The sequence below is a fragment of the Zootoca vivipara genome, chromosome 8, assembly GCF_965207765.1.
Source record: "Zootoca vivipara chromosome 8, rZooViv2.hap1.1, whole genome shotgun sequence".
Lineage (NCBI taxonomy): Eukaryota > Metazoa > Chordata > Lepidosauria > Squamata > Lacertidae > Zootoca > Zootoca vivipara.
The window spans coordinates 3,291,765-3,507,008 of NC_142591.1; the positions used below are offsets into that span (position 1 = coordinate 3,291,765).

General features: G+C 43.6%; 5 protein-coding genes across 28 annotated transcripts; 3 read left to right on the plus strand and 2 right to left on the minus strand.

The window, feature by feature from the left end:
• Positions 1-5,864: 5,864 nt before the first annotated feature.
• On the plus strand, positions 5,865-45,170 carry FAM193A (family with sequence similarity 193 member A). 18 transcript variants are annotated; one of them, XM_035103345.3, is made up of 16 exons: positions 5,865-6,314; positions 11,147-11,291; positions 15,096-15,170; positions 19,093-19,205; positions 19,763-20,011; positions 21,359-21,509; positions 21,666-21,842; positions 23,788-24,042; positions 29,800-29,992; positions 31,668-31,928; positions 34,279-34,540; positions 37,181-37,367; positions 38,237-38,467; positions 39,088-39,877; positions 40,925-41,006; positions 44,404-45,170. In XM_035103345.3, exons 2-16 carry the CDS (start codon positions 11,226-11,228, stop codon positions 44,495-44,497), a joined length of 3,186 nt encoding a protein of 1,061 aa, XP_034959236.3. In that variant the 5' UTR covers positions 5,865-6,314; positions 11,147-11,225; the 3' UTR covers positions 44,498-45,170. The 18 variants fall into 18 exon arrangements, with proteins under 18 accessions (XP_034959236.3, XP_088532085.1, XP_088532094.1 ...); XM_088675959.1 differs by having other exon boundaries at positions 23,791-24,042; XM_088675961.1 differs by having other exon boundaries at positions 5,884-6,314; positions 11,152-11,291; positions 23,791-24,042.
• Positions 45,171-47,801: 2,631 nt separating this feature from the next.
• On the minus strand, positions 47,802-71,587 carry ECSCR (endothelial cell surface expressed chemotaxis and apoptosis regulator). Of its 5 annotated transcripts, none has more exons than XM_088675973.1 (9): positions 71,491-71,573; positions 59,374-59,541; positions 57,916-57,963; positions 55,372-55,497; positions 53,015-53,113; positions 51,621-51,657; positions 49,542-49,624; positions 48,994-49,085; positions 48,229-48,461 (listed from the first exon to the last, which is right to left on the minus strand). In XM_088675973.1, exons 2-9 carry the CDS (start codon positions 59,429-59,431, stop codon positions 48,417-48,419), a joined length of 588 nt encoding a protein of 195 aa, XP_088532099.1. In that variant the 5' UTR covers positions 59,432-59,541; positions 71,491-71,573; the 3' UTR covers positions 48,229-48,416. The 5 variants fall into 5 exon arrangements, with proteins under 5 accessions (XP_088532101.1, XP_034959234.1, XP_088532099.1 ...); XM_088675974.1 differs by lacking the exon at positions 71,491-71,573 and adding an exon at positions 70,398-70,598 and having other exon boundaries at positions 55,372-55,407; XM_088675972.1 differs by lacking the exon at positions 71,491-71,573 and adding an exon at positions 70,398-70,598.
• SMIM33 (small integral membrane protein 33) lies at positions 67,876-68,262 on the plus strand. Its single transcript, XM_035103571.3, has one exon. It carries the CDS (start codon positions 67,876-67,878, stop codon positions 68,260-68,262), a length of 387 nt encoding a protein of 128 aa, XP_034959462.3.
• A 263-nt stretch (positions 71,588-71,850) lies between the features above and the next one.
• STING1 (stimulator of interferon response cGAMP interactor 1) lies at positions 71,851-85,208 on the minus strand. Its single transcript, XM_035103543.3, has 7 exons — positions 85,062-85,208; positions 83,493-83,742; positions 80,514-80,697; positions 79,785-79,893; positions 77,679-77,917; positions 76,338-76,524; positions 71,851-73,164 (listed from the first exon to the last, which is right to left on the minus strand). The coding sequence occupies exons 2-7, from the start codon at positions 83,735-83,737 to the stop codon at positions 72,977-72,979; spliced, it is 1,152 nt and encodes a 383-aa protein (XP_034959434.3). The 5' UTR covers positions 83,738-83,742; positions 85,062-85,208; the 3' UTR covers positions 71,851-72,976.
• A 13,199-nt stretch (positions 85,209-98,407) lies between these two features.
• On the plus strand, positions 98,408-124,209 carry UBE2D2 (ubiquitin conjugating enzyme E2 D2). Of its 3 annotated transcripts, none has more exons than XM_035103474.3 (7): positions 98,408-98,456; positions 115,182-115,245; positions 116,735-116,766; positions 116,847-116,924; positions 117,014-117,119; positions 121,921-122,014; positions 123,352-124,209. In XM_035103474.3, the coding sequence occupies exons 1-7, from the start codon at positions 98,433-98,435 to the stop codon at positions 123,395-123,397; spliced, it is 444 nt and encodes a 147-aa protein (XP_034959365.1). In that variant the 5' UTR covers positions 98,408-98,432; the 3' UTR covers positions 123,398-124,209. The 3 variants fall into 3 exon arrangements, with proteins under 3 accessions (XP_034959365.1, XP_088532103.1, XP_088532102.1); XM_088675977.1 differs by having other exon boundaries at positions 121,963-122,014; XM_088675976.1 differs by lacking the exon at positions 98,408-98,456 and adding an exon at positions 103,932-104,072 and having other exon boundaries at positions 121,963-122,014.
• The last annotated feature ends 91,035 nt before the right edge of the window (positions 124,210-215,244 follow it).

The window sequence follows — 215,244 nt, forward strand, 5'->3', positions numbered from 1 at the left end:
AAGGACAGATGCGGGTCGGAAGCTCCAAAATTTGCACTAAATTCAGCTCTGCCGGGAAATGACAGAGACCACAAGATGCTGTCAGGAAAAACAAACTGATCCTTTTATTACAGAAAGAAAGAACTACAGCTGTACAAAGAATGTAGGAAGGAACCCCGGGAAATGGTGAACCTCCCTCTTATCCCCTCCTGTCCCCATGTGAAAATCCCTTTACTGGGAGGGAGGGGAAGGACAAGGAGAATGGGTGGTGATGGGATTAACTAGGTGCAGAGACGACTATTTCTTCATATGGTGATGTGTCAATCGCTCTCCTCCCTGATGGGTTTCCCTTTGTTTGATCAGTCTAAATGGGAGTTGGGGTGGGGCCGTTCCTGGCGATTGCCGAGGGGTTGGGGTCCATCCGGCAGGTGTTTCCCCCCAGGTCAGGCAAGGATGATCCCTGGGATTATGTAAAAGGTGACACTTCTGGAGGTTTGAATAAACTGTCCCAGTTAATCCATCTTTGTCCTTGTGTGTCTTTTGAATCAGGATGGCGATGGGACAAGGTTCAGGTGGGAAGGGGTGCTACACGGTTCATGCAGCATTTCCTTTTACAGGAGACATATATAATACAGAGAATTCTATGCAAAAGGTAGTAGTCCTGATATATAAAGGTTCTGAGACATAAAACAGCAATTCTAATACAGAGAGAATCTAGCATAATTTAAGGCAAAAGGTTCTGTAGTGATAATCTAAAGGAGTCTGGGGCGGAGGGGAAGGTGGAGAAGGGAAATGTGTGAGCTTATGCTAATGTTGAGATGTGTGCATATGCAGATCCTTAAGCGTTCCTTTAGGCAGGGTCCTGTCCTAGCGGGAGAGGTGAGGAGACGGGGGGGGGGGGGGAGATGGCATTGGAACAGGATTCTGGGTAGTTGCAGCTGTCAAATTCTGTCACCCCTCTCTGTTCATTAAAAATGGTGTCCTACTTTCCCCCCCATATAATTTTTTATAACAGAAGCATTCCATAGTGTAGGGGCAACAGCAGAAAATGCCTATTTTGGAGTCACCATCCTATGTTATTATGTAGGGTGTGCTGCCACAAGTGGAATTTTTCCTGATTAGCTAACTGATCTTCCAAGTTTGTATAGGGGCAGGTGATATTTCAGGAAAAGTGGTTCTGAGTTGTTCAAGGCTATATATATGTTAAGGGAGGCATCCCCAAACTGCGGCCCTCCAGATTTTTGGCCTACAACTCCCATGATCCCTAGCTAACAGGACCAGTGGTGAGGGATGATGGGAATTGTAGTCCAAAACATCTGGAGGGCCGAAGTTTGGGGATGCCTGTGTTAAGATCTTGAGCATGGCCTGGCAGCTTACTGGTAGCCAGCACAGTTCCCTCAGCACAGGTGTAATATATGTGCAACTCAACAACCTGTCCACAGCATTCTACAACTTTGTCACAGATAGCTTTGTTCTGTCCCCCCCCCCAAACATAAAACCTGCCCGCCCTAAAATAAATCATGGCCATCTGGGCGTAGCCAGAATTTATTTGTAGGGAGCAGGCTTTATGCTGTGGGGGGGCAGAAAAAAGTTATCTATGATGCTATTGGTCAGTTAAGTATTTTTATTTATTTACTTGATTTGGGGGAGCAGGAGCACCCCCGGCCCCATCTGCCATCAAATCATTTGCCATTTTGTGGATGACTCCCATTGAGGAGTTGAGTATCCTATACTTGGCAACTAAATTTGCATGTTAGGTGTGAATTTTAGGTCAGGATATGCCTGAATGCCTTGCAGGAGAGAAGGCTGGAATAGGGCTTGTACCAGAGTCATCAAGGTTCATAATGGTGGTTCTCATATTAGTATTATGTCAACCTTTTTATTAACACCTATAACAGAGAAAGAAAATGCATGAACGAGGTTCCCTGGCAAACCTCATGGTTAGCTAACAGAAGTAGAATCTTGATCCTGTGTTTTGGGTCTGTCAGGGTGGGGTTCATCTTTGAAGGACTATTTTTACATTTGTTGACTGACTTTTCCCTGGACTTGAAACGCTCTGCTTGCTTATTCTTTCCCGCACATTGCAGTAGACGTTCTGCATCAACCACTACGCTAGTAGTGTACAGTGGTGCCTCGCTTAATGAATGCCCTGCTTAACGAAATTTCCGCTTAAATTTCCGCTTAACGAAAGGATTTTTCGAGCGGAGGTTGCCTCGCTAGATGAATTCGTTTTATGAAAAATTCGTCTAGCGAATCGCGATTTCCAAAAGGAATGCATTGAAATTCAATTAATGCGTTCCTATGGGCAAAAAAAAAATCAAACAAAATTCAATGCATTCCTATGGGATTCGCTAGACGAATTTTTCATTATAAGAAAAGACCCGTGGAACGAATTAAATTCGTCTAGCGAGGCACCACTGTTTTGCTAGTAGGGCAATATTTTCCAACTCTGGTGAGCTGTGTTCCACGTGGTGAGCTGTTCTTTTCTATTCTGTGTTCCATATTTTGGTAACTAAGAAATTGCCCATGTATTTGCTTGTTGTTGTTTAGTCGTTTAGTCGTGTCCGACTCTTCATGACCCCATGGACCAGAGCACGCCAAGCACTCCTGTCTTGCACTGCCTCCCGCAGTTCCGTCAGACTCATGTTGGTAGCTTTGAGAACACTGTCCAACCATCTCTTCCTCTGTCGTCCCCTTCTCCTTGTGCCCTCCATCTGTCCCAACATCAGGGTCTTTTCCAGGGAGTCTTCTCTTCTCATGAGGTGGCCAAAGTATTGGAGCCTCAGCTTCACGATCTGTCCTTCCAGTGAGCACTCAGGGCTGACTTCCTTCAGAATGGATAGGTTTGATCTTCTTGCAGTCCATGGGACTCTCAAAAGTCTCCTCCAGCACCATAATTCAAAAGCATCAATTATTCGGCGATCAGCCTTTTTTATGGTCCAGCTCTCACTTCGATACATCACTACTGGGAAAACCATAGCTTTAACTATACGGACCTTTGTTGGCAAGGTAATGTCTCTGCTTTTTAAGATGCTGTCTAGGTTTGTCATTGCTTTTCTCCCAAGAAGCAGGCATCTTCTAATTTCGTGACTGCTGTCACCATCTGCAGTGATCATGGAACCCAAGAAAGTAAAATCTCTCACTGCCTCCATTTCTTCCCTTTGTATTTGCCAGGAGGTGATGGGACCAGTAGCCATGATCTTAGTTTTTTTATGTTGAGCTTCAGACCATATTTTGTGCTCTCCTCTTTCACCCTCATTAAAAGGTTCTTTAATTCCTCCTCACTTTCTGCATATCTGTTGATATTTCTTCCGGCAATCTTAATTTGCTTATTTCCCCCCTATTTTCTTTTTGTGTCTTCCCACCTTCCAATTGTAAGCCTACAGACAGGTACTGTACTTTTTTTTTTACTGATCTTCATTGCCACTTGGGCAGCCTTTTTTGACTAAAAAGTTAGATATTTAAATAAATAAAATTGCATGATTACTAGCTAACCAGCACTATATAAAAAGTGTTATGGAATAATTTTGAACTTTTTATGATTTATTTTCTACAACACCTCACCCTCAGTGGGTAATACAGCAATAAATGCTTATGTGGTTTTTTTGGGAGGGGGGGATGAGATTTCTGGGGAAAGTTTGGCTACTGTCCCATCTGTTGCATGGGAGCCGACAGGCAGCACGCTTGGCTAACAGCTGAGAGAAAGCAGGCACGCAGTGAGCTTCTTTATCAGTTCATTTATTTAGTATCAATGCAGAGTACTCCCTCAAAGCTGAGCTGTTGCCCAGAATGGCCGCTCCTTCTCCCAGCAGCCCACTTCCTACATATCAGATCCCTCCGAGTCACAGTGGCTGCCAAGGGACTCCTTGCACTGTTTGGTTTTCAGCTCTGTGCCATGGATAAAACGCTGGTTCTGCTAGCTAGCTCCTGTTATAAGAATTTTAAGGTCTTATATATAAAAAGTAAATGTTCATAAATGTACCAAGCAAGCATATACATAAATGTATAGACCACATGTCTGAGACCCACAGAAAAAGTCCTGAAACCATTTGTCTCCTCCAGATGACCTCAAATATTTCTCTGCAAGGTGGAAGGAAATGGGGAGCCTCCCCATTGTCTCTTTGCTCACAAATCCTGTCTCAAGGGCACATTTAAGATATGAATAGGGTGAGTCTGTGACCTGTGACCTGGATTCAGGGATTGAGTAGTTATCATAACAAAAGAGTGGCCAGGATGCCCAGGTAATCCAATCAGGTAACCTGGCAGACAGGATAAAAACAATGCACTCAGATTTCTGTTGTTATCCAAGCCTTCTCTGACCTGACCCACGTATGATGTATGGAGGGGTAGTCTTGAGCTCCAGGGTAGGCAGTTCAAAAGTCTATATAAGGGCTTGCACACCTTTGTCCTGGGTCCCTCCTGCCTCCTTATTCAACAACTTTATCAATGACTTGGATGATGGACTTGAGGGCATCCTGAGCAAGTTTGCAGACGACACCAAATTGGGAGGGGTGGCTAATAGCCCAGAGGACAGGATCACACTTCAAAATGACCTTAACAGATTAGAGAACTGGGCCAAAACAAACAAGATGAATTTTAACAAGGAGAAATGTAAGGTACCCCTGACAGGTCCAGTTGCAGATGACTCGGGTTGCGGTGCTCATCTCACTCTATAGGCCGAGGGAGCCAGCGTTTGTCCACAGACAGCTTCCAGGTCATGTGGCCAGCATGACTAAGCCACTTCTGGTGAACCAGAGCAGCGCACAGAAACACCGTTTACCTTCCTACCGGAGAGGTACCTATTTATCTACTTGCACTTGACATGCTTTCGAACTGCTAGGTGGGCAGGAGCTGGGACCGAACAACGGGAGCTTGCCCCGTCATGGGAATTCGAACCGCCAACCTTCCAATGGGCAAGCCCTACGCTCTGTGGTTTAGACCACAGCACCACCCGCGTCCCTGGAAAGATTTTTATTATTATTATTCTGTTGCAACAGTTAATAAAGACCAGTCTTTTAGCCACTTTGCTTTTGTTTACCCTGTCTGGTCTCTGTTCATTTCCTGACCGGTTTGAGTCTTAAAAGGTACGCTCTCTCCGAAGGTCCAGTCTTCCTTAAGAAGCTGAACCCCTTGAAGGGACCCCTCAGTATTCTTGTTTCACTCCTGCTCCCCTTCATCCATTATTTTGCATTTTTTTTTCCTTTTGCTTCTGGGGTGTGTTCTGTCTCCCACCACCATGAACCTAGGTCCATGCTATCTTGATCTGCCTCCTCCTCTCTGGAAGCATCTTGGTGTGCCCCCTCGCCTCCTCACCTGACCAGTCCCTGACAGCTGCTTATGCATTTCAAGCATTTTTAAATTAAGGTTTTCCATATTTGCATGGAGCTGCGCTCCACCCCCCAATTTGGGCTCTTTTAGACCTGGCGGACATTTTGTGCTCACTGAAGCCATCGTATAACTGGCGCCCACAGACTCTCAGGATCCCAAAAGTGCCCACAGGCCCCAAACACGTTGGCGGCCACTGTCTGAACGCACTCTTTTGGAGACCAGGCTCGGAAGTCTGTTGTGATCTTGAAAGAATTAATATTCAGAGCAACTTGAGCAGAACGAAACGTACTTTTGCAAAACCTGGAGGAAGTTTTCTCCGCTTTCCTGCCCACTTTTCGTTTCCTTGGCCTATGTTAACTCGCGCTCAAAATTCACCCAAACCCATTAAACCGTGTGCCCTTGCTGCTTGGTGTCGAGTCATGTTGCCCAATGTCTTTGGTTCTAGGAGAGTCATTATTAAAAGTCCATAAAAGAGATTTGCCGGGGAGCGGCGGTAAATAGTAGTAATCATCACACCTAAAAGTCTCTAGGTGACCGTTAAGAGCAGTTATTACTTTATGTCACAAATAGCCAACTGGAGGAGGGTTGGTTCCTGCAGCCCGAAGCGGCCGGCGAAGCCCCTCTCAGGGCTCTCTGCCCCGCGGCGCTGCCCAAGCCCGCTTCCTCGAGAGCCGCGCGGCGGGTTTCGGTTTGGGCCGGTTTTGAATGACGGGAGCGCAGGGACGGTGCGGGTGTCGGAAGCAGCCAGCCTCGGCCAGTACTGCAGCCCGGCAGCCCGCACGTGAAAACGAACGGTTCCCCGTGTCTTCGTTTGGTTAGCAGCGGAGAAATCCTCCCAGGGGCGGCAACGCGGCCGGAGAGCCCCCGGAGGAAGAGGAGGAGGAGGAGGGCAGCAGCAGCCTCAAGCGGAGCCGGCAGGAATTGCGCCGCCCTCTCCGCCTCCGTCGCAGTCCCTTGCCTCGCTTTCTGGCCTAGTCGCGCGCGGCCGCTGGAAGGCAACCCCTGAGGTGAGCTTGGAGGGGCGTCGGGTGGGAGGCTCCTGCTGCTCGTCGTGGGCGCGGCGCCCGCTTTAAGGCGCGGCCTGCACCATCTTCTTTGTGTCAGCCTCCGTTTCCCCCTCTCACAGCTTGGAGGAGCTGAGGCGCCTTGCGAAGGGCCTGGCGTAGCTTCCTCCCTCCCTCCTCTTCCTCCCCCCCAATAGGCCGCCCTTGACTTTGGGCCTCTGAGGCCTTGCCTTTGTCTCCTGCCGGGGTTGAGGGGCAGCGGCGGGAAGGGCGCCGTCGCCTTGTACTCGGCGCGACCGAGCGCGCCCACCTCCCCGGCGGCCGCCTTCTCCGTGCGGGAGAGCGGCCTTCGGAGCCCCCTTTCCGCGGTCTCCCGAGGGCCGCCCTCCTTAAACCCCGCTGACCGCTGCTTGGGGTTTTTGCGCAGAAAGGGGCGCGAAGGAGGCCGCGGCGCTGGCGGGGTCTTCGGACTGGGCTTGGTCACTTGGCTGCCCCTGAAGAGGGTCGCTTGCTTCCCGAGGCTGTGCCGCCACCGCTGCGTTTATTTGAAAGGGCCTCTTGGTTCGCCCGGCATCAGCACCGCTAAAAACCAGGTAAAAACTTCCTCGAAACCCAGAGGAAGAGACCCTTGGCTCCTTTTTGCCAGCGTAGTTCGGGCACAAAACAAGTCTTGAGGTTCGGGAAACCATTTGATCCAAAGACTCGCTTTGTGGTAAAATCTTCAAGCTGGTCGAGGCACCGGCTCCTCTAAAATAAGGTTTTGAGCCCCAGCTCAATAAAATAGGGAAGTATGTAAAGCCCGTACTTAGAAAAGAACGCGGTAGCTGCCTATTTTTCCGTTGCTGAAATTATTTCTAATCTTTCATTCTTGGTGGGCAGGTACTTTTCCCCTTACGTTATCAGAAACTGTTACTTAGATAAATTAAACTTAAATGCTTACATATGGAAAGTAGGAAAAGAAAGTAATTATGTTCTGAAAAGACCATATCTGTGCAGGCCTGGTTTTTATTTTTATTTTTATTTTTGGTGGATGAGGAACGCCTGCCTGTCATTCAGAGCAGAAACTCCCAAAGGGTTGTGATATAAAGGCTTCTGTGAATCTCCCCCAAGAGGTGCTGCCTGGTATATATATCCCTGCATGGCTTGCTTCCTGCTATTTTTGCCTCCTTTCAGTCACTTTCCTCTGTGGACAAGTAATTTTTTCTGCATCTATATACACTGAATGCAATTCAGTCAGTCTTGAAATGGACACAGCAAAATTGCATGCTTATAATATTATACCTATACTTATCTGCATGAGAACTGGGTTATCTGCATTTTTCAGGTTTTTTTTTCTTCTGCTAATCAGATGATGGTCAGATTAGTGATTTCTAGAAACAAGGGGAAAGCAGCTCTTGGAGCAGAGAATTCATAGCTAAGGGGAAACCTTTTTACATATTAGAGTGAAACATGTTTCCAATTTTAATTCAGATAACTGCTTCAGCTGTCAAAAGTTTAAAATATTGACCTTGCATTTTGGCAGGTTTCTCGCTTTATGCTAGAGAGGGGTGAGAATGCAGTTTGCAGTGTGTGGCTAAACTGCTGACAATTTGGAAGTGCTATCAGCAGGTAGAAGTGAAATTGCTGTTGGCTGGCAAGCACAGAGATACTTCATGAGAGACAGTACGTTGGGCTTCCTAAGTTTCCCAGGTCTCTTTTCCTATACGCATATAGAAAAAGTGTTACTTCGAATGCTATATGCATGTGCATTGAAGAGTAACTTTCTTCTGTTAATATTATTAATAAATTGGAAATCAAAGTGTGGGATACTTATATCACCACTCAAGGCTTTAACATTATGGAATAGACTAGCATAGCAATGAGGGGCAGTGATAGAAACAGTGGTTTGGAGCATGAAATGCTTTGTTGTTTCCAGAACTGTTTCCAGATCTATTAAGTTTTCTTCTATCTAAGGACATCTAGGATGCTGACTACAGATGTACAGTATTCAACAAATAGCAGTATCTTTACATCTGCCATACCCTGGCAACAGTTCACATGAATGTTTACAGTGAAGTGTCATGATTGTGTATGTCTTCCTTCGCACTTTGATGCTGTACATCCTTGAGTTCCCCTAGCATTCTTGCAATGGCAATTGAATGGCAATTCAACATCTAAGGATTGATGGGTCTTCAACCAGTCTGACCACTTCTCTGCAGAATGGCTGAGAATGTTTGCTTTCCCTTTTGTATTGTGAATTTTCCAGCATTAGATGCCAGTGAAACATCTGAATGCTTTTTTAAATAGGTTTTTATTAAATATTTTCTTTGGTTACAAAATTACATACATCATCTCACCTTCAGATCATAATGTACTTTCTACAGATTTGTCATATTTGTCATATTAGTGAGACTTTAATGTTGTATGCAGTACAGTGGTACCTCGGGTTAAGAACTTAATTCGTTCTGGAGGTCCGTTCTTAACCTGAAACTGTTCTTAACCTGAGACACCACTTTAGCTAATGGGGGCTCCTGCTGCCGCCGTGCCGCCGGAGCAAAATTGCTGTTCTCATCCTGAAGCAAAGTTCTTAACCTGAGGTACTATTTCTGGGTTAGTAGAATCTGTAACCTGAAGCGTTTGTAACCTGAGGTACCACTGTATAAGGTTGGGGGGGAAGAGGGAGTAGTAAACTTTCATTCTTTATACATAGTGTATATGTGAGGTTTCTGTGTCAGCTTTGAGTGGGTAGGTTCTCTTTATTCATTTATTGGTTTTCATTGACATTGAGAGAGGTTGGGGGGCCCAGGGCATGGTTAGTTGCCTTCAGTTGGCTGCAGTGAGTTTTGTTTGCATGTATGGGGGGAGGGGAAGAGGAATTGTTGGGTAAAGTTAGCCATATTGATTTGTATGCTGTTGGTGGGTTCTTCTTGTTGCCTTGTTGGGCTGTGTGTGTGTACCATATTTTTCCGTCTATAAGACACCCCCATATATAAGAAAGGTAACAAATGGCTCCTGTAAGCTAGGTAACAAATGGCTCCTTAAACCAATGTTACAGTTGCCAAAATGGAATGTCTAGTTGCCATTTTGGGGTAAGATGGCTCTAAAGCCTTGATTTTCAAATGGACTGATTGTGATTGATTATCAGTTAAACATCTTGAGCTACATTAAGAACTTTGAGAACTTAAAGAAGAAAAGTTACTTTATCCAGGGACAGTCTATATATATTTTCTTGATGGTGACATAGACCATTCATAGCATAAGAGTATTCTTCACAACTGTGAGCAGGGTGGGGTAAGTAAAGACAAACTACAACAATTAACTATAATGTTCACTGTTCCTGCTCAGGCTGCACAGAAAAAGCATTTTGGTTCCTGAAATTCATTCTGATTGCAGATAAAATATATCTGATAGAATTCTACAGGATGTGATATTTGTGTGTGAAAACAGTCAAGATCCAGTGATTCCCCAGATGATGGAGATGTCAGATGCCGTCCTGGTACCCAGGCATCTTCACTTAGTTGCAAGTGGCCAATACTCAGATGCAAAATGCACCTGGCTAATTTTAAATACAGTCGTACTGTACCTTGGTTTTTGAACAGCTTAGTTCTTCAATGTTTTGGCTCCTAAACACCACAAACCCGGAAGTGACTGTTCCGGTTTGCAAACTATTTTTGGAAGGCAAACGTCCAATGCGGCTTCTGATTGAGTGCAAGAAATTCCTGTCACCAATTCAGAAACCGTGCCTTGGTTTTTGAAACCAACTCTCTTGTTCTGAAGCAGTGCAAATAATTTCTTTCTGTGAGCAGTCATGATACCTGCATCATTTTGCGTTCTATAAAGATGATGGTGGTGATGATGATGGTGGTGATAATGATAATAATGATAATAATAATAATAGTAATGATAATAATAATTAATAATATTTATACCCCACCCTTCTGGCTGGGTTTTCCCAGCCAGATTTCTGCTCTCTTAAATGCGGCAGCCACACAACCACTATTTTGCGTTATGCCATGTCCCCACCATAGCTGCCATTTTGTGTTATGCCAAATACCTCAGAGCCATCATATTTTGACAGGCACCCATAGTACTTTCTCAAAATTCCAAATATGCCCACTGGTCCAAAAGGGTTGGCAACCCCTGCTGTGGCCACTTGTATTTCCTTTCTTTAACATCAAGACAATGTCTGATATGACAAATTATATGAATATTGCCCAAAGGGCGCAAAATAAAGGTAGAATTGATGTCAAGAATACATTAAGTTTTGGTTCTGATGGTAAAGGCAGTGCAAAAATACCCTTGAAGCAATATATAATACTTCTGATCTAGGTCATTTAATAGCTCTATCAGCATCCTAGCTTGTAAAGCAATGCAATATAGCAAAGATGAAATAGGGAAGACAAAACAACTTCTTAGTCTAGTTCAAATCCATTAGTTAATTTCATTGGACCTCTAGAGTAATGTTTGAAAAATAACATAAAATTTGAATTAATTATATGTTTGTTATTATTTGTTTAAACCATTTACATATTAATGTATGCCAGGACAGGATACATCATTAGATCTCAAAAGTGAGACTTGCAAAGTTTCCCCATCTTTTTATGATCCATTTCTTGGATTTGGCTAAATTATCCTTTAATAATTACTCAAGATATTTAATCTTTCCATGAGAAAAATGCCAATTCTGAGAAAGGTTTGGACCAATAAACAAGATTTATTTGGATTTGTTGGTATAATAAGTTTCTGGATTTCTGGAATATAGTAAAAATGCTAGTTGATAGAACAAAATGCTTTAATATATTTTAGTTAAGGCTGTTTACATAAGACTATACACTTACTGTTATCTTAATTGTTAGGCTAGGAGTAACACATGATTCCTGTAGCGAAGATACATATAGTAACTTGCTTCAACAGTATCACCAGTTGGAACAGGAGATGGGTCAAGTTGCTGAAACATGGCTTGAATATCAGAAAAGAATAGATGATTATGTTGATGACCAGGTAAGCAAATAATATACATATATATATAAATATACTGTAATCTTAATCAGAAAGTTCAGGTGTTAAAACAAACTGCATACAGGTATATGTAAAGAGATGCAGATAATTGTTAACATTGTGTATAGGTGTACTATATTAATATGTTTGTGTATGTGCACAAATCATTTTATATTAGTCATTTGCCTTAAATATATTTGGTTTTGAAGAAGATGGCAGGCAGCAAGGAAAGCCAGCAACCGTCTTCCAAAAAACCGGAGGAATTGAGGATGCAAGTTATCACTTTGTGGCTTGGGGTTGAAACTTTTCTGCTATCAACTGTTCTCATGAAGCGTTAAGTGAAAAATGTGTTTGTTGGACGGGGGTATTTGTACATGTAGTTGGTTGCTGGGTAGCCATGCAGGTATACGTTTGCTCCCAGATTAACAGGACTTGCTACATGTCAAAAAACTGCACCTTAAAATTGTCATAGTGGCAGCACCCTTACTCTCTGTGTTGCCTGCCATGGTTGCTGCATGGTTGCAGCATCTTGTAGAACTGTGATGTGTAATACACCCCACCCCCGGCCGCCTTTTTACATGTACTGTATATGGAAAGTTTGTTTGTGTTACCATGAAGCATTTTCTATGAACAAGTTGATATTGAGAGTTTTACAGATATATGACTCTTAAGATTGTGTTTTAAAGGGTGTGTGTGTGTAATTTTGTTTTGTTTTGCTTTGCTTTGCTTTGCTTTGTTTTTATTAACCGTCATATTCTTTTATGGAAAAGCCACTGAGGAAGCCCTGTTTAGGCCAGTGCATATTGAGCATTAATAAAAAATGCATTGCTTTTCAACATCTTTGAAACTGTTTCCCCTACACGTTTTTTTCTGTTGGATTCTTTGCTTATCACATGTGCTGTAATAGGAAATGATCTGAGATGGATTAAAGCATTTTTGTTTTTAATTTGTACACTTATTTTTACCAAATTAATTTAAGTTTTAAATACTGTGTTTTAATAATCGGTACATGATACCTGTATTGAGTCTTCAGTATTGTGTGATAAATAGAACTTTTAAATAAAATACTTTTGAAATTCCAGAAACACTGAATTACTCATGAATTTTTGAATCTGAGAAAGAAGTGTTACAGGTGTGTAAATAAAATAAATGCCTGAACTTCACAGTTGACTCAGGTCTCATTTGCAAGAAGAACAAGTTGCAAGATGTTGAGTTAAGTTTAATATACTAGTGGAGTATATTACACCAAAACCAATAAAGAAGAGAGAGCTAGTATAGTTAGAATGTTAGATTAAGATGCAAGAGACACAACTTCAAAATCCATGTAACTTCTATTCGGTTAGGCTAAAATCAGCAGCAATATGGAACATTCTCTGAGATACTGTAGTTTAGAATTTTTTCCAAAGAGTTCTTAAAATCTTCTAGTAAGATTTGTTTGAGCTAAGAGCATTTGGGCTAAGCTACTCATGATGGGTTGGATCTGCCTCAGGCATTTGACTTAGATTCAGACCCATTTTTAACATCCTTCAATATCTTCTAGCTTCACAGTATCAACAGCAATTCATTTATATTGTGTTATAATTCAGAAACACAGGTTTTTAAATACTTCATTAAAATGTTTAAAGCATGCATCTTTCATAGTTTCCTCAAACAGAATATCTTTTATGTATGCATACTGTAAATACCTCAAATTATAGTACCTAGCAATTTGACATTAATATAAAGTTACTATCTTTTAGTGAATAAGTTCAGATAGTTTCAGGGAAGCTTAAAAAGACTAATAACAAATGTTTTTATGTGGATTTAAGCTATTTTGAAGGATACGGAGCTCTGCAAAACATTTCTGGTCTAAAGCTTTATCACCTGTATAAGGTGATGATAAGAATATAGAGTCAGGCCATTGGTCTATTTATCCTTTTACTGCCTCAATACCAGCGGTGGGTAGTCGCTAGCCTGCAGGCCTCTTTATTATCACGATTATTATTATTATTCTTTATTTAGCAGATTTATATCTCCCTTTCCAGTCAGAGTCCTCAAAGTGGAACAGTGTTTATAAAGCACAACAGATACACCAAGAATCATATGTTCATAAAACAACAACAATCAGTCCTACTGAAGCAGAAGCTGGTATCAGGTGTTCCTTCCTATAGGACAGATAGTGTCCATTGGCCTGGGGTTGTTGAAAGGAGGGAGTACTCTGACCGGAGCAGGCCCTGACATTGTCTTTGACCACCATGCCTCCCTGTCTTCTTCCCTCCCACTGGGCAGGTGGTTCTTGTGAGGGGTCGGGGTGGGGGGGCGAATTCAGCCCATCAAGCCTCCCCATGAAGTTGTTTTGCCCAAGTCATGCCTGCCTGTGTTTTGCCCAAGTCATGCCTATGAAGTTGGGTAGAGAACAGGTAAAGCAGCAGCTGTAAAAAGCACAGGATCTAAAAGGAAGAATCAGGAATACATGGCTCTGACTTTTCCTTTATACTTGTGATTTGAATTTTGTGCTTTTCGAATTAGGTGCCTTATTTTCTCTCCCTTTTCAGAGTTATAACTTCAGTTTGCAGCTTCAGATGAAGAATTAGGAGTGATGCACTCCTGGTACATCTTTTTAGCCACAGATTTAAGTTACAGTCACCAGACTTTATGCAGTTGGGTCATTGCCAAGTGGGTGGCCACCTGTCAAAGTGGCCCATGTAGGGTTGGCCACTTGTGCTCTACACTGACTGGCACAAGAGTCTGGAGATGCTGTGTATTGAATCTAGGATCTTAAGGTTTAATTTATATCTTGCTAACAGGATATCTATTCCAGACAGCTTACAAAACCACAGATTTTAAAATGTCATACAATCAGCATTTATATATCTGTTATTGTTCAGATGTGGACTAAGAAGTGGAGGGTTTTTGACATTCCCTTTGCTTAAAAACATGTGTCAGAATGATCTCCGCTTTCCCCAATCCCAACATTCCCCAATGTGATAGATTGGCAGTTTCCTTGAGTACTCCTTTCATTCTGCTGGTGAATTTCCTCAGAATATTCAAGCCCAAGCCTGAAAAGAGAGGGGGTTTTAATGGATGGGGTGATTGAGGGATGGGGTAGTTATCTTCTGCTGACGTCCCTTCAGCCAAGGAACACATGCTTCTTGGTAGTGGTGCCTGTCCTGTGGAATGCCCTCCCATCAGATGTCAAGGAAATAAGACAGCTGAAGGTAGCCCTGTTTAGGGAGGTTTTTAATATTCAGTGCTGTATTGTTTTTAACACTTGATTGGGAGCCGCCCAGAGTGGCTGGGAAAACTCAGCCAGATGGGTGGGGTATAAATAATAAATAATATATATACATAATATATAATAATATATAAATATAATGTAAATAATAATAATAAATATATTAATAACAGTATATTAACAATTATATTATATATAATATAATATATAATTATATTATTATTATTATTATTATTATTGCTGATGGTTCTGTGGCTCAGGGTTGAGCAAGCACGAAGCAATAATTTAGTAGGGGGGTGTATGTTGGATTTGTTAGGATGTGTACCATGCTGTGCTACTTCTGAGCCCTATCCATCCGCTTTGATCTTATAAAACACATTGTTTATATTTTATTATAAGTGTTCGCTAGCCATGTAATTGTTTTATATAGGATATTTGTAGCCAGCATCTACGTACCATACTTTAGTTGAGACAAATCTTATGACTTTAAGCTGCTATATTATTCAATAATTGGGATACAATTGTATCTTCTGAAATGGTGAAGTAGAAATCAAGCAGTGTTAATCAGTGAACTTAGCTTAATTTTGTTCCAGGTGACAGTGAGAACAAAAGAACACTTTCTGAAAGAAGACTGGGAAGTTTTTAAGCAGAGGCATTTGATAGAACAGGTAAAACTATATACTTCCATCTAACACAGCTCAATTCAATGCATGCTTACTCAGAAGTAAATTTCACTGTGTTTGGTGAATCTTCCTTCTAGTAAAATGTGAATAGGATTGCTGCCGTAATTGTATATAAAGAATTGGAAGAGCCTTTCTGTGTTTTTCAGCAATATTAATTTTTCTTCAAGTCTGCATATTGTGTGTGTACTCTGCAAACAGCCACCACTGAAAGTGTACTTAGAACATAACTGTCCTCCTTAATTCGTTTTCCATTATTTTAAATAAACTGAAAATGCACAGATTCCCATTAACCTATTGTTACCCTATAATGAATTAAATAGCACAATACTAAGTTTCTTCCATTGTTTGAGGTTCTGTAACTTTGGTTAAGATTTTTGTAACTGCTTACGTGTTTCTACTCAAATATCTGCAAATACATTACAGTATTCAGCAGATAGGGCTGGCAAGCCATTGGAGCATGAAGACTTACTTTTCTTAAGATTCAGAATTGTCTCAATTTCCAGTACAGTAACAGATTCACTTAAATGAGTTGTATCTGGCTTGTAACTTGGCAACAGAGAGCACTCGGGTGGGTCCTCCCGATAAGCAAAATTCCTAATGATACTCCTCATATTTCTATTGAATCTGAATCCATAATTACTAGCCTCAAGTTAAATTTTTGCTTAGGATACTGAAGTAATTAGTTTAAAGATAATATTTTGGCAAGCATTTTTTTCTTAACAAACAAAAATGAGAAATGCACATTGTAGTCCAGTAAGTCTTTTTCCCCCATTTGCTGCTGTGGTCCTTTGTGATCATCCTCTTGTAAAGCTTTTTGTTTTTCCTCTTGTATTTTCCATCTTATTTCTTCCATAACTGAATCTGTTTCAGTCTCCTCATAGATTGCAGTTCTCAGCATACATTTCCAGAAATAGGCTCCATTTGAGCAGAGTAAGACTTGCTTCTGAGTAGACTTGCATAGGATTGGGCATTCATCACCTATGGAGACACATACTTAATAACCTCTCAGAACGGCTTCCTACCACCCCAGACTATAAACTAGTCTACAATCTGTATCTCTTACTCACTAACCACCCCAACTGTCATTTGTGTGTCAAAGCACCATCATATTTTGGACCTCCTTGGGGCCAGATAGTGCCATTCTGTATTCAGTCCCTTAACCACATAAGAAAGGAGTGATTGATTGAAGTTATTGTTTTGTAGTGCTTTCAGAAGTGATCTGGTCTGTGATAAGCGGCATCTGAAATATTGAACTGTAATCCTTACTCTTTAATGTTAGATCTTTTGTATTGATCCAAAACCTCAGTAGGTGGTGAAATAGTTATGGGAGTAGCACATCAATTTATTAAGATGTTATACTGTATTTTTCACAAAACATGGAGAGAAAGTTGCAGATCTCCAAAAAGATGAAGAAAAAACATTCCATCTTCACAAAACCACAGGAATCACTTGTCACAAAACTTTCTAAGTGCCTTAACCGTATGGACTTGTCACATTTGTTCATCAAATTAACAATAGGGCACAAAGCAACTGATAAGGGAGTTGGTGAATCTGAGCGCACAGGCCTTTCCCCCTTTTTTTCTCTCTCAAGTAAAGGATTTTCCCAATTAGATTTCCAGGCATTTTCTGTTAAAAATCTTTTTATTTGTCTTCTCATATCCTAAAGCAAATGGAAACATCACTTACAAGCAAGTTTTCTTAAAGCTAACGGCATCTACTGCTCAGCAATTTTCTTTAGCATTCAGGGAGAGAACCCTGGTTGTAATCCTAGCGTCCTTTCCAGAATTGATAATAATGTGGTGTTTTTTGTTTTTATTGTCACAAAAGGAATTGCATGCTCTTTGTGCAATCAGACATTTGTCCTCATGTTCTTTGATGCTCTTTGATGAGGTTGGAAGCTCTCTTTTGTAAAACAACAAACAACAACAACAACAACACACCCTAATAAAACCAAGCTGGTGAAACAGGTACAAAAGTAGGCACGTTCTGATATAATGAGCCCACCATTCTGTTGTTGAAATGAAGTTAGTAAATGCTGTAATCTTAGCCTGCTTACAGCAAGAACATAGACTTCTAGTCATAACAACAGGGCTCAGCTAAACTACTTAACTTCCATGATCTTCAGATTGTAAAGGAACACATGTGGAATTCAGTTTTGATTCCTGAATGAAATTCCTGCTTTTTCAGAAAGTTGCTGTGAAATTGCACCAACTAGCTTGCATAGTTATGAAGGACAGAAAGTCTCAATGGACAGTAGTAGGTCAAAGCCTCTTTTTTGCTTCTTTTTTGCTAGAAGTGATTCTGAACTCTCAGATTTTAAGCATCTATCATTATCTTAATCTAGTCCTATAATTGGTTGTTGTTTTTACCAGACCCTCATTTATATCTTTTTATGCTTTTTTTTCATTTTCAATAACAATATTCTAATTAATGACAAATCAAATCAATCCAAATTATGATAATAACAATACCAATTATATATTCCAATTATCCTTCCATAGCGCAGCAGAGGCAAGGGGAAGCCGCACACTTTTTTTTTTTGTATGGTGTATATGCAAGCATGTAATCTCTCTCACGGTCCTGGTTTATCCCGTCCGAAGTCTCTGCGCTCCAAGTCCCAATGGCTGTCCGTGGGGCACATGCACAGTAGCACAATCCCACGGACACACGGAATGGACACAGAGACAGTTGCATATTATTAAATAGGATGGATCAGATTTAGTTTGGTGCAGTTCTTTAAGCTCAAGGGAACATAATGAGTTTTGTGGCTGAGAGGGTATTTTGAACCTTGGTCTCCCAAACTAGTTTATTGTTTTTCTTTGAAATAAATATTCAAAAACATTTAACCTACCATTTAACCTATTTTTGAAATTTACCAGTAGCTGCTGCATTTCTCACCATGAGTCAATAAGTTTTCCCAGTTTTTTGTGGTAAAATTAGGTGCCTCGGCTTATATTCGGGTCTGCTTATACTTGAGTATATGTGGTATATCTCCTCCATCATTAGTATCCCTTTTGATGTAGCTATTCATGGATTAGAGGATTAAGAAAAAGTATGGATGATGGTCTCCTAAAAATATTTTTGTCATGAGTTAACTTCGGAGAAACAATTCTCTTTTCCTCCTGCCTTCCCTGACCCAATAAGAAACAAAACAAAACAAAAAAACTAACATACTTAGACTGACACATACAGCCTAATCCTGTATTTACTTAGGAGAAATTCTGTTGTGTCTACTGACTCTTAGGTAAACGTGCCTAGGACCTCAACTACATTTGCTTGGAAATTAGCTGCTTTGATCTCAGACTTACCGTAGTTCCAAGTAAAGTGTCAGTCTCTTTCTCAGTAAGAGATCAGCAGCTGCACCTTCTTTTAAATACAAAGAAGGGCTTGCCTAACAAATTCAAACGTTTCCGTTTCAGGACACGCCAAATGTAAATAATGTAGTACAAGTAATCAAGTGGACAATTTTCGAGTCACAATTGACTACAAAATGCAGCTGCAATATAGCCTTATGAAATGTGTAACATGCCAAATTGAATGTATTATTCAGTTATGCATTGGTACTGAATCCTTACTGAGTGCTGAACTAAACATGTGTAATGGATTAAAATATTTTTAAAGCAGGCTCATGTTTCACCTAACTGCAGACATGAGTCTTGATTAGTCCTTCTTACCGGAGGACAATTTCTGCAGTACTCTCCCCAGGTGACCAGGAGAGTAGTCATTTGAAGCCTCAGAAAGAGGCATTGGTAGAGTTACTTGTTGCAGTGTTTATATTATCAGATTGTGCTTTATCAGGTTATTAATTTCATTTCAAATTTATGGTTTTAAAATGATTTTTTGTCAACAGCAATTAAAAAGGTACTGAAAATAGTTCACAGTTTTTATATTTCCTTGCTCATTCTAGTTAAATGGCAGTAAAGCAATATCTGGAGAAAATAACTTCACAGACACAATGAGACATCTGTTGTCATCAAGACTGAGTATTTCTGACTGTCCTAATTGCAATTTCAGGCACAGGTAAGTAGATAATATTTAATATCTATAGTAGTAAAATATCATTTCATAATAAAATCTTAACTGAGAGCTTTCCAAACTGTGTGTCACAACATGTTAGTGTGTTGGCTGCAGTGTGTAGGTGTGTTGTGTGAATGCTCCCCACACTCCTTTCTGGTGCTGTAAAGGGGTTAGTTTAACCTCTGGTTTGCTAGTAAATCTGAATTACTGTGTTGCAAAATGATGCATGTCTGAAAAGTGTGCCACCAACATGAAAAGTTTGGAAAGCTCTGTCTTAACCCTTTGGACAGTAGAGGATAATAAATGTCATAAAACACAGTTGCCACAATTTAGTGTGCATATAAGCTGCATTCTGCTTGTGCTGTCAATGTGTGGATGTGCAGTTGGATACACACTGTGATGATGATAATCCCGGCACTATTGATCTCGTTGGATGGTTTGTTGGATGAAAATGTGAATGCATTTTCATGTAGGGCCCCCGGTGGTTTTATGTTTGAATATTTAATGCAATTGAACAAAATATTGGTGTTGATAATACTATATTTTGAATTCATGAACAGATGTACTTGTGATGACTGCAGCCTTTCGCATATTCTGATGTGTGGAATCATGGATTCACCAGCTACAGACGATGTCCATAGTAACCAGCTTCCCCTTCAAATTGATTCTGCTCCCGATTATCTCTCTCAAATGCACTTACGAAGTACATCATCAGGAAGCTCAGGGTCTAGTTCTAGTTCTCCTTTTACTGACCAGCAGATAGACAGACAAAGACTCATCCTTGCAGATAATAGCTCTGGATCATCTTTGTAAGTGTGGCCTTGTTGTTCTTTTGATTATAGTAAATGTGAAATTTTGAGAACAGAATCTAACTAGTGAAAAGAATTTCTTTGTGTGCAGTAGATTTTCTGGGTCCTTACTGCTTTTCCAGTGGCAGTTCCATGTGCTGATGTTGAAGAGGGTGAGCAGCACTTGGCACAGGGCATAGAAATGCAAGTTAGAAGACAAAGAAGTTGAAACTCTGGTGTAAATATAGAAACACTTACACATACACTTAAGGCTCTTGTGGACCCCAACTTTAGAAATACTGTATATTTTTAAATTTGTCATGATCAGCCTGTTCCCAAAGACTCTGGGACTATCCTGGAATCATGAAATTTGAAATATATGGTATACTTCTGGCATGATTAAGCGATGGGCAGAATAGCGGATTTATTCCTGAGCTACTTTAGTTTTTTGGGAGCTGAAACATACTGATCTTTAGGCAAAGTGTGGAGAAGCCCCATTCATTATTAACGTACAAGAGCAAGCTTTCAGACACTGGACTACCAAGGTGATAGTGACAAGGGGCTTGAGCATACCTTTTCCATTCACTTGTGATGCAAGTCCTCTGCCGTAGCATAGAAATCTGCTTCACAAGCACTCGAGTACAATGGGGAGTAACAATGATGATATCAGAATTAACCCTTTTCCCACAGCAAAGCTACCCATTATGCTTGTAGTATGTATCATGTCTTCGATTCAATACTGTTAGGGCTAAAATGCAGTTTGGCACCTTTTTAAAATGAAAAAAATCTAGAAATGCCTCACATGTCTATATTTGGATATGCACCCAGAGCTTTTATTTCTGTTACATATTCCAGTGAAATGGTATTAAAATAACAAACACCCAACCCCTATTTCTAGAAGAAAATTATAAATTCAAAACCAGTGTAAATTGCATTTTACTTTCCTTTCAGGAAAGAGGGACGCAGGTGGCGCTGTGGTCTAATCCACAGAGCCTAGGGCTTGCCGATCAGAAGGTCGGTGGTTCTAATCCCTGTATTGGGGTGAGCTTCTGCCCACCTAACAGTTCAAAAGCACAACAAAGTGCAAGTAGATAAATAGGAACCGCTCCAGCAGGAAGGTAAACGGTGTTTCCGTGCGCTGCTCTGGTTCACCAGAAGTGGCTTAGTCATGCTGGCCACATGACCGGAAGCTGTCTGCGGACAAACACCGGCTCCCTCGGCCTATAGAGCGAGATGAGCGCTGCAACCCCAGAGTCGTCCACGACTGGACCTAACGGTCAGGGGTACCTTTACCTTTACCTTCCTTTCAAAGTTCCCTATTGCTTGACCTACTTAGCATGTACCAAAAAAACCCACTTTTCTTCACAGTAATACTGAAAATGAAGATATTTCAGCAGTATCAGAAAAACCTGATATTTATTGTATTAATCACTACGATAATGCTGAGGCTGTCAGAAACATGAATGGGATCCACAGACTGTTAACTGATGGAGTCAAAAACATGGCATTAAAGGCTGAGGTACTGTAACTTTGAAATACATTTCATACACCTATTATTTACATTTCTATACCACTGTTCATCTTGTGGGGTCCCAGGGTGGTGGACACATATAGTAGAATCATAAAGCAATTCACATGTAATTTAAAATCATATTAAACCTGAACTATTTATCAGTCTCCCCACCAGAGCAGTAGTAGCAGTTCATCAGTAGCAGATGCTGAAGAAGCAGATGAAGAGAATGGTGATAATTTACCAAGGGCTCAAGAAGGGGATTTAATGCTTGGAACTAATGTGCGAAGGAAGGATGAAGTGAAAACGGACAGTTCTTTGTCATCATACTCTATTCAGCAGGTAAACGTATTTAGTTCTTAAGAGTAGTGTATATGAACCCTGAAACAATGTTCTTCTGGATTTGTTTTTAGTTAGCCAGTGATAAATTGTTAAAAGAGAGAGAGAGAAATCACAGCAGTACTAATAAATAATATCACATTACAAAATAGTGAAATGCTGCACATAGCTGTATATTTATAATTCAATTTGATATTTTCACCCAAAGTTAGCAGTCACTTGTTTTCTGGCTCCTCCACCCCTGTCCCCACTCCAGAGCACTCTTTCAGTGTTTTAAATCATTGTGGTAGTCGGGTTTCCACAGCTGACTGTCAATATCAACACCTGTGTTCCCCCAGTTCCTCCTTTGAACTGCCCTAATGTAACTGCAGAAGGATTTCTTTTCATATATTATAGCAGACCAATCTCTGGTTTTGATGTAATGATAATCCATGCACCCTTAATATTTGCCTTTCTATTTCTTATACCCTCTTGAAGTTTTTGTACAATCATTATCCATGTGGTGTTAGAGTTATAATAGGGTTGTGCTGATATGATTGTATCACACCAGTACTATTTCATCTGGACTGGCTGTCATTCTGTTTCTTGGCCTTTTTAAAGTGTTGTATTAACATTTAAAACCTAAAAGAGCTTACAACCCTGTTACTTGGAAGGTTCACTTCCTCCTGTATATACTTCTTTAGACCCTAAGATCTTCTTCAGAGGACCTTCTTGTTGGTTGAGAAATAAATATTAGGAAAAATAAAGAGAGAATTCCTGGATGCCTAGAACCAGGTTTGGCAAGAGAACCACAGCAGAGCATTAAAAACACAAAATGTGTGGCAATGTAAAGTTTGGAAATTTAGGCTGTTAGACCATTAAAACATCCCCATCTAAGTTGCATCCAAAATTCCCCACTTCCCTTAGCATAGAAAGAGATTGCACGTTTAGTAAGTTTAAAATGCTTTACTTACAAACTTTTCAAAGATCAGATTCATGTGCTTTTTCATACAGCACTTAGAAAAGACAGATAATAAAACTCAGGTTCCAAAGTGGTAAATGTTTCTAAATTATTTGTATAGAAACACATAAGATAGCTTGCTCAAGCCATGTGATCTTGGCTTGGAGCAACTAGTCCAGACCTCCTTTCTGGTAGGGTTCACATGGTGGAATGTAAGAAAGTGGGAGAAAAAAGAGCTTGACAACCCTTCTTCCCAAGGTAAGCAGGAGTGACCTCACTAAGCCTGGCAGGACAGCTTACTCTTTTGGTCTTAAGCTCTTCATGCATTAATTAGACTTAAGCATGTTGGTTATATGAGACTGATTATCCCACACTTTTGGGGGGATCCCCACCCAGTAAGGGGAGGCAACTAGACAGAAGTTTAGAAGTAAAGGTCGTCTAGTTGCACCAACATCCTCTACTCCCCCCACCTGATGTTATTGATATCTAGAAGAATTAATGCTGTAAAGCTCAAGAATGGAATTTCAAGCCTATGCTATTTAATACTAGTCTGAGGTTTCAATTCTAAATTAATGGGAGTGCCATTGAACTCAATGGGAGAGACTTCGGGGTAAGCATTGATTGGACCATAGCATTAATGTAATTTTCAGGAAAGGATGTGGACTGCCAGGGTCTGGAAGTAAGATGTATTTCAAGTGCTAGAAGGTACAAGCAGGGCTTTTTTTTCTAGAGAAAGTGGTGACTGAAAGGTTCGGTGAGTTCTGGCTAGGGAAAAAAACCTGGGTACAAGTCAACTGGGTACAACTGGACACACAGTTTTTAACAGAAACAATTAAGGTGGTTTTAAGCTTGTTATTGTTGAGCTTATTGTATTTTTTATACTTGAGAGGTGTCATTATTGTCATTTTCTAAAACAGTAGATTGCATCAAAGAAAATTGTTTCCAAAAAATAAAGGAAATCTAATTTTGCTGTGTAGTTTACATTGTGTACCCTCCTTTCATTTATAGCAGATGGATCAAGAACCAGCTTGTTGTGAGTGCCATGTCTGTAAACAGGAAATCTCAGGCCCCTCTTCTTCAGACACTGAAGTGAAATGTCTTCCTGGTGGGCATCAATTTAGGATGCCAGAAAAACCTGCCCATCCTGCTCTTCATCTTTATCCTCATATCCATGGACAAATGCCACTTCATACTATTCCTCACTTACCTCCTCCACTAATCCATCCTTCTTTATACACTGCTTCCCCCTTTGCACAAAATAAGGTAAGTCTGTCAAAGTGGCAATCTTCAGGGTTCCAGTTAAAAATAATTCTCCAATTCATAGGTTTTTAACCTTTACTGAGTCCACAGCTCCATTGACCAACTGCATTCTTTCTGTGGCACCCCTGTGGGGCTCAGGAGCCCAGTTATGTGATCACTTGTGTACCTGAAGAGCTGGCAGCCTCTCATCTTTTTTCAAACACCCTCCCTTGTGGAGTATTCCTTCAGCCTCCTCTCCTCTCCCCCTGGGCAGCCACTGCTGCTGCCTCTGGTCTCTGAGCCACCGCCATCCCCCAGAGAGTGGTGCCTCCTCACACTGCCCCACAGGAGCCTGGGGAAAAGATGCCCCCAGCCTTAGTAGCCCCACGGAGACTGGCCAAAGTTGAACGTGAGGACAGCACCTTACCATGGGAGGCGACAGTGGGCACTGCTGGGCCTGCATAGCGAAAAGTTTTGCCTTCAACGCCAGGCATTCAGCTCCCAGACAGGCCCTGCACACAGCAAGCACAAGAAAGGACAGTGCCTGCCTGCCTGCTTGCTTACTCAAAGGCTGCCTCAGCTCTTGGTAACCATCACCCCCTGGCCAGCCCCAGAGACACGTTTTTCCAGGGAAGTTGTAGCCAACAAAGAGCTCTGCAAGACGTAGGCCAATGTGGCCTGCCGCATCCCTGACCATCATTCAAGGTACCCTCAGGTGCCATGACACACTGGGTGAAAACCACCGTGCTAAGTCATTGAACTGGTATTATCAAATGCCACTACCAATGAAACAGTAGCCATTAGATGATAAATTGTCAATTTTACAAAAATCAGGTACTTCCCAGAGACACATTAAACTATGAAATGAATTACTAAAACATTAAGAAATTACATAAAACTTTAGTTTTATATTAAGGTTACCTTTACTATTTAAGAGTGCTACAATGATCTTTTCCTTACAAAATATTCTTTTAAAAATGCATTCACGCCTGCATATACAATACACACATATAGCTGGCTGAAAATCACATAGAAAGATGGGGAAAGTAGGTGATCCTTCTGTCTGTAAGAACATTGTGATCCTGGGGATATCCCATCATTGATCATTCCTTGCTCTCTCTAGCTCAGGTGCATGTGTGTGTCACTAACATTTTCATGCCACGTTTCACATTTGTGAAAGCACCGTGGATATCAGTCACAAAATAGCTGCCATATCTAAAAGAGCAGAAAAAGAGACATTGCCACAAAAAAGCATGGGTGTGCCCCCATTTTTTAAAAAGGCACCTACAGCAGCCATTACTATTATTTGCCATAGAAATAAGAGCTTTCTATATCTCCTCTGTTCGGAAGGGAAGGGAATTCCCTTTTGCATTAGCATTAGCATTCCGTTAAGTGTGGGTATGTTCAATGTAGAATCATAGAACCATAAAATTGGAAGAGACCACAAGGGCCATCCAGTCCAACCCCCTGCCAAGCAGGAAACACCATCAAAGCATTCCTGACAGATGGCTGTCAAGCCTCCGCTTAAAGACCTCCAAAGAAGGAGACTCCACCACACTCCTTGGCAGCAAATTCCACTGTCTAACAGCTCTTACTGTCAGGAAGTTCTTCCTAATGTTTAGGTGGAATCTTCTTTCTTGTAGCTTGAATCCATTGCTCCGTGTCCGCTTCTCTGGAGCAGCAGAAAACAACCTTTCACCCTCTTCTATATGACATCCTTTTATATATTTGAACATGGCTATCATATCACCCCTTAACCTTCTCTTCTCCAGGCTAAACATACCCAGCTCCCTAAGCCATTCCTCATAAGGCATTGTTTTGAGGCCTTTGACCATTTTGGTTGCCCTCCTCTGGACACGTTCCAGCTTGTCAGTATCCTTCTTGAACTGTTGTGCCCAGAACTGGACACAGTATTCCAGGTGAGGTCTGACCAGAGTGGAATACAGTGGTACTGTTACTTCCCTTGATCTAGATCAGGCATCCCCAAACTTCGGCCCTCCAGATGTTTTGGACTACAATTTCCATCTTCCCCGACCACTGGTCCTGTTAGCTAGGGATCATGGGAGTTGTAGGCCAAAACATCTGGAGGGCCACAGTTTGGGGATGCCTGATCTAGATGCTATAATTCTATTGATGCAGCCCAGAATTGCATTGGCTTTTTTAGTTGCTGGATCACACTGTTGACTCATGTCAAGTTTGTGGTCTACCAGGACTCCTAGATACTTTTCACATTTACTGTTCTCAAGCCAGGTGTCACCCATCCTGTATTTGTGCCTTTCATTTTTATTTTATTTTATTGCCCAAGTGTAGTAATTTACATTTCTCCCTGTTAAAATTCATCTTGTCTGCTTTGACCCAGTTGTCTAATTTGTTAAGGTCATTTTGAAGTGTGATCCTGTCCTCTGGGGTATTAGCTACCCTTCCCAATTTGGTGTCATCTGCAAACTTGCTCAGGATGCCCTCAAGCCCATCATCCATGTCATTGATAAAGATGTTGAATAAGATTGGGCCCAAGACAGAACTCTGTGGCACCCCACTAGTCACTTCTCTCCAGGATGAAGAGGAGCCATTGATGAGCACCCTTTGGGTTTGGTCAGTCAGCCAGTTACAAATCCACTGAATGGTAGCATTGTCTAGCCCACATTTTACCAGCTTCTTTACAAGAATATCATGGGGCACCTTGTCAAAGGCCTTGCTGAAATAAAGATAGGCTATACCCAGCATTCGATTCATCTACCAGGCTTGTAATTCTGTCAGAAAATGAGATCAGATTAGTCTGACATGACCTATTTTTCAGAATCCCATGCTGACTTTTAGTGATCACAGTGTTCCTTTCTCGGTACTCACAGACCGTTTGCTTAATGATCTGCTCTAAAATCTTTTCTGGTATTGTTGTCAGGCTGACTGGGCGATAATTGTTTGGGTCCTCTCTTTCCCCCTTTTTGAAAATAGGGACAACATTTGCCCTCCAGTCTGCCGGGACTTCGCCTGTTCTCCAGGAATTTTCAAAGCTTACTGCCAGTGGTTCTGAAATCACCTCTGCCAGTTCTTTTAATGCTCTTGGATGTAGTTCACCTGGCCCTGGAGACTTGAATACATCTAAACTAGCCAAGTATTCTTGCACTACCTCCTTACTTGTTCTGGGCTGTGTTTCTCCTGCTGAATCATCTGCTCCATATTCTTCAGGTCGGGCATTGTTTTCTTTTTTGGAGAAGACTGAGGCAAAGAAGGTATTGAGGAGTTCTGCCCTTTCTCCGTCCCCTGTTCGCATTTCACCATCTTCTCCTCTAAGTGACCCCACTTTCCTTGTTCTTCCTTTTGCTACGGACATACCCATAAAAGCCCTTTTTGTTGCTTTTAAGCTCTCTAGCAAGCCTGAGTTCATTGTGTGCTTTAGCTTTTCTGACTTTGTCTCTACACGTGCTGGCTATTTGTTTGAATTCCTCTCTGGTGGTTTACCCCTTTTTCCATTTTTTGTACATATCCCTTTTAAATCTTAACTCAGTTAAAAGTTCTTTAGATAGCCACCCTGGCTTCTTTAGGCACCTTCCATGTTTCCGTCTCATTGGTATTGCCTGAAGTTGTGCTTTTAATATCTCCCTTTTAAAAAAAACTCCCAACCATCATGAACTCCCTTCCCTTTTAGCATTTCTGTCCATGGGATTTCACCCAGCGTTTCCCCAAACTCCGGCCCTCCAGATGTTTTGGACTACAATTCCCATCTTCCCTGACCACTGGTCCTATTAGCTAGGGATCATGGAGTTGTACGCCAAAACATCTGGAGGGCCGCAGTTTGGGGATGCCTGGTCTAGAATTTGAGTCTTAGTATGCTTGGTTGCTCCTTTCCGCTGTATAATAAACCCCAGAAGAGCATGGTCACTCGCACCTAATGATCCTGCCACTTCTACCCCACTAACCAGGTCATCACTATTGGTTAGGATCAGATCTAAAATGGCTTGTTGCTTCTCCCACTTTCTGGACAATGAAATTGCCTGCAAGGCCAGTGAGCAATCTGTTTGACCTTATGCTCTTGGCTGAGTTTGACATCCAACAAATATCAGGATAGTTGAAATCCCCCATTACTACTATCTCACTTCCTTTTGACTGCTTGGTCATCTGTTCCAGGAAGGCTTCATCTGTGTCCTCAGTTTGGCTTGGGGATCTATAGTAAACTCCCACAATGAGATCACTGTTATTTTTCTCTCCCTTAATTTTGACCCAGATACTTTCAATATGGCTTTGAAGTTTTAAATCCTAGATCTCTTCACAGGTATACACATCCCTGACGTATAACGCCACTCCTCCTTTTCTGTTTGGTCCATTTCTCTGAAATAGATTGTATCCCTCTATTACTACATTCCAATCATGAGACTCATCCCACCAGGTTTCAGTGATGCCTATTATGTCATATTTAGTTTGCTGTACCAAGAGCTCAAGTTCATCTTGTTTATTTCCCATGCTCTGTGCATTAGTATACAGTCATTGAAGACCATTTATCATTCCGCCATGTCTCTGATTTAAGGATTTTTTCCTCCCACCACTAAGTGTGTGCTGTTTGCTCCATTTGGTCCTTGACATTTGGATGATCATCTTCAGCACTTGGTAGACTCCTACCTTCAGGACCACTGTCTCCCTCCCCCACATAAGTCAGTTTAAAGCCCTCATGATGAGGTTTTTGAGTTTCATGGCAAAAACATTCCTCCCAACCCTTGTGAGGTGCAGCCCATCACTTGCCAGAATTCCATCTTCAAGAAACTGCAGACCATGATCTAAGAATCCAAACCGTTCCTGCTAGCACCATTTGCGAAGCCAGTTGTTCACTTCCCCTATTTTTCCCTCTCTCCCTGGGCCACGTCGTTCAACTGTATGTATGAGAGGCCAAGCCAGTGCAAAGAGGAAGTGAGTAAGAGGAGCAAACAGCCTCTCATGCATTGTGGATTTTTAAGGGCTGGAACTTCTGTGGGCACCATAAGAGGTACACTGGGCACACTGGGTCCTGCAGGCACCACATTGACCACTGTGCTAGCCTATTTGAATGGAACAGACAGTCTTTTCCAATGGTAATTGGTGCCATCATTACATGTTCCCCAGGAATTTGCTTAGCTGGTTTTCTTAGCTTGGTCTTTTTTGCAGCTGGTAGGACTCCAGCTCTGCAGTCCTGCTGTTAAATTCCTCCATTATCAACCACAGGTGCTAATTTAAATGCCTGGGGCCACCAAACAGAAAGTTATACATGACAGCTGAAGCTCTTGTTCAACATCTCGGAGTACATTCCAACATTGTAGAATCAGTTCAGCACATCCATCACTTTATCTGTATTTGATGAAAAGAAGATACAGAGCTGGGCCTCATCAGTTCCACCTCACTCAGTGTTTTCCTTCGATCTATAGCTACAGGTGGGCTGCAGCTATGGCCCTGTGCTCTACTGCCTATATAGTGACTGCATTGAAATGTCACAGCAAATCATGGTAATGAGGAAGACCTTAGGCTATGAAACAAGAAACTGAAAGCAAGCAAGCAAGCAAGCAAGCAAGCAAGCAAGGAAATGCTTTCAAACACCTTGTTGTCATGCTAGAGGGAAGGCACATGAGCCCAAGGACTGCATAGGCTCATTCTGGTCATTATAAACCATGGCTTACCATGATGTCTGAAAGCAGCTGTTGTATAATGGTATTTTCAGAACAACATGACTCAGTGCATCATTTCCCCTTGTATGTGCCTAATAATTTTGGAGTGGATGTAAACAAGCAGAAGACTAATTAGAAAGTACTCTTGTTGTAGGCCCAGGTTCAGAATAATGGAAACAATCACCAAGCACTCAGTACACCATTCCAAGATAATATCTACCCAAATGGTTTTGGAAGTACCTGTACTACAGACTGGAAGAGTTCTAAATTTTTAAACATCTGGGAATCGGAAGTCATGAATGAGAAAAACTGGAATGCCTCCACCTCTTTACAAGAGGAACTTCCTGGTGAGAGCATAATTCTGCTTTACTCTGAAAAGTAGCAGTTTTATTCTGGATGTTCTAGTAAGGCCCTTGACTGAATTAGATTTACTGCCTGATTCTAATTGGGACAATAGGAGGGAAAGAAGGATCAAATCATGCCCACTTGTTGGGCATGATTGCTGACATGTGGGTCCTTGTTGACCCAGAAGTAATGTGGGGCAGGACAGGGTGCACTCCACTACCGCTTGCAGGGGCCGGAAACAGAACCCCCATGTGAAATTGTTGCTGCCTGTACAGTGGTGCCTCGCTAGATGAATTTAATTCGTTCCACGGGTCTTTTCCTATAATGAAAAATTCGTCTAGCGAATCCCATAGGAATGCATTGAAATTTTTTTGCCCATAGGAATGCATTAATTGAATTTCAATGCATTCCTATGGGAAACCGCGATTCGCTAGACGAATTTTTCATAAAACGAATTTGTCTAGCGAGGCAACCTCCGCTAGAAAAAACCTTTCGTTAAGCGGAAATTTTGTTAAGCAGGGCATTCGTTAAGCGAGGCACCACTGTATAGTAAAACTAGTAGACCTGCAACATGTTGTATTGTAGCTACTGTTTTCCACCCCTCTTCTGTTCCCCGTTCCCCAGTCAGCCAGCATTCTATGGCCACTGAGCATGCTCAGTTCTCATTTGGCTGCTGGGGTTTCTTTGTCCTAAATCTTTTTGTTGTTTTGCACACGTTAAAGTTTCCCTAAGCCTGTTGATTCCTCTCTTTTGTGCGTGGGTTCTGCTGTTTTAATTGCATAAGCAACAGTACTTCTAGCCTGAACTTCTTTGTTTTTTTGAGGTGGGGAAGAACTCAGGCTCCACATCAAAATGCAGTATATTCCTAATGTGTTTGGTTTACCTGCACTTCTGGCTGAAGGTGTTGAAGAAAACAAACCAGCATCAAAGACATTGGTTCTGGCTATAGTTTGCTTCTTACCTCATGTACATTTAAAAAAAAGTTTTTTAACATATAAATATGTTGCAACATGGTTCTTTAATAAGAATAGCACAGCCCTCCAATAAATGCTCTGCTATCATATTTTAAAATGTTTTAGTGCTTTATAGATTGTATTTTAATGGTTTATAGTATAATGCATTTTATTTCTGCCTTGGGATGGTTTACACGGTGCTTGTAAATACCAAAAGAGGTTTTGGATAGTGGTTCTGTGTTAAAATTATTAACCTGAAATTGCTTTTGGGATTACAAGGAATTATTACATTACTTAAGGTTTTAAACGGAGTAATACCAATTCTAAACATATTTCTGATTCTATATATCTATGTTACAGCTACAGGTAGGTAGCCGTGTTGGTCTGACGTAGTCGAAACAAAATAAAAAAATTCCTTCCAGCAGCACCTTAGAGACCAACTAAGTTTGTCATTGGTATGAGCTTTCGTGTGCATGCACACTTCTTCAGATACACTGAAACAGAATAGTGAGAGGGTGGAGAGGGGTATGTTACAGCTGATAGCATAAGAAGTCTTTAGCTTTCATTCATTCCAGACATATTCTGTGAACCGCCCTGAGACCTCTGGGTATAGGGCGGTATATAAATTTGTGTGTGTGTGTGTGTATACCCATCTAGGTGACATTAATGCAGTGTTAATAATGCTAAACAGCTGAACTAGTTTGTCTCTTTCTTCAATTTAAAGGAAGTGCTGCTGCAGCAGCATCTCTTTCAGAACTGATATCTAATGTACTTCCTAGAAATGAAGGAATAACTGAGAGCAAAAAAAGGGAAAATATTTTAAAGAAAAAATGTCTGTATCATTGTCAAGATGCGTCTTTTATGGACACTAAAAAAGTAGTGATGGCAACATCTTCAGCAACCTCTTCTGTTTCATGCACTGCTACCACAGTACAGTCAAGCAACAACCAGTTTAAAGTTTCATCTAAAAGATCGTCATCACTAGGTAAATATTAAATACACTTGTTATCCTGCTTATTAGCCAACAGAGTTCCCAAAGCAGCTTACATAAACATTTAAAGTCAGTTAAAAGTCATAGAATCATAGAGTTGGAAGGGACCCCACCGGTCATCTAGTCCAGACCCCTGCAATGCAGGAATCTCAGCTAAAGCATCCAAGACAGATGGCCACCCAATCTCTGCTTTAAAACCTCCAAGGAAAGACAATCCACCACCTCCCAAGGGAGACAATTCCCATGAGCATCTACTTGGCCACTGTGAGAAGAAAATGCTGGACTTTGGGCCTTAGAACTGATCCAACTGGTTCATATTTTCTAACGTTTAAATATCACACAAGAACTAGCAGAGGAAAAAAGGAAGAGGGCAAACATAGGTAACAAGAAACGTAGAATTGATAGCCAAAGGGAAAAAATGGACAAGAGCAAACCAAAATAAAAGCAGAGCTAAAACAAAAGATAAACAATTTCAGTTGAACCCAAAAGTTGTTGGAAAGATCTGGTGCTTGACTTTACATCTAGATCTGACTTCAGGGTATGCTAAAGGTTGGCCCCACAACTGAAAAGTCCCTGTTTCTAGTTAATGTCTGCCAATATGAGTCGTCTTTTACAACAACAAATGGCAACATAAGACCCAATCACATATGAAAACAATACTTGTACTGTGCTCTCAAATATCAGTGCATGTAATAGTTAATAACCAAACATACAGATAAACTTTTACAATGTTCTAAACAGAGTACTAGTGAAAGTGCTTTTTGCCTACACCCAGGGTTGTTTTTTTTAATGTTTCATGTGTAATTAACTTCTGGTCTGGCGTGCTCTGGTCCATGGGGTCACGAAGAGTCGGACACGACTAAACGACTAAACAACAACAACTTCTGGTTATTTGGTATATTTTCTGTTGGAATTCCATATTAAGTTGATGATAAGGGAAATGCCTCCTGCTACAACTCCATAACAAACTTTCTACAAAACACATTACTACTTGCATACTATTACACCAACTTATAGTCTTAGCTTTTTATAAATAAAAAAGGAGTGCCAAACAAATATGTAATATGACAAGGCCATCTACATGGCTCGCCAGCTTATCTTTCATTAGCCCAAAGACTCGACAGATACCACTTCAGGCTATGCTTGCATTCATATCATCTGCAACAATCACATCCTTAAAATAATAATCACTTTTAAGGTATAGCCTGTGACTAAAAACAGCTGCTATAAAAGTGCCAGCAGATCAAAATTTTCATTCAGCTCATTAGGGGTTACAGTTTGTAAAGGAAAAATCCAATAGGCTTCTTGCTAGCAGAGTAAAATGTGGGGACTTTGCACTTTTTAAGTAGAAATAATTTGTTCAGTCACTAGAAACCTTGCATTTTCAGGAAAATTATTTTCCAGAGAATGTGTTAGAAGAGCCTCAATAGTTTAGTTCTGATCTTTGTTCTCTAACCTGTAATCTGAGGATTTCCTTGTCCATCCTATGTTTACAAAAGAGGAATGACACTAAATTGCATAAATCACATTGACATGCAGTAAAATCTCTCAATGTAAAACTTTACCATCATTAGGATTTGTAAATTGTTGAAATGTGGGAGATGGAGACAGAAAGAATTTTCTCTGGCGTTCACTCATAAAGTTAGGCATACAGGTTGTATCATAAGTCACAGTATTTGATAGACAGCCTGTCAGATAATTCTGCTTACATGTTCCATTACCATGTGAAATTAAGTATGCCTGAGACCAAACTTCCCATCTTTCTTCCCAAGTTCCTTTCTACGTACTGTATATTTCTTATACAGGTTCCTGTTTGTTCCCAAACTCAGAATAAACTAACCCTTTCAGCATACTCTATAGCAGGTATCCCCAAACTGTGGCCCTCCAGATGTTTTGGCCTACAACTCCCATGATCCCTAGCTAACAGGACCAGTGGTCAGGGATGATGGGAATTGTAGTCCAAAACATCTGGAGGGCCAGAGTTTGAGGATGCCTGCTCCATAGCCTTTCCCTCTGCTTCTCTACTCTCAGCTGTATGTCAATCTCCTGTCCCTGTCCAAATGACTCTGCCCCTTGCTGCAATGTATGTCTTATAAGATAGCTTTGTAATGTCACCCCCCCCCTTTCTCTTTCAAACTGGGAATACTGTATAGAATTGTGCCCAGAACACTCACAAGTGAAGTTCATTTCAGTTATCTCTGTGCTGAGAGATACCATACAACAAGCATGCAAACAAGCAAAAACTAGATTATAAATTCTATTCAAATTTCAGAAATGACTGCCAGTGAAATGAAGACATTATTAACGTTGAGAATATGAGGTAACTTTTCTTTCTTGTATTTAGGTGATGTATTCCACAATATCAGTTCAGAGGATCCCAGATGTTCTGCATTAGCTGCATCTCAAAATCCCACAAATTTTGTGCCACTTCCTTTCCTTTCTCCAGCTTCTACTCCCCATCTGCCAAATGCTAATGCTTCATCTTTCTCCAGAGCTACCACAACTGCACCCAGCTTTGTGGATTCCCATTCAGGTCTTTATCCCATGACAGTTCCACCTCTTTCAACCACAGAGAGCTTAATTAGTGCTCCATCAAGTGTTTGCAGGTGAGATTTTGTTTGTCTTTACATTTTTATTTAAAAATAGAAATTTAAAAACTGCAACATGGCTATAAGATGTGATTAATATATGGCTGCCAAGACCATATAACACCGGTCCTGAAAGACCTATATTGGCTCCCAGTACGTTTCCAAGCACAATTCAAAGTGTTGGTGCTGACATTTAAAGCCCCAAATGGTCTCGGCCCAGCTGAAGGAGCGTCTTCACCCCCAGCGTTCTGCCCGGACACTGAGGTCTTCCTCCGGGGGCCTTCTGGCGGTTCCCTCACTGCGAGAAGTGAGGTTACAGGGAACCAGGCAGGGGCCTTCTCGGTAGTGGCGCCCGCCCTGTGGATGTCAAGGAAATAAACAACAATCATACTTTTAGAAGACATCTGAAAGCAGCCCTGTTTAGGGAGGATTTTAATGTTTGATGTTTTATTGTGTTTTTAATTATGTTGGGGGCCACGCAGAGTGGCTGAGAAAACCTAGCCAGATGGGTGGTGTATAAATAATAAATTATTGTTACTGTTATTATTCTTGCCTTTAGAATTTATTTATTTATTTGCTTGTTAATTCATTGGTGTTTTTTTTAAAAAAATAGCTTTTTATTAGTTTTTCAATATTATCCCAATAATTAGCCACATTATAACAATACCAATTCATATCCACTTAATACAGTTATTAATACAAATTATTCAAATTCCAAATTATACATTTTAATTAAAGTGCCCCCCCACGTGCTAGGTTTGATGGCTTCCTGATTTTTTTTATGCGTTCCAAAATCTCACTAATTTCAGTTACATTCCAGTTATAATGATAACCCCCTATAAAACAGCTGCAATCTTAATGATTTCTATTTATGTTGTTTCATTAAATAATTTATAAAACTTCAAGTAAGGAACTTGTAGGTGTTGTCATTGTTCTTTCCTGCATGTGGCAATCAATTTGTCCAGTCCCTGTTTCTTTTTGCCCATATATGATGCTGTGTCTTTCTTTCCTCTAACTGTTGCTGTTACCCATCATGATTTGGGTGGAGCTGTTGTCCCATTGTTTTCCAAAAGCCTCTGCATTGCTATTCGTTGTTTTGCACAGAGAACACTCACAGCAGCTTCCTAGACCCTCTGTCCCAGTAAATAAACTGTTCTCACCTTTTTTTCTCAGCCTGGGAAGAGTGGTATATGATTCCTTACAGCTGAGAATTTATAGCTAATTCAAGATACATTAAATCCAAGTCCTCTCAGTCTTTTTTCCACTTTCCTTTGTAGCTAGTAGAGGGTGGGTGGGGTTGCTTTATATTTCCGACATAGTCTGTTTGAAGTAGTCTTCCTTTTGTTTCAGTTTCCATTTTTGTTGTTAAATTCCATTTTAATAATCCACTTTCTTCCAACCTCACTTGTACATTTATATTTTTTACTTGCATTCCAAAGAGGGTTGCCAAATCATAAGTGTGTGTGTGTGTGTGTGTGTGTGTGTGTGTGTGTGTGTGTGTATTAAATAAGCCAACCATGGGCTCCCCTCCTTCCACCATCTCTGGCACCGAATGAATGAAATATTAGCTGTTCAGTTCATACCTTTAATCCATGCACCTGGGTTGTCCTACAGTTTGTAAACTCATCTCTTTTAGCACACGCCTGTACTTTAATCTCCAATTAAAATTCAATTAGCAGGCTAACATCTGCTTCCAGGAATGGAGTCAGGGGGTTTCGGTGTTGCAGAAAACTTGCAGCTGGGGTTCTTCCTTGGATGTTATGACGTCGACGCCGCAGCTGTGCTTCCAGGGCCTTGGAGGTCACATTGGAGGCCTTGTGAGATCTGACACAACCTCCGGTTTATACCAGAAGTCATATTCAGAAACCTGCAGGGCCTTAGATGTTGCTTCCAAGACCTCGCGGCGCCTCTCGTCCAACATGACTTCCAGTTTCTTTTTTTTAATTATTATTTTTATTTATAATTTTCATTATTACTTTTCCAAAATCACATTCACATTCAAATATACATTTCCACTGTTAATATCTTTCTTTCAATAAAAACATTCAGTGACTTCTCTTCTTCCCCTTCCCTGGTTCCTTTTATTTTCCCACCATTCCTGCATATTCTTATATATCCATTTAGTTCACTTCCTCCCCTTATTCTTCCTTTAGTATATATTATACTGTTGAATTTAGTTTAATCCTGCTAGCGTTTTCACTTGTTTACAGTTATTTTCCAAATGCTCCACACACAAAAATCAGCTACTCTTCGTATGCTAGATCTTATTGCTCTTTTATTTTACTTGTTAGACCTGCTAACTCTGCATATTCTATCATTTTTAATTGCCAATTCTCCTTATCAGGGACTTTATTATTCACTTCCAAAGCTTCGCGGGGCAGGGTCTTGGACGTCACCTCAGAGGTCGCTACAGGCGTCCAATGCGACTTCTGGTAGAAACCGGAAGTTGTATCGGAGCCGCGCGGTGGGGGTGCTCAGTACCCACAAAAAATTGTGGGTGCCCTAGCACCCAGAGCCCCCTAGAGTTGGCACAGTGTATAGAATAGGACCCACTTCATGATATGCATGGAGTGTTATACTTGGTTGATTGTTTTCCTGTTGCTTTCTAGAGTGATTTAAGAAACTGGGTTAAAATGTCAGTTTTCTGCTTTAATGTAGTGATCCTGACTGTGAAGGCCATCATTGTGAGAACAGCCGTGTATATAACCATCAACAGTATGATGGTGAGGAGAGCCAAGATGAAGATAGCTGCTCAGAGCATAGCTCTAGTACCTCAACATCCACAAACCAAAAAGAAGGAAAATACTGCGACTGTTGCTACTGTGAATTCTTTGGTCATGGAGGAGTAAGTAATCCACCACAGATTTTATTTTTAGGTGCTGCCACTTGCATTTCACTCTACTGTTGTTTTGGCTTTGCAAAACATGCTGAATTAACTGCTGTTGCCAGACTTAATTAACTACCATATTTTTCCGTGTATAAGACGACCCCAATTTTTTGAGCCCAAAATTCAGAAATAAATAATTGCAAAATAAGACGACGCCCAATTTTAAATTTTGGGGGGAAATATAGTCTTATACATGGAAAAATATAGTAATTCCCACTTCATGTTAGGCATTGTGGAGTGTCAACAGCAGAGGGAGAGACTCGCTGCTTCTGAACAGAAGATTCGAGGCTAAATTCCTGGTTTCTCCAGAGAGGACTACCGTGTTTGCCCTATTTTAAGATATAGTCATAAAATAAGCCGTAGCAGGATTTTTAAGGATTTGTGAAATATAAGACATATCTCCACGTTGTGTGGAGCGAGACCGCCGAGCGCCCCAGCCAGCCAGTGGGACCCAGCACGCCGGCAGGAGGAGGAGGCGGCCTGCCGGGTTGGCACCCAGCAGCGCCTCACGGAGCCAGTCTGCAGAGTCTGCGCCCAGCAGCGCCGCAGTGGAATGAGGAAGCGGTGCTCTGTGCGGTGCTGCTGGGCACCGACCCTTCAGGCCGCTTCCTCGATCCAGTACTCCGCGCAGCAGTCAAGCCATGATGGGCCATCCTCAAGGGCCTGGAAGGAGTTGTGCAGCTCTGCCCATGTTGCCTCTTAAGCCTGATTATTTGTGTTTTGCAAAGTTCTCCTATATGGACATCTTTTTAACTACCTTTGTTTTTGAATGCTAAAATTCAAGTGATTTTTCAGTATTTACTATGAGTTTATAAATTTTCTGTTAGCCACCAGCAGCACCAACTAGTAGGAATTATGCTGAAATGAGAGAAAAACTTCGCTTACGTTTAACAAAGAAGAAAGAGGGACAACCCAGGCAACCAGAGCTGATACAAGAGAGGGAAAGTGTTGTTGACCATCGAAAAGTAGAGGACTTGCTGCAGTTTATAAACAGCCCTGAGACTAAGCCAGTTAGCAGCTCACGCACAGCCAAAAGAGCAAGGCATAAGCAAAAAAAGGTAAGCCTAGACTTGTATTTAAGGTAGCCATTTATTGAAAGGCATGAAAATGAGCTACTCAGGACATTTCAGTGGTGGTGATATTATTTTTTAAATGTTTCACAAAATTATTTTCAGAGATGACTTTTGGGTCTTAAGTTTTTAACTTGTTGCGTTGTTACTTTTTGTTTTTATTAGTAGATTGTTTAAGTTGTTGTTGTTGAGAGCCACTTTGGACTCTTTGGAGAGCAAACTGCGTTCAAATGCTTTAATATCTAAGTAGACTAATTGAAACTAATGAGCATAAGTAAGTTAGGTCCATTAATATCAGTGGTTCTACTCTCACTAAAATTTAGTTGAATCCCAGCCAGTGCGTGCTATATGAGCTATATCAAAACTACAGTATATTTCTGTATCTTCAGGAAGAATTAAATACAGCACTACACTAAGCAGATTTCCTGATGGAAAATGTTTGCTGCTTTGAGGGCTTTCCCACCCAACCTGAGACAATTGGGGGAGGGGGAGAAGGTCCCCTTGCAATAGTTGAAGTCCTTGCATGGGCTTCTACTGGTATGATCAGAATCCAGCCCTACATCAACTTACGTTGCCATTTTAAGAAAGGTAAACTGTTGTCTTCCCAGTTAAAAGAAAAGGCCCACATTGAAACTAAAGCTAGAGAAAAGGAATATCATCAGCTACTAGAACAGCAACAGCAAGAAGATAGAGGGGCACAACAACTGCAAGAGTTACAAGACATTAAGAAAAAGAAGAAAGAGAGGACCAGCACAAACTGCAAACAAGTGCAGGTGCATACTCAGAATTGCCAAGTAATGATGAAGCCTTCCCCTGACATCTCAGAAAACATTCAGAATGAATTCCTTGATGAAATAGAAACGTCATCTGAATTACTTTCTAAACATGCAGATCATGTTGAACAGGGGCAAGTTTATGAAAAGTGCTTTGACCCATCAAATCCGATAAATGGTAGAAACTCAAAATTGCTTTTCAATACGGAGATGACTGTGAAATCACATGAACCCCTTTCTTTGCTTCTTAACATAATGCATCATCACACAGAAGATAACAACAAAGAGCAGATAACACAAATAAATGATCTGTTTTCTCAACGATTGAAAAAGTCTTCCAAAGCAACTGATATGCAGACTCCACCTAAAATAAAAAACAAAATAAATTCTAAAATTAAAGTGACAGAACTTCAGTCACTTGTTGTCTCCAAAAAAGAGGAGAAAAAAGTAAGCACAAATAAATCAAAGCAAATTAATTCTGTGACAAAGCCACCTTTTGTGAGAGGCTCCTTTTTTCAAAATGAACAGCTGCATAATAAGCTTCTACTACAAGAGTCTCCACAGCCAAAAGGCAAGAGCAAGAAAAATAAGAAAAAGAAAAGTGACAAAGGGAACTCCTCAATTGGTAAGCCTCTATTTAATTAGCTAGTTGTGTATTTTAAATAGTTTAATGCTTCCAAAACATCTCTGGTCACATTGAGGACATTTCTCAACTAAGCACAGTCACCTTCTGTGCTTAGTTGAGAAGTGTTGTAGCTCAGAGGTAGAGCACATGATTTGCATGGGAAAGATCCCTGGTTCAACCCCTGTCATCTCCAGGTGGGGCCTAGAAAAGCCTCTCTCACACTGCAGGTCAGTGCAGACAATACTAAGCTAGATGGACCTGATGGTCTGACTCATTTTAAGGCATATGTGTCTAACAGTCTTTTTTTTATATCTTGTGCAACACACAAGTACACCCCCAGTGCATAGGCGCCAACTTTTAAAAAACAACAACATAATCTGGCTTCCCTCTCTTTCATTCATACTCCATTCAGCAACTAAGCTTGAAAAAAGCACATGAGAATTTCTTTCCCTAGCCCTGAATGCTAGCCCTCCATTTTCATGGAGATTGCAGCTGGGGCAAGGGAAAGCTAATTTCTCTCTCCAGGTGCGAACATCATGCAGATTCCTACTCACCCCATTCTTGAAAACAGCCTTCCATTGACATAAATAGCAAGCTGTTTTCAAGCCTATTTGTCACCTGGGGGTGGGGTGGTTTTTGGTGGGAGAATTGTAGCACATGAGGAAAGAGGAGCCAGCTTTCCCCTCCTGTGCCGCAGTTGCGCTTGAACATAGTTTCCCATTGGCACTAACAGAAGATTCCTGCTATGGCGGAGGGCAGGTAGTGGTGAAGGGAATGCCTGGCAAAATGGGAATACCCCACGCACCACAGTTACCTCTGCCTTGGGGTGCCTCTCGCTGGCCCCATTTCAGTGGTTACTGGTCACGTTACAGAAGTCCCCAACTTAAACTTAAGAATGTGCCTAAGTTCTAAAGACCAAAGTTCTTAAATATCCTAAACCAGATTAAAAGGCTTAATTACTTCAGGTTGCATGTTTCCATTTGTTTCATTGGGAAAAGAGGCAATTGGAAATACTATAATCTTGCTTTTAAAATTTGGTTTTTGCAGATGATGTGTTTTTGCCCAAAGATGTTGACCTAGACAGTGTGGAAATGGATGAAACTGAGCGGGAAGTTGAACATTTTAAAAGGTAAGTAAGCGCCATATGTCTGACTTGTTGCTATTATGGCCCAAATAAAAACTCCCATCCGGTTTTAGGCATAGCCAAATAGCACCTAGGGTTGCATTCTGTTGAGGTATGGTTGTGCCCAGGCAACTCTCTCTACTGGTGGAACAGTGTATTCAAGGCATTGATACTGAGATCAACTAAGAAGTGAGCTAGACAGGCAACAAATGCAAGTGGTAGATTGAGCTTCCAGGGTCACAAGTTGTGTTTACTTGCCTTAAAAAAGGACAAGTATCCTTACAACAGAAGGTAGGTTAAGAACTTCAGCTAGATCTCTGGGCAGTTTGAAGTAGATCAGCTAAGCTTTGTGATTCTCAAATGTCTAAAATGGCAGCAACTAAGAAGCTCCCTTCACCTCGCAAAAGAAAAAAAAAAGAGGTTTTCTGGGAAATACAGTGGTATCTCTGGTTAAGAATTTAATTCATTCCAGAGGTCCATTCTTAACCAGAAACTGTTCTTAACCTGAGGTACCACTTTAGCTAATGAGGCCTCCCGCTACCGCCATGCAATTTCTGTTCTCATCCTGAAGCAAAGTTCTTAACCTGAGGTACTACTGTAATGCCTTGGTGGGTGGGAACAGGAGTGGATTTTCCCCCATAAAATAACTTGTGGCCTTTATTGTGGCACTGATAACAAATTTCTGGGCAGAACTTGCAGGCAGTAGTCTCCATGTTGATTCTTAGCAGCTCAGGCAAGTGAACACATACTGTTTTGTACCAGTTGGTGACTCTTGGGGTTTTAGTACAGTGGTACCTTGGTTCTCAAACTTAATCCGTTCCGGAAGTCTGTTCCAAAACCAAAACGTTCCAAAACCAAAGCGTTTTATTTTTGAAATTTACCAGTGGCTGCTGCATTTCCCACCCTTGGCTTATACTCGAGTCAATAAGTTTTCCCAGTTTTTTGAGGTAAAATTAGGTGCCTTGGCTTATATTTGGATCAGCTTATACTCGAGTATATACGGTAATTTTGATTGGGAGGGCTCAGATGAGTGGTGCAAGGGCAAACGCAGGAAGAAAAAAGGCTTAATTACTATGTGGGGGACTGAAATTTGCTGCACAACAGTGAAAACGGAAGCTCAGGAGCACGTTCGGCTTCCGGGGCAAAGTTCGAAAACCTACTTCCGGGTTTGCAGCATTTGGGTTCAGAGTTGTTCGGGAACTAAGCTGTTCGCAAACCGAGGTACCACTGTATTTAAAACACAGTAGATCCTGCAAGCCTGAGAACTGCCCGCCCATGTCTTATAGTTTCAACTGAGGCGTTCTAATAATAACTCTTAGGAAGGCTCAACGTTTTTCTTTGCCCAAACTTGCAAGATGCTCTAAGACTATTTCATATTTTTGCAACAGGGGAAACACTAGCCTCCTCCTTTCAGAGGTTGTAGATCAGTGGGTGAATGTGCTGTACAAAACACCATTTTGATAATATCCACCCAGAGACAGCAGGGGGCAGGATCCTAGCATTGTAGGGGGTTGGACTAGATGACCCCTGGGTGCCTTTCAACTCTGCAGTTCTATGATTCCATGTCATACTCCATCCATCAGTGTAGCCATTCCTCTTATTCATGCATCCATGAGGCCCATCTCTCTCCACCATCCAGCCCCCACCACCTCTCAGCCACCCACATATGGGTATATGAATACATGCATGCATTTACTCTCTTATCTATCAACACACCCTTCTAATATATAGACACTTGCTTCCCATACAAAAACAGACATCCCACTCATTAAATGCTTGACCAGTAAAGAGTTTGAAGTCAATTTTATTATTCATTTATTTTATTTATGAATCACTTTCCATGAAACATCCTGGATCAATTTAACAATAAAAACATATATAGAAATAAACTTGAAGGCCAAAATAGATACAGACTGACATCAAAATCCCCACTTTAAAAAAAGAAGAAGCACAGTGTCTCTTTTTTAACATCTGAGATGCCACAAGCTGTTATAGTCTCAGACCTTATTTAAATTATTTTATTCTACTAATTCGCTTAGAATTAGGCTAAAAATATTCTTCAGCATACTGAAAGTTTTCCCTTCTGACTTTCCACAGATTAAGACTTCTCATTATAATATATATCCACCATTGCTGAGTGATTTCTTTTTATTTTCATCTGTTACATTGTTAGTAGCGTTCAGTAGCATTTTTATTTTAAAAAGTGTGTCAGTATCTCTCAGGATTCTTCCCAGATGAAACTGTGCACAAGTTTCCAGTGTAGCAGCCTTCTTTTCTGAGCAGCTAGAAGGACTCATAAAACTGTTCACCTTCTTACTTTCTGTGAAAGGCTTATGGGTTCACTCCATTTAGGACCTGTGAATGCTTTGCTTTTTAACTACAAAGCACACTTTATTCACAAGTAGCCCATAACTTCAGTGCTCTGCACTGTTATACAACACCTCTGTAGAAACAGAGAATGGACAAACTAAAACTCACAAAGCAGAAACTTACCCTAATAACTACTTAGATATTATAGCAAAGGAGAGAGAGAGTGGCCGCATATGCCCACTGTTCAGTCTTTCCATTTCCGTAATATTAAATCTTTGGCTGAAGCAAAAAACACATATGTTTATCCCACATGTGTTAACTATGCACCTTCTTGATATATGTTTTTTTCGCAACACATTTATGAGGTAGGTATACTGAAAGCATGATTTGTCCAAGCAGGAAGCAGAGTAGGGATTTTGAGGTTGTACCCAAATAGTACTGCATCTAAAAGAACATTGCAAGCTTAATCATTGGGACTGAGGCATTGGACTCTGCTCCATATATAAAAATGCAGGCATAGTTTCACCAGTGTTTAGGTTCCAAAGACTTTAAAATGAGCACTGGGCATCAGGCAATGTTAGCAGGGTTACTGAAGTCAGCAGTAGAACTGAGATCAAATTCCAATATGGGGGGTCATCATTTTCACATTAGTGCCACCCTTGGGGCCTCTTAGCCCAGGTTCATAGCCTATAGATCTGTCAGCAACACGTTTTTAATAGGAACTGTTATTTGAAATGAGCAAGAGCTGAGGGACCAGAAGCATTGGTTTTGCTTACTGACTTGCCACATTCGCTCATTGCAAAATGCAGACAAAGGTATATTTAAACCCTTTACTTGATACTGTTTTCTTTATTTTTAAAAATACATTAGTTATCATGTCAAATCATTCAGCCTTCTTCCACCCTAGGGTGGGTGTGAATGCACTCTCTTTTTAGCTGAAGTTAAGCAACTGTGCTCAAGTATTAACAAGGTACATTTTAAATAGCTAGTAATTAGAAATCTAATAATTATCAAAGGAAATTGTAATGTAGACATGATGATATATACTTCCTTGGTGTGTATTAGATTTCCTTTATACATATTTCCTTTACAGATTCTGCTTGGATTCTGCGAGACAGACAAGGCAAAGACTTTCCATCAATTGGTCCAACTTTAGCTTGAAGAAAGCTACCTTTGCTGTCCACTAAAGGACACGACATGGATATGAATGTTGTGGGATCTAATTACTAACTGCACTCCCTGTGCTGAGAACTGCTGTGGCCTTGAGACAAATACCTTCATTAGCAGTGCTGTGTGGATCTTCACTGATCATCTAGCCTTTCCCCTGAGTATGCTAGAAGGCTGCAGAATTGCTGCTTTCTAACGTCATATGTTAGTTTCTGTGATTGAAGTCTGTGAATGAGACTTATCTGACTATAGTCTGCAGTTGCTGGAATTGGAACAACAGCATGTTTCCAGTCTCTGGAGATACTTTGGCTTTTCCCATTTTGCTATGACTTGTCCTTCAAACAGAGCAATGAATCCAACTAGTTTTGCTCTTTCCTTATAGACTTCTTTAAAGAAATTGTCATAGAGAAACTTCCTCTTTGGGGACAAGCATTTATTTTCGTTTTTCACAATCTACTGTTGAGAATGTACAAGTTAAGCAATTTGTGTTTTGATTCCCAATTTGTAGCCAGCTTGTGTAAAAATACTTGCAAGAGGAAGTTTAGCAAATGAGTACTTGCATATCAAATCAGTAAAACTGTATAACTGTATTAATGCTGAAGCCTATTGGCTGATTTTTTAACATATTGTTAAATAATATTAAGATCATGCCTTTCTTGTTGAAAGATGGAATACATTAGTAATCACAAAAGACACATGCTCTGTTTTGTGTTTCATTGCTGCAGTGGTAGATGGAGATGGGAAGTTGGTGTATTATAGATGAGATAGGGTTCATGTAGTTTTTGTTTTTATGTGTTTGGACAGCTACCCTGATGAAAACATTATGCAAAAATCACTAACAAATAACAGCTGTGAAAAATGTTAGCTGTTATGATTAGGTTGTTAGGTTGCAACTGCAACAGAGGCAGCAATTCAGAAGGAAATAATGTAATTGGTATAATACCTGAATTAATTTATAATCCTAGAAACAGTGTGAACCCATCTCATACCTGCTATAGTGGTCTAATCTCTGTGTGCTGGTTGAGCACAGCACTCTGCTGGTGGAGCAATATATTTACACATCTAATATAAGCCTTCTAGCACAGTAGAGGAAAGGAAGCTAGACAGGATGTTATGCTCACTCAGAGGTTTAGAATCATAGTTGGAAGAGACCACAAGGGCCATCCAGTCCAACCCCCTGCCAAGCAGGAAACACCATCAAAGCATTCTTGACAGATGGCTGTCAAGCCTCTGCTTAAAGACCTCCAAAGAAGGAGACTCCACCACACTCCTTGGCAGCAAATTCCACTGTCGAACAGCTCTTACAACCTTTCACCCTCCTCTACATGACATCTATATATATAAAAATGTAGGCATTGTGCACGCGGATGAAACAGACTTTCTCCGTAACTGCTGAACCATAATGTAACAAATTTGGCCACAACGTTCCATGCCCATCAAGGAGGGATCTGGCATAATTCCCCCCCCCAAAAAAAACCCCACACCTTTCACACCTAAAATAATGATTAAACACACAAAAAAGTGGCACCCAAATTAGACGTCACCACCAGAAGCTCTGAAGAGTCTAGCAGCTGCGCTGTTAGATGACATCACAAAATTCCACAGGAACCAACTGAAAATAGTCCTTTTGCAGCAACAAGGCCCAGCTTTTTCAATAGGCTGCAGCATTGCCAAGCAGGGAAAAACAAACAGAATAGGGCTTTTCACAATGGGGGGGGGGTGGTCACAGGGATGAGGCACAACAAAGGGAGGGGGGAACACATAGCCATGGGGGGCAGGGAGGACCCTGAGTTAGCCAAAGCAGTGGGGGGTGGGTTGGGACAGGGGAAAATGAGTAGGCCGACCGCCAAAATGGCCATTCCACCTCCAAAGCCCAAGCCCAAAGCCTCACCTGGAGGCTGCATTAATAAACGCCTGGCAGCATTAGGCAGTTGTTCATTTCCGCTACATGCACTTGGGGGCATGGGCGAGGGGTTTTTGCTTTTTAATTTAGTGGGCATTGTGTCACATGCGAGGCTACGGCAGCCATTTTAAGTAAGGGCAGTCATGCCCCTTTTAACCTAGGTTTTATACTAGGACTGATTGCCAGCCTCTGCGTCTTTAAAAAAAGCAACAACCATGCATTTTCTCTCCTCAGTTTAAGTCCTCAAACCAACACCACATCCTACATTCAAAACACCTACTCCAAAATTAGAAAATCCAAATAACCAAAACAAACAAACCACAAAACACACAATACTCACCAAAATAAATGACAACCCCAAAAATGAAATTAAACAATAGTAGCTTCTGCTTCTCATGTTCTTATTTCATATATATATATATATATATATATATATATGTTCACAATGTGTGCACAGTAGCCAATGTATGGAGATACAGGGGGGAGGGGACAACAGTCCCCGGGGACAACAGAGGGCTCAGACAAAAGTGCATGCTGGGAAATAGAACCCAAAAGCTGACAGTTCCTTCTCCAAGGGTGGGGGCCAAGGTATGGAGAAACAGGTGGGAGGGGCCAACACTCCCTGGAGACAACAGAGGGCTCAGGCGGGGGAGGAAGGGGCTCGATAGCTCATTGGTCGGGACAGAGTGGGGCCAGTCACAGGGATGAACCAGGGGGTGGGGGGAGGAGGGGGCAGGATAAGTCATGTGTCCGGACAGAGTCGGGGGAATCGCAGGAAAGAACCACAGCAACGCGTGGCCGGGCCAGCTAGTCCTTTTATATACAGTATTCGAACATGGCTATCATATCACCCCTTAACCTTCTCTTCTCCAGGCTAAACATACCCAGCTCCCTAAGCCGTTCCTCATAAGGCATCATTTCCAGGCCTTTGACCATTTTGCTTGCCCTCCTCTGGACACGTTCCAGCTTGTCAGTATCCTTCTTGAACTGTGGTGCCCAGAACTGGACACAGTATTCCAGGTGAGGTCTGACCAGAGCAGAATACAGTGGTACTATTACTTCCCTTGATCTAGATGCTATACTCATATTGATGCAGCCCAGAATTGCATTGGCTTTTTTAGCTGCTGCATCACACTGTTGACTTGGTCCTAACCACAACTATGGTGTAATGTTACCTTTGGAAAGAAAGTTAATGAAGATCCCCCTCCCTCCAAACCCTTCTCCAGCTGCATGTGAAGACAGGATTCTTTGCAACTGTTAGAAATGCATGACCAGGAGTATAAAAAACCTAGCCAGGGAACTTTGCTCTCAGACATTAAGGCATCACTTTGGCATCAATTCAAGAATACTCAGGAGGGGACTTTGATGATGGAGAGCTCTGCATAAAAAGGCAACTCAACAGCCAAGATAAACACAAATAATAGAGGGCAGATAGGCGATATTTATCTTTTCAGATTCCCCTTTCAGATACTCTGCCCAGGATTTCAAACACAAGCATCTGCCAGGAACTTCAAGCTCACTTCTGCAGCTGGGGATGCAAGGGCAAGGCTTCGAGCACAGGTAAGCAAATGAGAAGTTGCTTGTACATTAAAATGTGGCTGTCTGCACCTGACTTCCTTCTCCTGAGAAATAAATTTTGTGTGCTCCATTGAAATTAAAATATGCCAAATTAACAACTACCACAGTGAAATGAACTTAGAGTAAGGTAGCAGTGACTGGTCAATTTTTTTCATCAATATGAGTACTTTTCTAAGAAAAAATAGAGGTTTCTTGGCCAGTTGAAAACCATAGCTGAGAAGGACCATACCTCAATAGTACAGTGCATGTTTTGCATTTAGGAGACGACAGTTCCAGGTAAAATATCCAGTATTTGCATTTAAAGGATCAGATACGTTGGAAAGTTACCTTAATTTGAAGAGTATACAATATTAGGTTAGATTAATCATTGGTCTGATTTACAAAGCGGCTTCATGCGTTTATATCCCAAACAGAATACAGCATTCCCCCACATAGATTAAAAATAAAGTCACACATTTTTAAAATGTTTCTTCAATTTTCATGTGTAATACATTTTGCAGCACCTGGAAAAATCAACACGGCAAAATTAGAAGGCCTTAGAGCTCTAGGTACAGAATGTAAAATAAACCTTACTCTTTGGGTTCTGTGCCTAAATCAGTATTTAAACAAAGTAACCCCCCAAAACACACACACACACACACACACACACACACACACACACACACACACAACTTTATCTAAAGTACAATCCTTCTGCTGTCTGTATGGGACAATTGTCTATAGGGAATCATGTATAGTCCACAGCAATATCTTCTTGAATCTGAACTCATAGGGAGTTAAGTCTTTTGCATAATGTCTTTTACATTGTAAATCTCTATAAAGGTTTAATGTGTACAATGCTTAGTAAATTCTAGATACTATACAAATGATAAGTAGCTTGCTAGAATTAAACATAAGCTACAAGGTTCAAGGCACGCACTTGTGTGGCCATATGAGCAGAAGTCTTAGGACAGGTTTAATAGGAAACTAATGCCCTGCTTCCTGCCAACCTAGCAGTTCGAAAGCACGTCAAAGTGCAAATAGATAAATAGGTACCACAGAGCTTAGGGCTTGCTGATCAGGAGGTTGGTGGTTCGAATCCCCGTGACGGGGTGAGCTCCTGTTGCTCGGTCCCAGCTCTTGCCAACCTAGCAGTTCGAAAGCATGTAAAAGTGCAAGTAGATAAATAGGTACCACTCCGGTGGGAAGGTAAACAGCGTTTCCGTGTGCTGCTCTGGTTCGCCAGAAGCGGCTTTGTCATGCTGGCCACATGACCTGGAAGCTGTACGCCGGCTCCCTCAGCCAATAACGCGAGATGAGCGCCGCAACTTCAGAGTCGGTCACGACTGGACCTAATGGTCAGGGGTCCCTTTACCTTTACCTAATGCCTTGCTATAATTCTTTAAAGTCAGCTATCATAATAAAGCATAATCCCCAAAATAATCTAAAAGAGTCACAGCAAATAATTGTGTTTTATCCCTGGGGAATAGTCACTTACAATACTTTTTTGCTTTCATGAATAGTGGGGTTCTAATTAGTTGCTCCTACTAAGACTTGCTTATCAACTAGAAAACCTTTGGGTTTCCCCAACCCTTATACCTTACCTTGGCTGTTGCTTATGTTTAAGTCTTTCATGGAGACCAGCATGACATTTTTCTTGCCAACTGCAGCTTCAGCATCAGAGCAGCTGCCAAAAAATAGAGGATGCATCAAGTCTTTATCTGGAGACCTCATGAGAAAATGTGTTTTTCCTTTGTGACTAACACTGAAGGGCTAGCCATCTCAGTGGATTAGGAAGCCCTTATGTGTAGCTTGTTCTTTACTGTCATTCTGCCAATGCTATGAACAAAAGCCACAGCATGTTTTGCTCAGTAAATGTTCTAAATCCTTCTATCCATTTATGGAGTTTCAACTTAAGAAGCTTGATCCAAATCTGAAATCTATTGCTTTGGATTTAGAAATATTTTAATGTAGTGGGACATATTGTAATGTTTATGCAGGATGTGCTTTTATTGGTGTTAGTATCATTTCTTACTATCTCTCTTTTACTTAACCAAGCAGCCAGGCAGACTCTCATATGTTGTGTGTGATGTTTCTCTGCTGCTAGGAAGGTAGGCGGGAGTAGATCATCAAACTTTGATTGTACAAGTCCCTTCTTCCTCAATCCCCACACTCGCTTAATAGGAAATGTGATTTTACAGTACAGTCGTACCTCAGAAGTCGAACGGAATCCATTTGGAAGTCCATTCGACTTCCAAAATGTTCAGAAACCAAAGCACGTCTCCTTCAGCCAATCGGAAGTCGTGTCGGACCTTCGGTTTCCAAAGAACATGAGCAAACCAGAACACTCACTTCCAGGTTTGTGGCGTTCGGGAGCCAAAACGTTAGACTTGCAAAGCATTCGACTTCCGAAGTACAACTGTGCTACCATATAATTAAATGAGGAAGAACTTCCTGACGGTAAGAGCTGTTCGGCAGTGGAATTTGCTACCAAGGAGTGTGGTGGAGTCTCCTTCTTTGGAGGTCTTTAAGCGGAGGCTTGACAGCCATCTGTCAGGAATGCTTTGATGGTGTTTCCTGCTTGGCAGGTGGGTTGGACTGGATGGCCCTTGTGGTCTCTTCCAATTTTATGATTCTATGATTCTACATTGAACATACCCACACTTAACGGAATGCTAATGCAAAAGGGAATTCCCTTCCCTTCCGAACAGAGGAGAGATAGAAAGCTCTTATTTCTATGGCAAATAACAGTCATGGCTGCTGTAGGTGCCTTTTAAAAAAATGGGGGCTTGACAGGCATATGTCAAGAATGCTTTGATGGTGTTTCCTGCTTGGCAGGGGGTTGGACTGGATGGCCCTTGTGGTCTCTTCCAACTCTATGATTCTATGATTCTATAAATACATTGCTCCATTACTTTAGTGTCATAATAATCAACATCTGAGGGCAATAAGGAGCAACGAAGCAGGCATTTTCTCTGTCTTCAAAGCATGTGACTATAAAGTCATCTCTAAATGAAATTATAGTGGCTATTTGAGAAGCATTGCCATGTTGGGGGGATGTCCTGGGCAACTACACTAGTTACCATCACCCCAGACCAGAGCACTTTATCCCTCCATATCCTATGAATGCACCTAAACATTTGGCTCAGCCATAAACTCCATACGGTCGTCCTAGGCAAGCTGCTGTGGTTACATCAAAGTTGTTTGATCACAAAGGAGTGATACCTTCATACCCTTACGACAGTGTTGTAATTATTGCTGATACTATGCTTTGAAAATCACTGCATAAATAATAAGGCTCCAGTCCTAAACACCTTCACTAAAGAACCTAGTGACACTTGTGTAAATGTGTGATGATAGGGTTGTTTAATCTGATGTGTAACATTACTCTTGCTACAGGTAGGTAGCCGTGTTGGTAACCTTAGAGACCAACTAAGTTTGTCATTGGTATGAGCTTTCGTGTGCATAGCAATGACAAATTGTAGCTGTGCTACTTTTGACCATGTCCCTTTTCATGCATTAAAACCCAAAGCTGTATTACAGCTAACATAAAGGTTTTGACCAACCTGATTTAGTCAACAAGGATCACAGCCAGTCTGAAAGTTAGTAGCTGAGAAACAAATGTAGCTGCAGCTTGACAGCAGCCAGTAAGAAGAAAAAACTCTGTAACATATTTTTTTTACCTGTAAGATACCATTGGATGTTGATGTTTTTGTTTATCTACAAAGAGAAAAATCCATTAATAATACACACTAAAATATGTGTACAAATAATATACCGCCTTTAATTTATTCCTCATTTATGATTAGAATAAAAGCATATCTTGGAAGAGGCAGAAACAATGTCCAGAAGACCCAGCTATATGTGGTGTTAACATGCTTATTTTTGCAATTAACATGCATGTTTTTTTAAAAAAAATGGAAATAGCAGTCGTTGGTGTGTGCATCAATGATAAGCATAGCTGCCAAGTTTTCGCTTTTCTCGTGAGGAAGCCAATTCAGCATAAGGGAAAATCCCTGTATAAAAGGGATAACTTGGCAGCTATGATGATAAGGATCACAGTGGGCAGGAAAGGAGGGATATTTAAGCTTTTCCTTCCCTGCAGCAGTCATGATGAAAACCGCTCCTCCAAAGCTGCTATTTGCTCCTGTTGGTGCTAGCCGGAATTGTAAAGTTCCAGAGGACAAGGATAAGTTAAAAATATTAAGTAAAAAATGTAAGACAGCTGGAATAATGGATGAGAAGGAATTATATCAGTAAAACAAGTAGGTGGTCAAGCTGAAAGAGGAGCATATAGATTAGAAGTGAGTAGAAGTTGAGCTGGGTTTAAAACTGGAAATATGAAGACAGAAGAATACGAAGAAAGTGGATAGGTACAATTTCATTAAGAAAAATTGTTCAAGCATTTGGGTTATGGGAAAGAGATTAATACTGAGAGCACATTAAAAAACAAATATGCTTAGTGAGGGAGGACATAATAAGGTAGGACCAAGCCTGAACTTGAAGCTTTTAGACTGTTGGGCCAGGGCCTGGGTGACTCGGGTTCAAATTCCCATTCAGCCATGAAGCTCATTGGACTAGTCACAATCTCTCAGCCTAACCTACCCTCAAAGGATTGTTGTGAGGAACAATGTAAGTCAACTTGAGCTCCTTGGCAGAAAGGTGGGACATAAATAAAGTAAGCTGAAGGAAATTGAGTGAAGGCAGTGAATAAAGAAGAGTGTTCAAGTGGCATCATCAAGAACCTGAGAAGTGAATTAAGGTTAAAAGTGAAGAAAGGGAGGGGGAAACCCAGGAAGCTTGAGACTATAAATTACAACCGGCCTGCAAAGTGGAAAGTGGGGAAATACGGAATTATCTTGAGCAAAATGTTTGCAAGAAGAAGGGTGGTAAACTGGACAATAAGTATTTTACCCAAGAAAGAACGCAGAACAAGAGCTAAGCAGAGAAATGTGGATAGTGAACCAAGTGCATGGCAGACAATGGCAAGGGTCAGACATTAAGTGGATAAATGGAGACTCAGATACAATATAACCACTTCAGGGCTATTAAAACAATGACGCAGACTGTTTAATACCTTCCACATTTTTGCAGTGACGACACCTGAATCTTAGGCTGACCACACAGACCAGGATAAGTACAATCACCACCAGAATGGCAATGAAGCTGATAACACCTGAATAACGAGGAAAACAAGACCCATAATGGCAGCCATTGGTAGTTTTCCATTCAACATCTGTTAGAATCAGTGACAACAAAGAGGGTTGACAATGGTGCCAATCCTTACTTCAAACCCAAACTTGCCAAAGTAGTTAAAAATGGGCGGGAGCACAATCAAGGGCAGCCAACAAGAGCATCCCAATACAACAATTGGTGTGATTGTCTAGCTAGCGTCTAGGAGGGTATAAATTTCTGTAAATCCAGGTGGGAGCAGAGACAAGGGCAACAAGCCATAATGTTTCAAAGATGTAGAGTGCATATTTTTAAATTTACTGTATCTGAACATCAAATGGAGGTATTGAATAACCAATTCTCTTAAGCCTAATAACAAATGCCCCAGAAGAAATTTCACTGGCAGCCCTGTAACAGCTGGAATGTACCAGTGCACTGCGGTGACAAATTCTTTAGTACAGTGGTACCTCGGTTTACAAACACACATCGGTTCCGGAAGTCCGTACTTAACCTGAAGCGAACTTTCCCATTGAATGTAATGGAAAGTGGATTAATCCGTTCCAGACAGGTCCGCGGAGTACTTAAACTGAAAATACTTAAACCGAGTTATGACTGTACTGCAAATTGCCAGCATTGTGGCGAAAGGCTGGTGCATGTTCTTTCAGGGAGAGCTATTGATACTGGACAGCACAGCAGCTTTGTGCAAAGTGGTGACATGGCAAAGATTTGGGTGGCCTTGTGTGTTCACGAGTGATTGCTCTGCTAGCCCTGTCCACCAATGTCCATGCATTCAATGTGACATTTATAAAGGACAGCCTATTCACACGTGCTCTCTGCAATCTGGAAACCCAATACTTTCCTAGCTGAGTGGGCAGCCTGCATATGCACATTTGTTTGCAAATAGGCTCCCTCGAAAATGTGCACATCAGGGATGCGGCCAGCAGGGTCTCTCTCCACATCAGGCTCTCTCTCCATGTTTTAAGTGTATATGTGGAATGGAATAACTGAAAAGACTTGATGTACCTTTGAGACAGGGCACCCAGAGAATAGTTTGTGGGGCACCTAATGCAGTGATGGCCAAACTCGGCCCCCCAGCTGTTTTTGGACTACAACTCCCATCATCCCTAGCTAACAGGACCAATGGTCAGGGATGATGGGAATTGTAGTCCCAAAACAGCTGGAGGGCCAAGTTTGGTCATCACTGACCTAATGTATAATGTCTGCAGCTAAGCAGATCTCAGTCTGGCCATTACTTCATTACAACCACCCCTCACCCACACTGCTTTTGAGGTCCTTTCAGAATGGGTCGAACAAAAAAGTGACAGTCAACCATTTGTGCTCAACTCCTCTATTTGTGTCCTGCCCTTCCTCCAGATAATTTATAATTTTATTCTAGGCATGCATATGCTCTTTACTCCCAGGTAAGTGTTCACAGGAGCTCATACGTTCTTGGGGCACTTTGCAGGAAGTTAAATTAGGCAATACATGCACTCTAAGTACATTTGAGAATGAATTTGACAAAATTAAAATTAACAAATACTATGCAAAACAGTGCTAAGCAAAACATGTTGTCTCCTTGCAAAAGGGAGCATTCTCCTCGGTGCCCCCTAAATCTGTTCAGGGGGTTCCCCCATCCCTCTGGATGGATTGCGTCCTTTATTGGCTCCCAGGCTGTGTGCGCACCAGGCAGAACCAGGGGCTGGGTGCAGAGGGTGAACAAAACCTGCCGCTCCACCGCCACGCAGGTGTGGGGACGCACTGCGCTGCTTGCCCATCCGTGCGGGGAGAGGCCTTGGTGAGGGGGCCGGGGGCACAGCAGCAAGACTGGGCTCCAGGACCCAGAGACCTCTGGCAGCAAGCAGGGCGGGAATCCCTGTGGGGGGGTGCCTGACTCGCACCTCCTGAAAACCATGTGCCCTGAGCTATGGACCGCCCCCCGGGGCCCTCCCCACACTACACCCCTGCCTCTGGAGACATTTTTGGGACAGTGCAGGGCATATGTGAGGCAAGAAGGATGTCCCGTTGTGCTATTGCAATTTTTTACTTGAACGCTGCTTCATGAATCCTGACTTTTTGCTAAGCTCTACATACAAACTACTACTGATAAGGTGTTATTTGGGGCAACAGTGTGAAGGTATAATCAGAATTCTGATTTCCATAAGATTTAAATATTTTTAAAATACTTGGAAAAATATTTAAAGCTGGCACACTTTAAGCACATCTGACTTATTACTTTCTGTCCATCATAATGGCTTTACTCACCAGACGCTGCCACTGTTAGTGCTGCTGATTTTTCTTCTGTAGGGGAAGGGATAGTGAGAAAATCTGTATTTACATACAGGAGACCTTTCGTGGGAGAGGTGGTCCCGTTATATATACCTGTGGAAACTAAGAAATAGGAAGGTATAGAGACAATAGGAACATATAGGGGATTCAAATGAAGAGGATTGGGGTAAGACTCTGCTACCTTTGTTACTGATTTTTTTTCCTGACTCAAAACAGCATTGCATTCCCAAGTTGTTGTTTTTTTCCAAATAAAAAGATTAGACAATGATACATTTCTTGAAAAATTATAGATTAACTCCATTTTTGATTGGATAGCAGGTTTTGTGATTTATACTGTAATGGCCATTGGCTATAAACAATGAAATGGGATGAATGGACTCCGGTGCTGCAGGGAGGACTCAGCTGGCCTCAGCACAGCATGGCTTCTCCTTGCCAGCTTCCTTGCTGTCCAGCATCAGCATCCTTTGCCTCAGCTGCCAAACAAGTATGGCTACCCCTAGTAGAATCATAGAATCGTAGAGCTGGAAGAGACCACAAGGGCCATCCAGTCCAACCCCCTCCCGAGCAGGAAACACCATCAAAGCATTCCTGACATATGCCTTTCAAGCCTCTGCTTAGTATATGGAGGATAAAGGAGACCCAAGGCACAGCCAGTGTGCTCACGCCAACTTCTTTCCTGTCTTGGTTCAGCATGTGTTCTGCAGAAATATGCACAATAAAATATCCAAAAACCAGTCAGGGTTAGAAAAAAAACACCTGCTCTCTTCTCCGAGAAAGGAAATGGCAATGCAGAACAAGAACAAGACGAGGCATAAAATCCTCTGACCATCAAAAATACCTTTTTGGCCACTATGAATTTAGCTGTAGGGAACAAAGGGACTACTGTACATCTGACCTAGCAAAAACAGGGTTTACATTCCCTTTCTCACCTAAATCAAGCAACAATCACATTTATTACTGCAGGATGCTGAGAGCTGGTTGTTCATAATGCATAATAATATTTGAAGTAGTTGAAATGAGAAGTGATGGTCTGGCATTTTCCTACCAAAGGATCTGCCCACTGTAAGTAAGACTGAGTTAGAGATGAAGAGCCATCATGGATATTTTGCCCTTGCCCTCCATCAGGGTCCCCTCATCGCTTTACTCATGGGAAAAGGTAATGCCTTTTAATAGCAGGGTAATCATGGAGTTTTGAGCATAAAAAAAAATGCTCAAAACTCCATGATTACCATGAATTTTGAGGTTACCTCAAGGTTATGCTCAAAATTCTACAAGGCAGGCTTAGGCAGTATGTGGACCGAGAACTCCCAGAAGTGCAAGCTGGATTTCGAAAGGGCAGAAGAACCAGAGACCAAATAGCAAACATGCGCTGGATTATGGAGAAAGCTAGAGAGTTCCAGAAAAACGTCTACTTCTGCTTCATTGACTATGCAAAAGCCTTTGACTGTGTCGACCACAGCAAACTATGGCAAGTTCTTAAAGAAATGGGAGTGCCTGATCACCTCATCTGTCTCCTGAGAAATCTCTATGTGGGACAAGAAGCTACAGTTAGAACTGGATATGGAACAACTGATTGGTTCAAAATTGGGAAAGGAGTACGACAAGGTTGTAGATTGTCTCCCTGCTTATTTAACTTATATGCAGAATTCATCATGCGAAAGGCTGGACTAGATGAATCCCAAGCCGGAATTAAGATTGCCGGAAGAAATATCAACAACCTCAGATATGCAGATGACACAACCTTGATGGCAGAAAGCGAGGAGGAATTAAAGAACCTTTTAATGAGGGTGAAAGAGGAGAGCGCAAAATATGGTCTGAAGCTCAACATCAAAAAAACCAAGATCATGGCCACCGGTCCCATCACCTCCTGGCAAATAGAAGGGGAAGAAATGGAGGCAGTGAGAGATTTTACTTTCTTGGGCTCCTTGATCACTGCAGATGGTGACAGCAGTCACGAAATTAAAAGACCCCTGCTTCTTGGGAGAAAAGCAATGACAAACCTAGACAGCATCTTAAAAAGCAGAGACATCACCTTGCCGACAAAGGTCCGTATAGTTAAAGCTATGGTTTTCCCAGTAGTGATGTATGGAAGTGAGAGCTGGACCATAAAGAAGGCTGATTGCCGAAGAATTGATGCTTTTGAATTATGGTGCTGGAGGAGACTCTTGAGAGTCCCATGGACTGCTAGAAGATCAAACCTATCCATTCTGAAGGAAATCAGCCCTGAGTGCTCACTGGAAGGACAGATCCTGAAGCTGAGGCTCCAATACTTTGGCCACCTCATGAGAAGAGAAGAATCCTTGGAAAAGACCCTGATGTTGGGAAAGATTGAGGGCACTAGGAGAAGGGGACGACAGAGGACAAGATGGTTGGACAGTGTTCTCGAAGCTACGAACATGAGTTTGACCAAACTGCGGGAGGCAGTGGAAGACAGGAGTGCCTGGCGTGCTATGGTCCATGGGGTCACGAAGAGTCGGACACGACTAAACGACTAAACAACAACAATCATGGAGTGTCTACCTGCTGAGGATGGCTGGATGAAGCTCCCATTTTTCTTGGGCACAGACTCTGCAGGCAAATCAAAAAATAGGAAAGCAGTTAGTGGGGACATTTTGGTTTCCCTACATTGTCTGACATCCAAAACAAAGACTATACAGTACGGCCAATTTAACCTCCAAGTGACCCTTCGTTGCTAATGCCTATCCCCACCCCCACCCCCACGTTAGCTAACTATGTTAAATATCTGGATTCAGTTCAGTAAAATCTACCCTTATGTCTTGCTCCTCAACAGAAAGCTCAACATCTCAATTCACATGTACTGATCTCCTTCAAGTCTACATATGTACTGACATTAGATGGCCAAAAGAGTCCCTCAAAGTTCCCTCTATACTAATCAGAGCATGTTAATAATAATCCAGGGTTAGGGATTAGATTCTGGTCCCTGCAGCACCCACGGGGGCCACAAGTGGAAGTATTTCTGCAGGGCTTCTCCTGATGGGTCTCATTTGTTGAATCCTGCCCATTGCATCTGCTCTCTGACAGTGGACAGTGTACAGTGTAGGCAGGATTCACCAACCAGCCCCGTCAGCAGAAGCCCTCCACAAGGACTTTCTGCGTATGCAATGAGGCTTTTCCCTGCCTCCTCTCCTCTGTGCCCTGCGCTCAAACTGGCTCTGGGGGCTTGGGAGAACCCCCAGAACAGCGCATGTGGGCGAGAGAGTAGGGATCTTTCTCTCTGGCAAACCACACTCCTTGCATAGCTGGAACAATTGGAAGAGAATGACATGGAATTCCCTCTGTATTTTAGGCATTAGCACATCCTCACTTTATCCATCAATGTATCCTGCGTACACTCAGTATAATCTAACCAAAAAAAAGATGAAGAATTGTGTTGTTTTCCACATCATATATTCATTCAGCTTTTGTTTTAATTAGCAGTTCCATCAAATTTTCTTCATCAAATAATTAAACAGGCAACATTGTCCTTTTGGTGAAACAGCCACACCTTTGTTACAGAAATTGTGTATTAAAGGTCCTGGTCAATCTGTAATCCTTAAACACTGAAATATATATATTGTACAACAGGAATGCAGTTTTTTAGAGCCAGATTTGTTAAAAGATCTGCACCTCTTTCAGCCAAAGGAACTAGATTTGCATGAATACTTTGCTCCTTGATGAACTGATAAATCTGTGTTATATTGAATTAGAATATAGATTCATCTTACTCAGCATTGTGTACGCTGACGGAAAGCACCTCCCCCGAGTTTTAGGCAGAGAGAAATCTTTTGCAGCCCTGCAGTCTGAGATTTTAACTGTAGATGCCAAGGACTGAAATTCATCCATTCAAAACACAAACTCACCATTACCCTCCATTTGTACAGGATTAAGGTGGAAATCATAAACACGACAACTTGGGAGTAAGCCCCCTTGGAAATTTCCCCTCAGACCTGCATAGAATTGGGCAATAAAGTTTCTTACCTTGAAGAAGAACAGAGTCCCATAACCAAAAAAACATCAAAAAATGTAAAGTTATCATTATGTCTTCCACATGTCACTCCTCAGAAACCTGCAGCTCTGTCCATTCTGCAGTCGGGGAGAACAAAAAACAACCAGGAGAGAAGTTTGTGCTGATTGTCCAAGAGCTTCCTGTTAAAGAATAGAAGGAAGCAGACTGAATCAACAAGGGGACTGACGCTGTGGAATACTTCGCTTCCCCATTATAGTTCCAAAGGAAATGAAACAGAATTTACCGGCAACAAAAGAAATTTCAGTATTGTTGTTGTGCGGAGTCTATGAGAAATTTGTGGGGAATGAAAATGAATGAAAATAAGTACTGTACACAGAAATATTTAACCTTACTGCTGGTCTCTGTTTTGAAAGAAGGACGACAGTGGTACCTCGGGTTACAAACGCTTCAGGTTACAAACTCCGCCAGCCCAGAAATAGTACCTCAGGTTAAGAACTTTGCTTCAGGATGAGAACAGAAATTGTGCTCCGGCGGCACAATTTTACCATTAGCTAAAGTGGTACTTCAGGTTAGGAAGAGTTTCGGACCTCCGGAACGAACAGGTCTTAACCAGAGGATCCACTCTGTGTGCAGAGTTTAGCAGTCTGGTGCTTTTGAAATACAATCATTCCGTTCAAAGTGTTTGCTGTCTCTCCCTGTCCAGTCCTCAAAACTCTCCATTTGAGGCAAATGAACCAGGAACCCCATAATTTGGAATCTCCTCCAAACCTGTGCCAAAGTTTTGCAGTTCTTACACAGCAAAACCCCTGCATTTTGCAGCACCCCGCCAGTGGAGCAATTACTATATTCAAACGAGGGGTCATAGGCTAGCTACGGTATTATTCTAGAGCCCAACATGGTGTGACTCAGGATGGAGAGATAAGACCTTTGAGAAACTTCAAGGTTCAGTTCCACCCCAAGTCACAATGGGAGACCACATCAGCTGGGAAGGGAAAGAAACAACACCATTTATGGTTGGAAGGAATCTCCAGGGGAATAGCAGGATAGAACAAAGATAGTAGTTTGAGTTCCTCACTTAAAGGTATAGAACAACAGGAATGGAAATCATTAATTATGCAGCCATTAAGGGATTATTATAACAGAAATGTAACTGAAATTAATAAGATTATGGAATGCAGCGATATAAGATCAAAAATGCGTCCAATCCACCATGCGGGGAGCCACTTTAATTAAAATGTATTAATCGGAAGTTGATTGGTATTTGAATAATTGTATTAATTGGGAATTAATTGATAGTGTTATAATTTGGCTATTATTGGGAGAATATTGAAAAGCTAATAACTTTTTTTTAAAAAAACAAAACCCACACATTGCGTGATTCACTCTAAACCAGTGCCAAAATGTGGCAACAGTTTTGCAGCAAATTTGGAGTTGTAAGAATATGCTCCTATTGAATGATAGCTAAGGCTTGGTGATGCTTTGTCAAATTGTCTGAGAGATAAATAGCTTAATGGCATCCATTCAGGAGTTAAGTCAAATTTTAAAGGCAGCAATACTGAAATATTGTAATCTTTACAGAGGTAAGTATTGAGGTGGGAGAGCTGAAAATAATGCCAACATATTTCACATCTGGTAACCAATGCACCACTTTGGTTTCAGTACATGGGTAGATGAATTTAAGAAGCCCAGGATACAAATTTTAACAGCTCTCTAGCAGCTATGGTGGCTCATTCACCAGTATTTAGCATTAACTCTGGAAGTGTACACTCTATTCTCGCCAAACTAAGCCTCCTAAAGCAAAATGTACATCAGGATTAACACCTCCCCCCCAACCCTCCCCCATAGAATCATAGAATTTAAGACTTGGAAGGCATACCCAAAGGTCATCCAGTCCACCCCACCGCAAATGTGACCATAAAACTTTCATCCCCTGATTTCAATCTAACAGCATCAAACATGAAAGAAAAGAAAATGCTCACAGTGTACTTCATGTTTCAGAGAGAGAAACACCCCTCCCACTGTATATAGGTCACATGATTCACACTGTCACTCAAGACAAAATATATAGATGAATTGTCTCATCTGGGTCTGAGTGTTATATATAATCAAGTGCAAGAAATATAAGCCACAGTAACAAATGTACTGTGTAAACAATACATGGAAAATTGTACTCTAGGCGGCTTCCAGTATATCTATATATATATATATAAATGTAAACTGGTGATGTGTGTTTGTCTCCAATGTTCAATGAAACCGCTTGACCGATTGCGTTCAAATTTGGACACAAAGTCAAATGTGACTTACAAGAGCAAGCCATCTGTCATGTTTGCGTAGACAGATGTCACACCTGGGCCAGGTAAAACCCCCAAAACCACGTGTTCCAGAACTCACAAATCACACGAAAGTGCATGCTGGGCACAGGAGAGGTTGCAAAATAGCGCCCTCTAGCAACGGCTACACTGGTACTGCACCTAGGAAAACTTCCCTCTCCACAGCATCTTGGCTCGGCTTTCCAGACTGGGCCGAATGGAGGTGGGGGCTCTCCTGGGTGGGGAATGGGGGGAGGAGGGGGCAGGTTGGCCATGGGTTGGGACAGAGTGGGGCCAATCACAGGGATGAGCTGGGGTGAGGGGAGGAGGGGATACTGAAGTTGAGGGGAGTCTGAAGGGGGACTCTGAGGCTCCATTTAACCGACTGAGCCACAGCAATGTGTGGCAGGGCCAGCTTGAACAGTATAAAAACATAATAAAACATCAAACGTTAAAAACTTCCTGGCCAGGGCTGCACCAACACTTTGAATTGTGCTCAGAAACGTACTGTGAGCCAATGTAGATGCTTTAGGACTGGTGTTCTGTGGTCCTGATGGCTGCTCTCAGTCACCAGTCTAGCTGCCGCATTCTGGATTTAGTTGTAGTTTCAGAGTCACCTTCAAAGGTAGCCTCACATAGGGTGCATTGCAAAAGTCCAAGCAGGAGATAACCAGGGCATGTACCACTCTGGCGAGACAGTGCGCAGGGAGTGAGGATCTCAGCCGGTGTACGAGATGGAGTTTGTAGACTGTTCCCCTCCCATTCATTCATCTTGTGCAATTCCTCCTTTCCGGGTGGATGTCGTTGCTGTGTGTAACTTTCTAATAAACTATGACTGCAGTTTAGTAAAGACTGTTTTAGCGGCGTTGCTTCCTCATTGCCGAAGTCCAGGGTTTCCCCGGAGACATTACATGCCCTGGACACAGAATTAAGCTGTGCTTCCTTGGACAGCTGTAAATCCAAAATGTCTCCCAAGCTGTGCACCTGTTCCTTCAGGACCAGGGAGTCCCCAACACCTGCCTGGGGATGAAGGGGACTCCAAAGGTCATCTAGTGCACTCCACTGCAAATATCACCATAAAACATTCATCCCCATGCTTTTTAATATTATTTATTTATTTATTTTTTATTATTATTATTATGGAATAGGACGTACCTATTTTCATTTGGAGTAAATAGAAGGCTTGGAGGGTATGCAAGTCCAGTGGGCATTACTGCATGAAGGAATTATTTTTAGCTTCTTGATCTTCAGAAAAACAGCAGCTGTTCAAAGTGCTTGTTGCCAGCTAATTTGGCAGTGGCGTGACTTTAGTATCAGCTCCACTGCATTGCATTTGCTGGCAAAATCTACAAAACCAGTGCAGGGCGCTTGCCTGGAGGGCACTGGGAGAAGGACGCGACAGCTCCCAGCCCCACTCCCGAAAGCAGCACAGGCCTCGCCAGGGCACCAGTGGGCAGGGGTTCCTCCCGTGGGGCACCATCCACCCCCCGCACAGCCCTGTCCCCCGGGTGCGTCCAAACACAGGACTGGGGAGCAACAGAGCATGATTGAATTTACAGATGGTAAACTCACAGATGGAAGCTTAATCTTTAGGTTTCTGGATTAAGGTTTTACTCTGATTGAAGGACAAATTCCCAGTCACCGCCAATCACAACTGCAGCCAAATCTCTTCATCGTTAAGCCCGCTAGCCCAAAAGAAGCAGATATTCTTTCAGCTTCGGCTTTCTCATGTGTATAAAAATATTCATTATATTTATCAACCCTCAGTCTCGCTGTCAATCTCCTTGGAAGCCAAGCTGAAGGTAAGGAATGAGGCAGGGGTGTAGCATGGAAGGGGGCTAAAACGATGACTGGATAATCATAAAATCATAGAATTTTAGGGTAGGAAGGGATCTTTTGTTCAACATGGGGTTCAAACCCCCAACCCTGAAATTAAGACTCTCAGGCTCTACTGTGCTACCCCAGGTTCATTTACAAGCTACGTCCTTAGGATATTTACATTCCAGAATAAAATTCTGGTTATTTTAGATTTAAATTAAAGCTGATTTCAACCTTCACATCTTCTGTATAGAAATGTAATTGGGGTATGATTTGAGACATACATAAAATTACATGTATGTTCCCTTTTAAAAGCAGGAGAGTGTGAAGAATTCTGGACTGCAATATAGTCGCCATATTTGCTGTCAGTTAGACCTTCCCTATATATTTCAGGAAAGCCGGAACCACAGAAGGTTGATTGGCGTGAGCATGGTCTAGGAAACGGAAGGAATTTACAATACAGACTTTATACTATTTGCTCCATTTACAAACACGTAAGCAGAATGACTGGAGGCAAACAGGCACTCCTCTAAGCAAATATAACCACTGCGTGTCAGATTCTGAGAGAAGAACATTTACAGTAGCTCCAAAGTGACATCCCAGTTTAGCTAACTGCTGTCCAGCTCAACTCTCAACACACTCTTTCTCATCTGTTGCTGATAGCGTTCCTGTCTTGCTGGGGATTGAGAGAACTCCTTCCCAGGTTCCCTATTCCTCTCTCTGCCTGGCTATCAGTCTCTTATCCTCTCTGCTGTCACGAGGAAGGAGCAGGTTTGTCCTGACCGTCACCTTTACACCTGCACTGAGGATGGGCCAGTTGCACCAGGCTGAATTGGCACTTCTACAAGACTCCCAGGTAAAGGGCATCCCCTTTCAATTCTGGTGAGTATGGGGCTTGATGGACCATGCTGTGATGTGATTGAGGACCAGATGTCCAGCAGGCACTCTGCCGCTTCCCATCACACAGAAGGATCTCTGTTGATCTCCCATATGGGCCATGATGTAGAGATCAGCCTATGCTGTTGTTAACAACATGCTGCACCAACAGAAGTTGCAGTTATTCCCTTGTTTAACAGAACCTTTCTCGCCTGAATGAAACCAGCCCTGCCCACTTGCTGACGGAGCCATTCTCTTTTACATATTTGGATGAGCAGATGTTCTTGGGTCTGTTCCTTTAATGTGGATTTCGTCTCTCACGTTGCACTCTTACTGAATTCCAGATTAACTAGGAGAGAATGTCTTATATTGCAGAATCAGACTATTAATAGATTGCCTTGGCTTTCTACTCCTGCAGTCCATTTTCTATGGATTCAGTGAATGTGCACTGATAAAATGATGCACAAACCAGTTTTGATTTGATGGTGCATATTGCTGCACATACGCAATGTGCGTACAGTATTGCTTGCAGTAGCTTATCAGTATGTATACATGTGCAGGTGAAATGCTACCAAAAAAAAGACAAAGAGCCTTCATGCAATCATAGGTAAAACATGTGGTTTGTTTGCACATTAATGTGGATGTGCACATAAGTAACAGGATGGGAGATGTGGATGAACGTATTCATACCTGAGGCAAACAGCATAAGTGCTGTCTTTGTATAAATTTGGAAATAAGAAACAGAACAATGGAGGATTCCTAATGCATTGGTTCCACTTTGGAAATATGACCAGATTATTCAGAACTGGAAAATCGGGGGGTGGGGTGGGTGGGTGGAGGGAAACAGATGAGGGAGGGGACAAATTTTGGAAGTGTCTCTGTTGATTTTCTTTGTCAAACTGGTGGTTGTATTTCATGAAGGGCTAGTTACTTAATGAAGATACCAACCATAAGAATGGGAGCTTTGCAGGGCCTGTGATTTGCATGGAAAAAGAAAGGGCTATATGTCAGGGACAGAGCTGGTTATTTGGAACCTGAGATCAAGGGAGAATTTCATAAGGGGAGGATTTTGTAAGCATTCTACTATAGATATGTTAAAACACTGAAAAATCAAATAAAGGAGACTACAGAATGGATGGATAAATTTTACAGAAGGGAGACTCACTTTTATAGAAGTTTTCAATGGAAGGTCTTGGAGCCAAACCTCTCTCTTTGATGACTACATTCACCCCCTACCTCCACTTGCCAAGACAAAAAGGGGTGAAGGGAATAGTTGCTGTGATAAGAGGACTTGCTTGTGGTCAATTTGGGGGCTTGATCTTGTTGCTCTGGACTGTCATCCCATCCTTGGTGCCTGTATATTAAACTACTTTCTTGCCTTGGGCTTTATTATTGCTGCTATGGTGATGATGTTTGCTGGAGCAATATGGCTGTCAAGAATTGATCTCCTTTTGTAAAGAAGTCATGGTTAAGGGTTTTCTTGGGTCTGTAGCCCAAATGTAACTTAGAAGCTCACATACTGTTAGTCACAATGTCCCCTGAATTATACAATTCTTGTTTCCATCAGTTACGAAGACTTTGATTAAGGCAGAGTTTAACAAGATGTCAATCATAACAGCCAGTTGAAAAAGTAAAGAAGCTCAATCTGATACTGAAATATATTTACATCTACAGTGGTACCTCGGTTTAAGTACACAATTGGTTCCGGAAGTCTGTACTTAACCTGAAGCGAACTTTCCCATTGAAAGTAATAGAAAGTGGATTAATTCATTCCAGATGGGTCCGCTGAGTACTTAAACTGAAAGTACTCAAACCGAAGCGTACTTAAACCAAGGTATGACTATACATGCAGCCGCTGGGAGAGATCATCAGAGGGTTTGGGCTGGGTGTTCATCAGTATGCAGATGATACCCAGCTCTACCTCCCTTTCTAATCAGAACCAGTGAAGGCGGTGAAGGTCCTGTGTCTGGAGGCGGTTGGAGGTTGGATGGTGGCTAACAGATTGAGGTTGAATCTTGACAAGACAGAAGTACTGTTTGTGGTGGGCAGGTGTGGAGGACTCCCTGGTCCTGAATGGGGTAACGGTACCCCTGAAGGACCAGGTGTGCAGCCTGGGAGTCATTTTGGACTCACAGCTGTCCATGGAGGCACAGGTCAGTTCTGTATCCAGGGCAGGTGTCTACTGTACCAGCTCCATCTGGTATGCAGGCTGAGACCCTACCTGCCTGCAGATTGTCTCACCAGAGTGGTGCATGCTCTAGTTATCTCCCGCTTGGACTACTGCAATGCGCTCTACGTGGGGCTACCTTTGAAGGTGACCCGGAAACTACAATTAATCCAGAATGCGGCAGCTAGAGTGATGACTGGGACCGGCCCCCGAGACCACATAACACCGGTCTTGAAAGATCTACATTGGCTCCCAGTACGTTTCCGAGCACAGTTCAAAGTGTTGGTGCTGACCTTTAAAGCCCTAAACAGCCTCGGTCCAGTATACCTAAAGGAGCGTCTCCACCCCCATCGTTCTGCCCGGACACTGAGGTCCAGCTCCGAGGGCCTTCTGGCGGTTCCCTCGTTGCGAGAAGCCAAGTTGCAGGGAACCAGGCAGAGGGCCTTCTCAGTGGTGGCGCCTGCCCTGTGGAACGCCTTCCCATCAGATGTCAAAAAGGAAAACAGCTACCAGATTTTTAGAAGACATCTGAAGGCAGCCCTGTTTAGGGAGGCTTTTAATGTTTAAGAAATCAGTGTATTTTAATGTTTCTGTTGGAAGCCGCCCAGAGTGGCTGGGGAAACCCAGCCAGATGGGCGGGGTATAAATAATAAATTATTATTATTATTATTATTATTATTATTATTATTATTATTATTATATGTTGGTGCTGACCTTTAAAGCCCTAAACAGCCTCGGCCCAGTATACCTGAAGAAGCATCTCCAGCCCCATCATTCTGCCCAGACACTGAGTGGTCCAGCGCCAAGGGCCTCCTAGCAGTTCCCTTGTTGCGAGAAGCCAAGTTGCAGGGAACTAGGCAGAGGGCCTTCTCGGTGGTGGTGCCCACCCTGTGGAACCCCCTCCCACCAGATGTCAAAGAGAAAAACAACTACCAGACTTTTAGAAGACATTTGAAGGCAGCCCTGTTTAGGGAAGCTTTTAATGTTTAAGAGATTATTATATTTTAATATGGGGAAAGCCAGCCAGATGGGCAGGGTATTAATAATAATAATAATAATAATAATAATAATAATAATAATAATAAACTCTTTCTGATGCAGCCTTTACCAACCGGCTGGGCTGGCTGGAGTTACAGTCCAAAACATCTGGAGGGTGTCAAGCTGCCAAAGGCTGTTCTGAGGCACGAGCAGCTGAATGTTTTATCAAAACATGACAGGGAACAAGGCAGCGCAACATGCAATTTGTCTGTCAGATACAGTTAACTGAAGCAACCTGCTATAATGCATTTTAAGACTGTTTTTCTTTATCCCAGGTGAACACACTTCCTTTCTAATGCTCAGCAATGAATTTTTCCGTTGCAAACAATCATCAGAGGCAACACGATGGCCAGGATTTTGTTGACTTCGCCCAGGGATCTGTCATAACCAGAAAAGGAGATGGCCTTACCATGATCTCCATCATTGTTGCTGTTTTTGTCCTCTTGGCCATTATAATCATCGTGACTGTACATTATGGTCCAAAACTACGTACTATCCAGGTCACTCTGTACCATGAGCCCATGCCACACAACATGGATAATGGAGTCCAGTTAAAAAACTGGAAGAAACTTGGTTCCCACAGAAGAACCAGCGTGCAATCTGCTCCGACATTGGAGGACAGCAATGCTTCTGGTCTGAACCCTCAGTGTGCAAGTGGAGAGCCAAATGTTATAGAGATTACTTACTTGTGAAAAGGCCTCTGGTGTTTCCTGGCAGCCCCCAGGGAGTTTCATCTGACATGGCAAAGCCCTGGTTGGGTTCTGGTGTACAGAGATAGGCACTTGGCATGTTCCCTCCTGGCCTACTGGTTTAAGCCCAATTGGCTCCCTTCTTTATTGGGGAATTTAGGTGATAACATGAGGGACAACAGCCAAGGTGCAGAAAAGCTCAGGGTGAGCCATAGGGCCTCTCTGTGGCAGTGATAGCAATGAAGAAAAATTACTTATCTGCTATCATTGTGTCCATGCAGTGTCATCCAGTGACTAGAGTGTGGGAAGCGCGAATAAAGACACAGCGGGAGACAGAATGTGGATCGGAAGGTCGCCCAGAATGAAAGCAGGCACCCCCTTTTATTGTAAAGTTTCAGAACTGTCAATGATTAACTAGAGGTGCATCCTTCATCCAATGACAAGTGGTCAACTCCAAAAGAGGTGGTGTCCTTGCATAGGTCACATCCTGCCAACACCCCAAAACTCCTCCATAGAGGAAGTGCCTGGTCCTCACATACTCCTCAGACCTCTCCCTGTCACATGCCTACTCCTTAAACATCCCCCTCCTTTCAATCTTGTGATCCTTGGGGTTTTCCCCCAACTCCACCATTTTCCCATTGTCTTCCTCCTAACCTGGATCTGACCCTTCAGGCTTGGACCAGCCTCCCCTGCTCCAACCGGTTCCATCAGGATCCTCCCAACTCTGGCCAGCCGAGTAGTGACCTGCTGCCCTCTAACGTCCCCCTGACCCAACTAGTGGATGCGTGTTTGTGCATACTGACGTACAGGAAGGTTTGCCAGCACTGTACTTTGTGTTTGATAGCTGAGGGTTTTGACAGCTAGCTTTCTATCTGATGCAGTTTGCCGACATCAATCTAAAATCACTGCTACACTAGAGACCTTTTCCATTTGCATCCCCAAAATGGATTTCCAGAGCTATAACTCGTTTGGGAAACATTTCACAGATAATACCACTCAGACCCCTACTAAGTTGGATGACAACATTATGGGCAGTACAGATGAGAGTATGCTGGGAAAAGTCCCTGTATATTCCATTTTTGCCCGTTATGTTTAATAACATCGACATGATTCAGAATGATTAGCTGAATTCATTATACTTGAATCTGGACGATACTGTACTACCTTGACCTTTGAGAGATCTATTAATTAGGCTTAGGCATTCTTATGTTGATACCTAACTCTCCATGGGAGGTGGCACTCAACCTGTTCCCCTCTGTATGTCACCTGCATCCCTCCCTAAGCCACTTTTAGCCATGTTTTGATACAATTCAAGTCAGCAGTGGGTAACCTCCAGCATGTGCACCTAATTAGGCCTCCAAGGTCTCCCCATCTGGCCTGTAAGCATAGCTGCCAAGTTTTCCCTTTTCTCGCGAGGAAGCCTATTCAGCATAAGGGAAAATCCCTTTAAAAAAGGGATAACTTGGCAGCTATGCCTGTAAGGTAGATTTTTTTGGGGGGGGGGAATGCTTACCTGTGCATCACCTGACATCATATGATAGCAGGTGTTGGAGTGGTGAAGCCATAGCACCAGACTCCAGTGCACTCCACGTTTGCCCCCATCCTTCCTTTCCAGCCATTGCTTACTTTGGTACATTTTTCTGTTGCCTGAATGCTGACAAAGAGGAGTACCAAATTTTAAAAGTGCCAAATTCAAGCTAGAACAGACAAATCAGGATCACACTTAGGGTGCGCTCTTGATTCTTCCTTTGCAGCTGAAATTTGAATTCAAGTTGTGGCTGCAAAGGAAGAAAGACTCAGGAGTGTACTTCCACACCTGCAGTCCAAGCAATAGTATCTCAATGCATTATATACCAGGTTGAGGAAAGAAGAGACAGATCAAAATAAGGATCTTGGAGAGATGCCTGAGGTGATGTGAGTTGACAACTGCATGCAGACTTTCTTTTGTACAGCCGACAGGGTCAAAATGAAAATACATGTTCATGTAAAACATGGCTTGTTTCCATTTGTAATACCTGTTGCTGTAGTTTTGAGTCCCATATATCTATCTGCAATCGACACATGATTTTCACACCCAGTAAACTGATTGTCCTCTTGGTGATTGTTTTCGTAGAAATAGATATAGTGTATTGACTTACTATGTCCGTAGTATTTCTTTGATGGTGGTGGTTTTTCTTCTGGTGGCAGACATAACCACAAGACCGGTGTAAAACGCTCAAACAAAGGTTTTGTTACAGCTATACAAAAACAACAAACGCGAACCATGTGGGTGTTCTCTCTCTGCAGGCAAAATTCAAACTGCGACTTCTTTTCTTTTAAACACATCACCAGCTGTGTCTAATCAGCCTAGAAAACCACACCCAGAATTCACAGAAAAGGTTCTTAAAGTTACAATCCTCTTTTCTGTTTCTTTGCAGAATGACTCCTAACATTCTTGCCAGAGGTACCTGGAGACATTCTTTTCACTAGTTTCCAACCAAAAACAGCCTTGCAGTTATTGGTAAATTATTCACAAATATATAGTCTATTTCTTAAGCAGTGAGAAAAGCATTGAGAAAGGGGAGGAGGTGGGGAAAGAGACTTCCCCTGGTTTACACTTTATTTCATAGAATCATAGAGTTGGAAGAGACCACAAGGGCCATCCAGTCCAACCCCCTGCCAAGCAGGAAACACCATCCCCTTCCCACCCACCCCCTTTCCCCTTTTATGTACAGATGTTTTCTCACTAGCCACGTTACCTCTGGAATTGTCATCCTTTCTTCACTCACTTGCCATGCAGCATAGAGAAATATTGCTGTCAAATTGCCAGTTTCTATGTTGTCCTGTGTTTTCCAGACTGGATTTGTGGTACAATTTTGCAAGTTCACTGTCTGCAGTGGCTTTTAACATACAATTCTCTGAAGCATCTCAAAGTACACCCCTGCTTTCGTTCAGGGTGTTTTCAACCCAAGGCTTACATTATCTTCTTGTAGGAATGGATTTAGACACTAAGAGAGGATATATAGTTTAGTTTTTATCCTTCCTTGCTCATGTTAGTGAGATCAGCAGGGCACCATCCTTTGCAGCTTAACTTGGAAGCGAAGACAAGGTGGGTTTAACCTTCTAGAAACAATAATCCAGGGTGCTTTAAGGCAGACTGGATTTTTCTTGGTATTACTCCATTTCTCCCTCTTAAAAACCACAATCACACAGACATTGTTTTGTGAAGAAATAAAAGTAGTATTTACTTACATAATCTAGTCTTTGAAGCAGCAGTTACAGCAGCAAAATGAAGGCAGGTTTAGAACTACTAAGTAAGTTACAAAAGTACAAAACACAAGTTTCAAAAATGGTGTCTGGGCTACCCAGACAGGAAGGAAGTATGTAGTATTACAGCTTCCTGCCAATGCAGACAAAGGAAGTGACCTCACAGAATTTTCTCTAGCAAATTTTACAAGAAAGCTCTAAACGTGTCAAGTGGGGGAACAAAAACAGGAAGAGAAACTGACATTGGGGCAATCTGAGAAAATATTCAAGGGGTAATTAAGAGGCTATTCATCACTCATTCCTCAACTGGAAATAGCAGGAAGCCAGGGTAGGCTTTTATTTGTCGTCCCCCCCCCCCAGCTACTAGCTTCTGATTAGCTAGCAAACAGAGAGGAGAGAGGGAACTGTTCTAATGGATACTACCAACAGAAGAAGAGAGCGTTCCCTTCTCTTCTCTATGCTGGTAGTGTTCAGCTAGAAAGGCTCTCACTGTGTTCTACCAGTAGAGAGAAGAGAAGACAGCATTGATCACTGGTACTTTCACAAAGAGCATGGTCCACGTAGAGGCAAAGCCACACAGACTCTCATCCTCTGGATTACTATTTTGGCAACCTTAATGATTCAAAACAAAAATTGGTTGCTAGGAGAGAAACAAACTCTTTGGTTAAACAAACAAACAAACAAAAGCTGAGTATACTTGAAGGAGCGTCTCCACCCCCATCGTTCTGCCCGGACACTGAGGTCCAGCGCCGAGGGCCTTCTGGCGGTTCCCTCGCTACGAGAAGCCAAGTTACAGGGAACCAGGCAGAGGGCCTTCTCGGTAGTGGCACCCACCCTGTGGAATGCCCTCCCACAAGAGGTCAAAGAGAACAACAATTACCAGAACTTTAGAAGGCATCTTAAGGCAGCCCTGTTTAGGGAAGCTTTTAATGTTTGATGGATTTCTGTATTTTAATGTTTTGTTGGAACCCGGCCAGATGGGCGATAAATAATAATAATAATAATAATAATAATAATAATAATAATAATAATAATATCATCTTTTTAGCGCTTTTAGGTATGAAGTCCTCACAGATTTCATGGTATCTTAGAAAAATAGGCCATGATCTTAAGTCAGGGGGAAAGCTGTTTTCTTCTCTCATCACCTTTGTCCATAATGTTTGGAACAACTTTGAAGAAACAGAAGAAGAGGCAGAAGAGAGAAAGGCATCAAAGGAAGCCACAGATTCATTTGAAAGAAAAATCCATAAATGTTTGTCTTATTCCAACACATCTCCATGCCCACAAAGTCTCAGAGGTGGCCCTGCCTCAATTTTTACCAACATCTTCATGCTCTCTAGAAGGGTTTTTAGGTCTTGTTGGGGTCAGTCTGCATGTGTTAAAATTTGGTACTATTAGGTTTCATCTGGAAGCAATCCTGATGATTTCTACAAGAAAGGACATGGAGCTATGAGATGAGGGCCAATATATTTCAGTAGCCATAACTATGCAAAGACATGGGATGATCAGAGCCACTAATCAGGAGCTGAATCCCATTTGATTCAGCATTCTGTGTGCTGCCTTCATGCTTTTCATCCATGGTATACTCCTCTTGGAGCTCCTGCTCCATGTGTCTTAGGATAGTCTTGGACAGAAAGTGCTTGTCATTTTCTTCTGAATCTGGAAAAACAAAACCAGCTGTGACTGCACTGGACTTTTCATAGGAGAATGTGAAGCCCTGCAGCTAACTGCTAGAAGAGCGCTCTCAGTTGCATCAAGACAGTGTTATCTTTTCAAGTCTATCTATCACTACCCTGATTTGATTTGATTTTGCCTCAGAAACTTTAGGTAGCGTATGTGGTAAAGATCTATATATCAACACCACCATCCTGGTGGAGCTGCAGCCCTTGAATTGCCAACCTCACCAACAATCATTCCCAGAAGCTGCCTAGATCTCTAAGGTGGATCTATAGCATGATGATGAAGATCTCACAATATGCTTGCAGGAAGCCTGAGTATAGAACTCGCATGTCAGAAAAGCCTCATTCACTCTGCAGCAGGTGGTCTCAAAATTTTGTCACAGCAAGCAATCCCTAAACTAAAAACACAATGATGTTGACTTCCGTCTATGTGTTTCAAGGGCAATCTTTTCCACTCATTTACAAAGTTAAAAACCAAAATGCTTTAATCGTACATTATATTCATGCTAATTTTTTTTTACTGCCACTGCCTCAATGGAGGATATCCAGCAAGGGGTCTTCCTTTCTAGAAGGATTTTCTGTCTTACCCAAACACTGTACAGTGGTACCTCGGTTTATGAACACAATTGGTTCCGGAAGTCTGTTCATAAACTGAAGCGTTCATAAACTGAAGCGAACTTTCCCATTGAAAGTAATGGAAAGTGGATTAATCCGTTCCAGACGGTCCGCGGAGTAACCGTTCATAAACTGAAGCGAACTTTCCCATTGAAAGTAATGGAAAGTGGATTAATCTGTTCCAGACGGTCCGCGGAGTACTTAAACTGAAGCGTTCATAAACTGAAGCAAACTTTCCCATTGAAAGTAATGGAAAGTGAATTAATCCGTTCCAGATGGGTCCGCAGCGTTCGTAAACCGAAAGTTCGTAAACCAAGGTGTTCATAAACCGAGGTTCCACTGTATAGGTAATAACCTATATCTTATCACATGGTTGAGAAATCCCTTGTGCACTTTTGTTTTGTCATAATATAGGTATGTCTGCCATCCTTCCACTTAGTTTTCGTTGGAAATCACTCGCAGATTCTCCCCATGCAGCTTTGTGCCACTTCAGATTACCTTTCCTTTCTTATCAAATTCTTTTCTTTAATTGTCAAGTCTTTTTCTCAGGTTTCTCTAGTCCCCCCCCCTCCAGTCTCGATCTGTTTCCAGGGGTGCTGCCGCTACTCGAGTCATGACCCGACTTTCTGTCTCTGGGCCCCTTGTGCTCTGTCTCTACCCTCTCCACACCCTTTCCAAAATCTTTGGCTCTGTCAGGGGTTTGGTAGGGAGACCGATCAGCCCTTGGGGGGGGGGCTTTTAGAGGCTCCAGTTTATCTCCAGAGCTTTTGGGGAGATGTGGAGGCCACACTTTACTCCCCTCTCCCTCTGCAGTAGCCCGATCTCACTCAGAGCAAGCGCAATGAGCTGGGATCACTTTGTGTGGTCGGCCGGAAGCCTGAGTTTTTCATATACAGTATGTTATCTCATTTAAAAAAGTTGCCTTGTTCTTATCAAGGGAAATTCCAAAGGCAAAAATGAAATATGCCAGAATATAAAAAGGTAAAGGGACCCCTGACCATTAGGTCCAGTCGTGACCAACTCTGGAATTGCGGCGCTCATCTCGCATTATTGGCCGAGGGAGCCGGCGTACAGCTTCCAGGTCATGTGGCCAGCATGACAAAGCCGATTCTGGCAAACCAGAGCAGCACACGGAAATGCTGTTTACCTTTCCGCTGTAGCGGTTCCTATTTATCTACTTGCATTTTTGACGTGCTTTCGAACTGCTAGGTTAGCAGGAGCTGGGACCGAGCAACGGGAGCTCAGTCGCAGGGATTCGAACCGCCAACCTTCTGATCAGCAAGCCCTAGGCTCAGTGGTTTAACCCACCTGGGTCCCATGCCAGAATATACAGCTGAATATTTTTAAAAAACCTTTCATCAAATACAGTAGATACAGTCAAGGGGGGGGGAGGTAAAGGTAAAAGACCCCTGGGCGGTTAAGTCCAGTCAAAGGTGACGATGGGGTTGTGGCACTCATCTCGCTTTTGAGGCCAAGGGAGCCGGCGTTTGTCCACAGACAGCTTTCCGGGCCATGTGGCCAGCATGACTAAACCACTTCTGGCACAACGGAACACCGTGACAGAAGCCAGAGCGCATGGAAACACCGTTTACCTCCCTGCTATAGCAGTACCTATGTATCTACTTGGACTTTTTGGTGTGCTTTCGAACTGCTAGGTTGGTAGGAGCTGGGACAGAGCAATGGGAGCTCACCCTGTTGCGGGAATTCGAACTGCCAACCTTCCAACCAGCAAGCCCATGAGGCTCAGTGGTTTAGACCACAATGCCACCCGCTCCCTAGATTCATGGAAAGCAGTAGCATTGAGTAGTGATTTCAGCACTGTTTATGACTCATTAACTGCTCAAAGCGAATGTACATTTATTTGCAAAAAGTATTCATGTATCTCAGTAAAGCACAAGCTTGTATGAAAATGTATCTATGTGGCACACAAAATCTTAATTTAAAACCAAAACCACATAACAAATGCCACTCCAATACCAAAGGTAAAAACTATACATTCTCTTTTCAGAAAGTGGGCTTTCTCACTCAATAATCAAATGTTTGATTACAAAAATGTTCTGCAGAATTCAGCTGAGAAAACAAAGGTGAATCCGTTCTGAGTGCAAGCCACCCCCGCATATCTTCCTTATTAGGTGAGGCAAGATAGAGGGAACTCAACTGACTACAGGTACCCAGGACAAAGATCCTTATGACCAAACATTAATTAGATTAAGATGCTTTCCAATGTGCTAGATCTTTATGTGCATTTGTATTCCTATAGCCTTGCTGCTGCACATTAAGATCTCTGGATCTAGGCAGAAATCCAGCCTGAGATGAGAAGAGAATAATAAATCTATGACTTTCTAAAACCACAGACAGAAAACAGAAGAACAGAGAGGAAGCTCTTTCTGAGTTCCCAAAGCACACTGACAGGTCTTTTCTGCTGTAGAAAGAAAGGCTCTACCTGCCGCAGGATCCCTTCATAGAACAAAGTTTGTAGCCTCCTCCTTGCCCCCACCACTCCAAAACAAATAGCCAGACTGTCATCCCATTTCTTACCATCATATACAATGAGCCGGCAGCAGTCAGAACAATATTTAGATCTCTGTAAGATTTCTTCCAGTGCTCTGCAGAAAAGCTTGACTTGTTCCAAACGGTCTTGACGGCTGAAGGCAGCACTTTCATCTTGGGACATGGCAAAGAGGGACCGCAGAGGGGTGGCATACTCCAGAACACAAAAATGTTCCTAGAGGAATGGGGAGAAATACAATCCCAGTGTTATCAGGGTGGCATTTAGACTATTGCTTGAGGAATGGCTGGTTGCTTTCACATCAGCACTAACATTTTCAGAAGTCGAAACAAAAAATAAATAAAAAAATCCTTCCAGTAGCACCTTAGAGACCAACTAAGTTTGTCATAGGTATGAGCTTTTGTGTGCATGCACACTTCTTCATCTGAGCCGATGACAAACTTAGTTGGTCTCTAAGGTGCTACTGGAAGGAATTTTTCTTGTTTTTTGTTTTGACTACGTCAGACCAACACGGCTACCTACCTGTAACAATTTTCAGAAGTGTTACTTCATAATCTGTAAAAGGTAAAGGGGCCCCTGACCATCAGGTCCAGTCGTGCCCGACTCTGGGGTTGCGGCGCTCATCTCGCTCTATAGGCCGAGGGAGCCGGCATTTGTCCGCAGACAGCTTCCGGGTCATGTGGCCAGCATGACAAAGCTGCTTCTGGCGAACCAGAGCAGCGCACAGAAACGCCGTTTACCTTCCCGCCGGAGCGGTCCCTATTTATCTACTTGCACTTTGATGTGCTTTCGAACTGCTAGGTGGGCAGGAGCTGGGAACGAGCAATGGGAGCTCACCCCGTTGCAGGGATTCGAACCGCCGACCTTCTGATCAGCAAGCCCTAGGCTCTGTGGTTTAACCCACAGCGCCACCTGGGTCCCTAATCTGTACCAGAACCTAAAAACCTGCATAGGAGGTGAAGATGCCCTAGTCAACCTTCCCTGGAAGATAACTATAGGGAGTGTGATCATGTCAATTCCCCTAGACTTCTCTGTAGTTTTTGATACTAGCAACTATGCTTTGCTTCTGAACTGATTAGTGGGCTTGAGAGTGAAGATTCTGTTTGGGGAATCCTACTCCTATCTGACTTGATGTCTCCAGAAGGTGGTGCTGGAGGTCGACAGTGTTGTCTGGAGAGAATTATTCTGAGGGGTTCCTGAAAAGTTTCATCTTGTCTCCCATGATATTTATAATCTGCATATAACTAATGGCAGAAGTTGTTGAGTTTCAGGCAAACTTCCTTTTTAAAATATGATGTCTGGAACTGAGAAATTGTAATAAATTCAACAGCTGTTGTCACTCTAAGACATTTTTTATTACAGAAGCATACCTCTTTGTTTTCACCCAATATCCCATAGACACTATTTTTGTAGCTTCTTTTTTTAATGCCAGCAATATCCACGTTCATTTCTGGGAGATTCTTTATGAAATGAATATGACTGTCAACCTTCTGCAGGTCATCGCACACATCACAGCTCAGGGGAATCAAGATGTGCAATTTCCAAGTCTTCTTGTAATTCAGCAAATGGGTATTGCTTTGGTTGAACTCTCTAATCCGATCTTTGAGGCCTTCAAAACAAAACCGCATTAAGGAAAGACAGTTGGGGTGGAGACAGTAACATTACATTAGTTCTTTAAGAAGCTCATCACTTTCTCTATAGCCAGGGATGGGAATCTGCAGAGCACCTGTACATATGGAATGGAATTCTGTACTGTTTGTCACATTCTCCCACTTATGGCTACAAACCCCAAAATGGGAGAATCTGACAAATGGTACAGAATTCCTACACTGATGTAAATGGGAAAACACAAATACTGTATGCAGAAGTTCCTTGCACGAGTTCTATCTGCCTAAGCATATGCAGTGGTACCTCAGGTTACAGACACTTCAGGTTACAGACTCCGCTAACCCAGAAATAGTACCTCGGGTTAAGAACTTTGCTTCAGGATGAGAACAGAAATTGTGCTCCGGCGGCACAGCGGAAGCAGGAGGCCCCATTAGCTAAAGTGGTGCTTCAGGTTAAGAACAGTTTCAGGTTAAGAACGGACCTCCAGAATGAATTAAGTTCTTAACCAGAGGTACAACTATACTCGTGACAAGTGGTTTTTTTCCTTTTAAAAAAAAATGTTTACGGGTACTCTGATTTCCCTACTCATATTGAAATACTGCCCCTCAATGTGACCTAACTTAGATTCACAAAATGTTTAGGGGTATGTGTACCCCCAGAAAAAAAGCACTGCTCAAGACACTGCAGTCTACAGAAAACAGGCATTTTCTGCTGTTGCCTCTGTGCTGTGGAGCCCCCTACCCTCTGCCCTATGCGAAACAACCACCACCAGTTGTTTGTCTTGGGAAAGCTTCCCTTCACCCATAAGATTGCACCATGTTTTATGTGTTTGGAGTCCTCTGAATTTCTGTTTATAAATAAATAAATAAATAAATAAATAAATAAATAAATAAATCATGTGTATTGCACTGATTACAGTGGCGCTGTGGGTTAAACCACAGAGTCTAGAGCTTGCCGATCAGAAGGGTCGGCGGTTTGAATCCCCACAACGGGGTGAGCTCCCGTTGCTCGGTCCCAGCTCCTGCCAACCTAGCAGTTCAAAAGCATGTCAAAGTGCAAGTAGATAAATAGGTACCGCTCCGGTGGGAAGGTAAACGGCATTTCCATGCGCTGCTCTGGTTCGCCAGAAGTGGCTTTATCATGCTAGTCACATGACCTGGAAGCTGTACGCCGGCTCCCTTGGCCAATAACGTGAGATGAGCGCCGCAACCCCAGAGTCGGTCACGACTGGACCTGATGGTCAGGGGTCCCTTTACCTTTACCTTAACCCTGATTATCTGCAAAAGGCTTCAGTGCCAATGGCATGAAGCTTCTGCGCTCCGTATGACTACATGCCCTTTCTTCCGAAACATATATCACTTTCCCAAAAGACAATGATGCACACCATTTACCCATATCTGTCCTCATATTCCATTCTTCTTTGTGTACAAGAGGGGAGCCCCAGCTGATGAAGTAATTTGATCCCAGTGACAAAGCACCACAGTAACTGCTGAGTGGATTTTATTCTACTGAACCTTTTTGGCATTTTTTCTATTTTTATTGCTCTTCCATCGGATCAGAACAGGACATTGTATGGAGATTTGGAAATATAATGACTGCTACCTTAGACTTAAATAATATGCACAATAAAACTCTGAAAGACAAGACGGAGTGGAGCGTCTTTACTCAAGAGTAGCCGCAAACACCTCTGACAGTAACTAACTGCTTCTGTGGTGGGAATCCACCACAATACCAAAATAAAAAATTCATGCTATAACTTACTAGTGTATACATGTTGAATCTGAATTTCTTTGGTACAGAATTCTGGATATTATAATTCATTTTATATCCCTGGCTAATGGATAAGACCACTCACAATGGATACTTACCAGGCAAAATGAGTTTTAAATACCCAACGTAATATGACCAGGCAAGTCCTTGTGCTACATTGCAGTTGTTTCTTTCATACATTTCAGAAACCTCGGCAGCTGATGGATGCTGCAGATGGAAAGGAAAAAGCTGTGATCATATGTTACCATGTGCAAAGCACAGCTCTCATCCCACCTCAATTAACTTTGTTATAAAGCTCAGGGGAAAGCAGAACCTAGATCTGGGACAGCAACTTACTGCACAAGAATCATACAAATACATGTTAAAAAGCCACTTCCCAACACTCTGCCACTCTAGTCACATGAGTATTCAGTTGTAGAATGGACTCATATTTAGATGGACCACCTTTAAGGTTCGGAGGGCCTTGCAAAGATTGATAGGTTAAACAGGCACCCCCAAACTTCGGCCCTCCAGATGTTTTGGACTTCAATTCCCACCGTCCCTTACCACTGGTCCTGTTAGTTAGGGATCATGGGAGTTGTAGGCCAAAATATCTGGAGGGCCGCAGTTTGGGGATGCCTGGGTTAAGACTTGCACCTAGGACAGGGCCCACATATTATAGGGTTCCTGAAAAGTGTAACTTGATTCATTTACAGTATTTAGATACATTTAATACAGCTCTTCCACAAAGCTCAAAGCAATTTACATGAAACAGCAAGGAATCAACTATTAAATTGCTATTGGTGGCAAATGAATTAAAAGATTGCTTAATGACCCATGATTGCTACCTGGAGGTCAAAGACAAAGTTTAAAAGTTGGCAGAAGCACACAATGATCAGGTTCCGACACACTGGAAGGCCAGTTTCTTTGAGGAGATGCAGGTAGGCTACTCCACACAGCAGGAGAAATAGGAAAGAGCGTTTGCGTAGCTCTAGGCAAGCATTTAGGGCCCTTAAGTAGCTCCCATGATACCTACAGGAAAGAAATGGATGAGATGATATAATGTGACAGAACAACACAAAGTACCCTCCTCTCTGAGACCACTGTGTTTTGCGGGGATGAGCCAAACATCCTATTACAACCTCCTTTGACCCCAAGTATCTCAGTATTCTGTGTGCTTACTCTCCACACATCTGAAAAGGTCTACAAATCCTTGCAAACAGCAGGCAGGCATGTTGTCACTGGTGAGTGTCACTGACACTCTAGTGTCAGAGTGTGGGGAACCTAATGTCATGGACCAGAAAACCAGTGCTCATCCATGGAGATGTAGACCTAGAGGGCAGCACTGAAGTGAAAAAAATGTGGCTTCAGGGGTGAAAGCGATGATCTGTCAGAGCTGCGCTTGAGTGATGAAAATGGTCTCTTCCTTGGAACTCTGTTCCAACCCAGTTTTATCACTCCAGGTATTGGTGCATATATAGAAGAGAGCGAGAGAGAGAGCAGAATTATTGGATGCCAAGTTTGGGATAAGTATTATCTGGTGAGAGAACCCCAGCAGAGATTTAAAGTCACAAAAGATGCAAAAAGTAAAGTGTGGAAATATAGGCTATTAGACTTTTTAAAATATGTGCCCTTCCAAGTGAGTTCCAAAATGTCCCCTTTAAAGTTCCTTAAAAAGTTTCCCTCTTTCCTCAGCATAGGAAAAGACCACACATTTGGTAAGTTAAAAAAATGGCTTACTTACAAACTCTTCAAAGGCCAGGTTCATGGGCTTCAAAGAAAACTTGGCTTAGTTGCAAAGTGGTGAAAGTCGGGGGGGGGGGGGAGGTTTCAAATGGAAAATGGGGGGGACGTCGTTCCAGCACCTTTTAAAATTAATTATTTTTCCCCTTCTGCTTACCCAGTAAAGGAAGTCCCCTGACTGATTGATCCACCGAATCACCATTGGAGTCCCTTTCCTGTGGTTCTGTGAAGGAAATCCCACCCACTCTTCCTTCCTGCCCAGTGCTCCTTTTGCCCGAGATTGAAATGGCTGCCTGGTGCCTGAGTGAACTGCTGCAGCTGGCATCGCTGCACGGGTCAGCTGCCTGGCACTGTGGGTGCAGCAGGGGAAATGTCTCCTCGCTGCCTTCCAACACTTCCTCTCTGCCCTGTGCCTGCCCTGCCCGATTTACTCTTGCAAGGCTTCCTCCTCTCCTGCATCTGCTGCAGTTGGACAGAGCCAGAGCGAGGGAGGGAGGGATGGAGCAGCCGTAGCAAGCAGCTCAGGCACCTGGGGAAGGCATGGGGCAGGGTGCACTGCTGGAACTGTCCCTCCCAGCACCCTCCACCTGGAGGGCTGCTGAGCAGGACGCACTGTGCTTGGCTGGCTCAGCGCTGTTCACAAAAGCAGCGCAGGGGTCAGGGCCTGAACCGCCATGTTCCTGCAGGGCACCTTGCAGTTGGCGGCTGAGAAGGCGGCGGCGGGCAGATGTCAGCCCCATGCTGCCTTCTCAGGTGCCCGAGCCACCGCATCACTCCCAGGAGAGATCCGAGGCTTGGGTGTGCTGCCGGTGGGGTAGTTGCATCCCTTCCAGCCACCCTCTGGCAGCTGGAGGCTGAGAAATGCAGCTGCCCAGTGCGCTGGGAGTTGAGCCCTGGGCCATGCTGGTTTGGGGCTGAGCTTCTCATGTAGACTGGGAGGTGAACAATAGGCTTAGTAACCTATATCCTCCCAAGTTATGGGAAGTGGACATAGCTAAGCCTGGCAAGAAAGCTTACTCTATGGCTGTTATGTACTGAGCTGAATCATAGAACAATAGGATCCAGAATCAGCAGTCTGATTGGTCCGCAGGAGCCACCCAATCCAACTCCAGGTGGAAGTGAATCTGCAACCTGATTGGCCTGCAGGAGCAGCCAATCAGGCCACTGGCAGAAATGAATCCGCAACCTGATTGGCCTGTAGGAGCAGCCAATCAGGCTGCTGGCAGAAGTCAATCCACAAACTGATTGGCCCACAGGTGTAGCCCTGAAGTAGCCAATCACACAAACCCCATTGTGTAAATAATGTATATAAGCAGATGGTTTTGGGAAAAGGGCATTCTTCTCTTCTTCTCCTTGATGACTACGAGCTGAATAAAGAGCATGAAATTCACTCTCGACTCCGAGTATATTTCAATGGCCTTAACCCCTTCATTAAGCATGTTGGTTATATGAGGCTGGTAATCCCACACCTTAGTCTGCTAGGTATCCAAGTTCTCCTGGGTCTGATGTGGTTCAAACTACCAGAGAGAAAATATTTTAGAAGGATTCACCTTAGGAGTACCATCAGTGCAATGAGAACTTCCACTTGCACAACTGGGCTCTCCCCTCCTCCCCTGGGCCGCCTGGTGCCTCTAAAATCAGGTGGACCCCCAAACAAGCACACAAGGGGAGGGGAGGAGGAATCTGGTAAGCTGCAACGCTTGTGCTGAAGAGATTTTCACTACAGCGTGGCGCTGAATTCCATCCAGAGCTTTTAGCACTAAACTTCCCGGACATTAACATGGGGAGCGAGGCCAAATTCAGCATCCTAAAACTAATAACAATATATATCTCACTACCCATCCTCTTTTTATATTCAGCTTCCCCCTGCCTTTCTTCCTTCTCAGATCTTTGCTGCTACCAAGCAAGGACCAAGCCTCGTTGGGTGAGTGTTCACCTCAAGGCTTATCATCCCTCCATTTCTCTTTTCTGGTCCTACTACTGCCAATCAGCTGGCTTTTGGTGTGCTTGAACGACCACTGTCATCACCGCGCCATCCTGCAAACATCCATCAGTATGTCCCATTATTTCAGCAGCTTTATCACCTGGATGTCACATGACGCAGCTCTTCTGCGAAGTTGCAGGCCCCCTGACACAGTGCTCCAACCTGCAGGGCTGTGAAATGGATGACAATGTGATGGAAGACAAGGTCTAGGCTTTGCTCCGTGAGGCACAGGAAACATACACACAGGGCAAGGAAGAGGTAGCTCACATGCCGAGCTCGATTTCCCCGAGGTCTGGGGATAAGAGAGGGAGATATGTTGCTAGGTTGTTCCTCCTTATAAGGCATCACACCTGCAACACATACAAAAGCACAAATTAGCCGCCTTATCAAGTGGGTGCTCAGCAGACAGCTCCCATCTCTAGCTCCTCAAAGTGAGATAACCAAGTAAATGTAAATCCTCAGGCAATAGCTTAGAGCAGAGGTTCTCAACCAGTGTGCCAGGGCACCCTGTGGTCCTTGAATGATGGTCAGGGGTGCCATAGGCAACACTGGCCTTGTCCCTCTTTCCTTCCCTCCCTTCTCTGGTGCCCTCTCACTTCTCCTCCTCCCAAAGACTTGCACGACAGTTTGTTGCAGCAGCTGCCCTGGCTTAAAGCTCAGCAGCTGAATGGTGCCTCCGGGGCTGGCCAGGGGTTGCTTCCCAGGCCCTGTGGGGCAGTGTGAGGAGGCACCTCTCTTTGGGACTCTGAGGTTGCGGTGCTCATCTCGCGTTATTGGCCGAGGGAACCGGCGTACAGCTTCCAGGTCATGTGGCCAGCATGACAAAGCCGCTTCTGGTGAACCAGAGCAGCGCACGGAAACACCGTTTACCTTCCCGCTGTAGCGGTACCTATTTATCTACTTGCACTTCGAGGTGCTTTCGAACTGCTAGGTTGGCAGGAGCAGGGACCGAACAACGGGAGCTCACCCCGTCGCGGGGATTCGAACCGCCGACCTTATGATCGGCAAGCCCTAGGCTCAGTGGTTTAACCCACAGCGGCACCCGCGTCCCTAAGCATCTGGATAGGCTGGTCTAAACAGGAATGTTTTTAGCATAATAATAATAATAATAATAATAATAATAATAATAATAATAATAATAATGGCTTGCCTCCTTCACTGCTATTTCATTCACACAACAGACTTTCACTTTCACTTTCACACTGGAACCTTCCTCTCCTCCGCAGCCCCAACCTCAAAATCTGCTCTAGGTGGTTGGGGGACCCTCCAGAGCAGGTTTTGGGAACACAGATGATGAGGAAAAGAAGCGGAAGTCTTGCAGCACAAGCAGAAATCCTGCAGCATCTAGTACAACTGAATAATATTGGTGGCATTGGCCTTTCTCCAAACCCAGCCACTCCTAAATCGATCCCCTCACAAATAACTCGTCCAGATTGCCATTTCAGCAGCAAGTTAACCGGCAGCCTCCCTGCAAGCAGATCTCCTTGAAAGGCTGGGCTCCATCAGCCCATGCTTCTAGACTGGAACCCTTCCAAACAACCAGATGCCTGGAAGCAGGAGAAATGTTCAGCTCATTTTGCAGCCCAGAACCAACACTGGCAAATAATCAGTAGCCATTCTACCCTGCCCAGAAGAGGTGGATGGGGGAACTCCATTCAGCAACACTCACCTGTCTGTTGAAGCAGTGTTGCGAGGAAGGTCTCGCTTCCTGATGTTTTCAGCCTGCTTCTGTTCTGTGGCTGTGGGTGGTTCCTGGGCAGCGGTTTTTTTTTATTACAAAATTGCAGCTTAGGCAATTTGAAGCAGAAAAGATCTCTGATTCGTCAGCTGAGAAACGTACGAATCAGTAAGACACAAAAATGAGGAAGGGTGGTGGTTTTTTTTGTAATGAATAATTTGTAACTGAAAAGGATGGTTTCGACAATAATGAAAGTAAAACTAGGAAACGGAACCTGTCCAATTCCAGCGCCTCATCATAAGAACTCCATAAATCAAGAGGATTAGCTAACTCCGTTGTGCTCCCTCACCACTCTTTAAAAAGACTACAGTGGTACCTCGAGTTAAGAACTTAATTCATTCTGGAGGTCTGTTCTTAACCTGAAACTGTTCTTAACCTGAGGTACCACTTTAGCTAATAGGGCCTCCCGCTCCTGCTGCACGATTTCTGTTCTCATCCTGAAGCAAAGTTCTTAACCCAAGGGACTATTTTTGCGTTAGCGGAGTCTGTAACCTGAAGCGTCTGTAACACGAAGTACCACTGTAGATGCACTAGCTAGGGAACAAAGATTTCCCCATAGGGAGCTGTACAACACAGCAAGGCCTGTTCAATACACCCTACACCAGGGGACAGCAACCTTTTTCAGCTGTGGGCCGGTCCACTGTCCCTCAGAACATGTGGTGGGCCGAACTATATATTTTTTGGGGGGGGGATATGACCAAATTCCTATGCCCCACAAATAACCTAGAGGTGCATTTTAAATAAAAGCACACATTCTGCTCTTATAAAAACACCAGGCAGGCCCCACAAATAACCCAGAGATGCATTTTAAATAAAAGGACACATTCTACTCATGCAAAAACACGCTGATTCCCGGACCATCTGCGGGCCTTAGTTTGTACCCCTGCCCTACACTGTGCTTGCTTGCTTATTTATTTAATTTTTCAATATAACCATTCAAATCAGTTTTCCACTTTTACATTAATCAAACATTTACTCTGAATTTATCTTAGTGCTGCTAGCGTTTTCAGCTGTATGTTGTTGTTTAGTCGTTTAGTTGTGTCCGACTCTTCGTGACCCCATGGACCAGAGCACACCAGGCACTCCTGTCTTGCACTGCTTCCCGCAGTTTGGTCAAACTCATGTTCATAGCTTCGAGAACACTGTCCAACCATCTCGTCCTCTGTCGTCCCCTTCTCCTAGTGCCCTCAATCTTTCCCAACATCTGGATCTTTTCCAAGGATTCTTCTCTTCTCATGAGGTGGCCAAAGTATTGGAGCCTCAGCTTCACGATCTGTCCTTCCAGGGAGCACTCAGGGCTGATTTCCTTCAGAATGGATAGGTTTGATCTTCTTGCAGTCCATGGGACTCTCAAGAGTCTCCTCCAGCACCATAATTCAAAACCATCAATTCTTTGGCGATCAGCCTTCTTCATGGTCCAGCTCTCACTTCCATACATCACTACTGGGAAAACCATAGCTTTAACTATACGGACCTTTGTAGGCAAGGTGATGTCTCTGCTTTTTAAGATGCTGTCTAGGTTTGTCATTGCTTTTCTCCCAAGAAGCAGGCGTCTTTTAATTTCGTGACTGCTGTCACGATCTGCAGTGATCAAGGAGCCCAAGAAAGTAAAATCTCTCACTGCCTCCATTTCTTCCCCTTCTATTTGCCAGGAGGTGATGGGACCAGTGGCCATGATCTTGGTTTTTTTTGATGTTGAGCTTCAGACCATAAGAAATGTTTTCTACTCTTCTTTAAATATATGTTCTTCTTGCTCCCATATTCTATGTATTAAACCCGCAAGTTCTGCATATTCTGTTAACTTAAGTTGTCAATCCTCTTTTGCTGGGAGGATTGCATACTGTATTTATGTATGCAACAACTGCGGCCCGTGTTTTGTTAGCCCCAAAATGGAAACAGAGCAAGATCCCAACACCCTGTGCTCTTTTAGACCTGCAGGAGTGTGGGGAAGCGCAGCTGGAGCCCAACCACCTGGAAGGCCAGTCTGCCATCTTGGAGTGCCTAGAATTGTAAAGCAAGGTTCCCTTGGGAAAATACTTTGTTGTCAATGGAGTCATAAGTTACATTCTACTGTACCATGAGTTCTCCAGTATACGTAGTGCAGAAACCAACCACTATTGGCTATTGAGCAGCAAAGTCAGTCCTCCGGGAATATGCAGGTAACCTTGGAAGGGACAGCACATGGAAGAATCCTGACCAAGCCTATGAAGACTTGGATGATGGGCTTGAGGGCACCCCGAGTAAGTTTGCAAATGACACCAAATTGGGAGGGGTGTCTAATACCCCAGAGGACAGGATCACACTTCAAAATGACCTTAACAGATTAGACAACTGGGCCAAAGCAAACAAGATGAATTTTAACAGGGAGAAATGTAAAGTACTACACTTGGGCAACAAAAATGAAAGGCACAAATACAGGATGGGTGACACCTGGCTCGAGAGCAGTACATGTGAAAAGGATCTAGGAGTCTTGGTAGACCACAAACTTGACATGAGTCAACAGTGTGATGCAGCAGCTAAAAAAGCCAATGCAATTCTGGGCTGCATCAATAGGAGTATAGCATCTAGATCAAGGGAAGTAATAGTACCACTGTATTCTGCTCTGGTCAGACCTCACCTGGAATACTGTGTCCAGTTCTGGGCACCGCAGTTCAAGAAGGATACTGACAAGCTGGAACGTGTCCAGAAGAGGGCAACCAAAATGGTCAAAGGCCTGGAAACGATGCCTTATGAGGAACGGCTTAGGGAGCTGAGTATGTTTAGCCTGGAGAAGAGAAGGTTAAGGGGTGATATGATAGCCATGTTCAAATATATAAAAGGATGTCATATAGAGGAGGGAGAAAGGTTGTTTTCTGCTGCTCCAGAGAAGCGGACACGGAACAATGGATTCAAACTACAAGAAAGAAGATTCCACCTAAACATTAGGAAGAACTTCCTGACAGTAAGAGCTGTTCGTTAGTGGAATTTGCTACCAAGGAGTGTGGTGGAGTCTCCTTCTTTGGAGGTCTTTAAGCAGAGGCTTGACAGGCATATGTCAAGAATGCTTTGATGGTGTTTCCTGCTCGGCAGGGGGTTGGACTGGATGGTCCTTGTGGTCTCTTCCAACTCTATGATTCTATGACTAGTTCATAGCTATTTTTTTAAATGTTTATTCAATTGATAGGCCAACTTTAAAGTAGTAAAAAAGAAATTCTGAGGCAGGTATATGTTGCCTAGGTTACATGTACACTATGCATGTAAAGCACATTGAAAGCAGAGTATTTCCCCAAAGAAGTTGTTTGTTAAAGGTGCTGAAAATTGTAGCTTTGTGAGGGCGAAACTATAGTTCATAGGATTTGAGGCGAATATCGTGCTTTCATTGTACAGTGTGTACTCAAGTCTAGTCTCCTCTCCTTCCCAGCTTCTGGAGAAGTTAACCCAACCTTCATGGCAAGGGATCCCAGGGTGCGTTACAATAACTCAATTTGAAAATAATGTCCATCGGTACAATAATTTTAAAATAACATCTGTCAGCACAATAATATAAGAACCTATAAAGGCACAATGCCGGCCCTAAGGCAAGGCTGGGTGGCGCAATGCGCCAGGCTGCCAGGCCACCAGGGGGCGCCACGCTGCAGCTCCTCCAGACAACCCGGCCGCCCTCCCGCTCACCCTGCTCCTTGCCTCCCTCCCTGGTGTTCTGGCCGTGGGACCAGAGAGGAGGGACTTTGGCTGGATCCTAAGTAAGCTTGTTCAGCTCAGGAATGTAGCCCGGCAGCCTGGCATAGAACACTACCTTATTTTAAAGGGTTGCTTCCCCTCTGCTGGGCTTAGACAGAGCAGCTGCCCCACTGCTGATCAGGGTTTGGATTGGGTGTAACTTTACACCAGCTTAATTTACATGGGCTTGGGCTTGGTTTATGGCCAACCTCTTGGACATAGGATTGTTCCCTGTGTGTGGTATTCTTGACTGGTGTGACAATATACAGTAATTGAATAAAGTATTTGGTACTGCTCAGCCTCATTCTTCTGCAGTAATAAGTCTCACCTTACAGAGTTTTTGCAAAGCTTACAAGAAGAGAATGTACATAGTGTGTTTTGAACACATTTTGCAAGTTTACCCTTGCTTTTCTTCTTTCCGTGATAAAACCCATTACTAATTTCTGTAGATGCTGTATGGATTGAGCAACTAACAAAACGTAGAGAACCAAAACAGGGCTTTAGAACATAATCTCACTTTTTGCACAGAAGCAACATGCTGACCAAGGCACATGCTGACGAGGAAAGATTCGGTTCCTTAAAATGGTTTAGATCAAACTTAATCTGTTCATTCATGTAAAGTTGCATTAGGGCTGCTGCTGAATTAGTGCAGGTTCCATTCTTGGGCAATGTCAAGGGTAGCACTCCCAAGATTCTGAGCCCCCACAAACCTCCAAAGTCTTTCTCCTGTCACCAACAGTCACTATCAGTATTGTTGCCTGCCATCCCAATCTCTGAGCAGTGTGAAATGCTGAAGGTTCCCGGCACTTACCCACGGTTCGTGTTTCCTTTTGGAATGAGGCACAATTGAGACTCTCGTGTCTTTATGATATATGGTTTATTTACAATATATACATCCTAACGCTATGATGGAGGCATCCACTACATTAAGACCCCAAGAGGGGCTGCTCTTCCCATAGCCACAGTCATGGGTGTAGCCAGGATTTATCGTGGGGGGGGGGCAATTTTTGGGAGGGCATACTGTGATGCAATTGGTCAGTTAGTTAAGTATTTTTTATTTATTTACTTGATTTAGAGGGGGCAGTTGTCCCGCTGTCCCCTGGCCAGGCCCATGGTCACACCCTTGGATTCAAACAAAAATAAAGCCCCCCCCCCGGCTTCTGCTTGCTTCTTCCAGTTTCTAGCTTACCCACCCACCCACCCCTCAACTCTGGCCTTTTGTCTTTTTAACTACCAGTGGGCTGAGGAAGGGGTCCCATCCCTTTGCCATCCCACTCAAATCCACTTCCTTCGTTCCCCTTAATAGCCCATCATCTCACCTAGGAGCTAGTTTGCCAATTCCAAGAATTAGAAGGGGGCACAGGCATTCAGACTAACCACACTACCCAAAAACAAACACTACCTTTCTTTTAGGAACCCAGGTGGCGCTGTGGGCTAAACCACTGAGCCTAGGGCTTGCTGATCAGAAGGTCAGCGGTTCAAATCCCTGTGACGGGGTGAGCTCCCGTTGCTTGGTCCCAGCTCCTGCCAACCTAGCAGTTCGAAAGCACGTCAAAAATGCAAGTAGATAAATAGGAACCGCTACAGCGGGAAGGTAAACGGCGTTTCCGTGTGCTGCTCTGGTTCGCCAGAAGCGGCTTTGTCATGCTGGCCACATGACCCCGAAGCTGTACGCCGGCTCCCTCGCCCAATAATGCGAGATGAGCGTGCAACCCCAGAGTCGGTCACGACTGGACCTAATGGTCAGGGGTCCCTTTACCTTTCTTTTAACTGAGTGGCTCCTCGATGCTTCTGCCCATCTCATCTGATTAGCCAATCAAAATAATCATTAGCAGTAGATCCCACTTCTGCCTCCAGCATCTCTCTTCCATAGAAATGGCTTTGTTGGGGCGGTGGACTATTCTGCTTATTCCCTTTGTGTTCTCTCTGTAAGAACGCAGTTGCAGTGGTACCTCTGGTTACGAACTTAATTTGTTCCGGAGGTCCGTTCTGAAGCTGAAACTGTTATTATCCTGAGATGCGCTTTTGCTACTGGGGCCTCTGGCGTGCAATTTCCATTCGCATCCTGGGGCAAAGTTTGCAACCAGGAGCACCTACATCCGGGTTAGCGGATCTCGTAACCTGAAATGTTCGTAACCAGAGGTACCACTGTATACAAAAAGGGTTAAATGCAGTTCCCCTTGATGTCACAAGTTCCCCAGACTTATATCTTGTTTCGATCCTTCTTCACAGACAGTTGTCTATAACAATTACACCCACACACCCCTATCTTGTCTTGTTATGAGTTGCATGTATTTAAATACTTTAAATAAAGTTCAAAATACCTTAAAGTGTTCATTTGTTCTATCTCTTTATCCTGTCCCTTTCCGGCTCGCAGCTTCAATAATGGCTTTTGTAATTCTACAAATGAAATCGCATACTGTTTAAACTACCACGAGGCTTTCCAAAAGTATAATCATATATTTCCATCAAATGATTGCACATATAAATTACTTACTGACAGAGAATTATGCTCTTTGTGGGGGGTTTCCTGCATTCAGGCAAGCTTCTAGATGAAAACAGCCATGGGTGGTCTCTTACACTTAAATACTTCACAAGCTCAGGGTGATTAACCCCTCACATTCTAAACATTGGTTCTTTACAGAAATTGTGCTAGCTCAAATTCCGTGTTGAGACCTGTAGGCTCCAAAGTTTTAAATTGAAAAATAAAATGAGTTTCTATCTGCATAAGGCATTTCGGAATGTTCTCTTTCCTGTAAGGATATTCTATATATTTATGCAATGCCTTGAATTTAAAGTCTGGCTTCCCTCCAAGCCAAGATAAAGTTTAGAACTTTCTGACAGTAAGAACTGTTCAACTGTGGAATGGACTCCCTCAGGAGATGGTGGTCTCTCCTGCCTTGGAGGTTGGATGACCATCGGTCATGGATGCTTTAGCTGAGATTCCTGCATTGCAGGGGGTGGGACTGGATGATACTCAGGGTCCCAACTCTACAGTTCTGATTCTATAAGGAGGTGGGGGAGGGGTGGGATCCCAGCCACCTAATGTAAACCAATCATCCCACACTAAGCCAATCAGAACTATGTATTCTCCCTGTGGGTGTTCATCTTTCAGAGCCTGCAGAGAGAAATTTCTCCCACAGAACACTCTGTAGAAGGGGCAAGCCAGCCAGCCTTGTAGCAGTAGCATAGGTGCCAACTATGAGGGGCCCAGGGGGCCCCGAGCACCAGTGCCGAATTTATGTATAGGCTAAGTAGGCTGAAGCCTAGGGCCTTAGATGCACTTTCTTCAAGAGATAAGTTTAGGATAAAATCCTTTATTAGATGCACTTGAAGTCAATTTAAAAAGAAGTACTGGACTGTGTACAGTGATGTTTCACAATTGTTTTCCATTCTTGCTATTCTGATAGCATCTAAGCAAGAAATTCAGCAAGGTGTTCAACTGTTGATGGAAGCATACCCAGAAGAACTTTGCACTTTCACCTGTACATGAGACAAAGCCATAGGCTTATAGCAGCGTTTCTCAACCACTGTTCTGCGGCACACTACTGTGCCGCGAGACGGTGGCTGCTGTGCCGCAACGTGAGGCAATGAGAAGAGCGATTTGCGGCCGCCAATAGGCAGCGCTGACCCGCCGGAAAGGAAGCCGGCCGGGTCAGTCTGGAGGGCGCGAGGGCGCGAAGGGTGTTCCTCCGTCATCTCCTCGCGCTCGCTCCCTGAGCGAGGCAGCGCTTCATGGCCGAGGCCGCCTCCTCGCGCTCTCCCCGCGCGCTCAATGGAGAAGGCAGCGGCGCAGGGCGGCGGGGACTCTGGAGCAGCAGCAGCCCCGTCCAGCGGCGGCAGTAACAGCAGCAGCAGCAGCCGCCCCACCTCGGCGGGCTCCTCGCCGTCCTCCTCCGCCAGCCGGGGAGGGCTCTCGGGCCGCCAAGGAGCAGCGGCGGCGGCAGCTACACCAGCGGGGAGGCCGGAGGGAGGCGGCGGTGGCGGCAGCAGCAGCAGCAGCCCCAGCTCAGCCACGGCCAGCCCAGGAGGGAGCGGGGGGCTGGCGGCAGGCAGGACGGAGGCGGTGCTTGAGCGCTCTCTCAGCAAGTACACCAACCTCATCCTCCCTATTCCTCAGTCCCCCACCCATTCCCAACCCCCAGGATTTGCCCCGTCTTTTAATGGTGGTGTGCCGCGTGATTTTTTTGACGGAACAAGTGTGCCGTGGCCCAAAAAAGGTTGAGAAACACTGGCTTATAGCACAGCACTCTCTGTCTCATACAGACCTTTATCAAATTATATACAAGGAAAAAAATCAGGTGGCCTTTCCTAATGTGGAAGCAATCTTGCGGCTATTTCTTAGCTTTATGGTCACTAACTGCTTGGGAGAGAGGAGTTTTTCAAGACTCAAAAGAATTAAAAATGAATTAAGGGCCACAATCTCTCAAGAGAGGTTGTCCGCACTTAGCATTCTGTACAGTACATTGAAAATGACAAACAAATTTTGATGAAGTTTTCTGATGTCCTTTAGAGGAGAAATTGTGAATTGCAAAATTTAAAATACCCATCGTCATCCTTGGCTTCACTCAATTTTGTTTGTAACTCTCTTCCATTTTCTTCTAGTCGTGAGGGTGGGGACTTGGGAGGGGCCTCACAAGTGGCGTAGTCTAGGGCCTCTCTTCATCTAAATCCGGCCCTGCCATGCACCCACAAATTTTAAAGGAAGGAGTCGGGCTCCACCAAGGTTCCACTCTGCAGCGTGCACACGCCCTGGGTCATGCGTGTTTCATGTTGGCACGCCCCCACAACGTGCATGTGTGATGTCAGCACGCCACAGACAAGCCAAGGTGGCATGCCTGAGCAGTAGGAATATTTTTATTTATTTGTGTGAGAGGTGTCACCATCCTTTCTTCATTTCCACGAGGGCACAGTCATTTAGGGTATCTATAAATGTTTCCTCTGTCATAACAGACACATTCTTTTATGCACCCTAAGCCTTTCGAATTTTTTAAAGTATGATTTTGAATTTTTCTTGATTTTCTTGTTTTTGTAAGCCACTTTGAGGCTTTATACAATGGAGTGGTGTGTAAATTTTTTTGAAATAAATAAATGAAAGCAAAACCCAATCCATGTGAAGGTAATGAAAAGTGTGCATTAGTACAATCCTTCCTTGATTCCATTCTCCAACTCAGGGTCAACATGGACATTTTGGCCAGGGGGACAATAGGACAACTGCAATATTACTGTCACTACCCACAGTGATTCTGGGGAGAAGTCTGACCCTTCGGGCATTTATAGCATCTTGGACACTGTGGTTCTCCCAACCCCAGAGCCAATCTGGGAGGTGTGGGGGATGGAGAGGGGGGAGAGTCAGATTATGTTAGCTGGACTTGTGGCACTGGCTCCCACTAGCCTATTTGATTCTAGCTCATTATCCTCTTGCCATATAGAGCGACTGCTCCTTCCTGTCATGAGGGAGCCGGTACACAGCTCACGGAGTTAACTGCTGAGTAAAGCCAGACACACAGAGAGAGCTACTTTTCAGTCTACCAGGCTTTCAGGTGACATGGTGTCACCTGTCTGCTGTGCCGTTTCTAACATCTGACTCTTCTCTCTGTTCAGGACTAGGGCATCTGCTGGCTTGTTCCTGTTCCTCACCCTCCATTATTTCCCAGCTCTTTTCTTCCTCTTCTAGGGTGTGTTCCGTCTCAAACCATCACAATCCTGGATCCATGCTATCTCCATTTGCCTCCTACCCAGAAGCCTCCTAGGATGGAGGTCTCCACGACTCCTCATCATCTGGCCAGTCCCTGACAATGCCCTTCCTATAGAGCAGGGATGAGAACCGGTGGTCCTCCAGTTGTTTGACTCCAACTTCCACCAGCTTCAGGAAGAATAGCCAATGATCAGGGAAGATGGGAATTGGAATCAGTGGAGCCCCAGGTTTATATAGAGCTTATATCCAAAAATGGTGCTCCCCACCAGGTGTTGGTTATGTCCACAATACTACAGTACTCTTTTTCTTAAAAAACAAGCACACCTGCTCACCCAGCTTGGCACAGTCTTCTGGGATTAACACTTAAAAACTTATAAAATAGATTATGTCTCTCCAAAGGTCTCTGATGCATTCTTTTTCCTTATGGCCGTTTGGCCTGCTTGACTATCATGTCCTCCTACACTTTCATTGCCTACTCCTTTGGTGTAGGCTTTCTTTCAACAGCTGAGGCAAATCTAGCCAACTGTTAAAATTTTAAAGATACTGAAGGATAACACTTAGCCCCCTTTCAGCTATTGCTGCCTTTCTTGATGGTGATATATAAGCTGAAAATGAAAAAAAAGCAGAACAACCTTTTATTAGTTTATACTGCCATCTCATGAATTTTGAGAAAATGTGTATATAATTCCAAAGTAAATTAAATTAAAATGGCAGCAGCTGGCTGCATCTGCCACTGTGGGCACAACACTTTGCTTCCTAGGGCAGATAGCAGCGCCCCAATGTCCACTCATTTTTCCACGTAGGCAGTCAGGTGCCTTGACCCTGAAAGGCCATGATGGGCAGATGAGAGAAGAACAGTACAACCACCCAGGACACATCTAGTAAAGATATGTGTAGTCTATCAACACATTAGACAGCCCGTGACACCTGGAGCTCTGACCTGCCAACCTATGCGGTACCTGCCGACCACAGGGACATTTTGCCTTCCCTCCACAAATGTCCACCTTAAGAGAGTATTATTTATTATTAATTTCTACCATGGAATTAAATCCATGATGGCTTACAGAAATGTTAATCCTTTAGGAATCCTGAATTTTGGCCACTGCAAACCACTCCTTCTAATATTATCACTGTCAAGCGTTCAGTGCTGTACAGTGGAGGATGGGACAGCTGGGTTTAGCCCAGACTGTCTGGAGCGGCTGCCCAACTTACCCAGGCTAGAACCAGAAGAACTCTAGCTTCACAAACTTGCAAAGCAGGGAATTAATGATTGTAAACCTGTATTAGGGATTCTAGGAATACCCAGCCTTGCAGCCAGTCACTAAAGTAGGATGTCATAATAAGGTATTCTTGGATGTGACATTTTATGCTGCCATACCACTGGTTGGCTTCATACAGTGATGAAAGCACCTCTACATATATTCTTTCATCATGAAATATTCTATTATTAATTCTATTATTATTTATATACAGTGGTACCTCGGTTTATGAACCTAATCCATTCCAGAAGTCGGTTCTTAAACTTAAACTGAGGCACGCTTTCCCTAATGAGGCCTCCCGCCGCCCTTCCACCGTTCAGATTCCATTCTTAGACCGAGGTAAAGTTTTCAAACCAGGACACTATTTCTGGTTTTGCGGAGTTTGTAAACCAAATCGTTCTTAAATCGGACTGTTCTTAAACCGAGTTACCACTGTACAACCCTTTATCAAAAGATCTTTATGGAGCATAATAATAAGAACATAAAACAAAGCATAGTAATAGACAGCAAAATAATAAAAATAATCATAACAACAGTCCCCCTACCATTAGCCCAAAATGCTCACCATAAAAAGATAAATTTTTGTAGGAGGTAAAATATTGACATGGTAGGATCCACATTGCTATGTAAGCAGCAGTTGAATCAATGTTGATTCTCTCAGCAACAGGTACATCTTCAACTACTCAAGAACTTGAAATGACCTGGGATATTAGAAGACCCAACCCTCCCATCAAGATGTGCCAGATAATTTTTCCATCTGTGTACCAGTCTCAAGTCCTTTGTGTATAGGTCAATGATTACTAAGCCTGGTTGAGAGCCAATTTGTATCTGCTTTAGATGCCAGCTTTGCATCAAGGATGATCTATATGTTATAGTATACTAATAAAGTACTCTTAGAGCACCTCTGAAAGATTCTGACATTCCAAGATTGAGCATCTGTTGCTTGTGTCCACCATCTACCAGATCTACCTGTGTTGCTTCTAACTGAACATACAATGAAAACATAAAATGAGTCATGCAGGATTAGTCCAAAAGCTTATCTAGCTCAGCATCCTTATGGTCTTTATGGATGCTGAGCTAGATAAGCTTTTGGACTAATCCTGCATGACTCATTTTATGTTTTCATTGTATGGACCATAAAGAAGGCTGATCGCCGAAGAATTGATGCTTTTGAATTATGGTGCTGGTGGAGACTCTTGAGAGTCCCATGGACTGCAAGATCAAACCTATCCATTCTTAAGGAAATCAGCCCTGAGTGCTCACTGGAAGGACAGATCGTGAAGCTGAGGCTCCAATACTTTGGCCACCTCATGAGAAGAGAAGAATCCTTGGAAAAGACCCTGATGTTGGGAAAGATTGAGGGCACTAGGAGAAGGGGACGACAGAGGACGAGATGGTTGGACAGTGTTCTCGAAGCTACGAACATGAGTTTGACCAAACTGCGGGAGGCAGTGCAAGACAGGAGTGCCTGGCGTGCTATGGTCCATGGGGTCACGAAGAGTCGGACACGACTAAACAACAACAGCTCAGCATCCTATTTTCTACAGTGGCCAACAGTGGGGCTATTGTGTTCATATGACAAAAACAACTGCTGTTCAACTTCAGAGGCATATCACCTCTGATCATTCTAGTTACAGGTAGGTTGCCGTGTTGGTCTGCCGCCGAAACAAAATAAAATAGAAAACTTCCTTCCAGTAGCACCTTAGAGACCAACAAAGTTTGTCATTTCGTGTGCATGCACACTTCTTCAGATATTTCGTGCATGCACATAGCTCATTCTACAATTGTGTGTAGTTAATCCGGTTCACTGTCCGCCCCGCTCCTTTTATTTTTAAACAAAGGTTTTCCCTAAGACTAAGTGATTTATTTAAGGTAGGTAGGGTCGGGGTCCCACAAGCGTCACCAAACCGAGAGAGGAAGGACGTTCCAGGCGGCGGCACCGGAAGCTCTTCCCCCTCCTCCTCCACGTCCTTCCGGCCGTCCACTTCCGGCAACCTCTTCCGACAAGTCTCTTCTCGCGATGGCAGCGTGAAACTTCGCCTGTTGAGCACCTCACAAGGGAGGAAAATCCGGCTGCCGACCCGCTCCTTATCTCTCCTCCCCCACCCCTCCCAACTGCCTGCTTCCGCCGCCTCCTCCCGTCCTGCCTGTAACGCCGTTTCCCGCCGTCACCGCTTGCCCACCTCCTAGCCCTCCCGAGTAAAAAGGGCGCATGCGCCGCTCGGCCCTGCACAGCGGAGGAATCCCGTTGACCTCCGACGCTGCAGGCGTCATAAAAGAACTTCGTGCGGGGTGATGCGGCCGGGGCAGCCGCTTGCCTGAAGGGGCGGGAGTCAGGGCGCGCACGCGCGCGCGGGGTGGGGGAAGGCCGCCTCCGCCGCCTTCGCGAGGGGAGCGGGCGAACAGCGCCGCTGAGAGGACCGACAAGGCAGGCAGGGCTGGGAGGAAGGAACACGGGGTGAAAAGAGCCTCCGGCCTTCGACGGGGCCAGGACACGCCCCTCCTCGCGCGCCCCTGCCTTGCCCGCTTCCGCCGAACCGCCCTCCGCGCTTCTTCCGCGGCCGAAAAGTAGTTCCCCTCCTTCCTCCCTCTCTCCCTCCCTCCCTCCCTTCTCGCGCGCCGCCCTCAACAGGCTCCGCCGCCGCGATGGCGCTGAAGAGAATCCACAAGGTAAGGAGTCAACGCGGCCGGGAGGCTGGCACGGAAGCCTCCGCTCCTCCTCGCGGCTCCAAGGGTTGGCCGGGTCCGGATTTCCTCGCGCCCTCGGCGGGGTCATCGCGGCCGCGCGAAGCTGGGCTTGGAGGCCTGGGCGGCCGTGAGGGGTTCCGCTGCCTCCGCTTTGCATAAGCTGGGCCTGCCCTGGGCCGGCCGGCCTCCCTCCCTCTCCGGGGAGGCCTCGCGGCAGCTTTCCACCGCGTTCGGGCCGCGGCATCCCGGCCGGCCGGCGGGAGGCGCCTTCGGGGAGGGGGGCGCTCCATTCCCAGCGCCTCCCGGGATCGGTGCCTTCGCTCGCTTCTCGAACGAACCTTCTCTTTGTTCAGAGGCGCCTCGATCCTTTTCTCATCCTTCCCTCCTTCCTTTCCCCGAGCTTCTGCCGTCCTTGCGGCCTCCCCGGAGGCAACGCCACGCCATCTATAGCTTTCCCTGCCTTCCTCATCCGATGCAGTTTTGATAATACTGTTGCAAAACAAAAACAAGTCTGGTGGCCATCACTGGGAGAGACGCCTCGGCTCGATAGTTTTCTCGCTTCGAAGCAGGATCCTGGCCCAGACTTGAAGGCCCTTCAGGGGAACAAACGAACGAAACCTGCTTAGACTAGGATGTGCTAAAATCAGTCGCATGTGGCTACAGGTGTGTGTGCCCCCTCCCAAATAGCTCCCTGGGCTGCAGATCCCCCCTTTTGCTCCATAGAAATTCTGTACCAAAGCAGGTTGTGGAGGTGGGGGCCAAAGCCTAATTTCTTTCCTTTCAAAATCAGTGGAGTGAGTTACTCCGTTGAGTTTTATGTGAACGGAGAGAAAACGCCTGCATGCAGTGAGCTGAGCCGGTGGTGGTGTCGTACACTGGCTCTGGCCGTCTTCATACCGAGGGCCATGCTGCTCACTACTCCTGCTAGAGCTACACCTATATCCTCAGTCACTCCTTCTGCTCCTTTTGCCCCTTCTAGTGCCTATGTCTCAGGTGCTACAGAATTCTTTGCTTCACCTTCAGAAACGTGGCTTAAAGGTTCATTTTGTTTCTGGAAGAAACGTCCAAGCTGCAGTGCAGGCTGCATTGAACTGGGTTGGATTTACTGCCAAGTAAACATGAGTAGGACTTATTTATATTACTTTTTGGATCCTTATTTTTCAACTGGTTAACATTAGCCAGTATTCTAATGGGGAATAAAGCCAGTCAGAGAAAAAGGTGAGGAAGTCAATATGAAAATCTCCCTCTTGTGCACATAGTTTTAAAAAAAGACCTGAAACCTTTGTGGATAAATTCCTTTTCTCCAGGCCTACTGAAGTCACTAGTCCTAAAAACATGGACATTCTGTAAGGGTTGTTATTAGGCCAAGGCAGGCATCCCCAAACTGCGGCCCTCTAGATGTTTTGGCCTACAACTCCCATGATCCCTAGCTAACAGGACCAGTGGTCAGGGAAGATGGGAATTGTCCAAAACATCTGGAGGGCCGAAGTTTGGGGATGCCTGGGCTAAGGCATAGTTTTGACATTTTGTATTATTTGGTATCGGGAGATGTGAATAATACGGGAAACTTGATGGTACCTATTGCCTGACAATATTGATCATGAGGTCAAACATTACTGGCTGGTGGTACCTAATATCACGTGTCACGTACATGCACATATAAGGGAAGAGCTAGCTTCCAGCTAGTTCTTGCAGCAAGAGTATAGGTGGTGGCTTCATTTGCCTTCACTTAAAATCCTCCCATAGGAGATTCCTGGTTCTTTTTGGTTGCTATGGTTGACAGGTAATAGTCCCAGGTGATTTAGCAGTAGCATAAATTATGCTGTCTTTTGTAGTAACATACGTGACTACAGTATAGGCTTTGTAACTATGCCTTTTGCATCAAACAGTAATTTTAAGATTTATGAAAGTGGAATTTGTTGTGTGTCGTCTTGTTTTATATACAGTATATACTCTAAATGTTTTGGTTTGTTCAGTTACAGAATTAAAAAATGTTAGCAGTATATATGAGTATTCAGCTTCATGTTAAGGCCCCATATGCAGTGTTAGAAACACAAAATATATGTGCCAGGCGCCAAATGGATCCTTACTCCAAGGTTATAGTCGCCGAAATGGAATTTCTAGTTGCCATTTTGGGGCAAGACTGCTTTAAATGATGCACTGACTGATTGATTCTCAGTTAAAGATCTGGCTAGTTCAGATGACAACCTTGAGGTTTGAGAACTTGAAAGAAGAAAAGTCACTTGATCCAGGGACAGTCCACATATATATTGGCCTGTTGCAACTTCTTTTTTCTTAATGGTGAGTGCACTTGCTTAGGCTGCACAGAAAAAGCATTTGGGTTTCAGAAATTCATTTTGATTGTGCAGATAAAATATAACTGATAGAATTCTACAGGTTGGGGTATTAGTGTGTGAAAACAGTCCAGCTCCAATGATCCCCAGATGGTGGAGATGTCAGGTGCCATCCTGGCTCCCAGGCATCTTGGTCACAAGTGATCAAATGCCAGGTCAAAAATGTGCCTGGCTAATTTTGAACACTGTACCGTGGGTGTCCATGGGAGATGTGTGTGTGTACCCCCCTCCCCAATAATTCATGATGTCCAGATCCCCAGCTTTCTTTCTTTTTTAAAGCTTCTAGTATTTGTAGAACCTAAGATATGAGACAAAATGTTCAGGCATTATTCTTCTCATATTCTTGTAAGAAACTAGCTTGCAGATTCTGCTTTCAGTGTCTGTCTTTGCCATTGCCTCCCTGAAAAATTCCGGCAGATGCCTATGCTTCTTTTTCTCTTTTGTGAACTTTACTAGTTCACTGTACAGTGGTGCCTCTGGTTAAGAACCAGCAAGTGGACCCTTGCTCACCACCTTACACACTCAATTGGGAATCTGCACCTCTGTTTTGTAATTCTTTTTTTCCATGCCAGTTAAGCCCACATGGTTTGGTTTCTCTTGTTGGTCATGCGTTTCTACCGGTAACTGCACATGTGCAGGGTGGCACCTTCCTGTTTTGCCTCAGATGGCAAAACGGGCTGGGTCAGCCCCAATTGGATGTTTTTGGGCCAGTTGTGTGTGCTCAGCCTACCAGGAGTCCAACCTTTTTCAGCCGTGGGCCAGTCCACCACCCCTCAGACCATGTGGTGGGCCAGAAAAAAATATATGACAGAATTCCCATGCCCCACAAATAACCCAGAGATGCATTTTAAATAAAATGACACATTGTACTCATGTAAAAACATGCTGATTCCCGGACTGTCCACGGGCTGGATTGAGAAGGCATCCGGCCCCCGGGCCTTAGGTTACCTACTACCCCTGGGCCTTAATCTATGTCGCAGGGCTGTTTTGAAAATAAAATGGCTGGACAGAAAGAACCATGAGTATGTAATGCATCTATTACATATAAATGTAAAAGTAAAAGCCATACATGAAATCCTGAGTTTTTCTAGTCTTCCTCTTCACTCTTTTTGCAAATCTCTCATATGTTTGCTTTCAAACTCCCTTCAAATATCATGATGGTGCAAAAATGCATGTGCATTCCATCAGATATATACAGGTTCCAGCAAATTCACTTGCCAAAGCCTCTGAAGACTGGTGGAGCAACTTTCCTCCCAGGTTTGAAGAACTTTGAAGTGGGTGTAGGCTGTTGTTGAGGATTGTTTGGCAGCTGTGTTGACAAAACGTCTGCAGAGCTACTGGAAACCACTTCCTTTCTCTCTCGGATGGTGGAACTGGCAAATGTTGTCACCATTGCCTGCAACATGGAGTGCCTTTAGACTCTGACACCCAGCAGTACAATCTTCTCAGCTAGAAAAGGGATGGTGGACACAGCTCTATTGCTTGGCTTTGCCAGCAAGAACTTGGAAAACTTTGGCTCCTAGAGATGTAGAAAATGACTCTGAAAGCCACTGCCCCCTTTAAAATACACCCAGCCCTTTCCCACTCACGGCTTACATGCATTTTAAAGGTTAAATCATACATGCACGTGCCCTATTATTATTACTATTATTATTATCATCATCATATTTATTTATACCCTACCTTTTCCTTGGTCTGGACTAAAGGCAGCTTATAAATAAAATCAGGGACCACTAAAAACAGTTTACAAGCAGCAATCACTTTACATGTGTCCACTTGACACATTGATCACACACATGCTTGTTGCTGCTGACCTGGAAGTAGTCCAGAAATGGGTTGGGCTTATGCATGCTCCACTGATACACAGGGGGGCGGTCAGGAACAGAACCAAATGGTTGCCGCCTGTATCTGCCACTTCTCAGATTCATAAATATTTTATATCTGTATTGGCAGTCAGATTTCAAAGCATTGCCTTAGAAGCAGTTTTCAGACTTTACCTTCCATATGAACTTTCAAAGCCTCCATGAACTGGGCCAAATTTCTCCTGCCCATCTTTTCTCATACTGAATACAAAAATCTACCATGTACAGGCAACCCCGATTTACATGTAAGTCTGCTCTTTATGCCCTGATAAGCCCCCTTTTCTGGCCACTTCTGGGTTGCAGCAATGCATGTGTGCCATGATCGCACGTGCATTGAACTAGCGTAAAATGGTTGTTGCCTGTAGTATATTCATAGAATTGTAGAGTTAAAAGGGACCCTGAGGGTCATCTAGTTCAACCCCCTGCAATGCAGGAATCTCAACTAAAGCATCAATGACAGATGGACATCCATCCTCTGCTTAAAAACCTCCCAGGAAGTAGAGTCCACAACCTCCTGGGGGTCTTACTGTCAGAAAGTTTTTCCTGAGGTTCAGTCAGAATCTCGTTTCTTGTAACTAGAAGCCATTGATTTGAGTCCTTACCCTCCACAGCAGGAGAAAACAAGCTTGTTCCCTTTGCCATGTTACAGCCCTTAAGATATTTCAATATGGCTATCGTATCTCCTTTCAATCTCGTCTTTTCCAGGCTAAACATACGGTGCCCAGCTTCTTCAAGCACTCCTCCAGACCCTTGATCATCTTGATTGCCGCCCTCTGCACACGTTCCAGCCTGACAACATCCTCCTTAAATTGTGGTGCCCAGAATTGGACACAGTATTGTAGGTGTAGTTTGATCCAGGCAGAATAGAGGGGTACTATTATTTCCCTTGATCCGGACACTAGACTTCTATTGATGCAGTCTAGAATAACATTAGCAGTTTTTTTGCTGCTTCATCACACTGTTGACTCATGTTAAGCTTGTGGTCTACCAACACCCCTAGATCCTTTTCACATGTACTGCTAGTAAGCCAAGTTTCTGCTATCTTATATTTGTGCATCTGGTTATTCCTGCCTAAGAGCAGAACCTTACATTTGTCCCTGTTGACATTCTTTTTGTTAGATTGGGCCCAGTTCTCCAATCTGTTAAGATAATTTTGAATTCTGATTCTGTCTTCTGCAGCATTAGCTACCCCTCCCAGTTTGCTGTCACCTGCAAATTTGATGAGAGTCCTCACAATTGCTTCATCCAAGTCGTTTATGAAGACATTGAATGACAACAGCATCATGACAGAATCCCACTACAGTCATACCTCTGGATACGAATGCTGTGGGTTGCGTACAACACGGGCTACGAACACGCCAAACCCGGAAGTAACGGAACAGGTTACTTCCGGGTTCAGTGGTTTGAGCATGCGCAGAAGCGTCAAATGACGACATGCGCAGAAGCGCGGAATCGCAACCCGTGCGTGCGCAGAAACGGGTTGCGTACTGCTCATGTTGCGAATGGGGCTCTGGAACGGATCCCGTTCACAACCAGAGGTACCACTGTATTAGACTAGTGGAGTGTGAAGTTCAGTTGCTGGAGTTGCGGACCAACTTGCCTGCCCAGGAGATACTGTAGTTTAAAAAGAAACTGCAACATAGTTTCTGAATCTTGAATCTTGAAGTTGCCTTGCCTTGCAAACAAATGGTAAACAACCTTGCAAGATAACTTTCTGGTTGAGTTACCAAGTAAATGGCACGTTCTTAGCCACAATTCTTAGGTTAGATAGATGAGAGGTGAGGGCCAAAGCTTAATTTATTTACTTTCAAAATGACATGTTGTCAAATCCCGTTGCTGGAGAAAAAAAGTCTTTTTCCTACTGAGATTTGCAAGTGATACCAAATTCAGATAGGATAGGTAAAGGTAAAGGGACCCCTGACCATGAGGTCCAGTCGTGACCGACTCTGGGGTTGCGGCGCTCATCTCACGTTATTGGCCGAGGGAGCCGGCATACAGCTTCCAGGTCATGTGGCCAGCATGACAAAGCCGCTTCTGGCGAACCAGAGCAGCACACGGAAATGCCGTTTACCTTCCCACTGTTGTTGTTGTTTAGTCGTGTCCGACTCTTCGTGACCCCATGGACTATAGCACACCAGGCACTCCTGTCTTGCACTGCCTCCCGCAGTTTGGTCAAACTCATGTTCGTAGCTTCGAGAACACTGTCCAACCATCTTGTCCTCTGTCGTCCCCTTCTCCTTGTGCCCTCAATCTTTCCCAACATTAGGGTCTTTTCCAGGGAGTCTTCTCTTATGAGGTAGCCAAAGTACTGGAGCCTCAGCTTCACGATCTGTCCTTCCAGTGAGCACTCAGGGCTGATTTCCTTCAGAATGGATAGGTTTGATCTTCTTGCAGTCCATGGGATTCTCAAGAGTCTCCTCCAGCACCATAATTCAAAAGCATCAATTATTTGGCGATCAGCCTTCTTTATGGTCCAGCTCTCACTTCCATACATCACTACTGGGAAAACCATAGCTTTAACTATACGGACCTTTGTTGGCAAGGTGACGTCTCTGCTTTTTAAGATGCTGTCTAGGTTTGTCATTGCTTTTCTCCCAAGAAGCAGGTGTCTTAATTTCGTGACTGCTGTCACCATCTGCAGTGATCATGGAGCCAAAGAAAGTAAAATCTCTCACTGCCTCCATTTCTTCCCCTTCTATTTGCCAGGAGGTGATGGGACCAGTGGCTATGATCTTAGTTTTTTTGATGTTGAGCTTCAGACTATATTTTGCGCTCTCCTCTTTCACCCTCATTAAAAGGTTCTCCTCCTCACTTTCTGCTATCAAGGTTGTGTCATCTGCATATCTGAGGTTGTTGATATTTTTTCTGGCAATCTTAATTCTGGTTTGGGATTCATCCAGTCCAGCTTTTCGCATGATGAATTCTGCATATAAGTTAAATAAGCAGGGAGACAATATACAACCTTGTTGTACAGTACTCCTTTCCCAATTTTGAACCAGTCAGTTGTTCCATATCTAGTTCTAACTGTAGCTTCTTGTCCCACATAGAGATTTCTCAGGAGACAGATGAGGTGATCAGGCACTCCCATTTCTTTAAGAACTTGCCATAGTTTTTTGTAGCGGTACCTATTTATCTACTTGCACTTTGACGTGCTTTTGAACTGCTAGGTTGGCAGGAGCTGGAACCGAGCAACGGGAACTCACCCTGTCGCAGAGATTTGAACTGCCGACCTTCTGATCAGCAAGCCCTAGACTCAATGGTTTAACGCACAGCGCCACCCATCAGATAGGATACTATGGTACAAATTGACAAATTTATTTGTTTTTGGCATACAGGTTCAGTTGCTATTGATTACTGGAGTGGGATGTACTTTATAATAAGAGGACCATATTACCAAAGTGTAATAATTTTTCTTGACAATTCAAGAGGACATTGATATGAATTCCTGTTGGTTGACAAAGTTCATCTAGAGTAGTCGTGTACTAACCTTAGCTTTAACAATTAATGCTCTAATTTTTATGTAAACTCTTACCTAGAGTATATGGTGATGCTTCTGTTTGTGCTTTAAATGATACCAGTTTTGTCATTAAATTGCAATAAATGCTTCTCAGGAATGAACAGTACAGAAGATAGTTTGTCCATCTGAATTGTTTCCTTGTCATTACTGCTAATTGACAAGACAAGCCTTGGAAAAAGTTATCTCAAACTGTAAGAGAGAAAAGTTTAAATAACAAGGAATGCTTCTGGCCAAATGATGTTCAGCCTGTTTGCATAAGTGTAGGAGTCAGAAATCCATTGCCTAAGGCAGTGCCTGTGTCTTCCCACTGCTGAAAAGGACACCCAGCAGCATGCTCTGTATTCAGATTTTCTCATTAGAACCTAGTGCAGGGGTGGGCAACCTAAGGCCCAGGGGCCGGATGCGGCCCAATCGCCTTCTAAATCTGGCCCGCGGACAGTCCGGGAATCAGTGTGTTTTTACATGTGTAGAATGTGTGCTTTTATTTAAAATGCATCTCTTGGTTATTTGTGAGGCATAGGAATGCATTCATTTCCCCCCCTCAAAATATAGTCTGGCCCACCACATGGTTTGAGGGACGGTGGACTGGCCCACAGCTGAAAAAGGTTGCTGACCCCTGACATAGTGGATCAGCTGGTAAAGTAACCAGTGGCAAAGACCAAAGACTTGTAACTGAAATTAATCAATTGGTTTATTGTTAATCAAAATTGCATTTAAAGAAAAATACTTCACCTATAAAAGAATATTGGGAAAATGCATTGCAGTGTTGATGAAAGCAACTTAACTTGTCCTCCTCCTCCTTTGTTGCCCTGCACTCCACTCAGGTTTGGGAGGAGGAGAGAGAGAAAAATTATGTTGCTCTTGAGGAAGTTGTTAGACACAAAGACAATCATAATAGTGAACAGGCTTTTTGCTCCCTGTGCGAGTAATACAAAGGTTTGCTCATTCAGTGCAATTGTGTATTTAATGGGCTTCTGTCTTGAGGATTGTCCATTCAGAGTCCTAGTGTGAGTACTTGCACAGCTTTGTGGGTTGATAAAGACTGATCAGATATTGTGCTAATCCATAACCTGGGCTATACAAATGAGTTTAGGGGATGGTCCCTGATCCTCCATTACAACTCCATTATTGCTTTATTGGTTAGTTTACATGGTTTTATTATTTTACTGGTTTGTTTATTGATAATCTATTTATTGCTCATTGTGATTTGTGTAAAATTAAACTGCTTTGCGGCCTCCATTGCATCCTTACTATTCTAGATCAGTTTCAATTGTGGTTTCAGTCTGGCCTTGGCACAGAAACTGCCTTGGTTGCCTTATATGACGATCTCTGTTGGGAGAGAGATGGGGCAACATGTCCCTACTAATCTTCTTTGACCTCTCAGCGACTTTTGATACCATTGACCACTGTATCCTCCTGGAGGCTATCTAGGTTGAGGGTGGGTGGCACTGCTCTGCAGTGGTTCCTGTCCTACTTGGATGGTCCTTTTCAGTTGTTGATGCTTGGGGACTGTTTTTCAGCACCATGAAGCCTTCAATATGGTGCCCCTCAGGGCTCAATTATATACCCCATTTTGTTTAATATCTATATGAAGCTGCTGAGTGGAGCCATCCAGAGTTTTGGCGTGCATTGGCAGCAGTATGCTGAAGACACAAAGCTCTGTTTTCGCCTTTACATCTGCAGGTGTGGCAGTGGATGTGCTGTACCAGTGTCTTGCCTTGGTAATGAGCTGGAAGAGAGCCAATAAACTGAAGCTCAGTCGATATAAGACAGAGGCAATGATAGTGGGTGGTTCCTTGGACCAGTATTTCCCAACCGGAGGCCATATGCCCGCCGCCCCCGCCCCCCAGATATTCCAAGAGGGCCACAGATGAAAAATGCGTAAATTGGCCATAGCACAAGGCTAGGGGGTCACAGAGGGAAGTGAGGAAAAGAGATCATTTCCTAAAATTTAAAAAATCCTGATTGGCTGGCTATCTGCTTGGCCAATCACAAGTGGGTTGGGGGTGTCCCACCAGGGCCTAATGCTCCTTTTCCTCATGTGCATTTCCTTGGAGCAGTCCTAGTTTGTTTCCAGCAGGAGAGGGTGATTGCTGAGGCTCCCATTTTGACCAGTAGAGCCCGCGCAATCCAGACCCCCAGGTCAGGTAAGTGTGGTGGTGGAGTGGCAATGGGTAGGGCTGGGCGAGCCCCGGAGCTGCTTGTTGCTGCCGACAGTGCAAGGCCCAGTGGCAGCCTGGGCCTAACTCTGCAAGGCCCAGTGTGCAATCCACCCCAGCACCTAGCAGATCAGGGCCTTTGGATGTTGCCAAGGTGCCGCTGACTTGAATCTAGTAAATAACTTAAGTATCTACTCAGAAGAAAGCTGCACTAGGTTCAGTGGACCTTACTGCCAGGTATGCATGGAGGGAGGGCTATAGTGTTTTATCTAGGTAAACAGGGCTCCTCCGGATAACAAAATCTTTTTGCACTAGGTCAGTGGGCACCACTTTTTAAAATTCTCCCATATATACACAGAACTCTCTGTGCACCTTTTGGACTGTATCTGTAGGTTTCCCTCTATGTGTCAATTAACTCAGGTCAAATAAGTGTTCTTCAATTTTTATAACACATGGAAGATGGATCTCCCTCAAGAGGTTCTGGACCAGGGGTCCCCAAACTACGGCCCCCGGGCCGGATACAGCCCAATTGGCCTCCCAATCCGGGCCGCGACGACCCCTGCCGCCCGCTGCCGCCGCCCGCTCTTACAGTGCGCGGCGCAGCGGCAATCTTCAAAATCGACAAAAAATCGCCGATAATCCTTTGTGCGCATGCGTATGGGCCTCTCCCGACCCAGAAGAGGTCATTCCCGATGCACTTCCGGGTCGGGGGAGGCGCATGCGCACAAGCGATTTTTGGCGATTTTTATCCAACCGTGTGCGCATGCGCACGGGCGCGCACTCCCCTGCCCTCCGGCCCGCCGCGCGGTCGGCGCGGCGCGCACCGGCCCGAAGCCCGGTAAGTCTGGGGACCCCTGTTCTGGACTCTCCTTCCTTGGAGGTGGGATGGCCATCTGTCATGGATGCTTTAGCTGAGTTTCATTACAGTGGGTTGCACTAGAAAGATGACCGTTGGGGTCTCTTCCAGCTCCATAATTTTATGGGGTTTTTTTTTGCTTCAACAATATTTCATTATGTTCCTATCATTTTATGTAATTATATTTTGTATAAATTATAAAAATTATAAATAAAGCATGTTCTATTTACAAACCGAACATTTAAATAGCTACGTTTCTACCAGTAGAATGGGGTGTGTGGGCGTAGTCAGGACTCTTGTTAGGGGGGCAGGCTTTTGTTAGGCGGGGGGGCAGAACCTCAGATTTGTATTGGTTATTACTTATTGGTGGCATCTGTCCCCCAGCCCCCCTTGGCTACACCCATGGGGTGAGTACAGGAAGGAAACAAGGTTGGGGGCTCCTAGAGAGCATTCTCTGACACCACTGGACTTTTTGGAACCCGAATTTTCCTTTTGGACTTTTTAGAGAATGTGCTTTGCCCGCGCTCCCTTCCTACATCCTCACAGCTATCGGGTTGCTCAGGACGAGCGATCCCCGTCGTCCACCATAGCCTGCAGCAGACCCAGAAGTCTCAGTCACTCTTTCTTGGGCTGGGATGAGGAACATTTGGCCCCCCAGAAGTTGCTGGAGTCCCAACTTCTATTATCTCTCACAATTTGCTATGCTGGCTGTGGCTGATGGGAGCTGGAGTGGAGCAACATGTGTAGGGCCATGGGTTATTCGTCCCTAGTATAGTAGATTTCCTCCCTCAATTACTGATATTGATCAGTAGAATCAAGCAAGGATTTCAACAAAAACAAAGCTGGGAGGATGAAGGTCAGCGCATGAGCCTCCTTTTTTTAAAAAAAAGAAATCTGCAACCTTTTGTGGTTATTTAGTGGCTTAATATGTTAGACCTAATTTGAACTGAGAAGAACTAAATATCAAAAAATAAAAGTAAAATCTTTGAGAGAAGAATCCAGGTTTTCTTTGGGCTTCCTATTTAGAAGCTTGAGGTAGGAACACTTATTTGTAAGATTGTTTGCCTTTCTAATTAAAAGCTAAAGGTGGCATTTAAACTGACAGAGAAAGAACGTTAAACAAATGCTCAGTGTGCTTTACAAGTTGAATCTTTACAGGTTTACTCAGAAGTACCGTTGAATGCTTGGCTGCTTGGTATCTGAAGAAGTGTGCATGTACACGAAAGCTCATACCAGTGACAAACTTAGTTGGTCTCTTAAGGTGCTACTGGAATTTTTTAATTTTGCTTCCAGATAAGTATGCGTAGGAACCAGTATGTGATGGGGCAGTTGAAATGGCAGTTTCATAATTAGAATACAAAAAAACTTTTCTATCCACCTCTCTTTTACCCTTGAATTTATTGTTGAAATAACTTCTTATAGTATTATTAGGTGGTGTTTACATGGCTCCTCTTCATCCTGGAGAGTAGTGACTAGTGGGGTGCCACAGGGTTCTGTCTTGGGCCCAGTCTTATTCAACATCTTTATCAATAACTTGGATGATGGGCTTGAGGGCATCCTGAGCAAGTTTGCAGAGGACACTAAATTGGGAGGGGTGGCTAATGCCCCAGAGGACAGGATCACACTTCAAAATGACCTTAACAGATTGGACAACTGGGCCAAAGCAAACAAGATGAGTTTTAAAAGGGAGAAATGTAAAGTACTACACTTGGGCAAAAAAAATGAAAGGCACAAATACAGGATGGGTGACATCTGGCTTGAGAGCAGTACATGTGAAAAGGATCTTGGAGTCTTGGTAGACCACAAACTTGACATGAGTCAGCAGTGTGATGCAGCAGCTAAAAAAGCCAATGCAATTCTGGGCTTCATCAATAGGAGTATAGCATCTAGATCAAGGGAAGTAATAGTACCACTGTATTCCGCTCTGGTCAGACCTCACCTGGGCACCACAGTTCAAGAAGGATACTGACAAGCTGGAACGTGTCCAGAGGAGAGCAACCAAAATGGTCAAAGGCCTGGAAACAATGCATTATGAGGAATGGCTTAAGGAGCTGGGTATGTTTAGCCTGGAGAAGAGAAGGTTAAGGGGTGATATGATAGCCATGTTCAAGTATATAAAAGGATGTCATATAGAAGAGGGTGAAAGGTTGTTTTCTGCTGCTCCAGAGAAGCGGACACGGAGCAGTGGATTCAAGCTACAAGAAAGAAGATTCCACCTAAACATTAGGAAGAACTTCCTGACAGTAAGAGCAGTTCGACAGTGGAACTTGCTGCCAAGGAGTGTGGTGGAATCTCCTTCTTTAGAGGTCTTTAAGCAGAGGCTTGACAGCCATATGTCAAGAATGCTTTGATGGTGTTTCCTGCTTGGCAGGGGGTTGGATTGGATGGCCCTTGTGGTCTCTTCCAACTCTATGATTCTATGATTACATGTAATGTTCATTTGTTAGGTGCTATATCTTCTCAGGTTTTGGGTTTTCTCTCTAGGTGACATTTCCCTAGTGGCATATGATTGTGATTGGATCAGATCATTTTTATTCAAATGGTTAAGCAATCCATAATTGTGAGCGTCTTAAATGAAGGAGTTTAATGCCTAAAATCTGGTTTTCATCATCTCTTCTCTGTTCTCATAATAAAATTTCTTGGACAGAAGAATCAAACAAACATACATAAAGCCCAAGTTGCATAACTTCAGTATCAGTGTTGATGAATTTGTATGATATTGTTGTGGAACTGGACTTCATAGCTGCTTACTAGAAGCTTCTGCTTAGTTACCAGGCCCAGCCATGATTTGTAGACCCCTGACATACAGTATAGGGTGTAGTTCTAGGTTTCTGTTCAATGTAGCTTTTATAATCAAACTTGAAACCTACTACTTCCTTAAATTTTAAATATGCCCATAAAACTCCATAGAAGAGTAATATATTCCCCAGAAATCTTGAATGGTTTAGTTGAAGCAGAGGTGCCAAGTTCTGCACAGCATTGGGGTGTCTCATCGCATGTGCATGACATCACACATGCAATATGCTCGTTGGGAGGAGGCTGCGAGGCCCAGGGAGGGCTTCTGCCACCATGGGTAAACCCAATGTGGCCCTCCACTGCCACGGGGAGATGAAAGGGGGCCCTCTGCAGCCACAGGGAAGCCAGCTATCAGACATTATGATACTGTATATCGAAATATCATTATGTTTAGCTGGTGATATATTGCGACGTTGAAAACCAGATATCACCCAGCCCTACGTACATGTTTGCTTTATTGCGTTCTATTTAGGATAAATGCGCCTTCCTGGAGTAAAATATAACAGAATAAACATGACTTCAAGCCATAATATCAGTTACTTCAGGCATTTCTTTTAAAAGTTATTCAATTAAAAAGTATCTGAAAAGCTAGTCAGGCCTTTCTGTTAAAAATATGTTCCAAAGTGGTTTCAGCTTGTCTGAACCAGCATTGATTGGCTTTGATTTGTATGGACAAGCTGTGACTTGTTGTACAGGGTTCAGTGGTGAGTTGAGACTCAGCCTCAGTTCAGTGTTAGAAACTGAGATGTGAAAGTTGGGAGGTAAAGGGCACCTTAAACCTAGGTTATGGACGGAACAATGGAATGTCTAGGCACACTTTTTTAACAACAAGAATACAAAGCTGAAAATGAATGAACTGCAGCTAAAATATTATGTTCATTTTTCACATGGTCTAGTCCTTCCCCTGCCCACCCCCCTAATGTTCTTAAGAGGGTCTCCTCTCCAGTCTTCAGAAAGTAGGTGGAAGTGGGGAGGCAGAAAAAGGCCCTTCTTTCCTTCCACTCTGCAGTTTTAATCTGAAATCTTAGGCGCAGTCCTGTGCGCAAAGCTCAAAAACTGCTTGTGCTAATGAAATTCCCTGTCGCAAAATGAGCCTAGAATAATGGGAGTGTCGAATAACTGCTCCATTTATTTTATTGTCATAAAATATGGGAAGACACAAGTTAACTATTTTACTAACTTTTTGGTGAATCTGACATGTACAAATATATTTTCACTAAAGACTGGCTGCAAAAGAAAAAAAGGGCATGTAAAATGTGATATATTGCTGTAATCCTTTTAGTAAAATGGGTCACTAGCATCATTATTTCTTGACCCATCTAGTCTGGATGTGAGTGAAAGTTCTAACAAGGACTGAACCAAGGCCTGCAACTGGCCAAACTTGCATACTGTATCGGCAAATATTATATTTTTATGGCAGTTCACAAAAACGAAACGTCATGTGCAACAATGTTTTCAGACTTGTTTGATGTGTGAGTTTATTTTTTTTCCAGAATTTTGTTTGATACAGATTTTGTTGTAATAATCATGAAATGAAGTACAGTACAAGAATTCTTTCAAAGCGTTAATTCTATCATGCAACAGCAAGTTACCAATCTGCTGTGGAAGACTTTTTAAAAGGAAAGCCTGACTAGCTTTTCAGATACTGTTTAATTGAATAACTTTTTGAAGAAATGCCTGAAGTACCATAACTGATATTATACTTTGAAGTTTTGTTTATTCTGTTATACTTTACTCCAAAAAATAGAACCCAATAAGCCCAACATGTATGTACAAAATGTGTGTGTGTTTTTTTAAAAAAATACTTCTTATTCATTTTCAGGAAATACACAATATACAAAAAATAAACAATACACAGTTAACAAACAGAAAAAAAGAAAAAAAGAAAAAAATTCCTTAATCTTTACTAACTTATTTATTTTTCATCATGCGGGAACTTCCCTCAGTCCCACCTTCTGAGGCTCCTTTTCTTTCAACTTCTTTGGCAGGTTCATCTTAAAAAACATATCTCTACCGTAACATAATTTTAAATTTAATTTCTATCCTCTAATATTATTCTAATACAAACTGAAAGCTTACATATACTTCCCTATGGTAATTTATATATTGTAAAAAAAAATAATCAAATAAATTTTAAATTTCTGCCAATCTTCTTCCATCTTCTCCTCATCTTGATCACGGAGTCTCCCAGTCATCTTGGCGAGTTCCATATATTCCATCTTCATCTGCCAATCGTCAATCATTGGTATCTCTTGTGTCTTCCATAATTTAGCTATTAACAACCTAGCTGCTGTTGTGGCGTAACAAAAAGAATGTTCTGTCTTTAACATTAATTTCTTCTCCAACAATTCCAAGCAAAAAGGCCTCTGGTTTTTTTTTTAAATGAAATGTGTATTTCAACACCTTTTCCCCCTCATTATAAATCTTTCCCCAGAAGTCTTTTGCTTGGGGGAAGTCCACCACATGTGGTAAAAGGTACCTTCTTTCTCACATTTCCAACATTTATTATCTGACATAAGGTGTTAATTCCATACATCAGTGGGCCATGGCACCCTGAGGTGCCTTGAATGATTGTCAGGGGTGCCGTGAGTAACACTGGCTTCTGTCCCTCTTTCCTTCCCTCCCTTCCTCTGATGTCTTCTTGCGTTTCTGCCGGCTCTGCAGGCAAGGGGTGACCTAACTGGGCTCCTGAGCCCCACAGGGGTGCCACAGGAAGAATGTAGTTGGTCAAGGGAGCTGTGGACCCAAAAAGGTTGAAAACCTCTGCCATACATGGTTGTGTGAAACATATATCTAATGCTGGAAACAAGCTAAAACTAAATTAGAAGCAAATAGTCGAGCAAGTTATAGAACTATGCCTCCTTAATGTTAACAACGTTTATTTGAAGCACTGAAAGAAAGTTGCTATGCTTCACCAAAATCAGGTTGCTTCATATATTAGCATTTTGTTTTTATAACAGGACTTAAATAGAGGTATTAATGTTGATATTTTCTGTGTTTTTCTGTAAGTTTTTAATTGGCATTTAATAATAATAATAATAATAATAATAATAATAATAATAATAATAATAATAATAATAGCTATAGTAGAGTGCTGTTTGCTACGACTGTTGTATGGAAATAAAATTACTGTATTTTGAGTCAATTGTGTGTTTGTTTTTAGGAATTGAATGATCTGGCACGTGATCCTCCAGCACAGTGTTCAGCAGGGCCTGTTGGAGATGATAGTAAGTACCTATAATTGAGAAAAGGCCTTCAAAAGAGCACTTCCTCAGGCAGAAAGAAAAACCGACTTGCACATATACAATTGAGGTTTTGTTTTTAAAATCTTTAAACAGGCATAATCAATTTAGAACCAGAATTACATAATCTTAATTTTCTTTTAGGATATACATTTAAACAGTGACTAAATTGGTTAAACAAATTTCACCCTGGCGACTACCTGCCCAAACTTCTCCAAAGGCTACATGCCCTTTATTTCAACTTAAAACAAATTGGTGATAGTCTCACTCTTTTTAAAAATAACATGTTTACTTGACCACATGATAGAATCTTTAATGTTTATCTTGAACAAATTTTTGCTGTTAATTTCTTTATAACTTTTTGTTGCAGGAAATTATCTATGCATTCAATAAACTAAGCTTATAAATTTCCTTGTAAGGCTGTCTCTCCAGTAAAGTACTTAATGGAAAATAAATATGTGTTTAAATGAAGCATTTAGTGACTAATTTGAACAAACTTTGATAGGTCTATTACAAGAAGTAAGTTGTGTGTTGTGGTGAAGAGGCAACTCTTGCACCTTCCTAAGTACAGTAGTTATCTGTATTAAAATGCTCAATATGAAAAATGCTTTTCTTCCAAATAGATTGTTGTGAAACATGAATAATAATAAAAATAATAATTTATTATTTATACCCCGCCCATCTGGCCGGGTTCCCCCAGCCACTCTGGGCGGCTTCCAACAAAATATTAAAATACAGAAATCCATCAAACATTAAAAGCTTCCCTGAACAGGGCTGCCTTAAGATGCCTTCTAAAGGTCTGGTAATTGTTATTCTCTTTGACATCTGGTGGGAGGGCATTCCACAGGGTGGGTGCCACCACCGAGAAGGCCCTCTGCCTGGTTCCCTGTAACTTGGCTTCTCGTAGTGAGGGAACCACCAGAAGACCCTCAGTGCTGGACCTCAGTGTCCGGGCAGAACAATGGGGGTGGAGACGCTCCTTCAGGTATACTGGACCGAGGCCGTTTAGGGCTTTAAAGGTCAGCACCAACACTTTGAATTGTGCTCGGAAACGTACTGGGAGCCAATGTAGGTCTTTCAGGACCGGTGTTATGTGGTCTCGGTGGCCGCTCCCAGTCACCAGTCTAGCTGCCGCATTCTGGATTAGTTGTAGTTTCCGGGGTGAATAGAACACACATCTACTTCCACTGAACAATTAACTTCATTTTTGAGGCCTTGACTGTTGTTGCAGGAGTAATTCTGTACATGGCATGTTTTATTTGGTTTCTTGCATGTTGTCCATACCCTGCTTATGTCGCAACATTTGACAAAGTTGAGTGTGTAAGCCAGACAGTAAGCTGAAATACTGACTCTCTAGTCGAGCTAAGAGTGAAATATTGGTGACGGATCTACTTTTGCTGCACCATATTCAAGGCATTCTATTTGGACTGATAGCTGCAAGTAAGGTCATATCTCGTTTTCCTTCCTCTTCCAGTGTTCCATTGGCAAGCGACAATAATGGGACCAGTAAGTATCTTTCTAACCTGAAATAGCATTTATAAACTTAACTTTAAACTTTCTTCTAATAGTTTTTCTTTTCTTTTCAGAATGACAGTCCTTATCAGGGTGGGGTGTTCTTCTTGACGATTCACTTCCCAACAGATTATCCCTTCAAACCACCTAAGGTGGGTTTCTTGTTTACATCCTAACAGTGCTGATGTAGTATCTGTTTTAGTAAACAAAAGCTGCATGAAAGAATGTCCTTGTCTTACAGGTTGCATTTACAACAAGAATTTACCATCCAAATATCAACAGTAATGGCAGTATTTGTCTTGATATTCTACGGTCACAGTGGTCTCCAGCATTAACTATTTCAAAAGGTAAGCATCGTGGCTCTGAGCCTAAATGAATGGTAAGTGATTTCTAATGTTAATGTAAAATGCATTGCATATTTCCCAAGGTGATTTATCTCTTTAACTGGCACATACTAACTGCCCAGTTTCTTGATTATACCTGATTAAGTATTTAAAGCTATGTATGGTGCATTCTACAAAAGCTTCCTCCGCCCAGCTAGGTTACTAAATTTGAGCTGGCTAGTCTGCCAATATTGAACAGTTAGGAGGGCCCTGTTTCAAGCATGTACTATGGTTGAGAGGGCGAAGTAGCATCTTAACATGTGTGCAACATTCACCAGAAGATACCTGTATCACAGACGAAGGAGAGACTTGCTGCTTTCTAAGCATAACAAAGGTCAGTGTGGAGTACTGAAGGGATATATATAAAACAAGGGGCAAAACAGCATCTGGAAACTACCAGTCAAGCAAAAGATATGACACCCAGAGGTGACGCTTTTTGGAAAGTTTTGAATCTGAAAATTTTCTGATGCCCCATGTAGATTGGGATCTGATTCAGCTTGTTTGATTTGTATTTAGTAAGCACAACACACACACACACACACACACACACACACACACACACACACACACAAATATAGGTATTATGTGGTGGTCATTAGCCTAAATTGTTCTAAAAGAGGTTATTATGTGAATCCATAGTGTAGCTTCCTTACTAGCTAGTTACCAAAACTTATCTCCATTGTGGTGTGTGTTTGTAATTAAGTGGTATATAAATTGTTGAAATGAAATAAATAAACAATCATCTATAAGCTGCATACAGAAACTCAATTACAGTTGTTGTGGTTTAGCACTGTTGCACATAAGCTGAGTTAGAACAGATAATTGTTATGTGAGCCTCCTTAGGGAGAGTGTGCTACAACTTGAGGGCTATTATTGAAAACATGAAACTAGCTGCAGAGTCAGAATATGCTTTTAGGTGCAATGGCAGTTGCAATATAACAAGAATTAAGTAATGAGAAGGACATTGAGCATGCCCAGGCAACTTTCCCCTTTTACCATGGCTGCATGCATCTGATACCTGGAGCCTATGCGCCCCCCCCCCACTTTTGCTGATTTTCTTGCTTGATGAGCCTGCACACAAAAACTCCCAATTATCTTGTGGATACGCCAGTGCTGTAAATAGCCCGCCAAATTGCCGCAGCCAGTCGTCAGCAGGCCTTGCTGTAGCAACCAATCACACGCCCAATCACCGCTGCCAATCTCCTGCTGCCTAGTCTTCCAGCATATTCCACTGATTGTGTTTGCAGCCTTTGTAGGTATGTGCTAGGGTTGCTAGCACATACTTCAACTCACACTTCAACTGAGTGGTGAGATACAAGTATGTGTTTAAATATGCCATTGAAATCAGTTTAAATTAGATGGAGTTAAACTTGAAATTCAATTCAGATTTCATCCAAACTAGTCCCCCCCCCAAAAAAAGATTATCTGCTCTGCTAGCCTCCCCTTAGAGGCTGATAACACCAAGGTTGTAGGTTCAATCCCCATAAGGGACAGCTGCATATTCCTGCATTGCAGGGGATTGGACTAGATGATCCTATGGGTCCCTCCCAATTCTGATTTATGCTTCTGTTTCATAATCTGGTTCCCACTTCATGTAAGCAGCCCCTGACCTGGTTTTGTCCCAGTTTTGTCAGTCTCAATTTACATGTAAACTAATTGAATAGGTGACACATGATGTGTTCTGTTCAGCGCCCAACACTTGGTGTTAAGTATCTAGATCTTTGGAAGATGCTAGTTTAAAAGCATTTGGAAGGGGCTGAGGCAACAGCAGGTATGTTGCATAGTGGTGGCAAGGGAGATAACCCTGTCAGTCACAATTTTAAGTCCCTTTGTGATTAATTATTTCAGTTTAATTAGCGGTACATGTGTGCTGTCACTCCATCCCCAGTAACTGGTCTGTACAGGCAGTGTGTTGTTTTAAGAGAGATCTGCCAAACCACACACACAATTTAAAAGGTCAAATATTGTTTAATTAGCTAAAGGCCTGGAAGAGAAAGATTTTTGCTTGGCTTCTAAAGATATGCAGTGCGGGTGTCTAGGGAGTTGTTGTTTAGTCGAGTCCGACTCTTCGTGACCCCATGGACCAGAACACGCCAGGCACTCCTGTCTTCCACTGCCTCCCGCAGTTTGGTCAGACTCATGTTCGTAGCTTCGAGAACACTGTCCAACCATCTCGTCCTCTGTCGTCCCCTTCTCCTTGTGCCCTCAATCTTTCCCAGCATCAGGGTCTTTTCCAGGGAGTCTTCTCTTCTCATGAGGTGGCCAAAGTATGGGAGCCTCAGCTTCAGGATCTGTCCTTCCAGTGAGCACTCAGGGCTGATTTCCTTAAGAATGGATAGATTTGATCTTCTTGCAGTCCATGGGACTCTCAAGAGTCTCCTCCAGCACCATAATTCAAAAGCACCAATTCTTCCGTGATCAGCCTTCTTTATGGTCCAGCTCTCACTTCCATACATCACCACTGGGAAAACCATAGCTTTAACTATACGGACCTTTGTCAGCAAGGTGATGTCTCTGCTTTTTAAGGTGCTGTCTAGGTTTGTCATTGCTTTTCTCCCAAGAAGCAGGCGTCTTTTAATTTCGTGACTGCAGTCACCATCTGCAGTGATCAAGGAGCCCAAGAAAGTAAAATCTCTCACTGCCTCCATTTCTTCCGCTTCTATTTGCCAGGAGGTGATGGGACCAGTGGCCATGATCTTAGTTTTTTTGATGTTGAGCTTCAGACCATATTTTGCGCTCTCCTATTTCACCCTCATTAAAAGGTTCTTTAATTCCTCCTCACTTACTGCCATCAAGGTTGTGTCATCAGCATATCTGAGGTATCTGCATATCTAGTGAAAGTGTTCCACAAATGGGGAGCCACTGCAGAAAAGGCCTGTTGCCACCTTCTAGACCTCCCATGAAGAAGGGCCTCAGATGATGATCACAGGGTGTGGGTTTGTTCATATGGGGAGAGGTGGTTCTTGAAGTACTGCAGTCCTGAGCTGTTTAGGGCTTAATAGGTCAAAACCAGCACTTTGAATTGGGCCAGGAAATGGTCAGCCAGTGCGGTCGAGCCAGGGTTGGTGTAATGCTCAAACCATCTTGCCCTGGTGCACAGCCTGGCTGCCGAATTCCTGCACAAGCTGAAGTTTCCAAACTGTCTTCAGAGGCAGCCCCACATTGCTGTAATCTAACCTAGAGGTTGCTGAAGCATAGATGACAGAAGCGTGGCTTTCCCTGTCGAGATAGCTGGGGCACCAGCCAAAGCTGATGGAAGCCACTAAGCACCTCCAAGGCCACCTGAGTCTCAAGTGGCAGCCAAGGATCTAGAAGTACCCCCAAGCTGTGTGCCTGCTCCTTCAGATGGAATGTAGTCCCATCAAGAGCAGGCAACCTCCCATCCATCTGGTCCACAGAATCCCAACCACTAAGAGTGTCTGCATTCAATTTCTTGAGGAGTGATTTTTCTTTCAAGCAGGCAGGGAGCACCCTGATCTTGCAGGGAGGCATTAATCACATCCCTGGTCCAGCCAGCCTTCCTCTCCCTGCTAGTTTTTTTATCAGCCAAGAGGGGCAAGGGTCCAGACTGTGAGCAGTCACCCTGACTGATCCAAGCAATTTTTCCACATCCTTGAGCTGAAACTTAGCTAGCTAGTGATGAGAGATTGGGAAACTATCCATAGAAGAACCTTTCCACTTCCCAAAAAATATTGTTCCATTAAAAAATAGAACCAATACCAACCCAACTGAGCAAAGCTGTTTTTAAACCCCCCCTTGCCCCTTGTTGTTTTTTTTAAACAAACCCTCTTTTCAAATAAAATATTTCTGATTGCTGGGGGAGGGGAGAGGAACTTCAAATTATGATCAGTTCAGGGCAGCCTTCTCCACCTGGTAGTTTTGAACTATGCCCCAGGCAGCACAGCTAAAGCTGATGGGAACAGCTAGAAAGGCTTGTTACAGTTAATACAATTATCCAATATTACAGCAAATTGTTGTGTTTGAAGCCTTTTTGTTTTCATTGCTGCATAAGATGTTGAGTGTTATTTCTTGGCTATAGTTTTTCGCATTGAAGTAAGTAGCTTTCAATGTATATGAATTCTGTACAAGTGAGTACTGTTCCATGATGGACCTTGTTTTATTAGCCATAAATAGTACCAGAAATGTCAAGTAAGTGTCAACCTCATAGAGGAAGTATTTGAAAGAAAATTCCTGGAAATCTGGGATTTTTAGCTTTATACACAAACTATGGAACATCTAAACCAGCAGGAACCATAATGTTTTTAGTTTTGTTAACCTGTATGTATTTTTAATATAGTATAAAGGAGTCTTTGTTTTCCTTAAAAATAAAAAGGTGGTGGGAGGTGAAAAAGAAATACAGGATTGCGGGCGAGGTAGGAAGGAACATACATTCCCAGTGTCTTAAATTGGACTCTTGTACCAATTCTATTCTCATGGTTGCCAAGCTCCAGTATTTAAATTCCAACTGGCAATGTGGCTGCTGTTTCCCTACATTAGTCAGGAAAGGCATAGTTTCCAATTCTGCCACCAGCCCCAGTGTGTAGAGTAGGGAAGGTGTGTCAGATGGGAAGGTGCTTGAACCACACACCCACTCCCCTGTTTTTCAGCCATGTGGAAGGAGAGCAGTTTCAACCTACACCTCAGTGCTAGATTATAAAATTACAGAAAGGTGGGATGGAGGCTAAATGAAGAATAGAATGAACTTGCTTCTTACCTGTATTCAGCTGTACTTAAAAATTCTAATGTAGTGTGTTCTTCCCTCTAGTACTTTTGTCCATCTGTTCTCTGTTGTGTGATCCCAATCCAGATGATCCCTTAGTGCCTGAGATTGCACGGATCTACAAAACAGATAGAGAAAAGTGAGTATGGAAGCTTTTTTTAAAGCTGAAAACCCAAGAATGGACAAACAGTTTGAAGACTTTGTCAACTAACTCTTTGACTAACTCTGTGCCATTGGCACTATTCTTTCTTTTTACAGGGTGTCATCTGCTTCTGTTAGTTGCCTTGTATTTATATTTCCAGCTTTAAAGTATTCGATCTCAGTCAGTAATTAGGGTTATTTTTTCAATTGGGCTGGTTAATCCAATAAAATTTCAGTTAGTGTCCTCTGTACCTTTATACAGGACTGTTTTGCAGTTGCCTCTCTTAGTCCTTACAGTTTCTGCATTTAGGCTACAGAGGGAGAAACAACTTAAACTTCTGCCACAAGACAACCTGATTCTGGTGGTGGTAGGTGAAAAAGAAATACAAGAGTTTGGCTTCATGAGTAGCTGCAGGGATAATAATGGACAGATATTGCTAATTGTAGTGAAAAAATTTTGAGGTTCAATTGATTCATTTTAATTATATATTTTCCCAGTCAATTACTACCATGAATGAATAGTTCAACTTGAGGCAATTCTATTACAACATGGAACTAAAACTTCCTTTAACAGTGTAAAAAGCATTTAGTGAAGCTTGAGCGCAATGAAAAGGGACACTCTGAAATGCAGCATCTTTCAACACCCGACATCAAGATAATTGTAAAAGTGACAAGTCAGGACTAAAAACAAGAACCTGGAGTTGGTTCTTAACATTTGAGCTTCTCTAAAAGTGCAAACTTGAATAACAGGTGATTGCTGCATAAAATGTTTCTTAAATTCTTCCAGTTATGCTTGCTGATATGAAACTGAAAATCTACTGGTTTGTAATTGTTCAGATGGCAAGAGCAAGTGGAAACAAACGTTCAAAATTTAGAAGATTTTGCAAGACTGTGGCCCATGTTGTTGTTTTAATGGTTTTCAGGCACCATTTATGAACTGCAAGGCTTTCTGAAGTTTTTCTTGAATATTTTGTACTGCTTAAGAACTCAAACATTTCAAATGCCTTTTAAACTCTGTGTAGCATATGTGTATGTGGTTACTGTTTTTGTTTGTTACTATGTATGGTATGTGTTTTTACATTGTAAAGTATCCTTTGATCCTCAGATAAAGGGCAGTATAGAATTATTATTATTATCATCATCATTATCATTATCATTATCATTATTAACTGTATTCTGATTGCAATGTTATGGAGACTTTGTAAAGTTACTTTGCCTAGTGCTTTATCTTGATTGGGTGCTAGAAATAACTTATGGTTAATAAGATCTTAGCAAAGGGCTTCTACTGCTTGGTGCAGTTTGCACGTCATTAATCGTCCTTTTTTATACATACAGGTACAACAGAATAGCTCGAGAATGGACTCAGAAGTATGCGATGTAATTAAAGAAATTATTGGATAACCTCTACAAATAAAGATAGGGGAACTCTGAAAGAGAAAGTCCTTTTGATTTCCATTTGACTGCTTTCTATGAGCCCACGCCTCATCTTCCCCTGTGCACATGTTTACCTGATACAGCCGTGCTGCGTGTTGTACATACTTGGAACAATGAAATACTGTATTCCATACCAACATTGACTCCTAGCAAAGAAATGTGTGTGAAAAGCCAGTTCTTCAAAGTCTAGTTGTGAGCATAAAAGCATTCCTAAAATATTTAAATTGGGCATAAACCAAAGGTAGGGGGAGGGGGCAGAGAGTAAAAGTCTTTCAGTGATTGAAAAGGAGAATTTTGCTTAAGTGGAATCCTTTTAAACTCATAACAGTTATGAAAAACGTATGTGAAGAACTTGAAGCTGTTTCTGTATTTTTATTCTGAAGGACCTACTTTGGTAAATGTATGACCAACAAGATCAAACTGTACCCACATCCTGTGTTTAAAGGTCTAAGTTTAACTGGTCAGCATTTAAATGCATTGGAGCTATTAGTGCATCAAGTGACGTTGATTTTGTTTCAGCTCCTCCCCCCCTCCCCCCTTCCCTTCATAATTTTGGTTTGTATGTGTTTTCTCAGTTAACATAGCTAATAGCTCTTATTTTCTTAAGTTTTTAACTGCTTAGGTCTTTCTGGATGTAAGGGTAAAAATTCATTTGACAGACTTGTGTATATTTAAAGACCCAAATGCTCCTTTGGAGCTTGTACGTTCAAGAATGATTAATCTGTGTAATAAACTGATTACTACAGTCATTACATATAACTGTGTGAATAGGCTTAATTTTTTATGGGCTAAGATTTAGTCTATAGTTCCTGTATTTTAGGAAGTTGCATTTGAGAATGATCAGCCTTTAAGCTTCATCATAGAATAAGCAAGTCGGTGAGACAAACTTCAAGTAGGGTGTGATAACACCATCGTCCATGATAAACTGGTATCTGAAAATCTGAATGCTTGTATGTCAGAGCTTGACTGTTACCGTAAGCCAGATAAGCAACTTGCTGATTGAACAACATTTCAGAAAGTTCTGTTTAACATGGAACTAAACCCGTGCCTGTGTGCTGTAGCGAAGGGATTCCTTGTGTAATTTTAAAGAATGGGTGTTAAAGGGCAAGGTGGGAATTTTTTTTTTTACAGAGGCATCCACAGACTAACACAAAATATAGCTTTTAAAGACTTGCACTAAATCACTTGGAAATGTTCATTGTACATGAAATATCTTTGAATGGCATTCGTTTGAAAAATAGTAAAAATGTAGTTTAAAATTTACTTGTTAAACGAGTGTCTCTCCTACCCCCCCCCAAAAAAAACCTTAAATGTGAATAAGTTTAATCTGCAGTGGAGAGGGTGCTGGGCTCAACCTCATTCAGCCATGGTGCTCTTCCTTGTCTATTTTCAAATACCCTTGCACAGTTAAGGAATAAATGTCCGCTACTTGTTATTTTTTCCATGGGTTTTCTCTTAATGTTCCTTGTTTGTGGATCTGACATTCTGTTGGAGGTTCCTACCTGTTTCTTTTTTTTGGGGGGGGGAATGACAGACGTGTGCATGCACACGAAAGCTCATACCAGTGACAAACTTAGTTGGTCTCTAAGGTGCTACTGGAAGGAATTTTTCTATTTTATTTTTATTTTGTTACATTTTCAGTTTCCATGAACAAGTCAGGCAGCCTACAACTTTGTGATAATATTACAATTTTTATATCTTGCCTTTCAAACCCACCAGGTTTGTGGTCGGACTGAGACTCAAATAAGAGCTCTGGGCTTGCAACTAATTCTCTTCAGTCACGATACAACTAATGGCCTACTGAATCCTTCTGTGTACTGTTGTATGTACAGGTTTCTGGTCATAATGGGTAGGTGTAGATTTGGATAGTGGTATAACCTCGTCTATGAATAAGACAGAACAGTGTCTGAACATTTCTCCACATGACTACTTATGTGCTATATGGGCAGAACTAATTTGTTTTTGTTTTTCTGGCCTGTTGGAGATTACGTTGTGTGTGTATTCAGCCTACATTATTCTGGTTGAATTTTTATCCAAGCCACTCTTCAGCTTCAGTGAGAACAGGAAACAACTTACAAATACATTACTTGAAAAGTAGAATGAATGGAAGGCTGAAAGAAGAAGTGCTATGGTTGAGAGGCAAAGACAATGCAAGGACAAAGCCCTTCAGACTGCAGTTCAGAGTGACAGGGGAGAGAAAGGGAGGGACGGTGGAAGGCTTGGCTTCTCAGGAGAATTGGTCTAAAGAGGATTAAATATTTTACATAGAAACAACCAATATGTACATGGCACTTTTGAAACAAGGAGTAGCTGGGTCCCTTACAATCTAAAACAGACCAAAGGGCCCTAACTGCAGAAGAGAAGATTGAAATGGTGGGGAAACAATTACAGTCTTACCTTGGTTGTCAAACGCCCTGGAACTCGTACATTTTGGCTCCCAAACGCCACAAACCGGGAAGTGACTGTTCCAGTTTGCGAACTATTTTTGGAAGCCAAACGTCTCTACGGGGCTTCCACAGCTTCTGATTGCCTGCAGGAGCTTCCTGGAGCCAATCAGAAGCTGTGCTTTGGTTTCCGAACGTTTTGGAAGTCAAACAGACTTCCGGAACAGATTCCGTTCGACTTCCAAGGTACGACTGTATTTGAGTTGCTCACTTAGGTATAGTTGCATAGGGTATATGGACAATGCTAATTAGCAATGCTAATATTTTCCTGTTACCAGCCAACAGTGGTGAGTAGGGGCTGCAAATCATAGAACGCTGGTAAGTGGCTATTCTTTTCCATAAAGTGCCACTAAGAACATACTTCATTATTAGTGGCACTTTATGCAAGTAAACTTGGATATGGAAAAGGTGGAAAAAGAGGAAATATGAACTAGGCTATTGGCTCAGGCTTGCAGATCTAGCATTTCGTTATGAGGAAAAAAAGGTATATGAAGTAGGGGAGAAATACTGCCTTATGTATGAACCTTTTGAATCTCTTCATCTTACTTATTTCCCAGATGGTAAACATACACTAAACCTTATTTTGAATTTTCCTATGAAGACACTGGTTTCTGAGTTTTCAAGCATGTTTTTGCAGCCACAAAAGGTTTAGAGTTGTGTAAAAGACAACCAAACGCCCCAACCAACCAAACAAGCTGCACATTTTCTGTGCTCCAGAATTTGACACAAATGCAAGCTTCTGATCATGTTTGTGTAGTAAAGTATTTAAAAACTAAGGTAAACTAAAGTTCAGCTCTTCCAGGAAGCAGAACATGTTTATATACTGTACTTAAAAACTACCAAGTATTTGATAGTTGTGCCTTAGTCTAGACTATTTCACGCTCCTAAATGTTATTAAAGGAATAAATTATTTGAACTGCCATGTATTTTTCTGCTCCATTTCACGAACAGTTAAGTAGCTAACCTCAGAAAACACTCCTGGCAAAAAAGCAATACTCTGAAAAGTCCTGAAGCCTGAATTTATCCAGTGCACTTGCCAAAGCAGGCATTGTGTTTTGTTGTATTGCAGAGTTGCGATGTGGCAATCCTGCCCCCACCAGCCTCTCTTGCTGCTTGCTCCCTTCATCAGACTGCTACAGGATGTGTAGCTCCTTTCTCAAGATCTTGGGTGCAATGAGCTTGGCCACTTGGCTGTAGCGAGCGTATCATCTCCCCCACCTTCTATCTCCCCCTCTTCCTTCTCTAACGCTAATCTGATAGGGATGCAGACAGATTTAGGCAGGTATTGTTCTCTGGTCTGTCTTTTTTAGTCCTGAAATGCAGCTACAGGTCAGCCTAGTTTTGGAATCGGGTCCCAAACAGGGCCAGCCCACCCATGTGGCAAGGTGAGGCGACTGCCTCAGGCCTTCTTCCCTGGCAGGGAGGGTGGGCGCCATTTTGTGGTTCAGTTCCAGTGCCAAAATGTCTAGGGCTGCCCTGGTCCCAACCCTTAAGAGGTTACAATATGTGTTTTAATTGTGACATTAGGACATAGGTCCAGCGTAACGGCCATTTCTGCTTTCAGGAAGGAGAAGCATCATAATTCCGACTGCCTCAAGAAAGAACCTGCATTGGCTTTGATTCAAGATATCCATAAAACTTCACAGTCCCTATCCAATGTGTCTTTGCAATGCTGCACTGTCCTTTTCTACATATCAAGAGATGGGGGGGGTGTTGTCTGTTGGATCATGCTGTTAGGGGCTTGGAGTCATACCTTTCAACCCTAGCCCATCACTTGGGGCAGCCAGCCTAAATTCCTTTACAGTGGTGCCTCGCTTAATGAATGCCCTGCTTAACGAAATTTCCGCTTAACGAAAGGATTTTTCGAGCGGAGGTTGCTTCGCTAGACGAATTCGTTTTATGAAAAATTTGTCTAGCGAATCGCGATTTCCCATAGGAATGCATTGAAATTCAATTAATGTGTTCCTATGGGCAAAAAAATTCAAACAAAATTCAATGCATTCCTATGGGATTCGCTAGACAAATTTTTCGTTATAAGAAAAGACCCGTGGAACGAATTAAATTCGTCTAGCGAGGCACCACTGTATTTCCTTTTATATTCGTGAGCATTTGAAGAGCCACAATTTTATTGAAGTGCCTTCCCAAGAGACAAATCACCAAGCTTTGTGAACTAGTTGCTCATTGAAAGGGAAGTATTCACAACAGGTCCCCCCCCAATTGTCAAAAGACATTTTAAAATTAATGTGTCTTATTTTTTTCTAGCGAGAGTCCAAAACAACTTAGTGCCCTGAAGTTTAAATTATCTGATACCTAGCTTTCTCATAAGCAGTACATAGTTGTTTTTACTGGCTTGCAAAAGTAGCTACCCAGATCAATGTCATCAGGCTGGTGTATTACTTCTGTTACGATATTCGGAGAATAATTGTCTTTTTTCCTCTTGTAAGCCTACTATGGAAGCCACTTAAGTAATAAAATGCCATTCAGCCATCAGTTACAATAGTCAATCTTCGTCCAGCCACAGACGCTTCACTTGGATCAATTGGAAAAACTGTATATCAATTGAAAATGTAATAGAAGAAGCAGGAACTTCAGTCTAGAAATTGACAAAGGAAAAGCTCCATGTTGAAACCATAATTGAGAAGAACATGGTTTATATCCTGAGTACCAGCAGAAGGGGGTGGGTGACAAGTGGCTTTCCTGCCCAGCAGCCCCCCCCCAGCTTCTCCTGAGGGTGGGAGGACCCTCCTAGATGTAATGAGTTTTGGCTGGGGGTGGGGTTTGAAGTGAAAGGGTACATTGCCAAACAAACAAAAGTGGCAACTTTCATGGAAAAAAAACACAGAACTTTGTGTCCAAGTTGCCTTCTGTCTGATCATGATGAACTAATATCATGATGAAGGACTGACTGCTTCCAGGGCTGTCTCCATTTGCAACATTTCACCTGGCTGCATCAGAGGAAGAGGCTGAGACAGGAAGGCCCTCTCCATCAAGAGGGCTGTGAGCAGCTTCCATTTAGTTCCTTTCCTCCAAAGGGATGCCACACCTTCAGGGGTTCTTAGATGAAGCAATTTTTCTTGGACCTATTTCAGGCCTCATTTTGAGACACGGACGTAGCCAGGATCAAAATTAGGGGGGGCAAGGGGCGGGGCCAAGGCACGGGGGAGGGGCCACAGTGGGGCAAGGAAAGCCATGATTGGCAGGGGCGAGGGGGCACCAGGATCAGCCCGAAATTGGGCTGCTCCGACCCCCTCCTCCCCCTCCTCGACCGGCAGGGGGGAGGGGGTGCCAGGATCAGCCCGAAATCGGGCTGCTCTGACCCCCTCCTCCCCCTCCGCGATCGGCAGGGCCGAGGGGGTGCCAGGATCACCCCGAAATCGGGCTGTTCCGATCCCCTCCTCCCCCTCCGCGATCGCCAGGGCGGGTGGAGGGAAAGCTGGTTTTCCCTCCAGCCACCCAACAGCCAGCAAGGGAGAGGGGAGGCGGCGGCGGGCAGCGGGGCAGGCTGGCCACCAGCGGCCCTGCTTCTAGGGGGGGCAATTGCCCCCTCCTGCCCCCCTGCCTACGCCCATGTTGAGGCAGACAACTTTGTTTGGTAGCCTACACTGAGAACTGCGTCACTGTTCTGCTGGTTCTCTTTGTGGCTTGTCTTTGTCACCCTTTCTGATCACCTGTCCAAAGTGGGTTTTGGAGGCACTGTTTTGCAATGGTTCTAGTACTTCTTAGTGGGTTACTTCCAATTTGGACAGGGTGACTGGTCTGGTTTGGGCAGTGGCTTCCCTTCCCTGGAATATTTTGCTGGCCCACTCTGTGTTGATACTTTCCTTTGTCTAATCAAAACCATTTTTAATATGTCTTTGACAAGTTCAAGAAACGAAGTGATATAGATGCAGCTGTTTGTGTGATTATATTCAAATATAAGTTAAATCTTAAAAAAATTATAATGGTTGTGATTTTTTAAAAAAATACTTTCAAGTCTCACCAACCCCATTTCTGCCCCAGGGCATGGAGTCTCAGTCTTTCCTCCTGCATCCCTTCCATTTCAACTCCCAAGAAAAACTCCAGTTAAGAAGTTTTTCAATGTCTGACATAAAATAATGTGCCTGTTTCTTATTAGGTTGGGCATGTTTAACAGTATCAAAAATGCAGGTGTCATATTTTAAAATACGTATCTTCAGGTTCAGATCCACACTCATTTAGTTTGAGAAATCTGGCCGATGCTCCTGGGCTATTCAATGACCCCCAAGTCTCCCTTGTTTAAACCACCTTCTCTAAAAGATTAAATCAATGGAAAATATCCTCAACATTCTCCCATCTATTTTAATTTGGAACATTGTATCACTTTTTCAAAAGAAGAAAATGATGCTTCCATTTCTCCCAGGAACCCTGAGGATCATCTAGTCCGACCCCCTGAAATACATGCCGCTTCCTAAATCCCCTCATGTTTTAGGTGAGTATATTTGAAAAACAAGCAGGGCTGGAACTGAATGTCCAACAGGAGTCCTGTGTTTCCTGCCCTTCTCTGCTTCACTGGTTGCCACTTTTAGCGGCAGCAGAAAGTCCAAGCCATGCAAGATCTGTGTATATCCTCAGTATCTGAGTTACCTTTGCTTGGTAGTCCAGTTACGGTAGGTTCATCACCAGTGTATTTATTTTATATACTGCTGTATCATAAAAATACATCACAGCTGTTTACAACAATATAAAAACAAAACTAGGCAATAAAATAATAAAATGTTAAAAGCAAGATAAAAGCAAATAATAATAAAAAACAACAGCACCAGTAGAACATTGTGGGAGGTGTACTTCTAATTGCCTACATAGGACTGGCTCAACAGAAAACTTCAGCAGGCATTTAAAAATTGGCCCAGAAGGTGCCCGCTGAATCTCAGTTGGCCACAAGACTTGGCCAATGACACCGAAAGCTCAATTTCCCACTGTTGTCAAAACAATATCAACAATGTCATTGTCAAACCAACTTGGGGAATGACCATAAATGTTCGTGCAGTTGATCTCAGCAGTTGAGTTGGAATATTGGGGTTAGGGTTAGGGCAAAGATTAGGATTTGGTTTAGTGTTGGGGTTAAGGTCTCGGTTGGGGCACAGGTTAGGTCTCCCTGCGATGGGGTCCGTTGCTCCCCCGTAGCTTCCTGCCACATGATGTCGCACGTGTGTGTGCTGTGCACCTCTAAAGTTGGGTGGAACCGGATGCCTAGGACCTGAAGTATCCTGGACTCATGTTATTCAGGGCTTTCTAAATCAATAAACCTCGCAGGGGTGTTTCCAGCTCTTTGAAGGCTGGGCAGGCTGAAGAACGGCTGCAATAGGTACAAAGTACAGCAATCTTCCGTTGCTGGGGCCCAACATCACAGAAAATACAGAAAAGTTGCTGATTACTGCTGCTGTGTATGATCAATATACTTTATTTTGTATAGATTTTGGCTTGCATAGAAATGCCATAAACGGTATTTTGTGAATTCCGTAGCCTTTGGCTTCCATGAGCTCGCATTTGCCTTTGGTCTCTCAGCCCTAATCCTTTTATGCGGTGGCTCAGTGCAACACTGAAGCTCAGGACCCCAGTCATTGGGGTAGTGAAAGGTTGACCTCAGCTATGCTGCAGTGGTTGCCAGCCTTCATAGACCAGTGAACACACCTGGCATTTTGAGGAAGTACCATGAGTGCCAGGGACATGGGTGGCGCTGTGGGTTAAACCACAGAGCCTAGGGCTTGCCGATCAGAAGGTCGGTGGTTTGAATCCCTGCAACAGGGTGAGCTCCTGTTGCTCGGTCCCAGCTCCTGCCAACCTAGCAGTTTGAAAGCACCTCAAAGTGCAAGTAGATAAATAGGTACCGCTTCAAGCGGGAAGGTAAACGGTGTTTCCATGTGCTGCTCTGGTTTTCCAGAAGCGGCTTTGTCATGCTGGCCACATGACCTGGAAGCTATACGCCGGCTCCTTCGGCCAGTAAAGTGAGATGAGCGCTGCAACCCCAGAGTCGTTCGCGACTGGACCTAATGGTCAGGGGTCCCTTTACCTTTACCTTCAGGCCCGGCCCTACATGCAGGCTGGGTGGCGCAGGGCACCATGGCGCCGGCCCGCCAGGAGGGCACTGCGAGCTGCGCCCACCCGCTGGCCGACCGGTCCGCCGCGCAGCTGCGTCTGCCCGCCCGCCTGCCATGCAGCAGCGCCTGTTTTACCCGCGCTGTGAAACGGGGTGGGAGGGCGCCAAAGGGATCCGGTGGGCGCTGGAGGATCCGGCACACCACGGCGCCGGGGGCGCCTAAGACGGCGCTGTTTACCTTTACCATGAGTGCCAGTCACAAAATGGCTGCCATGGAGCATGTGTGACATAACACAAAATGGCTGCCACATCTAAAATAGCAGAATGAGAGGCAAGGCCAAAAAAATGTTGCAGGTATGTCCCCATCCCCCCCACCCCATTACCTACCTAAGCACTGGAGGGAAAGTCACCTACATTAGCTACTGCTACACTTGGTCACAGAGAGTGTTATATCTGCCAGTTTAGGATATGTCAAAGCTGGTAGAAAGATGGTGCTAAAGTGATCACAATTGGAAAGGCACAGAAAAACATATGCCTTGAAAATTCTCAACAGAAAATAAAAATGGATCCTGTAGATATTATTATTATTATTAAAAATAATAAAATTTCTATATCATTCATGCAAGGATCACAGGGCGGTTTGTAATATAGAAGCACAAAAATACATGCCATACTAACAAACAAAAACCATTACGCCCCACCAGTTTAAAAGCCCTTAGAATGTTCCATTATTGTTCCTTGCCCTGATATTTTTTAAGGCACATGGCAACATATTCATTGAAAAATCAATGAAGTAATATTGGATAACTGCAGTGGCTAAATGCAGGGCAATGTTCTAGAACAATGTGTTGTTGTTGTTCTTTTGAATTTGTATCCCACCTTTTGCTTCAATGAGTTCAAAGTGGCATACATGGTTCTCCCCCTCCTCATTTAATCGCCCACAACAACCCTGTGAGGTAGGTTAAGCTGAAAGACAGCGAGTGGCCCAAGGTCACTCAGTGAGCTTTACAGCCTAGTGGGGATTTGAACTCTGGTCTCCCAGGTCCTAGTCTGACACTACAATCACTATGCTCAGTGTTACTGGGGCATATAATACTTATATTCATGCTAATAGAATAGTAGTTGCTGCACTATTCATTCATTCATTCATTCATTCATTCATTCATTCATAAATTCATATCCTGCCTACCTGGCTGGGTTTCCCCAGCCACTCTGGGTGCTTCCAACAGAAGTATTAAAATACAATAATTTATTAAACATTAAAAGCTTCCCTAAGCAGGGCTGCCTTCTCCAAAAATAAGACACCGTCTTATATTTATTTTTCCTAAAACAAAACAAAACACGGTGGCTTATTTTCAGGGGATGTCTTTTTTTTAAATTAAGTATGGTACAGTTTAACCTACAAGGTTAAACTGCCTATCACTGGCTTATTTTAGGGGTATGGCTTATTTTTGGGGTATGGCTTATTTTCGGAGAAACACGGTAATAATGCCTGTGAAATACACAGGAAAGCCGTACACCTAAAGGCCATACATCAACTCTATGCACTAGCGTAGCTAGGGGGTGGGGTGGCCACCCTGGGCAGAACTTACTCTGGGGCCCAAGGTGACATGCAAATCCAGGCAACCCAGAACCTGGTGCGCCGCTCCCCAAACCAGCGTGTCCCAGGGCTGGGCTCTTAGCATGCTGAGCTGCTGCATCCCTTCCCCCCCCCCCCCCAGCGGCCAGAAGGTGGCTGAGAAGGATGCAAGTGGCACGCACATTGGCCCTGCACTGCGCCCGAGCCACAGCATCTCCCGCTTAGCTGCCTTCATTTTCAACATTGTGATGTATCAAGCAGCTAAACATCACAATATTCAGATATATCGCAATGTCTGAAATTGGAGATCAGGCGTGGGGATGAGGGAAGGAGCAGTCACAGAGATCAGGTGCAGGTGGCGGGAGGCGAGGAAGGGGAGTCACCTTCACTGCATGGTTTGAGTGGGAGGAGATGGGGAGGGGGGGTGCATCAAGTCACGATAAGTGGGGCAGCCAGCGAAGATGCGCGTCCACGGTGCCTTGAAGTGAGGGCCATCAGCTGCCCTGTTCTCCATCAGCTCCATCAGGGAAGGCAGCTCAGATCAGCAGTGTTATCAGTGTTATCAATGTGATATTGACAACACCTTGAAATTGGCTGCTTGGCTCTCCCTCACGTGAGGAGCGATATATTGCTGCATATTGCCAGGTCAAAATCATTATTGCGGTGTGATTTCAAAACTGGTTTGGGCCAATATATCGAAAAATCACACGGTGCTAAAATAGACCATCAAATTTGTGATATTGCCATGCAAAAATGACAAAAAAAATTATTTGGTGAGGAGGCAAGGGATGGGGCCACGGACCCCCTGGGTGTGTTCTGTAGACCCACAGGTGTCCCCCGGACCCCTAATTATTGGGAACCACTGATCTAGAGGGAGAACTCTCATTATCACAGCAGCAGTGAAATGTTCTGTTAGTACGAAGACAATGCAAGACCCCCTTATAGAAGTGTAACCATAAGGAAATGTATTTGGATCCTTGGTAACAGGTGTGAAAGAACTCCACACTCATGGCACAAAAGTGCTTGTACAGAAAAAAAATATTCATCTTAAGTCTTCATTTTTTGCTTTCAGGTATATTTGTCTTTCATCCCAGTACAAACATCTCAGAAAAGTTGCTGGTCCCCCTATGAGGATCCCCATTTTTTGTAAAAAAAAATCTGGCTGAGGATGTTATCGCTTCTCTTGACTATTGATCGGTGTGGACAGCTGCGGCGTCCCTGTGGGCAGGACTGACAACTCCCTTCCTCTGCAGAAGAGCACCCAGCAGGATTTGACCCTAGTGAGCCTTGACGGTTGGAGCTGCCTGCTGCCAAGCCTCACCTCTGCAGTTGCATTAACAGGGTCTTGTAAGCCACGGCTAATAATAGCTCAGCTCGCCCTCTAGGACGGGAAGTTCAGCCGAGTGCAATCAAGCAGGTCTACTATGCAGCATTCATGCTGACATTCAGGAGCATGTGTGCGTGCGGCTAGAGGGAGACACGGGGCAGGCTTGGTGACTGAGCTGGCAAACACAGCCAGGCAAGTGTGTGTGTGTGTGTGTGTGTGTGTACGTACACGTACGCACGTGCGCGCGCACACACACACACACACAAAATCTTTGAGGTAAGGAAGCTGGCAAATTGGAGCCAGTGTGCTGTAGGATAGCCGGTGTGGTACAATGGACCCGGGAGACCAGGGTTCAAATCCCCACTCCACCATGGAGCTCATCTTGGGCCAGTCACTGCCTTTCTTCATTAACTTGCATCACAGGCTTTTGGCGAGGATAAAATATGGGGGAGGGGGAGTATGTGTGCTGCCTGAAGCTCCTTGGAGGAAGGGTGGGGTATAAAGGAAACTGATTGATTGGGGATAAATGGTTAGGTGTGAAGGTGGTCTTTTCTAGGTTTTTTTGGGGGGGCAGATAAGTCTTTTAAACCCTTAGTTTTGGGTTTTTCAAAAACGAGTACAAGGTTTTTACATTGTAGTAATACATCTTTTATATGTGCAATGTTGCAACTATCAGTAATAAATGACTGATGATATTTTTTATAATTCAACATGGTGTCTTTATAAAATGAATTTATCAAAATACACCTTGCACTAGAGTCAAGCCAAACCAACCTACTCAAAGTTAAAATTACTATGCCAACAAAGGTCTGTATAGTTAAAGCTATGGTTTTCCCAGTAGTGAGGTATGGAAGTGAGAGCTGGACCATAAAGAAGGCTGATTGCCGAAGAATTGATGCTTTTGAATTATGGTGCTGGAGGAGACTCTTGAGAGTCCCATGGACTGCAAGAAGATCAAACCTATCCATTCTGAAGGATATCAGCCCTGAGTGCTCACTGGAAGGACAGATCCTGAAGCTGAGGCTCCAATACTTTGGCCACCTCATGAGAAGAGAAGAATCCTTGGAAAAGACCCTGATGCTGGGAAAGATGGAGGGCACAAGGAGAAGGGGACGACAGAGGATGAGATGGTTGGACAGTGTTCTCGAAGCTACCAACATGAGTTTGAGCAAACTGCAGGAGGCAATGGAAGACAGGAGTGCCTGGCATGCTCTGGTCCATGGGGTCACGAAGAGTCGGACATGACTAAACAACAAAGGTTCAAATGTGGTATACTGTACAGTTCATGGCTTCTGTGCTTACTCCTTTACCCTGCTCTTCCCCCCCCAGTGATGCTCCTATTTTGGGTTAGTAAACCCTTGTTTTTCCAGCTGAAACTTCTCATTCCACATCATCTTCAGTCAAGCCCCATGCACTTACAATTCTCTGACTAATTGTGGGGAGTTTAGTGAGAAGCATCTGGTTGTGGAACACTGGTTGTGGAAGAGTCTGCTGCAGAACTTGTGACTGTTGTGGTTTCCCACATACAGCAGTGGTATTTTTCAAGTGATCAACATTCAACACCTTTTCATATTCTCCTTGTGCTCGTAGTTCCTTGCCCAGCTGCATCTCTTCAAGGAAGAACTTCTGAACAGCTTCAGCATCTTTTAGATCAGGCAACTTTGAAAGTCTCTTTCTTTCTTTGGTGAGTTTCTGCGAGGCCTCATCCTCATCGTCTCCTTCCTCACCTTTGAAGAGTCAAAGATCTTCAGGGGAGCACCTGTTGGTGGCGCCCCATGGCTTGTATCCAGAAAGCACTGTGTGTTCACTCTTGTGGGCCCGATTTTGAGGAACTCCTTCCAGCTGAGGTCAGACAGCCCCCCTCCCCCGGTTGAACTTCCATCTCTTACTGAAGGAGGCTTTTCAACTGAATTCTGATTTTATAGTTTAAACTCATTTTTATAGTCTTCTTGCACTGGATCTCTTGATCACAGGTATGCATTCAGAGCAGAGTCCAAAGTTTGAAAGCCCAGAACTATATCAATCAGCAATCGGAAGTTTAATGTTGGGAGGTTCATTGGTTGGCTGGAAATCAAGAAGTCAAAAAATAATAAGTATGTCACCAACTGAGGCTGAATTTGCGGCGTTGAGTGAATTATGCTGCGAGCTGGAGTTCTATAAACATTTGCTTCTAGATTTGGGGGTTGAATGTGTTTGTCCTGTAAAGGTGTGTATTGACAACCAGGCATGTCTAGCACAGAACAATTCAAAAGCCGAACCAAACATATACAGTTAAAATTCCAGAATGTCAGTTTTAATGTGCAAAATAACATTGTACAGTCATACCTCGGTTTAAGTACGCTTAAACCGCGGACCGTCTGGAATAGATCAATCCACTTTCCATTACTTTCAATGGGAAAGTTTGCTTCAGGTTAAGTACGCTTCAGGTTAAGTACAGACTTCTGGAACCAATTGTGTACTTAAACCGAGTACCACAGTATGTGAATACGTACCAAGTGCTGAAAATGTTGCAGACAAAGCCTCTGTCATTTGTAAACTGGAATATGCTACCGGCATGTCTGAACATGGGTCTGCAAATCAAAGTTAGTGAAAACACTTTGTCTATGCCCCGAGACTAATTGTTCTTGCAAAGCTGTGAGGGGTGTTAAAGTCTGAGAAAGTAAGGCAGCTTTGGAGAAGCAATTAGAAAGCTGGCAAGCAGCCAAATTGGCTGGACTACGTGACTAAAGTTTTCCCAGCAACCTAGAGCCTAGCAACAGGCTGTGATTGGATGAAAGTTCCCTGATAAGCAGCATGATACTGCAAGGTTGCTGTTGGGGAGTTTTGAGAGAGTCTGGAGATAGTTGGTGTGTGTTAGATGAGACAGCTGTGTATGGTAGGTAACTTGTAAATACTTTGCTTTTGGTTTTGCTCTACTGCATATAATAAAAGCAACTGGAACTCAAGTTACTGTTCCTGAAGTTCTGTTCCTGAACCAGTGCACTGGGCTGCACAGTCTTGCAGGGTGTCCGCTGTGGGAGGATCGGCGTAAGACCCACCAATACTTTCTTGGACATGCTAAATTTGAGACCTCAACTGGACATCCATGTAAAAATATCAGAAATGCAGTTAGGGTGTGGGGCTGGCAGAAGGACTAAGGCCCCGAGCAGAGGTGCCATGGTGCTGGTGACAGTCTCATGGTGGCCCTGCTGTGCCCCTGTCTGGACAGAGATAACCTCACTTCTGTCATCTGTCCTCTAGGTTAGATGGCTGCAACATGTTGTACGTGGGGCTGCCTCAAAGACGGCTCAGAAACTTCAGCTGGTGTAGTTTTCTGTGGTCAAGTTGCTCACCAGGGCAAGACAGTTTGAGCATATAATGATCCTGGCCGGGCTGCACTGGCTGCCAATTAGCTTCTGGGCCCAATTCAGAGTGCCGGTTTTGACTTATAAAGCCTTAAAGAACTCAGGACAGCAATACCTCAAGGACTGCCTCTCCCCATATGAACTGACCCAGACCTTGCTTTCATCATCTGAAGCCTCCTTCATGTGCCTCCTCTATGAGAGGTCCAGAGGGTGTTAACACAAGAATGGATCTTTGATGCACTGGTTCCCTATCTGTGGATGTCTCTCCCCAGGGAAGTTCATTGGCGCCTTAATTCCATGTCTTTAGATACCAGGCAAAAACGTTTCTCTACAACCAAGCCTTTGGCAGATTGAACATTGTTGTTGTTGTTTATTTGTTTAGTCGTGTCCGACTCTTTGTGACCCCAGGGACCAGAGCATGCCAGGCACTCCTTTCTTCCACTGCCTCCCACAGCTTGGTGAAACTCACGTTGGTAGCTTCGAGAACACTGTCCCACCATCTCGTCCTCTGTTGTCCCCTTCTCCTTGTGCCCTCCATCTTCCCCAACATCAGGGTCTTTTCCAGGGAGTCTTCTCTTCTCATGAGGTGGCCAAAGTATTGGAGCCTCAGCTTCACGATCTGTCCTTCCAGTGAGCACTCGGGGCTTATTTCCTTCAGATTGAACATAAAGCCTTTTAAATGTTACAGGTAGGTAGCCGTGTTGGTCTCACGTAGTCAAAACAAAATAATAATAATAATAATAATAATAATAATAATAATAATTCCTTCCAGCAGCACCTTAGAGACCAACTAAGTTTGTCATAGGTATGAGCTTTCGTGTGCATGCACACATGGCATCTGAAGAAATGTGCATGCACACGAAAGCTCATACCTATGACAAACTTAGTTGGTCTCTAAGGTGCTATTGGAAGGAATTATTATTATTATTATTTCCTTTTAAATGTCATTGTGGGAGGGTGGCTATTGGTTTGTTCTTGTTCTATTATGTATATTGTGTTCTCATTTTGTGTTTTTATGTTGTGAACAAACTTTGGATAAATAATAATGAAACGTATATATTTATTAAATTTCTATACTGCCCTACATCAGGGCGGTTTCCAATATAACAACACAAAAATACATACCGTAATATGTAATGATCACCACCATCATCTCAATTGCTTGCTCCGGGTGTTAGTGTGATCCAAACAAAATCAGCAGGTGGCGCTGTTGCTACATGCAAGCCAACGTCCTTGGCCTTAGCAAGCTGCAGCAACGATGTTTCGCCTCTGCAAGGCATTGTTAGTTTTGCAAGCACGTGGGGGTGGGGTCTGGCGCAAACCCCAGAAGGGTTTTTATCTCTCACCTTAAATTCTCTAAGATTGAGAGAATCTAAAGCAACGATAGCGTTCTGGTGCAGAGTCTGCAGCCATGATGCCTTCGAAAACAGATTGCCCGGATGCAAAGCAGGGTAATGTGTCAAACCAGGGTGTTGGCCTGAAGAGACCGGAATTTGCAAAATTGGAAATGGCACCCATTATTTAGGGTCTCTTTGTGACCGCCTGCTTGTAAGAAGTCCTCTCCTCTGCAGATAGCCTGCAGGTGCTGATGGAAATAATGTGTTCTGAACCAAAAGTTTTTCCAAGGAAAACTTTGGTGCAATATTTTAGGGATCAAAACTGTCTGATTATTATTATTTAGTGCCACCACCTGTTTTGTGGCAGTGTCCCTTGCAGTGGTCCGTGGCGGCTGACCCCATCCCTCCCCACTTGAATGCCCCTCAAAATAACATTGTTTTTTTTTGAAGTGGGGAGGGGAAATCATGTTGGTTCCCAGGTAGAACGCCACTGAAAAGTTCCCCTTTTCACCAAAAACCACCCAAGATCACCATCTTGTTTCAATTTATTGTACAAAATGGGGGTGGGGGCCATTTTGGGTCACACTAACCCCACTTAATGCATTGGCTCTTTCCCTCCACCAGGATGGGGGTGTGTGTATTTGAATGGCCCACCCCAGAGACTGATGGGATCTGAGCTATTTCTGTGCTCTCAAACAGCTTCCTGTTGGCATGGTGAGCATTTCTGACAGAGCCCCAGTCGCACTGGGAGATGCAGGCATGACTCAGGCAGCTGACATAATCACTTCTAAATGTCCTCTCCCTCTGAGCAGAGACTGTTCATCCCCTTAGGAGCAATGAAGCGGTTCGTGAAATGGCTGGAAGTCAAGGGAAGAACCCAGCTGAACACAGGGGAGAATGTAGAGGCGACATCAGGGGGCTGTGGCAGCAGCAGCAGTGGGTGCTTCATTCATTGGAGACCAGAACTGCTGCTCCTGTGGATCCTGCCGTTTGAGGCAGTTGCCTCACCTTGCCTCATGGGTCGGCCGGCCCCAAAGCCTGATACAACACAGGACTTGGATACCTGAAATATTGGCTACACCCCAGCACCCCTGCGTGCACTGTAAGGCCATTGCTGGAGGCCCTCCTCTGGACTCCTTTGCTTTCCGAGGGGGAGAAGCGTCTTTGTTGTGGCGTCCTGCTTCTTGAATGCCTTCTCCAAGCAGGCCTGTCTTGGTATCCACTCTTGTGTCCTTTTGTTGCCAGGCAAAATACTTTTTTGGTTTCCGGGGCCTTTTGAAAGTTAGCCGAACACATTCTTATTTTGTTGTGATGTTGATGGTTCTTTGCTTTCTCTGCTGCTCCATAGATTTTTTTTATTTTAATGAATTTAATGAATTATTTCATGGTTGTTAGCTGACCAAAAAGCTATGCTAATAAGGTGAGAAAGAAAATTTTAAAATGTCTAAAAATAATGCACCATAATGGAGGCTCCATGTTTTAGAGCCACCAGTGACTCCTGAAATGGGTTTTGAGATCTAGTCATCTACAAACTACAGCAGGAAATCTTCACTGAAGCTGGTTCTTTCCTTGTTCTACATGTGGAACTGACTTGGTAACAAAACACTTTCTAGTGATATATTTACTTCTCCTTTCGCAGAAACCCTGTTCCCCTTTATAGGACAGCTATTTATAGGAGTAAATGTATCTGGAAGTGGTTCTTGGTGCAGACTCTCCTGTTGCTAGGCCTGGCTTAGAGTAGGTGAAGGCATCCTAGGAGACCCAAATATCTTCCCCTGTCAAGTCTCCTAACTTTTTGGGGGGGGGGGGCAGAGCAGGTTGTGTTTGATCAAGTGGAGGATTTCTGGCTTATACAATGATTTAACCATTTCCCAAGCACATGGATAAAGAATTTAGAAAGGAGCCAGTGTGACTCCATGATCGATGGCACAGCACAGATTGGCAACCTTATCAAGTCAAGGGTTTACTTACTTGGGCTAAGTTAAAGTCCTTCAGATTTATGGGGTTATGAAGATTATGCTTCACAATATTCTAGAGGTTGCATATACTTTATGCTTATAGTATACCATGTGGTTGTATTTTAGACCCTTTAGTATCATTCTTATACTAAGGAGGTCTTACAGCTGCTTCTACTAGACTTTCTATATTCTGCACAAGCTACACTTTTATTTGCACTATTTGTTTGTTTGTGTTGGTCTGTTCAGTATTATTATTTAAAGAAGTGATGTGACACAGTCCTCACTTATTGACATTGGTGGTGTTCACATTACAGTGCTTTATAGAAGTTCCCAAGAAAATAAAAAGAGATTTTACTTTCTTGGGCTCCTTGATCACTGTAGATGGTGACAGCAGTCATGAAATTAAAAGACGCCTGCTTCTTGGGAGAAAAGCAATGACAAACCTAGACAGCATCTTAAAAAGCAGAGACATCACCATAGTTAAAGCTGTGGTTTTCCCAGTAGTGATGTATGGAAGTGAGAGCTGGACCATTAAGAAGGCTGATCGCCGAAGAATTGATGCTTTTGAATTATGGTGCTGGAGGAGACTCTTGAGAGTCCCATGGACTGCAAGAAGATCTAACCTCTCCATTCTTAAGGAAATCAGCCCCGAGTGCTCACTGGAAGGACAGATTGTGAAGCTGAGGCTCCAATACTTTGGCCACCTCATGAGAAGAGAAGAATCCTTGGAAAAGACCCTGATGTTGGGAAAGATTGAGGGCACTAGGAGAAGGGGACAACAGAGGACAAGATGGTTGGACAGTGTTCTCGAAGCTACCAACATGAGTCTGACCAAACTGCGGGAGGCAGTGGAAGACAGGAGTGCCTGGCGTGCTCTGGTCCATGGGGTCACGAAGAGTCGGACACGACTAAACGACTAAACAACAACATAGAAGTTCCCCCCTAGGTTACAACCTTTTGTTTTTATCCATCAGAGTGACCAAGGCAGTTTCTGTGCCAAAACTAATCCTGCAAACCGGGCTGAAATGGTTCCTGAAAATCAGTTTTCTCAAAAGTGACTGAAATTGCATCGAAGCCACACTACTGAGCACCATAAAAAAGGGGGGGTATTTGTTTTAATCCTTGGAGTCCAAAGTGAGCTTCTTTAAGGTCAGCCTCACAGCCATCTCTTTCCAAGGTGGCTTGAGTTGTTCTCTGCTACAAGTAAGCATTGATGGTCTCCTGGACCCAACCAGTCAATCCTCTTTAGCTAGGTGTTAAAAACCAAATAGGGTTAAGGGTCAAAAGGGCAAGTGGCTAGATGCACCCCACCAAGCATCTTGTCCACATTCTCATGCTCAACAATTGAAACATCCATAGAGTGAACTGTCCTACTGGTAGCATCTCGGCTGAGGCTAATGCAAGTGATTTTACCCTTGAAGTATTTTGCAGACAGATCCCAGTGGAGCACTGCTGCTCTTTTGACTCTCCCTGAGGTCCTCGCTGGAGAAGACTCCAAACCATTTGGAAATGCTCTGTTGGATAGCACTCTGAGGATGCAATGATGAAGTATTCTTCATCAGTAAGAGCTGTTCAGCAGTGGAATTTGCTACCAAGGAGTGTGGTGGAGTCTCCTTCTTTGGAGGTCTTTAAGCAGAGGCTTGACAGGCATATGTCAGGAATGCTTTGACGGTGTTTCCTGCTTGGCAGGGGGTTGGACTGGATGGCCCTTGTGGTCTCTTCCAACTCTATGATTCTATGATTCTTTTTTTTTTCCTTGGATGCCGCTGCCACCACTGGCTTCCCTGAGGAACTTTAGCTGCTTGGATTCTAGTCATCTCCCTAAATGCTTCATTGCTCCCAGGTCTCTGGTCAACCAGAAGGCAAACAGGATCTGTTTAGCAAATGAAGGTGCCTACTGGCAATAGTGAAAACCACCTGAGTCATCTCCATATCCCACAGAGTCACCGGGGCTTTGACAGAAGCACCAGCCACATCAACTGGAAAGTTTCAGAGGACTATCAAGAATCCAAAATGATCCACCAGCTTTCTGGGGTGGGTCATCCTAATTGGTCTACCATTTTGTAGAGGGAATTGTCACAGAAAAGCTGAACATCAGCAGAAAGTGACCAGATCATGATAAAGATATAAACTTTCCAATACATTTATTCTGGCCAGCCAAGAACATCAGGTCCTGTGGATGACTTGCCCCATGAGTCCGACCAATGAGGTGGTTGTCATGGTGGTAATGGAAGTCCTGTCAAGGCAGCCTCAGCATAGATGCCGAGATCCCCCGAGAACTAAAAGCTTGGGAAGAAGATCATATCATGTACTGTGTCCAGTTTTGGGTGCCACAATTTAAGAAGGATATTAACAAGTTGGAACATCTGCAGAGTAAGGCAACCAAGATGGTCAAGAGTCTGGAAACCAAGCCTTAGGAGGAATGGTTGAGGGAGTTGGGTGTATTTAGCCTGGTAAAGAGGAGACTAAGAGGAGATATCTTCACATATCTCAAGGGCTGCCACATGGAAGATAGAGGCAGCTTGTTTTCTCCTGCTCTGGAGGAGAGAACTCAAACCAATGGATTCAAGTTACAAGAAAAGAGATCCCAATTGAACACCAGGAAGAACTTTCTGATGGTAAGTGGAACAGACTCCCATGAGAGGTGGTGGACTCTCCTTCCTTGGAGGTTTGTAAGCAGAGGTTGGGTGGCCATCTAGTTGAGTTGAGATTCCAGCATTGCAGTGGGTTGGACTAGATGACGCTCAGGATCCCTTCCAATTCTATAATTCTATGATTCCATGCCTAAGGCTGCCTCTGTTAACTTGGGCAGGGAGTCTCTTAGGTAGTGGGAGGTGCATGAGGAGAATAACCATTCTCTTCCTAAATAAAAAAATTCCTTCAGTAGCACCTTAAAGACCAACTAAGTTTTTATTTTGGTATGAGCTTTCGTGTGCATGCACACTTCGTCAGATACACTTGAAACAGAAGCAACCAGACCCTTATTCAGAGGGTGGGGGGGTGATGGGAATGGGTGATGGGCTATAAGAGTGGTAAACCTGTTGATGGCTGTTAACGACTGCTGATTACTGCAATAGGTCCTGCGGGGGGGAAAAACAAGGGCTGAGGCTAAAGAAAGCTTGATCATGAGATAAGAATCCTATGTCTTTATTCATCCCAGGTGGCTCCGTGGTTTTAAGCTTGATAATGTATCTGACGAAGTGTGCATGCACATGAAAGCTCATACCAAAATAAAAACTTAGTTGGTCTTTAAGGTGCTACTGAAGGATTTTTTATATTTTGCTTCGACTCAGACCAACACGGCTACCTACCTGTAACATTCTCTTCCTAGTCTTCAATGCTGTGTACAAATACTTAAACCCAGGACTCGCCCAATTAGGAAATCTGGAGAGGAAGATTATTTTTATAGACCACAGTGACACACACATGCCCTACCGAGCTCTCAAGTGACTGGGTCAAAAGGCAGGTGGACAGAGCTCAGATAGATCGCCACTTCTAAGCTTGTCCTTTCTCTGTGTGTGTTTTACATGCACACACAATGTGCGCCCATATGTGCACATGCATTCATGTGACCAGCTTCCTGCGGGGTTAAGATGTACTCATGTATATTGTGACACATTCCCCCTCCTTCCCTCCCCCACCCCTGTAAAAAGAAGCTTGATGTGGGTCGGCTTGTTTCCTCCCGCTTTGCCCTCCCACCTGCTACCCCCAGGCTGGCGAGGCTGGCTGTGGAATGCCATTCATGCCTTCCTGCTCGACTGGACAGGACAGCTGAGACGCCCACACAGTGTGCGCTTGGTGTGTGTGTGTGTGAGAGAGAGACAGTGACAGGCAGCCTTTGAGCATATGCCACAGGTGATCTAGAGGGACCCAAGCGAAGGGAGATACGTTTTCCGCTCTTCCTTTGGCAGTGCTCTCTCCTTTCCAAAAGTAGTGAGGAATGAGTGGGTGGTGAGTGGCGCACACACATCGTGCTTGGCTAACAGCTTCCCTCACCCCAGGAGGTGAGGCGAGATCTGGAGAGGAGCCCAGCACATTGCGGCGTCCCTGATGTGACCTATCGCTGTGCTGTTGGGTGGATTCCACCACCGCCTGACAGCACTGCGCTTGGCATGTGGGGAGTCTTGGGCAGTTGCTATGGAGCCTTCTCCCCCCCCCCCGCATCCCCAGCACGTCTCCTCTCCACCACCCCCTTCCATGCAGCTTTGCCGAAACATTTCAGGCTGCAACATTTGTGCTTCTCCAGTTTTGTCTCTCTCCCAGAACAGGCCTCGCCATAAGAGCTGCCTAATTGTGCCACAGTTTAGTGAAGAGGAAAATGTCAGAGAAAGGGCTGGGGTGAGAGCATGATTGCCTGCGCCCCCAAATTCAAAGCAACGCCTGCTGGAATAGGAGGAGCTGTTGTGTCTGCTCTCTCTCTCTCTCTCTCCCTGCACACACACACCCCACATGGCCATAGCACTCTTAAAATATTAACTATGCTCCTATCCTGCAGGGGGCTGAGTGCCTCCTGAAAGGAAGGAAGGCCTTCGAGGGGCTGGGAATCTGCCCTTTGGGGATAGAATCTCAGAGGGGAGTTCAGCATTTTACGTTCGCTAATTATGCTGTGGTTTTCTGCAGGGAGAATCTTGTCCCTCGTAAATCAGCTGCTGTTTCTAGTACTGTGAAGCATGAAGGAAGGGGGAGTTTTATTTTTTTGTCTTTATACTGCATTGGCCGGAAGGATGAAATCATCACTTTTCAAGGATGCTGGTGGGTGGGACGGGGGACAAAAAAGGGGGCTCAGGCAATGAAGGTCAGTGCATGTCTGAAGAAGTCTACGGGAGAATGTGCACCTTGTTTTATTCCGGGTTGTCTTTCGATGGCTTTTTTTGGTAGTCTCAAAATGTGATGGGTGGATGGACAAGGCCCAGCAGCTTCTTCAGCGGGCAAGATTGTCTTCACTGTCCCTTGTTGAAACTGATTCAGTTGTCCCCTTGAATGGCTTGAAATGTGGGAGTCCTGAATAAAGTGTTTTAGGTTAACTTTTAAGTTCACTTCTCTCAGTCTCTCAGTTCTCTCAGAGTTGGAAGGGTCCGCTAGTCCGACCCCCTGCACTGCAGCCGCAGGGCAGACAAATGGGTTACAAAAAGAGCACCCAGGTCCCATAGGATTTTGCAACTTTCTGTCCCAGCAGGCAGAGGGGAAGGTCTGCCCATGGAGGCCTCCTTGTTGCAGTTGCAGAAACCTCTGCCTTCCTCTGCCGTCAAGAGTTCCAATGGCAATGCTAGCAGGAGGGGAAAGGGGGGGGGTGAAATATACTCGGAGTCAAGAGTGAATTTCATGCTCTTTATTCAGCTCGTAGTCATCAAGGAGAAGAAGAGAAGAAAATGCCCTTTTCCCAAAACCATCTGCTTATATACATTATTTACACAATGGGCCTTGCGTGATTGGCTACTTCAGGGCTACACCTGTGGGCCAATCAGTTTGTGGATTGACTTCTGCCAGCAGCCTGATTGGCTGCTCCTGCAGGCCAATCAGGTTGCGGATTCACTTCTGCCAGCCGCCTGATTGGCTGCTCCTGCAGGCCAATCAGGTTGTGGATTCACTTCCACCTGGAGTTGGATTGGGTGGCTCCTGCGGACCAATCAGACTGCTGATTCTGGATCCTATTGTTCTATGATTCAGCTCAGTACATAACAAGGGGTGGGGTGTAGATCAGGGAGGCTTCAGATCTGATGGATCCAAAAGCCCTCCTGGTCTCTGCCACCTACCCAGAGCAGGGGCCCTGGTGTATTTGTTTTCTGTCCTATTGGGAGCAATGGGAGGGACTTGTTTTTTAAAAAGAAAGTGGAGGCAGGGTTGGGAGTGCTCTGCCTAGGATTGATATTGTTATGGGTACCTTGGGTGCCAGAGTTTGTGGGTGGCAGATCTCTTAATAGTTTGTGGGTGACAGACCCATAGCTGCCAAGTAGCAGACCGGAAGTAGCGCTGCCGCCATTTTGGAACTGGACGGAGCATGCTCAGAAGCTACTTTTGATGCTGCTCTGCCCTGTTCCAAAATGGCAGCTGCACCAGAAGTCGCGCTGCAGCCATTTTGGAACTGGGCAAAGCAGCATCAAAAGTCACTTCTGAGCATGCTCCGCCCAGTTCCAAAATGGCCGCCGCACCAGAATAAACTGAGGAAAAACAAAAAAATCCGTTTTTTCGGCTGGGAACAGCTGGAAAAACAGGGTTTTCCCGGGGAATACGGGAGACTTGGCAGCTATGCAGACCTTTTAACCGCTGGACCCAGCAAATGTAAAACTGTAAGCCAGTCTGGATTCCTGGAGAGGTGGGCTGCCAGCAGAAAACAGAGACAGGGCGATGACTCATCAAGAAAACCACCAAGGAGACCTGGGGCCCTACTCTGAGCTCTGAGCTAGCTAGAAAGACCACACCAGAGTATGGAGGGATAAGCGTCAGGATTGCAGTTGGCGATGACGTAAGCTGAAGGAAAAAAATAGCTGTATTTTCAAGCAGTTTCCAAGCTGGTGGAAGGGAAGTCACAACACAGGGTGGGCTGGAAGTTTGAAAACAATGTGGTCACATTGGGAGTGTAATGCCAGAAGCCCCTCCATCACAGCCTCTGGTTGTATACAGGTGTAAATAAACCATATATCATAAAGACACCACCGTCTCCGCTGTGCCTCATTTCCAAAGGAAACACAAATCGTGGGTCAGCGCCTGGAACCCCTGGAATCTCCTGCTGCTGTGGAGATTGGGGGGCTGTGTAACAGTATTCGTGGGAGGCAAGGCGTTGATTGCTTTAGCCATTAAACTTTCATGTCAAGAGGCTGCGTGCTGTTAAATGCCAGGTGCTGGGAACACACAGGAGATGACCACAACCTTCATGCCTCTGCCTCTCTGGGTGTCTGTGGAGGCAGGATGCTGGGAGAGATGCACTTTGGTCTGGTGCAGCAAGACAGCGCTCATGTTTTTATACAAACATCCAGCGCTGTGGTTAAACCACTGAGCCTAGGGCTTGCTGATCAGAAGGTCAGCGGTTCGAATCCCTGTGACGGGGTGAGCTCCCATTGCTCGGTCCCAGCTCCTGCCAACCTAGCAGTTCGAAAGCATGTCAAAATGCAAGTAGATAAATAGGAACTGCTACAGCGGGAAGGTAAATGGCATTTCCATGTGCTGCTCTGGTTTGCCAGAAGCAGCTTTGACATGCTGGCCACATGACCTGGAAGCTATACGCCGGCACCCTTGGCCAATAATGCGAGATGAGCGCGCAACCCCAGAGTCGGTCACGACTGGACCTAATGGTCAGGGGTCCCTTTACCTTTACCTTTTGCCAGAATGAAACCTTTTCAGCTTAATGCGTGTGAGGGGTTACAATACCCAGACCTGAGAGGGTGAGAGATGGGGCCAAAGGAAATGGATATCCCCCAGTTCTGTTAACAGCAGCCCTGCAGATTCTCCCTGATTCAAAGTGAGCACTAATCCAGGGGAGATGAGCAAGTGGGGGGGGATCCCAGAGCCGGCTGCTGTCTCTAAAGGCAGACAGTGCACGGCAACATATTTTGCATCCTTCCCCCTGACAAAAACAAGTCCACTGTTTCCATCAGTGGCCATTCTGTCTGGTTTGTGAAGAATTTTTGATTTGCTTGTTTTCCTCTTCCCTTCCCAATCCATTTCCTTTTTGCATTGTGCCTACAGTACTTGATTGTGAGCCTGTGGGTTTCACATGCATCTCCCAAAAAACACTGAGTATATTACAACTGGTGCTGTTGTGACTACTCAATACAACGAACGAGCAATTTGGTGTTCATTGATTTCTTCTGAACATTTATATCCCACAGAACTGTTGAACCTGAAATCCAGAATCAGGGGGGGGGGCGCCAACTTACATAAAATAGTGAGGTTGGGGAGAAGGTAAGCCCTGCCTCACATAACTGATCACATGACATGGGACACACACACACACACACACACCCCATTTGAATGGCAATGCCTATCGCCTTGGGGGACGGGGGATGGGACTCAGGTATTTTATTGGTGCAGCTGCAGGGACCTTGCCCCTAGGAGTTGGCTCCTGTGTCATTATGATGCCCCTAACTAACATCATTCCAGAGATGCTGGATTGGGCCCGCAGCTGCGGGAGGTGTGTCTTTTTCTTTTAAAAGCCTTTCCTTTTAAAAGAAAGTAGTTTGTAGGGTAAAGTAAAGATAAAGGGGCCCCTGACCATCAGGTCCAGTCATGTCCGACTCTGGGGTTGCGGCGCTCATCTCGCTCTATAGGCCGAGGGAGCCGCCGTTTGTCCACAGACAACTTCCGGGTCATGTGGCCAGCATGACAAATCTGCTTCTGGCGAACCAGAGCAGCGCACGGAAACGCCATTTACCTTCCCGCCGGAGCGGTCCCTATTTATCTACTTGCACTTTGATGTGCTTTCGATCTGCTAGGTGGGCAGGAGCTGGGACCGAGCAACGGGAGCTCACCCCGTTGCAGAGATTCGAACCGCCGACCTTCTGATCAGCAAGCCCTCGACTCTGTGGTTTAACCCACAGCACCACCTGGGTAGGGTAGTTTCCCTTTAAAGAAGTCTCTGGTTTCAAATTTGTGAGTTGTGGTTCCTTTTTTACAGTCTACATACTGTTTACATTTCTCTAGTTTGTCCTTAATTTGTGGATTGTGTCCTGCATCAAAAGGTCTTCACTCCAGAGTGTTCTGCACAGGTGTAGTCTTGTAAAGCTTTATGTCCTCTTAACAGGTCAAAGCAACTCATGTAAAGTGTTCATGGTGCCGAGTGTCAGTTAATAAACTATAGGCTCTCTTTTTCTAACATGGTCCTTCCGTTCACCAGGCTTTTAGGTCTTGGATGGTACAAGGAAATCGTCATATACATTATGCCATTACTCTGGAGGTATTTATGTAGGTTAACTGGACCCTATTATCTCTCACAAGATCTTCAGAAAAAGGGCTGAGTACACTGAGCAAAAACTGAGTACACGAAACAGACAGCTAATGCCATTCTAGGCTACACCAAGAGACATAATAGTACCATTCTATTCTGCCTTGGTCAGACCCCACTTGAGTCCCGTGTCCAATTCTGGGCACCACAATTTAAGAAGGATTCAAGTTACAAGAAAGGAGATTCCAACTAAACATCGGGAATAACTTCTTTCTGATGGTAAGAGCTGTTCAACAGTGGAACAAGAGGTGGTGGACTCTCCTTCCTTGGGGATTTTTAAGCAGAGGTTGGATAGCCATCTGTCATGGATAATCTAGTTGAGATTCCTGCCTTGCAGGGGGTTGGACTAGATGCCTCTTGGTCTCCCTTCCAAGTCTACAATTCTTTGATTCTATGTTCCAATTTTTGCAACAAATGCCAGTTCAGGTCATTTTAATTTTATTTAAAATATTTTAAAGGTTAGGGTCCAGGCACATATTTCACAGCCAAAGAACAAAGATCACAGATTTTTTAAAAATGTATACAACCTCCAAATTACCCAACTATGCTTGGGTCCTCCTCTTCCTTTCCTCCCCCTGCAACGCCCTTATAACCCCCAAATTTGCTCTGGAAATCGAGAGATTCTCTGGGGCACATGGGAGTGGGGGAGATCTGAAGGGGGAAAGAAAAAAAGAGCAAGTCTCATTACACCCATTGATGTGATTTTGCCCTCTGTGACTTGTCTATGACATACTGTTTGTAATTACTGTTTGTTTCTCCAAATGGCCACCACAGTCTTGTCAAAGTAGCTGTTTAGTTAGAATCACTCCCCACCCCCCCAAAAATCAAATATTTTATTTATTTATTAAATAAATATATATACCACCCTTCATCTGTGGATCACAACGTAGTTTAGAGTGTAAAAACACAAAAAATAAATAACACAAGGATAAACAAAACAAGAACCAACACCACCCTGTAAGTTTGTTAAAACAACAAAATTATAATTACCGGTATTCACTTTCTACGTAGAAGTCCTGCAAAGCATTGTTGAATATCTGTCAGTTTTCCAGTATTTTCTTCTTGGAAGGTCTTCTTTTAACTAAAGGGGCCTTCACTACTTGGTCTTTCCTTATGGGTTCTGCCCATCCTGAAACTGAAACTATCCCTCGAGTGTCTTTGTAATGCTAACTTCTCCTTCATCATTAGATTCCACTTCATCCTCTAGTCTAGATGGGGTACAGGCAAGCGAGAGAAGCAATCAGCAGTCACATTTGTGGCTCCAGGAAGATAGACAGTTTCAAAATCGAAGTCCATCAGCTTCACAGTTCATTTAGCAATTCTTGGGGTGGTCTTATTAGAACCTCTTGCAGTAAAGAGGACTGGCAGAGCTTTATGGTCAGATCCGAGAATAAATTTCATATCTTATAAGTATCCACACTTACCTTTCCTCTGCACTTTCCAGGTATGTTCTGTACTTAAAACTCCATCTCCAAGTGCTACATTTTTTGTCCCCAGAGTTTTCCCTGTGAAAAACTGCTCTTTAAAGCAGAATCAGAGCTAGCGGCAGTCCACAAAAAAAATGAATTGCCATTTGTTTAAGCCGTGAACCGCCCTGAGATCTCGGGTGAAGGGAGGTACGGTATACAAATTTAATCAGTAGTAGTGGTGATGGTGGTGTTGTAGTAGTAAGCCTGGAAAGAATGGGGGCAAAAGGTTAGTATGGATAAGCCCCAAGTCCTGAAATGTCTCCCACCTCAGTAACATGGGAGTCATGGCCCATCCACACCTCTGTTTCTGCCATGATTTCAAGGGGTTTTTATTTGTCCTGCTGCTTTCCTCAGGAAAACCTGCTGTTTACCGCTGAATCGGAACAAACATTAATTGGGTTTTCTGCGGATTGATGTTTGTTCTGATTCAGCAGCAAAGTGGGTTTTTTCAGGGAAAAAACAAAACAAAACAAACCAATCAAAACCCACCACCACCTCTTGGACCTGTGACTTGAAATCACTTGAAATCACAGGACAAGCAGAAGTGTGGGTGGGCCCTCAGTAAGAATCATAGAATCATAGAGTTGGAAGAGACCACAAGGGCCATCCAGTCCAACCCCCTGCCAAGCAGGAAACACCATCAAAGCATTCCTGACAGATGGCCGTCAAGCCATTGTTCCGTGTTCGCTTCTCTGGAGCAGCAGAAAACAACCTTTCTCCCTCCTCTATATAACATCCTTTTATATATTTGAACATGGCTATCATATCACCCCTTAACCTTCTCTTCTCCAGGCTAAACATGCCCAGCTCCCTAAGCTGCGTTCCACATAAGACATCGTTTCCAGGCCTTTGACCATTTTGGTTGCCCTCTTCTGGACACATTCCAGCTTGTCAGTATCCTTCTTGAACTGTGGTGCCCAGAACTGGACACAGTACTCCAGGTGAGGTCTGACCAGAGCAGAATACAGTGGTACTATTACTTCCCTTGATCTAGATGCTATACTCCTATTGATGCAGCCCAGAATTGCAATCGCTTTTTTATTTTTTTATTTTTTTTTAATAGTAATTTTTATTCGTTTTCACATAACAGATGTATAACCATTTTTACAATTTCAACAAATTTATATCATTTTTTACATAAAATTATATCACCTTTTCACAAAGAAGAGAAAGAAAAAAAAGAAAGAAAAAAGAGAAAAAACAAGACAAATATATAAATATATATATATGTATATAAAAAGGACTTCCACACTACCCTATGCTGGTTTTTTTTGTTTTGTTTTTTAAGTTTTTTTCCCTGCAGTTTTTTTGCTCTTTATTGTTAAGTTACCTTACTACATATTTTATTATATTCTATTTTGTAAGGCTACATTCATTTGTCACCAATTTTCTTTATCATTTATACATTGTAATTTGTCTTTTCCTGAAATTAAACCAATAAAGAGTTTTCCTTTCCAACTATGAGGTGTCTTCATTTGTCAATGTTTTCATTGCCCGATTGCCTTATCCATATATATACTTTAACTTTTCCCCATTCTTTCTCATACAGCTCGCTACCCTGCTGTCTCAGTCTTGATGTCAATTCCGCAATTCCCATATACTCCATCATTCTCCTACGCCAGTCCTGTATCGTTGGAATTTTATCTTGCTTCCACACTTGTGCTAAAGTTATTCTGGCTCCTGTGGTTGCATATAGGAACATTTTAACATCCCGTTTCTGTACATCCTTTCCAGCCATTCCTAAAAGGAAGGCTTCTGGTTTCTTTTTTATTGTATAACCCAAAATCTTTTTTATTTCATTATATATGTCTTCCCAATATTTCTTTACCAGATCACAGAACCACCACATATGAATAAAATTGCCTTCTTTGGTGCCACATTTCCAGCATCTTTTATCCCCAGATTTGAACATTTTATGTAATTTAGTTGGGGTGATGTACCATCGGAAAACCATTTTATAAACATTTTCTTTTAGCATTGAACATGCTGTGAATTTAATTCCTGAATTCCATAGTTTCTGCCAATCTGCAAAGTCAATATTATGGCCTAAATCAATTGCCCACTTGATCATAGCATTTTTCGTGAGCTCGTCTTTGGTATTCCATTCAAGTAGGAAATCATATATTTTGGATAGGTTTTTTATTTTGCTCTTAAGTACTGTTTTTTCCAATATTGTTTCTGTTTTTTCAAACCCTTTTAGTTTCCTATCTTTTATGAAGGCGTTGTATAGTTGTTGATATTCCCACCAACCTTGTAGATTCCCTTTTAGGTCTTCATATGGTTTCATGCAAAAGGTGTTATCCTGTTCTTTTATAATGTCTCTATAAGTTAGCCATTTTGTTTTCATATTTAGTTTTTTAACCGATAGGGCCTCTTGCATGGACAGCCATTCAGGGGTTTTTCGTTCTAGCCACTCTTTATGTCTAGACCACACTTCAAATAATGATTTCTTAATACAATGGTTCAGGAAGTCCTTATGTACCTTGATCTTATCTTGCCAAAGATATGCATGCCAACCGAAGCGGTTTTGAAAACCCTCCAGGTCTAATATTTCCCCATTTTCCAATTTTAACCACTCCTTTAACCAGACAATACAAGCTGAATCGTAGTAGAGTCTGAGATCTGGCAGAGCAAGACCTCCCCTTTCCTTTTTATCAGTTAATACTTTAAATTTTATTCTGGGCTTCTTGCCCTCCCATACAAATTTAGATATTGTTTTTTGCCACTCTTGGAATTGCTTCTGCCCAGAAATAATCGGGATTGATTGAAACAAGAATAACAGCTTGGGGAGTATTGACATTTTAACTGCCGATATCCTTCCCCACCAGGACAGTTTTAGTTTATTCCACGTCTCCATCTTACTTGTCAAATCCTTCCATACTGTTTTGTAATTGTCTTTGTACAAGTTTACATTCCTTTCCGACAGCCATATGCCAAGATATTTCACTTTGTTTACCACTGATATACCTGTTTGGCTGTGTAATTTTTCTCTTTGTTCACTTTTCATATTTTTAAACATCATTTTGGTCTTATTTCTATTTAACTTGAATCCCGCCAGTTCGCCAAACTCCTCTATCACCTTTAGGGCCTCCTCTACCGAAACTACTGGATCTTGTAACGTCAAGACGATATCATCTGCAAAGGCTTTGGTTTTGTACTCTCTTGTGCCTAATTTCACTCCCATGACCTTCTCCTCGTCTCTTATTCTTTGGAGAAGGACTTCTATAGTTCCTACAATCGCTTTTTTAGCTGCTGCATCACACTGCTGACTCATGTCAAGTTTGTGGTCTACCAAGACTCCTAGATCCTTTTCACATGTACTGCTCTCAAGCCAGGTGTCACCCATCCTGTATTTGTGCCTTTCATTTTTTTTGCCCAAGTGCAGATGTTTACACAAGTCCTGGCAAAAGCCACAACATGCAAGAAATACAATTTTAAAAGAACATTTTGCTAAATCTTGTAAGCCCTCCGTTCATAGTGCATCAGAATTTCCATGGTGTTGAACAACTCTGCCAGTGGTGACTTCTGTTTCAGTGTATCTGAAGAAGTGTGCATGCACACGAAAGCTCATACCAATGACAAACTTAGTTGGTCTCTAAGGTGCTACTGGAAGGAATTTTTTTATTTTGTTTCGACTACACCAGACCAACACGGCTACCTACCTGCATCTAGTGTCCTCAATATTACTGAAATCCATTCTTTTCTCATTGCTGATTGTGAGTTAAGTGACAATGCATTGTGGATGCTAGTAGATTCAAGCTCAACAAGCACCATTATTCCTTATCATTTGCACTCTGTGAGATTTGCTGCTACTTCTCCACCTCTGCATGCTTCAGAAATGCATCTCAGAGGGTATTGCTAGTATCTCATCATTATCATTTTTACTGTGAGTCCAGAACACAAAGGTCACACTGCTCAGGAAAAGTGTATATGGCCCAAAAGAGCATAACCATACTAGGATGGAACCATCAAAGAGCTCTTAAATTGGTTCAGACTTCAAACAGCATAGAACCAGTCCTACAAACGGCAGAGAGTTCCCATGCAGGAATATGTGCTGCATTCCTGGAAGTCTCCAGGGGTCACCAGGAAATTCAAATACAAGATTCAGCTGCGAAAAAAATCTGTGCCATTGCAACTATGGTTGTGTAAACACTGTACGTTTAAAGCACTTTCAACGTGCATTCTTTCCCTCAAAGAATTCTGGGCACCGTAGTTTACTCCTCACAGAGTTCCTTACAGTTCCCAGCAACCCCTAACAAACTACAGTACCCAGAATTCTTTGTGGGAAATAATGTGCTTCAAATGGGCTTTAAAGGTATACTGTACACAGCATAGAGCTTGTTGACACCTCAGAATGTATGTCACATGGTTGTAGTCAAATCACAAATCAAACACTGTTGTGGACTGACATTCTCAGTCCCATATCGGTGAGAGCTTGCTTACTCTCAAAGAGGCAAAAGCTTTTGGAACTGCTGCTCTATCCTTGTATTATCACCAGGTTCCTTGGTAGAAAAATACCACCTGCATGTTGCCTTTATCACTCCAGAAGCCTTATTTATATCTGGACGCATGCCAGACAGTTTGATTTCTGCCACATTGGTGTTCCAGCATGTTGTGCATGTGATACTTTTAGAGACTGCAGGTATTACATACCTCCCCGGCAGTATCCTAGCATATGGCAAGAATTAATCTGAAAATGGGATTATCCTGAAAAATGTCCCCGACAAAATTCAGCAATGTGGACTGCGACTCAAGAAGAAATATCAGTTCAATCCATTCACTGGTGCACTCAGAGAGGGTTAGTAAAAATCCGTGTAGTAAAAATGAGTCACGAAGCTCCAGAGCCAGACCATGAAGACAACTGTTGGTCTTTCCTGGGATTTCCCAAACACTGCTCAAAGTCTGTAAAGTACCATGCTGCACAAATAGCCCCCCTTGTGCTATCTCTGTGAGAAGGATGTAAAAATTGAGTGGGATATTCTAAAACATTTCACAAAAGTTTTGCATTCCACTGCTGCTCCCAAACTCTTGATGTCATACAGAGGAGGGAGAATGGTTGTTTTCTGCTGCTCCAAGAAAGAAGATTCCACCTAAACATTAGGAAGAACTTCCTGACAGTAAGAGCTGTTTGGCAGTGGAATTGGCTACCAAGGAGTGTGGTGGAGTCTCCTTCTTTGGAGGTCTTTAAGCAGAGGCTTGACAGGCCTATGTCAAGAATGCTTTGATGGTGTTTCCTGCTCGACAGGGGGTTGGACTGGATGGCCCTTGTCGTCTCTTCCAACTCTATGATTCTATGATTCTATGATCTGTCTTTAGGAGTTCCACACCAGTAATACTGATCAGCCAGTTTGCGATTACAAAGGGGCAGAAATTGCAGGCATTTTCTTGGGGGTTTTCTTGCTAATAGTCTAATGCTGTACTAAATATCTGAAGATAACAATCTAGCAAATAGCTATTTAGAACAGCGAAGAGCACTTTTCACCTCCCGAGCAATTTCAGCTGTTTTTTCAAGACTCAGGCCCTTTTCCATGAGGAACCTCTCATAGATTTTGGGATTATTTGTCTTAATTGCAATTTGATCCTCTGTCATCTCATCTGCACAAAGAAGTACACACGTTCCACTCAAGTCATGCAGCTGAGCTCTACATTGGTCAAAAGACTCCTGGGGTATGATTATATGAGAATGTAATTTAAGATGTTCTGATACATCACTCAACGTGGAATTAAAATCTTCATCCAGGACCCATATGACTGCATTGTTGCGGGCTGCATCTTGCAGCCTTCAGGGCCAAGGCAATGTGTAAGCAGAGCCTTCTCTGTTCTGGAGAGAAGACATTAATTGCTATAGCTAGTACATAATTACTGAAAGAGAAATACGACTTCCATTGTTCCCATGGGAGCCTGGGATCACCAGCAGTGAGCAGGAAGAAAATGGGGGTAAAATCTGTGACATGGTTGAAAATAGCACAAGACGGGCACTCATACTGCAGTTGTGTTTCCTAGATGAACAATAGAAACGGTGTCCACACAGAGGCATTATTCTGCAAGCAGGGTGTTCAATTTGATTTTTTTGCATTCACAGTTTGCTTGCAAACACCCCTCCCCACTCCTATTTCTCATTCACCATTGACCTTGCTGTTCCGTCACTTACTGTCCACTTTAGTGGGTGAAAAGAGCCCTGATTTGTTCCTCCCCTCAGTTCCTCCTCTTCTGTCCTCCACTCCCTGTTTACATCCTGGGCTCATATGCAGCTATTTCCCTACTTGGGTGTACACATTGTCTTTTTGAAGAAGAAAAAAGTCCCTAGAAATATGCAAAATCACAAAAGTAAATGCTTCACAATGGACAAACAAGTGGGTGGGAGGGCACTACCCAGTTTTTTTTTTAAAAAAATGTATTTTTAAATGTATTTTAATGTATTAAAGATTTTATTGATTTACAAAGGTATGTGCAATCTCTCTCTCTCGTATTTCCCCACCCCATGTAACTTTTTTATTTTTACAAATCAGTTTCATTTGTTGAGACATTAGGAAGAAAAGGGGCAAAGAGATGGTGGGGGGGAAAATGAGTGGGGATGGGGTCGGGTGGCGATGCTTCTATTTTACTTAATATATGTGGGGTTTTGTGTCAGCGTTGCTTGTGCAGGTTCTCTGCTTGTGTTCCTTTGGTGGTGAGAGAAGAAGAAGAAGAGTTTGGATTTGATATCCCGCTTTATCACTACCCGAAGGAGTCTCAAAGCGGCTAACAATCTCCTTTCCCCTCCTCCCCCACAACAGACACCCTGTGAGGTGAGTTGGGCTGAGAGACTTCAGAGAAGTGTGACTAGCCCAAGGTCACCCAGCAGCTGCATGTGGAGGAGCGGAGATGCGAACCCGGTTCCCCAGATTACGAGTCTACCGCTCTTAACCACTACACCACACTGGCTCTCGAGAGAGAGGTTGGGGTTCATTTGTGGCTGGTTGTGGTGGTCTTTGTTTTCATGTGTGAGTGGGGTGTGTGTGTGTTTTGGATCAGGTTAGCCATATTGATTTGTATGCTGTCGGTGGGTTTTTGTCACACCACCCAGTTTTTTAAAAACCTTGCCGAGAGTCTTGCACAAGACTTAAATTTGCTTGAATCTCCACAACTGTGTGCAAGTTATCCCAATGTCCCCTGAAGCCTCATCGCTACCTCTTGAGACCTCTTTACCTCGTGATGTGTACCCACTCCAATCATTCTTCAGTGTTGATTATTTTATTTGCGGCCATAATTATATGCCCTCATGAAAATCCATATGCATTTAAGAGGGAATGTCTCCTAATGTATACACATTTTTGCAAAGCAGTTTCCCCAAATAGAATGCATTTTAATGTTTGTTCACTTTTGCTAATATTTTGTTACAGATTTGCAGGGGGCAAGGATCCCCCCAAATTCCTGGGTGTCAGGTTCTGTTGTGTATTAATTCAAATATTCTGTAATCTGGCGGGAGTACTGTTCATTTGTCTGTTTAAAGGGGACAAGCACAATCCTCAGCCTGATTGGGTTCTGCCAGAAAGTTAGAGTGCTATTGGTTCCTGCCTAAATGCATCTTTCTTCACCCAACCCTTGTTCCTATAAATACAGCTTCCCTTTACCCCAATCCCTAGTCCTGTTTTGCCCTAAATAAAGAACTGTTCTCTTGAAGATGCGTATCTGGACTTCTTAAGCCATGACACAACAGGTTCTACCCATAATTTCTGAAATTAGTAAATGTGGGGGGTCAAGCCAAGTGACTCAGGAGCTAGGCTTAGAGTCTGCCATCCAAGAATGGCAGAGTCATTTCCCTGACCAAAGGTGAGACATTCAGCATTAGACAAAAAAGGATTACAGGGGGCATGGTGTCACTACAAGAAAAGGTTCTGGAAGTGGAAGGGGAGGAGCTGTTTTCTGCAAAGGCTGCTGGAAAGAAGAAGGTGGAAGAAAGCAGAGCTCCTTGGGACCCTGGCTGGAGAAGGCCTCACTCAGAGACGGTGTGTGTGTGTGTGTGTGTGTGTGTGTGTGTGTGTGTGTGTGAGACGACTGGCTGCTGCTTTGAAACCAAGCTTGCTGAAGCTATGAGAGGAGCAACAAGAGACCCTCTTGGGGTGCAATGTTCTGCACTCTTCCAATGAAGGCTTTAGATGTCACTATGCATAAAATAAACCATATTTCTTCCATACGCCTTGATTTCCCAACGGAAACACAACTTTGGGTGAACAGCTGGAATCCCCCGGAATCTTTCTACCTCTTGGCAGAGATTGTGGGTGGCATATAACAATCTGCATTTTTGTCCACACCCTGCCCCAATATATGAATTTTTGTACATATTACTTGACTGCAGACCTGCATTGCAAAATCTGAAGAAGTGAGGATTTTGAAAGATGGCCAAGTTTCTGTTTGCCTGTTGTTTCAAAAAGTGCAAATTGGGTAGGTTCACCTCTAAAGACAAACTGAATTGAACTGAATAAAAAATTCCTTCCAGTAACACCTTAGAGGCCAACGAAGTTTGTCATTGGTATGAGCTTTCGTGTGCATGCACACTTCTTATTTCGTGTGCATCTGAAGAAGTGTGCACGCACACGAAAGCTCATACCAATGACAAACTTCGTTGGCCTCTAAGGTGCTACTGGAAGGAATTTTTTAAATTTTGTTTCGACTACGTGGCAGACCAACACGGCTACCTACCTGTAACTGAATTGAACTGCTCCTCCATCCCTACTTTGGAGTAATGGGGCTTACTTCTGAGTAGGCACAACTGAGATTGCAGTCTTGGACTTATTGGCCCTGGACCAGGAGGCAGCCAAGGCAAAGAAAGAGTAGTCATGCTTCACATGTGTGAAGCAGAAATGAGGTCCCACCTGTGCTATACATTGAAAGCAGCATCACTTTAATCTGTCATTGCTTCCCCCAAAGAATCATGGGAAATGGAGCTTGTTAAGGGTGCTGAGAGTTATGAGACCAGGCCTGGACCACCCATAAGGTGGGGTGAAGCAGCCACCTTGGGCAGTGGAAGTCCCCAAGGCAGTGCCCCATGGGCGCTCTGCTGCCCCCACCTCTGATTTCTGGTGAGATCTTGCTGAAAATCAGTGCTGAAGCTGGTGTGGTGGGTGGCGCATTGTTGAGAGGAGGGCGGGGCAGCAGGAGACCCCCTGTTTTCCTCACAGAAACACAATTCCCAGAGTTTTCTGTGAAGAAGGATTGATGGTTAAAGCACTCTGGCAGACTCTTCACTCTCCCAAACTATGTGGTATGTATTTATTTAGAGTATTAATATCCTACCCTTCAGGATGACTTGCAATAAAATGGTTGACATAGTATAGTTAACTTGCTATCTATTGTAAAATAAAAAAATTCTTTCAGTAGCACCTTAAAGACCAACTAAGTTTTTATTTTTGTATGAGCTTTCATGTGCATGCACACTTCTTCAGATACACTTGAAACAGAAGAGCCAGACCCTTATGTATATTCAGAGGGTGGTGGGGTGGGTGGGAATGGGTGGTGGGCTGATAGGAGTGGTAAACCTGTTGATGGCTGTTAACGACTGCTGATGACTGCAATAGGTCCTGCGGGGGGGGGGGGAAGCAAGGGCTGAGGTGCTAAAGAATGCTTGATCATGCATAATGAGATAAGAATCCTATGTCTTTGTTCATCCCAGGTGGCTCCATGGTTTTAAGCTTGGTAATGAGTTCCAATTCAGCAACTTCCCTTTCCAGTCTGTTTCTGAATTTTTTCTGTAATAAAACAGCTGCTTTGAGATCTTGTATAGAATGTCCTGAGAGATTGAAGTGTTCTCCTACTGGTTTCTTTGTCTTGTGGTTCCTGATGTCAGATTTATGTCCATTTATCTTTTGGCGTAGGGTTTGGCCTGTTTGTCCAATATAGAGAGCTGTGTTTGGGTGGCAACATATACAGCATTTCTACCTATCTCCATTCTGCAATGATAGAGAAAGAAGTCAAATTGTTTTCCCAGATCAGCCGAGAAAGTTATGTGCAAGCCCATCACAGAGTTCTACGTACTGTGGCAAAGGAGAGTGATTTCTAGACTAAGGGTGGGCAGAAGGTAAATTGTAATCCACTGGAGGATCACTGACCAGTTTTTGGTGGGTCACTGAATGCCTGCTGGTTCCTGGGATTCTTCTTGCAAAGAACAACCAAAAGTGCATTCTCAGGAATTAGACTCATTGTTACAAGATCAGGGGTATGCACTTTTGCTTTATAATTTTAAAAGGGACCACAGGGCTTCTAGATATTTGAAGATGGAAGTCAGCATCTCCTGATGCTGTTTCAGGGGTAAAGAACAAGCTTAATGCCAGTCCAACAGTTGGATGTAGATGGTAGCAGCCTTTGTCCACTGAAGTGGAAGATGGGCGAGAACTTGATAGGGCTGACTGGTGTCCGTGGGCTGCCAATGAATCTGCGAGGTGATCGGATTTTTGGTTGAAAGGGAAACTTCTCCTTCACACTTTCAAGTACAGATGGAGCCACGTATGTGAAAGCCACGAAGACCTGGTTGGCACTTTCACTGAGAGTCAAGTCGTCAGGAAGAAAAGAAAAAGAAATTATAGAAAATAAGATAATGATGTGTTTAGATTGAGAGCATAAGAGGAGAGGATTAATTGATAGACATGGGGAAGGAATATAGGTATGCAAAGCAAGAGGTATAGCAAGGGAAAGTGAATATATAAAGGGAAGTGTGTTGTAAATAGTAGGAAGTGAATTTTTGTCTTCCCCCCCCTCTGTTTTTGTATTTTTTCAGTTTTTTTGGTTTGTTTTTATGAGAAATTTTGTATTATATGATTTGTAAGAAGAGAATGATTGCAATATTCTTCTTTTTTAAATTTATTTGAATTTATTTTTGAATTTTTTTGTATGTTTCTCTATGATTTGTGAGTGCCTGATATTTGTATTTTTTTAAAATTCTAAATAAAGACTTTTAAAAACTTTTTAAAAAATGAAGAGGAAGATGGGCTGTTTACATACGCATCTTGAGTTGATTTTCAGGAATATGTTAGCAGTGATAATTGATTGCTACACATTCCACAACATTTTCAGGGCAAATGGTATTTCTTGTTACTGGAATGTAGTGACCCTTCCTTTTGATAATATCGGCCCTCCACTATGCTGGTTCCTGAGAACAACTTTTAAATCCTACAAAAATCTCACCCATGCCATTGGGGTTTATTACATCAGGCACCTTGATGTGAATAGTTTATTATGAGCACAAGATTGCTAGCAGAAGCTTCCTTTTGTCAAATCTCCCCAAGTTCTTTTGAACATTGTATATGAAAGTCGTCTGAGAAACTGTTTCCTTTCTTATCCATCTTCACACACCTCTTTCCCCACCCCCACACTGGGTTTTAGAGGAAGGAAAGCCAAAAGCAAAAAAAGCAAAAACCAATCCATAAATTGCAACAGGCCATCAAGGATTCTGGAACAATAGCCCAGTCTCCCTCCCATGGGTCTCCCCATATACTTGACACTAGTTTGCAAAACCAATTAAATTCCCAGTGCTACCGATGTGAGACGTGCCCAGTGAAGCAGAAAGGATGGGGATAAAGGCTGACAAGGAAGGAGAAGAGGGGCATGTTGCTAATTGTGCCCCCCCCCACAATTATGCCTCTGCCAGAGCAGTCCTGACCAGAACCATGTGGCTTTGATGTTTGTGTATTTGTTGTGGTGAAACAGCATTGGGAGATGTTTGGGGAAATAGTCACTTGCATTTGGAGTGGAGCTATGGGATGAAGATAATAATAATAATTTATTATTTGTACCCCACCCATCTGGCTGAGTCTCCCCAGCCACTCTGGGCAGCTCCCAATCGAATATTAAAACAATACAGATGAACAGGTGTGCGTGTGCTGATATGACAGCATGCAACTAGCCAGTTGAGATCAGATAGCATAAGAAGGTTGGTATCCAACACTCATCGAGGAGGTTGATTTCTCCCCCCCCCCCATATGAGCCCACGACTCATTTCTGAGAATCCAATAGCTTGACTGTTTAGGACATGCAAGCCTAGGTTTTGGTGCTCCTGTTGCCGCCTCCCAGTTGCCCAGTGGATCCAAGGCTGGGAAACAAAGAGCTAAACTGATGATAGGAAACAAGAGACCAAGCAAGGGTTGCACCCTAAACTGGTCACTATAGAGAAACTAGAAAGGGAAGAGGTGGTGAGCAAGCAAGCAATGAATTGGGGGAAGCAGTGGGAGAGCCATCCGAGTAGGGAAACAATGGCAGACAATCACCACAAGATCTGTAGGGTCTAAGAAGTCTAGTGAAGGAAGTGCACTAAGTCCTATAGTTTATTGCAACCTCTCTCTTCTCCACTCCATCCATGTACAGTTTGCAGTATAAATATTCTTCATAGCCGCTTCTTCTGTTACCTTTACTTTACCGTATCAGCCTTAGCATGACAAAACTATTCTGAGTGCAGGAAGCAAGTTTTGTTCTGCCTCAAAATGTATTGTATTGAAAAACCAAACGCTTTCCCCCGACAATAATCCTTGTGTATATCAATAGATGTTCTGATTTCTGCATTATTGGGTAAAGTATAGTTTTCACAGTTTTATAATCTCCATAGCATGGAGGTGGCATTGGCCATTCAGCCTATTTCACAAAACTATTTTTTTTTAAAGAATAAAAGGCTAGAGAGCAACACTGTGGTTTGATCCTGCAATGGAGTACAAGCAATCAGAGTGATAGCAATAGTGTCAGCCTACATGTCACTCCTTAAAAGTAGGTCTCATTGTTTTTCAATGAAGCTTACTCTCGGGAAAATGTTCTTGGATTACAACCTTGTTGTAGCTTTGTTTTCTAATGCCTTCTTAGTCTGATGGCAGTCTGGAAAGTGTCTGAAACTATGTGCAGTCACTAAGAGACTGGCATTTCTCACAGAGGGTGCTACACAAAACAGTTATTTGTCGTGTATTCAGGCTCTCATAATTTGCTATCTGCAGGCAAGTTTAAAGTTGCTCATTAGAATACATGGAGAGTACAGTAGTCCAAAACAGACTGGGAGGATAAGAGGCAGATGTTTGGAAAATTTTCTGGCCCAAATGAAATCAATGAATGTCTCAGATCCCAGGCAAATGTCCCAGATCTCCAGCAAACACCAGGAAGTAGATCAACAGACCTAGACAGTCAACTTTACTTTCATTTAATAAAAAGTAAATTTCTAGCCTTTATAGATACACCTTAAAAATTGGTTAGAATACTTTACTGCATAGTTATGATCATGCTGTGGATTTTGAATAACCTTCTCATGAAGCCTCTAAAGATTCCCAAGTATGATGTGCTATCAAAATTTTAGGTCTCACTGGAATTGAAATAAACTTTCAAAAGTGAAGTCAGTGGGACACTTCAAAGAATAGTGTTATATGTTTGAGGGTGCCAGACTCCCCTAAATGTCTAGGTCCAGTAGGGGTTAGAATTTAATCAAGGTAAATGTAAAAATATAAGACCACCCAGTTTCCTGATCAGGTAATCACCTGGGAGTTGAGCCATTTAGAGAACAAAGGGAAGGTAATGAGTCATTAGGAAAGCCAAAGAGTTATAGAATTGTAGAGTTGGAAGGGATTCTGAAGATCATCTAGTCCAACCCCATGGAATGCAGGGATATGCAGCCGTCCCATACAGGGATCTAACCTGCATCCTTGGCGTTATCAGCACCATGCTCTAACCAGACCGCAAATGGGAGGGAGTCTAGTGAGGGAAGCGGGGGGGGGGAGAGAAAAGCAAGTTAGAGAGAGGGTCAGAACACAATGGCTGATGTTTGTTTTGAATCCAGAGCTGTGTCACTGGGAAGCAAGACTTTCTTGGGTGATTATGCTATGAACCCCTCAGTCATAAGCTCAGGTTGTATATATGTGAAAAGAAACCATATGTCATAAAGGTGCCACCGTCTCAGCTGTGCCTTACTCCTGAAAGAAAACAAGGATCCTGCATAAACGTGCCTGGAACTCCTGGAATCCTGCACTGCTCAGAGATTGGGGTGGCGAGCTACAATATGTATTCTTTCCAGTCCAAGTACTGCACCCAAGAGGGAGAGCCAGGACATTGCATAGCTGCCAAGTTTTCCCTTTTCTCGCGAGGAAGCCTATTCAGCATAAGGGAAAATCCCTTAAAATAAGGGATAACTTGGTGACTTCCGGTTTTGACCGCGGATCGCGCACGGGTCAAAAAAGAGAGCTCTGCCCTCTAAGTTTATCGCTGGTTAAAAGGGGGGGTCTGCAAGGCTAAGCGACCCCCCGAGAAAGGCTGGAAAGGCGATTTCTAGCTGAGGCGTCGGCGGTTCCCTAAAGGATCCCCCGGAGACCTTCGGAAACGTCGGAAATTTCGAAGGAGGGGGGGAGACTAGGCACTGCGACGGAAAACAACTAACCGAGACCAGCAAGTAGCCGCAACCCAGCGCGATCACGAACGGTAAAATTCCTTTTAAACTAACCCCTTTAAAGCTCCCCGGGCGTGTGGATAACACAGAAAGAGGAAGAAAACTTTAAAAGACTCCCCCCCCACAAACTGGACTTATAAGAACGAGGGGAAAAAAAAGGTGGGGAGTGGGAAAGAGCAATAGAGACTAAGAGCACTTTGCAAGAGACGCTGACAGGGGGAAAGCAAGAAAAACCCAAGTGAGGGAAACAAAAAGTAACAGTAATTAAGGAGCCGACTGAGTTTTGAAACAAACTAACGTGCATACAGCCATTGCAGAACGGCAAGGGGATTTTATAAAGAAATTGTGTATCTGTATGAGAAGAAACGACGACCTAAACGTGTATATCTATGAATGACTGCTTCCCCAGGGGAGCGCGGACAGTAGTAACGTTATCTTAAAAAGAACTAAAGACTTGAGAATTTAAAAATAAGAGAAATAAAATGGCGACGAACTTTTAAAAACCATGACTAAGCAGACAAGGATCTAGGGCAGAGAAGAACGACGTGGCAGTGATTGAGGATACCAAGAAGGACTGCTAAATAGCAAATGTGCATTCAGAGAAAAATACAGTGACACCCAGTGGAAGAAACGGTACGACAGAAACTTGATTGACAGTTAAGAAAAATAAACGAGAGAGAAAGTGAGACACCACATGGAGAAAGAAAATACTACAAGACCACCAAATAAAGTGGAAAAATCAAAAAGGGCAAATGCAGCCTCTACATCTCAAAGAAGGACATCAATGGCTGAACATGAAATGGATCTCAAAGATCTGATCTTGAGCCTCAAAAGTGACATTGGAGAAGTTAAACAAGACCTCACAGAAATAAAGAAGGAAATGTATGAGATAAAAAGTGAAATGAATGACAGAGTGAAAAGCCTGGAAGATAAAGTGGAAAAGGTGGAAGAGAAAATAGAAACTAATGAAAAGGACAAACAAGAAATGAAAGATCAAATAAAAAAAGCAGAGGAAAACTCTAGCAAGGCGGTCGCAATGGCTCAGGAAATACAAGAAAAAACCCAGATGTTAGAAAACTTAATGAAAAATCTTGCAAAGGAAAAAAGAGAAGGAAGAAAAGAATGGGAAAAGATGAAAAAAGATATGGAAGAACAAAAGGCCGCTCTAGAAGCAGCACAAGATGCCCTTGCGATGCAACAAATGAAGATGAGAGAGAAGACCCTGAGATTTAGGAATGTCCCGGAACTAATGAATGAAAATATTGAAAAAAGACTAGTAACAGCCCTGGCAAAATGGTTAGATCTGGAAGAATTAGACATAGAAACCCGGATAGAAGAAGCTTTCAGAATTAACTCAAAAAAAGCAAGGGAGAACAATTGGCCAGGTGACTGTCTAGTAACCTTCACCAACATGTGGTTGAGAAATAAAATATTAAAAACTAAAGGGAAGAAAAAATTAATTATGGATGGGACTGAAGTAATCATACTAAAGGAGATTCCACCGAGGCTGATTCACAAAAGGAAAAAATATCAATTCCTGGCCAAAGCCCTAAAATCTAAAAAAGTCTTCTTCAAATGGGAATACCCGCAAGGGATGGCATTCTCCTTCAAAGGTAGATGGAGGAGATTCGACAATCCAGAAGCAGCAGACAGATTCTTCAGAACCTATTCACAAGAACTGGGTGGCGATAAAGTGAAAGGGAACAGTGATCGAGCTCCTAAGCCAGAAGAAGAAAACGACGATGACATTAGCGGAGAGGAACAAGAAGGAGAACAAATAGAAGACGAAGAAACATCAGCAGCAGCAGAAGAAGAAGAAGGAGAAATGAAAGAATAAATCAAAGTGAGTGACTGAAAAAAAAAACATAACAACAAAGACTGCAACCCTTATAAATTTGTAAATTAATTATGAAATTTAATAATTAAAATCATTGTAAATCACTGCTTAAGAAAACGACAGCTAACCCTATGAACCCTTGATTCTGCTTAGTGTATTTGTTTTTTCTGATTTTTTTTTCTCTTCTTTCTTTTCTTTCTCCCCCCTCCCCCCCTTTTTTTTCCGTTTCCCCCTCCCCCCCTTTCCCACATTTTCCATTCTTCTCGGTATTCTATTTCCTTTTCTTTTCTTTATCCATCTTTTTAGAGAAATTTGACTAAATTAGTATTAAAGCTTTTGTAGAATTGTCTAATAAATATGAATTTTAGAATAATATCTTGGAACGTTAACGGATTGAATAACAAGAAGAAAAGAAATAGAGTGGGACACTTATTGAGAAAACAAAACTGGGATGCGATCTGCCTGCAGGAAACCCATATAAACAAAAAACATTCGAGGGTATTGAAAAATGAAAAATTGGGGAAAGAATTCATTGCGGCTGACGAGAGAAAAAAGAGAGGAGTGGTAATTTATATTAAACAAAAATGGAATCCCGAATTGATCTGGACCGATAAGGAAGGTAGAATAATAATGGTTAAAACAACATATGAAGGACAAGACTGGATATGGGTGGGAGTATATGCCCCGAATGGAAGCAAAAAAGCGTTTTTGCAAAATTTAGAAAAGCAATTAATAAAATATACAGGAGAAAAGTTGATAATGATGGGAGATTTCAACGGAATTATTGATCCGGAACTGGATAAAAAGAGGGATGAAGGTGGCAAAGGGAAAAAAATAATAACACTCCCAAAAAAATTTATGCAAATAATGGATAATGTAGATTTAACAGACGCATGGAGACATAAAAATCCTGTAGCAAAAGAATATACACACATATCTGCACGCCATCACACGGCAAGCAGAATTGATGCCATTTGGATCTCAAAAGAATTATTAACCAAAGTCCAGAAGATAGAAATAGGACCCCAGACCTTGTCGGACCATAATCCAATGGTTTTAACATTAAAAGAGGAATCGACAGAAAAAAGATGGAGATTAAACACCTTCCTTCTAAATAACTCCCAAATAATTCAGGAAGCAAAAAAACATTTAAAAGAATATTTTATGTGGAATAACAATGGGGAAGTGGACCTGCAGACTGTATGGGACGCAGGAAAAGCAGTAATGCGTGGGTATTTTATACAACAAAATGCCAATTGGAGGAAAGCTAAAGAGGCCAAGAAAGAAATGTTAATACAGGAAATTAGGAAAAAGGAAAAAATATTATTTAAAAATTATTCCAAAAAAATAGATCAGGAATTAAAAATATTAAGATTGGAATTTGAGAAAATAATAGATCAAGAAATAGAATATAAAATACAATTTTGGAAATATAAAAATTTCCAGTGGGCCAACAAACCCAGCAAATTATTGGTTTGGCAAATAAAAAAGAGAAGGAGTGAAAAAATAATAAGCAGAATTAATTCAGAGGGGAAATATGTCACCAAAACTGAAGAAATTATGGATGTATTCCAGAAATTTTATGAAAAATTATACCAAGAAGAAGAAATCCCCGAACAGGAAATAGATGATTTCTTAAAAAAATATGGATTACCACAAATACCTCCAGAAAAAATTGCACAAATAAATAAAGAAATCACAACTTTTGAAATAGCCGAGGTAATTAAAACCATGAAAAAAGGAAAAGCACCAGGTCCTGACGGATTACCATTAGAATACTATAAAGAGGTACAAGAAATTATATTAGACCCCTTGAAAGAGTTAATGAATTTATTGTTAAAGAAAGGATCTATCCCCAAATCATGGACTGAAGCACAAATTATTCTAATTCCCAAACCTCAGACTGACACTGACAATCCTGGTAATTATAGACCGATTTCACTATTAAATAGTGATTATAAAATCTTCACAAAAATATTGGCCAATAGATTAAGCACAATTTTGACGGATATAATACATAAAGACCAAGTAGGGTTTATTAAAGGAAGATTTGCAAGAGATAACATAAGAAATGTAATAAACATCCTGGAATGCCTGGAAAACCGAAGGGACAAAAAAGCAGCACTACTTTCCATAGACGCCGAAAAGGCTTTTGACAGGGTCTCATGGCCCTTCATGCTGAAAACATTAGGGAAGATGAAAATAGGAGAGGAAATGGAAAATGCGATAAGAGCAATTTACAAAGTCCAGAAAGCAAACATAGTAATTAATGGAAGATTGACAAATAAAATAAAGATAACGAGAGGCACCAGACAAGGTTGCCCTCTATCCCCCATCTTGTTTATTATAACTTTGGAAATATTATTAAAAAATATAAGGGAAGACGAGGAAATTAAAGGAATTATAATTGGCAATAAAAAATACAAAATTAAAGCTTTCGCGGATGATATAATAATAACTACGGAAAACCCTATACATTGTATCCCCAGAGCAATCGATAGAATAAAAGAATATGGACAGGTAGCGGGCTTAAAAGTAAACTATGAAAAGACTAAAATGCTAGTAAGAAATCTGGAAATAAATGAGAGAATAGAACTTCAGGAAAAATCGGGCTTAAAAATTGTAAAAAGGATAAAATATTTAGGTATACAGACTACAGTCAAGGGTATTGACCTGATACAAGAAAATTATATAGAGATTTGGAAAAAAGTTAAAAAAGATCTGGAGATATGGAGTAAGTTAAATTTGTCATTAATGGGGAGAATTTCTTTAGTAAAAATGAATGTGGTTTCCAGGATGATATATTTGTTCCAAAATTTGCCACTATTGGGAATAAGTAAAATTTTCAAGGAGTGGAAAAGAGATATCACAAAATTTATATGGAATGGCAAGAAGCCAAGGGTAAAATATAAAATTATGATTGATCATAGGGAAAGAGGAGGGTATGGGTTGCCTGATTTGGAAATATACCACGATGCAGCAGCCTTAATATGGTGTAAAGAATGGATGGAACTTAAAGATAGTGATCTATTAGACCTGGAGGGTCAAGGGCTTGGTTTCGGATGGCATCATTACCTAATGAGAGAGAAAATTGAAAGAAAAAATGTCTTTATGTTAAATATTATCAGAAGATCTCTTTATTCAATATGGATAAAATATAGAAAATTCTTTGAACCCAAGACACCTTGGTGGATTTCACCTCTTGAAATTTTGGCGGTACGAAGAACCAACATGGAAGACAGCTGGCCAACATATAAAATATTATTAGAAGAAAAAGAGGGAAAATTAAAATTAAAGGAATATAATGAAATAAAACCATATTTAAAGACCTGGCTACAATATTTTCAAATTAACCAAAGATGGCAATTAGATAAAAAAATTGGCTTCGAAAAAGAAATATCTAAATTAGATGAAATATTATTGGCACAAAAAAATAAATATATGAAAAACCTTTATCAAATAATATTAAAATGGAAAACAGAGGAAGAATTAACCAAGGACTCCATGATTAAATGGAGTCAAGATTTGGGCAAATCGATCACAATGCAAAAATGGGAAAAATTATGGAAAGTTGATTCAAAATACACACCTAATTATGATTTAAAGGAAAATTTATTAAAAATGCAGAATAGATGGCATTTAACACCAGCCAGATTGGCGAAAATATACCCAGATACGAACAACACATGTTGGAAATGCAATAAAGAAGTTGGTACCCACATACATATGTGGTGGAGATGTGATAAAATCAAGGTGTTCTGGGAAATGATATATAGGGAATTAAAGAAAATTCTGAAATATTCATTTAAGAAACTACCGGAAATGTTTTTGTTGGGTATGATACCAGATGACATCAAGATACAAGATAGATGTTGCATAAGTTATGCTACAGCGGCTGCAAGAATACTGATCGCGAAAAATTTGGAAATCGGCAAAGGTCCCGGAAAAAGAAGAATGGCAACAAAAATTATATAACTATTATAAGTTGGCAGTAGAATATGAACGAATCAAGGGGATTAAATCAGAAAATTCAAATAATAATTGGAAGCCATTTTTTAATTACATAAAAGATATAATAGAAAAACCAATTCTCATATCAGATATTTAAAAGTTCTGTAATTAATTAATTATTAACCAATCATTAATTAATTAATTAATCATTAATTAATTAATTAATCATTAATTAAAGATTCTTATAATACCATTTAGGTATGGTACAAATCAACAATATGAAGATGAAATTGGAAAATAGTATGCAGAGATTATACACGGAATTAAAAGGGAAAAACTCAAGAACGGCTGAGAAGCCATCGGGGATGGGAGGGAGGGCTCAGAGGGGAGGGAGGGAGGGGGGTAATTTACAAATAAGACACATGTAACACAATATTATAGATGTATTTTATTTTCTTGATTTTTATTGAACCTGTTCTGTCTGTTGTATATTGGAAAAAATAAATAAAGGTATTTTTTTTTAAAAAAAAATAAGGGATAACTTGGCAGCTATGGGACATTGCCTCAACAATCTGGACTTGTAGAGCAGCTACCTTTAAGCCTAGATAGTCCGTTGATTCATTCTGTCAATTTTCAAACTCAAATGTAAATGGAGCAAAATGAGTTGGACACCAAAGGCTTACAATAGTGGCATTGCCATTGGTATCTAATCAAGCCATTTAAATGGCTTCAGTGAAACCATATTTGATATGGTTAGAAAGACCCAATGATCATTATAACGAAGAGCAATATACATGATCTTTCTACAAAACGATTATTTTTTTGTTTTAGCTTTGGTTTTGGGGGTGGTTCCCCCCCCCAAACATACATTTTTGAAACTTAAGGATTGCTAATAAAATCCCATTTCTGAATAGGTTTCTTTCTTGACAAACTCAGGTTACATCATTAAAAAAAAACTTAATATGGACAAAGTTCCCAAAATATGAATCTGTAAACTTTATGAATAAGTAGCACACGTTGAGTAAAAATCAAAATCAAAAATCAAAATAGTCCTGGGCTGGACAGAAAAGGCCTGTAGCGATCAAAGGGCTTTCTGTGGTTATCCATTGATTATTATTGTTCTCAATCATAATAATAAATAAACTGAGAGAAGTGAGATTACATGGAACCAGGCAGAGGGCCTTCTCGGTGGTGGTGCCCACCCTGTGGAATGTACTTCTGCTTGGCAGGGGGTTGGACTGGATGGCCCTTGTGGTATCTTCCAACTCTATGATTCTATGATTCTAGATGTCAAGGAAATAAACAACTATCTGACTTTTAGAAGACATCTGAAGGTAGCCCTATTTAGGGACGATTTTAATGTTTGATGCTTTATTATGCTTTTAATTTTGTTGGGAGCCGCCCAGAGTGGCTGGGGAAACCTGGAAAAACGGGGGTTTCCCGGGGAATACGGGAGACTTGGCAGCTATGATAAGAATATTTAAGCTAATTTAGCAAGACTATGCCCAGAAAGAGAAGGAGCTGTTTGCCATTGTGGCAGGATACCAGAGATTTCACCAGGATGCACATGACTGTCGCAGCAGAAACAAACCACAAAGCACTTAAGAATCATGTTCAACAAACTTCTAAGCTCAGCACCACCAAGGCTGTGTGGACACACTTATTCTGCACCCAGTATGCTCCCACTGGTGGTTTGGGAAGTTGTGTACACACAATGATAGCCACAACCCCTATCTATCCTTTTGGTCCATACAAAACACTGTGCTTTGATGTGTTTCTACCCCCATCCCTAGCAGCTTTGATCCAAATTGAGAAGAAGAAGCCCCTTGCTGAGTTTTAAGCTGGTAATATGTATGCAGCCCAACACTTCAAGAGATTACTCTGAAACTGCAAAGATACAACTTATGAGCGATGCCTTCCTGTCCTGTAACCCATAGAGCAGGGGTAGGCAAACTAAGGCCTGGGGGCCAGATGCGGCCCATTCGTCTTCTCAATCTGGCCCGCAGACAGTCCGGGAATCAGTGTGTTTTTACATGAGCAGAATGTGTCCTTTTATTTAAAATGCATCTCTGGGTTATTTGTGGGGCATAGGAATTCATTCCCCCCCCCAAATAAAGTCCAGCCCACTACATGGTCTGAGGGACGGTGGTCCTGTCTTAATTCCGGCTTGGGATTCATCCAGTCCAGCCTTTCGCATGATGAATTCTGCATATAAGTTAAATAAGCAGGGAGACAATATACAACCTTGTCGTACTCCTTTCCCAATTTTGAACCAATCAGTTATTCCATATCCAGTTCTAACTGTAGCTTCTTGTCCCACATAGAGATTTCTCAGGAGACAGATGAGGTGATCAGGCACTCCCATTTCTTTAAGAACTTGCCATAGTTTGCTGTGGTCAACACAGTCAAATGCTTTTGCGTAGTCAATGAAGCAGAAGTAGATATTTTTCTGGAACTCTTTAGCTTTCTCCATAATCCAGTGCATGTTTGCAATTTGGTCTCTGGTTCCTCTGCCCCTTCGAAATCCAGCTTGCACTTCTGGAAGTTCTCAGTCCACATACTGCTTAGGCCTGCCTTGTAGAATTTTAAGCATAACCTTGCTAGTGAATCGTAATAGCTGCTCCCAATTCACCATCTCACTGAGAAATTAGAGGTGGCCATTTCAGTGACATTTGGGGAGCTGTAAGAGAGGGAGGGCAGGGAGGTGGAAGAACTTCTTACCTTTCCCCTTTTCCTTTTCAACCAGTTTCATTTTTATAACTTAAAAAAGAAGAAGATGCTGGCTATTTAAAAGTTTAAAAGGAAGGGGGAAAGGTGTAAGGAGTTCTAAAAGAAAGTAGGGAAAAGGCACAGATGTTTCCTAACCACCCTGTTATTTGCATCTGCTTGGGAGTATGCCTCAGAGTGCCCACCCCCACCCAAATCAAATGGACCAGGCCTCAGAGTGCCCACCCCCACCCAAATCAAATGGACCAGGCCAAGTGCTCCCCCCCCCCGTTCCTCAGCACTTACCTGCAAGATCAAGCTAGTGAAAAAAACAAAGAAGATTGTGTTGATGTATTATTTCTCCTATGAGAAACCACAAAGACAGGATGGCCCAAGCAGCTCTGAGGCAATCAAGTACTACGGTATTAGAATGGTAAAGGTAAAGGTAAAGGGACCCCTGACCATTAGGTCCAGTCGTGACCGACTCTGGGGTTGCGCGCTCATCTCGCGTTATTGGCCGAGGGAGCCGGCGTATAGCTTCCAGGTCATGTGGCCAGCATGACAAAGCCGCTTCTGGCAAACCAGAGCAGCACATGGAAACGCCGTTTACCTTCCCGCTGTAGCGGTTCCTATTTATCTACTTGCCTTTTTTGACGTGCTTTCGAACTGCTAGGTTGGCAGGAGCTGGGACCAAGCAACGGGGGCTCACCCTGTCACAGGGATTCGAACCGCCGAACTTCTGATCAGCAAGCTCTAGGCTCAGTGGTTTAACCACAGCGCCACCTGGGTCCCTATTAGAATGGTAGCAGTGACTTACGTATTCATAGGAAATGGCAGAGTGTTCAAGCAACAGAAGACAGCAATTCCAAAGGAAATGTGCCAAGAGAGGTTGAAGAGGATTCCCAAAGGACATCTTAGATTGGTACTCTGCAAATGATAGGCAAGGAATTTGCTGTTTTGGCCCAAATGGAATACCCAAATTGCAGACCCCTCAAGCGTCCCGATTTAATTTGGGACATCCCGAATTTACAGAAGCTTCCCCGGCTTCTAATTGCAATACAGGATGCCCCGATTTACCCGGAGGCTGCTCCAGGAGGGACCTTCCCAAGGCTACTCTAGGCCACTGAGCAGGAGGCCAAAGACAGTGGAGGGAAGAGAGGGGAGGGAAGGAAGGGGCAATTGGGTGGGTGAGGAAGGGGTCAGTGGTAGGGAGGGGGAGAGCGATGGAGGTGAGTGGTGGTGGTGGGGAGCCCCAAATTTACCTACAAAATATTGGAGGGTATGAAATTGAAGTTGTGACTTAGAATTGTGGCAGAACTGGGCCACTTATAATCCAAAATTCACCCAGCTAAGGCAATCCCATGATTGCTAAGCATACTCAAGAGTTTTTGGTGAGGAAACTGGATCACCATGTGTATCGACACTCTCAAACACGCACACCAACTCCATGGGGCTGAGGCCTCTACAGCTCCCACCGTGTCTGCTGGGACAGGGCTCAGCCCCCCCCCCAATCTTGAAGGGGCAGAAGAGGTCTGGCAGGAAGTTGCCTCGGGCTCTGCAACATTGGGAGGTGCTGCATGGACCAGCATGGCCTGTTGGGCGATTGTCATATTGGGAGGAGGACTGATTGGCCTCTCCTGATGTGACAGTTGTCACACATGCATAGTGTGATGAGCATGACGTCATGTGCATTGTGCACATGACATCAGCCCCCCCCCATGTTGCAACTTGGTGCCTGTGCTCTCAAATCATTCTAAAATATTAGTCAGACAAGGCTTGCCTTTGCAGAAGCCATGCTGATTCTTATTCTGTGAGACTTGTTCTTGATAATATTATATTTAACTATGCTTTCAACAGGTTAACCCAGAAAGTACAATTTTTTTTATTTTGATTCAATAAAAATAAATAGACATAGTCCTTTTTTAAAAAAAAACGAGCAATTAATGAACTGCTCAGAATTAATGTTTGTCCAATTGTACACTAGAGAACAAAGATGTACTAAAATACAGGACAGATAATTATGTTCTATGAAGGAGACATTCAGCTTTAAGAGGAGAACAAATCAGTTTGGTTGAGAACGTGATCTTGGGTGTCCAAATTCATTTGCACCTTTTCTGTGGCCACTGGGAGAATTGAGCAGATTTGAAGTACACTCGAAAGACAAATAGCACTCGCTTGCCCTTTCAGACTGGAGTCGCCAGACGTGAGCCAGAGAAGCTGGTGACTGTGAACAGTTAGAGCCATCCTATCATTACTAAATAATTCAAAGTCTCTCTCTCTCTCTCTCTCTCTCTCTCTCTCTCTCTCACCATGGCACTTGCCTACATGAGAAGATTGTGATAGCAAGACAGACTTGGAGAAGACAGAGCAAAGAAGCTTGCGTTTTTGCTGCAGCAACCCTTCCTGCCTTTGCACAGGGTTTGTAAAACAACAGTGGTTCTCACTGAAGCCATTTCTCCCCCTCTGGTGCAGCCTCCCTTCCACCAGCAAAGGTCAAGCCGTTCTCTGTTCAAAGCAAAAGCACACCCCCTGGTTATCAGATTTAGGAATTCTACAGGGAGGCTGCAGATGGAATATGTTTAAAACAGGAAGAATGCTGCAATTCTCCATGAAGAGAGGTTGTTGAGGTCAACACGTAAAAAAAGAATGCTGACAAGCTGTGCGAGCACAAGGAGAGCGTGGTCAGTTTGGAGTGTAAAAAAACCCGAAGGCAGTCACTGTGTGTGGGAACCAGGGAGGGGGTGGGGTGTCAGGGGGCACAGAGCGAGGAAGAGAAACTCAGGGATCCAGGTGTGCTGATTAGTGAGGGAGAAATATGATTAGGAGTTAAGAAATCAAAGGCTGTGTGTGACTAATGGAGATATATTATCATATGGGGTTTTTAAAAACTTAAATGCAGCTTTCACAATTACTCGGCTGGTCCACCTCCAGATAGTTTTAAGCATTGGGGAGGGGAAAGAGTCAGAATTGATTTTTGATTCTTGGATAACAAACAGGAATCAAAGGTCGGACTTTCAGGTGCTGTTTTTGCTTTTTCATACTAGGAACCATAAACCCCCCAGGTCTGCCTGCATTGCCTCTCTGGATTGCAATTAAGAACACAAAGCTTGCATTCATAGTTGAGACCAAAAGCCCATCCAGTCCAGTCAGGGGCAACCCATCCCATTTTGCCGCCTGAGGTGAAATGGGAAGGTGCTGCCCGGCATGTACACTGCGCACCATGTGCCATGCACCCCCTTGCCTCCCCCACCAAAGCCTCACTTAGTGAGGTTCTGCAGCTGTGGTTTCTGGGTTCCTGCAAGATCTCTAGGAGATGTCATGAGACACACACACACACACACACACACACACACACACACACACACACACACACGGATTTAGTGTGGGTCTTGTGAGATCTTGCTGGAAGCTGCCACAGCTGTGCAATAAACAAAATCTGCCCCCATTCCCACATGGGGTACACAAGAGCCCTTGTAGAGTCCTTTGTAGGTTCTCCATCGGTAGGAGAAAATAACAGAGGCCAACCAGAGAAAATTGAGAAGCAAAGCAGCTAGTAAGCTTGATCTTTATTGAACTGTTGCAACAGGGTGCTCCCCTCACAGGCAGGAGAAAAGAGCAGGACCCAGAACAAAGGTGTGCCTGCCCTTATATAGACATTTTGAAATTCCCTGCCCTGGAGCTCAAGACCACCCCTCCATACATACATCACAAAAGGGGTGTAGCCCAAGACCACCCCCCAGATACATCATACATACATCACAGAAGGGACGGTCTACAACAGAAGTCTGAGTGCATTGTTTATCTCCTGTCTGGCAGGTTACCTGTTAATGGTCACTTGATTGGATTACCTGGGGAGCCTGGCCAGTCTTTTTGTAATGATAAATACTTAGTTCCTGAGCCAGGTCACAGGCTCACCCTATTCATACAAAGACATACCCTTAAGACAGGATTTGTGAACGAGAAGACAATGGGGGGGGGCTTTTCCATTTTCCTTCGACCTTGCAGAGAAATATTTGGGGTCAATTTGGGAGGGACAAAATGGTTTCAGGACTTTTTCTGTACTATTTTCAGTCATTGGCTTATGTATTTATGAACGTGTTTGCCTTGTACATTTATGAACATTTCTAAGACCTTTAAATTCTTATAACAGCTGCTTCTCCGTACTTCTCCTGTGGCTGGGCAGGCCCTCCTTGAATTTCAGTGCCTTACTCTGCCACCTGGCAGTCCTGGCCCTCAGTATGGTCTTCTGCCCCATGTCTGGTGCTAGCCCACAGAGCAAGCTGAGATGCAGACACAGTACAAACATTGGGAAGTCTGGTGGGTCACTATTGGGATCTGATGGGAACCAGGAAAGGAACGGATGAATTTCTCCCCTACTGACCTGTATCCTTGGCCTCCAAGCATTGGATAAAAGCAAGGTGTGTTGACATGTTTGCTTTTGCTGTTTTGACACCTCAAAACCCATGCAAGCAGTGCCTGATCCTTTTGCTCTCACTACTCCTATGCGTTATATAAGAGTTGTGGCCGGTGTCAAGACTTGAAATGGGATGATCCTAATTCAGCAATGGGTGACCTTGGGTCAGCCACTGGCTCTCAGTCTAACCGACCTCACAATCAACATTTCCATACATTACTTGGGAGAAAATCCAGGCTTGCCATTGCCTGTGCATTTTCTCACTCCTGTAGTATGTGCTTGTCACATCCACACCGCTGCGTTTTTAGGCATACCACAAAATATTATGTGTGAAGGGACCCACTCTGCACCAGGCCTTTGTGTCTGACTGTTATTCCCCTGACATGTCATATTCCTTCTGGAAGGAGGAAGTCGGTGATCTCCATGACAAATGCACACTAAGCCATTTTTACATGGCATGCACCTTCTGCACAGAGAAGCCTGCTTCTCAGACAGTCTCTCCTCCCCCCCAGCAATAGGAAAAGGCAATTTCAAAACAATTTCCCACTTTTTTCTTTTTCCTCTTTCTTTTCGGCATCCCCCCCCCCACTGTTTTATGCTTGCTGCCCCTGTTGCGCTGGTGCAGACACAGCAGCTGTGCTCTTGGGAGTCAGCCTGTACTCCCTTCGCCTGGGCAAGAGAGACGATGCCTTCTGAAGCAAGGAAGAACGCCCTGCTTTGCCCCCGCTCTCTCCCTCTTGATGTCTGTGTGAGTTTGGAGCTGGTGTCCTTCCGCTGGGAAAACACATTCTGGTGCTTCCAGGAATGGAACACTGCTCTCTAAAATGACGAAACCATATCTTCCCCTGACAGAAGCGGTTATACGCTTGGGCCAAGATGCAAAGAAAGCAGGAGTAGAAAAGCTGGCTTTAAAGAGTGTGGAGCCGGGCAAGCTTGATAATTGACAGGCCAGTAGTTTATTAAGGGTGCTGGGAACAGTAGCTCCCTGAGGGGTAAACTGCAATTCCCAAGATTCTTTGAGGGGAAGCCATGCACTTTGAATGTATGGTGTATACACAAGAACACTGAAGGAAGCTCAGTGCAGTGTTTTCCAAGGAGGGCTGTTTTCACAGAGTACTTGATTACGTTTTGAAATGGGGAGGGGGGTTCTGTTCCCCACTTCCCCATCTGCCTGTGTTACTCCACAACTGCCTTCCGTTCCCCATCTCTGCTTCTTTCTCTCTTGGGCAGGGTTCATTGCAAACAGTCTTCTCTGCCTTGTCACAGCCTTAGGCAGAATCGCCCCACCATTCTGCAGGCCAAGGCTCCTGTTACCAAGAACAGGAAAACTGTTATTGAAAGTGGTGAAAGTGAGAATACTAGTTGTTGCTCTCTCCTTTCTCCTTACAAGCATCAGCTGACCATGTAGCTCTACCGGGTGTAGCCAAATAGTTTGGTGTGGCCAACATGACCAACATGAACAATAGTCAGGTATGATGGGAGTTGCAGTCCAAAATATCTGGATGGCAAGGAAAAGGTAAAGGACCCCTGTCCAGTCAAAGGTGAATATGGGGTGTGGCACTCATTTCACTTCAGGCTGAGGGTTTGTCTGCAGACCATAGCTGCCAAGTCCCCCGTTTTCCCCGGGAAACCCCCGTTTTTACTTACCTTTTCCCGATGGTCCCCCGTATCACTTCGTCTCCCGTTTTTCTCCGTTATTTTCTCCTGCCGGTGGCCATTTTTTTCTGATTTGCCCTTCTATGGGCACAAAAAATGGCCGCCGGCGGCTTCAAAAGTCGCATCTATGCATGACCGGGAGTGCGTAGACGCAACTTTCGGTGTCGGCGGCGGCCATTTTTGGTGCCCATAGATGGGCGGGGCGACACTGGAATTTGCAGCGACGCACTTCCGGTCATGCGTAGAAGCTACTTTTGAAGCCAGCAGCGGCCATTTCTGGTGCCCATAGAAGGGCAAAGTGACACCGGAAGTTGCATCGACGCAACTTCTGGTGTCACACGGCTGCCGGTCCCGGATTCTACAGTCCAGGACTTGGAAGGTAAGCTGCAGACAGCTTTTCTGGGTCATGTGGCCAGCATGACTAAACCACTTCAGGTGCTACAGAACACCGTAATGGAATCCAGAGCACACAGAAACACTGTTTACCTTCCTGCCACAGCGGTACCTATTTATCTACTTGTGCTGGTATGCTTTCAAACTGCTAGGTTGGCAGGAGCTGGGACAAAGCAACGGGAGCTCACCCTGTCATGCGGATTCGAACCGCCAAACTTCGGACTGGCAACCCTGAGAGGCTCAGTGGTTTAGACCACAGCGCCACCCGCTCCCTCCTATCTGGATGGCACTAGGTTGGGAAAGGCTGATGTAGACCATCACTAGTGTAGCTTGGCGTGATGTGAGGATCGCAGGAACTCTACTTTGCATAAAAACACTGGTGTGTCCTTGGCTGCCAAAACAGTGGAGCTTGAAGTAGAGTTAGAAAAACAAAGCTGGAATTTCAGGTGTTGCCTGAAGTTCAGAAACTGAAGCTTTTCAACCCTTGTGACTTAAGAAGTATCCAGCTAACGGACAGTAGCCATGGAGAAAGAAAGAAGTTTATGAGTTAGAAAACAATGTATTTCTTACAAATGAATAACTTACATGTGAAACTAGAAGTGCCACAGCTGGGGTGCTGCAGAAAAGCAGGGGGAGGCAGGAGGGGGGTAAGCTGTGCAATTTCTGAACCTGGCCAAGTCTCATTGTTTGTTGACTGTTCAGCAAAGTTTCCTTTACTAACAGCTTCACTTCCTGAAGCTCAGGAATGAAATGTGGCTCTTGAAGTTGACTTTAGAACAATCTCCACTTGAACTCAAGTGCTCTGTGCATCGGGGAAGAGAAGAGAAGAGAAGCTAAGGCTGAAAGAGGGAGGGAGAGAAAGGAGAGGCCCTCAACTGAGGAATGAGAGGAGGAGGAGAAAGATGAAAGGGGCCATTTAGTTTGGCCAAGCATTGCATGGCCTTTCCAGGTAAGAAAGGGGTGTAAAACTTTGGCAGCCCATGTATCAAGACTAGCTGTTGCTGCTTAATTCTTCGTGTGCCCTGTTCTATCTATCTATCTATCTATCTATCTATCTATCTATCTATCTATCTATCTATCTATACACCCGGACAACACCATTACTGGCCCCAACAACATCCAACATACCATCTCAGGACTATTTAATTGCTCATCTTCTAACATTGTGTATGCCATCAAATGCCAACAGTGCCCTTCAGCTCTCTATATTGGACAAACAGGCCAAACCCTACGCCAAAGGATAAATGGACATAAATCTGACATCAGGAACCAGAAGACAGAGAAACCAGTAGGAGAACACTTCAATCTCCCAGGACATTCTATACAAGATCTCAAAGTAGCTGTCTTACTACCAAAGAATTTCAGAAATAGACTGGAAAGAGAAGTTGCTGAATTACAACTTATCACCAAGCTCAAAACCATGGAGGGACCTGGTTTGAACAGGGACATAGGATTCTTATCTCATTATACATGATAAAGCGATCTTCATCCATCTCAACCCTTGCTTTTTCATGCAAAACCATTTGGAGTCGTTTTCAGCCATCAACAGCTATCAGTCAGTCAATCACCCACTTCCACCACCCTTCTGAGTGATACCCCCTCCCCACCCCTTCTCCACATAAGCGCCTGGGGACTCCTATTTCAGTGTATCTGAAGAAGTGTGCATGCACACGAAAGCTCATACCAAAATAAAAACTTAGTTGGTCTTTAAGGTGCTACTGAAGGAATTTTTTTATCTATCTATCTATCAATCTATCTATCATCTATCTATCTGTCTATCTATCTATCTATCTATCTATCTATCTATCTATCTATCTATCTATCTAATCTATCTATCTATCACCTGCCTGCCTGCCTGCCTGCCTGCCTATCATTTGTATACCACCTTTTCCCCACAAAGAGCTCAGGGTGGTGTACATGGTTCTCCTCCTTCCCATTTCATCCTCACAACAATCCTGTGAGGTAGTTTAGGCTGAAAGGCAGCAACTGGCCCAAGGTCACCCAATGAGCTTCACAACTGAGTAGGGATTCGAACCCTGGTCTGCCAGGTCATAGTCTAACACTCCAACCATTACGTCACAATATGGAAGTGCCTTTGAGCATTTGAGTGTGGGTATCTCTCCTGTGAAAGAATCAGCTGTTCCATCTTTCCTTCCATTAAAAACAACAACTGTGTAACCGTATATATGATTTCTCTTACTGGAGAAAGGGAGGGTGCAAACTAGGAACCTATTTTGAAAAGATCAATGTGGCAGGTGATGTTGATGGGGAGATAGTAGCCTTGCTGATACTTGAATGTTTATTTCATTTCATTAAAACAACAACAACAACAACAACAACCTGGACAGTGGGAAATGGTCAGCATTGAATTTTCAGGGGAAATAATGCCATTTAGTTTTTAAGTTTCAAAATTATGCAAGCAAGAGTCACAAGCACAAACCAAAAAGCATCGATGGCATTCACAGAACCACAATACTGACAATGGCAACAGATGTTATCAGTGGGTGAGGAGAGTGTGTTTGTGTATGACCCCGGCAGTTTGAGTGGTGAGAAACTGTTCCCTTACAACTGAAATGTTACCGGTAGCTAGGAGAAGAAGGCATTTGGCTCATCCCACAACCAATTTGTGAGCGAGAGGAAATATGTCAATACCCCAACCCACTGTGTAATGAACGAATATCCATTCCTTATGCAGAAAGACCTGCCATCTGCCTGTGAATGTTGCATTATTTTTAGGAAGTGTAAGCTACATTTAGCTCGGTGGTTACCAAATTGTGTGCTGCAAGAGGTGGGAGGTGTGAAAAATTAAGCCGGTGCATCGGGTGCATCAAGCCCAACACAAGGAGGCCCTGTGTGAAATTGATCCCCCACTTCTGCCAATATACAGGCAGTGAAGTGATGCAGATGCAGGGAAGAGGGTCATAGCACAATTCCTGAAGGCTGTCCGTGTTACAGCTGGGAGGTACAAATGAATCTAGAAGTACCACCTGGAAGTAAGGCAGGTTGCCTGGGGGTAATGTTAATACGCGGATTCTTATAGATGCAAAAAAGAAGTTTGCTCACTGTTTTTTGAAATCCATCATCAACAACAAAGGATGGGTGGTATTCAGCAGAGTTTTACCAATAGTTTTACCCACTGAAACTAATGGACCTTACTTAATAATACTTTGGGCTTACTCTGAATACCACTGGAGGTACTTGAGCATAGGTCAAACACAGCTCCAGTTTCAATTCAGAAAAAAGCTTTCCCCCAGCCCCCTAAAGACTAGGGACACTTTCAGATTCCTGCTACTTTGGGGTGGGATTCAATCACATACTGTCTTAATTCAGGTTGCACCGTGAGCACCGATTTGGCGTTCTTCCACAGCAAACTTGCTTCCCCGCAAAATAAAACAAAATAGAAAATCAAGGGGGAATGCACTGGGAAGTGGGGGGTAAGCATTGCTTGACACTGTGGTGTATAACCTCTCTGTAAACAAATCAGACGAGTGCTTAATAAATAGTGACCTCGTCTAACCTCTGTGCAAGGTTGGCACAAACAAATCAAGATGAATATTCAATTAAAAAGTCAGTTGGAGCAAACAGCAATTTGGGTTTTCTCTGGATTGAAATTTACTATGATTTAGCACTAAAGAGTGGGTTTCCCTGGGAGCAGAGCAGGGCAAGTGTGAGCAAGCCCCCCCCCATCTCTCTCTCTCCCTCTGTGTGTCTCTCAATAGAGGGTGTCCCATTTGTCATCTTGGTAGTCTTGACAATATGTCAGCATGCTTGCACCGGCAGTTGTTTCGTTGGTGCAAAGGAAGCAGCCTCACGCATCGTTCAAAAGTTGCACCAGCCAAACCTTTGCAGCACTGGCATATTTATAAACATAATGGTGCGGATGCACGGAGGTGGATGGACAGACAGATTTATTTCGGGTGGCTTGGCTATCACCAGTGGTAGCCTTGCCCAGCTTAGACTGATGTGCCAGCTGTTTCTGATCCTCGAGACTGGAAGATCTGGTCACAGTAACTTGTCTGCTACAATGTGCTCTACATGGGGCTAGCTGCCTCTGAAATGCGTCCGGAAATTTCAATTGACCCATAATGCGTAAACGTAAACTGTTTAGAGGATTTTCTTACAATCAAGCAGTATATAAATTTGGTTAAACCTGCGAGATCACCTTATCACACACGTGTCAACTCAACTACTTTGATCAGTGGAATTGGCACTGCTACAGGGGCCATGTAATAACTGTTCCACATTTGTTAGAACTAATTGTTTAGTGCCGCAGCATCTGCACTTGGGAACTCCCTGCCTATTGAGATCAAGAAGGCACCTTCACTGTACTCTTTTCCATGATTGCTAAAATCATTCCTGTTTCGAGAAGCTTATCCAGATGCTTAGGGAGCTGGGTATGTTTAGCCTGGAGAAGAGAAGGTTAAGGGGTGATATGATAGCCATGTTCAAATATATAAAAGGATGTCATATAGAAGAGGGAGAAAGGTTGTTTTCTGCTGCTCCAGAGAAGCGGACACGGAGCAATGGATTCAAACTACAAGAAAGAAGATTCCACCTAAACATTAGGAAGAACTTCCTGACAGTAAGAGCTGTTCGGCAGTGGAATTTGCTACCAAGGAGTGTGGTGGAGTCTCCTTCTTTGGAGGTCTTTAAGCAGAGGCTTGACAGGCCTATGTCAAGAATGCTTTGATGGTGTTTCCTGCTCGGCAGGGGGTTGGACTGGATGGCCCTTGTGGTCTCTTCCAACTCTATGATTCTATGATTCTATGGTAACTTTAATCTGTTTTAGTATTTCAACTTTTGTATGTTTTAAGGGTTGTGACTTTTTCTCAATTTTATTGTTTTATCTCTTCATAAAAAACTTGAAATCGGTTTACAATCAAGCAGTGTATAATTTTTATGAAATAAATACAATAAAAATTAGATAAGAACCCTCTTCAATCAACTTATCCTACGGCTACCTACCTGTAAATAAAAATTATGTCGCCACATGGCTGATTGGAGCAACTTATCCAAGGCACCCAGAGGCCCTGCTGCAGACCCTAATATCCCATGAAGAATGTCTGGTGTTGGGATCAGTGAGACGGCATTTTGGATGGCTGTGCCTAAAGGATGGCTTTCCTTTCGTTTTATTTATTACATTTCTCTTCCACCTTTCCTCCAAGGAGCTCAAAGTGGCACACATGGTTCTCCCCTTATTAACTTCGCAACAACCACCCTGTGACAGCCCTAAGGTCACCCAATGAGCTTCAGGAAGGCTTTTGGGTCTCAAATCGTCTTTAACCCTGCGAAAAGTGTGGTTGCTTTCAATGGGTGCTTTTAGTGCTGACTGCTATGTTCTAACTCTTTCACTTTCTCGTAATTGAACTTGTTTTATTTTTTTACTTTTCATGGTTTTTAATTCTCACTGGACTCTTTCTGCAGAAAGGTGAAATAGACATAGTATAAATAACCCTTCTCACAGAGGTTTGCCACTTTACGAAACTAAAAATAGCGTAAGCAAAACGTATCTTTCAGAATCGAAACAAAACCGAGCAGACATAGGGGGTTGCACTGACTCATCACAAGGGTCAAAGGCCCATGATCACAGGAGCAGAAGGCACAGTTGCATTCTCCAGCAACCACAACTTGCAGTTTAAAGGGCCAGGAAATGGTGACTTCCATGCAACAAAAGGATTGTAAGTACTTGCTGGTTACATAATAATAAACTCCTCTTTAACCAGGCCTTTGATTGATTGACATCCGATGCCCCTTTAAAATGTGTTGTGGAAGGGGGGGGGAATTATTGGGTTGCCTTTGTTTTTATTATGTGTTTTGTGTTTTCCATATTGTAATTTTATGTTGTGAACTGTCCTGAAATCTACGGGTATAGGGTGGTATACAAATTTAATAAATAATAATAAATAATAAAATAATGGGGCTATGTTGAGGTTGTTAAGTTCTCCCAGAAGTTGTGAATAATTGTCAACTTAAATCCAAGTAACTGGTGGGATGTGGCGTGGGGGTCCCATTTTATTTTCTATTTTTTGGTTTTGTGCCACATGTTGCATGAAACACCCCAATTAATTTTTTTTTAAAAAAGCGGCCTTAGTGAGCTGCAATTTTGAGCTGTGGTGAGGGAAGGGCGATTGGCCTTTTCCATACTGGCTGGGGTTGGGTGTTGTCCCATCCCCCTCCTTAAAATCCCACCGCTGCATTTTTCCTTGTGGGAATGGCAAATGTGCACTTAAAGAGGTTTAGCACTCGCTCTAGTCTAAATCAAAGCCTTTGGAGGCTGTTTCTTTCCTTTTTTTAATGTAAGGTGATTTGACACTTGCCCTTTAGAGGAGACAAGCAGCGGACGCTTTGGTACCTGTTTGTGCCCAGTGGAAGCCAGAAGCGGAAATGTGCTTGGGGGCGGGGTGGGAAAAGAGAGAGAAAGGGATTAAAAGCAAAGAACCTCCCTGGCTTTTATTTTCACTCCCTCTTCTTATTTTCTTTTTACACTTAAAATGCATGATAATCGGTCCTTGGGTGTGGAATGCCAAGGTGGTTTCCGTGGCATTTAGAGAAAAATGTTTTGGCGTCGTTTGCAACCAGCCACCTACACCCCACCTCTCCTCCGGGGGCCTCTTCTGGGGGGAGGGAGGGTGGGGGGAGGAGGCCTTTTCCTTCGCCTACGCCGCGCGAGACGCCTTTTATCTGCTTTCCTCTTTGGCAATCGGTAAGCAAGGCAGCTCAGCTGACCGGCCCTGGCGGCGAAGCATCCTGCGAAGCAAGCGCTGAATTAAGGAGCAATCAGGCAAGGATTATGGCAGAGCCCCACTAATAAAGCGAGCGGCGTCTTTCCGCTCCTGCCACAACAACAAGCGCAGCAGTGTCAATCAACGGGCCCAGAAGCCGCCCCGACAGCGCGTCCCTGGCGAGGCTGCGGCAGCCGAGCCTCGACAGCTAATGCGCCGCTTCCCCACCCCCCCTCCTGCGCCGTCGCGAATGGCTCTGTGGGTTTAGGGGGCCAAAAAGCGAGCCTAGAGGATCGCGTCTCTTTTTAAAGGGCAGGTCGCAAAAAAGGGGAAACGCGCCCCGGCATCCGCGCCAAGGCATTTCCTCGGAAGCAAAGCCGTCTGAATTCAAGGGGACCTCTTCCCGAGTTCGCATGTTTAGGATCGCAGCACGAGCTTTAACAAAAGTGTGTAGCTCGAACTTCCTAACGGTGCTTACTCTCAAGGAAGCGCCCCGCCCCCCGGCTATCCTCTAATACCACCGTGCGCTGCAGAGAACCGCCTTACTCGAAAGGAAGCCCCTCTCTGCGTTTCAGCAAGGGGCAGCATCTGCTCGCGCGGGTGCCCCGACGCCCTGCTCGGCTCATTGCCTCCTTCGGCGCGAGGAAAGCCGAGCAGAGCCGTCGAGAGCGCAGCTGCCGCCCCAAGCACAGCCGGAGGCCGATGCCTTCGGAAGCGTCGCCACTTATACCCGAGGAAACGCATACCGGGCTGCTTGTCTTGATATTCTCCCCCACCCCACCCCCTCCAGTTTGAGGAGCCAGTCAGTCAGAGCCTGCCAGCGGCCAGCCGCCTTCCTGCTTTCCATCCCGGTGACCTCCTTCCCCGTCGGGTGGAGTTCCGCCCGCCCGACTTGGGAGCAGCTCTCCAGCCCGGCCCTCCCCGACCTTCCTGGCCAGAGGGAGCAACTCCTTCGCACGCACTGGGACGCTAGACCGCGACGGCAGCGCCCGGCGGCAGAGAGCGCCTCCGTCTGCGCCAACGCTCCGACCCGCGGCTCTTTTGGGGTCGGATGGTGGCCTTAGACGCGGCGCCTCTCAATGCACGTGCTTTTGAGAACGTGAACCAAAATTACATCCCAGCCCCCTCCGCACCCGCCCATCGGAAGCGAAGGGGCGGGCAGCGTGCACGTGTGAGTGCGCCACAGCTGCAAAGTCCACTCGGGTTTCCGCGTGTTTTAAGCTCTCCTGAACGGCCTCCATTATGAGAGTAGCACGGAAGAGGGAAGGGAAGGGCCGTCTTTGCGCCCCCTCATCGCCGCCCTCTAACTTTTCGCGGCTTCCAGCAGCGCCCGGGGGAGGCTGAAGTATTATTTCCAAGAAGCCAAGCGCGAGTAGAGGAAGGGATGCGGGGGAAAGACTGAAACAGGAGGAGATTAGATTAAAATCTCTCCATGTGCGTGTGTGTGACTGCTTGCTGGTGTTGCTGCGTTATTTCCCCAGCCCTGAGCCTAGTCTGAGCAGCTCGATCGATTCTCATTGATTGTCCCTGACGAGCTGCTCCACTTTCCAGCCAATGTCAGCCTGTCTGCATTCGGGAAAGAGAGAAATTAAGGAAAATCTCTGCCGCCCTGGCGGTGTCGTTTCCACACACTTCAGCTGGCAGGCTGCCAGGTGCTAGGCTGCAGCCAAGAGCTGGACCGAACTCTCCTGAGCCGGGGATCCGGATTCGCAGGGGATGGGGAGGGGGAATCATGAGAGAGAGAAGCAGCAGAAGTCAGCGAGGAGTTTCCCTGGGGTGGCTCCTCTTTCGGGAGGGCCACGAGGAGAAAAGAGCACACAGCACGCTGCTTTAGGCTGGACGCTGACAATATAGAGGTTTTATTTCCAATAAGAAGGGGTGCAGATTTTACTGAATGCAAAATAAGTAGTAAATAAAGGCTAGAGCTGACCTGCAGGGGGCAGTGTGCACACCTATCCCACTTATCTCTTGAGAAACAAGGAGGTGGGGTGTTACTTCAAAATTCCCCCAAACCTGCTCCATCAGAGGTGATCGTGGAACAGAGGAAACACTTATGTTCTGTAGCAGAGGAAGCCACAGCAAAACCTCTCATTGTTCTTTGCATGCCTCCCAGATTTAGAGATAGTTTTTGCAAAATGTGAGCGCAGGTGATATTTCTGAAAGTGATCTCTCTTGACAAGATGTTAGATGTCGCTGAACAAATTCAGGCCATTGACCATGCGAGAGGGTCTCCATTCAAGTGCCTTGAGAGAGTGCAGTAGAGACAGCACAAGGCTGTACAGCCAGTTCAGTTTGTATGGAGACCTCTGCAGTGATGCTTTTGAAGGCAGCAGCGACTCCTGTTTGCTGAATGTATGGGAGCTGCCTCCTCTGTACATGGGTCTGCCATATACTGAGCATCTGCCTCTGCGTTTCCTATGCTGGCTGGTTTTAGACAGAGGACATTCCCTACCTGGAGTTCTGACCACAGAACTGCAGCCCTTCCCGTGGGAAGACTATAAAGGGCCATTGTTCCAGCGGCCTACTCCTTGACCACAAGATTTCCATGGTATGTCAGGCACACAGAAACAAGTGCAACCTGAATTCCCACAGATTTATTGGCGTGATTCCAGAGGCAAACTGGTATCTCCCTTTCTCAGAGCTTTGGACTCTGATAAATATATCAGCTATCTATAATTGGTTTGTGTCACACAATGACCTGTTGACTCCGTGCAAAGCATCATCGCAGCCCCCCAGGGCTACCCTGACTGTAGTATCTCACCTGATCCCTCCCACAAGGCCAGACAGTTTGCAATCCAATTATGTTAGCTCACTCCCCTTTCAAGCCAGCTGCCCTTTGTCTGAAGAGTACTCAACTGGCTCCCCAGCTATGTAAAACCACTGTGACCATTTTTTGATGAAGTGTCTGAAGACACTGTGTACTGAGTCAGGGCACAGGCAGGCCCATCTTGGCCAGAACCATCTACAGTACACCAACTTGCAGCAGCTCTCTGAGGTTATTGGTACATTTTTCAAAGTATAGCACAAGTCAATAGATCACTCTTATTTGAGCAAACTAATGTTTAACATAAGGACCCAGGTGGCGCTGTGGGTTAAACCACAGAGTCTAGGGCTTGCTGATCAGAAGGTCACCGGTTCAAATCCCTGCAACGGGGTGAGCTCCCGTTGCTCGGTCCCAGCTCCTGCCCACCTAGCAGTTTGAAAGCACATAAAAGTGCAAGTAGATAAATAGGGACCGCTCCGGCGGGAAGGTAAACGGCGTTTCCGTGCGCTGCTCTGGTACGCCAGAAGCAGCTTTGTCATGCTGGCCACATGACCCGGAAGCTGTCTGCGGACAAACGCCAGCTCCCTCGGCCTGAAAGCGAGATGAGCACCGCAACCCCAGAGTCGGACACGACTGGACCTGATGGTCAGGGGCCCCTTTACCTTTAATGTTTAACATATCAGAAACCTCACCATCTAATTATGTTGAAGTCGTGTTTGGGTGCAGCTATTTGAAATTGCGACAACATACAGGTGACAATTGAGCTCCAGGCTGAAGGAATTTGTTCCACTTAGGAAGTGGCAGAAAAGATGCTGGCCAGGTTCAAGCCGGAGCCCTCACCCTTTTAATAACTCTCAGGTAGAGGCCTGCTGCTGAATGTCAGAATAGACAAATATTGAGCTGTGTGGATCAACTGTCTTGACTCCGCGCAAAGCAGCTCTCTGTATTCATAGAAACGGATGGTCCTGCTGATGGCACATTGCATGTGAACAGCCAAGTGGTCTTCAAACAAAGAGCAGCAGGCTTGAAAGGGGAACAGGCTAACCTAATTGGACTGCAAAGTGTCTGGCCTCCTGGGAGGTTCATGTTACACCTCTCTGAGCAAGGAGCTCAACATTTTAGCAGGAAAATAGGGGGGAATCACAGCACAAGCCAAGATGATCCAGTCAAGGTTGCTTTTCAGGCTTTAGCTTGAGCTGAGAGAGAGCATGATTGTTAGAGCTATAATGGGGATTCCGGAATTATGAGAAGGAAAGGGCAAGAAGACAAATGAGAATACATTTTGGGAGGAGTGGGTGTGAGTTTTACAGCATTTTCCCAAATTGTTCATGGTATTCCTATACTTGGAATAGTCTTTACAAGAACCTTGCATTGGCTCCAAAATTAGAAACAACAAGCAAAACTGATAGTTGGTAAGCCAAGAACAAATCTTGGCTTCAGATCTTATGGTTTGTTTTAGCAAAACAAACCATGACCCTCAATTCAGATGCAACACTAAGTCAACCCTTGCTGTTTATTGCCTCCCCCCTTGCTTGTGAGGAGCTTGCCCCATAGTAGAAGCAGTCTGAGCATTCATGGTAAACCATTAGCCATGACTTGCCATGAAATGTGAATACAGCTGAGTTCATGGCTAAACTGAGAACACCCTAGTTCACAGCTCATGGAATTAACTGCCATGGTACAGTACTGCTTCTCTTTGTGAAGATGTGTGTGGTTTTTCACAAGATTGTAGTCCAAATTAGAAAATATTTGAAAAACTTGAAAACAAGCTGTCTTTATCCTGTGCTGTTTTTCAAAGCTGTTAAAATATATAAATGTTTTTTGTAACTATGCACCCCTTTCCTGGTGCCATTAGGACTTGCTCGTCAGGCTCGTTGTGTTAAGGTATCTTTATGTGTGTGCTATTTTATATTTTTATGTTATAAACTGCCCTATGGTCTTTGGGTGAAGGGTGATATCAAAATTTAATAGATAATAATAAGAAATAAATAATCTGCTGGGGGGTCTCCACTCTACATCTCAGCAGTTCATGAAACCTGGCTAGCCTGGCTGTGAACCACTTTGAAGGCAATGCTTACAGAAAGTGGTAGACAAATAATAATAATAATAATAATAATAATAATAATAATAATAATAAATTTATACCCCACCCATCTGGCTGAGTTTCCCCAGCCACTCTGGGCAGCTCCCAATCGCATATTAAAACAATACAGCATTAAATATTAAAAACTTCCCTAAACAGGGCTGCCTTCAGATGTCTTTAAAAATGGGATAGTTGCTTATTTCCTTGACATCTGATGGGAGGATGTTCCACAGGACGGGTGCCACTACCGAGAAGACTCCTGTCTGGTTCCCTGTAACCTCACTCCTTGCAATGAGGGAACCGCCAGAAGGCCCTTGGCGCTGGACCTCAGTGTCCGGGCAGAACGATGGGGGTGGAGACACTCCTTCAGGTATACTGGGCCAAGGCCATTTAGGGCTTTAAAGGTCAGCACCAACGCTTTGAATTGTGCTCAGAAATGTACTGGGAGCCAATGCAGTTCACTCAAGACTGGTGTTATGTGGTCCTGGCAGCCACTCCCAGTCACCAATCTAGCTGCCGCATTCTGGATTAATTGCCGTTTCTGGGTCACCTTCAGAGGTAGCCCCACGTAGAGCGCATTGCAGTACTCCAAGTGGGAGATAACTAGAGCATGCACCCGTGAGACAGTCTGCAGGCAGGTAGGGTCTCAGCCTGCGTTCCAGATGGAGCTGATAAACAGCTGCCCTGGACACAGAATTAACCTGCACCTCCAAGGACAGCTGTGAGTCCAAAATGACTCCCAGGCTGCACACCTGGTCCTTCAGGGGCACAGTCAGTCCATTCAGGACCAGGGAGTCCTCCACACCTGCCCACCTCCTGTCCCCGAAAAACAGTACTTCTGTCTTATCAGGATTCAACCTCAATCTGTTAGCCGCCATCCATCCTCCAACCGCCTCCAGGACCTTCACTGCCTTCACTGGTTCTGATTTAAAAGAGAGGTAGAGCTGGGTATCATCTGCATACTGATGAACACCCAGCCAACAACCCCAGATGATCTCTCCCAGTGGCTTCATATACTGTAGCTATTAAAAAGCATGGGGGAGAGGACGGAACCTTGAGGCACCCTACAAGTGAGAGCCCAGGGGTCTGAACACTCATCCCCAAGCACCACTTTCTGGACACGGCCCCGGAGAAAGGAGTGGAACCACTGTATAACTTCCCCCAGCTCCTAGCCCCTCTAAATGGTCCAGAAGGATGTTATGGTCAATGGTGTCAAAGGCCACTGAGAGATCCAGCAGAACTAGGAAACAGCTCTCACCTTTGTCCATAGCCCACCGGAGATCATCGACCAGTGTGACCAAGGCAGTTTCAGTCCCATGGTGAGGCCTGAATCCCGATTGGAAGGGATCCAAATGGTTCCCATCCTCCAGGCGTGCTTGGAGTTGTTCAGCAACCACCCACTCAATCACCTTGCCCAAGAATAGGAGATTTGAGACTGGGCGATAGTTGGCCATATTGGCCGCATCTAAAGATTTGTTTTAAGAAGCAGTTTAATGACCGCCTCTTTCAGTGGGCCTGGGAAGGCTCCCTCACAGAGGGAAGCATTTACCACCCCACAGAGCCCATCGCCAAGCCCTTCCCGGTTTGCTTTTATAAGCCAGGATGGGCAAGGGTCAAGGAGACAGGTGGTCTGTTTCACTCGTCCAAGCAGCCTGTCCACATCCTCGGAGGTAACAGTTTGAAATTTATCCCATGTAACATGACTAGACAGGACTCTATCACTCTTCCGCCCTGGCCCTGCTCCCATGGTGAAATCTACCCTCTTCCGAATCTGAGCGACTTTATCTGCAAAAAAACTTTGCAAAAGCATTGCAGGAGATCTTGGGGTCCCTACCAGGCCCCAGTGATGAAGGTGGTTCTGATAGGTTGCGAACCACCTGAAAGAGTGACTATGACTACGTGATGAAATCTAGAACCTCTTCCTTTGAAAAGCTCATTTGGCCACATCTCTCTCTCTCTGCTACCTGCTGTTTGATGAAGACATTTTTATTCTCCCAGGCATCTGATCTCTTGGACTGGTGTTTTAATTGACTGACCTATTGCTTTTCAATTGCTTACATGCTGTATCTGGCTCAGTTTCATTGCATTGTTTATTTTTATTATTTATTTGTAGTTTTTATTTATTTCTTACATTACTGTACTACCCATCAACCATTTACTAAGCCCTTGGGCCACCCACAAACTTACTTAAACATAAAAAAGGTAAAGGTAAAGGACCCATGACAATTAAGTCCAGTCGCAGACGACTCTGAGCATGCCTAAGCCACTTCCGGGGCAACGGAACACCAAAACCAGAGCAGCGCACGGAAACACTGTACTTAAACATACGCACATACAAATACAACCCAGAAATAAAAAACCATTAAAAATCAACCACACACGGTACAAACAGGCAGAGAAATCATTTTGAAATTGTGGTCAATCAGCTTGAGCATAGTAACCTACTGTGGCAGGGCAAGATAATTATTTTCTTAACTAATAAATAAAATGATAAGAGATGGCTGTGTCTTGCCTTGCTATAGGTTCATTTAGCCCAGCGTTCCATCAGTGGCGCAGCCTAGTGCCTCTTGAAGCTCATAAGCAGAGAGCATAAGGTCCCAACATGGTCATGGTGAGCTGGTTCAGAGGTCTGGTTGTAGGGGATGTTTTCTTGACTCAGATCACTTCCTTTTGAGGTTTAGCTTGATGGTGGTAAGCAGAGATGGCGAACTTGATAGAAGCTAATCAGGGGGCTTTGTGAGAACTCTTTGAGAATAATAATAAAGTTCCTTCCAGTAGCACCTTAGAGACCAACCAGGTTTCTGTATCTGAAGTATCTGAAGAAGTGTGCATGCACACGGAAGCTCATACCTATGATAAACTTAGTTGGTCCCTAAGGTGCTACTGGAAGGATTTTTTAAATGTTGTTTTGACTACGCAAGACCAACACGGCTTGTTGTTTAGTCGTTTAGTCGTGTCCAACTCTTCGTGACCCCATGGACCAGAGCACTCCAGGCACTCCTGTCTTGCACTGCCTCCCGCAGTTTGGTCAAACTCATGTTGGTGGCTTTGAGAACACTGTCCAACCATCTCGTCCTCTTTCGCCCCCTTCTCCTAGTGCCCTCAATCTTTCCCAACATCAGGGTCTTTCCCAACACGGCTACCTACCTGTAACTAGAACCTTTGAGAATATTTTCAGATGGTTGTTGGCAAAGTATAATGTGAGGTGTACCCTACCCCCCATATGCTTAACCTTTGACCCTTGTGGCTCACAACATCAAGCAGGACTGATTGACCACCTAGGTCCAGGAGACAGGGAATGTCTCTTTACAAGATGAAACTGTCCTGAAAGGAGGTGGCTGTGGAACTGCTCTGAAAAAGTTCACTGTGGACCTGCAGACCCGCAACAGGAGTCGGGCAGTCACAAATATTCTTTCTTTGTGAGGTTTCTCAGGTGTGTGGTGGTTGCTGTCTAACTCTAAGCATTCTGGGGTTAGGCTGATCATTCAGTTCAGCCTCAGGTGATTCCAGACTACAACCCGTCCGTGCTGCTACTGTGAACAACTGTCCTTGCTCTGTGGGCTCTTCAAGTTGAAACCAGGACAGGACAGAAGGTCCCGCAGGGGAGAACGTGGCCTCCCTGAGTGATGTCTCCTTTTCCTCTGGCTCTCCTCCAAGCTTGAGGGTGTGGTGGTAAAGGCATGAAAACATGGCACAAAACAACCTTTTAAACAGAACAGCTGAACAATTTCAATCGTTGTGGATCATTCTAAGAAATGCAACTTTAAAAATGGTGCAAGCAGAGCTTGCTTTCCTCGTTCCTGTCTCTCTCCCTTCCCCTTTTCCTTGTGTGCCATATCTTCTGTATTATAAGCCTGAGAGCCATAGGCACCAATTCTATAGGGCTGGTGTGTTTTCAGCCCATAGCTGCCAAGTCTCCCATTTTTCGCAGGAAACCCCCATATTTAAACCCATTTCCCGCTGTTATCCTGAATTGAAAAAAATCCTGTAAATCGCCTGGATTTAGAAAGCAGCTCCTACCGGCCAATTTCCGGTGCCGCTCTGCCCATGTCTGGGCACCGGAAATCGGGCAGCGCCGGCACCGGAAGTCGCTTCTATGCATGTCTGGACATGCGTAGAAGTGACTTCCGGTGCTGCACCGCTGCTGATCCCTTATTTTTTAATCTGGGAGTTGACGGCTATGCTTCAGCCCCCCCACCCCAGACTGTTGCAATGGGGCTAAGCATCCCCAAACCTGAGGAGCCGGGCCTCACAATGCACATCACAACACATGTGACATCACACCTGCATGTCAAGCATGTGACATCACACACGCGACACCCCCCCCATGTTGGGTGGGACTCGGCACCTCTGCTGAGAGCAGGGTCCTGCCTACTACTGATTTTTGTAAAATGATCTGAGAGTCTTTTCAGCTAAAGAGGATGAAATGCTTCAAAAAATTTAAAGCTTTTCAAAATTTATATGAATAAAGTGAAAAAGAAGGGAGAGAAAGTGGAGATTTAGCAGTTTGCCAACTCGGTTATAATATTGTACCAATCAAGGTCTCTCTGTTGACCTCTATTCTATTAGTTTTTAATAGGGAAATTGACTTAAATATGGTTTTTCGGGGTTTAGCAATTATCACACAAAGGGGATATTGTGTGGAAGCAAAAAAAAAAGAACAAAAAAAATCAAATATTTTCATTATTTCCACCTAAGAGATTTTATTTTTAAACATTTTTTTAACATATTTAGGAAATGGGGAACTGATGGCAAGATTTGACTAGATTTGACCCAACGAAATTTCCAGCTGTGTCTTTGTAAAGGTAAAGGGGCCCCTGACCGTTAGGTCCATTCACGGACGACTCTGGGGTTGCGCGCTCATCTCGCGTTATTGGCCAAGGGAGCTGGCGTACAGCTTCCGGGTCATGTGGCCAGCATGGCAAAGCCGCTTCTGGCGAACCAGAGCAGCACATGGAAACACCATTTATTTATTTACTTGCACTTTGACGTGCTTTTGAACTGCTAGGTGGGCAGGAGCTGGGACCGAACAACGGGAGCTCACCCTGTCGCGGGGATTCGATCCACTGACCTTCTGATTGGCAAGCCCTAGGCTCAGTGGCTTAGATCACAGCGCCACCCACGCCCATGTCTGTACCTTGACCTTAAAAAGCATAACCACAAAGTAATATAGTTAGTACCTTGCCCAATGTAGACAGAACCGAATTCAAAAAATGGTCACAATTAGCACTGGCATTATAACAAAGCAAGAGTTGAGGCACAAAACTCCCTCACAGTAGAGGGATTTTGGAAGAAAAGGTCTGTCTAGAATCCTATTTTTCCACAGTGCCAGCCAGATGCTTCTGTAGGTCATTCATTGCGAGAAGAAGGCAATAAATTGCCATTGCTTGCTCTTTAAAAAAAAAAATTGTTCAAGAAATTTTATATACCACTTGATTTTGGTAAATCTTCTAAGCAGTTTATAAGAAAAAATAACATCATAAATAAGAAAGAGGTAAAGACAATGAAGAGTATTTAAAGATAATAAAAATTTACAGTAAAATATATTAAAACACATCAACATCTCCTTTTTGTCTCCTAGTGATTGGTATCAGTAAGCTGGCATCGTGAGTTATAGCTGCATATAGACCAGTGGTTCCCAACAGGTGGTCCGCGGACCCCCAGGGGTCCGCGAGCTATGCCAGAGGGGTCCACAAGATGCTATTAGAATAAAAAATATATTAAATATATTTTGTATGATAACAGATTTTTTGTTTTGGCCGCTTCCTGCATGAGCAGAGTCTAGCGCAGAGTCTGTTTTGCAAAGAGGCAGCGCGCGCATTCTACTAATGCTCACCTCCCCAAGATGCTTTGCGCGTGTTGGCTTCATTTGTGCGCTACTGCGCAGGTACCCTGTCTTCTCCATTCCCCTCCCTCCTCCCTGGCGCGCGCTGCCTCTTTGCAAAACAGTAGTGTTTGTAAACAAAGCAAGCATTTTCTTCCATGTGTTTCATGAAAAACAAATATAGGAATCGGCTCGACATGCGGTCGGATTTCAGAGTGAAAGTTTAAAGTTTGGAACCTAATATTTCAGAAATAATGGACTCAAAGGACAGATTTAACTCATCTCATTAAGAACTGAAAATTAAAACTAACTGTATACTGATGGAGTACTCTGTTGTAACTGTAAAAAACGTATAAATATAAAATATAAAAAGACTCTTAATTTGGCTCTCACTTTTTAATTTTAGGATTAAGAATTAATGGGGGTCCTTGTCACAATAGCGGCTCGATGAGGGGTCCTCGAGAAAATTTTGTTGGGAACCCCTGATATAGACCATCCCTATGGATATGTCTAATTCTCTCTTTCTTTTCTTGGAAGAAAACTTTATTGATCATCTTAATAACAACATAACTTTACGGCCAGGGTCTCTCCTTTTTGGCTTTGTACAAGGCTGACAGAGAAACATTTGCTACTTTGACAACCTTGAAACAAACTCCTGGAATGTCACCAACAGCATGCATGACCTTTCTAACCAAAGGCAGCAACCAGAACTTCAGCGTTCTCCTCAATGAAGTTCAAACAACCATCATTAGGAACCAATGCTGTTTTTTTTGTTTTGTTTTTTTTTGCCATTCTTGGTCAGCTGAACTCGGACATTCTTCCTGATGGCAGAATTTGGCTGCTTAGCCTCCATGCCAACTTTTCCCAGGACAATTCATTTGGCATGGGAAGCTCCCCCCAAAGGGTTGGCTTTCAAAACAGTGCCCAGGTGGGACTTCTTGTATTGTTTGTCTTGCCACTTCTGATCACGATGGTGACTGTGCAACACTTGCCCAATGTGCTGTGCGAGGATCCCAGGGAGGAAAGAACGTCTTCTGATCTTGATCATTATCACATCCTGTGGCAGTGAATTCCATGCTTAGTTATGCTTTTTTTTTTGTCTGTCCAGAATCTGCTGCCAATCAGTGTCATTGGGTGACCCAAGTTCGAGTAGGAGGGGACAAAACTCTCTCCACACCAGGAGTTGCCAACCTACTTCTGTCCCACTACCTAATCTTAAAGGTAAAGGTAAAGGGACCCCTGACCATTAGGTCCAGTCGTGACCAACTCTGGGGTTGCGCGCTCATCTTGCATTATTGGCCGAGGGAGCCGGCATATAGCTTCCAGGTCATGTGGCCAGCATGACAAAGCAGCTTCTGGCAAACCAGAGCAGCACATGGAAACGCCGTTTACCTTCCCGCTATAGCGGTTCCTATTTATCTACTTGCATTTTTTATGTGCTTTCGAACTGCTAGGTTGGCAGGAGCTGGGACCAAGCCACGGGAGCTCACCCCGTCACAGGGATTCGAACCGCCGACCTTCTGATCAGCAAGCCCTAGGCTCAGTGGTTTAGCCCACAGCGCCACCTGGGTCCCTAATCTTATGTGGCCCATAACACAGTTCCCTCACTGTGAGAAGTGAAATTACAGTGGTACCTCGGTTTATGAACACAATTGGTTCTGGAAGTCTGTTCATAAACTGAAGCGCTCATAAACTGAAGCGAACTTTCCCATTGAAAGTAATGGAAAGTGGATTAATCTGTTCCAGATGGGTCCGCGGAGTACTCAACCTGAAGCGTACTTAACCCGAAGCATGGGTGTAATTGGTTCCAGAAGTCTGTTCATAAACTGAAGCATTCAATAAACTGAAGCAAACTTTCCAATTGAAAGCAATGGAAAGTGAATGAATCCGTTCCAGATGGGTCCGCGGCGTTCGTAAACTGAAAATTTGTAAACCGAGGTGTTCATAAACCAAGGTTCCACTGTACAGGGAACCAGGCAGAGGGCCTTCTTGGCAGTGAAATGCCCTCCCACCAGATGTTAAGGAGATAAAGAACTACATAACTTTTAGAAGACATCTGGAGGCAGCCTTGTATTGGGAGGTTTTTAATGTTTGATGTTTTATTATGTTTTTATATGTGTTGGAAGTCACCCAGCAACAGGAGCAGAGTATAAATAATAAATTTATTATTATTATTATTAGGGCACATTGCAATCCCAGCGTCCCCACACTGCAACGACAAGGCAGGAGCCAGAAAATGGATTGGACCTACTTCCTTTCTTTGCTACAAGTGAAGGTGATATGCAGCCTTCATCTCCTTGAGATTTTTGCCGCTTTTGGCTTTCCACGTGAAATAGATATTTAGTCCTGGGAAGCAGTGATGGAGCGGATCTAAATAGTGTCTGCGTTGCGTGTGCAGAGCACAGATGGAGCTTGCTGCGGCACCGACGCAAGGGCGCACTCACATGTCCCAGTCCAGGAGAGAGGGCGTCAGCATTGCCCCCCATTCTCCTCTCTCTGCTGGAGCTGCTGTGAGGAAGGAGGAGCTTCCTCGCACCCCACAGCCTCTCTACTCCCCTGGGTCAGGCTTGACCTGGGGACGGAGAAGCCACGGGTGAGCGCACTGCAGCCACTCTCCTTCTTGACCTGGTTCGCGGCCCCCAGATTGTGCATGCGGGGCCACAGCCCCCGTGGTCCCCCCCCTACTACGCCACTGCTGGGCAGGCAGACATGACTGTGTATCTTACAAACATGCTTTCTAGTGAACGGTGGCGTTCAGAATGTTGACCTTACAACGTGTTCTCTCATAGAGGCTGCACATGTCCCTCTTCCAACATGGGTAAAACCTTGTGGCACCAATCTCTTCATTTGACACAGTGAGCTCCCCAGTGCTGATATTGTTGAGGCGTGTGTTTGAGGTTGGGCTTTATAAGTCTTTGGGTTTAAGATGGGCCAGCCTATGAAAATACGGTAGCTCATGCTCAGAGTTACAGCCCCTTTTTCGGCACATGAGGAGGCTCCATGCGGATAGCGTGCCAGTCCCAATGAAGCCAAGCTCTTTATGAATGGGATCTGACACCTTCTCAAAATCTCTGTTAGGGAATCTTGTCATATTATATTATATTACTGAGCTGTGGTCCAGGAAGGGTCCATAGCTCAGTGGTACAGTATATGCAGATGATCCAGGGTTCAAACTGGCATTTCCAGTCTGCAGATGGTGTAAAGACCTCAGTGTGAGATCCTGCACAACCACTGCCAGTCAGAGTTGACAGTATGGGACTAGATAGGCAAATAACCTTGACCCAATATAAGGCAGCTTCTCATGTGCTCTGATCCTGGAATAGAGGACAGGATGCAGAATAACTTGGACACTGTTCAGTGCTCCTTCTCTGCCTCTCTATAGCCCACAAAGGCCTTGGGCTCCATTAATCTCTAGCTCTGTGCGCAGATTTTGTTTGTTTGATTTGTATGCCGCCTTTCATCTGAAGATTGCAGGGCAGTTCAGAACATAAAAATACATAATAAAACAAAACCAAAAGCATTATTATTTAATAACAATAAAGGCCACCATCACAGTGCTCTCCAGCTCAGGCAGTCCTCGACAGAGGATAGGATCTCAGCCAAAAGGACATTCAGGCTGATAGATCATGATTAGAAGGGAAAAGCTGACAAGCACCCAAACAAGGAATGGACCAGATGTCCAGTGTCTGCTTTATGTAATGATTAGGAAAAACTAAGCTAAGCTAAGCTAAGCTGATTGTGTAGTGCCAGGTTTGGTGACTGCTCCCTCTGCAAGGGGATCGCCCACAAAAATGAAGGGGAGGCTCCACACAGTCATGACGTCATACTTGTGTCGTTTGCTGGTGTTTTCCAAAGCAGAGAACCTTCTCCCATCTGAACCAGTGTAAAGCAGGGAAGGGCATGTAGGGAGGCTGAGATAGAATCATAGAATCATAGAGTTGGAAGAGACCACAAGGGCCATCCAGTCCAACCCCCTGCCAAGCAGGAAACACCATCAAAGCATTCTTGACATATGCCTGTCAAGCCTCTGCTTAAAGACCTCCAAAGAAGGAGACTCCACCACACTCCTTGGTAGCAAATTCCACTGCCGAACAGCTCTTACTGTCAGGAAGTTCTTCCTAATGTTTAGGTGGAATCTTCTTTCTTGTAGCTTGAATCCATTGCTCCATGTCTGCTTCTCTGGAGGAGCAGAAAACAACCTTTCTCCCTCCTCTATATGGCATCCTTTTATATATTTGAACATGGCTGTCATATCACCCCTTAACCTTCTCTTCTCCAGGCTAAACATACCCAGCTCCCTAAGCCGTTCCTCGGATCTTCCTGCTCCTGCTCCGGCAGCCCCATCCTTGCTCCTTCACCTTTTTCCCCTGCTGGAGTTTGCATCTGGTTTGCATCTGCAATTAATCCAGAATGCGGCAGCTAGACTGGTGACTGGGAGTGGCCGCCGGGACCACATAACACTGGTCCTGAGAGATCTACATTGGCTCCTGGTATGTTTCCGAGCACAATTCAAAGTGTTGGTACTGACCTTTAAAGCCCTAAATGGCGTCGGCCCAGTATACCTGAAGGAGCGTCTCCACCCCCATCGTTCAGCCCGGACACTGAGATCCAGTGCCAGGGGCCTTCTGGGAGTTCCCTCATTGCGAGAAGTGAGGTTTCAGGGAACCAGACAGAGGGCCTTCTCAGTAGGGGCACCTGCCCATTGGAACACCCTTCCAACAGATGTCAAGGAAATAAGCAGCTATCCTATTTTTAAAAGACATCTGAAGGCAGCCCTGATTAGGGAAGTTGCTTTATATTTGCTCAGGGATGCCCTGTGGTCTAAATCGCAATCTGATGTCATCACAGCTTTTAGAGACTAATATGATGACATTGGATTTCCACCTAAAATATAGATTCAGTATGCCAAGGTGAAAAAAGGTAGCATTGTGCTTCTGGGCCTAGAAAAACCGTGTTCCTCAAAAAAAACCCACGGTGGCTTATTTTCAGGGGATGTATTATTTTTTAATTACATGTCCAGCCTTGTCTCTTCCTTGGCGCCCTCCAGAACTGCGCCTATCACTACGTCTTATTTTCGGGGAATGGCTTATATTGCGCAAATGCTTAGAAATCCTGCTACAGCTTATTTTATGGGTATGTCTTATTTTCGGAGAAACAGGGAAGTTGCAGTAGAGGGCTTTTGCCAATTCCAGCTCTAGTTTATACTTGGGTCATTTAATCCTGATTAGCTCCTCTTCCATTGCCCTCCTCTTCCCCTCCTCTGATTTGTCTTTCTTTCTTTTTAAAATTAGATTGTGAGTGAGCAGAGATTAACGGTCCTTCCTTTTATTTGATGAAAAGTGTTCGGATTTTAGAACTGTTGTAATGATGATGACGATAATTTCAAAATGATTTTTGCAATCATTTTAAAAAATGAGATGGATATGAACTCTCCTGGCCAAATATCATTTTCCATTCTGTAATAAGTACGCCAAAGAATTGATGCTTTTGAATTATGGTGCTGGAGGAGACTCTTGAGAGTCCCATGGACTGCAAGAAGATCAAACCTATCCATTCTGAAGGAAATCAGCCCTGAGTGCTCACTGGAAGGACAGATCGTGAAGCTGAGGCTCCAATACTTTGGCCACCTCATGAGAAGAGAAGACTCCCTGGAAAAGACCCTGATGTTGGGAAAGATTGAGGGCACTAGGAGAAGGCGATGGCAGAGGACGAGATGGTTGAACAGTGTTCTTGAAGCTACGAACATGAGTCTGACCAAACTGCGGGAGGCAGTGGAAGACAGGAGTGCCTGGCGTGCTCTGGTCCATGGGGTCACGAAGAGTCGGACACGACTAATTTTATGAGGGCTGATGAACCTGACATAATCGTTTGTAGTGGAATTTGCTTTGCAGAATCAACCCTACCGTTCAGGCTGTAGGTCTTCGCAGGAGCACTCCTGCCCTTGATGGTGGCACAGCTGGGGCTCAATCGCCCAGATTGTGGGACTAGGAGAAGCCCAAATCACCACAGGTTTTGGCCCACCTGGTTGGGGCAGGTATAAACGATGCAGAGAGCCTGGAACATAGTTGCCAAGTTTACCCTTTTCTCGCGAGGAAGCCTATTCAGCATAAGAGCCCTCATAAAATTGACGTGTGTTAACACACATGGGGGAGACAGTGGGAAGAGATTCTGAAGGCCAAATCTTGGTATGAACCAACTCTTTCTGCGCTAAGCTCTTTCTTCCTGAGAAATACCAATGAGATCTTCCTACAGTTTGGTTTTGGAAACCATATATGGTTCAATTATGCCCATGTTACTATTGAACCCTTCTTTGCAGTGATGGAAGAGGTGTTTGGTGGTTTTGCTTAAGTATTTAAGACACTAGTCCTTTGTACTGCCGACTTTATTTCATTCCTTAGTTTCAAACTTCCCTTCTGAGAAACTGTGGTAACCGAGCAGCCCTGGAGGTATTTGATGATCACAAAACTCACTAGAACATTCCAATCCACTTCAGGCTGCAGAACCAGCATTGACTTAGGTGATGGATTGTCCTCAGATAATGGCAGTGGGGGTGGGCAGACAGTTTTCTGTGCTGGCAAGATTAGATCTATCAGCCATTCCAATAACATTGATCCCCAGCACAGCTGATTCAGCTCCTTGTAATTTGGATGTGTGCGATAGTTACTGTACCAATAGCTACTATTGGTCTCAACCAACTCAGTGTCTCTCAGGTATGTGTTATAGGAAGTTGACTAAGTATGATGAACTCTGATGTGGAGGATGCTTATAGATGGATTCCTGGTCCACAGACAGATCCATTTTTCTACTATTAATTCCTTAAATTAAATGAACCAGTTCCCAGCATTTCATCACACTCTAATGTCTCATGTTACCATAACCAAGAGACCAAGACACTGAATCTAGGTTGACTGACGGACTGAATTTACTTATATGCCACCTTTCCACAATAAAATTTCTGGTACTGGCCTTGCTGCATTCCAAGGAGCCTGGCTTAAATATATTTCAGATGATAGGGCTAGATGACATACAGCTGGCTTCTACACCTCTCCTCCAAAGGATGCTGATAGCAGCAAAAGGCAACGTTGGAGAGGTCAATGATAGTAAGCCTCTTCTCTAGCCTCCTGGAAATACCAGCTGCTGCTGCTGCTGCTGCAGCAGCAGGTCTTAATGCTTATTGTTGACTAGTATCATTAAGCCCGTTAAATAAATGGGCGCTAGAACATATGTGGTGAAACATTTGTAAGAACAGACTTGTTATAGTGCATAAAAAAGTGGACAACCATGCAGTTGATTTGTATCTTATCGTATTTATTTTTTAGAATTGTTAAAGAAGAATAATTTGAAGATTTTTTTTGATGTAATAAAAACAATTAAGGTACGGTAAATGTTGCTTAAGTGCAAACCTTTTCAAACAATTGTAAATAAGCAAAATCAGTAGTTTTTTAAATTTTTGTTTTTGTTTTTTTGGGGGGTGGGGGGTTATGTTGAATTTCTATAATGGCATATTTTAATTTGAATTATAAGATGTAGAAATGTGGCTGTTTAAATGAAGTGGGTTGATAGGTCCTTATTTATATGTTTTTAGTGCTGTGAACTTCATTGGTGCTCTGAAGTAGCCACCTGACTGTTTTTGCACCATTTCACCGATACCCTTTCTTCTTTCTAAGTTGGTTTAGACATCCATCTGAGTTGCTTGACAATTTTTGAGGTGGATATAACAAATTGTGATGCTAGTGGAAATTGGCAGGAAGCTTGTTTTCCCTCTTCTGACTTCCTCTTTAACCCCTCCCCCGCATCCAACATTCTCTCGTGAGTTCCATTGACGGAATCAGACATTCCAAAATCAGTGGAGGTTGTAAGTGGAAAATTGTCTCTGCCAAGCTGACCTTCACCCCCAACAATGCAATTGTCTGCTTACTGAGCTCTCAGTATGTACCTTTTTAGCAGCTTACCTGGTGTCTAAAAGGTAAAGGTAAATAGACCCCTGACCATTAGGTCCAGTCGTGACCGACTCTGGGGTTGCGACGCTCATCTTGCATTATTGGCCAAGGGAGCCGGCGTACAGCTTCCGGGTCATGTGGCCAGCATCACTAAGCCGCTTCTGGTGAACCAGAGCAGCACACGGAAACGCCGTTTACCTTCCCTCTGTAGTGGTACCTATTTATCTACTTGCACTTTGATGTGCTTTCGAACTGCTAGGTTGGCAGGAGCTGGGACCGAGCAGGGTAGTCTCGAGCAGGTCGGGCGCCTTGGCGCAGAGATCGCTCCGGCCCCCCCGCCCTTGCAGTGCGCAGCATGGCTTCTGTGCGGCTTCACCGCGCAGCGCCCTACCTGCCAGCCCGGTGCCCTGGCGCCCTGCGCCCCGGGACTATACCTAGAGCCGGCCCTGGGACCGAGCAACGGGAGCTCACCCCGTCACGGGGATCTGAACCACCGACCTTCTGATCGGCAACCCCTAGGCTCTGTGGTTTAACCCACAGCGCCACCCGCATCCCCCTGGTGTCTGGTATGTCCCTTATTGCCGTATTATAGTTTATTATCTATCATAGGGAGTGGGTTAACATGCTCCTCTCAAAATTAATGTTGATGTTTGTGCTCAGTGGTTCAAAGCCACATCTTTGGCAAGCAACCATATAAACAGTCACACAGACACACCAGTGCCCTATCTCTTCTGACGCAGCTATCACAATATGTAATTGTGCAGTGTGAATTTTCTCACTTGAACAGTAGTTTGGAATGTGGGTTGTGAAACTCAGGAGGGAAATTCACATTACATAGTGAATTTGACTAGCTGTTACAGGAAAGACATGGGTGTACCATTTTCAAAAGGCGCCTTGGTTCATCTGGTTCAATCTTCATTCTTCAAATCTGGATTCTTGTCAACATTAGTTTTGTTATGTTGGTACTTGCTCCAGGATTTGATCACTGCACCTGTTATTTATATTGTGGGTTCCTGATCTGGCAGGGGCAACAAGGCATGTAAATAATAAAATTGTTGTTGTTGTTGTTGTTGTTGTTGTTGTTATTATCATTATCATCATCTCAAGTCTTTCCATCTCAGTTTTTGCTATCCAATTGAACATGTGTGGGTGTAATTATTTCAAGCTGTCAGGTGTCATTCACATTGTCATTGGAAGCTTTGGTTTGGTGCTTGGCTGAATACCTGATTTACACCGTTACCTTCCCAGCTACAACTTACATTTGCAATGTGATCCTTCAAGTCAAGTCAAGTCAATGTTTATTACAGCAAACAGCCAGCATATTAAACCAGAAATTCTGCATAATTCTCTACATGAACAATAAAAGCAACTGATATGGGGTTTTAACGATCAGTATACAATACTTAAAATACAGGTCCTTCAAAGGCTGCTCATTGCCTTCCAAGTTGTACTCCCATGTTGCAGTCTCCATGCAAAATAATTGATGGGTTGCAGGACATCCTACAGGCTCCTTTGATCAGGCCTGGGGAAACCCTGCCAATTCTGCCTTTGACAATGTTGCTTTCTGAAATTAACTATGGCATTACAAAAAGTACAAGATATATTGGTGTTTTTGTATTTTGGTCAATGGGCATTGAGCTTTTCATTCATGTTGCCATTTGTTCATTTCATTATTCATTAGAATGTTTTAAAATCTTCACAAGTCAATCACCAATGCAATTCTGGGCTGCATCAATAGGAGTATAGCATCTAGATCAAGGGAAGTAATAGTACCACTGTATTCTGCTCTGGTCAGACCTCACCTGGAGTACTGTGTCCAGTTCTGGGCACCACAGTTCAAGAAGGATACAGACAAGCTGGAATGTGTCCAGAAGAGGCAACCAAAATGGTCAAAGGCCTGGAAACGATGCCTTATGAGGAACGGCTTAGGGAGCTGGGTATGTTTAGCCTGGAGAAGAGAAGGTTAAGGGGTGATATGATAGCCATGTTCAAATATATAAAAGGATGTCATATAGAGGAGGGAGAAAGATTGTTTTCTGCTGCTCCAGAGAAGCAGACACGGAGCAATGGATGGATTCAAACTACAAGAAAGAAGATTCCACCTAAACATTAGGAAGAACTTCCTGACAGTAAGAGCTGTTCGGCAGTGGAATTTGCTGCCAAGGAGTGTGGTGGAGTCTCCTTCTTTGGAGGTCTTTAAGCGGAGGGTTGACAGGCATATGTCAAGAATGCTTTGATGGTGTTTCCTGCTTGGCAGGGGGGTGGACTGGATGGCCCTTGTGGTCTCTTCCAACTCTATGATTCTATGGTTAACTAGTAACACTATAAAGCAGTGTTTCTCAACCAGTGTGCCTCCAGATGTTTTGGGACTACAACTCCCATCATTCCTGACCACTGGTCTTGCTAGCTAGGGATGATGGGAGTTGTAGTCCCAAAACATCTGGAGGCACACTGGTTGAGAAACACTGCTATAAATGATCAATGAACAGTCAGACACTGGTATTTGTGTGAGAGCCAATTTTCCTTATGTTGAGGCAAAGGAAAATTATTTACTGTGAGCTTGACATGAAGTTAAACAACTGGGGAGGATGAATAAAGTTCTAGGATCCATCCCACTATCCTAACTCTCTATCTTCTTAGCAAGACAGACCCTGGAGTAAATATAATGTTGAAGAACCTGAGCTTATATCTCAAGGTGAAGTCAGTGAGACAAGAAATTACACAGCATCCCTAGTTCTGTCAGATGTCAGCAGCCTGTGGAGGGGGAACGAGGGGGAACCTGGCTGGCCAGCAACTGGCCACTCAGCAGCGATTGCTCAGCATCTCACCTGAGACACAGCCATTGCCCCGACTTTCCTCTTTTTGCCCTCAGTAAGTGCAAAGGCCTGTCCTGCTGAAAAGACAGCATAAAAGTAAAATAATAATAATTTCCTGCGCAGTCCATGCTGTGCAAAAGGGAGGATGAACATAGTCGCCTCTCAGGTGTGTATGATTGAACATTCAGCCCCTGGTATCCTCAGCATATAAATATGTTGTAGTCCTGCAAGAAGGATGAATTTATTGGAGCGCCGAGTCACAGCTGTATTCCTCCACCCTCTCAATGATTTACAGGAAAGGAGAGCTGGTTTCAGGGGAAGCTGCTATTTGACCTTTGTGTGTACGCAATCAGTCTAGCCAGAAGGCGCTGCAGCAGTTTCTCCTCTTTAAGTTGGGGACAGACAGCTGGGGTTAAAAATTAACAATGTCTGATGCACATTTCTTGCAGGATAGAACTATGTTGAAGGATATACAAATTTAGAGTTTGGGCCAGATTCTGATGTAAACTTTGGACGGTATGAGAATGTTACTTCAGCACCATGTCCTAATGTTGCTGGCATAGTTAATATATATTAAAAACGGGATGAGCAAGTCCAGATTTATAATCTTTCAGTTCAATTCTTCCCATGTGAAAGAGTATTGGCGCAATTAGGTAAAGCTGACTTAGTTGGGACCAGCTACCAGGTTCCATTACACTAGAGTAAGTGGAAAACTCACAAAGCTACATAAAGCTCATAGGTAAAGGTAAAGGGACCCCTGACCATTAGGTCCAGTCGTGACCGACTCTGGGGTTGCGCGCTCATCTCGCATTATTGGCCGAGGGAGCCGGCGTACAGCTTCCAGGTCATGTGGCCAGCATAACAAAGCCGCTTCTGGCAAACCAGAGCAGCACATGGAAACGCCGTTTACCTTCCCGCTGTAGCGGTTCTTATTTATCTACTGTACTTGCATTTTGACGTGCTTTCGAACTGCTAGGTTGGCAGGAGCTGGGACCAAGCAACGGGAGCTCACCCCGTCACAGGGATTCGAACCGCCGACCTTCTGATCAGCAAGCCCTAGGCTCAGTGGTTTAACCACAGCGCCACCTGGGTCCCTACATAAAGCTCATTAGGTTACATAAAAGCAAGTTTTGGTTTCACGTTAGCCGCATTCAGCTGCTTACCCATGTTCCTGTATACTGTACTTTCCTACTTTAAAAGGTAAAGGTAAAGGGACCCCTGACCATTAGGTCCAGTCGTGACCGACTCTGGGGTTGCGCGCTCATCTCGCATTATTGGCCGAGGGAGCTGGCGTAAAGCTTCCAGGTCATGTGGCCAGCATGACAAAGCCGCTTCTGGTGAACCAGAGCAGCACACGGAAACGCCATTACCTTCCCGCTGTAGCTGTACCCATTTATCTACTTGCACTTTGACGTGCTTTCAAACTGCTAGGTTGGCAGGAGCTGGGACCGAGCAACGGGAGCTCACCCCATCGCGGGGATTCAAACCGCCGACCTTCTGATCGGCAAGCCCTAGGCTCTGTGGTTTAACCCACAGCGCCACCTGCGCCCTTTCCTACTTTATACAACTCTAAATATAAAAAAGCAAATGACGTACTACAGCATCCTTTAATCAAAAACGAAAAGGTTGAGGAGATATATTATGTAAGGGCCCCCTAGGACAGAGGAGGAGGGTGGGGGAGAAGAGGTGTTTGCTTAACCCTTTCCCTCCTTGATTCCTTTCCACACTGAAAGGTGAACGTTCTTTCTCCCCTCCCAAATTCCAAACACATTTGGAGAGACAAATGTGCATTTGGAAGTATTTTGTTGGAGGAATATTGCATTTTGTTGGAGGAACTTGCTTTTCCCCAGGAGAAACAACTCCTGGTCTTTTGCTATATGCCATATACAGTGGTACCTTGGTTTACAAACTGAATCCGTTCTGGAAGTCCGTTCTTAAACCAAAGCATTCTTAAACCAAAGGCGTACTTTCCCATAGCAGCGGGAGCCTCAATTTCTAAATGGAACACACTCAACATGTTCTGCTTCCAAGGCAAAGTTCACAAACCAAAACACCTACTTCCGGTTTTGCAGCGTTCTTAATCCAAGTTGTTCATAAACTAAGCTGTTATTAAACCAAGGTACCACTCCCAGAAAGAGCCTCCGGCCAGCTGCTCCCAGCCGCCTCTGCCCGCTGGCACCGGAAGGACGCCACCCGCGCCCCAAGGCGTCCTGGGAGTAAAATATTTAGTATAGCGTTTGTTGGTTTGACGTTCAACAGATGGCGCTGTTTTAAAGTTTTTATCTGTCACAGGTGTGAAATTTATATAATATAGGTATATAAAAACACGTGCGTATTTGAATGCAATGTTGCATCAAAATTTCAAAGCAATTGGTGAAGAACTGGTGGAGATTTAAGATTTAGAACAAATGAACATTTACATTTTTATATAGATAGATAAATCAATCAATCAATCAATCAATCAACGTTTATTACGGCAAACAACCAACATATTTAAACCAGAAGTTCTGCATAATTCTCTACATAAACAATAAAACCAATTGATCTGAGGTTTAAAACATTTAAAGCATTTGCCATAATACCATTATCACACAACAGCACATATATCTTCCATATAGAAGATTCATTCTTTTTAAAATATTTGAAATTTTACAAACATTTTTGTGGGCAAAGAGACAGATCTGTTATCTTGCATTGGATTAATATCTAAATTCCAATCGGTATCACTTACTATTTTTTCCTGTAAAAAAAAGTCAAATATCTTAATTATTTAATTTTATAATGGAGTGATTAATATTTGGTGCATAAATAAGTACTCCTTACTGTTTAAACAAAAAGTAACTACCAAAACCAAAACCTTTACTGAAAATATACCACCAATAGTATTAGTAAATCAATTTTTCTTTTCTATTAACTCTAAGGTGATGAAGATAGGGATGCGGTTGGCGCTGTGGTCTAAACCACAGAGCCTAGGGCTTGCCGATCAGAAGGTTGGCGGTTTGAATCCCCGTGACGGGGTGAGCTCCTGTTGTCCTGCCCACCTAGCAGTTCGAAAGTAGATAAATAGGTACCGCTCAGGTGGGAAGGTAAACGACGTTTCTGTGCGCTGCTCTGGTTCGCCAGAAGCGGTTTAGTCATGCTGGCCACATGACTGCAGACAAACGCCGTCTCCCATGGCCTATAGAGCGAGATGAGTGCCGCAACCCCAGAGTCATCCGTGACTGGACCTAATGGTCAGGGCTACCTTTACCTTTAAGGTGATGAAAATCTTTAATTTCCATTGTAGGAGCCAACTCCTAGGGGCCCCACAATAAAATATTTGAGGGCCCCCCACAAAGTTGATGGGCATTCCCATTCAAATAGTGTGTGTGCACTGCATCATGTGATCAATGATGTGAGCTTACCTGGGCCCCCACAATATTTTATTCAAGTTGGCACCCCTGGTTTCATTAATGCACATACAGAACACATTTCTGTACGGTGGACAGTTGTTATAACCTCAGTCAATGTGTTTGCCTCACATATGACTCCAAACCGGGACCCAGGTGGCGCTGTGGGTTAAACCACAGAGCCTAGGGCTTGCTGATCAGAAGGTTGGTGGTTCGAATCCCTGCAATGGGGTGAGCTCCCGTTGCTCAGTCCCAGCTCCTGCCCACCTAGCAGTTGGAAAGCACATCAAAGTGCAAGTAGATAAATAGGGACCGCTCGGGCAGGAAGGTAAACGGCGTTTCCGTGCGCTGCTCTGGTTCGCCAGAAGCAGCTTTGTCATGCTGGCCACATGACCCGGAAGCTGTCTGCGGACAAACGCTGGCTCCCTCGGCCAACAGAGCGAGATGAGCGCCGCAACCCCAGAGTTGGACACGGCTGGACCTGATGGTCGGGGGCCCCTTTACCTTTACCTTTATGACTCCAAACCACCAACTCTTGCTTGCCTCTAATGGTCTCCACCCTGAACTGATTTTGCAAACATGTTCTAGACATGTTTCAGTGTGAGCTCTGAGCAGGGCATAGTTCAAAAGCTGGGAAGTGGAGAACATACTTTTGATTCATTTCAGTCTTGATACCTCTGCTTGCCCATTACATTTGTATAAGGAAACTCACATGCTGGTTATTCCGTTCACTTTAGCATTTGTACTGTACAGCAACTATGTGAAACAGCCCAAAGACCAAGTGGTGTGGAAAGGAATGAGAAGTGAAGCCTGCCCTGGGTCATCGTCTTCCCAAGCACCCGAGGCCTGCTTCAAACACAATGCTTTTTCAATGTCAAAACTGTGTGTTGATCCGGCTGGGTGGTCACTCACATATTTGTTTCATTGCAGATACCGGTACATGTACGTGATGGGAAGATTCCCACAAATATGAGGATGACCGTTTTAAAGACCAAAGGAAGCAATTGCCTCCATAGCATCACCACCACACCCAGGGCCACCCCAATACATTTTTGGCACCTGAGGCGAACCACCAAATGGCTCTCCCATCCCCACCAAGAAAGAAGGGGTGAGTGGCGATCCATTATCGGGAACACAGCAGGGAATAAAGATTTGCATGGGGATCTGTTGCCTGAGACAGTCGTCTCACTTTACCTCACCACACCAGCACAAAATAACATTTCAAAATGAAAGTGTTTAAAATACAGTGGAACCTTGGTTTACGAATTTTCGGTTTACGAACGCCGCGGACCCATCTGGAACGGATTAATTCACTTTCCCTTACTTTCATGGGGAAAGTTCGCTTCAGTTTATGAACGCTTCAGTTTATGAACAGACTTCCGGAACCAATTACACCCATGCTTCGGGTTAAGTACGCTTCAGGTTGAGTACTCCGTGGACCTGTCTGGAACGGATTAATCCACTTTGCATTACTTTCAATGGGAAAGTTCGCTTCAGGTTAAGTAGGCTTCAGTTTAAGTACTCCACGGACCATCTGGAACAGATTAATCCACTTTCCATTACTTTCAATGGGAAAGTTCGCTTCAGTTTATGAACGCTTCAGTTTATGAACAGACTTCCGGAACCAATTGTGTTCATAAACCGAGGTACCACTGTACTCCAAAACATCAGAGCCTAAGGGTTTCTTAAAGAGGTGCTTATGACAATCACACGGCTACGTTACCCACAACCACTAAATAACAATGGTGGTCCTAATGGCAGAGAGAATAGATTTTAACAGCAGTCTCCAAATACAGAGTGTTTGTGTGTTGAGTTCTCTGCAATGGTATCAACAATACTAGCACTAAAAGGTGTCAACAGTACTAGCACTACTCACTATGGCTAAAGTGCAGCAAGAAAAATGCCATCTTCTCTCAAAGAATGAAATGGCAGTTTAACACTTAATTCTAAACCTTTACTTAGTGGCACATGTCAAGCGCAATCATTTCATATCTATCCATCACAGAGTGTGCTGTTTTAATCATTCCTGAGGTTAAGGACATTTGAAAGTTTGCGCAAGGTCACCTTAAACATTATCGAGGCGCAACAACTGATTTGAATCTGAAAACTTAATTGTGTGTTGCTGATTTGCCATTTGTATGGCCTTTTTTATCTGAAGACCTAGTAAAGTGGTGAAGATGTAGCAGGATGACTCCACTAGCACTGTGAATTGGTAGATACCCAACAAAACTGAACAGCTATACCAACTAAATACTACGATTGGAGACTAGTTAATTGGTCACTCAAAGAATGCCAGTTGCCTGCTGATTATTTGACCAGAGTCAGATATTGTCAAATAGTCAGGGGAGCCAAGAATATCCGTATGCAGGTAGTGGCTCTGTGCCAAAGTTTTAACTGTCATTTTCGTGAAGGAACAAAGCCTTTATCTTCATATAGTCATAGAGATGGTGATGCAAAGCTGAGGC

Excerpts from the sequence above, each read along its gene's own strand:
- ECSCR (XM_088675973.1), bottom strand. The coding sequence starts at position 59,431 with ATGATAACTTTACATTTTTTGATGTTTTTTTGGTTATGGGACTCTGTT. Across the intron at positions 51,658-53,014 it reads TCACTGCAAAAATGTGGAAG|ATAAACAAAAACATCAACAT; the intron begins GTATTAAACAGT and ends TTCTCTTTGTAG. Across the intron at positions 48,462-48,993 it reads AGCAAGCCCTAAGCTCTGTG|GTGCTGCAAAATGTATTACA; the intron begins GTACCTATTTAT and ends TGATTTTTCCAG.
- FAM193A (XM_035103345.3), top strand. The coding sequence starts at position 11,226 with ATGGGTCAAGTTGCTGAAACATGGCTTGAATATCAGAAAAGAATAGAT. Across the intron at positions 20,012-21,358 it reads AATAGCTCTGGATCATCTTT|TAATACTGAAAATGAAGATA; the intron begins GTAAGTGTGGCC and ends TTTTCTTCACAG. Across the intron at positions 38,468-39,087 it reads CAAGGCATAAGCAAAAAAAG|TTAAAAGAAAAGGCCCACAT; the intron begins GTAAGCCTAGAC and ends TTGTCTTCCCAG.
- SMIM33 (XM_035103571.3), top strand. The coding sequence starts at position 67,876 with ATGAATTTTTCCGTTGCAAACAATCATCAGAGGCAACACGATGGCCAG.
- UBE2D2 (XM_088675976.1), top strand. The coding sequence starts at position 103,947 with ATGAAGACATTGAATGACAACAGCATCATGACAGAATCCCACTACAGT. Across the intron at positions 115,246-116,734 it reads AGGGCCTGTTGGAGATGATA|TGTTCCATTGGCAAGCGACA; the intron begins GTAAGTACCTAT and ends TTCCTCTTCCAG. Across the intron at positions 122,015-123,351 it reads TACAAAACAGATAGAGAAAA|GTACAACAGAATAGCTCGAG; the intron begins GTGAGTATGGAA and ends TTATACATACAG.
- STING1 (XM_035103543.3), bottom strand. The coding sequence starts at position 83,737 with ATGCCTTATAAGGAGGAACAACCTAGCAACATATCTCCCTCTCTTATC. Across the intron at positions 79,894-80,513 it reads ACTTTGTCTTTGACCTCCAG|CATCCATCAGCTGCCGAGGT; the intron begins GTAGCAATCATG and ends TTCCATCTGCAG. Across the intron at positions 77,918-79,784 it reads TTTAAAACTCATTTTGCCTG|GCCTCAAAGATCGGATTAGA; the intron begins GTAAGTATCCAT and ends TTTGTTTTGAAG.